The 283,353-nt window shown below is 51.3% G+C and overlaps 6 protein-coding genes and 2 long non-coding RNA genes across 12 annotated transcripts; 6 read left to right on the top strand and 2 right to left on the bottom strand.

Moving 5' to 3' along the window:
* Positions 1-15,061: 15,061 nt before the first annotated feature.
* Positions 15,062-16,243, top strand: LOC110340374. The gene is made up of 2 exons (XR_002382167.2): positions 15,062-15,910; positions 16,029-16,243. It is a non-coding gene; the product is annotated as an uncharacterized LOC110340374 (long non-coding RNA).
* A 17,841-nt stretch (positions 16,244-34,084) lies between these two features.
* LOC110340401 lies at positions 34,085-37,627 on the top strand. Its single transcript, XR_002382200.1, has 3 exons — positions 34,085-34,177; positions 34,374-34,516; positions 37,415-37,627. It is a non-coding gene; the product is annotated as an uncharacterized LOC110340401 (long non-coding RNA).
* A 6,729-nt stretch (positions 37,628-44,356) lies between these two features.
* Scube1 (signal peptide, CUB domain and EGF like domain containing 1) lies at positions 44,357-167,267 on the top strand. Of its 2 annotated transcripts, XM_040754072.1 has the most exons (23): positions 44,357-44,528; positions 47,557-47,688; positions 66,768-66,896; positions 91,495-91,629; positions 110,282-110,407; positions 114,220-114,336; positions 116,728-116,817; positions 129,746-129,862; positions 133,730-133,852; positions 138,634-138,750; positions 140,010-140,132; positions 146,879-146,998; positions 147,272-147,376; positions 148,280-148,396; positions 149,784-149,921; positions 152,392-152,595; positions 154,657-154,818; positions 156,082-156,249; positions 157,498-157,659; positions 160,182-160,379; positions 161,102-161,254; positions 161,681-161,760; positions 162,581-167,267. In XM_040754072.1, the coding sequence occupies exons 1-23, from the start codon at positions 44,441-44,443 to the stop codon at positions 162,731-162,733; spliced, it is 3,057 nt and encodes a 1,018-aa protein (XP_040610006.1). In that variant the 5' UTR covers positions 44,357-44,440; the 3' UTR covers positions 162,734-167,267. The 2 variants fall into 2 exon arrangements, with proteins under 2 accessions (XP_040610006.1, XP_040610007.1); XM_040754073.1 differs by lacking the exon at positions 116,728-116,817.
* Positions 167,268-172,214: 4,947 nt separating this feature from the next.
* On the top strand, positions 172,215-190,731 carry Ttll12 (tubulin tyrosine ligase like 12). The gene is made up of 14 exons (XM_040754074.1): positions 172,215-172,454; positions 175,512-175,681; positions 177,337-177,535; positions 178,278-178,437; positions 178,526-178,659; positions 181,046-181,122; positions 183,533-183,649; positions 183,781-183,975; positions 184,235-184,346; positions 185,777-185,928; positions 186,305-186,386; positions 187,835-187,903; positions 188,392-188,530; positions 189,276-190,731. The coding sequence occupies exons 1-14, from the start codon at positions 172,293-172,295 to the stop codon at positions 189,425-189,427; spliced, it is 1,920 nt and encodes a 639-aa protein (XP_040610008.1). The 5' UTR covers positions 172,215-172,292; the 3' UTR covers positions 189,428-190,731.
* A 2,122-nt stretch (positions 190,732-192,853) lies between these two features.
* Positions 192,854-199,337, bottom strand: Tspo (translocator protein). 2 transcript variants are annotated; one of them, XM_013111041.3, is made up of 4 exons: positions 199,267-199,337; positions 194,812-195,022; positions 194,077-194,215; positions 192,854-193,283 (listed from the first exon to the last, which is right to left on the bottom strand). In XM_013111041.3, exons 2-4 carry the CDS (start codon positions 194,991-194,993, stop codon positions 193,095-193,097), a joined length of 510 nt encoding a protein of 169 aa, XP_012966495.2. In that variant the 5' UTR covers positions 194,994-195,022; positions 199,267-199,337; the 3' UTR covers positions 192,854-193,094. The 2 variants fall into 2 exon arrangements, with proteins under 2 accessions (XP_012966495.2, XP_012966494.2); XM_013111040.3 differs by lacking the exon at positions 199,267-199,337 and adding an exon at positions 199,105-199,260.
* Positions 199,338-206,041: 6,704 nt separating this feature from the next.
* On the top strand, positions 206,042-214,568 carry Mcat (malonyl-CoA-acyl carrier protein transacylase). The gene is made up of 4 exons (XM_005067045.4): positions 206,042-206,508; positions 207,873-207,960; positions 211,251-211,468; positions 213,351-214,568. Exons 1-4 carry the CDS (start codon positions 206,083-206,085, stop codon positions 213,771-213,773), a joined length of 1,155 nt encoding a protein of 384 aa, XP_005067102.1. The 5' UTR covers positions 206,042-206,082; the 3' UTR covers positions 213,774-214,568.
* Positions 214,569-216,739: 2,171 nt separating this feature from the next.
* On the bottom strand, positions 216,740-233,839 carry Bik (BCL2 interacting killer). Of its 2 annotated transcripts, XM_040754075.1 has the most exons (6): positions 233,729-233,839; positions 220,322-220,493; positions 218,292-218,390; positions 217,647-217,764; positions 217,070-217,211; positions 216,740-216,868 (listed from the first exon to the last, which is right to left on the bottom strand). In XM_040754075.1, the coding sequence occupies exons 2-5, from the start codon at positions 220,486-220,488 to the stop codon at positions 217,119-217,121; spliced, it is 477 nt and encodes a 158-aa protein (XP_040610009.1). In that variant the 5' UTR covers positions 220,489-220,493; positions 233,729-233,839; the 3' UTR covers positions 216,740-216,868; positions 217,070-217,118. The 2 variants fall into 2 exon arrangements, with proteins under 2 accessions (XP_040610009.1, XP_005067101.1); XM_005067044.4 differs by having other exon boundaries at positions 216,740-217,211.
* Positions 233,840-258,359: 24,520 nt separating this feature from the next.
* Positions 258,360-279,977, top strand: Ttll1 (tubulin tyrosine ligase like 1). Of its 2 annotated transcripts, none has more exons than XM_005067042.4 (11): positions 258,360-258,460; positions 261,558-261,605; positions 262,780-262,896; positions 263,268-263,476; positions 265,579-265,759; positions 268,085-268,219; positions 268,561-268,669; positions 269,798-269,941; positions 271,293-271,379; positions 273,895-274,058; positions 279,717-279,977. In XM_005067042.4, the coding sequence occupies exons 3-11, from the start codon at positions 262,784-262,786 to the stop codon at positions 279,844-279,846; spliced, it is 1,272 nt and encodes a 423-aa protein (XP_005067099.1). In that variant the 5' UTR covers positions 258,360-258,460; positions 261,558-261,605; positions 262,780-262,783; the 3' UTR covers positions 279,847-279,977. The 2 variants fall into 2 exon arrangements, with proteins under 2 accessions (XP_005067099.1, XP_021081072.1); XM_021225413.2 differs by lacking the exon at positions 258,360-258,460 and adding an exon at positions 259,047-259,156.
* Positions 279,978-283,353: the final 3,376 nt, after the last annotated feature.

Consider the following 283,353-nt stretch of genomic DNA (forward strand, 5'->3'; position numbering starts at 1 on the left):
TGGGACTAGGAGGACAGGGCACAGTGACGGAAAGGAAGGAGGAGTAGGTGGGGTCAGAGCTGTCAGGGGCAGGTAGTGGAGGGGAGGCTTCCGGGAGAGCTCCAGGATCCAGGTGGCTCCTGCAGGGTGTGGCGGAGCAGAGGGTAGGAAGTCTTCTTGGAGAGAATGAATCTGAAGTCCCCTGGAAGAGGCCAGAGCTTTGGCAAGGAACTTGGAGGTGACTGGCGTGTACGAGCGGTGGCTCTGGAGAGCAGGTTACAGGTCTCCAGGCCCACCAGGAAGTGTCCACAGGAGAAGATCTGGGAAATGAAGCAAGGAGAGACCCCCTGAGTTGGTGCATCTGTCTAGCCCTTGCTCACCAAGCTTAGTTGTGATCCCCGCTGTGCCGAGAACAAAAAGCCCATATCCCCCGAGGGCAGACATTTCTTGGGCCAATGTCTGAACCATGTGGGGAAAGGAGGCTTCACTGTTCGTTGGAGCCCATAGGAAAAGGGTTACCCCATTCCAGGTGGGAAGATGAGGAGAGTTGACATTACAGCGGCACATCCTGGGTCCCCTCTCCTCCTGGCACTGTGACGTTGGCTGTGAGCGTTACAGCCGCTGCGGAGGGGACAGCTGGTTATGCTCCCTCTTCTTGGGCTTCTGCCTTCTCCCAGGAGCGTCAGCTGGGCCCCTGCTCTGCTGAGATCTCCACACCATTCTGGTGAGGCCAGGCAGAACCTGGGCCTGCAGTATCCTTCGTGAGGGGGCATCGGCTGGGAAGAAACTCTTCTGAGGCCCCTGATGTCCTGAGTGGGTGTTCACTCTGGTCAGCATCAGCTACAGGACCCCAGGAGACAACCAAAGCACATGCTGTCCATCTGAGGAAGGAGTCTCAAAGGCTGGCCCTCAGTTGGGGACGGTCCCACAAGGACTGCGGCTTCCTGGGGTCTGCATCCTGGCCCAGCTTTGGAGTGTGGTGGATCCTGATCCACATCCTAACTCTGCCACCTACAACTTGCTTGTTTGACCTTGGATAAGTCTGGACCATTGAATCTGGGTCCCACTCCACAACCTGTGAATGGGCTGTATATGGATGTCCTCATGGTTACTGGGCTAAGCCTTTTAAATGGTTGCCTAAGTGACTTGACCAGAAGGAAGCAGTCAGTTAGACTGAGGACAAGCAAGGGAGGCAGAAAACTGGGCACAAATCTGGCCTCATCTAGTATCTGTGCGGGAAGGACAGACAGGAACTCCACCAGGACAGTAGGACTGCCCTCCAAGTTCCCTAAAGTTCCTCTAACTTTGACCCGACGTCTACCTCCCGCCTCCTCCATTGGCCAGCACCATGGCCTCTTCTCTGTGTGCAAACCTCACAGAAGCTCCAAGGCTTCCACAAAACTGCTGCCCACCTCTGCTGTGCTAACCTGTTATCCTGTCTTCCTGTGTGCTAGCGTCTCTCCAGCTGCAGCCATGGGTACCACACAGACAGCCGGTCTAGAGCCCATGTTCAAAGCAACCAGCTACCCGCTGGCCCAGGAGGTGGAGGAAGCCTGTGGACCCCCCACCTCTCCTGCCTAACACTGTGGAAGGACAGGCAGGATGGGGCAATACCCCCCAGGAAAGTCAGTGTTTGTACTGTCAACAGAGGCTGGGGTGGGGTTTGCTATGCATACAGCCCCAGGGAGGTGTGGGCACCCAGGTGCTAGTGTCTGCCAGCTCCTGCCACCAAGCCCGGAGCCTTCGCCAGCTTAATTTGTCTTTAACAAGTAAAACTCACATTATGTGGGGGCAGCAGGGTCTTTAAATCTCTGTGCTATCAGGGTGGTATGCCCCACCCACAGGCTTCTTGCTGCCTGGGGTACAGCTGGTAGAAACTGGTATAGGCAGTGTAGCCTTATTGGAGATATGGAGTGACCCTGCTCCAGCCAGGGACACACACACACACACACACACACACACACACACACGCACGCACGCACGCACGCACGCACGCACGCACACACACACCACTCCCAGTCTTACCAGCCCAATGTCATCTCCCTTGGGTCACCTTTGCCACCGCATCCTTACTAACCACTGTCCCTCTGTCCTTGGCAAACCACAGCTCACCCCCTGTCCTTTGGCTGACAACAGTGTCTGGTCTGGCCTTGCGCTAAGAACCCCAGGGATGAGTGGCAACCACCAGGAGACACAGAAAACACAGGATCCGGGACCAGATTCTCGGCCACAACATCTGGCTAAGCCACTGACCTGCCCAGTGTCCTTCTCATTAAAGTGAGTGTTCAGGAATTTGAGCCAGCAGCTAGGGCAGTAGAGAGGGTCACCAATGTCTCATGTCATTGCTGGATCAGACCCAGGGAAGTACAAGGACTGAGGGTCCAGATGAGCAGTGAACCGTTCTCTGGCTACCTCCAATTCTCCATCCCCGAAAGTTCTGGGGAGAGAACTAGTGAGAGCTACAGATCTCATATAAGATGAATGGGTCCCCCTGAAACCAGTGGGCTGTACGGAGCCTGGGTAGAAGGGACTGGAGACTGCTTCCGGGAACCTGGCCCCAGTGTCCCTTGGGATGGTGGCAGCCCTCTGACCTCATCTCAAGCAGGGCCAGCAGTTGGTCCTCCCACTGACCCATGAGGACAGAGTATCCTTCCTCAGAGGGGCCTTGGTGTTTCCTAAGAGTACAGTGTCATCAGAGCACCCATGCTGTGCTGTGACTGTACTAGGTAGGCTGGGGATAACGACAATGCAGCAACCACACAGGCTGCCCTTTGCCCTTGCCCTTTGGTTAAATTCAGCCTATGATGAGGTTGCCAACACCCATCATACAAGCAGGTGAGGAGCACAATCACACAAGTCCCCATAAGGGCAGAGCCTCTTCCAATGGTTCCTGCACGGAGCAACACTGGGACACAGCACAGCAAGATGGTGAACAATGTGTGTGTGCGTGCATGCGTGCGTGCGTGTGCATGTGTGTGTGTGTGTGTGTGTGCAAGTTTGCATGCCATGCGTGTGGAGAGCAGAGGAAAATCTCAGGTGTTGGTCCGCAGGAGCTGCTTCATTGATTTTTTTTGAGAGAGCGTCTCTTGTGGTAGGATATTGTTTTCAGGTGTGTGATTTTTGTTTATGCTGCGTTTGTTTAACTCTGTGAGCTGTGTTACTGTGCCTGTCTAAAACACCTGGTGGTCCTAATAAAGAGCTGAACGGCCAATGGCGAGGCAGGAGCAAGGATAGGTGGGGCTGGCAGGCAGAGAGGATGAACAGAAGGACACAAAAGGAGAGGAGGACATCAGGGGTCGGTCACCCAGCCACCCACTGAGTAAGAAGGAAAGTAAGAGAGATAAAAGCCCAAAGGGAAAAAGTAGATGTGTTAATTAAAGATAAGGAAAGCTGGCTAGAAACAAGCTAAGCTAAGGCTGGGCACTGGTAACTAAGACTAAGCCTCCGTGTGTGATTTACTTGGGAGCTGGGTGGTGTGCCCCTCAAAAAAGCCAAAAGGGCAAAACAACTAGCCATAGTCTCTCAGTAGCCTGAAACCTGCAGGTAAGGCTGGCTGGCCAGCAAGCTCAGGGATCTGCAGCTCTCTCTCTCTCTCTCTCTCTCTCTCTCTCTCTCTCTCTCTCTCTCTCTCTCTCTCTCTCTCTCTCTCTCCAGTGCAGGGCTTACAAGCTCACACCCCCACACTGGTGGCTTCTTTCCATCTGGATGCTGGAGAAACAAACTTAAGCTCTCATGTTGAAGGCTTCATCAACGGAGCCATTTACACACCTCAGAACAGTGATCTCTGACCTGGCAGAAATGGGAAGATAGCAGAAGCCCACCGAGGCTGAGGTTTGCCCTGCCTTTCTTCCAGGGGACAGCTGGCACCCAGCCTCAAGAGCCCCTGCCCCGAGCCCACCTCCCTGAACCTTTCTTTCACCTGCAAATGGGGTTTGATGTTCCAGGACTGAGGCAGACAATGGACAGCTGCAATACGCATTCACCACGAGCCCGCTGTCCCTGTTGACACCCATATGCACCCCAGCTCTCACTTGAGGCTTGGGGATACTGGTGAGGATGGGCGGGCATGGGCACGAGTCTTTGAGTAGGTCAGGCAGACATGCACTGAGGTGCTGACGCGAGAGCTGGCGTACTTAACTTCCTTGTGTTGTTTAACCTCTCTGAGCAGCTTTTCCAGGCGTTTGTGGGCGATGGTACATAGAGGCACACAGTAGGCACTTAATTAGTGCCAGTCCTGATGACCCCGCACTCCTTGGTAGTCTGAACAGCAGAAAGGAAATGCCCTTTTGTGGATCTAACCCTCCTCTCCCACTCACGCTTGGCCCTCTCTCCTCCCGCTTACAGTCCCAGCCAGGCTTCTAGTTCCCACCCTTGCCAGGCGTGCCCCTGCCCCAGGGCCTTTGCACTTGCTGCGTGCCCTCTGCCTGGAGCAGGTCTTTCCCGTCACCCTCCATGAGAAGCCTGCCCTTCCTGTGTCCTCGGCGTGTCTGTCTGTCTGTCCTGTGTATTCTTCCGTTTATCGCCTTACTTCACAGCATCTGCCCAGCCAAATCGGGCATTGTCCGTTCCCTGTCACTGAAGTTTAGCACAGAGCCTGGCACATGGTAGGTGCTCAAGCTTAATAGTGTAGCTAAATGGAAGAAAGAAAACCAGAGACTACCTGGCCTGAACGGCCCAGCCTCTGCACCTCCCCCTCCAGTGACTCGCCCCCCCCAAGCCTCGGCTCTAATTGGCGGGACCCACCCACCCGGTGCAGCCCCCTCCGCTGCACAGGCGGCATTGTGCAACCTGTAATTGCTGCCTCCTGCCTCCCTCTCCCCTACCCCAGCCCCTTCTTCAGCAGAAAGAAGCCTGGGCCTATTGTGCAGTCCTACTGACAGGAGGGTGACCTCACCAGCCTCCCGAGATGGCCAGGAGGGGGGACAGGGCCTGGGTTGGGAAAGGCCTGGAGGCTGTGGCCTGGTACAAAGGCTGGGGGGGGGGACACTTGTAAGGAGATTTCCAAGGGGTGGGGGATGACAAGGACGCTTTTCATGAGAGGAAGCCTGGGAGAGCAGGCTAATACTTAAAGAAAGGGCTCCAAGGGAGACCGCCATAGGCGGCGGCCGTGTGCTTGAGAGGGGATTTTAGAGATGAGGAGACAGATGGGGTGGGTGGGCTTGCCCGTTAGCAGCCTTGGCCCTACGGTACTTTTGCCTGTAGTCTGTGCCCTTGTCTGTAAAATGGGCTTGTTATGGGGTCTGTATCCTACTGTGAATGTCAGGTTCAAAGCACACACTGAGTATCCAAAGCGCTGGTCCCTTCCTCCCCTCCTCCTTCCCCTCGCTCCTCTTCCCTCTCCTTCCCCTCCTCCTTCTCTTTCCCTTCCTTCCCTTCCTCCTCCTCATCCTCACCTCCCCCCTTTTCTTCTCTCTCCTCCTCTGATTGGTGGTCCTGGATCTCAGACCCAAGGCCTGCAGCACGCTAAGAAGCCCTCCATGCAGCTCTACCCCAGCCTCTCTCTGATTCTGCCATGGGTCTTACCGAGCTGCCACTACCAGGACTATTCCTGGACTTGGCTTGGTCCTCTGAGTCGCTGGGATTGCAGGTGTGTGGCCACCAGGCCTGGCTTCCCCTCCCTTTTGTAGACGCTTCTCCACTCCCGACACCAGCTTCTGCTGCCCATCATCCCTAAGCTGCCTCGGGCTTGGCAGCTGCCTCCATCCAGCCACCCACACCATGTGCCTGGGTCAGTACCTGCACTACCCTGCCTGTGCTGGGCCCCTGACCCCCAGTGAGGCGGGCCTAGAGGTTCCATGGCTCCAAATATGAGCCCAGAGCAAGGTACCGGTCCTTCATGCCTGAATCTCTGTGATGGACCGAGCCACATCTCTGCCCCAGGGTCCCAGGGAGGCGAGCACTTTCTGGGGGCCCCAAGCCTCTTACTCTTTACCATTAGGACCTGGGAAGGGGATGGATCATGGGGCAGGTCAGTTCCCAAGGGTGGTTTGATGGGAGATGTCATTCTGTAAATCTGTCTCTCTTATTGGTTGTTGAATAAAGCACTGTTGGCCAATATGGAAGCAAGATAGGTGGGACTAGGAGTCGAGGAGGATTCTGGGAAAGAGACACAGGCAGACACAATGTAGGCCGCCAGAGGAGTAAGAGGTCTGGACCCTTTCTCCGGTAAGAGAAATACTTAGATTAACACTTATGGGTTAAATACTGAAGTCAGAGCTAGCCAGTAAGAAACAAGCAAACAGCCAACAGCTTCATAATTAATGTAGTGTCTTGTGTGTTATTTGGGGACTGCAATGCAGCAGGGCCCAGGCGGCTGGCAAGGAAGACTGCACGTTACAGTGGTGGGAGTCACTGCTGCAGAACCCCATGAGGGCCTGTTCTAGAATGGCAGAGCTGGGCCTGGGGGGATGCGAAGGAGAGCAGGCATAGCCAGACCTTCAGAGTCCTTTTCCATGAGCAGCCAGCGTCTCCTTCCAGCTTTCTCAACAGTGTCCACCACCCAGAGTCAGCGTGACTCCGCGAGGTCTAGATGTTTCCCTGGGCTGGGCATGGGGCTCGGTGGCAGAGCGCTTGCAGGCACGAGGCCCCGGGTCCAACGCCAGCACTGCTAACTTATTTAGAAATTAAATGCTTTGTTTCCCTTTCTGTATGTGTGTGTGCGTGCACATGTGCACACATGTACCCACATGCATTCATGTGTGCGGATACATGTGTGCACTGTCACATGTGTAGAGGTCAGAGGACAACCTCAGGTCTCAGTCCTCACCTTCCACCTTGTTGGCGGCCGCCGGTCTGCTGTTCCCTGCTGTGTCCTCCAGGCTAGCTGGCCTCTGAGCTCCCAGGAATTCTGTCTCCACTGCCCATCTCTCCATGGGAGCATGGGAATTATAGGTGTATGGCTTTCTGAAGGCTCTGGGGATTCGAACTCGGATCCTCACTCTTCCGTGTCAAGCCCTTCACCCATCTCCCTGCCCCTCCTCTCTTTGCTAAGCTTGTCTTCACTGAGAGGTTTCCCACAGCTCATCCCCAGGAAGATTCTGTCTTCCTAGCTTTGGTCCCAGCACGTTTCCATGGCTGCGATGCTTCTGGCCAAGCTGGCGTGTGTTCTTGGCATAGTTAGGAGATGTGCTTCCCCACAAGCCCCTGGCGTGGAGGTCTCCCCCCGGGGCAGGGTTGAATTGGAGTGGACAATCTCTCCAGTGACATACACCTGCCCAGCCTGTGCTGACTCTGACATGGGGACACAGTGCAGAGGGCTGCCAGGGTAGAGCTGCATTCTATTGCAGACAGAACAAGATATTTGCAATTTCTGTCCAGCCAGGAGACCAGCTCCCAGGCTAACTGGGATAAACAGGGCCACCAGGTCAAGAGGCACACAGGACCAGGAACGAGCTGGGAGGTGGATCTGAATTGGCATGGAAGGCCAGTCCTTCCCCAGCTGAGCCTTTGACACCCGCATGCCATACTTGGCAAAAATCCATATGCTGAGGCCACAGCTAAACTGAGCCTGGACTTCTGACAGAGAAACCGTGACAGAATAAACGAGGTTTGTGGGAGTTATCCTGTAGTACCAATCTACTGGGGCACAGATAAAAAAAATCCCAAGAGGAGAGTAGAGAGATGGCTTAGCAGGTAGCAGTTGGCTGCCCAGAGGACACACTTCGAATTCCCAGAATACACATGATGACTCACAACCATCTGACGCCCTCTTCTGGTCTCTTAGGGTACTGCATGCACATGGTGCCCATACATAGATGCAGGCAAAGCACCATACACATGAAATCGTGAAAATGAACAAATAACAATAATAGAGCTGAGGATATAGTCAGTAAAGTGCTTGCCCTGCAGGCACCAAGATCTAAGTTCAATCCCCAGAACCCACATAAAAACGCAGGCATGCCACCATATGCTGGGGAGGCAGGGACAGGTGAATCCCTGTCCTGGGTCCCGATAGCCAGCCAGCCTAGCTTTCTCAGAAAGTTCTAGACCAATGGGAGGGCCTGTCTCAAGAAAAATGGCATCTGAGAACAACGCCCAATAATGTCCTCCTCTGACCTCAGTGTGAAACCGTACACATCTTTGAACACACATGTACAAAAGGTTACAAGGATGAATGATTCTATAAAATATATCTGAATCTGTTAGCACCTCCTATGTACCAGGCCTCCATGTAGTGGCCTAGCCATTCCTCGTGTGAACCATGGCCTCCTGCTAGGTACTGTTCACATATGGGGAAACTGAGGCCCACTAAGTGTTAAAATCATTGCAAGGTCCCAGAGCCTGACTCTGAGCTGACATCCGAGAGGGATGACAAGAGAGGTGACCCAGCCACACTCATATCCATTTCTTTACTCTGCCTTGCCCCATCGCGCAGCAGCACTGACTTCCCTTTGGGGTGTAGACACCCTTTATCCTGTCACCAGAGTGATCAGACGGTCCCTAGGGCACGTCCCCATGTCTTCCTACAGGGCTCTCTCCCAGAAACACAGCGTCAACTTTGCCTGTGTCTTTAATGAGTGTTGAACTCCTGCAATTGTCTGGCAGTCCGTTTGCTGTGGAGAGTGAAGTACCTGAAGGCCCCTCACTTCACCTGCCCTACAGGAAACAGATTCAATTAGAAAAATCTATTGCTAATTTGAAAGCTCTGATTCTATAATTTCCTACGGGGAAGACATGTAAATTGCGTGTTATTTAACACCCTTTCACGGCAGGTGAGTTCCGCAGGGGGCAATTATAACTGGCTCTCCACTCTTCTTATACGCTTCTGACAAGAGGAAAGAGGAAGGAGGGAGGAGGGGGGGGCGAGGGAGGTGGGAGAGGAGACTATTTCAAAGCTGCTCTCCAAGTAACTGTCAGAACCCGGACTCAAAGGGACCTAGGCAGAGTCGACTGGCTGTCATCTGTTTCCCACCCTGTGCCCCCCCAGACACACAGGCCTGGACCCCAAGATATCTGGCCTTTCGCCAGCCATCTAGAGAATCACCCCAAAATTCTCTCCAGCCCTCTACCACCACCCCGGAGGCGCATAGCTATCCCTTTTTAATCTCTGATCTGGTCCTGGCCTGGGGAACTATCAACATCCCTCCCTCTAGCTGGGCCGCATGGGGACCAAACTGGATGTTAATGTAAGGGTTACTGAAAACTGCAGAGGGCCATTCCCTAAGAGGAGAGCCAGCATGGACAGCTGAGCCCCGGCATCCCCACTCGGGCTCTGGTTTCCACCCTCCAAGCCCCCAAGGAGGCCTTTCTCCAGAAGGACCCATAATCATTCTGGACTAGGGAGATTTTTAGGTTACTATTTTCCCCCTTGTAGTTTAATGGACAGCAGCTCTCTGCGCACCACCACACACGCACACGCATGCGCGCACACACGCACGCACACGCACGCACACACTCGCTCACCAGACGCCAAGCCTACAGGCTCCTCTGGGGTAGGAAGTTGCACACGCGCATGCACGCGCGCACGCGCGCACACACACACACACACACACACACGCACACGCACACACTCGCTCACCAGACGCCAAGCCTACAGGCTCCTCTGGGGTGGGAAGTTGCAGGGGAGCAGGAGCAGAAGGGCTTTCCCGTTTTGTACTCAGCTATTGTATGGCTTTGCCTCCTGTGTTCCCCTTGGCCTGCCAGCCTCCTCTTCCTCCCCCATCAATGGTTTCATACATGTATTCTTCTGCCACTTTGCGTGTGGGTATGCACGCGCGCGCATTTGTGTGTGTAGGGTAGGATGTGTGTAAGCGGCACCCGAGAACATCTGCTGTCCATCTCGCTTCTTGAGGCAGGTCCCTCTCTGGGACCTGGAGCTTGCTACGTATGCTAGGCTGGCTGACCAGTGAGCCCTGGAGATCTTCCTGTCTCTGCCTCCCCAGCGTGGGGCGATAAATGTGAGCCGTCGCGCATGGCAAGTTCTTTGCTGACTGAGATACCTAAATCCCTCCTCGCGTGCCTATTTTTCCTCAGGCTCCTCCCCTTTCCACAGATCTCTTCCATCTGGCGCTTACGCACCTGCCATACCAAGCCCAGGCTCTCCCTTGAGTGGTCGTCACCCCACCCGGAGCTGCCCATAGCTGGTCCTTGAATGCTTCCCCAGAAGAGCAAAGAGCAGGCCTCACCCTCGAGAGCCCATCCTGGATTGGGATGCCCCTGACGGCTGCTACGCAAGCAGCATGAGAGAACTGGCACCACCTTCTGGCAGAGGTGAGAATTGCATTCTGGTGCCTTCTCACCTGGTCCCTACCCTCTGGAGTTGCGTCCTGAGCCCCCTCGGGTGACACAGCGCCAACCTCCCCGCGAGTTTCTCCCAACAGCTGCTTCAGGTGTCCCCAGGTTCTGGGTGTTTCTGCTCTATTACTCACTTACTCCCCACAGTGGAGCAGGAGAGGCCAACCTGCCGTGAGCTAGGTAGAGACCAGGGACGCAGAGGCCAAGCAGCCAGCCACAGCCCTGCAGACACTGAAGACCGGAGGCTGAGACTCGCAAGGCTTTGCACAAGACAACATTGAATGACAGCATAGCCATGCTTACTGAGGAGGGGGCAGCACTGCTTGACGCTCCACCTGTCCTGCAAGTAGGGTTGACTGCTACTGTCACACAGCAGGACAAGGTGGGGCTCAAACAGGGACTCAAGACCACCAGACCCCCGGAGGCTGGGAGAGTGTCCTCACTAACCAGGGTTAGCACCACCACCAGACCACACACACACCACACACCACCATTACCACACCACACACCACACCACCACACCACACACCGCCATCACCACACACCACACACCACACCACCACACCACACACCGCCATCACCACACACCACACACCACACACACACCACACACCACACCACCACACACACACCACACCACACCACACACACACCACATACCACACACCACACCACACCACACACCACACACACCACACCACATACCCCACACACACCACACACCACACCACCACACACACACCACACCACACACCACCATTACCACACCACACACCACACCACCACACCACACACCACCAGACCACACCACATACCACACCACATACCACACACCACACACACATCACACACCACACCACCACACACACACCACACCACACCACACACACACCACACACCACACACCACACCACACCACACACCACACACACCACACACCACACACACACACCACACACCACACACACACCACACACCACACCACCACACACACACCACACCACACCACACACCACACACACCACACACCACACACCGCCATCACCACACACCACCAGACCACACCACACACCACACCACACACACATCACACCACCACACACACACCACACCACACCACACACACACCACATACCACACACCACACCACACCACACACCACACACACCACACCACATACCCCACACCACACACACCACACACCACACACACACCACACCACACACCACACACCACACACACACCACACCACACCACACACACACATCACACACACACCACACCACACCACACACCACACCACACCACACACCACACACCACACCACACACCACACACCACACGCACACCACACCACACACACACACACACACCACACACCACACCACACCACACCACACACCACACACACCACACCACCCTGTGCTGCCGCCACCTCCGCAATAATAACACATCGTTTTATTTTTAAATAAATAAATAACAAGGCCCCAGGGAACAACTGCTTCTCTGAAAGACGGTTTCAGCCAGTCATAGCCAATGCCAGGGTTGAACCGAGCTCCTCCAAGAGATGCACTGGGGACATTGAGAAGAATACTACTCCAAACTCTTCCCCCTGGGACCACAGTCCACGTCCCTTTTCATCAGACAAACCCAGAGACGTCATGAGGGAGGGGCCCTGTAGTGAAAACACGAGAGTCCTGGGACACCTAGGAAGAGCCTTCTCCCACGAGCCTCAGTTTCCCCTCCTGCAGAGTGAAAGGTCACCACGCACAGTGTTGAGGTGTCGATTAACCCTTCCCACCCACCTCCCTTCACCGGTTGGACACACACCCCAGTGGTCCCGGGCGCCCTCAGTGGTCCCAGGATGACCCACCTTTGTCTGCTGGCTGTGGGGGCAGACAGGTCCCTCCGACTGCTTGCTGAGTGGAGAGGAAACAGGCAGCGGGGCCTGTTCCCCTGGGACAGCTGCAGCAGACCACCTACTGGACACCGTGACCCCAACATTAGTTCCCGAGCGTCGCCCTGCTCTCCTTGAACTGGAGTCTGAAGGCCCTTGTGACAAGCCATGCATCCCCTAAACGCATGGTGGGAAACCAGGCAGGTCCCAGACCCAGTCCCTGAGCTGCTGTCACAGCCGAGTGCCCAGGATCGGGACCCTCAACTCATCCCCAACTCGTTTGTCACGAGCAGGTCACAGGCGCCTGCCTGCTGACTGGTGTCAGGTTCAGATGAGCAGGCACAGCAGAGGGAGAGCACCGAGGACACGGTTAGCAGCCAGTCGGCTCCGATGGAGGATACGGTGCAGGCCAGCCTGGGCCAGCCTCCCCAGTGTAGGATGAAGACCAGACACGTCAACGCTATCACGCTTTGCACGAACACAGCACTCCTGCAGCCCCACAGAAAGCCGGCTTTTGATTGGAGAAACTGAGGCTCAGAGAAGGAATGACACTCCTCTCAGTGTCACACATCACTAGGGCATTGTGGGATTCAAACCCTGCCCTGCAACACAAGGTCAATTTGGCTCATGGGGGCTGGGGGGTTACAGCAGCCTGGCCTGCTGAATAATTACTGCTTTTCTTAACCACACCTTAGCTGGCCCTTCCTCACTTTGGCCACACGAGGGCAGTAGCATGCCATCCATCCGCAGCTTGTAGTCGCTGCAGCTTGGAATGGGAAATCCCACAGCAGACATGGAGGCAGAGACAGGATAGGCCGCCTTGGTGCAAACACCTAAGAAGGGCGGGGTGGTTTGAAGGGCCAGCCGAGGCCAGGTTCTGTCTTTAGCTCTGTGTCTGTCTTGATACGTGACAAGGACTAGTCCCCACCTACCTCTGGGCCTTGGTCTCCTTGTAAAATGCATCTGTCACTTCGAGTGGGGTATTGAAAACTGACAATCTTGAGTCTGTTCAGCCAACGCAAGGTTTTTCAGAATTGTTCCTTAGTTGGCTGCCTCTCCTCCCTCTTTTCCTCTGGCCTTGGCCAACTCAGAAGTAGGATCTATGGCCTTGAGCATGCCCGCCTCTCTGGTCAAAGACTGTAGGAGCTATCAGGGGTGGAGTCAGCCCTGGAATGCCTGGCCTCAGCCTGCCTAGCTGCCCTCAAGAAGAGTCTGGAGTCCAAGAAGGCATCCCACGAAGCCAGCCTCAGCATCGGGCACCGTGACCGCACACTTCTTTCTTCCTTTAGGTGTGACCAGAAGGGATAGTAATGGTGTGTGTGTGTGTGTGTGTGTGTGTGTGTGTGTGTGTGTGTGTGTGTGAAAATCTGCCCTAGGCCCCGCACGGGCACGTACATCACACACAGTCCCCCCCTGCACTCCAGTGGAGTGACACCCAAGAAGTTCCCCACTCCTAACCCAGAGCCAACCCCAGGCAATTGAATAAACACAGCCTTCTAGGGTCACAGGACAGGAAGACACCAGAGGCCAGAGGAATCCTTGGTCTCAGGTCACCCCAAGGTGACCCAGCTATCAGAGCAACCATGAGCAGGGGTTCTCCGCTTGGATGCAGTGGGCCAGTCCAGCAGACCTGGGATACATGTGCCCCCTACAGCAGCCCAGGCTCTGGATGGCCAGCCTACAAGGCCAGTGTCAGGGAGGCCCACGAAATGAACCCTTGGACCTCTTCCTCTACTGGTGGCAGAGGGAAAGATCTAAGGGCTGAGATGAACTGTCCCTGGTTCGTGCAGGAGAAATAATCCTTCTCTTCATCTTCTAAAGAGTTCCCAGCACTCAGGAGGCAGAAGCAGGCGGATCTCTCTGAGTTTAAGGCCATCCTAATCTACAGAGCAAGTTCCAGGACAACCAGGGCTACTCAGAGAAACCCTGTCTCGAAAAACCAAAACCAGGGGGGAAAAAAAAGAATCTGGACTGCTGGCTGAATTCTGAACCAACATTGCCCGGCCAGGGACATCTCAGTCCATCTGTGATAATTAATCTTGATTGTCAGCTAGATAGAATCTGAAATGGCCAGGAGTCACACCAGTGCATGAATCTGGGATGTTTCCAGGAAGGGTTAGCTGTAGGGAGAAGACCATCTCCCAGAGTGGGTGACACCTTGAAGCCAGCGGCCCACGTGGAAAGATCTGCCTCCCCTGTCTTAGCCTCTTACTACTGCCACTGCCGCCACCGCCGCCACCACACAGACTGAAGGCCTCTATAGATCCTCCAGGGCCAGATTGGAACTGCTGAGGCTTCCGTATTCATGGGCTGAGCAGCCACCTGCTTCTCTGCCTCTTCACTGTGCAGGCAGCCATCGCTGACCACCCATCTGCCTTGTCTAAGTCAGTCTAACGAATCCCCTGTTTAATATCCATCATTCTAGTGGTCCTTTTCCCTCAGAGAGCCCTGACTAATATGCCCTCCACCGCCAAATCCTTGCTCATCTGTGGTAGTTTGAATGTAGTTGGCCCCATAATCTCAGTGGGAGTGGCACTATCAGGAGGTGTGACCTCACTGGAGTAGGTGTGGTCTTGCTGGAGGAAGTGTGTCACTGTGGAGGTGGGCTCTGAGGTCTCATGTGCTCAAGCTGTGCCCAGTGAGAAAGTCTACTTCCTTTGCCTGCATATCAACACATAGCAGCTCCTTCTCCTGTACCATACCTGCCTGCATGCTACCACGCTCCCTGCCATGATGATAATGGATTGAACCTCTGAAACTGTAAGCTGCCACCTCAGTTAAATATTTTCCTTTATAAGAGTTGCTGTGGCCGGGCGGTGGTGGCACACGCCTTTAATCCCAGCACCCGGGAGGCAGAGGCAGGCAGATCTCTGTGAGTTTGAGACAAGCCTGGTCTGCAAGAGCTAGTTCCAGGACAGCCTCCAAAGCCAGAGAAACCCTGTCTCGAAAATAAAATAAATAGATAAAGAGTTGCTGTGGTCACAATAGAAACCCCAACTAAGACAGAAATTGGTACCAGTGTAGTGGGTATTGCTGTGACAGACCTCATCATGTTTTTAGGAGGATTGTGGAGGGACTTTGGAACTTTGACCTAGAAAAGCCAGTGATATTGAGAGCTCAGTGGGCTGCTCTGTAGGAGCTTGGAAGATAAGGATGCTGAGAGCAGTGCAGAAGATGGAGGCCTGACTTGTGAATTTTGGAGGGAAGATTAAAGACTCTATCAGGGCCACTTGTTATTTTGATGTCAGATCCTGAGTTCTGGTCAGCTGGGGCTGAAGAATCAGCTGTGATTAACAAGGTACCAGAACTACTCAAGTGAAACCTTCATGTTTATGGAACCATTGATGCTGGCCGGCTGGAGCTAAGAAATCAGCAGTGATTAAGAAGAGACCAGCATCACTGAGGTGAAATCTTCTGGAAGGTGTTTCCTGACAGCACAGAGAAGCTGTGTTCCAGAGGCAGCCAAGGTTGCTCCTCAGGCTGGAAGCTGGTCTTGGTGATGTGCAAGAGTCACCCAGGTGGTTCTGGTTTTGAGGGCATGAAGGGGTCCTGGAGAGCAGCTGAGGCTGGGCACTGTGAGAGGCCATTGGTGAAGGTGTGGTCTCGGTGGCAGTTGAAGGCCCAGGCCTGAAGGGACCATGCAGAGAAATTGAGACTTGGCGCCATGAGGAGAGCCTATGAGAGGCTACTGGTGAAAGTCTGGTTGCAGGAGAAGACACCAACATTTTAGAGATTCCAGGACCATGGGATGAGGCCAAGGACAGCAGCAGCAGTGGGGTGGAGCCAGCTGGAGCCTAGAAGGTGAGCTGTGTGTGCTGCAGAGGGCAGAGAAGTGACCAGGCCCTTGGAGGAGGCCAGAGGATTGAGAGTGGATCCCAGATAATGGATGTTATAATTCTGTTTTTCTTTGATTTGACAGTGACTGTGCCCTGAGTCTTCCCTCTTGAAGTAAGAAGATGTTTTACTGAAGTCCACAGTTGAGAGACTCGAATTTTTAAAGACTTTGGATTTTTAACGGGACTGTTATTTAAAAGGGTCTTAAATTTTAATGTGTTGACTTTGTAAAGATTGTGGCACTTTTAAAGTGATTTAAGATCTTGGGGGATGAATAAGAAAGGAAGTGATGTGGCTTAATAGTGACGTGTTTGTGTGTCAAGTTGACAAGGGGTCGGTTATACTGGCTGTTTTTATGTCAACTCGACACAAGCTAGAGTCATCAGAGAGGAAGGAGTCTCCGCTGAGGAAACGCCCCATGAGATCCAGCTGTAAGGCATTTTCTCACTTAGTGATCAATAGGGGAGGGCCCAGCCCATGGTGGGTGGGGCCATGCCTGGGCTGCTGGTCCTGGGTTCTATAAGAAAGCAGGCTGAGCAAGCCAACAGAAACAAGTCAGTGAGCAGCACCCCTCCATGGCCTCTGCATCAGCTCCTGCCACTAGGTTCCTGCCCTGCCTGAGTTCCTGTCCCCACCTCCTCCAATCTGAACTATGATATGGGAGTGTAAGCCAAATAGCCCTTTCCTCTCCATCTTGCTTTTTGGTGTTTTGTCACAGCAATAGAAACCATCACCAAACACACCTCTCCCTCCAAACCCCCTCAGCGAGTGTTATCACTGTCTACCACATCTGAACACTGAAACCTGGCATCATACTCAACTTCTGGGTCCCCCACCCCGATCCTAGTCACACCTTACAAGCCTGCGGTTCCCCCCAGCCCACCTTGTGGGGTGATGAAGACCAGCTGAAGCATATCTAGTTACTCTTTGGGCCTAGACATGCACCTTACCATGCCTAGTGGTGGGCCCCCAGCCCCTGGGCCGTTGCCAGCTGCTGGCCAGTTTGAGGCTACAGTGGAAGGAAGTATGCCTCTACTCCAGCAATAGAAAAGGGAAGAAAACTGGTCAGAGCAGTCCACCTAGAGAAAGGGAAAAAAAGGTGCCGAGGCAAGTTTCTGCATGAGAAAATCTGCTTTAAGGAGACATCCATGACCCGCGGTACAGAGTGCAATGTCACCCATCTGCCACTGGGGGCACCTGATTACCACAGGCCGAGAAGTTTGCAAGCCCAGCCAGAGTCCTCACAATCACAGCCAAGAACCACAGTGGTCAGCAGCCAGGAATTCACAAGCCCTCAAGCCTCTCCAGTCTCCAGCATGGAAGGGAACAGTCACTGTCCTCCATCAAATTTACAGTCATTGCTACCTCCATGCCCCTCCTCCATAGTCCCGCCCCAAGCACACCCGATTCCCATAGCCACTGCCTCCTGCCCCAACTCAAGCCTTGAGCTAGCTCCCAAGTTTTAACCAGGTGGGCAGTGCTGCCTGGGGCCACCCAGGTCCTGCAGAGAGCTGGGGACTTATGCAGGGGCAAGAGAGCTCTCCTTGAGGGCACGCCCACCCCACATCCCAGCAACACACAGAATGCCTCTTCCCCACTTCTGAAGTTGGAGCCACATGAGGATGAATGCTGCCTCTAAATCCCTGCTGTCTTCTCCATTTTTCTATGACTGTACCAGAATTCCCAAGGCTTGTTTCTCGGATGCTCAGTGTTCTTAAGGTTGGGCAGTTTGGGAGCAGGCAGTCACATTGAGAGAGGGTGCTGTACTGCCATGTCACCCGGTAGACATGGGAAGGGCATCGGACGTTAGAGGAAGTGAGACATGAGGCTAGGGAGATTGCTTAATGGTTAGAGGACTTGTTCTTGCTCATGAGGACTTGAGTCTGATTTCCCAGCACTCACATAAAACCTGGCCCTGGCTGTGCATGCCAGGAGCCCCAGCAAAGACAGGCAGATCCCCAATACTCCCTGGCCAGTCAATCTAGCCAAAGACCCTTAAGCTTCCAGTTCACTGAGAGACCCTATCTGAAGGAAATACGGTGGAGAAAAAATGGAGGAGGACGCATAGCTCCCTGGTCTGGGGTCCCTATGCATGCACTCTGGGATCTGCATGTATATACACGGTTACCCACACTTGCATGCACCCCAATACCTACACATACACACAAGACACTAAGGCCATCCTCACATTTAACAACCTCCTCTCGAGGTAACTCACCCAGGCCCAAGAGCTCACTGACTGCTGCGGGAACTGACCTAGTTGCAAGAGAAGGGCTTGAGTTTCTCCTAGCCATGGAATCAGCCATCTTCAGACCACTGCTCTGAAAGAAAGGATTCAGTGTCCCCCAATCCCTCCACAGCCACACAGAGAATGACACGGGTCCTCCTACTCTGCCAAGGAACCTTCTAGAATAACGTCATCTCTGCCATGTTTGGAAGGAGCAAGAGACAATCCAGATAAAAAAAACCTGGGTTACGGGTACACCCCATGACTGCTGGCACTGACTGCTCAAATCCAGGTTGGTCCCTCCCCCGGTCTCTGGATCCAGTCACAGCACGGACTCTAATTCCTTCACTTTCAATTTTTATCCTGAAAGCCACGGGGCTGCTCCTGCATACATGTTTACAGCCTTTCAATGTTTAAAACTGATTGCACTGGTGGTGGAAAGGGTGTCTATAGCACATCTGCTAAAGAATGATGACATCCCTGCCCACAGTGCTGTCCTCACCCATGATGCATTCACCACTCCGAGTCCAGCAAAAACAGCACCACTGAGTATGTCCTGTCATTATGTATCCCTGGTTGGTCTAATCTCACTGTCATTCACGCTGGCCTCAAAGTCACAGCGAGCCTCCTGTCTCAGCCTACAGAACACTAAGAATACAAGTACTCATGCCGCCAGATCTGGCTCTGCCCTAAGTTCCATGCTAAACATTTCTTTGTGTTCGTTTAAAGATTTACTACCTCTGAGTTTCATTTTTTCATTGCAGTAAAACACAGTTAATATAAATTTACCATCTGGACCACTTTCAAGCACACAGTGCCACAGCAGTAAGTTGTATCCATTGTGGTTCAGCTGATGCCATCCATCTCCAGAAATCGTAGTACCTGACACATACTGTTAAATTACAGTTTCTAACTGCTGATGGTGTAGAAAAAATGAAATTGGAGGCTGGAGATGGTGCAGCAGTTAAGAACATTTGCCACCCTGCAGAGGATCTGAATTTGATTCCCAACTCCCACACCAGAGGTTCACAAACACCTCTAACTCCAGCTCTAGGGGATCTGGTGCCCTCTTCTGGCTTCCAAGGGCACCTGCATTTGCGTGCATAAGCACAGTCAGATACACACACAAATACTTAAAAATAATCTAAATAAACCTTTAAGAATGAAATTGCTTTTGTGTTTTTTGTATTAAAAAACTTACTAGACTCTTCTAATGATTTATAGTTTGATTCTTTTGCATTTTCTGTTTACATAGTTTGATTCTTTTGCATTTTCTGTTTACATAGTCATAGCATCTGCTAATAGCATTGATGAGAACTTGAGGCCATTGATTTATTTTTCCTGCATTACTATGCTAAGCAGGGCCAAACCACAGGGTTGAAAAGAATTTCCTAATTTAATCAATCTGCTGCTTCTCCTAAATTAACACTTCCAATATTGTGCCAGAGTGTTTGGTGTTGTGTACATCTACACGCTCCTGTTTATACACATTTTTATGGAGTTAAGGACATGCCTTTCAGTGGGTAAATCATTATTATAATGAATGAATGTCAAAATTTTGTTTTGTTTCATCTTGCTGGATTTTTCAGAGAGAGAGAGAGAGAGAGAGAGAGAGAGAGAGAGAGAGAGAGAGACAGAGGCCAGAAACCAGAGCCTGACACTGGACTTAGAGGCGGTTGTGAGCTGCTGGGGTCGTCGTGAGCTGCTGGGGTCGTCGTGAGCTGCTGGGGTCGTCGTGAGCTGCTGGGGTCGTCGTGAGCTGCTGGGGTCGTCGTGAGCTGCTGGGGTCGTCGTGAGCTGCTGGGGTCGTCGTGAGCTGCTGGGGTCGTCGTGAGTTGTTGGGGTTGTCATGAGCTGCTGGGGTCATCGTGAGTTTCTGGGGTCATCGTGAGCTGCTGGGGAAAGGGCTTGCGTCCTCTTCATTAGCAGCATCAGACCCTCTTGACCTCTGAGCCATTCCTCCAGCCTTCTTGCTAGTTTTTGAGACGAGTTTTCACTATATAGCCCATGCTGGCATCTCGCTGCCCATCCTCGCGCCTCAGCCTCCCAACGGCTGGGATTACAGGTGTGCACCACCACACCTGGCTAACTAGAAGATTCCATTGAACAAGTTCCCGTCTGTTGAAATTATGTTATTTTAACTTTATGATTTTAAGTCAACTAACGTATTAAGTGAGCATGATTTAGCCATAATACACCATTTCTATTCTTGCTGAACTCACTGGGTCTATTTCATTTTAGATAAGTGGGCTCACCATGTAGCCCAGGCTGACCACAAACTCACAATCCTCCTGCCTCAGTCTCCTGAGTCGCCAAGATTAGATGCTTGTGTCACCAAAGCTAGGTCTTTGTACTCTGGATATTTTAAAACTTCAATCCAATAATTGTCTTTAAACAAGAGCTTGGTCCTTTGAGCTGTGCATTCAGAGTTTACTTAATTACTCTCCAGCCTCACATTTCTTCTCTTCTGTTAGTTGTGTGCTCAAGCGTGAGCATACGTGTGCCTTGGTGGGTGCGTGGAAGTCAGAGGACAATGTTCGCAATCGGTTCTTTGTACTGCAGTTCCCCACGTTTGACACCAGGTAGTCAGTCCGGCTTGGCAGCAAGTGCCTCTACTGCCTGAGCCATCATGCAGCCCATGGCTAGTTTTTAGGGCTTGCTGTGAGGATGTTAGCACAGCACCTAACAGCCTCTGGGCTTGCCCAGTGTGTTTACCCTCCTCCTCAATAACAGAAAACATTTGAAAGCTTCAATTTCCAGCATCCTCTTCCAAATTATATGGTACCATCCAGTACTTTAGTGCTGCCCTGTCTCTCTCCACCATCAATTAGGAGCCATTATTTTGGAGTCATACAGCCCACACTTATGTATTTCCTCCCCCAAATATTTGCAGACGTCTGTGCCCATTGCTTCTTTTTATATAGCTGGCCTCTTCTCGAGTGCACTGCATGGAGGGCTTCCTTGGATGAGGTTATTTTGGTGGCAGGCATCTCACAGGTTGGGGTGTGTGTGTGTGTGTGTGTACACGTGGGGCGGGTGCCTGCGTGTGTATGCATGTGGAAAGGCTGAGGACAACTCCAGGTGGTTATTCCTCAGATCCCATACATTTTGCTTTTTGAGACAGATTCCTGGGACACTGGCACCTGAAGCTCACCAAATAGGTGAGGCTGGCTGGCTAACGAACTCGGCATCTGCCCGCCTTGGTTCCCTCAGCACTGGATTACAAGTGCATGCCACCACACCTGGCATGTTTTACCTGAGTTCTGGAGAATGAACCCAGGTCCTCATGCATGCACAGCAAGTGTTCATCCACTGAGCGCCACCCCACCTCCCCCAGCCCCTGACAGTGCTCCTTTGTCTGAATGCAGCCGCACCCCATCTTGCTCCTGGGAGACTGTCAATCACTGCTTCTCAGCACCCTGAAGATATAAGCAGCTGACCTGTGGTGCCAGCTCTGGGGACACTGAAGCAGGAGGCTCACAGCTTCAAAGCCGAGGCTACAGAGGGAGGCCCTCTCCTATCCCTTCTCACAATAAATAAAATGCCAGTGTATTCTGCCTTCTGTTGATGATAGCACACTCCCGCCGGAAGTGGTCCTTGTTTTCTTTGGTGTATTTAACCCGTCTCTTTTCCCCCCATGGCTGCAGTCTGTCCCTGCGTCCAGCTGTGAATCTCCCTTTACTGACCTCGCTGAGGCGTCACTGACCTCTAGGGTCTCGAGCTTGATTGACATCACCCATCAGCTCTTCTATGCTGACTGGGACCCTGTCTGCCATTGCTTTCTAGATCACCTAGCAGGAGTTCATTAGGCCCCTCCCACTCCACTCTTGTAGATAATTCCGTCAGTCTGTTGCCAGTCTTCTCCATGGCCCCATCTACTGTGCTGTTAATCTGTTCTCTGAGTTTCCAATTCTGAGATCGGTGGCTTCCCAGTTGGTTCTTTTTCTTTTTTCTTTGTAGCCCTGGATGTCCTGGAACTCACTCTGTGGACCACGCTGGCCTCAAACTCACAGAGATCTGACTGCCTCTGCCTCCTGAGTGCTGGTATTTAAGGTGTGTACCTGGCCAGCTGGTTCTTTTTCAAAGATGGCCTATACAATGGAAAAAAGAAAGCATCTTCAACAAATGGTGCTGGCATAACTGGATGCTGGCATGTAGAAAAATGCAGATAGATCCATACCTATCACCATGCACAAAACTTAAGTCCAAATGGATCAGAGACATCAACATCAATCCAGCCACACTGAATCTCTTAGAAGAGAAAGTGGGAGGTACCCTTGAATTAATTGGTACAGGAGACTGCTTCCTAAACATAACACCAGTAGCACAGACACTGAGATTGACAATTAATAAATGGGACCTCCTGAAACTGAGAAGCTTTTGCAAGGTAAAGGACACAGTCAACAAGACAAAATGACAGCCCACAGAAAAGACATTCACTAACCCCACATCTGACAGAGGGTTGATCTCCAAAATTTACAAAGAACTCAAGAAACAAGTCTCCAAAACACCAAAGCATCCAACTGAAAAGTGGGGTATAGAACTAAATAGAGAATTCTCAATAGAGGAATCTAAACTGACTGAGAGGCACTTGAGAAAGTGCTCAACATCCTTAGCTATCAGGGAAATGCAAACCAAAACAATTCTGAGATACCATCTCACTCCTGTCAGAATGGCTAAAATAAAAAACTCCAACAGTTTATGCTGGAGAAGATGTGGAGAAAGGGGAACTCTTCTGCACTGCTGGTGGGAGTACCAACTTATACAGCCACTTTGGAGATCGGTATGGAGACTCTTCAGGAAAATGGAAATCAGTCTACCACTAGATCCAGCAATTCCACTCTTAGGCATATACCCAAAAGATTCACATTCATACAATAAGGATATCTGCTCAACTATGTTCATAGCAGCAATATTTGTAATAGCCAGAATGTGGAAGCAACCTAGATGCTCCTTAACTGAAGAGTGGATAGAGAAAATATGATTTATCTACACAATGGAGTACTACTCAGTGGAAAAAAATGGAATCTTGAAATTTGCAGGCAAATAGATGGCACTGAAAGAAACCATCCTGAGTGAGGTAGCCCAGTCACAAAAAGACAAACATGGTGTGTACTCACTCATATATGTATTTTAGACATGGATCAGGGGAGTGCCAGCCTACAATCCCACCACCAGAGCATCTGGGAAACAGGGAGAACCCTAAGAGAGAGATGCATGGTAACCCAGAGAAGGTGAATGAGACAAGATCTCCCAAGCATGGGGAAGAGGAGGGGAAAGGAAGATGGGAGAAAGAGACAGGGAGAAGAGGAGGGGAGAGGAAGACATGGGGGAGCAGGAAGTTTAAGTCGGGGTAAGAATAGAGGAAAGCAGGATGAAATACCATAATAGAGGAAGCCATTATAGGTTCCAAGAGGGATCTGGCACTAATGAGATTTTCATAGATCTACAAGAATGACACCAACTGGCATTAAGGCTACCTTAAATGCCCTCCCCTGATAATGAGATTGATGACTACCTTATATGCCATCCTAGAACCCTCATCCAGTGGCTGATGGAAGCAGAGGCAGACACCCACAGCTAAAAACCGAACTGAACTCCTGGAGCCCACTGGCAGAGTGTAGTGAGGAGCAAAGGAATCAAGACCGGGCTGGTGAAACCCACAGAGACAGCAATCTCTTTAGTCCTTGCTCAGTTCTTAGAGATTTCTCTTTGCTTCCTGAAAAAACACAAACATCATTGTTTCGTTTGTCTGCATCTCCGTGTGATCGCGTCAGACCTGAAGCTCTGAGGGTTTACTCATACTGCAGCCTGTTTCCACAGCTCTTCCTTTCTGCTCTGTGACTTCGTCATTCTCCCACCCCAAGATGCTCACTCTCTTCGGAAGCCGCCTCAAGGACTTGCTGTCAGGTGACACGTGTGCCTGTGTGTGATTTTATGCATCTATAAAAATCTAAATTCCACAAATGAGAGAAGTGTTGTATTTGACTTTCTAAGTCTGTTTTAATCTTCTTAATAGGATTCTCTCCAGCTCTGTCCACTCTCTTGCAAATGGCATAACTCCATTTTTCTCCATGGCTGAATGCAATACCACCTGTGTTCACACCCAGTCTCTGCGTCAGCCCCCGTGTTGCCTCTGTATTAGCTGGTGAGGCTAGACCTGCAGCCATGGACACACATGTCTCTGGCATGCTGACTCAGGCTCGTTCGGGTAAATAAGCAAGGGTGAGGGAGCTATGAATTCAAACTATAGTCAAGTAAGTACCACAGGTGATGGCAATGATGGGGGTTGGCTATTTCCCGTGTCAAGGACAGGGCAGGCAGGTTTCCATTCTCTGGCCTTCCACAAGGTGAGGTTTAGTTTTCATTCTTGCCAGCACTCTGAACCTTGGCCTCTGAGGGGCACTGGCATGGCAGACTCCCGCTTTAAGTGGACTGACACAGTGGACTCTTGCTGTGAAGGAGTCTCCTCTTACCTCCCCCTGTGGAAGCCGGGGTTGCCCTCCTACTTCTCTGCTCTGAGGCAGCTCCGGAAACAGCAGCCATTGGTTTCTGCCTCTCCTGCCAGTGTTCTCTTAATCTTACACCAACTCAACAATATTGCGGGGGGGGGGGAGGATTACACCTTACCTGACATTTTAATCACATTGGGGGAACCATTAAAGGACTCAAACCTGGCAGCGTGCCAGAGACAGCTGGTGTCCCTGGGAAATTTCCAGAACTTTTGCTGACTTTCAGCCCACCCTTCCCCTTCACACACACAGTGGCATACGTGTCTGTGGTTGACTCTACTGGAGTTGTACTCCCTATGCGTGAGCTCTGCGGGGCCAGGAGAAAGGGATCTCATTGTTCTTGCCCTAGCGTGGCCGTGGAGGTACCCGCAAAGGGCATAGACTGGAGAGGCAATGATGAGTGAAGCCAGTTGGGACACCCAGCCCAAAAGAGGACCTCAAGGTACAGCCAGGGCCCTAGGCCTATCTCCAGTGTCCCTCAACTTCTGGGGAAGGGATGGCATCTGTATACGACATGTGCGCCCTTTGCTCAAGGTGAGTCATGGTTTCCCTTCTGTGCTGAGGACCACGTTCAACCAAGATATAGTCACAGGAAGTTCCCAAGTGGACCTGTTTAAGAAAGACAGACAGACAGACAGACAGACAGGCATGAAAGGGGCTGGAGAAGTGGCTCAGAAAAGGGTACTGGCTACTCTTCTTGAGGTCCTGAGTTCAATTCTCCTGCACTCACATGCGCACAACAGTCTGTAGTGGGATCTGATACCCTCTTCTGGGGTACAAACATATGTTCTGGGGTACAGACAAAGCACCCATATAGAGAGAGTATATAAATAAGAAGAAAGAGAGGGATTCTTTAATTTCAGGCCTAATGGCATAAGCTGTAACCCCAGCCACTCTGGAGCTGAGGCAGGAATACTAAGTAAAGGCTTAGACAGGCCCTGTTTCAGAGTCAAAAGGGTGTGTGTGTGTGTGTGTGTGTGTGTGTGTGTGTGTGTGTGTGTGGTTCAGTGACAGAAATCTTGCCTACACATGGGAGGGCCAGGGTTCCAGCTATAGCACTGCAAAAAGTGGCAGGAAATGAAGTTGAATTTTAAAAGCTTCAGTACCATAACACTGAAATGGAACAATGTAAGTCTGTCTCACACCAGCCAAACTTGGACTGGTGGGTATCGGGTGCCGGGCGGAATCAGAAGGCCTGGAGAGAGGAAGCTGGATTGTCTGGTGGGCGCCAACACCTCAGCCCTCGTTTTTCCTAAAATGGAGCCCTGCGTCCTGCTCCCTAAACATCGCTGGGCCTGTGGAGCCCTCACTCCAGCTCCCACCTACCGTCACGCTTCTGAGTCAGAGGGAAAAATAACCCAGCAGCAATTTGTCTTCCTCAAGCGCTGCCCGAGCGCTTCGGAGTTTTTTTCACAGCTGAGTTATTTCTGATCTCGGTTCTGGCAGAAAGAAATCTAGAGCAACAGTGGCGGGGGGGACATTTGGAAGCTGTGCCAAGCCAAACAGTGTCTAAAAGTCTACAGCTGAGCCGCCAGCCTAGGGAAAGCGTGTTTCCACTCACAAAAACACCTAAGATCGCCTGGCATGTGAAATCGAGGAGAAGGGGAATTGGGAAAGAAATTCATGAGCTTGGATGTAAGGTGGACCTCCAGCCCTGAGCACGTGGCTTCACACACTGTGCTAAGAGCCTGTGAAAGACCATGGAGGGTCAGCAGGCTCTAAGGTCTCTGGAGGTGGAAACATGACAAAGTACTGTAGGGTTGGACAAGTCACCTGACCTGGCCTCCACTCCTGTAACCAGCAAAGATGGGGTTGATAGTCAAGCCTCAGGGGCCAGCCCAGCTATGGAGTAAATGTTACCTCTGTCACCCTGTGTCACCTTACAGAGCCATGGTGCCAAGCAAGTCCCTAATGCTTCCTGGCTCCTTGGTACAACAGAGGGCAAAGCATGTTGTACTGATGCTCAAAAGATGATTGGCGGGGATGGTGATAATAGTGATAGTGGTGATAAGCATGGTGATGGTAATCGTGGTGGTGGTGATGGCAGAGATGATGATGATGAGAGTTATGGTGGCGACAGGGATGGTGTCACGTTGATGGTGATGATGATGATGGTAATGACAATGATGACAGTGGCCACAGCAGGATGATGATGACAGCAATGATAATAGCAATAAGGGTATAGAAGACACTGAATCTGAGGAAGGGACAGGATTAAGGTCATTTTTAAAATGATCTCTGTAGGCTGGGGACATGACTCAGTCAGCAAAGTGCTTGTCACATGAGCATGAGGACCTGAATCCGAACCCCTAGGATTTGTGGTTTTATGTCTCTAAAAAAAGCCAAGCATGTGCCAGGCACAGTGACACACACCTTTTATCCCAGCACTCGGGAGGCAGAGGCAGGCAGAACTCTGTGAGTTCGAGACCAGCCCTAGTTCCAAGACAGCTTCCAAAGCCACAGAGAAACCTGCCTCAAAAACAAAAACAAAAAACCAAACAAACAATAAAAAAAAGCCAGGCACAACAGTACCAGTCTACAGCCCAGCACTAGGTAAGGAGGCAGAGGCAGGAAGATGCCTAAGTTACGCTGGCCAGCCAGCCTGGCCCAATCTATGAGCTCCAGGCTCAATGAGACCCTCCAAAACTAAGGTGGGGAGTGATCGGAGAAGACACCCAACATCAACCACAGGTTTCCGCACAAATGAATGCACATTTGCACACACATTTTTGAATGCAAACGCGCACACACACACACACACACACACACACACACACACCGAGTTAATTGATCCCTGATCCAGAAATAGTTAGAAACGTAGCATCAGCTCCCAATTCCAGCCCCGACATCTGGGAGCAGAAGCCTGGGTCTGTACCCAGAAGGTGGTGAGGCAGAGGGATCTCTGGACAAGTGAGTGGATGGGTGGATGCTGAGAACCCTGAACTCCATCCCACCACATCCTGGAGTGTCAACTCTGCCTTTACCATCCAGAGAAAATTAGGAAAGCTTGCACAGGGAGGCTCAGCAGCCCAGGGGAGAGGGCTTTCTGAACATTGCCCAGGCGAATCCTGAATCTGCCCTTGACAAGCTCACCTTAGACACATCGTATTAGGGGATAGACCAACCAGTGACCGTCCCTGTGAACACACAACAGGGAATCCACAGGTAGGAGAGGAGAGCTGTACACCAGAACAAGTATCACTAGAAAATAACTTACTAAATAGTGTCTGCAACTGTAACACAGCTGAGCCTGGCTACCAACTGGCGGGAGACTGGAGTGAGGAGTCCCTTACACAGGTGAGGGCTTGGGAGATGCAGGCAGGGTCCTCACTCCTCATGTGGAGGCTTGAATACCTGCTGACATTGATCTCCAGATCGACTCTCCTGCAGGTCTCTTAGGGTCTTTCCCAGACACAGGCACAGTGGGAAAGTCAGAGTCACAGGCTGGGATGGACCACAGTCAACACTGAGTGTCCCTACCACTTGAGTTACCAGACATGCCCCACGAAGGGACACTGTCTTCTTGTGGCAGCTCTCACGCACCTGTCCACGGTCCACTTGGGGTCACATTTTTCACAGATTTGGTGAGGGTTTGGTTCCTGGCTTTCTGAAATTACACACAGCAGCCGTGCTATGGAGCTGTCTTGTATTCCTAAGGAAAGGAGGCTGGGAGGCTCGCTAGGGAGTCCACCCTTGTTCTGGACGAGCTTCATTAAGGCACAGGTGATGGAGTTGTTGGCCCTGGACACAGCACTCTGGGTCAGAGTATAGAGTCTATGGCCATGGCTTCAGCACTGTTGATGTGGGTTATAAAACCCCTAGTGTGGGCTATAGCACCTTTGGCCGTGGGTTACAGCATACACAGTAGCTGGGAACAGGGCCCACCATATGTGAGGCTGACAGTAACAGCAGGGGACTCCACTTTACTGTTTGATGACTATACTTCACTTAAGGATAGAGCCCAAGGATGGGCACAGTGACTCAGGGATGTAATTCCAGCATATGGGAGACCCTCTGAGGCAAGAGTTCAAGGCCAGCCTGGGCTCCACAGTAAGATCTAGACCCTGTGTCAAAACAAACACACACACAAAAGCTACAGGCAGCAAATCTGTGTTGCTGGCTGTCACCTGAAATGTTGAAGGATTTGTCCAGGAGTACACAGTGACAACGGGAGCCTAAAGCCAGGCAGACAGCTCCAGACTCTATGCCCAGGAAAATGGAAGACTGCTTAGAGAGGTCTGAGGAGACAGACTAGCAAAATCCACACCACTATGAGAAAGAAAAGTCAACCAATAAGCCAGACGGAAATGGTAGTTGGTGATTCAGAGCACTGACTGCTCTTCCAAAGGACCTAGGTTTGATTCCTGGCACCCACTTGGTGGCTCACAACCCTCTGTAACTCCAGTACCAGGTAAACTAGGGTCCTCTTCTGGCCTCCTTGGGCGCCAGAAACACACATGGTTCACAGATATACTGGCAAGCAAAACACACATACATATAAAGTAAAATTAACTTTTTTATTAAAACAAAAACAACTACGGTCATGAAACACCATTATTCAGTAGTCCGGATGCAAATGGGAGAGGACGGGCAGGTGACTGCAGTGGTCTTATTTTGTCTTTTGATGCAGGGTCTCACTATGTGGCTCTGGCTGTCCTGGAGCTCACAATGTAGACCAGGCTGGCCTTTAATTCAGAGATCCATCCACCTTCACTGACCCCAACGTGCTGAGATTAAAGGTAGGTGCCACCATACCCAGCAGCTGCAGTGCTCCTTAAGGAAATTTTCAGAGCCACTTGCCTGCATTCAGCTGACTAAAATAAAAGCCGAAAGCAAAGGAAAGAACAAAGCAATCTTTGTACTCTGAGGCTACACTTACATCAGCACGGGGCCTGTGGAAAGGGGGACCCACCTTCTTGTCCCCACCTTGACACTCGACCTTTGACCCTGTTGCATCACAGGGAAGTGACATTTCCAGTTTGCCCCCTCTGCAGCTACCTGCCTAGCCTGATTTGTCATCCCAGTCAAGGACAGCGGGTCTTAGATCAGCACCACTCAAGGCTGCCCTGTGGCCGTTCCTCCCAGGCCCCAGCTGACTAAGAGAAGGTGCTAATGACCCGCTACTGACACGTGGCCCTCAAGAGACACCCCCAAAGACGATGCAGGGTCCACACTAAAGGGTGCAGGGCCCTCTCCCTGTCCTCAACCACACACGACGTCACCTCTTTCCAAGTCAGAGGGGTCTCCCTGGCCCTCAGCCTAGATTTCTCCTTCACAGAAGAGGATGGCAGCAGTCCCTAAGGAGTCACAGGTGACAGCCCCCAGAACAGATGTCTGAGGTGGAAGTTTAAGAGAGAGACAGCACACACTCCTGCCCCTTCGCCATCCCCACGTCAGTCTCTCTCAGCCGCCAACGTCGCCATGAAAGAGATTCAGTTCTCCTGTGGGGATTTGACTCCTAATGGCCTTCCTGTCCTCTCCCAGCTGGCATAGTGGGGGCCTGCCACTCTGGCTGTCCCAGCCCAAGCAGGCACCCCCACCATCTTCATGGGGTTCTTATTGTGAGTCATGCCTGTTTAAAGGAGTAAAAGGGTGATAAATGCAGAGGGTATTTTGGGAAAGGGGAGCAATCAGAACTCTTGAGTGTTGAAAGAGGTGTGACAGTGTCTCCCTTGAAACAGCAGAAAGGCACCATGGACAGAAAAGGACGTGAGATAAGATACAGTTGTCAGCATGGGACAAAGACTGAGAATGGAACCACAAATAAGAAAGTCAGCCCGAAGGCTGGAAAGATGTCTCAGTGGGTAAAGCGGCTTGCCGCCAAGTCTGACTCTGCCTGAGTTCAAATCCTGTGGCCCACATGGTGAATGAGAGAACTGATTCCCACAACCTGTCCTCTGACCTCCACTTGTGAGCTGTGGCATGCACTTCCCCAGGAGAGAGAGAGGGAGAGAGAGAGAGAGAGAGAGAGAGAGAGAGAGAGAGAGAGAGAGAGAGAGAGAGAGAGAGAGAGAGAGAGAGAGAGAGAGAGATGAGCTTGACTGCATTCGTCCTACCTACCCTGCATGCTGAACAAAGACGATTCATAAAACAAACAAACCCTAGGAAGATTAGCGAACCTTTACGTGAAAAGTGAGCAGAGCTTTAAAGTCAACAAAGATACTCTTTCTAAGGGAAGTACAACAGATCTGGATATAGGGAAACACGGCTTCTCTGTGCCACAGACAAGACTAACGGGTGGGGGATGGGAGGAGAGATTGACAACCAGACTAAGGGCAGTGGGTTAACCTCCGCAGCCCGCCTGGTAAGGGAAGTCTTAAACCAACAAGGCTTTTATTTTCTTTTATTTTTTGGAACTTGACAAAATTATACCAAATTTCATCTGGAAAAATAAACACGAGGGACCAGCCAGGGAAAACGTAAGGAGACACAGAAGGAATGAAGGCACGCTGGCTTTACCAGATGTTCAGCTGCTGGGAATGGGAAGGTGCGGCCTTTTTTGAAAGTGTTGGAGCCCTGGAAAAGGAGCCGGTGGAGGCTGGTGGGAGCCCTGCAGAATCAGCAACGAAACGGGAGGGGGTGGGTGCTTCCTATCGGAGAGGAAAATGCATTGTTCAAAGCAAGGCGCCGAGATAACTGGAAGTCAGCCAGCTGGAAAAAATAAAACAGAATCCCTACCTCACCCCTTATACCCAAATAGATTCCAGATGGAGCCAACATTTAAACAAACAAAAAAATTGAACCATAAAAGTTCTCAAAGAAAACATAGGTGAACTTATTTATAGTCTTGGAAATGTCTTTCTGAGCAGGAGAGAGAACTTAGAGGCCATGCTGGGGCAAAAAACATCATCCGGGAGAAGAGATGAGGGTTAAGTGCTCATGGGCTCGCTGGTATTAAAGGGTTTGGTTGACAGTGGGAAGGAAAACAGGCTCTCCACACGAGATGGCTTGAGATGGGACGGTGCCTAGATGACCAACCATGGATCTGGGAAATGCTAGGAAAAAAATGTGAGCTTCAATCCATCTCTGCTCAGCCTGAAAATCAACCATTTAGGCTCAAAATAGAGTCTAGAGAAGCCATTCCGACACTACGTTAACGCCGAGCGGCTCTCTGGGTAGATGAAGAGGTGTGTGACTATAAATGGATTGAGGACTCTAGAGGCTTAAGACATTTTCCTGGCAGATTGCATGGCTTACACCTGTGGCCCCAGCTCTAGGGATGCAGGCTGAAGCAAGACGATTGTGTGTTCAAGGCTAGCCTGGTCTACAGAAGCAACACTGTGTCCCAAAACCCAAGAGCCAGGCCTGGGACTGAGGATGCGCCTCAGTGGTAGAGCATTTGCCTAGCATTCCCAAGGACTTCTAGCCAGCACCGCCAAGAAACAGCAAACAAAAAAGTGAGGACCTAGATTCTGTTAACACAGGCCAGTTAAAAAGGTATGGGGCTGACAGGACAAGATGGTTGAGTGGGTAGGGGGGCTTGCTGCTCCCCCATGCAAACCTGACAACGTGAGTTTTGTACCCCAGTAAGCAGAGAACCAACTAACTTGCACACCTAACTTACACTAACTTGCACACCTAAGAATGCATTGCTTACACACATACACATCATGATGATGACGATGATGAAGATGCCACAGGATGGCCCATGCCTGTCATCTTGGCACTTGGGAGCTGGAGGCAAGAATATCAAGAGTCCAAGGCTGGCCTTGGCTACATGAAACCCTGCATCAGAAGCAAAACAAAAGAAAGATTAGCCAAAATTGACAAGGATTTTTGTTCAGTTCCCAGCACTATAAAACACAGTCTGGATGGGTGCATGGATGGATAGACAGACAGATCTGTTAATCCTGAAAAAAGGAACCACAAATGTCTGTAGAAATGGCTCAAACACCATAAACATATACTTTGGTTTATGCCATGTATTTTGATAGCTATTTAGTAGTCTGTACAGGAAAATAGCAAAAAAATAGTTACCCAGTCCCCATTTATGCTTTTTTCTGGGTTTCTCATGAGATGTATTGCTGTAATGAATAGCTGGTATGCAGTTTTACAGACACATGTGAATAGATTTATATGAAAAGTCTCAATGATGTGTCACTGGGTGAACAAGCCTTTGCTGTTAGATGGTCTACCACTGAATGGCAGCCCAGCCCTAGCACTGTGTGTGTGTGTGTGTGTGTGTGTGTGTGTGTGTGTGTGTGTGTGTGTGTGTGTGAGAGAGAGAGAGAGAGACTGTCTGTGAGTGTAGAGACCAGAGGTTGATGTCAGCTGTTTTTCTCTTTTGCTCGCCATCTTCTTTTTGAGCTTGCCGCCTGTCTCTGCCTGTCCCCAGCTCTGAGGTTACAGGCTCCTGCCCCACACCGAGCTTCATACGTAGGATGCTGGTGGTCCAGACTCAGGTCTTCTGACTTGTACAAAAAGCACTCTACCCCCATCAAGCCATCTCTGCACCCTGAGAGTTCTGACAGACACCAGCAAACACCCAGCTCACGCTGAACTGTCCTGTGTGAGGACTTCTATGTCCATACACCACTCTCGAAACAAGATTACATCACTTGGTCAAATATGTTTTCCAAAAGGTGGAGACAAGACAAGCCAGCCATGGTGGCACAGGCCTGCAATCCCAGCACTTGGGAGGCAGAGCCAGGAGGAGTTCAAGGTCATTCATTCTCAGCTACATAGCAAGTTTGAGGCCAACCTGGCCTATCTTTACACTTGGCCTAAAACAACAAAGACAGGGTGGGGTTGTGGCTCTGTAGTTAAGCACTTGCTTAGTCTGTCATGCCTGGTTCCATCCCAGTGACTCAGGAGCACACACACACACACACACACACACACACACACACACACACACCAGAAGGATGGTGTTGGCAGAGTAAGAACTAATGAAGACCATGAAGAACCCCTTCATAGGACTATCGCCCTGAAATAAAACCTTTGACTGATTAACAATTAAGAAATTTGTTTTTGTGCTGCCACTAACCTGCAATGAAACCCCAGTGTGTCCCCTCCTCTCTTTGGGCCCTGTTTTCTCATCTGTAAAGCCAAAGGAATGATGTCAGGTGGTGGTATCTTATAACTTTAATCACAGAACTTGGGAGGCAGAGGCAGGTGGATCTCCATAAGTTCGAAACCACCCTGGTCTACTGAGAGAGTTCCAGGACTAAGCTATACAGAGAAACCCTGTTTCAGCAAATTAAAAGGAGGGGGTTAGGGGACTGAAATAACCCTGCTTCTCACACATACTTAGCACACCACAAAGCAGACTGAAGCTCTGAGTGTCTGGGGTGGAGGAGTCAGGTGGCAGTAACCTGAAAGACAGCCGCAGCTGGGACGTCCAACCTGTCACCACCTGGGCAGAGCTGGCTCTGGTCCCATCCCCAGCTGTGACCACTGAAGGTTGAAGTCAACTCCTCCATTGGAAGTGTGTGGCTCTCCTGTCTCGGGCCGTGTTGGAGTTCAGGTCTACCTTCCTGGTTTCTGAGGCACAAGGTACTTGACCTTGGGGACTGATCTAGGCCCCAGCATGGAACTTGTTCCCCACGGCTTTGGGAAGCTACACTCAACCCCTTGACTGAGTGCCTGAGGCTCAGGGTTCTGGCTCCAGCCTCCTTCTGTGGTCTGGCCAGACACACAGTCTCCGTTTCCCACAAACAGATTTTAAACATGCACGTTATGTTGCGGGGAGGGCTTTCTTTCCTCCTGGCCTTGGTTCACCTGCAGGGTTTCAGCATCCATCTCCAACAACTGCCTCTGACCTGAGGCTGGAATCAAAGGCTACAGAGTTGTACATCGATTATCTGCGAGTCACCACTGAAGTCTTCTGATCCGGTGAGTCTCAGCATGGTCATAGCTTGCCCTCTCTGTCTCTGTCTCTGTCTCTGTCTCTGTCTCTGTCTCTGTCTCTGTCTCTGTCTCTGTCTCTCTGTGTGTGTGTCTCTGTCTCTGTCTCTCTCTCTGTGTCTCTGTCTCTGTGTCTCTGTCTCTCTCTTCCTCCTCCACCCTCCTTCCCTCCCCCTCTCTCCCTCTGTCTTGTGTGTATGTGTGTGAATGTGTGAATATGAGAGTGTGTATGTGTGTGTGTAAGGTTGGAGTGGCCAACTTTATGGAGTCGGTTCCGTCCCTCTACCTCTGTGGGCTTGAACCTGAGCCGTCAGGTCCACACCTTTTCCTGCGGAGCCACCTGGCCAGCCCTCCTCATTCGTGGTTAGATGTCTGCATTGTCTGTTTCCATGTGATATATTTCCATGACTTTTGCGAGCATAAAGTTAATGATTGAGTCTTAGCGTACTGGGGTTCAATTGTGATACGTGTAAAGATGTCTTGTGTGCTAGAAGGGGGGTGGTTTCCAGATAAAGACAGCTAAGGTCAGAACCTTCCACCTTCTGACTCCTGTGTATCTGGCCCCTCTTCTCCTTAAGCACTGACTCCTTCAGCCTCCTCGAAAGCCCACCCAACAGCCTCTAAGAACTTACATTCAGGAAAATGAACCTAGAGTCCCTTGTCCCAGGAGTCCCCTACTGGGCTTGCTAACTCCCTAAGTATCCATGGCTAGCTACCTGTGGCAGTGCAAGCCTGTGGAAGTCACCCCTGAGAGGTGCCTCTGTGTGAACCTGGCCAAGTGGTCCCTCATCCCATGCCTCAATTTCCTCATCATTAGCACCTCCTTTGTAGATCTAGGTAAGAATAAAATTCAAAATTTTTTTCAGTGCCAAACTCAAGGCCTGGCACACAGTAGGCACTCCCTAAAGAGATGTGGTTACTGTCATCTTTACTTGTCAAGATGTTGGGGCGTGCACAAAGCAGCCCGGCCGCCCCTTCATGTAAGTACTTAGGAAGTCCCCTGGATGCAGGCCCGGAGACCCAGAATGTGAAAAGGATAAATCGTCTCGCCGCTGAGCTGGACAAAGTCTGCGCCCGCCCGCAGAGGGGGAAGGGGTGAGGGCCGCCCAGGGTTTAAGCTGGGGACAATGGGCGCCGTCTGAGCTGGCCAGAGCCTCTTCTTTGAGTCCTGAGAAGACGTATTTTCTCGTTTAAAGCCTTAAAGAGCCATTAAGTTGGGCAAATCCCTGGTAAAACAGCTGGAACCCTAAGTAGCAATTTAAACAGCCCATTGCCCTTCCATCCCAAGGAACCGGCCGCTGGACAGCCGATCTCTGGTCCTAGTCTGACATTGTCAGGCTAAGAGGATTGAGTGGAACCCTTCCCTGAATGCAGCCTGCTCTATTTAGCAAACCCGCACTTCCACCCCACCCCCTCCTCTGTTTTTTTTTTTAAGTGTGCAGACCTAACTCTAATTTTCCCTCCTTTCTTTCCCCTCCTCCTCGAACCGTTCTATTCTTTCACTATGTGGGACTAATGAAGGCCGCTGCAGAGTTCCCTCGCAGGAACAGGGCCCCAAAATAAAACATGTTTGATTGATCAACTTCAAAAAGTCCTTGGCAGGGGCTGGAGGTGGGAGAGGGAGGAGGAGGCTGGGGGATGGGGAGGGTCTCCTAGCTGGTGTACAAGGGGACGGGGGTCTGCGCCTGGTTCAGGAGTGACAGCCCCGGGGAGGAGGGGGCCTTGCATAATGCCCCCTGTCTGTCCCCAAGATCCGTTTGTTTGTTTTGTGGGCTTGTGATTGTGGAGGCGCCAGGGCCCCCTGCCTGAAGCCCCAGGGTCCCCCAACAGTGTACAGAAGAAGGTTATACTGCTCACAATGTTTTTATTTTACTTTGTCTTCATCTCCCCACAAATAAAAATTGTGGTCAGTCAAACAGACTTTTGGCCCTTCCAGCAATCCCCCAGAGCAATGTGGTGACCATGGTGAAGCTTCCATTCCAGGCACACATCCCCAGTCTTAAATCCAAGCTGAGGGTGGCCCAGGGCACCAGGTCCCTGATCTCAATGAATGCTTAGTGAGCACCCACTTTGTGCTAGGCGCCTCTATGGATGAATTTTATTGTCAAGGGTTTTCAAAATTGTTTTAATTGCAAAAACCAGTTTCAAAATGATCCATGACCCACACGGGTATGCAGGGAAAAGTCATGTCCTTTGCTGGGGTCTGTGTAACTCTGGTAGGGTGCTTTGTCTAACCCATGCAAGGCCCTGGATTCTATCTCCAGGGGCACAGGAAATGCATAAAACTTAAAGTCAAGTTCCTGATAAGGATTGCTAAACCCCACTCTAGGAGGAAACTGCTATTAACATTTGGATGCATCACACTGAAACCACACACACACACACACACACACACACACACACACACACACGCAGGGGGTGGATGAATTTCGATTTCGTTGAAGATGACAGACATGGTTCATGGTTAGGAGCATTTGCTGTTCTTCCATGAGACCTGAACTCCATTCCCAACACCCACATCAGGAGGCTCACGATCACCTCTAACTCCAGCTCCAGAGAATCCTACACCCCCTTCTGGCCTCTGAGGACACTGCACTCATGTGCATACACACACACACACACACACACACACACACACAATTAAAAATAAAAATCTTGGGGGCATTTTATTAATTTTAGGTATGTTCATTTATTTGCAATAGTGGGGAACTGTAATAGGAGGCAAAGCTGGGCCTTGTGCATGCTAGGCAAGCTCTAAGTCCATGAAGGGTCCAAGCCTTTCCCTGAGGCTATTCCAATTCACTTCCCACCAACAGCGCCAGAGAATGCTCCTCTCCCACTCAGTCTGCACTGTGTTACTGGTCTTTGCAATCTGTCATTCCACAGGAGAACTGGCTGTCTCATTGCTGACATAGCTGACCCTGGGGAAGGGCTGAAGCTAAACTGTCCTCCTCAGTCCTGCTCTGCCTCTGATCACTTTCCACTCTGGATACTGGCAGGTGGTATCCTTGGCCAGTTTCTTCAGGTCCTTTGGAATTTTTCCTCTGGCCGCTGGAAAGTTCAAGAACTCAGAGCCTCAAAGTTGCTCCTTCCTGCCCCTTCCAAGCTCTTTACCTTGTCCATGGAAGAACAAATCAATATCTCCCCTTCATTTGCTTGAGTGGTGACCTATCTGGTGCTTACGCTTGCGATTGTTTGTTACTATTGTTGTTTATTTATTTATTTATTTTGAGGCAGGGTCTCATGTAGCCCAGGTTGACCTCAAATTCTCTTTTTAGCCCAGGTTGACCTTGAACCTTTGATCTTTCTACTCCTACCTCCTGAGTGCTAGAATTACAGGATTAAGTGTACCTCCACACCAAGTTTTATGTGATGATGGGGAATCAAATCCAGGGCTTTGTACATGCTAGGGAAGCACTCTGTCAACTGAATTATATCCCCAGCTCTATAAAAGAATCTCAATAACTGTTGTGTGGTTAAAATAGAGAGGTACCAATGTGGGTACAAGGAGACCAAACAATCCCAGATGCCTCTGCTGCGAGATGTCCCCAAGCCCTCACTATCCGATGATTCTCCAGGAGGCTGTGGTACTAGATGGGTGGATTCCAAGTGTGTTTGACCCGAAGGCCTAGAGAAGTAGCTTGCGTTGACTCTGAACTCTCCCAAAGGAGACTGGTGATGCTGCCAAACCAAAGCCTGGACCTTAACCTCAGCCTCCCCACCCAAACCAGAGGGTGCTTCTAGAACACTCTTCTATCATGTCACTCCCTTGCCCAAGCCTTTCCCTGGCTCCCACTGATGCATCAGGGCAGCCCTGCTCAGGGTCTGAGCTCTGTCCCTGAACCTTCAGGTTCTGAGATACATCTGCTCCTCCACTCCAGATGCTCAGCCCTTAAGCCGCCAGTTGAGCTCCTACCCATCCTACAAGGTACCACTTGCTATTCTCCCTCATACATGCACACACACACACACACACATACACACACACACACACACCCTACAGGCCCTGCTCCTTCTCCTTGCACAGTCCCAGCCTCCTATCCAGCCCCACACTTCAAGATGATGCTCTCTTCTTAACTCCCATGCTGCACTAGACTGTGAGCTCCACAGGCAGAAGCTAAACCCAGAACAGTGTGGTGTGCACTGGGTGCTTTGTTGGATGTTGAATGACTGAATGAATGTCACTCTAATAAAGCATCAGTGGTTTGATGACAGTTACTACCTACCTGATGGTTCTGTGGGAAGTCCATTATCTGGGACCAGAATCCCAGAGAGGAAACAAAAGCCCACTGATTGAAGGGGCAGGAAGACATGGCTCATAATGTCACTGTCCTTGAGATTCAAGTGAAATGGTGCCTGTTGGCAAGTCCTTCCTGGTCAGGTGGTGATGGATGTCATATCTGAGTCTTGATCCCTGGGACCACAGGGTGAAAGGAGAGAGCCAACTCCTACAAACTGTCCTCTATCTACACATGTGTGAGCACACACACACACACCTTCAAGTCTCAGCAAAGCCTTACTGTTCCTTTTAACTTCTCTAAGGCACTTGGCAAAATCATGGAATTTGGGGTTCAGGTAAATAAAATATGAACAAGAAAAAGTAAGAACATTTTTTTCAAAAAGACTCCAGTTGTCCATGACAGTTATTCCTGACCAGCAGCAAAGAGATCAGGCACCTTCAGGAGCTGTGGGATGGATCCCTGAACCTATTAACACTCCAGATTACCTACCGAGTGGGTTGTTTGTGGGTTTACATGAAAAGTGTTTACTGGATGACAGTGGCATTTCATGGACAGGTCTCCTACTCTGAGCAGGGTGGGCTTGAATACAAGTGGCAGAAACAAATGCAACCTCTTTAAGAGCAAAAGAAATGATGTGACCTAGACCCTAATATCTCCCCCTCCCCCCTTCTCATTCCCTCCTTCCTCCCTCTCTCCCTGATCCAGCCTCCCATATCATCCTCTGATTCTCACTGACTGGTGATCCCTCCTCTCTGAAATGGGCAGCGCCTGTCCACTCAGGAAAGAAGCCATGCCCATAGGTCCACTTACAAGAGACTGACAGGTGTGAATTAGTCACGTGCCTTTGACTAGACTAATTGTTTGCCCAATGGCTCAGACAGTCACTTGTTGACCTGGGAGGCTTGGGGCAAAGGCCTGAAAGTGACCTTAGGTGACAATGTGTCTGATAACCTGAAGGGAAGATGAGATTACTAATGTCAGGCTGCCACAGCGCATACAGGGAACACTGAGCTCAGAAGACAGGGCGGGGAACAGGGAAGGCATAGTGAGAGAAGGGAAGAGAGTGGGCTGTAGCCCAGAAAAGAGACAGCATGGCAGGGAGACAGCATGGCAGGGAGAAACAGGAATTGAGGACAGGGAGGCCCAGGGCCATCTCGGGAGGTCAGGAATGCTCATGCTGGCCTTGAAAACTGGTGTCACACCAGGCAGTGGTGGAGCTCGCCTTTAATCCCAGGACTTGAGAAGCAGAGGCAGGCAGATCTCAGCAAGTTCGAGCCCTACAAATTGAGTTCCAGGACAGCCAGAGCTACACAGAGAAAACTTATCTTAAAAAAAAAGAAAGGAAGGAAGGAAGAAAGAAAGAAAGAAAAGAAAGCCAATGGCCAGAGGAGGGAGAGGAGAGGCCATGGGTGCAGCCTTGCCTGGTATGCGTGAGTGTGAGTGTGAGTGTGTGTGGAGGCACGATTTTTGGTGGTCCCTGAATGGAGTCTGATATTCTGAGATAGCAATGGGTTGACATGCCCAAAGAACAATAGACTGAGTGAGACTGGATCTTAGTTTCCCCCGTGTCAGAGGAGCCCAGGCTGGGCTGTCTGCTGACCGTGTTTGCAGCTTTCCAGTCCTCACGTCCATCGGTCTGTGAACCTGCAGCCACAAGTCAGGTTCATGAGTGTCCCACAGAGGCAGTGTGCCCCCATCCCTCACCCCATGAAGTGATAGGATGAGCTCCTGCTGCACTTAGGCATCTCTGAGAAGCCTTTCTGGTGTTATCCTGTTTCCTCTGCCTCCTGAGAGTGCTGGAGATGGTTCTAAATATTCCAACAGCTTGGAGGAAGAAGTGGTAGATAGGAGAACTGGGTAAGCTCAAGTCAGTAAGGTAGGTTGTACACTGCTATGATTTAGGTACCATATGGAAATCACTCTTTTCAATATTGGAACAGAACTAGAAAACTCCAAAGTCTTGCAGTTAATAGTGTTTACCCCGGGAATTGAACTCGGGACCTCTGGAAGAAGAGCTAGTGCTCTTAAGCTCTGAGTCATCTCTCCAACCCCACCCCTCTCCCCTTTCATCCCTCTGTTATATGAGCATGAGTACAGACCCAGGTTCAAATCCCACCTCTGGCATTTGCTAGCTCTGTGATCCTGGACAGGCAACCTCAGACCCATTTTTCTGAGGTGTTCAGTGGGGATGGCAGCAATCTCCGTGTCACGGGGAGTAGATGGTGGGATTCACTAATGAGAGAGGAAGAAGGACCTGGGCCACGACCCCAGGTCATTTCTGGGTCTAGATGACAGGTTCCTGGAGACTGAGACCCTGTCTGACAACCCCGCCCAGCCCAAGAAAGAACATGTGTGAACCAGGATTGCACAGGGAACCGCAGAAAAGCCAGCATAGAAGAGCAAAGGGGCACAGACAGCCAAGGGAGGAAGGGGTAATTTCCTTTTCTTTCCATTTCATTCTTTTTTTTTTTTTTTAGAAAAAAAGGGGAAAGCCCTGAAACTCATCCACACAGAAATATGACATCTGTATGATGACATTTTACAGTTCCAGAGAACTTTGTATCTCAAAGCACTTTCACAATTAACCCAGGGGACCCTTCCTGATAAAAAATGTGCCAAAGGAAGGCATTTATAACCTGGTGGCTATTGCTACTATTGGAATCAGCGGGGGGGGGGTGATTATAATGTCCCTGATAGGAGCACAAAGCCCCCTACATGCCACGGTTCTGAGGAATTCAGGTCCAGTGTCTCATTTATTCCTCTCCAGAAGACGCCAGCATAGCCCTTCTGTTACTGAGAAGGAGATTAAAGTTCAGAGAGGTCCTGCGTCATGCTTGCCTGGCTCTATCTTCCCACCAACTCCAAGAGGCCATTCAGGCTGAGGAACCCAGGCTGAAGGGATGTCAGTGATGGGAACACCATTATGAGGCTGGTCAGCGCTGAGATTGTGATCTGAGTCCAGGCCAGGACTTTTCTGTCATGGAGGGACAAGGTGGACTCACAGAGGACAAACCTAGAAGGCGAACACCTTAGTGAGCCGTCACCAGGGGGGAGCCAAAGGGCCCCAAGTCTCAGGTCGACTGCTCTGGGCACTCGAGATTTGGGGTAATGCTGGCCAGACTAGCCTCCCCACAGGGCACAGGAAGTGGGGTTGTGCAGGGGAGAGACAACAGCTGGTTTCGTTCTTAAGGACCTGGCACAGCCAAAGTCAGCTCAACAGAGCAATAGAAGTTCACAACCGTTCCAACCATTTGTTCATTTATTGACTCATTTGCTCACTCACTCATTCATTCATTCATTCATGCACAGATTTGTTTGATGATAATTGATTTAGTTCCCTTTGGGACCTATGTTCACAGACAAGACCTTCAGGGCTCCATCTTGGGTGGACACGGGTAGTGACAGGGAGGAACTGGGGGTGAGAGTGGGGAACGGTTATTTTCTGAGCTTGAAGGTCTTGCATGGAACTTATGGGGCAGGGACTGGGGTGCAGGCAGGAGGGGATAAAGGCTGTCTTGGAGGAGTGACATCGGGCTTAGGGTGCAAAAGGCAAGCTGTCTGCCAGTCAGCCTTACTTGTGGAGGGCACAGGTGCACTGATTGACAGGCAGAGCCCACACAGGTAGCCTGTGCATGAAGGAGCCCAGTCTGCTCCCCCAAGCAGTGGCCTCTACATTCTTAGCTCAATATGGAGGTGTGCCGAGACATCCTTTGCCAGAGTCCTGATGTTAGGATGCTGGCCCCATCTATACTACCCACCGAAGAAGCAGTCACACCAGCCTCCACCATGTCTTTTTTCTGCTCTGGGAGCATAAGTCATCTCCTTGGTCAGAGAATTAGACACATCTTCTCCCTCTCCTTTCCTCCACTGTCCTTTGATTCGGCCACCCGTGCCATGGGCTCATAGAGAGAGCCACTTTTCTTTGCACACTTGAGGGACATTAGGTTATCAACAAATTTGACCTCCAAGGCTATTGAGGGACAAACTGCAGATAAAAATTTCATATTAATGAAAGAGTCTCTAGGGGCTGTAGGGATTCCCAATTCAACCCCAGCCCCCAACCCACCTTAATATTGAAAGGTAGAACTGGAAAGGTCTCAGGGTTGCTCTTGTGTTTAAGGATACCTGAGTGGGGATGGAAGCCCCTGAGGAAGACGCATGGGAAAACATGGTGCTAAGAAGCCCCCTTGAAAACACAGATTGGTTGCGTTGATGTCTCATGCACAGGGAGAAAAAAAAATCCAAAAGCCGTATAGCTGAGAGAATAGGCGTGGTAACGAGGTTCCCCAAACTAAACTACATGGCCAGGAACAACCAGGGAAAGAAAATGCGTGCAATGGCAGGGTAGGAGACGGGAAACAATAGAGGCCGGGGCCACTTCCTCCCTAGTTAGTCCTTTCTCCACAGTGTGGGCACGGATCCCTTGCATCGGCCTCCAGCCCAGTGCCACAAGCCCACGGGAAATCTGGAGCAGTAGGAGAAGAGACATGGATTTAGCCTTCCTGGGCCACGGAGGTGGCTGCATACTGTGTGTTGGGGGCAGGGAGCCGGCCCGAAAGGGAACCGCTGGGTGCAATAGTGCACAGGCAGAGTGGACAAAAAAGAGAAAAGTCTGGTCTTTGAGTCTGGAGAGCAGGAGACAGGAGCTCTTATTGGTGGTTGTCAAGGAGATGGGCCTTGGGGTTTGCTGAACTTCTTCAGCGTCCTGCCTCCGGAGCAGAGAGCGGCCATTGAGTGTTCTCCAGGCCTCAAGGCCGAGGGGTCAGGTGTAGAGCCAGGGCTGGGGGAGGCTCTGGGCCAGTGTGACCGCGACACTACGACCGCCTCCCCCCCCCCCCCCCCCCGGCGCCCCGGCGCCCCATCGGGCTTGTCACCCGAGAACCTGGGCTTGGCGGAGTAGCAAGCATCTCGGAACCGAGAGTCTGCTGAACCCGGCCGGATCGCGCGTCCACTCCACGGGAACACGGTTCCAGGAGCGCTGCCTGGCTATCAAAAACAAGCACTTGTATAACCATTGTCCTCAGGGCAGTACTGAAAAGTTCCTTTGATCTGGTGCGCAAATCCTAAAACTATCTTCTAGAGTTTTCCATGCCTGCTAGTGTGCGGCTGCCCTGGCAGCACTTGGCACCCATTAGGGACACAATAAATGCCTGTGGATCAGCGGCGTGCATCGAGCATCGCCTTCACCGGTCCTCGGTGCCTCTGGGCCTTTCTCCACCTCTACTTCCCCGATTGTGTGATTGTGTATATGCGGGGTCCAGGGGTGTTGTGCCCGAGGAACAGCTACCCTGTTCCTTGGGGACCCAGGACACAGAGCGGGGCCGGCGATGGACTGCTTGGGGACCAATCCCGGCCTGGATGACATCCTGCACCGCGACCCCAGCTCGCCCGGCTCCCACCCCCCACCTGCTGCCCGCCCCGGGAGAGGGGGCGGGTCCAGACTCCCGCAAGCCACGCCACCCGACGCCCACTGGACGGCCTCCCGCAGAGCTCCGCCCCTCGCGGCCGCGGGCCAATGAGCGCGCGGCTGTCAGCTTGTCCTGCGCGCCGGCTGGGTGACTCCGGAGCCGGAGCGGTAGCGGAGCTTGCTGCAGACAGGAGCGCTCGCTGAGCGGCCGCTCGGTGCGTCCCGTGCCCCGCACGCCGGCACCCGGCGCGGCTCGCTGCTAGCATGGGCGCGGCGGCCGTGCGTTGGCACTTGTGCGTGCTGCTCGCCCTGGGAGCGCACGGGCGGATGGTGGGGGGCAGCGGGCTCCCAGGTAAGCGCGAAGACTCGGGGATCTGAGGCGCGCGGGGACCTAGGGGCTGCCACCCCGCGCCGTCGGAGGCTGCCCCGTGCCGGGTTCTGCCTCCTTGCAAAGTAACTTCTGGGAGCTCCCGGGACCGGCGGGGGCGGGGTGGGCTGAGGCCCCGGGAGGGGAAGCGGGTGGCTGGAGAAAGAAAGAAAGCGCGACGGCCGCCTGCGGGGCCCGGCATGCGTACGGAGACGGGCGGGGACCCCCGAGCCGAAAGCGGCGCTCCCCCAGGACCGAGGGCTTGGCAGCTGCCGCATGGGAGATACCCGGAGGTATCCAGAAAGGACGCTCTGAGACTGGAGGGGAGGTGGGGAGATGAAGGGACAGACGGACAGGAGCCGAGGCGCAGAGGGAACAGACAAAAGGGCCCAGGAAGAAGCCCTGAGAAAGACAGCCGCGGGAGGGAAGAGGGGAGAGGAGGTAAGGGAGGGGAGCGAGGAGGCAGTGGACAGCGGGAAGGAGAAAGGCAGATCAAAGGACGGAGAGGAGGAGACAGATGGACACCAGAAACGGGAGGATTCGGAGGGGCGGCGCCGAGGGAGGGGACCGAGGGAGAGAGGAAGGATGGAGATGTCTGGGAAGAGATGGACAGATGGACTGTCAGACCGGAGGGGGGGAAGAGACGGACAGATGTAGGGAAGGAGGTGGATGGAGAACACGAATCGCACAACAAACCAGGACTTCGTGTCAAGGACGTCAGAGAGAGAGGGGGACAGAAGGTACAGGAGGAAGCCAGTAGGTCAGGGCAGAAGGAGCTTCTAGGTGGGGGTGTCCCTCCCTGACCTGAGTTTCCGGGAAGGGGCTCTCGGGAAAAGCTGCACACCCCGGTCCTCTTTTCACATCTCCTGGTTCTCCTTGGAGAGGGTCCTGCCTTGCTTGCACTCCAGCAGAGTCTCCCCAAGTCTGTTTCTGGAGGGATGGGGTCTGTTTGCGAAAATCCCACAGCAGATCCAGTGCCAGGGAGTTTGTGCTAGGCCATGCTACTTCTTCGTTGGCACTAAGTTTTCTTCCATGCCCCTATTCCAGAATCTGGGCCTTTGCCGGGTGGGGGGATGGGGGTGGGGGTGGTACTAGACATGTCTGTGGGCGTTTTTACCCCGGGGGTTGGGGCTCTTCACCTTTGTAGGACTGTCCTGTGTGCCTCTCCCTTCCTCTCTGTCCCTTCGGGTGTCTATCTGCCTGTGCCTCCCTGTCCCCTCTGTGTCCCCCTGATAACTGTAGAATTCCAGGAGCTGACCTCAGAGTAAGAAAACCAGGGTTGAAGTGAGCAGCCTGTGTTTGGGAGCTGTGCAGGAATCTACAGCCTGCCTCAGCCAAACTCCCCTGCTCCCAGGCCAAGTTTATAATTCGAAAGACAGATGGCCCCACCCACCCCTTCCAAGCCTCTGTGTTTCTGTCTCACCTGCTTAGGTGGGAGATGGAAGGGATCTCAAACCCCCAGGGAACTTCCTGTACCTCACTTTCATGCCCTGACCCATGGAAAGTAGAAGATGTCTCTTAGAGGTGACCATGTGGTCTGGTCCTCTCTGGTGTCCTGCCCTTGAAGCGGTGGTCCCTCAGTGGTCAGCTCTCCAGAAAACCCCTCCCCCACAACTCTCCACTGACCCTGGCAAGCATTCTCTGGTTTACTAAGCTGCCTGCCTCTGGGCTCTTGCCGACTGCCTTTAGGTATCTGTAGAGCTAGACCACACACTTGAGCCACAGGTGGCTGGCCTTGGAAGGGGTTGCTACATACGTGTACATGTTCGTGCCTGTGTGTTTGCATGTGTAAATGTGTTCAGGGAGGAGTCTGCTGTGTTTCTTTTTAGTGTCTGTCTTCCCTCTGGTGAGCTGGAACCTTGGAGTCTGGGGTGAGGAAGAGGGGTCTGGGTGAGGGTGGGGCACAGAGCTGGAGGCCAGTGTCCAGCCAGGGTGAATTCAAAGTGAGCATTCTTGGGCACCATGAAGTCTAGGGTGAGGCCAGATGGATGAAGAGATGGGGACATTTGGAGCCTCCCAGGGGGCTGTCCTCAGGGCAGCTGCTGCAAGTCCCTTGTCTGCTCACCTGAGTCCTTCTGCCTGTCCATCTGTGTGGTGGTCATAGCCAGCTGGAAGGAGAGTGACGCCCACACAAGCTTGTTCTGTGATGGGGTCTAGTCCAGTAGCAGGTACCACTGCCTCAGATCCCCGGTCTAAACCTAAAGTTCCCACTGTTCCCTGAGTAAACTCAGAGCGAGCAACCAAGTGATGAGACGGGGGGGGGGGGAGAGAGAGAGAGAGAGAGAGAGAGAGAGAGAGAGAGAGAGAGAGAGAGAGAGAGAGAGATCAGGTGTGTATGTGTGTACAGAAGCCTTTTTCATTATATAACCATGACTATAGCTTTCTGTACTTATGTGCTAGGGACATAGTTGGGGTATACCAAGCCCTTTGAGCCTGGATGGTGCTGTGGTCTAGAAGCTAGGCTATGAGAGTTGGCTTTCTGAGGCAGGAGCCTGGGTTGGCTGGGCAAAAGAACTCTGCTCTGGTTTGGCTCCCAGGAGATGACTCTCCCCACAGTTTACTGCCTTGGGGCTCAATGGGATCCCACATCCAGGCTCTGCTCAATATTTGCACACCCTTCTGCCTTAGTTTCCTCATCTGCAACCCAGAGGGACTCGATTTAAGTTCTTCTGAGGCCTGTTTGGAATGAGGAATATGGAGGACTGGAATGATGCCTTTAAGGAAACCAAGTTCCACAGAGAGGTTTTTCTCTCTGGTGTCTCTAGCCTTCAGCTTCTCCACACCTTAGTGAGGATAACGGCCATACCTAATGGAACTGTTAAGAAAATGAAGACCAGATGTGTTGTGACATGTGCCTGGCACAGAGAAACTGCCCCTCGTCACACAAATTTGCTATGTGACACTTAATGTCAGTTAGCCCAGTGGTCAAGGGTAGGATGAGGGCATGAACTTCCAGCATGGTCTCAGATGTCTTTCCTAGCATGCTTCACCTGCAGTTTCCCCTCCCCCACAGGAGCCGTGGACGTGGATGAGTGCTCGGAGGGCACAGATGACTGTCACATAGATGCCATCTGCCAGAACACACCCAAGTCTTACAAATGTCTCTGCAAGCCAGGCTACAAGGGGGAAGGGAGGCAGTGTGAAGGTGAGTTCCCTCAGCCCTCCCCACCAAGCTGGCCCCACAGGGAGGTGGTTGAAGCCTGCCTGTGGTATGCTAGCATGCTATCCCTACATCCCAGCACTGTGGACACAGACAACTTGGGCTCTGTCAATCCTGTGTTCTTCAGAGGCCTGCAGGCTTCCAGGAGACATAGCTGCTCGCCTGGAGGGTTAAAGATGGAAAAAGAAGTGCCTGGCTTTCACCTAAGTGTTAGCCCTTTCGTTTCTTGAAACCAAATGACTATTTGTGTGTCTGGTCCTGAATACACATGGGAGCAGTAAAATCCCAGGATGACTCCTCTCTTGAATCCCTAATTTCAGACTCCAGGCCACGCTGTGTAGCCTCTGCAGAGGGACCTGTCCCATGGGTGGACTGGGCTGTGAGACTGGCTCAACTGGCTCTCCTCTTTCTAGCCCCAGATCATAGACAGAGTCTGTGGTTCAAGGCATTCATCCATCTGTCCAGCCTCTCCTCACTTCACCTGCAGTTCTGGGTTGATGGTTCAGGAGTAGAAACCCACTCCCCAGGGCAGACATGTGGTGCATGCCTGAAATCCCAGCACTCAAGTGTCCAAGGCAAGCCAGGTGTGGTGGCACACACCTTTAATCCCAGCACTCTGGCAGGCAGAGACAGATCTACAAAATCAAGTTCCAGGACAGCCAGGGCTATACAGAGAAACACTGTCTCGAAAGAAAGAAAGAAAGAAAGAAAGAAAGAAAGAAAGAAAGAAAGAAAGAAAGAAAGAAAGAAAGGAAGGAAGGAAGGAAGGAAGGAAGGAAGGAAGGAAGGAAGGAAGGAAGGAAGAAAATAGACTAGAAACAGTTCAAGGCAGTGGATCTATAGGCTGAGGTCATCTTGGGCTACACAGTGGATTTGCGACTAACATGGACTAGATCATTAGATCTCAAAAAATGAAAGAAAAGAAACTGCCTCCCCCAGAGAGAAAAGTGAAGCTTCTGTGTTACAGGGAGCCCGGAGTCTGAGCCTGGTGAGATATCGGCCCATAAAGATCTCATGGACATTTTGACCCCATTCGAGTTGAGCAGAGCTTGGCTATTAGGGCATAAAAGCTGTTCTCCCTGATCCTTGTACCCCTGACCTAGACCTTCCCATCTACCCTCAGTGTACAGAGGAAGATTGACCGAGGCAGGGACAGATAGTTAAGTTTCCGAAGTTTTACAGAAATGCAGACAGGATTAAAACCCAGAGTTCTGGTCCTTTGTCTAGGCCCTAACAGCAGCTCAGTTTTCAGTGTGGGGTTGCATTGGGGAAACATTGCATGACAATAGGATGAGTTTCTGCCCTTTGTGGCCAGGCTCCCCAGAGTTGGGGCCTTACAGCTGCCCAGCACCCCCAGGAATGCTTTTACTCAGTCTCTACAGTCTGAGAACTGAACAGATGGCATCTCCATGGTCCCTGCTTAGTGTCAGCACCTTGTTGGTTTGCTAGGGTTCCTAGGAGCTGCAGAGGGAGGGAAGCTAGTGTAACTCAGTGGTCCAGGTGCCACAGTGAGTGTATAATTTCTGACCTTCTCCTTGACCTTGAGACCCAATGTTTCTAGCAAGAGAGGGCATGATTGTCACAACCTAGCTGAAGACACCGAGCTGACCTGTCCTGGAAGCCCAGCTCCTGCTGTCCTCCACTCCCAGACTCTCTTCATCTTCTGTTCCCTCTGAAGCCCGTTAGAGCTCGGGTTCCCCCATACTGATGGAGTCCCAGGCTGAGACCTGGAACTCCTCCTGATCCCCCTGCCTCTACCTCCATGATGACAGATGACTATACGTGTGTATTGTCACAGCTGGTTGATAGAGTGTTGGGGATTAAACCCAGGGCTCCCTGTAGCTAGGTAATCACTCCACAACTGAGCTATGTCCCTGCCCGAGAGCCAGACTCATGTTCCCAGCCAGCTTGGCCACCTGGCTCTGTGGACCTTTTGTCCACGTCTGCCCCAGAAGGAAGTTCGAGTGCCCTTCAGGAATACACATGCTACCCATCTGCATTAAGCACTCAGTATGATCCCAGAAGCCCCTGGGCTGCCTTCCATCATTGCTTTTCTGACTCTGGGTTCTAATTTCATGTCTTGTTCCCCAACCTTGTTTAACGTGGGCTGGGTGCTGAGGGCCACGCTCCTCAAGTCGTATGTCTCCGGTTGTGCCTCCAGGAACTCAGGAGCACCTCACTGACGAAGTCTGCCATTCTGCTCCCAACTCCTGGGGCAGAGCCTGACGCTAGTCCAGGCCTGTGAGGTATGCTCAGTTTGAGTCTACTCCCCAACCAAGACTGGAGTTCAAATGAGCAGTTTGAGAAACCCCGATGAGTGGGCAGTGGGGAGCATGGGGGTTGCTAGGAGGAGCCTTTCTGTGGTGGTGTCATTTTGACCCTGTGTCATCTGAGAAGAAAGCAGGGAATAGCCTGGCCTCTGCAAAAGGCTGCATATCAGCTCATCTCATACAGGGCGATGGTTTGCCCTCAACAAGCATCGGTGTCTCTTTTTAGACCCAGACTGTCCCCCACACTCACCCTGGAGACTAGGCTGGACACAGTGCAGTGTGTGAAGCCTTCCTCCCTTGGTCCATAGCTCCCAGCAGCCCACATGCAGATGAGTGTGTTAACTGGTACCATGTGTTTTCAGAGTAGCTGCAAGCTCCAGGGGGCTGTGAATGGTAAAGAGCTTTCAGAGTCCCCCTCAATGCCACATACCTCGGAGGTGATGCTCGTGGAAACACGCATCCCTGCCCTTCAGTCGGCGGTGCCCCACAGGTTGAAGTTGTTTATCAGTGACAATCTTAAATCACACTGTGAGCTGCTTGGCCCAGGTTCTGAGAACCTGGGTGGACCCATCCTGCTTGCCCTAGGTATCTTATTCCTGGAGACTCACACACAGGCATTGGTTGGCATCAGCCCATCCTGCTGGAATATTAACACAGGGGCCATCAGATATCCTAAGATGGCTACCCCCAGAAGACTGCACGCACATCTGGAGGGACTGACAGGCCACATTCAGGGTAGCCTGAGGGAGCTCAGAGACCACCCAGATGTTTATTTCCTGGTCTAAATGGTCCAGAGGCCATCTGAGAGAGACGGACCTTGCCAGAGTTGGGATGAGAGCCCACGTGTGGTGAGCTCATTGCTGTGTGTCTGCTGTGGTCAGTGCTGTCTATTATGTTCTGAATGGTCCTAATTCAGCTGAGCAGAGTCATTAAAGAATAGATGTGGAGCCAGATTGCTGGGCTTCACTGCCTATGTATCTGGGAAAGCCACCCAACCTCTGTGTGGGCAGCAAGCATCATTCTAGCAGCTACTTTGTAGAAGGCAAGGGCTAAGTGTGTTAATGTATTTACAGCATGAACGCGTAGCTTGGCATGCAGAGTGGAATACACAAGCATTAACTGCTGCTGCTGTGGTAATGGTGTCAGGGCTGGCAGGTGTTGATGAGGTGGTCTTTTTCATTTTTGTTCTTTTCTCTTGCAATGCTGAGAACCAAACCCAGGGTCTTGTGCAAGTCACATGGCAAATGCTGTAATACTGAGCCACACCCTCTGCCAAGGGTGACACTGTGAAGGAATTCCTGCCCGGTTCCGCAGCCACCTCAGAGCCCCCAAATAACACATGAGACACTATATTAATTATGAAACTGTTGGTTTCATAAGCCACTATCTAGGGCTTCTTATTGGCTAACTCTGACTTAATTTCTAACCCATTCCTATCAATCTAAGTATTTCCATGTGGTCTTTTCTTACCGGAGAAATGTTCGGAGACATGTTACTCCTCCCAGAATCCTCCTTGTCTCTTAGTCCCGCCAGTCTTGCTTCCCAATTGGCCAACAGTGTTTTATTCATGAACCATTAGGAGAAACATATGTACAGAAAACTTCCCCCATCATGACACTGTTGCTCCGAGTAACATTGATGATAGTGATAATGATAATGATGGATATGGGGATATTGGTTTAGAGGAAGATTATGGTGATAGTAATGGAGATGACATTGGTGAGGGTGAAGGTGATGTTGATGTTCGTGATGGTGATGATGTGGTGATGGAATGGGGTGATGATGATATTGACAGTAATTAATGATTGTGATGCTGATGATGGTGATGGGATGAAGGTGACATTGAGGCAGTGTTCATTTTTGCTTAACTATTATCTCATCCTGCTGATGTATTAATGCTGACAGAGGGCTTGTTGTGGGCTGACAGGGTGACTCTGAGGTAGGGGGCTTGCTGGGGACAAATGGGATTGCCTTGGGCCACTGATAAGGTTCTGATGAGGCAGAGGAGTTTTCTCTGAGAGTGGTGTCCTCTTCGAAGTCAACGTGTGGGTGTAGAAATTTGGAAAACACATTATGATGTCCCTTGAGCTTGACAGGTGACTTCTCTTGGTGGCCCTTTTCAGACGCATTCATGCCTCCATTTTAAGCTCTGCCACACCGCATTGTATGTCCCTGGCTCCTCCTGGACCTGACTAAAGGGTTGTGACTGTCACCTGTTAGACTCCCATCTTGGGAACCTAGCTGTGGAGGGAGGGGTGTCCTGTCCTTCCAGAAGCTTTCCCTGGTTCCCAAACGGGTAGTTCTGGCCTGTTGTCATCTTTCCTCAGAGCCTGTCTCCCTAGGATGTGACATCCCACGCCCGTCCTCTGAGACTGACTCAAAGCTGCTGTCGAATGGCAGTTAGCAGCCCAGAGAATGTCAGAGAAGGCCTCCCTGAGCCTCACACACTCTGAAGACTTGCAGATGAGGAAACTGAGGCCTCTGACTGGTTCATCTGGGGAAACTGGGTCCAGAGAGGTCAGTCTTCAGACAGGTTGATCAGCTGAGAGGCAGCAGCAGCTGGGTCCAGCCATCAGCCACTGGTCTCAACAGTTTGTCTGAAGACTGTGGGGGAGAGGGTTCTCTAGCTGTACTGGGGTCTCAACAGTTTGTCTGAAGATGTGGGGAGAGGGTTCCTTAGCTGTGCATTGATGGAGGAGGCCATAGGGACCCTTTCCTCCACAGCTGTTCCCTGGAGACAGGTCTATGACTGTGACCCACTAGAATCACATCATCCATGGGATAGATAGGAGACCCTCCTTGCTTGGGCTCACCCAGGCCTCTGCCCAAACACTTTGAGTTACTGCTTTTTTTTTAATCCTTCCCTCCTTATCTCATCCCAACTGCTTTTTTTTTTTTTTTTTTTGCTTCTTCAGACTCCAGCTCCTTTGCACCCTGGGACCTTTGCACATTCTGTCTCCCAGCCCTCCTCCCTCATCTGAGCTAGTGCATCCGCATCTCATGGGACCCTTTGGCTGGACACAGGCCTTTTGGAGGCCATGGGGGCCAGCCCTGCACCATCAAGCCCCTGTTCTGAATTAACCATGCCTGTGTGAGCTCGTTCTGCCAGAGGGGCAGACTGGGGCCAGGAGGGGGCAACTCATCCCCTTTAAATGCTTCAACTCATTTAACCTTAACTGCCTTGTTTTCATAGACATTTGCAAAGGAAAAGGACCAAATTATAGCTTGAATTGGGTCTTACTAATCTTAATTAAAAGCTCTCCTTTATAATCAGGACCAGGCCTCAAACGAGGAGCAAACCACCCTCAAATGGCTTGTTTAAATAACTGAGAGCCCCCCCACCCCTGCTAATGGCTGTTTAGTCTGAACCCAAGGCGCACATCCCCCTTCTATGTGTGCTTAATTTTTAGACCATTCATTCAAGTGGTTTATTCCTCTCACATGTTTCAACTCAGGCCCTTTTCAAATTCTGTAATTAAAGCTCTTGGGGGAAATGAGATTTTGTTTTGGCCACAGTATATTAAATATATTGCTATTTTCCTTTTGGTGTGTGTGAAAAGAAAAAAAAATGACAAGCATCAGAGATCGCAAAATTAGCATGTATGTAATGAATGTAAATAATCACTTCCTGGATTTTATATCCCTGGGGTGTACTTGTCAATCACTAAAGTTAGGTAGATTACAGAGCATGTCATTAAAGGGTTTTAACCAAACTCTTAATAACACACCCAGTGATTCATTTAGTTTATCATTAAGGGAAAAAAATCTAAAACCAATTGGCCTTCGTAGAGAATAATGGCCAAGGTCTTATTAAGTCATTTCCATTGTGATTATAGCACACTTTATTGAAACTCTAGATAGATTTTATTTATTTATTTATTTATTTATTTATTTATTTATTTATTTTTGCTTGAGGCAGGGGAGGCCAGGAAGGGCTTGGGGAAGGGGGAAGGATGTCAAGCAAGGGAGAATTCTCCTCCTGCTAAGTCTGAAAAACATGCAATTATGCATGCTAATGTGTGTACTGCCCAAGATGAAAGTGGAGGGATCCTGCAGGACAGCCGGGCAGGAGGATTCTGGATGAGACCTCAAACTCCCACTTACTTATTCCCAGGTAACAATTAAGTGGTACTCTCATTTCGATTCTGTTTCTGTGACAAAATACTCCAATGAAAAGCAACCTAGGGAAGAAAGGGCGTATTTTAGCTTACAGTTGCAGAGTACAGTCCATCATAGCGGGGGAAGTCAAGGCAGAAACTCAGCTGGTCGTGTCACATCCACACTCAAGCCTGCTTGCTTGGTGATGAGCCAACCCTCTACTCTTACACAGTTCAGGGCCCCAAGCCAGGGAATGGTGCTACCCACAAGGCACTGGGCAATCCCACATCAGTTAACATTTGGAACAAGTCTCCAACAGACATGGTGCACAGGCCACCTTGATCCGGACAATCCCTCACTGAGACTCTCTTCCAAGTGATTCTAAGTTGTGGCAAGACAACAGTTAAAACTAACCAGCAGGAGTAGGGCAGGGGTGGGAGAGAGATCCACTAAAAGCACTGGCTGCTCTTGTAGAGGACCCAGGTTCAATTCCCAGCACCCACATGGTAGCCCACAATCTTCTGTAACTCCAGTTCCAGGGGATCCAATGCCCTCTTCTGACCTCTGTAGGCAACAATCACACATGTGGTGCACATACATACGTGCAAGCAAAACACTCAAGCACGTAGAATAAATCTTAAAAAGCAAAAAGCAAAACAAAACAACTTAACCAGCACAGGCAGAGTTGCTTGCGACTGGTCCCAGTCAATAGCAGTTCCAGTCACTTGGAGAGTTATTGGGGCTCGTGACCATCTGAGCAGGACCAATGAAAACCTTGTGCACTTGGTTTTATATTGGAGACAAGTTCATGTAAACCATAGGCTATGGCCTGGGGGTGTCCAGAGTTTTAGCTGAGGGTCTTCTGGCTGTCAGGCTTTGTGCTAGGCCCATCTGTGTTTCCTGGTCATGACCTCACTGATTAGCAGGAAGCTGGAAAAGGCAAAATGAGTTAGGAAGCAATCGATGGAGACAGAACTCAGAGGGCTGGAGGCAGGAAAGTGGCTGTCTACCCCTGCCTGTGGTAAGGAAGAAAATGGGGGTGAAAGGTGGGGGCGTGGATAGTGTTCCTTGAGGAGGTTTCATCCAAGCCATGGTAGATAGTGCTCTGACATTGCCTCCACCTCTGGGGCCAGTGGCTGGAAGAAAGCTCAGAGGGGTTCACTGATACCTGAAATTCTGCGAGCGCTGGCTTCCTCGGTCCGCCTCCCTGGACGGTGGGAGCAGCAGCCCCTGCCTGGGAGTGTGCCCTTGAGTGGAAGTTGTGAGAGGGAGCCTGCCTCAGTCTAGGGCAGCAGATCTCAGCCTGTGGGTCTCAACCCCTTGGGGGTCGCGTCAGATAGGCCACATATCAGATACTTTCATTACTATTCATAAAGTTACTACAGTTGTGCGGTGAAATAATTTTATGGCTGGGGGTCACCACAACAGGAGGAACTGTAGTAGTAAAGGTCCCTGAATTAGGAAATTAGAACCACTACTCTAGGGTGTGTCGAAGGCAGCCTCGGGGGCTTTGTGTCCAACTCTTCCCTTTAAAACTCTTTGCACCTGGCTTCCTACCCCCTGGGTCTCCTGCCCCCCCCTGCAGCCCTTGTCAGCTCTGCCTCCAGGCCCTCTCGCCTCCCCTCCCCTGTGCTGCTTCTTATTACAGTGGCTGTATTTGTGTTTCCATCAGAGGAATGCTAACCAGAAAAAAACCATTATTTCTAAGAAAATAAACTGTGGGCTTGTTGGCCTTTGAGTACTACTGAAATGAATATAGGCCCTCCCCAAAGGCCTTGAGACAAAGAGTGCCGGGGGCTTGTGTATACGGGCAAGGTCAGGGGGTCTGAGAGGTTGTCCTGACTGGGTCTTCCAGATGGACCAGGCTGCAGCCCTGGGAGGAACAGGGCTGTAGCAGCAATGGTTGCCTGAGGCTTCAGTCCTGGGATCCTAACAGCTGTCAGGGTTGTTCTTTTCCCGTTCCTTCCAGTGTCCCCAAGATACACCCTTCTCTCAGAGGACCCAGGCCTTCTGCCCAGGCAGACCTGCCTTCCTTGGGAAGGGGTATAGAGCTGAGAATGGACCCATGGAGACCAGGCTTCCAGCCTTGTGGGTCTCTCAGGTCTTAGCACACTGACTACCAAGTTCAGAGAGAGCCAGAGGGTCCCCGGCCCCTTGGTTCCCCACTGTGAGAAACTCCTCGTTTAGGATGCTTCCCATCCTGGAGGTAACAAATGCTGTTGGATCATTAGCAGAGTTCATCCACCTGTCTCTTCCCACCACGGCTAGTCCTACTGGCAGACCTGGACCTCAATGGGGTCCTGTTAGTTTCTCAATGAAGCCAGACTGCTGCTCCCTGTGCCCAGGGTCTGGGGCTAGCATAGGGCACAGAAGGAAAGCAGTCCTAATCCCCCAGTGGACACCATGGCCATAAAGTTCTGGTCCACTGAGACATGGGGCTGCCCTTGGATGGCTTCACCCAGATTAAGGACACCTCCAACACTAGCCTGCTTGTGTTGGGGTTTCGGCTTTGCAGCAAATGTGCCCTGTGAGTAGGGAAGTGGAAATGGTCTTCCCTACCTTGGCCACAGTGAAGGTTTAGCCAGTTGCCACGAGGGGTCTCCTCTGCTACTTCTACTATTGGGGGAGGGATGGTAATATCCTCCAGGGATCTGGGGAGAAAGACAGGAAGCGCACCCACAGGTCTGCTCAACTCAGCCACAATTGGCTGTCTGTCTGCAGTGGCTGCAGACAGACAGAAAGCTGAGCTGGCGGTCCTGGGTCTAAGCTGCCATCGGCCCAGGCTTGCTGATGAGCTGGGTGTCCAAGACTCCCTGTGTGGACCCCTAGTTACACCTCCATGCAAACCACAGAACGTAGACCAGCTCTCTGACCCTGAGGTGGGACTTCATTGCTAGCACCTTCTGATGATCTGTGGACTGGGTTTGGAGCCCCCCCCCCAAGACTCTTAAGTTTCAAGGCCTGCAGCCCTGCGCCCTCCCCCACCCCTGTCTTGCCAAAGAAAGGAGAGAATGGCTGATAACTGCTGGGATCCTGCTCATAAAAGGCAGGAGAGAGCACAGGGCTGGCAGAGCCCCAGGCCCCTGTCACTGCCACCCCAGACACTTCTAGGGCTCAGTTTCCCACAACTAATGTTTCGTGAGGACTTGAGGCCAGAACATGGAGAAGAGCCTCCAAGTAAGGGTTTAGGGTATTACTGATCGAGAATTGCTATGATTTGCCCATCCTTTTTCTGGTGGCTTGGTAGGCACACCCCTCCATTCTTGGGATAATACACCCCTCCGTAAACCCAGGCTGACGGCATGGAGGCTGGTTCAAAGTAAGCCCCCCTTGAGTCAAATGTAGTGTTGCACACCTGAAATGCCAGTACCTGGGAGGTGGAGGCCAGCCTGGGCTACATAGTAGGAACCTATCTAAAAATACTTGTTGAAAACAAAATAAAAAACACAGCACACACAAATCGGCCATCCTCATGGTCCTCCTGCATCCAGGCAGAGGCCAAAAGGCCAGCTCACTCAGTGATAAGTGTAACCATAACACTGGCTTTTCTTCCATTAAAAAATTATCATCATCACATGATTGTATGGTGTGTGGGGGGCTCATGCCACAGTGTGCTGGGGAGGATTGAGACACAATGGAGTTTGCTCTCTCTCCTTTCAGTTTTGTATGGGTTCCGGGAAATCATGAGCTGTCTGCCTCACCAGCCCTCTTTCTCTTTGTTTTCAAAACCGCTTTGTTGAGATACAGCCTGCATACCGCATAGTTGACCCATGTGAAGTCTCCAAGCCAATGTCTTTTAGTGAATCCACAGTTGCTCATCACCACAATCTGTTTAGAAACTCCATGTTTCTTAGCCACCAGCCCCACCCCCAGACTTGCAGCTCCTGTAACCACTGGATACCACTAGTATACATTCTGTCTCTGGGATGGCCTGTTCAGGGGACATTTGGTGGATAGGATCACATAGTATGTGGCCTTTTGTGACTGAACAGTGTTTATTTGAAGTCAGGCAGCCTGGCTCAGTTGCTGACTTTGCTTGCCTTGGTAATCTTCATTTCCCTTAGCTTAAAGTTAAGATGTGGGCACCCATCTCTTAGAGCTGTCCTGTGTGCAGGGCCCATGAACTGCCCGGTGCTGTCCCACACGTTGCAAGGGCCAGTCAGTGGAAGCGACAGCCAGGCTGCTTGTCACTCTCTCAGCATTCAGCCAATGCTCATTGCATGCATTCCGCTGGCTGGGAAAGAGGGGCAAGCTTCAGAGGGGGCAAGACACCGAATCCCAAGCCAGGGTGATTAGGGCCGCGGGCTGCTGAAGGTGCTCCAGGCACAGAGAGCTCCAGAAGAATACTTGCTGATGGTCAGAAGCCACAGGGGGCACCGGAAGAGATCACAAAGTAGCTGTAACCCCACAATTATCTCAGATCTCAGAGTGGGGTAGGGAGACCTTCACTCCCTCTGACTGAGCCGTGGATGCAGTTAGGAATGAGAAAGTATATAGATTGGTGTTGGTTTTGCGTGACCTTTGACCTCTCCTGTAATTAACTGCTGGGCCCACTTCTGGCATTGTCTCTGCAGAAGGGAAACCTGATCGATGGATGCCAGGGGTCCTCAGAGAGTTGGTCTCATTACTCAGTCATTACAGACCTGGAGCTTAACCCTGCACCACCGGAGACAGGGGGCTTAATCCTTCCTGCCAGGCAGAAACTACCTTCCCGAGAGTGTAATTAGCCAACAAACTGGATTAAGATTTATTCATCAATAAGGACTCAACTTCCTAAGCCATACATCTCTCCCAGAATGGACGTCTATCTAAAGAGTGCATGGTTTTCCTAAAGCCACAGACAAAGGAGGGACAAGCTAGCGCCCAGTCGGGGACAGGGTCTTTGTTAGAGCATTGGGGCTTCCCTTCTGGGAGGAATGTCTAGAAAAATGCCAATCAGGGAAATGAGACCTTGTCATTATTGGCCTCTGAGAGTGAAAGTGTGATTGCTTTCAAAGCCCTCCTTTTGAGGTTTTCTATCAGCCTTGATTTAAAAAGAAAAAAGAAATTATCCTGAAACAGTATTAAAATGAGAAGGCACTCAGATTCATTTGGAAAGAATCTTCTAGAACCTAGATGCCACAGAATAAGAATATATTTTATAAGGCAGTGAGAATCAATTTTGAACTAAATGAAGAAAAGAAATCCATTCTCTTTGGGGTCTTCCCCAATGCTGCTGGCACAAGGCTATTGCTGGGGATGGCATTTGCACTGACATTCTAGTACAGGAAAAGTAGGACCATGCGGCCTTTGAACTCACCCACAATGCACAGTTCCTGTGTTGTTTGCTCTGCTGTTGGGTGTTGAAAACAGTCCTCTAGTAGGAATTGAGTTTTCATTAAAGGAGAGAGGGGTGAGATGTCTCACAGAGTGAGGGTGATTGCTGTCAAGCCTGATGACCTGAGTTTGATTCCTGAGACCCATATGGCAGAAGGAAAACACAGACTCCTTCAAGTTGTCCTCTGACTTCCATGGGTGCATGTATGTATGAGCGCGCGCACACACACACACACACACACACACGTACCCCAAATGTAATTCTTAAAATTATCATACACAAAAAATAAAGAGATAAATGTAATAAAATTTAATCATTAAAACTTTTCCATTAAAAGGAAAATCTAAGCTGAAAGAAAGCAGAGATAGACAGTGAGCTGATGAACCTACTCCTTCGGTGGGAGCTCTGATCCTTTGTCCTGCCCTCCTGTCATTACTGTCACCACCCCTCAAACTCAAGTCAAGGTACCCTGAGATACGATGCCCATGATGTCTTTCCCTTAGTGGCCTTTCTCCTTAATGACTTTTGGAGCAAGGAGACCTGTTTTTCTCACACCCTGAAGTTGTGGCTGTAACTGAAAGAGGACAGGGTGGACTTGGGTGCAGCCCCTGTCTGAGGGTATGGAGAGGAGGGCCTGGAGCCTCTCAAAATTAAGTTGGAAATAGCACTCACTTCCCAGGTGGTCTTGTCACTCAGTTTCTAACTCTGCCATCCCAGGCTGGCTTTCCTCTACATACCTGTATTCCTTAGGTGTCTGTGTCCTACTGAAAATCCTAGACAGAGGCTAGGGAACAGCTCAGCTGAGGCAAGCATGAGGACCTGAGTTTGATCCCCTGTACCCACATAAGAGCCAGTAGGAGTGGTGTGTACCTTTAAGGCCAGCACTAGGGAGATGGAGCTGGGAGGACCGCTGCCATTGGGTGGCCAGCATTTCAGCTGGATCAGTAAGCTCCAGGTTCAGGGTGAGGCCCCCTTTCAAAGAATAAGATGGAGGACCAGTAGCCGGTTCAACAGATAAAATCTCTTGCCACACACACCTGGTGACTGAGTTCAGATCTCTGGACACAGCATAGAAAGCCGGCTGCTGTCGTGAGCTTCTGTAACCCCAAACATTCCTGAGGAAGTGGGAAGCAGAGACTGGGAACCCCCTGGAACCTCACAGAGCAGCCAGCCTGGAGTGCCTGGCAAAACAGCAGAAGTAAGAGAAACTCTGCTTCAGAGCAAGGTACAAGGCAAGAGGCAGCTCCTGGGAGTTACCCTCTGGACTCTGTATGTGAGCACCCTCACATATGTATATCACACACGTGGAAGGGTGGTGATTAAGGTGGGAGTTACCCTCTGGACTCCGTATGTGAGCACCCTCATATACGTACATCACACACATGGAAGGGTGGTGACTGAGGAAGATACCGGTGTAGACATCTGACCTCTATAATACGTGCACATGTGTGCCATCTACATGTACCTACAGGTACACACACATACATGCACTAGAAAGACACCAGCCATTGGATTAGGGCCCATCCAAACCCAGTGTGACCACTTCTAAACCGGATAACAAATGTAAAAAAAATACTAATTTTAAATGAGCTCACAGCCTTAGGTTTTGGGGGTTAGGACACAGACAAATATTCAACCCATAGCAGCCCTTTGAGAAAAACCATCCTCTACAGATGGTGGGGGCTCACACCTTTAATCCCAGCACTCGGGAGGCAGAGGCAGGCAGATCTCTGTGAGTTCCAGGTCAGCCCGGTCTACAGAGCAAGTTGCAGAACAGCCTCCAAAGCTACACGGAGAACCCCTGTCTTTAAAAAACCAAAAAAGCAAAGCAAAACAAAACAGAAGTCACTGGTTTGCACTTGAGCCAATGTCCTTCGTTCTGGGTACTGGAGGTCATGCAGGCCAGTGCAGGATCCTGCCTGAGCATGTCAGGCCCAGGAGAGGAGGGGATCATTCACAAAGATGCTCAAGAGTGGGAGGGGCCCAGGGGACAACAGCAGCCAAGCTCCCTCACTCTTCAGCCCAGTGGCATCTGTTATGGCGTTCCCCATGGGGGGCCAATGAGAGGAAGGCTATAAGAAATCATTTCAATGACTGTTCAATAAATCAATCGTTTTGTTACAACTATAGTGTGGTGTTTAAGCTATTTATTATTTCGGTAGTAAAAATGTTTCTCTTAATCTTTAGACACAGACGACAGGCGTAGATTAAAATTAGGCCAGACCCGTTGAGGTGATTATCCCCAGTCAGGAGCAGGGGTGTCCCCTGCTTGGAGACCTCTGGATGCTCAGATCTCTTCACCACTAAACAGCTGGTTTAATGGTGCATCATGGGCATGGTGGCCCTATAATAGTGTTTCTTTCTCTGTTGGCACCTAGGAAGCTCAACTGTGTTTGTGGCTCACCTTTTGTGATTATGCAGGGATTGCCAACTATATCAGGAAACAGTATCACCAGTCAATCTCATTTGTTTCTCTCTGTCTTAAACCTTTATTTCTGAAAAATCATACTGCAATTTGTTTTTAAGCTGCTTGAAGGAAAGGAGTGAATGAGTGAAGAGAAGTTTGGATAGATAGATGGATGAATGTTCATATATTGGACATAAAGAATGGGTAGGTGGGGTGTGCATGTGCATTTGGAGGGTGAGTGTTTGCATCGATGAATCCATGGATGGACATGTGAGTGAATAGATGTGTGGATGCATGGTCTTTTAATTAGTGGGAGGACAGTGTATGGCCAAATATGTGGACACATGGATGAAAGAATGAATATCTGAATATGGGAGAATGCTTGCCTGGATAAATGGACAGCTACATAGGTGACTGGTGAATAGACAGTCAGCCAAGTTGCATGTTACAGTGAGTATGTATTAGCATAAATGGCTAAGTGGGAGAAGGGCTGGATGGGAATTTGAGTAGCTATGCCATAGAGTGTATGGACAGATTGTTAGCAGGAGGAAGGTGGCTTTGGCTGAATGGTGTATGGCTGACTGACTCATGATGGAATGGCGTGCACACTTGTGTAGGAGGAGGAGGAACAGGTGGGGGGGCGAGGAGTGAACAGCACTTGGATGGCTAGGGAACACTTTCACAGGGCACAATAGAAATGAGTTGGGAATCAAATGCTTGTCTGGAGTATTTTACCCATGGTTGGCCTGTGCTAGACAGTGTGGCTTAGAAAGGATGTGAGCGACCGTGCGGTGGTGGCTCACACCTTTGATCCCAGCAGGGAGGCAGAGGCAGGTGGATCTCTGTGAGTTCAAGGCCAGCCTGGTCTACAAGAGCGAGTTCCAGGACAGCCTCCAAAGTCACAGAGAAACCCTGTCTCAAAACACAAACAAAAAAAGAAAGAAAGAAAGGAAGGAAGGAAGGAAGGAAGGAAGGGATGTGAGCTTTGTAGACTGAGAGTTCTGATCCTTGTCCTGTCACCTGCTGTGTGACTTTGAGCGGTTCTCTAACCTCTCTGAACTTCAGTTTGATCTGCATTAAAAAGCAGCTTCCCCAAGGACTGCAGCAAGGACTGGAAGGGCCCGTGCTTCAGGAGGAGGTGCATCATGAGAGAGATTATTTTACACAAACATGACACAGAAGTCTTTTAGTATGTCTAATCCACTCTAAGTCTCCTACCCACCATGGGACCAACAGCCATTGCGAGTGACACAGGCTGCTGGGATCAGGCCAGTCACCAGCTTGAGAGGGGAAGAAAGAGTGAAGGAAGTGCTTGGGGGACACTGGGTCGTTTGGTGAGAGGGGATTCTCACGCTAGCAGGCGGTGGAAGGAAGCTGCTACTGAGTTAGAGACTGGGAAAAGGTGGAACAGGCTTTTTCTTTTGGGCCACCAAACAGCTCCCAAATCATGGCGCAGAATCTTATTAGTTTTGAATGCTCTGCCTAGCTGAGGCTCAATTCTGACTAGCTCCTTTAAGTTAAATAAACCTGTTTCTCCTTATCTACCTCTTACCTGGGGGCTTCTTACCTTCTCTTTCCTTCTTACCTCTCACTTTCGCTGTTTCTCACGTCTGGCTGGCAGCTGCCTGGCTGGCCCCGGGTGTGCCCCTCTCTTTCCCCCTTGTTCTCTCCTCTTTCATTCTTTTTCAAGCCTAGCTTTCTCCTCCTAGCTATTGACTATTCAGCTCTTAATCAGGCTGATCAGGTGCCTCAGGCAGGCGAGGTGAAACAAATGCAATACATCTTTATATAATTAAACAAACGCAACATAAACAAATGTAACATCTTTACATTGTTAACAAAGGCGGCAGGAGTAAATGTAACACATCTTTACATTTTTAACAAAGGCAGCATAAACAAATGTAACATACCTTTGCACAGTTAAAGTAATATTCCACAGCATAAACAAATGTAACACATCTTTATGTAGTTAAATATACCACAACACTTAGGTCTAAAAAAAAAGCCAGGAGGACCTGTGCCTGTGTCTCAAAAACTTAAGGGTAATGGTGGGGGAACAGGGAGGGGATAGAGACAAGTGCATCCTTGGAGCTGATTGGGGAACCAGCCTAACTGCCCAAATCAGTGAGCTCTGGCTTCACTGAGACACCCTGTCTTAAAAAATAAGATGAAGAACAATGGAGGAAGAGAGCAGACATTGACCTTTGTCCTCTATATGCTCACTCACACACATGCACACACCTGCATAGATACATACATGCAACACACACACAGAAAGAGAGAGAGAGAGAGAGAGAGAGAGAGAGAGAGAGAGAGAGAGAGAGAGAGAGAGAGAGAGAGAGAGAGATTCTTTGTATCTGAGACGTGGAAGGGAAACAATGTGGCCTGTGATGGGGTACTCCAGAGCTGTGCAGCTTGGTGAATTAAAGCTGGAATGCATTGTCTTGGGAGTGTAGGTTCAAGACCTAGGAGACATGTTTGGAGTGATGTATGCGGGTTCAGGGCTTCAAGAAGAACCTGAAGGCAATGGGTATCCCTCAGTAGCTATAACACCCTACTCCTTTTCCATAAACCTAAAGTCTTACATCTTGCTTTAATATCCTTTAGTCTACTAGGTATATTTAAAGATAATTCAGATGTGCCGCAGACTCATTTGTGCTCCCCAGCTGGCACAGGTGGTGGCTATACACACTAAGGCAGGGCACCTCGATTCTGAAACCTTTGGGAACCCCTACTTTGTCCTTCCCTTCTTCTAGCTGGCTGGCTGGGTACAAGGATAGGTTTGTGCAATACGCTCTTTTCACAGGTTATTATTGCCTTTGCACTTTGGGGTGTCTCTGCTATGCTTAATCACTTCCTAGAAGAATCAGGAGTGAAGGAGTGAGCCCCTGGACTTCCGGACTAGTATCCCAATACTAAGCATCAAATGGCTATGCCATAGCTCTGCTGCACCCCAGCTGGTGAGAGCATGGGTCTCCATGGTTTCCCTGCCAACTCCAGGCTTTGGGTCAGGCTCTTCCCATCTCCTGCTAGAACTTCACCTCAAACTCCCACTCCTGACAGATAAGGGAAATGTTTCTTCTGTCTCAGACATGCTTCTTCTATGTCCTGAGAATCGCTTTCAGCTCAGCTATGGCATTCTCCCACTCTACAAAGGCCATCCTAGAATACCTGAAGGCTGGGCTCAGGGTAAGTGGGAGGCATTAAGCCCAGGGAATATTTGGAAATGAGGTGGTCCAAGACCTAGCAGAAGCACCAGGGCCCTAGAGCACAGCTGGTAGGGTCATTCTGGAAGCCATCCTTGAGAGGTCAAGGCTGGGCAGAGTTAGGTGTCACTACTTGCATCCCTTCTAAGTGCATGGCCTTTGGCAAGGTTTTAGCCTCCCCATGCAAGGTTCCTCCAGTGCCCTGTGCAAGCAGACCACTGGGCCTGGGTCCCTATCTTCATTAGGGTTACCAGTGCTGTGACAAACGTGATCACTAAAGCAAATTGGGGAGAAAACACTTCCATATTCATAGTCCATCACTGAAGGACGTCAGGACAGGAACTCAAACAGGGTGGGGACTTGGAGACAGGAGCTGATGCAGAGGCCATGGAGAGGACCTGCTCACTGACTTGTTCCTTATGGGTTGCCCAACCCATTTCCCTGTAGAGCCCAGGACCACCAGCCCAGGGAAGACACACTCACAATGGGCTGAATTAGTGATTGGGCCAATCATTAATTAAGAAAATGCTCTACAGCTAGATATTATGGAGGAATTTTCTTAATTGGGGTCCCCTCCTCTCAGTCGACTTCAGCTTTTGTTGAGTTGACATAAAACTACCACAGTCCCTGTGAGGACTTTAGAGATAATGGCATACAGTGTGGCCAACCCCTTGGGCGTAGAAGCGGCTCATTGAATGTTAGCTAGACATGTTTCTTATTCTTCTTTCTGGAACCCCAGAACTGATAGCCCTTTGACCCCTGCTGGGAAATGTTGGGGAAAAAAAGACTTATAACAGCAGAGTGACCTTTACTAAAGCTATTGACCATTGTTTATGAGACAGAAGTCTTTGTTATAACAAGGAAGCTGGAGCAGCTACTGGGGTGGGGGTGGGGGCCAGTAGACATTCTTTCATCCCAGAGATGATACTTTTTGGTGATGTGCACAATTTATTTTACTGGGTCTGCCCGTTTCAAAGAAGCCGGTTTTCATGGGTGTAGAAGCATCCATCTGTTGGCAGTGTTAGCAGGCTTTAGAAAGAGCCAGAGCCAGGCTTGGTGGTTACCTGCTTCACTGTGGCAGGAGTTGGAAGCTGCCCCCACAACACACACACACACACACACACACACACACCACAATATGACTCTTTTCTGAAAACTGGTGGTCAGCCAGTTTTTCAAATGCCTCTTCAGCCCCTTGCAGTAAATGTTATTGAGTATCTGCTGAGTTATTATCTATCTTCTGTTCTAATTTCATTTCTGGTGTTGTGATTTAAAAAAATAATAATACCCTGACAGAACTAGAGGGGGGGAAAGGGTGTTATTCCTGCCTACAAGTCCAGGCTGTGGTCCATCATCATAGGAAAGTCAAAGCGGGAACTTCAAGCTGCTGGCCATATCACACTCACAGACAAAAGCAGGGAGAAATGAGTGCACAATTCTGGCCAGCTGGCTGGCTTGCTTGCACTCTCTGCTTGATTTCTCCACCCTTGTCCAGCTCAGAAGCACCTGCCTAGGGAATGATGCCACCTGCAGTGGGCTGGGTCTTCTCATAACTTCCTTATGACATTGCCCCACAGACATGCCCACAAGTGAGCCCAACGCAGACAGTCCCTCAGTGAAACTCTTCCAGGCGATTCCAGGTTGTGTTAAGTTGACAATTGAAGCTGCCACATCCCCTAATAAAGTCATATCATAGTGGCTTGCAGTGGTGGAAGCCAGAACCCAAGCCACTTGGTCTGATACGCCTCATGTCTCTGCCTTTGCAGACATCGACGAGTGTGAGAATGACTACTACAACGGGGGCTGCGTCCATGACTGCATTAACATCCCTGGGAACTACAGGTGCACCTGTTTTGATGGCTTCATGCTGGCTCACGATGGACACAACTGCCTGGGTGAGTGGTGAGGCTGAGCCTTACCTCTGATCACAGCCTTCCTGTGTCTCCGTTCTAGCATGCAGAGTTGGGGGCTGTGCAAACAAACACTTTCCTCCGACTCCTTGTAGCTGTTTGTCAAGTTTCTGTGACACCATGTGGCTTCAGTGGCAGAAAGTTTCTTCCTCACTGTTCTAGAGGCTGGAGGACCAAGCTCAGGCACAAGTGGCTGCCGTCTTGTATATGTCACTACATGCACTGTGTGTGTGCATGTGTCTGGTGGTATCTCTCTGGCCCTAATTGCTTCCTCTTTTAAGGATACCTGGACCAGTGAGGTGGCTTAGTGGGCATATTATGTGCTTTTCTGTTGCTGTGATAAAACACCGTGACCAAGGCAACTAATGGAAGAGTTTGTTTTGGCTTATGGTTCCGGATGGATAAAAGTGCTTCATAGTGGGGAGGCATGGCAGCAAACAGCAGGCATTGCAGCATGGAGACAGGAGCAGGAAGCTGAGAGATCACATCTTCAACTGCAAGCATCAAGCACACAGAACAAACTGGAAAGTGGGATGAAGTTGTAAACTCTCCATGTATGCCCCAAATGGCAAATGCCTGCAGCAAGGCTGCATCTCCCATAACCTTCCCCCAAACAGCGCCACCAAGTGGGGAACCGAGTGTTCAACATGAGCCTGTGGGGGACATTCTCATTATAACCACAACTGTGCATAAAGGCACTTGCTACCAAGCCTGACAACAGGAGTTCAGTCCTCAAGATTCATGTGGTAGGAGAGAACTGGCTTCTGAAAGTTCTCTGATCTCCACACATGTGCTGTGACACATATGCCCACATACACACACACACATGCACACACACACACACACACACACACACACACACGCACGCACGCACGCACTCATGCACTCATTAATTAAAAAATTAAGGACATCTGTCATATTGGGAAAAGCCCATCCCCAACAGCTCCAGTTTTAAATGTAATTCCCTAGCTGCAAATAGGATCACATTTAGAGGTGGTTAGAGGTCTTCAGCATGGGACTTGAGGGAATGCAATTCAGCCCATAGTCTTGCATTCCTCCAACTGTCTGCAGTTCAAATCTATCTTAAGACAATTGTATAAAATTTATATGCATGGTTATTTTTGGTGAACAAAGCTGAGAAGATGTAGAATAATGGGGAGGGGAAGTGGCAAGTCCTGCTGGTGAGCCTCCGTTGGTCCTCTGTCTGCCTCTGTGGTCCCTTTAACATGAGGCACGATGTATCGGGCATTTTCACATGATCTCTGTTTCTACCTAGTCATTCCACCAGCAAAAAGTTGCTGGAAGCCTGTACATACTCCTTGGGGTTACCATGGCAAAGAGGTGAACTGGGTGGCTTGAGTGATAGATGTTGATTCTCTCGGACCTCTAAATGTTAGGAATCCAAAATGGAGGCAAGGCAGTTTCTACCTGAGGGCTGTGGGTGAAGTTCTTTCCAATAATTTCTCCTAGCCTATGGCCACTCAAGAATCCTTAAGCTTGTGAGCAGTGTTCCCCATGTCTTCACATTGTCTTGGCTGCATAGACATCCTAGGCTAGGCTCCCTTCCCCATAAAGACATCAGTTATATAGGATGAGGGCCCATTGTGGTTACCCCGTCTTATCCTTATCACATGCTGTGATGTTAAAATAGTCATCCTGGCCGGATTCAGATTCACCATGGAAACACCCCCCAATGTGTCTGCAAGAGATATTCTAGATTATGTGCATTGAGGTAAGACAACCCACACTAAATGTAGGGACCACCATTCCATGGGATGGAGTCCCAGACTGCATAAAAGGAGAAGGTGAGCTGCTTCCCGGCTGTGGATGCAATGTGACCAATTGTTTCCTCAAACTCCTGCTGTCACAACTCTCCACCATGATTGTATCTCTTCCAGCTTCCTCCCCTAAGTTTCTGGAGATCTTAGAAACCAGAAAAGTAACTGATATAATGACAAAGGCCATTACTCCTCCAGAGGCCATGTTCGTAGCTCTGGAGATAAGGTTTCAGAATCTTTTGAGGGGACATGGAGGAAGTCCACAGCCTGTAACCCAAGAGGCAGCAACTAGTGGACCACATAGTGCTCTCAGAACAGACCTGCCTGGTTCCCAGCCCTCTTCTACCATCAGCTGCAGAAGCATAGCCGCTGGATCTAGGAGGGCGTGTGTGTGACTGACAGGAGAGGAACGCGGTTGTGAGCAGGTCATAGACCTGTTGGGGGTCTCTATCCCTTGTCAAGGCTGTCGCAGCTGTTAGTATTGTCATAGTCTCTGAGATTTGTCTTCTCCGGGTCAATGTGCCACCGCATCACCAGGCTGAGTGTAAGAAGAAATGATAGTATAAGGTCAAGGGGCCTGCACTGAATACAGGCTAAATGGTCAACTAGCGGGCGTTATTGATGCTATAGTGGCCATCTTCTGTATTTGCCATCGGAATCCAGAATGAGTCTGGGCAGAAAATACTTTCTTTCAAGTTTCCCTAAGTGGTCCTCTAGAATCGTTGCCACGGATGGATTGGAAGGGTTAAAAGATCACCAGGATTTTCTAGCCTTGCATGCAGGGATTTCTGCAAGGGCCGAGCAGACCGTCATGGTGCCAGCTGGCCTGTCAGCACTAGGTAGAAGGGTTCAATACCCCCAAGCGCTTGGGCCTCCCTTTCCTAGTGGCGTGTCAGTCTGAGAGCTGCTGTCTGGTTTTGTTTAATGCGTGTTGGGGCTCAGATGAGCTCATTATGGGAAACAGATCTGTGAACATGTAATTACACCCCAAATAAGTGCCAAAACAGAGGTCTGGACAAGAGTTAGTAAAGACCAGAAGGGCCTGTGAAAAGCTACCCCTGGCTGGGTGAGCATGGGGGTAGAAGTGGGATTGCCAGAGCTTCAAAGAGGAAGCTCTCAGCGGGCTCTCAGAGGGGGAAAAAGTTTGTAGGTCTGGGAACAGTGCATGTAGGGCTGCAGGCAGCTCCTTGAGGCTGGGCTAAGGGACTGCAGAGCCTGGTGGGCCTTTGTCTAGGGACCACACAGCTTTTAAAGTGCCACACCCAGGTGAAGTGTTGTCACTTACACCTCACCTGGTGTATGTACCGATTCCTCGGCTGTCTGCAGCAAGTATGTTTCAGCAATTGAGTAGTCAGTGAACTGTCAGCTGTCCCCAGGGATATCCTGTCAGAAACCATCAGCGTCACTCTGGCCACGGGAACACTTAGGCCTTGGCTCTCCCATTCTGACCTGTTTAGTCTTTGGTGAGTATCTTCAAGTCTCTGTGCTTCCGTTTCCTCACTACAACATGGAATGTGTAGTCCCTGTCTTGCAGGAGTCGGGTGAGGATTCCGTGAGATCATAGATGTAATTAGCAGAAAGTCTGATACCAGAAAATACACATCCTGGGTCACCTGCCAGTGGAGATGTACCTTAGGAGCTGCTTTGAGGCCCCCAACACCTCACAGGCCCATGATCTGTGCTCCTGGATTGTGTATGACACCCTGGACTCCCTGGCTAGGCTCTGTGTCCTTCTCTGTGAAGGGCCACCCCTGCTAGGACACGCACTCCTCACCCCCACACCTCCAGTCCCCAGCCTGATGGTGAAGTCTATACAGGTCTTTGTTTCAACAACACCGTTTTCACTATAGATTCTTTTTACACTGATAGATATGAAAGACCTAGGCAAGACCCCTCTCTGCCCTCCCCCTACACACACCCCGAGCACGGATCCTGTGGCAGCCGAGGGCAGACCTTTCCTACAGGCTTCTTTTGTTTGGTCTTCTTTTCCTTTTGGTCTTTTTTCCTTCTCAAGAGAAAACTCTGGCTTAGAGAAGCCAGGCCGTGGTGGCAGCCGGGTCCAGCCTAGACCGGCCGACCGTGTGACCCCAGGCTTATTAGCTGAACTTTTAGAGCCTTAGCCTTCTTTCCATGAAGCATGTTAAGAACAGATGCCTGGGAGTTGGGGAGACAGCTCAGTTGGTAAAGTGCTTGTTTCATCAGCACAGGGACCTTAGTTTGAGCCCCAGAACCTACACTTAAAATCTAGGCAGAGGGGTGTACACCTGCCATCCTAGGGCTAGGAGGAGGTGGTGGAAGGATCCCTGGAGCTTATTGGCCACCCAGCCTAGCTTACTTGGTAAGTGCCAGGCCAGTGGCTAAGAAATGACACCAGAGGTTGACTTCCAGCCTTCTCTGGCACATGCACTATATACATGTGTGCATACATACGCTTGCATGTACACATGTGCGTGTGCACACATACACACACAGCAGGGGAGATTGATGTTTGGAATGCAGTGAGGACTGAGACAAACTATAATTGAGAAATGAGTAGGGCTGGGACATAGAAGAGCTCAATGAAGGCTGTCGTGCCCTAACCCTGCCTGGGTCCAGCCCCTTGGGCGCTGGCTCCCTACCTTAGTTGCCACAGCTATGCAATGGTCTATAAGACCAGTCTCACAGGAAGTCATGGACTGACGGTATCTGGAGGAGACTTGAGGATGAATGTCACCATCATATCCTGGCAGAGTTGTCAAGCTGGCAGCCCACCTCTGGCCCAGGAGCACATTTGATTTCTCCTCACTGTAGAGCCGTCGCGTTGCCATCCTAGAAGGGACTGTCAGCACTTCAGAGTTAGGGGCTAGCGTGTAAACATCAGTATTTTCCACCAGGAAGCCTGGTGCACACCTGGGATCCTAGAAAAAGGGAGGCGGTTACAAAAGGGTCAGGTGTTCTCAAGGCTAGCCTGTGCTACATGAGACCCTATCTCAAAAAAAAAAAAAGAAATTTTCCTCTCACTCCTACTTGGGGACTGTTGTCCTGCCCCCAAGGCAGGATCTAAAGGAAGGCCTGCATCCAATACAACTATAATCCCACAGTGATGGTGAGGCTCTCCGTTGACACAGGCGCCCTCCTGATGACCTGTAGGTTGGATATGACTTCTGAATTCTAGGACTCTTTGTGCTTTGTGCCAGACAGTACAAACATGGGCGGAGGCTGCTCCTCTCCCTCTTTTCTGTCCCCTCCTCCATCCAACACCCCCTTGTGCGTGAGGACCACTAACCCGTTGGGGTTCTGACTTGTGCCCCAAAGCAGCAGCCCTATGGCTGTGGCTTAGACACAAGTGTCATTTGTTCTGATAATCAAAGGACATTAGGGTCCCAAATGCCCAGGGAATGGTCTGGAACAGGGGTTTGGGGTAGGAAACACATTGCAGGTAATCATGTACACCTCATGGACTCAGTCTTCCAGAGGGAGGCTGGCAACTAAAGCAGATCAGGGGCCCTAAAAGTGTGATGTCCAGGGCAGGGCACCCCTTGCCCACACCTCAGTATGGCACTGGAGGGGGCTGCCCTGAGCTACCCTCTGGAGATGTGAATTCCCCTGTCTGCTATCATGCTCTCATGCTCCAATACTTGCTCACAGAACTTCCTGCTATGTGCCAAAGCTACCAGCACAGTTTTACCCCCGAGGCTTACTAGGTGGCTGTGAGGCATTGGCTGAGTTCCTGGGGGTCCCCTGTCCACACTGCCGCATGTGGGTCCCACACCTCGGCTCAGAGATGGAGTCACAGCCTGTCACATGTGAGAAGTGTCAGGCTTAAATGTTGTTTTGACTGCAGAAGTCTGGGTAGAAAGCCTTCTTCCCTTGTAACCTTCTTCTCTGGGCCCCGCTGAATTCCTGGGGATGGTGGCAGGGGCAAGCCCTGACCATCTGAGAGAGTAACAGAGAGGTTTGAAAAGCGCCCTGAGTTGGCTGGGAGCAGCGAGGCTGAGGCTGAGGTCGGTTTCCCATGGGCAGTGTTCAGTTTCTTTACTTTTGAGCAGGCGAGCCTATTTTCTTGTGGGGATGCTTGCCTGTGACCAGGTCCTGGACAGGGGCCAAGTCTGTGCTCTGGAGAGTGAAGGCCTCTCTCTATTTGACATCTTTATTGAGGAATTTCTCAAATATAACAGAAAATGACACCGGAGGGAATTGAAACCAGGATGAGCTCTTACTCAGCCTGAAATGGCTGCCTTTAGCTATGTAATTACTTGAAATAGCAGTTCTGTTTGAAAAATATTATTCCAAACTCGGCGTGATTGGCCAGCTGAGCAATATTTAGGCTAATAGAATAAGACTTTTTTCATCTTAAATTAGAACCAGCAGCAGGTCATTGTCCCCCATGCCCACAAAGCAAAGCTCTCTTTCTCTGAAGCCATCCGTTCACTTAGCCAGATGTCTTCAACCTCCATCTTTACCTTGACTGACTGAAAAATGTGTTTCTGGAGTTGCTCCCAGCTGGAATTTTGGACTGGCCCCCAGCACTTTGATCCCAGCGAAGAGAAGTCATTTGCAGTCGCATCCAGCAGACAAGCTAATTGATTAACCAGATGGTGCTATATCAGCGAACATACACTGAGCACCTACTGTGTGCCTCATCTTGTGCTTAGAGACAGTTCTACCTGGGCGCGATAAGGGGTGCATTTCTGTACAAGTGAGGCAGCCCGTGTTGCATCCGTGTTCTTTCAAAGGTCCGCCACAACATCCACAGGTAGAGGCCATTGGCAGCCTTTACCTAGACTCTAAAACCTAGTTGGACAGAAGCCGCCAGTGCCAAGTCTTACAAATGAAAAAACCCTGACTCAGAAAAAATGTGACAAGGTCACAAACATCAGTAAGAAGCACAGCTTGGGCCAGACACAGCATGTGGTTTTTGTTGCTCCAGTCTCGAGCCTGTGCCTGACAACCACCCCTGCCCCAGTGCCCTACCTACCCACCCAGGAGAGCAGCAGCTCTGGAAGGCAGACAGGTTCAGAAATGGGTCTCTGATGTGTTATGTCAAGCACACACCCAGTCTTGGAGCCACCAGCTCCGTTCTGTGGTCCCAGCTCTGCTCTGTAGGGCCAGATCATGTGGGCAGTGATATGCCAAAAGGCTGTTGACAAGCTGTCTATAAAGAGTTGTAGAACGAGTGAACAGAGGATTTCCCACCCGGACAGAGCCCTTGCCAGAGATCTTGCTGGACACACAGGTGCCAGGGGCAGAGGAGAATTAGATGGATAGCCTTCAGGGCCCTGGGTTGGCAAGGATGGAATCATGCAACCACGGAAGAGGAGATGCTGTTTAAGTTGCTGCCCAATGATCAAGCATTTGTGTATGAACAAAAATTGTTCTGTAGTCCTACTGTGTGCCCACTGAAGACACAAACAGGAATGAAAATCAGTACTGGGCTCACCCTTCTGGATTCACATAGTAGGAACACAGACAGCAACATGTAAAGCTCAGCAAAGTAGTTTCAGTCAGGTCAAATCCAAAAGCAATAGTAATAGAAACAGAACAGCCTGATAGAAAGTGCCGGAGGGAGGGTGCCTGCGCCGGACCACACTGGGTTCTGATCACGTTGCTGAATGAAAGCCACACCATACCACGTGGTATGAAATACCACTATCTCTGCCTATGGGTTCTGTGGGTCAAGAACCAAGTCAAGGATAGCCAGTCTCTGCTCCAACATGTCTGGAGCCTCAGCTGGAAGATGTGAAACTGGAGACGACTGATGGCCAGGAGCTGGAACCATCTGGAAACTTCCTGGCTCGTGTCTAGTGGTGGTTGCTGGATGGAAGCCAGAATGTATATGGGCAGCCTTTCCGTCTGGGCTTTGGTGCAGCCCAGGGTGTCTGGGTCCCTGCGGAACAAGGTCAAATGTGGGAACTCCCCCACAAACTCATGGTGAAGGTAGTGTCAGTGGTCTCCCCTGACTTAAGGGGAGCAGGTGTGGGAGGGGACATCAGGAAGGAGGAGGAAGTGTCTTGTAGAGGTCTGGGAAACTCTGTGCTAACAGAAGGGAGACACAGTAGATGAGTTTGGGCACAGGCCACTGTGTTTAGAGAGTCATAGTGTGGGAAGGGGAAGGAGGTGGCTTCAAGAGGGAGACAGGAAGCAGTCACAGGTTGCTTTGGGACCCTAGGAAGGGGTAGATTTTATGCCAAGTAACTGGGAAGATGGGGAGCATTTTGACCAGGGACTAACATGTTTTGATTGACATTTTAATAAAAATCCTTCATGGTTGCAAGTGGAGACTGTTAGGAAGAGGAGGGGCAGGGTGTTTCATCAGAGAAGCCCCTCTAATGGCCTGGCTGGATGCTGGTGACTCTGTAGGGTGACAGTAGTAGAGGTGGTGGCTGAACTCAGAATACATTTTGCAACAGCCAACAGGAAGTCCGGATGGATTCAACATAAGAGGTCAGGGAAAGCAAGAAAGAAGGCAACTGGTAGAGCTTGACCCTCACTGTGTGGCTCTGCCTTGTGACTTAGGTAAAGATGGGGAGGGGACAGAGAGATGTTTGGGTGGGATGGACTGCAGGACTCACGTCAGCTTGGTCAAATTCTGTACAAGGTCAGATGTCTCTGGAGTCTGACCTGGGGGAAGTGTGAATTTCTAGCTTCAGGATGGCTTTGAATACCACAGATAATGATGGTTCGTTTCACAAAGATCACAGGTGTACCTGCCCTGGGCAGCCCCCACCCATGGATGAGAACTCCAATCTGGATGACCTGTTCCCTAACCTTAGGAAGCACAGACACTCAACCTGCCTGGCTTTGGACATCCTGCCTGAGTTGATCACTCTGTGGCTTCGGGCAAGTAACTTAGCGTCTCTGAAACTCTACTATAAGGTGGAGCCAGTGACCATGTTTATTTCTGAGCCCAAAGGAGATGAGCTCTGTAAAGCACCCAGCTTGGTAGCAAAGTCAATCATCTACTTACCATTGTCCTAGTGTGCAGTCAGAGCAGTTTTTAAAGAAAGCTAGTCTGGTTCTAAGCTGGTGAAGAGGCGGTGTGTGAGATCTGTGGCAGAGACCTGAGCCCCACATCCGACGAGGCGTTTCTGTCAGATGAACCACTGCTCTCAGACTTCTGGCCAGACAGCCCTCCATCCTCTTGGGGGGGTGTGGGATCACATGAGGGCTTCTCATACTGTAGCCTGGCCACATCCTCTTATTTCCGACTTGTTCTGGCCTCTGTGAAGAGGGGACGTCTGTCCTCTGTGGCGTCCGGGTGGAGGTGGGTGTGACCTTAGAGGCTGTCCGGCGGAAGAGGAGGAAAAGGGCACTGGGGAGATCCTTGCAGGGCCAAGTTGTACGTAGGGAGGAAGTCCCTGGGATGCCTAGATGCTGGGGTGTGGGTGGCCCTCACAGTTCCCTGTGCTGGCTGGCTGTGGGATGAAAGCCCTCCCAGCCCCTCTGGGAAGACAGCTGGAGCCAGCGTTGCTCCTCTGAACCCCATGGAAGGCTGCAGCCGCCTTTTTTTTTTTTTTTTCATCCTCCAGCAGCTCAAAAGTGCTTCTTGCTGGGGGCAAAAATACTGACCGTCTTCATGTAAACCTAAACATCCCAGGCCAGCCTTGTCTTCTCTGTACAATCAGCAGTCTCTGAGGTGAAGGGGAAGACCTCTCTCTGCTCCTGTCTCACCATGGCCGGTGCTGGGATGATTGAAAACACGGGGCTGCGTTTGCTGATGGAGTTCACGTCAGTCAGATTGCCCCTCCCAGCTTTTTACAACTGTTCATCTGGCTTCACTTTTTGCTGAGGCCGGATCTCCTGGAGCCCAGCCTGGACTTGAACTTGCTGTGAATGGGGGGGCTGGCCCTGAACTCCTGATCCTTCGGGTTCTACCTCTAGGGTGCTGGGGTTGCAGGCATGCACTAGCACTGCACGTTTGCATCTGTTAATTTGATGGAAATTCCTTGGCCTGAGAAAAAGAGACGCGTGCTGGATTGCCCCATCGCTGCAAAAATGGGAAGCAGGTGTGGGAGGTGGAAGAGTGCCAGGCTGGGGATCCCCACCCCTTCTCCAGGGTCAGCCAAGAAGTGGGGCAAGCTTCTTCCAGTGAAAGAGCTCAAGCCAGCGCTGAGGGAAAGGACAGTAGGCTGAAAGTCAGGCTCTGGAGGCTGCTGCCCACTGGAGGATGCCGGACACTCTGTCTCTAGGTCTCGGCTTCCACGCAGCATGTGGATGGGATTTGGCTGGTGGTCTTCAGACTTCGTGGGGTTGTGTGGATAGCAGCAAAATTCCTATTCTTCAGAGATCATGCAGGGGTCACACTGCTCTGCCTAAAATGGGAAGCCAGATTGGGGGGGCATGGAGTACTCTGGAGCCCATCCCTTCCCCCACAAGGTCCCTGGAGTCTCGGGAACAGTCTGAGATCTCCTCACTGGGCTGCTTCTCCCTCCAGATCCTTGAGTTAATCTCAGGGGCAGTAGCCAAGCTCCTTCCTATGTCCTCCTCATCTGAGGGAGACGGCCCCCTGGCTGCCTCGGGACTGTGGCCTCCAGAACATGGAGTGACTTTCACTCCCCTAACCAGCTAGCTTCCTTCCTGCTCTCCTTGCCTGGTCCTTGTGGTTCCTGCTTCGGGGATGGCTTGCCCCCTGCCTTCTAATAAAGCCTATTTGGCTCACCCACACATGACCAAGAGACAGCCCCCGAAAAGTCTTCCCAACTGCACGCTTTTTGTGGCATCCTGTTGAGGCAGCCTTGAGAGTCTAAGAATGGGTCATCCTACTTCCCTGAGAGCCTAGAGAGCTGTGCTCCAGACTGAGGCTATCTGCCCCTGGCCTGCACAGGCTCGTGTATAAGACAGAGAAAGAGGGGGGCATCACAAGGAGGGCAACCTGACAGTGGTGAGTGTTCACACTTGAGAGTGATGAGTGTGCACACCTGACGGCGGTGAGTGTGCACACCTGACAGTGGTGAGTGTTCACACCTGACGGTGGTGAGTGTTCACACTGAGAGTGGTGAGTGTTCACACCTGACTGCGGTGAGTGTTCACACCTGACGGTGTAGAGTGTGTAGACCTGACGGTGTTGAGTGCTCACACCTGACGGCGGTGAGTGCTCACACCTGACGGTAGAGAGTGTGCACACCTGACGGTGGTGAGCGCTCACACCTGACAGTGGTGAGTGTGCACACCTGACAGTGATGTGTTCACACCGGAGAGTGATGAGTGTGCACACCTGACGGCGGTGAGTGTTCACACCTGACGGCGGTGAGTGTTCACACCTGACGGTGGAGAGTGCGCACACCTGACGGTGGAGAGTGCGCACACCTGACGGTGGTGAGTGCTCACACCTGACGGCGGTGAGTGTTCACACCCGTCATTGGAGCAGAGTCCCCAGGACACATCACACTGAACAGCTGGCATGTCTATGAGGGAGTGGTCTGTGTGGTAAGGCATGATTTGTGTTAGGGAGTGGTCTTGTGGGTGTGGTCAGGGGGATGGTTTGTGTGGGTGTGATATGATATGTAGGGTGCAGCCTTGAGGAGTGGGCATGGTGTACAGAGGCCAAGCATGGTCTATGTGGAGAAACAGTAGGTGTGAGAAGCACAGGCCTCTCCTTCAGTCAGCAGTCAGGTCAGGAATTTGTCACACGGGGCAAGTGAGTGGTCACAGCTGAAGTCTGTTGTCACTCCAACCCATGCCAGCCCCACCTTCAGCTAGGTCTCTATTTGGTGGCTTGGGGAAGAAGCCCTGCTCTGTCCCAGAACAGAGCCTCCATAACAGAGTCCATAAACAACAAAGTAAACACAGGCCACAGACAGAGGGCAGCAAACAAGTAAGACACTTGCCTTCCCCGTGTTCTGTTTGCAGTCTTGGTGCCGAGAGCTCAGCCGGAACCCTGGGGGGATAAACAATAAATACGTGTTTTATGAAAACTCTTTAAAAATATCCTGCCTCCAAATCATAGACCCAGACCCAATGCTGCGCTGTGCACCTAAAAGGGCCATTGGCAGCAAGTGAGGGTGCCCAAGTCTCTCACCCACACCTCTACCAGCACCCTTGCTTATCTTGGATCGCCCAAGTGTCTTGGGTCGCATCTTGGGTCACCCAGACACATGCAGGGCCTGACTGGGCAGATGATGCAGCCGCTCCTGCCTTGGCACAGCAGGACAGGGCCCTGGTTGTTTCTGATGGCCATCAGCCAGCCCGTGCATCCGCCTGCCCAGCAACCCTCCCTCTTACCCACCTCATCCTGACCACATGCAACTAGAAATAGATGTCTGGCAGGGACACCCTGTGCCCGCTGGCACTCTCCATCTGTGGAGGGGACAGTAGGCGTGGCTGCTTAGTCTGGGGTCCTTGTCACCTCCCAAGTGCTGCTTCAACAAGGACAGGGTTCTGCAGGCCGTCTTGCTGCCACCACTGCCACTGCTGTTGGCTTGCCTGCTGGCTGCCCAGGGATCAGTCACCAGCAAAAGCATTTAGGACCAGCTGTTGGTCCTTGCACATAGAATATGCAGGGGCAGCTCCCCCAGTGGTAACAGGTCCCAGGAGGCCCTCTCTACCACACCAGCCTAACTCTTCTTGCCTAAGCATCCAGCAAACTAAATGTTAAGCTGTCCCCAAGATACCTCTTGTCCCTGCCTGGAAGCCTTCATCTCTTGGTCCAGGTATTCTAGTCTCCAACTTCCAGGGTCTCTGCCCTAGTCTTCCTGCAGACTGACTGCTAGTTACTCCCCACCCTGCATATGCCCCGCCCCCCAAATTAGACTGAGTTGCAAGTATCTGTTTACTTATCCATCTTTTACACATGGGATAATTTTACTGAAACTTCCAGAGACATCAGAAGCAAAGTCAAAATACACTTGCCCTGGCCAGCCTGTCTAAGGTCATGTCCAGACTTGTCTGGACATAGACATAACTTTATGGTTATAAACATTGCATTGATGTTTATATGCTGCCCCTGCCACTGGTATCAGAACCTTCCTCAACACTAATACATAATTGTGTATTCCCAAAAAGAGGGGATGTAATCAAGGTTCAGGATGTGGGGAGACAGTAGCCAGTTGGTAAAATTGCTGCTGTGACCCTCTGGTTGGGACAGCAATGTACCTGGGAAAAATGACTTGTAACATGGCAAAGTCCCTTCTGCTCATGTAGGCTCCCTGCATGCCTATGTCTGCTAGTCAACTCGTTCTGCAGTTGCACAATGACTTCCAGTATGGCGTCCTCTGTGTAATCAGTGCTGGGAGTGGGCAGTCCAGTGGTTTTTGACAATTGCCCATCCTGCCAATTGTCAGGAGTATAGGGTCCTCAGGTGTGGGATGGAAAGAGGTGAGGAAGGAAGCTCAGGCAGGTGGGAGAGTGGATTCCAGGTAGACACCTGTGACCCAGAAGAGCCAGGTGCACCAAACACCGCCTGACCAGAAACTGTAGGTGTATCCTGGGGTGGGGGTGTAGGAACATCAGGGCCTCACCACCAGCCAGACATTGTGTCTTAGGGTTTCTGTTGTGAAGAGACACCATGACCACAGCAACTCTTATAAAGAAAGAACATTTAATTGGGTTGGCTTGCTTACATTTCAGAGGTTTAGTTCATTGTCTCCATGGCAAGAAGCAAGGCAGCGTGCAGTCAGACATGATGCTGGAGAAAGAACTGAGAGTTCTTACATCTTGACCCACAGGCAACAAGAAGTAGTCTGGCTCACTGCGGGGTAGCTTGAGCAAAGAAGACCTCTAAGCCCACCCCCACAGTGACACACTTCCTCCAACAAGGCCACAACTCCTAATAGTGTCACACGCTATGGGGGCCATTTTCTTTCAAAACACCATGCCGGGTGCACCGCAGACTCACAGCTCATCCTGTCACAACACCCAGAGCTGTGCTGTTCAGCCCACCAACTGCCGTAGCGTCCACCCCTTCCTCCTTCCCCCATTCCCACAGACACAAGACATTTGCTGCATCTCACCACCAAAGGTGCCTCTGCCCTCACTGGCCCAGGCCATCTCAGAGAGAGCATCACAGGCTCTGGGTTGACCCATCAGGTCCAGTCTCCTCTCACAGTACACGCCTGGCAGGCCGCTGAAGCCCCTTTGTGACATGTTAGTCAGACTTTACACCCCTGGGACAAGATAAGCAATTTAAGGCAGGGGTAGGGGCTAGCTCCTGTCTTCAGAGAGATCGGTGCATAGTCCTCGACTGTCCTGACTCTGGGCGTGCTGCCTTCTCAAGTGTGCTGACTAACGAGACAAAGCCAGCACTTGGTCCTGGTGGCCATCAAGTGCTCCAGCTGGTGCCCCCGCTAAAGCTGACCGTAAGGGGTGCTGAGAGAAGGAAAGAATCTACCCACGCAGGCCAGCCAGTTAGAGAGTCAGTGTGGGACATGCATAGGGCAGGAGGCTGAGCAGTGTGACAAGGCATGGGCCGCACTGGTCCTGTCTCACAGGGGCCTCTGGGAAGAAGCTATGCAAGTGGGGGAAGCTGGAGAGTAGGAGAAGGGGGGCTTGGAACACAAGCATGACGACTTGCATTCGGGTACTTAGTACCCACCCCACATGAAAGGTCAGCTCTGAGCAGAGACAGGAGGATCTCTGGGATTTCCTGGCCAGCTGGTCTAGCCAACTGGCAAACTCCACATTTAGGGAGAGACCCTGTCTCAAAAAATAAGGTTGAGTAACACACCTAGTGTTGACCTCTGGCATCCACACACATGAGCCCACATGCATTCCTATCTAGGCACACATGTGTACATACACACATGTATAAGAAAGAAGGGGAAGGCAGCCCTGAGCCCCAAAGCAGTCTGCTGAAGGAAATGCCCTGCCCTGTGCCTAAGAGCTTGAGAAGGTTGGACCTGCCCAGGGCTGCAGCCAGAATTCGGGCCTGGAGATTCCTAGTTCAGATATTAGTGAAGCTAAAACTCTCTGATATCAGGCAGGATGGGCTGACTGGAGGACCTGTGTCAGCTTGTGTTGGGGGGTGTCAGGGTGACTCTGGGCCTACTCAGCTCTACAGTTCTCTCGGGAGAAGAGAAAGGTTTCCAGCAGGCAGGCAGGCACACCACAGGGGTCATTGCTCCCATCTGGGTCCTTGCCTGCCCCTCCCTCTCCTCCCAGAGTTCTGTCTCCATGCCTTGTTTGTTGGTTTGGCCTCCCTCCACACACACCCCCAGCCCTCCATTCTTATCCTCATCAAAAGAGATTTTAAAAAACTCCAGTGCCTCCCACAGATGTCCTGTCAGGGCCACATTCACAGCTGTGCTGTGTAGATCCCATGGGGAGGGAAGTTCTGTTGCCATCTCTGCTCTGTGGGCAGGCTGCTGGCTGGAGAGCTTCCTGTAACAGGGCTGGTGCCCCACTGAGGTGGAGTCCCATCTCACCCCCCTGTACTGAGAAATTACTGGGAGAGCTGATCTTAGCGCATATGAGGGTTAGTTTTAACTGTCACCTTGATCCAATCTAGAATGACCCGGGAAGAGTCTCCATGAGAGATTATCTAGAAATTATCTGTAGGCCTGTCTATGGGGGATTTCTAGACTATATTAGTTGATGTAGGAAGACCCAGCCTAAATGTGGGTGGGACTATTCCCTGGTCTGGGTCCTAAGCAGCATAAGAGAGAAGGTGAGTTGAGAACCTGCATCCATTCATGCATTCTCTGTGCTCTCAGCTGTGGATGTCCTAGGACCAGCCCTGCCATGCCTCCACTGCTGCATTGTCCCCACTGTGACGGACTGTCACCTAGAACCATAAGCGGAAGTAAACCCTTTACCCCCTAGGTTGCTTGTTGGCCAGACATTTTTATCACAGAAACTGGAGAGGAAAATAAGATACAAATAGGCATGGCCAGACTGGAGTTGGCAAGCAGAGGCCAGACCGGTGAGCATGTAGCCAGAGTGGTCACCATAGATTAGGTGACCGGGAAAGGGGAGCTTGTTTGTGGGCACTTTGGGGCTTCAGGAAGTAGGTAACATGGTCTTTTTGAGGTTACCATGTGGTGAGAAATAACCCAGGCAGCGGGGTAACATAAGCACAGAGGAGGCGGTAAAGGCAAAGGCAGGGATACAGGGCTGGGCAGGGGAGGCTGGCCAGCTGTCCCAGTAGGAGAGGTGAGCAGATGGACTTGTGCTTGGGGTTCTGCAGCAGGTACAGCTGTCACAGGAACCAGATGTAGGGATGGGAAGGTGGTATTGAGATTGACGTCCAGGTGTTTGGGCCAAGGGACTATGAACTGTGCTGCTCTGTAGTGAGACAGAGGGTAAGGGCCTAATGGGGATGTGTTTGACTCTACTCCTCCATGGGAAGTGATGTTAGGAGGCCAGCTTGGTCATTTACCCACTGGACATCCAAGCAGGTACCACACTGGCCAATGTACAGGTTTAGAGGGTGGTAGAGGAGGTGCTTAGCAGTAAGGGCAGATTCTCAATTATCCTGAGATGCTATGGGGGTCATGGTGGCATCTCCTAAGAGCAGGGTGTAGACAGGGTAAAGGATGGAGTCCAGGAGGAGTCCAGGCCTCACTGTCCCCAGCTCTGGGTGGAGCTTCCATGTCTCAGTGGCCCCAACATTGGTAAAGGATGGTTGACAGTGTGGAGATTCCTAGATGTTTATCTGACAAGGTCCTGGTACCCAGGGTGTTGAAAGTGTTCAGATGACTTCACATGACTATGAGCCACTAAGCCAGGCAGGGGCTTCATTAGGTTGTACAACCCAGTTTTTACATAAAGAGCAGAAGGATTTGAATAGACTCCTAAAGAAGTGGCAAATGATCACTGGTCATTCAGAAAACTGTTTAAGGTCAGGGAAGTGTGAGTAGAAGCCAGGAGACACCAGGTCACACCCACTATTCTGTGGGCACCCGCACTCACACATGTGCACGCTCACATACAGACATACAGAATTTTAAATAGAAGTAATCTGGATGTTGTGGGGCACACCTTTAATCCCAGCATTCAGGAAGTAGAGACAAGTGGATATTTGTACATTCAAAGCCAGCCTGGTCTACAGAGCTAGTTCTAGGACAGCTAAGGCCCTGTGTCAAAAAAAAAGTAAACTAAAAATAAAACTGGGGTATGGGGAGGAGTTAGATAGAGGGCTGGTGAGATAAGGGCATTTGCTACCCAGACTGATGAGCTGAGTTCATTCCCCAGAACCTGCATGATAGGAAAGAATGGATTCCCACAAGCTGACCTCTGACTTTCACACACCTGTCATGCCATAACCCCTCCCCACTCAATAAATCAATAAATACAAAATAACATTAGCTCTAGATTTATCATATTATCCAACAATGCTGTTCTTTAGCATATATCCAAGAGAATTAAAGCATGTCCACCCAAAAACCTATATGTGGATATCCACAGCATAATTCATAATTGCATCAAAGTCGAAACAACCTTCATGTCCACTAATTGGTGAATAAGCAAAATTGTGGCAGGTATATAGGCAAAGGAATATTACTCAGTCATAAAAAAGGATGAAGCTTCTAATACAGGCTGCAACATGGATAAAGCTTAAAAACACGATGCTACATGAAAGAAGGCAGACCCAAAAGGACATATAGTATGCAATTCCATCAACGTGAAATGTCTAGACTGGGTAAATACATGGAGACAGAATAGATCTGTGGTTCTAGATGGCTGGGATTCATTATGAAGGGGCACATTGCTCTTGTTTGGTGGGAAGGCCATGTTCTAGAGTCAGTAGTGATAGTCACATGACACAGTAAGTGTGCGTTTAAAAAAATGGCCAAGGTACACACCAAGGTGTAAATTGCTTCTCCATTCTAAAAAGCAGCGGTAGAAATGGAAGATGGGGAGAGCGCTGTCCCACACCCTTCGAACAGACCACCCGCGCAGTCCCGCCCCTCAGTTCTGGTCAGCTTTAAGCACAGCCATAAGCTGACCTCACCCCACCCCCCACCCCAGCAATCCTGGGAGGTGAGCCACCCAAAGCTAAGTCAGGAGGGAGGCAGTTTAAAGAACTCCTCCACTCAGAAACCAGAAGGCCAGGCAGGCTGAACAATCACTTCTCATGTGGCTTGTTGTCACTTTTCCAATTTGGAAGGGACTTGGCTGTCCAGGATGCTGTGCCTGCCATCCCCAGAGACTCAAGCGGCTCACTGAGGTTCAAAAGTCTAGCACTACTCACTTGTTGGTAGCCATGTGGGCCAGATCCGGTGCTGAGGGCTTTGTGCTCTGTCTTTCTCTCACAGCCCTGTATACCCCGACACTTGAGCACCGTAACCATCCCTGCCTTACAGAGAAGGAAGCCCAGGCCTTGAATGGCTCAACAGCCTGAGGTCAGAGCAGCCACTAACTGACTTGTGTCCCATCTGGTGTGGCCTGCGGGAAAAGATCCAGACCCCATAGGCAGTGACCACAGGGTCACAGGCAGTTCTAAGGGGGAGTAGTCAAAAGCCTGGGCTAGGCAGCAAATCTGTGTCCTTGGTGACACAGAACCCTGTTTGGGGTAGGGGGCCAGAGGGCTGGGTTAGCATGTGAGTTCAGAAGGCAGGATCCCAAGGAGGAGCAGTGCCTGGGTGCAGGTAGCTCCAGCAGAGCCTGGCCCTCCTGGGCTGGCTTGGGGGATTAGCGGTGGGTTTGCTGGTCTAGAGACCCGAGCTCCACACAGGCCTCTCAGTCCAGAGTTCACACTTGGGCCCAGCCCAGGAGGCTGAACACTGCTGACCTGCAGGGGACCCAGGAGCCACAGAGAAGGCTTCAGATGACACCCAGAGTGGGAAACAGACGGGTCCTCAGTGACCACTTATCCCTCCTGCCAGCTGAGCCAGAGATCTTGACAGTTCAGGAGTGCTCTGACTCCGTCAGAACTCAGGCCCCAGATCTCTGAGACCCAAGCGTATTTTACCAGAAATCGAATCCATCTGGTTCTCGTTTATTTACACTTAACTCATCAAATGCAATTTTGCAAGAGTCATTTGATAGCCAAGAGGCATTTCTGCCTCAGCTGCCCTCCAGAAGGGAGTGTGGAGGGGGAACCATTGCTTCTGCCAGGACCAGGTGGCAGAGCTCAGTGGCGGAGGTTGAGCCTGGTCCCGTCTATGAGCCTGAGCTCGGTTCCCTCCCACAGGATGCTGAAGCCTGTTGCAAGACCTGACACACAGTGGATTCTGGGCAGCCACAGAAACATGGGTGGGGTCCACTCAAAACACAGAGCCTCTGTGTCAGATTGTGAGTGTTCATGGGAAACACAAAGCAACTGAAGCAGGATCAAGGAGTAATTTTCAGTTATATATAGCTGCAAACTCCAGCTCCTCCTCCAAAGGAGGACAAACAGCCCACTATTAATAAAAGCAAACAGCCCCACCTGGGGCCAAGCAGTGGCCCTTGTGGGGAGCAAACCACAGACCTCTTGCGATGCCTTCCAGAAGCCTACAGCCTGGCCTCAGAGACCCTTCTTGTGGGGAGACAACCACAGTGAGCGGGTCCCAGCCCTGACATGACCCCTCAGGGCTGGTGGGAGCTGGAGAGCGAGGGTAGTGTCCGCTGACAAAGCTGGGCAGAAGTCACAGCTAAGGGCTGCCTGCTCCAGTGTCAGTGCCAGGCCTGCGTCTGCCCTGGGCAGTGGCCCCAGAGACCCTGTGAGGCTCATCATGGATGCCCTGTCCTGTCAAAGGTGGAGTCCTCGGTGGCCACACCCTTGAAGTGCATGTCACGGGGAAGCCGGAAGATCTGAGACACAGAATGTACACATGGAGGGACACTGAGGTCTAAGATGGGCTGTGTCATGGGAGCTGGGAAAGATGGACTAGGTGTGGAGGACAAGTTAGTAGCCCTGGTGAGCGTTGGGGTGAGAGGGAGATAAAAATATTGTTGGGAAATAGGGTACTTCTCAGGGCCTGGATGGCCAAGTGAGGTTCAGGCCAGGTTGAGATGAGGCGAGGTCTTCCGTGAGCCTGGGGACTCAGGCCTTCCTAGGTTCCGGCGCGCTCATTTGCCACTGGATACTGCCTTTGACTGAAGAAAGTGTCCTTCCTGTAGTTACCAAACAGCATTCCTACTGTGGGTCACCTTGGGGACCACCTGAGGCCCAGCTTCCTCCCCATTTGTCTGTTGCCTCAGCTAGCCAAAAGAAAAGGGGGGTGGCTCTATGCAGGAGTGCACTATTCACCCCACAGATGGTCCCGGCATCCCTCGCCAAGCTGGGGTGTCAAAATGGGCTCTTTGTTCTGTGTCCTTAGCCCTGCCACCTGGTCCAGGCTTTCCTCTAAAGCCTCCTAGAATCTGCTTCATAGCTTAGTTCCAGCGTGCAGGGGTTCCCTGCCTTCTAGAAAGCCCCGCCGTGGTTATAAAGGAAGATGGGAGAGTGTCGGCATTCAGAAGCAATATGTTCCCACTGCCACCCTAGCTATTTCCTGACCCTGGAGCCTGGGTCTCACTACACACAGGTTCAGTGCCTTAGGGGTTAGTGACACCCTGCTCGTCAAGCTACTCTGAAAACTTCTCCAAGAGTATGACTCTGCTGGCCTGGATTGGGGTCCAGCGGAACTGATGTTTTTTGAGAGCCTTGCAGAGTCATGATCCCAGCTCAGGACACACCTCCAGGGCTTAGCTTTCCCAGCTGCCTGAGTCAGCACGCAGGACCTAGCCAGTCACTATCTTTGGGGGCTCCTGAACCCCTCCTCTGGCTCTAGTACTCACAGTCCCTTCCTCATGGGCCCTGCCCCACAGATCCTCCAGCCTCAGGCCACACATCTGCTGGTGCTCACAGCCAAAGGTTTACATCCCCTCCCCCTGGAAGTTTGCTCATCTAAAACCCAAGTGGCATTCATTCTCAGTCGGTATTTAGTGTCTATGGGTGCGGAAGGGCAAGGGCTTGGGTCTAGGATATGAGGCTGTCCTTGGAGAAGAATGTAAGTATATATGAATAGGGCACATTCTAATACTAGGAGAAGCAGACTCCTGGAGAGTGGCTTGGAGAGCCTGGCCAAGTCCCTCTGGATGCCTGGTGTCTTAGTTAGGGTTTCTATTGCTGTGGAGAGACACCATGACCATGGCAATGCATAGAGGAAAAACATTTCATTGGGGTGGCTTACATTTTCTGAGGGTCAGTTCATTGTCTTCATGGTGTCACATGGTGGCATGCAGGTAGACATGGTGCTGGAGAGGTAGCTGACCGTTCTACATCTTCTAGGCAATAGGAAGTGGTCTGAGACACCAGCATTTATAAGACCTCAAAGCCGGCTTCCACAGTGACACACTTCCTCCAACAAGACCACACCCACTCCAACAAGGCCACACCTCCTATTAGTGGCATGGAGGGAGGGCATTTCCTTTCAAACCACCAAACCTGGTGAGCCAAGACAGCACTCTGCTGCAGCAGCTAGCCTCCTTCTGAAAGTAACTTGTGATAGTGTCCCCAGGAGCTCACCCTAGACTGTCAGGTATGGCCACCTGCCCTGCCACCCCAAGCCTGCCTCTTGTGAAGGAGATGCAGGCTTATTTATCCCCACCCATGGCACGAGTGGCGCGGTGGGGCCTGTGGTCCAGGCAGAGGAATGAAGTCCAGAGGGAAGGCCTCCACGTTTGGGAGACCTGGAAGGACGCCGCTAAGGGGAACAAGGAAATGCCCTCTGCCCCATGGCCCCCTACGTCATTCTCACTAACGGGAGAACACTCTGTATCCTTTGCATTTGGAGAAAGTCTCTTTCCATCTCTCTTCTCTTCTGAGAACCAGAGGTGATAGGAATCAAACCCCGGGGTGGGGTGGGTGGAGTGGGTGGGGGGTTCCTGGATCTACTAAGCAGTGTCTGAGCTGGGGCTGGAACTAGCATCAAGCATCATGTTGTCTCTGGTTTTTTTGGGGGGGAGAATCCACACACACAGTTCATCAGTAAGAACAATCTTGGTTCCATAGGGAGAGGGGAAAGCCTGCTTGTACCCAATGCTCCAAGAGGCTTCTTGGAGGACAGTCTGCAGTCCCTGCCACGCTTCCTGGAGACAAGGCCCAGTAGTGCCCACGCACTGAGGGAAAGGCAGAGCAGACCTCAGAGAACCCAGTGCCTGGTATGGACTCCCTTCTGACCCTAAAGGTGCCTCTCATAGTACAATATACCCTGTGCTGGGTCACAGTGTGCCGGCTGACTCCGAGGAACAGCCAAGGGTCTGTTTCTCCGCCGTGCTCTGCCAGGTGACCTCCATCTGGCCTAGGTGGTGGGCAGACTTCTCATGATCCTAACTACACCAGCTGATCGTTCCCCAGCCCCCGAGAGTCTTGTTTGAGAGCTTGAAATGCAGAGTGTCTATAGAAGAGACATGAGTGTGGCCTCGGGCTGTATAGGGATTCAGTGTCCCCAGGACTTTCTACCCCTCTCGGGTAGGATGTGGAGCCCTGTTTGGACACGGTGGAGAAGAGTGCAGAGGGACAGCTTTCTTCTCCTGCCTGCTTAATCTTGGGGTTTTATCATTTGGGAGCAAGGGAAAGACATGTTTACATGGCCCTGCATTTGTTTCAAATTATTCATCAGTGTTGGCGAGTCATTGTTCCCTGCTAGTATAAACAGCCCTGTCCCAACAGCAAGCCACCCTGTCAGATCACTGAGGGGCTGTGGATGCCTTATGTCAACTGCCCTGGTTCCTAGCTTTTGGGGAGGTGCAGAGCTGGGCCAGGCCAGATGGCTGCAGATGGGTGGCACTCAGGCCAAGGCAGCATTTCTGCCCCATGAAACTGGCATTGGAGGGTCCATATCCTCTTCGTTTGTCTTGCAACGGAGATTTGGCTTGGACTGGATTCTGGGAGCCAGGAGAAGAGAGGCAGTAATGGATGGCATAGCTGCATCCCAGGGTCAGGACTTACCGTCAGCTGTGTGCTAAGACAGAGGCACAGGTGCCTACCTCTCTCAGTGCACTTGGGTCAGAGACAGGACTCACCCCAGAGACAGAATCACTCTCTGTCCACATTGCTTGCAGATCATGTCTTATGAGTCTCAGGGGTGTGTGTTTAAGCTGATCCCAGACTAAAGCTCAGGAGAGACCGGGTTCTTCGTAACTGGTCTGAATACATTGTGGGCACAGCCAGCCAAGCAAGGTGTCTGCGGGCTCTTATTCTGGGGTTCTGCCTCTTCACTCTGACCTACTGTGTGGGTCACCCAGGCCACTTCAGCTCTCTGTCAGAGTCCCACGGATGAAATGCAGTTAGTAATACACCCTATCACATGAGCTGCTGAGGCTCTAGTGAGGCCCCTTAGTCCACAGTAAGCACCCAGGAGGCTGGCTTCCTGTTGCTGAGGTGACCAGTGCAGACCCTCCTGCAACATGGAGGGGGAGGTAGCCACTCCGTGCACTTTGGGGTTCACTGAGCAAAGGTACTGGGCCAGCAGGGAGCCATCAACGAGACTGTGGAGAAGGCTATTCAGAGAATTAGTAATGCCCCCACCCTAACTCCCCCAGCCCCCCACCCCACACCCCGCAGGTCAGCCTCTGGTCCCGCTGTTCCTCTCAGCAAGGGCCACCTTTACATGTGAGCAGGAACCTTAGGTGGCTTTTAGAGTTGAGAGCTCTGTTTCCCTCCTCTGACAGCCACACGGCTGACATTTGAGCTTGCCAGAGAATAATGATGCTGCACGCTGTGGGCCTCAAAGGCAGCCGCACAGTCTCCTGGGTGGTAAAGTGGTCTGCAGTCCTCCAGCCTAAATAGGACCCAGCTGACAGCACCGTGGAGCCAAGCTGTCCCCAGTTCAGTGCAGGTCATCACCTGCCTCTACGTCTTGCCTCACGTCCTTTTGGCCTCAACAGCAAAAGACGCCTGTGTTAAAAAGCATAGAAAAATTTCAGTGCCAAAGTGTATGGGCACATATGAGTGAAAAGGAAGTGTGTGTGTACGTGCGTGCGTGCGCGTGCGTGCGTGCGTGCGTGCGTGCGTGTGTGTGTGTGTGTGTGTGTGTGTGTGTGTGTGTGTGTGTGTGTTGGAGGCTGGGGATTGGCTGGGCACTGCCAGTAGCTCCGTGCTCACATTGCTTTGTGGTTTTATGTATTTGCCTATTAAAATGACAATACAGCCATGGAACATTAAGGTTTAAGAAGCCCTTCTTTCATTAAACAAACCGACAGAGTAGGGGGTTATGACTCTGGTAATTGAAACATGCTGTTCTGCCCAGGACCAGAGCTCCATAAAGACCCTTTCAGCCAGTCACACCCTTTGTACCAGCGGTCTCTGGTCACAAGTGAGCTTCGGCCCTGAGCCGGTGCCTCCCGCAGAGTGGGAAAGACCTCTTGGCAGCCTTCCCCGGCAGTTCTGGCAGCCAGAGGTCAGGGTCTTTTCAAATCTTCCTCCACCCTCCAGGCGTTTGGAATCAATCTGCCAAGATGAGACCTTCAGGGTGGCGCAGGCTGCCCTGGCCTCCAGCCTCCCACTCAGGGCTCCAGGGTCTTGGGCTTCCAGCTGTAAACCTGAGGTGGGTTAAGAAGTGGGGAATGGCAGGCTGTGGGTAGCCGAGCTCTGTGTGTTAGGGAGACATTTCAGTCTGCACCGTCATACTGGGGAGAAGAGTACAATGAACTACCTCTGGAGTACCCCCATGCAGCACCGTCATAGCATGGTACCATGGGCTACCCCAGCATCTCCAGAGCGTGATGCCACAGAGTACCCCCATGCAGCACCGTCATAGCATGGTACCATGGGCTACCCCAGCATCTCCAAAGCGTGATGACACGGAGTACCCTCGTGCAGCACCGCCACGGCACAATGCCACGGAGTGACCCCATGCAGTGTCTCCACTGTATAGCATCTCTGTGGAGACCCTTCATTAACTGATGGAGAATTGATTGTGTCTGTGACCCACTAGCTCCCAGTGTAACATCTCTTCTCCCCTTCCTCCCTCTTCTCACAGATGTGGATGAGTGTCAAGACAACAATGGTGGCTGCCAGCAGATCTGTGTCAATGCCATGGGCAGCTATGAGTGTCAGTGCCACAGTGGCTTTTTTCTCAGTGACAACCAACACACCTGCATACACCGCTCCAATGGTAAGTACATCCTGTGGTGACCAGCTGTGCTTTCCAACCCTGCGGAAACAGGCGGCTCTCTCCACACGTGAAATCCCTCAGGGTCAGGGTAGGGGGTTCAGTGGTGACCTCAGTGGCTAGCCTGTGCAACCAGTGTTGGTTCTTTGTAGAAATCTTTCTGGTTCCTTTCCTCTGCCAACTCTTGGTATTTCTCCTGTCTGTATGTGGTGGGGTCACAACCAAAGAAGTTGTCTTCCTTTCTGTGGGAGACTGGCTGTGGCCAGGAAGGCTGGGATCCCATGTTCCCCAGACCCTTTGAGAAACAATGGTGTCACCTTATGTTTCCATGAGCCTCTAGTACCAGTGATTATCCACTGCATGTTCCTGGGTTACCAACCTGCTGAGGGACCTTGCTCTTGAGAGCCTTGCTGCCCCTGGAGGCCAGGTGGGATGGGGTGCCTCAGCAGGCTGAAGTGGACTGAGACAAAGCTAGTCACCAGCCAAGCCCAGCAAGTGAAGGTTCTTCAGTCAGGGCACTGATGGTCCAATCCTGGAGCTTTTTGAAGCTTGGGCCTACAACAGTAGGGCTGTGAGGTAGGGCAGAGTTGGTCAGAAGCCAACACATGTATGAAACCTGGCTCAACAACACATGTGTGGGACCTGGGCCACGTGAACATCAGTCACAAAGACATAGGACCATCAGCTGCTGTGCAAGCCCCAGATCCCAAAGCAGGTCTGTGTACGACTGCAGAGAGGCCTAGAGAAACAGTGCCAAGAACCAAGGTTTCTGGGACCAGGCTGTCCTGAATAGTCAAGGCTGGGGATGTGAAGTTAGAAAGAACAGCCTGCTGTCCCTTCTCCAAGCCTGGCCTTTGACAAAGAAGGAGAGCTGGAGATTTGCCAGTGAAAGACAAGGAGAAAGAAGGCTCGTGCCGTTGAGCCCAGGTATGAACCCAGCTCCTCCAACCCTGACTGGGGCCGCTCTTCAGCAAGCTCTCTGTATACCTGAAGTCTCAGCCTCCTCGTTCGCATGATAGGGGCCATGGCATTGGGCCAATGCGTGTATGAAGCTAGAAGGAGAAACCAGTGTGACCTGCCGGTGTTCGGTGGGGCTGCCAGAGATTGTGGAATGGAATTCTGGGACACCGTGTGTGGTTTCTGCTAGAAACTGATTCCTGGGAAAATAAAAAGCAAAAAATACATTTGAAATATATTGGGGCAGTAAACCAGAAATATTCTTGTAGATTCTTAGATTGCCTGGGTTTATTTTGGCAATTTCCTCACAGGCATGTCTGGTACACTGACCCCTGGGCACTACAGTGTCCCCAGAAGGACATGAAGGCCAAACTCAATGTTTCCTAGACGCTTGCTGCAAACACTAGAGCCGCCACACACAGGTGGCCTCTGGAAGACGGGTGCCCATCTTGCTCCTAAAAACTGCCTAGCTCTGGTTGCCACTTGGGCAGAGTGGTTCAAGGTGGAGGCAGGAGATGTAAATGAGGAGCTGAGCCCACAGGGGTCATAAGAAGCAGGTTCGTGAGCCAGAAAGGAAATGCATGTGACAAGGCCTTGGGTCCTGCCTATGCTGAGGGAATTTCTGAGAGTGGCTTCCCGTCACCCTCCAGGAGCTTTTGTCTCCACCAGCACGTGCTGTGGTGGAGCCACGCCTCTAGTCCAGTGTGTGAGGAGGAAGGACCCGCAGCAGGATGCCAGAGGACAGCTGTGGCTGGCCCATTCTGCCTTCTGGGGATCTGCCGGCCCGAGAGGTTACAAACTTCTGTGTTCACCACGGGAGCTGGGTGCGGGGAGGTAGCAGCCTGGGGTGAGCCGGGAGCTGCCGCCAGGGCACGGGCCTGAAGGCCACCACCACAGAGCGTTCACGGGAGACTGGGTGTGGCTCCGCCGACAAGGGAGGAGGCCATGTTAGGGAAGCAAAGTTGGGATTGGAGCCCAGGCGTGCCCGCTGTGGTGTTTCTGTTTCAGGTAATCAGGCCTGTCAGAGAAGAAACGGGGGTGGTGGGACAGTGGCCGCAGCTGAAGGCCTCCGTGTGGAAGCCACGGCTGTACTGAAATCAAACGAAGAAAAAGAGCCGTGTGGAAGTCTGAGGCAGTTAGTTCAAGAGCAGCGTGTGTACAAAGCCTGGAAGCTCAGGAGCCAAGACTGGGTGGCAGAGGCCAAAGGAGAAGAGCCCAGCAGGGGAGCTGAGTGCGCGGTCATGGTAGGGATGGGGGGGGGTGGCGAGGGGTTTGTACGTCCTGAAGAGAGTAGTCATAGAATACGGGCGCTTGGGGGCGGGGGCGGCAGCAGATAATTTTTAGGAGAACTTAGGAACTCTAGAGACTGGAGGTGAAAGGCTTGAGTGCTGGCTGGTACTGGGCAATAAATAGCCTTGAGCACAGTCCCCCCGACCCAAAAGCTCCCCTGGATTTTTACAAAACTAGGAATTCGGATTTGGTCAAGATGCAGGTGTAGTCTCTGTGAGTTCGACACCAGCCTGGTCTACCGAGCGAGTTCCAGGATAGGCTCCAAAACAATACAGAGAAACTCTGTCTCAGAAAAACAAAAAACAAAATGCAGGTGTAGTACTTCATCCCCAGTCTGTGGATGAAAGAGGGTCCTTTTCCTTTTGGGAATTTTGAGTGGAATCTCTGCATTTTTAAATCTGGGCCGTGCAGCCAATCTAAAAATCCCATGGGGAACTTCTTGAAGCCCATCTTGCAGGGCAAACAGCAGCACTGTCCATGCTTCCAAATTGGAGGAAAGTTGCACGTTGCCTCAGGGAAGACAGGACACAGGGTGCTGGGCAGGCAGGTAGCCTACCTCCTGAGGCACACATAGTCTGTGGTTGTCACAAGTGCCCACTATGGCCTCAGTCACAGCGATTAACCTTAACTGCTCAGAACTCAGAGCCTGCCCGGAAGTGCTCGGATAGAGCCCCTTGCCTCCCAGGTGACCTCTGAATCTTCGGCTCCTGGGAAGCAGATGGATTCCTCATGTCACCTGACTGGCTAATTCCTCTCCAGATCTCTGGACTCCCCTACCCACCCACCCAAAGCACAGACTGGTTTTGATTAGATGCATGTGAGGGGCAGGCCAAGGTCAGTCTGGGCTCCTGGCCCAGAAAGGAGGCCTCTCCACAGCTCAGCACTTCTGAGTAGCCCGGCTTCACAGGCGCCAGCATAAACCCTCGCCTGAGGCTCATGGATCAGGCCCAGGCTGGACTGGGAGCCATTAGGTTCTTGGCTTCAGATGCCCTGGGGCCTCTGCTGTCACTTCTGCCCCTTAGGTCCTTTGACTATTTAAAAAAAATAGCCCTTAGGGAAAATGCTTTGACCACCCAAGTGTAAAATCTGCCCTAGGGGTGTGACAGTTAATTCCTTCTGGTCCCCAGAACTCTGGCATGGCTTGACCTGACACAGGGCAATGGTCAGGCTACACTGGGTGGGAAGGGACCCTGCGGCTGTTGAAATCTGTCCCTCTGCTTAGTACTTCCTAGTACTCTCTTTGGTGCCCTGACAGCCCACAGGCCCAGCACTGCTCAACCTCCTGCCCAAGTGCTAATGACTCCTCTGCTGCTCTTCAGCTCAGGGATCACTCCAGACTCAACACAGCCTCTGCCACAGTAGGCCAGCCACACGCCTGGCTACCCAGAGGCTAGCACACTGGGCTTTCTACCTCTCCACCTTCCAATCCTTCAAGTGTATCAAGTCCTGGTTCCAAGGAGATACATCTTCCTGAATGATTTTCCCTTTTCCTCGGGGAAGCCTTATTTCCTCCAGTCTAACCAGTGGTGGCTGGATCTGGAAGAGCCTCTGAAGGCCAAGGACTCCAAGCTGTGAGAGAAAGGTTACCCTCTCATTTCTGTACTTACTGATTCAGTCAGTTGTTCACAAGCCGGGTGCCTCAGATCCTATGTGACGGCCATGTGATTTTTTTTTTCAGTCAAAAATAAGATTGACGGGGAAACCCTCTATGACTCTGAGCTGGGATAAGTGTCTTGGGGATTCTGATGATTTGTTTTTCTCACCTGAGGGGTGACCAATAGAGCCATCATAGCCATGGTCACCTCATTGGTTATGGCAACGTAATTGTGAGCATTGTGGTCCTGACCACCCCTGATGGCCACTGGGGTGGGAGGCTGAGGTGCACCTGCCTCTTGTGCAGCAAACTGTCCTCAGAGCTGTGCTTAGAGTCTCACTAGACACCTGCTGTGGGCCAGCCTTGGCAGGGGCTGATGGCAGCAAAATGGAAGGAAACACTGTGTTATAGGAAGCAACACAAGCTCACAGTGGGGGGGGATTCAGGAGCTTCATGCAGCCAAGCCTAGCACCAGAGCAGCCCCCCTCCTTTTATTTAGTTTGAGATGGCTCTCTGATATGATGTCCAGGTTTGCTTCAAACTCACAGACTCCAGTGATGGGTAGCCTCAGCCTCCAGGGTCACCACACTGCAGCTGGCCCTACTTTACCTGGCTCCCAAGGCCCTTTGGAATCCTTGTTCTCTATGAGTGTGACAGGGGCTGTAATTCCTTGCAGCTAGGGAGGTATTAGGGACAGGGGCACTGTTCATCACAACTCTAAGTTCCAGGGCAAACTCGAGCCTTTGTAAGGGACAGAGCGTTAGGAAAGGAAAGCTGAGGAAGGCAGGTCTGGGCAGGGCTAGGCCGCACTGGAAGTGGTGGGTAGGGTGGGCAGGCTCTGTGGATATGTCCTCAGGTCACGGGTTGTGAATATGGAGGGAGCGAAGTCTGTGCTGGGCATGGATGGAGAGGTAGATTCAGAGGCTCATACCTGTAGACCCCACCCAGATGAAAGGGCCACACCACAGAAAGGGTGGACACGCCTTACATCCTTGAGATATACACCAGATCCAGCCACAGGACAGTCTGCATTCCAGACTCATGAGCTGCCATTCCCCAGCAAGGGCACGGAGCCGACCTAAAGACATTCCACATCTGGCTGAGGGTCTTCTGTGCGTGCTGAGGCACTTGTGTCAATGAGTACAGAGGACCTTGGTGTTTCCTGTCCCTGGCACTCACCTAGGACTCGGGGCCACCAGTCCACAAGACACAGCATATGTGACGTGTGTGCTCACTGTGTAAATGTCCCTGTTCACCCTCTGCATCCTTGCAGTGGCCCGTTTGAAGTTTGAACTCTGAAGAGTCAGGAAACTTGCACAAGTTGCCAGTGTCATTGAGGGAGAGTCTCTGCCACTCATGGCCTGGGATCCTGACTTCCGGCTGGTGCAGAGAGCAGGCCATGCAGGTGGAGAAGGTTCAAGGAGTCCTTCTCAATGGCTGGCCCAGGTCCCTAGTTCTCAGGAGGAGTCCTGGTGTAGCAGACACCAATCCCCACCTGACACTACCTGCAGTGTTTGTGCCTCCAAAACCATTTTGTGGCAGGATTTCTCTGAACTGTCTCATAACACGTCCCTCCTCTTTTAGCCTGAGCTGGCCTTCCCCGCTTACCTCTACAGTTTGCGGTTTTTTTCTATGAACTCAGCTATACAGAAAACCACCCCTACTACAGACAGAAAGCATGGATTTCTATTTGTCCACAAGATGAATGTTTCCAAACCTCTAGGTATCGAGTGACCAATACCTAGGCACTGATGCTGCTGCTGTTGGCTGTCACATGCCAGTGACATGCAGCAGGTCTAGCTCCAAGGGTCAGCAGCCATGATTTCAGTCAGTAAGAGTCCAGGTCAGAGTCTGAGGGGCACGGTGAGCTCTGGAATCGCCATTGACCAGGCTTACAGATTCTGGATACAGTTGTGTCCAGGAGGGTCAGGTTGTGTGAAAATGACCTTGGTTTAAACTACACTTGGTTGTGTTTATTAAACCACACCAGAAGCATTTGGGAATCTGTTTATCTGGAACTTTGGAAGAGTAAGTACCCCCAATATAACTTGAGATGAAATAGTAGGGAAATAATAGGGATTTTTAAAACTTTTTGTTTTGAAATCATTCTAGATTCATAGGACATAAAAGCTTTAAAAAAATGTTAAAGAGAGGTGGAGGTAGATACCCTCCACCCAGTTTTCCCCAAAGGCAGCATCTTAGAGTATAATTACCAAGCCAGGAAGTGAACACTGACAGTGTGTGTGTGTGTGTGTGTGTGTGTGTGTGTGTGTGTGTGTGTGTTTCTCTATGCCTTTTGGTTAGTGCAGATTCAAATCAACACCACCATCAAGAATTTGCATGTGGAGCCAGCAAAATAGCTCAGCAGGTAAAGGTTCCTACCACGGAGTCCATCTGATAACCTGAGACAGACTCCTGGGACCCACGGAGGAAGGAGAGAACAGACTCCCACAAGTTGGCCTTTGACCTTCACACATATGTTGTGGCATGTACACACACACACAAAATGAAGAAGATTTTGTCTTTTGAGAACAGCTATACTTGCCAGACAATGGTGGTGGCATGCGCCTTTAATCCCAGCACTCAGGAGGCAGAGGCGGCAGATCTTTGTGAGCTCTAGGCCAACCTGGGCTACAGTGCTACATGGAGAAATCCTGTGTCAAAAAACCAGAAGAGAAAGAGGAGGGGGAGGGGGAGGGGAGGAAGAAGAGGGGAGGGGGGAGGAAACGGGGAGGGGCTATACTCTCTGCCAGGCACTGACACACCAAAAGAATGACTTAGAAGGAAGGACTCTTGTCGTTTAGTTCCAAGCCTGTGCGCTTTTAAGAATGGAAGGAATCACTACTGTAACGTAGCAGAGAGGTGGGTGTTTACCAGGTCGTCCAGGGAAACCAAGACAGACTCCAGTGCTCCTTCCTTTCTCCTTAGCCTTGAGATGGCACTGCCAGTGCTAAGCCCTTGGGCCTAGTCACTCCATTGCACAGACAGGGGTTGGAAGCTCAGACGCATGTAAATACCAGGTCCAAGGGACCTGGCCCTTTGGAGTAGTGACAAGACTAGAACCCAAGGGGTCTGAGTTCAAGTCATGACTGCCACCTTGGCGTTTCACCCATGGTTTCCCCCTTCCCTTTTAGGGAAGAAGCAATGGAGATTACAAGAGAGGAATCATTTAATTACCCAGCATGCTAGCAGTCAGTGTTGGAACTGTGGTAGCTGGATGTGTGCAGGCAGGCGTGGGTGTGATGTGCTGGTTGGTTGGCACGTGGTCTGAGGGCACTGAGGTTAGTCTGGCCCTGGGGACCTATGGGGAGAAGCCTCTCAGAGGAGAAGCCTCTCAGAGATGGTAGCTAACTAGAGAAGGGATTAGCAGTCATGCACGGACTGAGGACCTACCAGGTATGGGTGGGGTAAGGAAGGAGGCTGGGGAGAGCAGGAGTGTGTGGAAATGAGACAACAAAGGGCTAGCAGGGTCATCTGGCCTCGGACCAACAGCAGCCGAGCCTGCGAAACAGCCTAGCGTGGTGCTCTGAAGATAAAGCCTCAGAACCCCTGGCTATCTGTGGTGTTACACGGCTTTCTCCGCCGTTTTCTGGAAGAGTGTCAAGGAGGGTCCTCAGACACCCTGTCCTCCAGTGCCGTCTGATCAAGAGGAGCCTGGTAGAGCGGGTACCAGTGTTTCGCCTAATGTGTGCACCCTGCAGCCTCACCGGAGGGCACTGCTCTCGCCCTGCCCTGGGCCTGACTCTTCCTTGCATGACCACTTTTGAGTTGCTGCCAGCCTGGTCTGGCCTGTGAGTCCACGGCCTCCCTCGCCCCAGGGGCCTTCGCCCGTCTCCACCCTGTGAGGTCCAGCAGCAGCAGCAGCTCCATCATCCAGCATGGTCTCTTGCCACGCCCCAGTGTCCTTTACCACCTAAGATCCCGGCTTCGTTGCCTGTTGGAGAGCGTGGCCCTAGGAGCCCAAAGAGAGGGTGCAGCCCCACCCTCCGACCTGGCAGAAGGAAGGGAGGCAAGAAGCTGTGTTTAACGGGAGTTTGGATCTTTGCTAACTCGGTCTTGAGAGGTGGACGTAGGAGCCATGTTTCTAGGGGAAGATCACCATCCATCTTGAGTAGGCCATGGAGATGAAGCAAGCAGGAGCTGGGCTGTCACACTCCCAGACATCCCACAGGTGCATGAACGGCTTGGGGAAGGTGGCGGGGGGGGGGTAGTTGAGAGGATGTTGACAGGATGGCCGAGGGAGAAGTGATGGTCTCCGAGGGGAATCGAGGGGAAGGTGAAAGGGAAATGACTGGGGAAAGGGTGTGACAGGGTGCCTGACAGGAAAGTGGCAGAAGGAAAGGTGACAGAAAAAAAAAAAACATGGTGGGGGGATGGAGGGGCTAAGGGGAACACGACAGGAAGGTGGCTGAGGGGGAGCTGGCAGGCTGTCTGAGGGCCGCTGAGGGAAAGGTGATGGGGAGATGGGGGGGGTGGCAAGAGGCAGGTGGAGAGAGTTAACAGAGGATGATTCATCAGGAAGTGACAGGAAGATGGCTGAGGAAGTGACAGGAAGATGGCTGAGGAGAAAGTGACAAGGTGACTAATGGGGAAGGTGACAAGAAAATGGCTGAGTTAGGGAGAGGAGACAAGATGGGAAAGTGACAGACATCGTGGAGACAATAGCAGGAGAGCTGAGGAGAAGGCGACAGGAGAGTAGTGAGAGGAGGTGACAATAGAAGAAGAGAAGGTGACAGGAACATGTCTGAGGGAAACGTGACAGGGGGATATACGAGTAGCTGAGGGAAGTTGGTAGAAGAAAGGCTGAGGGGTGTGTGACAGGAAGACGGTGGCGGGAAATGTGACAGGGTGTCTGAGGGGAACGTGACGGGAGAATGGCTGAGGAAGTGGTGACAGGTGGGCGACTGATGGGGAAGTGACGGGATACTGAGGGGGAGGTAACAAGCCGGGTGGCTGAGGCATAAGATGGGGCCAGCACACCCCGGGGAGAGCCTGCCTCCCTCAGGTTTGCACTTCGGACTGGCCTGTTACTCACGTCACATAGGTGCTGAATATTTCAGTGGCGGGCACTTCTGAACAAGGCCGAGTTTTGTTCTCTTTACAGCCCAGAAACCTGGGCATCAGTAGTGTCTGAGTGACAGGGTCAGCCTACCTTTTTTTCCCCAGATATGGCCGATTTCCTACATTTTTAGAAGCTGAAAATGCCAAGTCCCGTAAGAATCTGATTTGGTGTGTGATTAAGGGTCTTCAAGAATGGCGTGTACAGTGTCCTCCCTCCCCTGAGTGGCTGGTTCAGGCCCAGCCTCTGCTGAGGTCTGAAAAGTTCTGAATGAAGGAGGGAAGCCTTGAGACTGTGGGATCTCACTGAAGGTCAGGATCCTAGGACAATGTGGAGACTCAGACCCCCCCTGTGTGGGTTCTCAGGGGGCAGAGACAGCAAGACTCTGCTTGTCATCTTTAGTGACCCCACACCCTAGTTGCTCCGTCCTGCCTCTGTGTGTGACACTTAAGAGCCCCCCCGCCCCGCCTCTTTTACCTGGGTACATCCTCCGCAAACCACAGGCTGCAGGAGAAGCAGATCCAAGACCAGGCACAGAGGCGAGGCATTACGCGTACGGGGCGTGGGGTGGGGGGAGCTGGAGAGAGCTCACCCCTCCTTTGCTCACTCAGTCTGTCCATAGCAGAGAAGACTGTGAGCTGTTTTGGTCCCTTCTTGCTGTTATAACTGCTCAGGGCTATTTCTGTTCTGTTCTGGGGGCTATGAATTCGAAGGACTAGGCTCCAGAATGTTCCATGTCTGGTGAGGACTTCTCTGCTTCACAGAGCTCGCCTCTGCTGTGCTCAGATGTAGCAAAAGGCAGGGGGCAAAGGGCCTAGCTATTGCTTGCACCTTTTTTATAATTTATTTTTATTTTATGTGCATTGGTGTTTTGCTTGAATGCATGTCTGTGTGAGGGTGTTGAATCCCCTGGAACTGGAGTTACAGACAGTCGTGAGCTGCCATGTGGGTGCTGGGAATTGGACCCAGTTCCTCTGGAAGAGCAGCCAGTGCTCTTAATCCCTGAGCCATCTCTCCAGCCCTGAGTGTAGCTGTTTATAAGGACATTAGCCTCACTCCTGAGACCTACCAGCCTAATTATTCACAAGGGTCCCGCTTCTTATACTGCTGTATCTGGGATTCCGTTTCAGTGTGAGTTTAGAATTGGACACCACATGCTTCCCACCTGCCAGGATGAGAAATAAAGTGTCTCCTTCTAACCAGTATCCAGCCTCCTGAGGCGCGGAAGCAAGGCCCTGTCCGCATACCCACCTGAGTTGCCCATGGTCAGAGTGGTGAGAAAAGCCAAGCTCACGCCGCTTCTGGGATCTGAGCACAGTGCCCAAGCTCACAGTGGCGTCAGGCTGGGAGCTGCCAGGCCCCCTGAGGGGTTCGGAGTATAGGAGTTTGGGTCAGGAATTGCCCCCACCGCAGCCTCTGAGCTAATATCCCAACTCTGACTCCATCCAGGGCCCCGGTGCTGCCTTCACCCCAGGCTGGCCCTTCATTCTCCCATCTTTGTCTTAGCTCAGCCTCTCTTGCTTCCATTTAACCCTGTCCTGAAGGCAGACCGGACACTTAGCCTCTCTAATTCCACCTCAGCCATACGAACCCTTGCCGGGCCCAGCTCTAGAGTCCCTCAAGCGTTACAGTGGCATTCCACTGGGGGATTGCCCTGGTGCTCACAGCCACCCTGTGAAGTACCTCAGGTAAATGCTGCCATGCCCTTGATGAAAAATGGCTTCCCTTCTCCTGCCGTGCTCTGTGTGCGTGCGTGCGTGCGTGCGTGCGTGTGTGTGTGTGTGTGTGTGTGTGTGTGTGTGTGTGTGTGTGTGTGTGTGTTGGGGGGGAGAGGACTTAAAGATGAGGAAGTCTAAATCTCTAGTACCATAGCCAACTCTTTCTCTTTCCCACTTCCAAATCCCAACAAAAAAAGCCCACCGACAGAGCCCCTCTGTCCCTCTCAAGAGTCCCCAGCCAAGTCATGGCTTAGCATCCTGTGAGTGTACATGGCTGTTGGGCTCCTGTCAGCTCTCCATGTATGACTCTCACATCTTGGGAAGCAAGCCAAGCCGGCACACCAGGGTCCCCACCGTAGCTCCTGCAGGGCCCAGGGTCAAACCTGCCTCGTTTTAAGGCCTCCCATCACCGACTATGGGGGTGGAACAGGCCGTGTAGAGTTGCAGGCTCCTTGAACTTCCTTGTCGGTGACAGACCAGGTGGGCAGGAGGTCGGACATCCCTGGCACTTAGCATGGAGATTTATGGTGCTACTGGAAGAGGCCTAGCCTGGCCCTGTGCGGTCTGGAATGGCCCTCAAGGCGGGGACAATAAATCCATGCCATTATTTTTTATGAGCCTCCCACCCCATAAACAACTCCTTTGGCTGGTAAGCCAGCTTCATGTGCTTCTCCTGGCCTGGCCTGAAGCCGGCGCCAAGGGCACCATAGGGCTGACTTCGCAACGCTGGCAGGGGATCTTTCCGAAGAGCTGTGGGCCGTCGCGGTCTACAGGAATGGATAGTGAAGGGTAGAAGGTGGGCCACGGCTCAGAGGGTACCAACGCAAGGGACAGTCCGCCAACCTGGCCCCGGGTCTCTTCTCAGTGATAAGTCTGCCGGCCTTGGTTTCTTGCTGCGAAAGTGAAACGCATGCCAGAATTGTTCTCGAGGGAAAGAATGAGGTTGTGTGCACAAGCTGTGTCCCTCGGGAAGGGTCCGTCCCTGGGCTCCGCAGCACCGTGTCATCGTATACAGCCGTAAATCTTCACGGCTAAGGATGACTGGGTCCGGCACTGGGCCTGGGTTTGGATGGTTCCTGAGTGTCATCTGTGAGGTACTGTTATCCCATTGGTGGGATGTGGGGTGCTGGCTATAGAAAATTAGCAGAGGCAGGCTCTGAACTCAGGTCTGACAGCTTGACCATATACCTAAACATGGAGGTGGACAGACGAGCAAGAGCAGAGGGTGCCGGGCAGCCCGGGCCCCCTGAGACACGGAGAACCCAGCCTCGCCGGGCTTGCTGCCCTCCGCCCCGGTCAGGGCTGCCAGCTGCTGACCTCCCTCCCTCCCTGCTCCCAGCCCACGGCCTTGCCTTTCCTCACTTGACCCTCCCACAGCGCCCCACAGGGTTCTAACTCCATCTCCACAGCCCATCCTTGTCACAAATCCCGCCACTCTGTGTCCCTGTCTCCTCACACTGCTGCCTCTGTCTGGGCTCCTGTTTGCTCTGACCATTGCTCTTCTGAGAGCCTTCTCAGACGTCTGGGTTGCGAGGCTTTGGTTTATAAAGCGCTTTCCTGTTCCTGTGCTGAACAGAGCACAGCCTGGAGAGGCCACCCAGGGACACCCAGCATCTACTTCACCATGGGTCTCTGGTTCGGCCAGGACTCACACCGACACTGCGGCCATCGGGTCAGCTGATCTTCCAGCCCCTCCAGACCACTCCAGAGGGAGTTCATCAATCACAAGTACAACAGCCCCTTGGCCTCATTTGCCCAGCCTTGCTCATATAAGCCGGCTTCTCCAGGAAACATTGGATCCTTAGCCCACCTTCCACCCCTACCCAACCCACTCCACCTCTGCGTGACACTGCGCATGACTGCCCGCCCGTGTTTGCTAAGCACCACACACCTTTAGATTAGACTCAATAGTGGGAGTGTCCTTGGGGACACAGAGAGGCTCTCCAAATGGTTTGAGTGCCTGCTGTCCTCGAAGGGTCTGGCAGAACACATATGCTCTGAGGACATGGAGATCCACAGCCAGCAGTCAGGGGTCTTTCTGCATCAGGTCTTGGGCCACCTAATCGTGGCATGAGACAACCTGTCACCACGTGACTTCCTTTGGGGACCCTGTGAGAAGGGATAAGGTTAGTGAGTTAAAACACAGAGGATTGACTGTTTTACATGTAAAAGTGACCCGTGCTACATTTGGGACATACAATTAGAAGACCAGTTATCTGAAACCCAGGCTAGCTGCGTGTGCCGTGTGGCTGTTTGCTGGAGAGTGACTCGTGTCCCACTGGGCAGGAGGCCAACCCATCTTCCAGCCAGACTTCCAAAGCTGCCGCTGGGTCCTTGGAGAGGCTTCAACTTGGTTATGGTGACACCTAGTGACCAGCCGAAGATCTTCAAGAGGTGGCCCTACTTCTCCACGGGGCTGACAGGAAAGCAGCCCCATAGCGTCTCTTCATGCCCTTCGGCATTCGATTTTTTGTTTTGTTTTTTGTCTTTCGAGATAAGGTTTCTCTGTATAGCTTTGTAGACCAGGTTGACCTGAAACTCACAGAGATCCGCCTGCCTCTGCCACCCTAGTGCTGGGATTAAAGGTGTGCGCCACCACCACCCGCACTCTTCAGCACTCTTAAAAGGGTTTCAAGGCTTTGCGTTCTCAAGTGCTAAGAACACCCTAGAGGAGGCTACAGTGAGGCACGGAATCACACTACCCACCTCTGCCACACATCCTCCTTGGTAACTCTGTCCACATCGTCTGAAAACACCCTGATCTGTCTGTGAAGATTGATCCGTTTCTTGGAAGCAGCTTTCCCAGAGTCTGGGTGACGGGACAGACTGAACTGTCCAGACAGCAAGCCCTTCCCCTGTCTCATCCAGCACAGCAAGGGCCAGCCACATCTCAGTGGAGAATGACCACTGAGGGGGCAGATCAATACCCCAAAGAACCCAGAGGTTGCCCTTGTGAGGCTTTGGTGTGGGGGGGGGGGGGGTAGTCACTGAGCCCTGGAGGAGAAGTAGGGTGCTTCACAGGCAGGAGGGACAGTGAGTAGGCCTCTGTGCTTGGTCACATACCCAGCTGGGACCCAAGACCCTGAGAGGCCTGGGGGCAGGGGAGGAAGAATGTCTTTCTCCTGTGTGTTCTAAATGAAACAGAGGGGAGGGAGGGAGGAAGATGGGGGGGGTGTTCTCTTAAGGGACCAAAGCTGCCAATTAGGGACCACGCTGGCGGGCGAGCACCAGAGTGGCCAGTGGAGGCCTGCGGAAAGTGCCCCTACCTCTCACGAGCCACGGCAGGCCCACTGCTGGAGCTGTGGTTTTCCTAACACTCAGCCTCCTGGGCTTCAAGGGAGCTAGTGTGCAAAATGCCCGTGTGGAGTAAGCGGCTCTTCTTGTCCTCACCCAGAGCGAGCTGGACAGCGCAGAGCGGCTGCCATCTCTTTTGGCTCCTGTGTTGTCCCATGATCCTTCACCCTAGCCCAGTTATCAGCCTGTGTGTGCCTCAGTGCTCCTGTCTCGCAAGGGCATGTGGTTGGTACCCAGGCTCCCACCCCTCTAAGGTTGGTTTGAGCCCAGGCAGGCACCCCAGGGGTCCTCATTAGCCTCTTCCCCAGCTCAGTCTTGTGCCTCCCTTCCTGTGGCTTCTCTGGGGTTGTTTTTCCCTGGTAGGCTATGGGAGCCGCCTAAGGTCCCAGCTTTCCTAGTTGGAGTGGGTTGAGAGGTAGAGCAAGGCCATTGTTCTCTTCTGTGTTTGAGGGACAAGAACTCAGGAAGTAATATTATTGATGAAGCTGTCATAGCACTGACCCTTGGGAGACACACATTCCAACTCTTACTGGAGCAAGGGTGCCAGACCTGTGTTGAGGGAATGTGGCATGCACACGCATGCGGCCATCATGTCTCCACACACATGGGACCATCTCCTAGGCCGAGAGCTGGCTTGTGGGGAGAAGCCCTGGTAGGAATGCACCAGGGAGCCTGTCAAAGGATCCAGGGAAGGCCATGGAAAGGGGCACTTAGCCAGGTATGGCCAGATACAACTTCCAACACACTGACCTACTTCCATGAGTGGTCTGTAAAGCAGGCACAACCCCTGCTCAGACTCGTCAAGAACAAATGGAATATGGTGAAGGCTTCAGTCTGCATATCCCATCTTCCAGAAAATTCTAGGAGGAGGAGGAGGAGGCTATAAAAGGCATCCAAAAAAAAGCCTCTGCCCTTCCAACTGATTCCCTCTTCCTCTCATTGTACTCTGACAGATTTTCCCTTGTTCCTGCTGGAAACCCTGTCCCTCTAAAGCAGACAGAGGTCCCCTAGTGCGTGCACATCACCCCTCTGTTGACAGCCTTCCATGGGTTGAGGTCCAAAGACAGCTTTGTTGTCACTTGCCCCATCTTGGAAGCAGAACCCAGGGCCGTCTAATTCTGCCCATCAGGTGAGGCTGGGGCTCAGAAGTGAGGTATGCTGCCACAGTCGCATGTGCGGCGGTCCTACTGCAGACCTGGCGATCCACGTGGCAGCTAAGGGCCTTGTCTCACCATTGCGTCCGGCCTGGCCTAGCACCGAGGAGACACTCAGCCCACGCTTGCAGGGCATAATTGGATTTGGATGGATCAGATCAGATTAGCTTCGACCTGGCGGGCAGCCTGAGCTGGCGGGTACCAGGCATGTGAAAACCAGGACTTCCGGGAACAGCTGAGATTCTTTCAGTTCCTCGGTGGAGGGACACAAATGAGCTTTCTCTGAAGTTGGCACATGTGACTCCCATACCTACACCTAGGGGGGTGTGCTGGAAAGCTTGTGGTTTGAAACCCTCTCCAGAGCAGGCGTGGTCCAGGCAGAGATCTGCAGGAGGGCAGATAAGTAAGGCCTAAAGTTCTGAGTCACAGAAGCTGTGCTGAGCCACCCCAGCTGGGCCCTGGGCCTTGGGCTCAGAATGAGTGACTGAGGTCCGTGTTTGAGACGTGCACAGGTTGGTGAAGGAAACCATCTGCAGCCAAAAGCTGCCAGAGCAGCCTGGCAGAGGCCACAGAGGCTGGGGAGAAGCTTTCAACCCCGAGTGCTAGCCACACTCACGAGACAGCAGTGGCTGGTGCCTAGCACCTTGCATGCTTACTGCAAGGGCATGCCTCTCGAGCACACATTCTCCTTGTTTTAGAAAGCATAGTTTTTGGTAAAAATCATTGCCTATGGTACGTTTTAAGCTGTTACTTTTAAATACAGCAAAGCTTATAACTGTTAGGAACATAGAAAGGACCCAAGTTCAGCTGCACTAATGTCCTCAGCCTGACCCCATCCTTTGTGGAAAGCAGACTTCTCTGGATCCTGACAGAGAAGTATCAAGGCTACAGTGTCCCTGTAGAGGGCTTAGTATGGGAGCCTGAGATGGGAGGCTACGCTCAGGAGCCTTGACTCCACCTCACAATTACAGGGGGGATAGAGGCCTTACACACGCACACACACACACACACACCAGCAGCAGAGCAGCAGCAGCAGTAGCAACAGCACCACCACAGTTGTGGAGCAGGCTAAGAGAAATTTTAGGACTCTTCTGGCTGCACTCTTGAGATCAGCTCTGTGGCTCCCTATTCCCTTTCTGCAGCCACACTGCTGACCATTGGCTGCTGCAGTCACCATGGTGCTGGACCACTCCCCCACAGCCTCTCCTCTCCAGGGTATGACCTCTTAACTCATGACCGAAGTCTGAACACTCAAAAGGAAAGACTTGGTACTAACAGATCCTCAGAGGAGAAGGTGTAGCAGTTTATAAAGCTTGGGAGTCTGTGGTCCAGGATTCAGGTATGCATCAGCTCTGTGGAGATGAATTCCTGGCTGTCTGATGGTGTGCAAGGCTTCTCAAAAGTTGCAATTCTTTGACTGGAAATGGAAACTCAATCATCCTTTCTCTGCCTCACACAAGCTGAGCTAAACAGGACACATGGGCTCTTCTTTGCCTAGGAAGATAAAGCAAGTGTATTAGGGCATTGATTGGGAGCAGTGTGGGACAGCTCTGGGAAATCGTTGTGGCCTGGAGGATAGCCTGGGAGCCAGGAGAATTGATGAAATCAGAGGTAGGCTTAAGAAGTCATTTATGGAAGACAAGAGGAAGGAACCAGTAAGAAGCCAAGGGATCCACACTGTGGGATAGTGAACCTTGAGAGGATGTACATGGGGACGGGGGTCAAAGGCCGAGTCACAGCTGAAACACTAGAGAGCCACAGACATGGCCGCATTAATCAGGGAGTGAAGTGTGACCTAGGCTTTGAGCTGCCCACTGACAGTTCCCATCCTGAGCCCCCGAGGCTACTTGGTAGTTAGACTCTTGACAGGCAGCGGGTCCCAGGAAACTAAGTGGGTTTGGATGGCCACGGAAGCTCTGAAGAGTGCTCTACCAGCCAGGACCCACTGGGGAGTTGCCTCCCTCAGATCTGCAGGAACAGGCCCTGCCATCAGAAGCCGGGGTCCACCGAGGCCTGTTGAAAGCATGCCAAGCACCTGGCATCTTCCTGGCTCTGGCTTCAGGGGATGTTTACACCTAATCCTCAAGGCTGAGGGTCTCATGCATGTTTACAGGTGAGGCCCGGAGAAATGGAACAATGGTCTCCAAGGCACACTGCTTATGGGGAAGCCAGACTCATGCCCACCTCCGCCTGGCTTCACAGGTTCTCTGTGAATGAAGCTGGGTGCCTGGTACAGGGTGGGCTCATATTGGCTCAGGAGCAACCCTGGTTGCTGGTAACCAGCTGAGGTGTTGGTACAGAAGTAGGCGGTGGCCGCAGGTCAGCTCCCTCCGGGTGGGCACTGGACGGTGGTCTTCGCACGTCTGCTGCTGCTGTCAGGCTCGGGTGCTGCTGGAAACTGAGAGGAGAGGGTGGTGGCGCTTGCTCGGGTGCGCCGGGTACCTTGTCTGTGTGTGGCGGGTCAGCGGGTGAGCTCTACAGTGGCGTGAATTAGTGAACTAACCAAAGGGTGGGGGACATGAAGAGCGAGGTCAGGTGCTGGGCAAACGCAGCCTTCGCTCACTTCTGACTGTGAACTAACTTTAGACAGCCCTTTCTGTTTTTTTTAAGATTTATTTATTTATTACATATACACTTTTCTGCCTACATGCCAGAAGAGGGCACCAGATTGAATATTAGATGGTTGTGAGCCACCACGTGGTTGGTGGGAATTGAACTCAGGACCCCTGGAACAGCAGTCAATGCTCTTAACCTCTGAGCCATCTCTCCAGCCCTAGATAGCCCTTTCTTTCTCTCCTGCCCGCCCAAGACATTTTTGGTCTGTATTATGGCTGCCGTAGACTTACCCTTTTAAACATGTACAGGGTCACAATTACACTCTCTGCCAGTGTGGCCCCTGAGGAAGACAGAGCATCTCATGTGATTACCACCTCAGGGGTTTCTTCCCCTCTCCAAGACAGCTTCACTTGTCATGCTCTTTCAGAAGGAGGTGGCATCAGGTTCCAGAGCTGGTGTGCGGCACACAGTGGCTCTCTTCCCTTTGATCTGCCTGTGGCCTCTTGATGGACTTGTGACCTACAACCTCTCACTTGACCCCTGACCTCATAAATTCTGGAAACTCCTCACAAATCACCAAGAAGATAAACATCAACTGGGGTCACCAGAAGGGGGTTCCAGCCACTCCAGGCAAACGGGGAGGAAATGGTTTACTAAGCGGATCTAATAGTATCCTGGAGCTAATGTGAGAATCCAAATAGCCCTGACTGGAGGCAGTGCTACACGGCTCACCCTCCAAGGTGATGCCCGGCAGGAGCCATGCCTGTGTCATTTAGCCTGTTCCTTCAGGGACCAAGCACTGTGGTAGAATGCACCTGTGACTGAGTATGTGCGTGCACACACATGCACCTGTGACTGAGTATGTGCGTGCACACACATGCGGGTGTACCTGGGAGTGATGCCTGCAGAAGCTGACTGATACACCCACCACTGGATCGGGACACTACTAGTCATCTCTCTACAGCCTGAGGTTTTCTTCTCTCTTCCGCTCTCGCTGGGCTCCAACCTCTGTCTTGTCTGTCTCTCTTCCCAGAGGGGATGAACTGCATGAACAAAGACCATGGCTGTGCCCACATCTGCCGGGAGACGCCCAAAGGTGGGGTAGCCTGTGACTGCAGGCCCGGCTTTGACCTTGCCCAAAACCAGAAGGACTGCACACGTAGGTAGACGGAGGCAAATGGGTCAGACCCCCCCCCCATGCGCCTCCTACCGTTGCTTCGTGGCCCAGGGCGCTGGACGTTGGTCAGGGAGGGATCTCACCACCCTGGGGTTGGGGGAGGGCAGGGTCTGCTGAGAGCATTGGGGAAGTTGGAGGGATGGGTCATGACCTCCCAGCATGGGGTTTTCTATACCTGGTATGACAGCATCAGCACAGCCCCAGGCACTGGCTTGAGCCATCTGTAGAGCCCTGAACAGAAACTCTCCAGTGGAGATGGAGGTCTAAAAGCTGCACTTTCAGCCTGAGAAGCCCTGGATGATAGAAGAGTACAAAGAAGCAAGGGGAGTGGATGGGAGGTGAGGTGGATGGGAGGGAGCGAACCCAGTGCTGACATTTTTCCAGGTCCACAGGTCAGAACCCAGGTGAGGATACAGCTCAGGTAAAAGAGCACTTGCCTGGCACAAAGCCCTGGGTTCAATCCCCAGCACTCCATAAACCAGGTGTGGGGGTCCACACCTGTACTAGCACTTGGGAGGTTGAGACAGGAGGAGGAGCTCAAAATCAACCTCAACTATGTAGACAGTTTGAGGCCAGCCTATGCTACAGGGAGAGCCTATCTCAAAAAAAAAAAAAAAAAAAAACTTAAAAAGCAGAAGTCAATAACCTCTATAGGGCTGAGTACAAACCATGAGCCCCACATCTAGTCTGTAGAAGGCAGCAGGCCAGAGGTACCATTTCAAGGCTGGTTTGCTTGCCTGGAAGAGATCTGCCCCAGGACTCAACATAGTGTGGCCCCTTTTTATTTGGGACCTGGGGACAGGGTTTCATTATGTCCTGTAACTTTCTATGTAGACCAGGCAGACCTGGAAATCACAGAGATCAACATGTCTCTGCCTCCCAAAGTGCTAGGATTAAAGGCGTGGTCTATATCACCCATTCCCAGTCCAACCTCTTATCATGGACATCCAGCTAATGAGTGGGAGTAGAATTGGGAAAGGAAACAAAACTTAAGATATTCAAAGACTCTCAGAGCATCAAACTCAACACACCCTGCCAACCGCTTTGTGCGAAGGCAAGGGGATGCAGGCTCTGCCCACTGGTCATGGGGACACCAAGCTGAGTTTTGTTTGTTGTGGGTTTGCTGAGAACTGAGGGAACTTCAGCAAATACTTCCAACTCGGCTGAACCATGGCTTCATTGGCCTCACACTGTGATGTAGAAGCACATGCCAGAGGAGCCTGCCTGAGCTCCTGTGGTTGTTGACTGACTCCACTATAAAAGGCCTCAGTGTCCCGCTGTTCCTCCATTCTGGAGAGAAGACAGTAGCCCACCATCCCCAGCCACTGTGACTCTCTCAGCTCCTCTTCCCTGAACAGTTGCCAAGGCCCTGGGGACCCATGAGCACATGTTGTTGTCCCTGTCCCCAGGGGCTCGTGCTCCAACCCCCCATGCTATCTACTCAACTCCCAGAGTGGAGGCACGTTCCTCATCCTAGTGTTTTGTTAACTTTTCCTAGGGAGATGTGAACAAGTGCCTACCCACCCTAGATAGTGACAGACCAGAGTATGAGTTCACCCAAGTCCACCTTGGGGAAACCAATGAGTTTACTGGGCTTATTTGCAAAGTATGAGTGACCTCAAGGCAACCACGCCACCAGAAAGTCTCATGCCAGCATGGATGATGCCTTCCCCACAGCTGCAGACAGGGTCTCCCCCTCCATCAGTTAACTTTCCACGTTCTGTGTATTCTATCACCACCTCGGGCCACAGCTGGGGCAGAATTGCATGTATCTGCTCTGATGAAGATGACAATTGCTGTTGTGTTCAAGGATAACATTCTACAGCATCTGGCTATGGTCAGAATATGGGCTAGTCTTTCTCATTACTGCCTGGTCTTTTCCATGGAAGGGCAAAGATATGCGTGTTGGCTGTCACCAAGACAGGACAGAGATAGCTGACGCCCTAGCCTGGCCCCACTGATGGATTCTTTTAACTTCAGAGAAAACTCTTGCTACCTGGCCACTTTCAAAGCAGATGGGGCTAACTCCAACCCTCCCAGCCCTCGTGCCAAGCAAGGACAGGAGCAGGCACAGGCTATAGGCAAGCATGATCTCGGAAGACTTGCTCCATGCAGACATGTGAGGATTCTCTGTTCGAAGAAAAGAAGAAGAAGAAGAAGAGGAGGAGGAGGAGGAGGAGGAGAAGAAGAGGAAGAGGAAGAGGAAGAAGAAAGAAAGAAAGAAAGAAAGGAAGGAAGGAAGGAAGGAAGGAAGGAAGGAAGGAAGGAAGGAAGGAAGGAAGAAGAATCCCCTAGGACCTAGGACCTATGCAGGCCCTGCTCCTGAGCCTGGGGAACACCAGCTTGCTGCCTATCACCACATCCCTGAACATGCGAAGGACAGACTTCATGGAGGAGAGCCTATGGGCTATCTAACTTCCCTGAAGTTGTGTAGAGAGAAAACGCTTCTGAGAAGCCCTGGCTGCTAAAGACAGTATGTGAGATGCCAGATAGATCCCGCCCATCAGTAATTCTCGTCCTATCCTCACCTCCAGTGATTTCCCTCCCTTGCCAGCTGTCTGAATGGATCTGCTTAGTAGGGCACAATTAACCCAAACTCTCAGATCTCAAATTTGGTGCTCCTCTAACCATGCCTGGCCTCAGACTGACGTTTCATAAGTAAATAATGTGTGTAGATAGAGTGTGGACAACCAGTCAAGGTCTCCACGAGGACATACTGTCTAGGCATTCGGGTGGCAGCTATCTTGTCCACCAGCTCATTGCATGATAAAGCAGAGTCTCCAAGGGCCTCTACAAGAGAGCTGACTCAGATTCTCATCCCCTTCCGGCCGTCTCCCTCCACCTATACAGTGGCAGTGGACCATCTTCATGTAAATAAACTTGAACAACATTTTCCTACTTCAGACTGGCTCCTTCTTGCTCAGTCCCTCTCCCATGGATGCAGGTTGCTGCTGTTTCTATAGAGTGTCTGGGTTGAAGGGCCCTAGATCCTCCAGTCATTGGCACCACCAACCACACAATGTAGGTTGTTCTCAGCATACATCCCAGATGACATTAACTTGCTTAAGTTCTGTCTGTCTGGGTATTGCTGAGCTCCACGGTCAGTGCTGAGATGGCTTGCAACTAGGACCCACAGAAAGTAGTATCCATGGGAACATCCCTCCACACGTGCCAAGACACAAGCAACGGCTAGAGCTGTACAAGAATGAAGAAAATGAATGTCGCTGGGCGGTGGTGGCTCACGCCTTTAATACCAGCATTCGGGAGGCAAAAGCAGGTGGATCTCTGTGAGTTCAAGGCCAGCCTGGTCTATAGAGTGAGTTCCAGGATAGCCAGGGCCACAAAAAAAAAGGAAGGAAGGAAGGAAGGAAGGAAGGAAGGAAGGAAGGAAGGAAGGAAGGAAGGGCTGCCATTTCGCCCACAGTGGGCCCTGTATGTCTTGGTGTAAACAGGCATGTGTCCCAGTGGGACTGATGGGGTTAAAGTGTCTCCCATGTGTGTCTGGCCTCTCCCCCCACCCTTCACTCTCTTCATGTATTAGCTATGTGAGGCTCAGAGCCCACTCTTGGGCCCACTTCTAAAGACTGCCATTTCTATCTGGCACGCTGGAGGGGTACCCTCAAGGATAGAGGTGTGTATCTGCTGCCCTCAGTCCTCCAAGGACGCTTCCCTGGCCACCTCACGTTCTTGCTTTCCCCCACCCTACCCCCAAGGAAACAACCAATTCCTGTAAACTAACCGTTTCTGTTGTTGTTCTATTTATACACACGTGTGTACACTTTGGGACTAACTAGTAACCTGTAACTATGGAAATGGAGGCTGTCAGCACAGCTGTGAGGACACAGACACAGGCCCCATGTGTGGCTGCCACCAGAAGTACGCCCTACACTCGGATGGTCGGACGTGCATTGGTAAGTAGGCACTGCATCTGCCATACTGCCCCTGCAGGTACCCTGTGTGGTCCCCCTGTCTTGGAGGAAACAGAAGGGAGACAAGAAGAGGAATTACCCACAAGGCCAATGGGGATGGCAGGCATCCCAAGGGCAGCTTCTGTGAGGGTTTGTCCTGGGTCCCTCAGTACCATGGGACAAAGTTCCCTAGGGTTGGGTCTCCCTAGCGGGGTTTCTGCTTGCCCTCATCCTCAACACAGGGGATTGATTGTCTGCAGCAGCGTGCTTCAGCTTGGGGACATCGCCTGTCCCCAAAGCACCTGTATTTCCTAGTGTGAAGAACTCTTGGAAGCCTCACTGAGTCTGTGTGAGCACTCGTAGGTCTGGGCACTGTCCACAGCCATGTGGACACTGAGTTTCCTAGCACATGAGGGTGGAGGCGTGCACCCTGCGTGGGGAGTGCGTGCTTGGGACCGCTTCTCATCCTGAGCTGGTGGGTTCTCCTCAGGACTTCCTCACCCACCCGAAGTCCCTGCCCCCTCAGCAATGGTCCTATCCCATCACCTGCTTGCTCCATGGAGTCCTGATTAAAACTCAGCCACCTCCTTCTTCTGGGCCCATGTTCCTGAGGACAGCTTGGACACTTGTAGTTACTCTATGCGATAATTACTAATACGTTTTTTTCTCCTGTTCAAAAACAACAGCAAGATCTTTTTTTTTTAACTAAGAAAAAGGAATTTCAGAATTTGGGGCCAAGGGTCTACTTGCTAGGACCCAACATGAGTTGGTGGGATCACACTTGCTATTTCTGTGAAAAGGCCCCATTTCCTATGATCAGCTTGAGGGGTGACGCATGAGGGGCTTTGAGTGACAGAAAGGTGTTTGGTGAACCCATGTACGCACATGTGTCCCAAAGCTGCTGTCTTTTCCCATCCCCTGTCGCTGCTCCTCGGTGTCTTGGAAAGCTGGGTGCTAGGCCGCTCAGGGACCCCAGGCCATCCCCTCTGTAGTCGGGGCTGTCCTGCTGCCTGTGGTGGCTCTCCCCTCCTCTGTGTGGTCTCTTCTCTCAGACAGCCATTTTTTTATTTCATTTTACCTCATTCCTGCTGCTTCTCTTGTGATGGTCCCTGATTGCCTGTCTTGTCTGATAACTGACATTCATTAATCATTTTTCAGAGCCAAAAGCCAAAACCAAACCAACCAATCACAAAAAAAAAAAAATTAAAAGCCAGTGTCTCTATTGCAGCCTGATCCCATCTAGAACTTTCTGTCCTCTGACCTCTCTCCCTTCACTGTCCTGCCCAGAGCTCCCTCGAGCCACTTTGGCCTCCCCTCTGTCTTGTCTGTTTAAGTCTCCCATGTCCAGTGGAGCCTGTCCTACAGCCACTGGACCAGCACAGACAACCTCTGGGCACATGAACCCTAGCCTGGGTCTAACCCTTCTTGTCTGTGTCCTCCTCACTCATCCTTTCTCATATTTTTACTTTTTAGTGTCTGCTGCATGTGACAATCCCTGCTTGGATCTCTTTCCCCAAGCCCACACTTTCCTCTCGTTAGAAATTATCACCCTACCCAGCTCCAGCCACTGTGGCTTCAGCTCCTGGCCAGGATGAGAAGCCTCCTGTCCGCTTTGCTTTCTGTCACCAGTCCCAGCAAAGCATCCGGGCACAGCTTTGTGCCCAGTGGCTGGAGGCTCCCTAGCTGGCCCGAGCCATTTCCCTCCCGCACGCTCCTAAAATGACTGACCCTTCTCTCTGCAGCCCTTTGTTGAGTCCTTGAATGCTTAGCTCTGGTCCTCTAGACAAGCAGGCAACCAGTGCTTCCCAGATCCCCTGGATTTTCTGTCCGTCCAATGGGATCCAGTGTTCTCTGTGTGTGTATGTGTGTTTCTCTGTGAGTTTTGTTCTTAATTTTGCATGAGTGGCAGCATCCTTGTAACAGGGCATCTGCTGTCCCAGGTACATCCATCACCAGACCTCGCAAGCCTCCCTCCTTTGTCTCGTGCTTTATTCTGTACCTGCTTGAGCCGTGGGGACCTATAATCGCTGCTCTCTGTGTGAGCTCATGGCATGCCGTCTGCTTTCTGTGTCCTCCACACAAACTTCCTGCTGCCCTCAGCCACCTACCCTGCTTGGCTGCACACGGACCCCGTATCCCCACTGTGTCCAGGTCTTGCTGTGGTCCCCTTCCCTGTCTGCATGCCATCCTTCCCGCCCTTGCTTCCTCTTGGCTTTACCCTGAGCACACCTGCCTGAAAGTCCCTGGGATTAGCCCTTGGCGAGGGCACCGTGCTGGCCCGGCATGCTGTGTTGGCTTTGTGTGCGCCACGCCAAGAGGCTGGCTGTCTTGGGCCGCGGGAAGTGGGCTCTCATTAACCACCGGCTCCGTGTTTGTCCCTTACTTGTGTTCTAGAGAAGGATGAGGCTGCAATTGAGCGCTCTCAGTTCAATGCCACGTCAGTAGCTGATGTGGACAAGCGGGTGAAACGGCGGCTCCTCATGGGTAACACTTTTCTTCCACTTCCTTTGTTCTCCTTGCCCTTTTGGATGTATGGGTGAGCGTGAATGAACGCTGGCCTGGGGGGGTTGCCGGTGTGTGGTCTCGTGTGTACATGCCAGCTTTGGGGACTATGAGAGCCTGGGTACAGATGTGTGAATGTATGGACGTTGGCGGGGAGGCGTACTGCGGTGTGAGCCTGTTTATGTGCCAGCATGTGGGTGTGTGTGAACATGAGAATGTACATTTGTGTGGTCTGGGGTCTCCGTGTGTTATATGTGAGTGTGGGGAGGCTCCACGCAGATGGGAACTCATTATTTTCCTTTTTAATTTTTTTTACCCTCCATCAAACACATTTATTTCTTTGTTTGTATATTGTAGCAAAGAATCCAGCACCCATGTCTAGTGGTCTGAGTGCATAATCCTCCCCTACTCACTTAGAAACCAACATGTTCATTATGCTCCCAGGGTCAGCCTGCCACAGAGACTCGGTGGCCGCTGGTGGGAGGAGGTTCTGTGTAGCATGGTCCTCTGATCTTGCTCTCCGAGTGTCAGGGGAGGCCTGCTGGCAGGGCTGCTGCTAGACCAGCCCAAGAAAGAAAGGGAAGGGAAAGAGAGTGTGACCACTCTTGACAGCAGAGTGTAGACAAGACACAGGGCTCCACCTCTGCATTCCCTCCTCTTCCTGTCCATCCGTGGGCTCCCTGGTTCTAGGTGGCTGGCATGTAGGCTGTGCCAGCTGACAGCACCTCCTGAGCATAAGTATAGCCACCAGGATTGTCACAACCTGCCCAGTGGCACTGGCTGGCTCATACAAGTCTTGGCAACTGTACAATTGGGTACAAGAGTCCCTTTTTCTCAGAGGAAGAAACTGAGACACCCTCATTACCCTGCATGGCTGAGCACCATTAGGGATCATGGCCACGTGAATCCTGGAGGTCAGAGGTTATCTCATTTTGTAATACCCATGTGGAGGCCCCAGCTGGATAGCACATGAATTCTCAGCATTTCTCTCTCAAATAGGCCCTGTGGAAAGAAAAAGGATGCTCTAGGACTGCAGCCCCTGGCTGGTAACCAACCCCCAGTGAGGCAGGACAGCTCCCAGGTGATGTTAGTAGGTGCCCAGTCTGGAGAACAGCAGAGGTGACCATCCAGGCAGGACAGCTCCCAGGTGATGTTAGTAGGTGCCCAGTCTGGAGAGCAACAGAGGTGACCATCTCCGCTTTGTTTCGTGCTTGTCAGAGCAACGCATCCAGAGCCAGGCCATGTGTGGAAAGCCAGATGGACAGGAAGGGTTGGTAGAACTGAGTCACGTGTCGACCTCCGAGAGGGAGTGTCAGCACACTGTCCTGGGAGATTGTAAGTCTGGAGGTGGCTTGGGTCCTCAGAAGTCCCAAGGTGGGAGGGAGGGAGGACAGGCCAGGGGGCAGCATCTGGCAGCAGAACAGGAAGATGAGGGATAGGAAATTCCATGACAGGCCAGATCCTGTGCCACCTGGCGGCTTAGACTGTGCCTCTGACCCCAGTAGTGACCAGCTCTACACCAGACGACTAAGGCGAGGATGTGAAGTGAGAGGAGACAGGGCCAAGGCTCTGAGTATTCAGAATGCACTAGAGTCAAGAGCACCCGTCCTATTGTCACATAACTGCAAGATGACCCCCCCCCCCGCAGCTTTCTTCCAGCCCTGAAGCCATTGCAGATAGGGCTTATTTAGGGAGTGAGAAAGCTGGAGGCAGGGGGTTGACCCCTGAGGAAGCAATGGTGAGGGCGTGGATCTCCCCCCACCCACTTCCTATCTTGGCTTCCCTTGGCTTTCTGTGCTCTGTACACATCTAGAGCAGGCTGATTCTCCGACCGACCGAGAGAACCTCCTTTCCCTGTGGGTGCCCAGGGCCATAAATCCCTCTGGCAGGGCCTTTTCATCATGAGCTCCACAATGGAGGTGCAGGATTGAGACCATACCCCCCAACTCTAGCTGTTAGAACCGGGAACTCTCCAAGAGATAGCCTGTGCCCTGACCACAGAGGCCACAGCCCTTAGATTCCTACAAGTCCATTATCAACCTCACAGTCGTGAGCCAGAGTCAGGGACAAACCAAACCTCCAGTGGACACAACACACAGAGAGACTTAGAGCCCCGGGTACTTGCCGGTCTCCCAGCGTCTCAGCTCCTTCTGGGGCCCCACCTACTCCTTGCCCAAGCTGTGTTATTTTGACTACAAGGGTTCCAGTTTAGAGTCTAGAAGTGACCCAGTCTTGCCTCAAGCCTGCAGCATCACTCATGCCAAGGTGCCCGTAGCTTTTCAGGCTCAGAACCCCACTTCTGGAAGCACCAGGTCGGGCAGGGAAGGCCAGCCAACCCTGGTGAAAACCATTTAGGAGAGGGAGGGCCAATGCTCTTTTAGGACAGAGGTGGCTCTGTTCCTGGTGGGAGGGCAGGGTGTTACCCCATTGGTTGAAGGAGGGCCCCAGTGAGGCCACCCTTATCCTTCTGGAGGGAGTGGGGAGAGATCCCTCAAGAGACCTGGGAGAGAGCTAGAGTCCATTCAGACCAGAGAGTCTAAGGAGGCCTCCCAGCACAGGGCCTTTAACACAGTCCTGTCGGCCAAGGCCTTCTTGCCATGTGGGTTCTCTCATTGACCCAGTCCAGGACCCCAAGTCTTTCTGACCATAGGAGAAGCTCCAAAGCCATTCCCACACATGTGAGTCATACTGGGCAGTGTGAGCTATGGCTCCCCCTCCATCCTTAACAGCGGTACCCACCTTTCCTGACCGCCTAGTGTCTTCAGCACCTGTGCCCAAATTTTCCCTCCTCTGCAGTGCTGCTCTCTTGGGTCCCCACAGCCTCATAGACATCTGTCCCACATCCTGAGTCCAAGACCTAAGTCCTGAGAAGGGAGGTAAACATGGCTAGGGTGTGGTCCTGCAGGTTACCAAGTCCAAAGCCAGTCACCAATTACAGAACGCAGCAGGGGCTCAGCCACTATTCAGGCTCAAGCTGTGCTCCCAAAGGCACCAAGTAAAACCTATAGCCTGCCAGTGGGGTCCTGCTGGAACCCTCAGGAGAGTAGGATGCCCGTCCCTCCAGGGCAGTGACCCCAACCTTGTACCCCAGGCTTCACTGAGAGCTGGTGCTAGCCTAGTTGATGGATAAGGACACAGAGAGAGAGAAGCTGAGAAACTTCCTCCCTGGACTGTCCTAGCTGACTCTTCACCTGTCACCTGACCCTTTGAGGCCCACGTTTCTCTGCTTCCTCTCGGAGTCTGTCCACAAATGGATGGTCAATGCCTATAGATGTCAGAGCAAATGGTACACTGCCTGGTCTGAGGGGGTCCTAGGTTTAAAGGATTAGGAGTCCCCCAAAGCCTTAGCTGTCCTTCTTTACCTGAAGGGTCCTCTTCATAAATTTTCCCACTGATGGCCAGAATTTAGGTCCTGTTCCAGCATCCATGGCTCTCCTGACTGGCAGTCATTGCATAGGCATGGCCCAGAGGTGCCTGGACCAGGAAGAGAGGTGAAGACGTTGGCCCTGGGGCCAGCCCGTGCGGCCCCTGGGAGTCACATCTCCCAGGGATATTTCTTAGGTCCCCCCCAGAGACTTCTGTGAACTGGGAATTGCACAGCATGCCCCCACTAGGGCTGTCCTGAAGATAATGCGAGCCCACTGGAAAAGGTACCTAGCCTGGTACCTAAGCAGTGGGCAGCGCTTACCAGTGCCAGCTGTTGATGTAGGTGACTAGGGTACAAACCCAAGAGTGAGAGGCAGACAAGGAAGAACCAGCATTGCCCTCGGCTCTGCCCTGTCCTTCTCCCTAGCCCTGTCTTCCCCTGCTCTGTCCCTGCCCCCCCTACTTCCCAGCCAAGGCCTCTGGTGCCCGGGGAAGCTGCTGAGGCAGGGGTAGGTGGGTGTGTCTTATTGGGAGGAGCTTCCTGCTGCAGCCTTCTCCTTCAGAGGCTGGGGTTCCCATGAGTGGGCCTCCTGCACTTACCCGACCAGCCTTAGAGGAGATTGAAGAGTGTGGTAGGCAGGGCAACACCCCAGGGTTTGCTGCATTGTAAAAGGTCCAGGAAGAAGGGGTAGGGGGCTGGAGATAAGGAAAACTAGAGGTGATAGTGGCTAGCCCTGGCTAATCCCTAGGGGGCACAGACTGCCACACACTGCCTGAACGTTCACTCCGCTTGTCCCTACCAGTTGCCCACTCTGTTGGCTCTCTCCAACCAGAGGCGGCATACCTGTTTCTGATTTCCCCAGCCCTGCACACCCACTCCCCTGGATGGCCCCTGTCTCTCTGGGTCTAACTTCTTCCTGTCCTGGACTACCTGCCCCAGTGGGTCTGACTCACCACCATCACTACCCAGTGGCACTTAGGTAGTTCTGCCTGACAAGGCTACCTCGGTCTGCCAGCCCTCACTGGACCTTCCCCATGTCCCTGTTCACACCCCCACTTGGCCTCAGTCCAGCTCTGTACCACCTGTGTGTAGCCTCCTTTGCTAACAGGGCCTAACCGGACACTGGGTACCACTGGAAAGGATCAATGATCAAGCCACACCCGGCCACTGGACTGATCCCACACGTGACTAGTCATTTGGGTCCCTGGCTAAGGCTGGAGTCCCTCCCTCAGTTTGGTCATCCATACATCTGGGGCTGATGGGAGTCAAGTGAATGGCAATTTGACCGTCGAAACGAAGAGTGGACAGAGGTGCAGGGTCCTGGCAGGGTTTATCAAAGGAAAGAGGAAAAAAAACTCCTGGCTGACCCCAGGTAGAGAAACTGACCTTGAAACCCAGGAGCCACACAGAGCCACAGAAGCAGCACTTCTGGGCCTGGAGACCAAGCCTGCCTGGAGGACCCTCTGCTGTCTAGCAGCCTCCTGAGGGATAGCTGAGGAGTGAGCCTCACAGAGAGAAGGCAACCCTGCCTCAGACCCTCTTCTCCCATGCCCTGTGTTCCATCCATCAGAGCAGGACCAGGCACTTTGAGATGCAGATCCTCCTAGGCCTCAACCCTTTCAGGATATTTTTTTGTCCTGAGCTCAGGCCTGCTTCTCACTGCTCTGCCACAGTGCTCTCCCTAGAGGCCCAGCCTCCTCCCTGTCTCTCATCCCACTGGTGCTTAGCTGCAGACACAGCCATCTTCCAGGGCGCAAACTGTACCTCTTTCCTCAGCCCCTCAGAAGTGACTGTGTACCCCCCACCCAAACCTGAAATATGATCTCAGAGCCTCCTACCATTAACCACATTGCCCATTTCCAACTCCTGATATACCCAGGTGGCTCTGTATATCTACATGCCACAAATGGAAGGTGCCAGAAAGAAAGCAGAATCCTCCTTCACCCTGATCTAGTGAGCCTAGATTAGAAACAGACCAATGTAGAAGCAGACCAACCCATGAAGCTCTTTCTTCCCAGCCTACCTATCTGGGAAGGACATGGCTGTCCCCAGCTCCCCTTGGGCATATCTCTAGCCAAGTCCCCTAGAACTCAGTGTGCAGGTCAGAGTGGGCAGATGGTCTCAAGATTTCCTCAAGCGGGGTTCCAAGACTGATGTGGACAAAGTCGCGGGGATGAGGGGTTGGAAAGGCTTCGGGTTGTGCCTCCAAGATGGAGCTTGCTGCTAAGGATATTTGGCGGCTCTTACAGCGTGGAGCCCCGTAGTTAGACAGCAGTGGCTTCTCCTTCCAGTTCATTCTGGCCCAGCTACTACAGTCAGATATGGCCTCCATTCTGGGCCAGGGTCCCTTCACATCCCTGAGCTTTACTTTCCCTTTTGCTTGGGATGGGGTGGGGGCTGTGTTCCCCAGAGAAGTTTGGGGGAGCTTGAAGGAGCCCCATGTGAAATTTCTGGCCCTGTGTGTAACCCAGAGCAGGTGCTCAGTAACAGAGCTTTCTGTCTCCTTGATGTTTCTACTTGGTCTGTGCGATGCCAGTGGAGACTCAAACCTGAGGCAAGTCCAGTGATGAGAAGAGAGACTGGGGCCTTGCCTGGCCTTGGCCAGCTCTTACTGCTGGGCTGGTGGAACTAACCCGAGGAAGCATGGGATTACCAAAGATCAGCCAGGAATTCAAAATATGGACCCTTCCAGGAAGGTGATCTCCACCCTGGGGCTTGCAGGCCGGGAGAGCAAGAGTAATCTCACATGGAGGTCTGCATCAGACACCACACACCGCCTGCTCTAGCCTGGGGTTATTTTCCTGGGGCAGTCATTGAAATCTGAACTGGGGCTATCCCTCTGTTGAGAACCTCTTGGTTAACCACGGGTCCCTAGTGGCACACACAGTCCCTCCAGCCGGGCACTGTGGCCCTGGCTTCTTGTGCATGCTCAGATTAGGATATGCTCAGTGTATATCAGCTGCTGTTGATGGGGACTCTGCACAGAAGGGTCTGCACATTGCAGACCACTGTGTCACACCTAGCCAGAGAACAGCCCCACATGGACAATGGGCTCAGACCCCGATGTTCACCAACTGTGTAACCTGGCTGGGTTCTTCCCTGAGCCCCTACGGGGGCAGGCGACTCTAGAGAGAGGCTTCCTGTGTGCATTCTCTGTCTTTCTGGAATTCTGAACCTCACAGCTAGGGAAGGAAAGCAGGAGGGCAGGAACCGGCTTGTGTCCTGAGGTCCCTGTTCCTGCCTCCTGACCTAAGGAAAAGAAAGCCTTCAGTATAGACAAGGAGCCTGTCTTGCTGCAGGCTGGTTTTTCCCCTGAGTTGTTCTGTCTCCTTCCAGATATTTCTGCAGACCTGTAGGGTCCTATCCCCAAGGTGATTCTGCTTCCCCAACAACCATGTAAGCATCCTAACCCCTCTAGGTGCAGGCAGCTCTTCCCTGGCACTCCTACAATCCCTAGAGTCGAGGACCCTTAGTGCTCCAGAAGGCAGTCCCTCCAATGGGAGTTTGTCTCCCTGAGGTCTGAAGGATGGGGTATGCACAGCCACACCACCAGCAGCAGCAAGGGCCTCGTGGGCATGGCCACCACCAGGCTGTTAGGAAGAGAGTCCATGGAGCACCAGGACTGCCTCGAGGCCTGCTGGACCCTTTGAGCATTGAGTTCAGGGGCCTGCTGGCCTTGGTCCTGAGCAGTAACCTGTACTAAATGTGGGCAGCATTCTCTCCCACTTCCCCTGGGCACCTAATCCTAGCCTTCCCAAACTCCCCATCTCATTCCCCCCTGGCCCGGCCCATGCATGCACTTTACTGCTCCCTGCTGAGTGACAGGACAGCATGAGAGACCTTGCTCAGTATATAAATCTGCCCACGTGGTACTAATGACAGCTGGACTTGAGATGTCCCCAGTGGAGACTGAAGAGAAGAGACCACAAGTAATGACCATGCCAGGGAGAGCAGCTTTTATCTCAGAGTGATGGGAGCTGGGAGAGGGTCAGCAGTGAGCTGAGGGGAAAGGGTCAGAGGTCAGTCTGTAGGTAGATGGAGAGGGCCGGTGACTGGTCCCTTCACAGCTGCTGCAGCCAGTTCTAGAAGCTGGAAGGCAGATAGATCCACCCTGACTGAAATTTATACAGATGCAAGCAGGACTTGGGGTAGCTTCCTATCAGGGTCATGTCTTCAAGGGAAAGGTCAGATTCTGGGTACTGGGCCCACAGGAAGAATCCTACCCCCCAACACCATACACCCCCCCCATTAGAGCCTCCTGGGAGAAGATCCTGAAGCCCTCAGTGAGGCCAGGCACATACAAATGGGAAGCAACATTCTAGAGGGAGGAATCAGTCCTTTGCCTAAAATTCCCCAGCTTACAGGAGTAACGTCTGGCATACCAGCCAATGGACTGAATCTTTTGTCAAGCTGTCACAGTGATCTACCATGCTGCCTCCCGTTTGGGCCCAAACCCTGGGGTCACCCTACTTACCCTAGCTTCAGCCCTGTTTCTCTTTGCCAGGACTGACACAGGGTAGGATTCATTTCCCATGCCCCATGCTACTTCTCAGGGACATCCCAAGTCCCTGCGTGATAAACAGGAGCCAGCCCCCACCATGCTGGGCCTGTGCTGATCACCCAGGCATGGCTCTTCCTGAACCCATGTGGTGGATGAGGGGACAACCAAACATAATGTTACCTTGATGGCTGGCTTCAGAAAGCATGGGACTGTGGCCTTCTAAGCCCTAGTGACTTTGTTGACTTGGCCAAAGGGGCTACCCAGAAGAAGCCAGTGGGAAAAGCAAGGCTTCTCCATCCTGTGCCATCTCCCCTAGAGAGCAGCTGACTCCTGGGTAGGTCAGTTTATCTCTGTGGCTCCTCACTCATTGCCAAAGCACTGTCTTATTGGCCTCTACACTGCCCACTAGACTAGGGTGTCTGTGAGGCCAGGGTTGGGGTCCCAAGCACATCTGCCCAGTTCAGAGCCACTCAGAAAAGGGTTGTTTTTATTATTTACTTATTTACTCATATTTTATGTGCATTGGCATTTCGCTTATGGTTATGTCTGTGTGAGGGTGTCCAATTCCCTGGAACCAGAGTTATAGACAGTTATGAGTTGTGGTGCAGGTGCTGGGAATTGAACTCGGGTCCTCTGGAAGAACAGCCAGTGCTCTTAACCTCTGAGCCATCTTTCCAGACCCTCAGGAAAGGATTATTAAATGATTCAGCCATGGGCAATGGGTGCCAGCCTCCATGTGCCGAAGGTCTGAAACTCTGCACCAAGAGTGAAGTGGTCACAATTATAGACCAATCTATACAACCCTACCCGTGTATCTGGGCCATTCAAAAGCCACATAGATGCAGTCTCCATGTGCAAAGGGGCTTCCTGTGCTTACACAGTCCATGTGCACATGGAAACTGACTGCAGCTTACACAGTCCATGTACACATGGAAACTGTCTGACTGCAAAGCTCAAGTATGGTCCACACTTGGGTAAGACTGTCCTTCAGAGAACTTGCTGATCAATGGTGGTGCCAGCCTGCAGAGCCTACACAGGGGCTGCTTCCAGACAGCAGCAGGTCTGTTCTTGCCTCCCTCTGTCAGAGCCTCGCCACCATAGGTCCAGACTTCACCTGCCTCGGGCCATCCTCCTGCTTCCTCACTGAGCCTCCCTGAGAACCTATCATCAAAACCCCACCTCTAAGACTAGTCCTGTTTACTTAGCCTGATATCTTATGGCTATCTCCTTTCCTAGCTATGTGACCTGGACAAACAGGCTGCTTCTCTGTGACTGTCCAGTCGCCGGGGCTGGCCTGAGATGGGCCCTCAACTGATTTGTGCCCTGAAGTCTCTATCTGGAAATTCTGATTTTGGGGGGGGTCTTTTCCAGACAGGGTTTCTCTGTGGCTTTGGAGGCTGTCTTGGAACTCTCTGTAGACCACACTGGCCCGGAACTCAGAGATATCCTCCTGTTTCTGCCTCCCGAGTGCTGGGATTAAAGGCGTGCACCACCAGTGCCCGGCTCTGAATCATTTTTGAACACAGGCCCCTCATTACTTCTCACTGAGTCACAAGTGAGGCAGCCATTCCCACCTGAGTAAACTCCTTCTCCGAGCCTCAGTTCTCTCCACAAAAGCAACAGGGCTGGTTTTTGTCTGCTTGTGCTTTGGACTGCTCTGAGCTCTTTTGAGGGTAGGGATGAGAAGGCACCTTCTCGGGGGAATAGAGCTGTGCCTCTGGAGGGTAGTTCTCTCGCAGGAGAGGTCGGACATTAGAAAGAGCCCAGTAGTTCTCAGCTGGAGCCAGGACACAGAGAGAGATGAATTATGGGATCACGAATGAGCTTGTCTCTTCCCTTAAGTTCTGGCACCACAGTTCTGGTGCACAGACTCAGGCCTTCCTGGGCTGACCTGTTCACCAGCCCCAGCTCAGTGACTGGGATGGGGACCAGAGAAGGCCACCAGGTGAGAAACAGGAGGAGCCCAACCCCTGGAATAGACTGCTACAGACTCCAAACTTCATCTACCACCCATTGCAAAGAGAAATGCTTTCAAGTTTATCTGAGACAGTAGTGGCCAAACGTCAGATCTAGGCGGTCTCTAGTCTTGGGGGACAGAGGTGAAGCTGTTTGCAAGGTCCTCAGAGATGAGAGCTGTGCCGTGCTCCATTGCCAATGATGCGTTTGGCAGTGCCCAGGGCTTCCAATTGGAAACTTCTAAAGACAGGATGTTCATTGTCACCCTGCCAGCCTGTGTCCCACAGGGGACCCTGGTGGGCTCTACACATGTTACATTTTGTGGTATCCTTCACCCAGAATTATATGGCTGAGGTGGAGAAGGCAGAGGTGAGGGCCCATGGAGGCCAAGTCAGCCACCAAATTGCTCAGCATTTAGCTGTTCTACTCAGAGCAAGGCAGTGGCCTAGAGGAGGGACTGTTTGGCTGTGACATCATAGGACAGTGACATCAAGACCACAGTAAAAATAGAGACTACAGTTGGGAGCTCTGAAGAAGCGGTTTGACCAGGTCCCAGGGGAGGTGGGGGAGAGGCTCGGACTCAATGGACTGGATAGAAAAGCATTCCTGGAGTAGAGCGCTCCCTGTCTACGGTAGACACGGACAATTAGGGGTAGTGTCTAGCTGTGTGTGTGACTGCACAGGCCCCTGGAGCTGGTCTGGCAGAGGCAGTTAAAGGACATTAGTTAAGACCCTGTGCCCAGGAAACTGTGTGTTTAGTTTAGTCCAGCCAGGCAGATCCCAGACACCACTGCCACATAGTCTATGCAGCTTGGGCTTAGGCTCCCCTCTGAGGAAGTAAGGTCCAGGAACCGGAAAGGCAGGGTTGTGAGACATGGAGGACACCGAGAGGGTCCGGTCTCTCGTGATCACTATAATGAGATGCTGTGGGCTCGGGGGCTGATGCCCAAGAACAGACAGAGACCCTACTGGGTCACTGGGGACTCAGAGCCTGAAGTCCCTGCATCGGCCATCGGCTGGGTAATGCAAGGAGGCCTGAAAGCCTGGCATGGGAGAGAATGACTTGCAAGAACGGGTGACCACTGCCAGAGCCCAACTCCCCATCTCAGCCTCAATCTATCTAATGGGCAGATGGGGCCAGCAGGTCTCCAAGTCCTCCTTAGTTAAATTTCAAGTCTCATCAAAGGGAAAGGAAGATTGCAAACTATGAGGTTTGGTTCCCAAGTACACGGTCCCGAATGCCTGAATCCCACCTCCACCACCAGAGAGGGCCAGGGTCCACCCAGTCCCAGCTGGCATCACCTGCCCCTCCCCCACACCCCAGTACTACTGAGCTGTAATTACCCACACCTGGGAGACAGGTAGCCTTTCTGTCCCCTCTCTAGAGGGTCGCCCCACATGAAAGGTTGGCAGGCTTTCCGCCGGGGTGGGCGGCAGGATCCCCCCCCCTCTGGTTTAACCCCAGGAAATCAAACATGTGGTGAGCACCCCCTGGTCCACACCTGGGCCTTATGGCTTTCAAGTGGTGAGTGTATTTGATCTTCACCTTCACCCTGGGGGGAAGAAGCTCATCTTCTCACTCGCCAGGTGTGGGACTGCCTCCCACCTCACCCTACTGCCCCAGTAGATGCCCCCGTGAGGAGATAAGAGGTTACACATAGGCTACAAACCAGTTAGAACTGGTCCATGCTGGCACAGGGGTCCACCTGCCTAAGTGTGAGGAAGGTTGGCTTCACTGTGCTTAGACTTCAGGGGAGGGCCTCAGAGAGATGCTTGGATCATAAAGGATAAGGAAATAGGTCTTGAATGACACAAAGAAACCCACTCACAGGAACTTCCTATCCCTGGCTGGAGGTGTTAACCTGAAACTCAGAGAGGCCAGTCAAGAAGAGTGTTAGGACGAAAAGACATCTGCTTTTAGTGGCCACCATAGCTCTTCCTGGATGGCGATGGCTAGTGGGGATGCTGGTCTTGAGAAAAAAGACGCGGTCCTTAGGGACTGCCTAGCCTCTGCAGACATCCACACACACAATCAGCTTGCACACAAGGATATTAGGCCTCTGTCCCTCTGCTGGCACCCCTGCCCTCTCTGAGGCAAAGTTCAAAGGCCAGACACCATGAATCTGATGGAATTAGCTGTGTGGAAAGAGTCTCCCTTCATCCCTTCTCTCAGGCTCATTCCCAAAGTCTTTGCAGAGGAGACCCGTGACATTTGCAGAATTGAGTAAGAACCTTCCTGGAAAGGGGCCATAGCCACAGGCACCAGGTGAAGCAAGTTGGAGGCGTGAGGGTAGTGCAAGCTGTGGAGAGCAATGCTCAGTGCTCAGCTGCCCCACAATAAAATGTCAGAGAAGCCCACTCACACAGCCACTGTTTCCCGAGAGCCAAGCCTCCCAGGTGCTCATGAAGAAAGCCAGGTGGCAGATGACCAGAGGTCTGGGAGAGAGATGGGCGAGCCACCACATCCTGGAAAGCCAGCCCTGCCCGTCTTCTGCAGGCCTGCAGAGGCTCACTCTCACCCCACAGCAGCTTCAGTGACCTCCATTATGCCCCCAGCCACTCTGGCCCCTTTGAATTTTGCAGGAGGAGGGAAAAAAGCACTAGACAGGCTTCAAGTGGACAAAAACCAGACGCTTTGGTAAATGGTTCAGTGAGAACAGATGTGAGGCTGGGGAGGTCCCTAGGTTGATGGATGATGTGCAGCCCTATGGCCAGGCCGGAAAGCCATTTTACACCAGGCTGGGCTTAGGCGCCCCCATGCCTTACTGCAGTCACTAACAGGATTGGGTGACTGAACCCAAGCAGAGCAAAGATTTAGAACACCACTAAGCAGCTGCTAGGCTATTCTCAGCACTGATCCTAAGAGTGAACCCCCCCACCTCCACCGTGAGTAACCTTTACCCCAGTACAGCCCTAAGTCATTTGCAGACATTTCCATGGGACCGGCACTAGCTCAGGAAGTATCCCAACAGCCAGGGTACCACAGGTGAGACTTGAGCCTAGATTCCTGCTCTCACTGATGGGAAAAGATTGTAGCTGGTTCCTGGGGAAACTGAGCATCTCTGTCTCTCCCCTCCCCTCCCCAGAGACATGTGCAGTGAACAATGGAGGCTGTGACCGGACATGCAAAGACACGGCCACTGGTGTGCGGTGCAGCTGCCCAGTTGGATTCACGCTGCAGCCGGATGGAAAGACATGCAAAGGTCAGCACATGGGCTGCGTTGGTACCGCCCTGCCTGGCGCCAGAAGGCCCACAGCTGGGTCCTGTTAACCAGGCTGGCGGGCAGATGAACGAAGGCAGCTGGCAACTACGGGGGTCGTCGGAGATGATAAGAAAAGGAAGACTCCCCAGCAGGGTACTGTGGCACGCCTGTAGTGTCCTGGGTCAGGAAGGTCCTGGTGCCATAAAATTTGCCTGTGGCTTAAGAACTAACGGAAACCACAGAGTATTTCTGGGCCTTCGACTCCAGGAATGGTGTGTGGCCCGACCCTTGGCTTTCAGTTGCGTGGCCTTTAGTGTTGAGCTGGTAGGGACAGCTTGGTACAGGGCGTGCATCATTGTGTGTCGCTACCACAAATGTAGAAGGGGACCTCAACCAGAAGCAAAAGGACTTTGGCATAGAAACTGAGGAGTCTGGAGGTGAGAATGAAGATGGCTGAGGTGGAGGGCAGCCATGCAAGAGAGGAGGTTGGGTGCAGTCCCCACTGTCTTCCTCGCAGCCCATGATGTCACAGTAAGCCAGCCCTCATACGTTACCCAGGCTAGCAGAGGGTAGACCCAGGCTTCACTGTACCCTCAGAGGCATAGGCTGACCCTGGACATGAGTGCTGTGTGGAGCTTCATTCCTGTGATGAGCCCAGCGTGGTCAGGAAGAGAGACATAGACCAGCTGCTCAACTCTGAGAGTCAACTCATCTAGCAAGAAAGGGCCCGGGCCGCATGTGGTCTGAGATGAGAGGGGCTGCTGCCATGCCAGTAGCCAAACCATGTCCTGTTGTGTACTCCATTTGGGGGAAGATAGGTGTGAAGGAGACATCATAGCCTTAGACCCATTGGTCCCTGCCCCTAGTGCTTCTTGGTTTCACATGGCTCCTCTTCAGATGGTTGGGCCCTTTAACCAGGTTGGCCCTTCTTTAACCCAGCCTTTGGCCAAAGCTCCTCCATGAACATGAGTCACTCTTTGCTCCCTCTTGACTTCTGGAGTGGGCCAGCACTCTCCTGTAACTGCAGTGCTCTGCTGGGTTCAGGTGCTGGGAGGAGGGGTTGCCGAGATGACGTAAGTAAGTCTCTGCTGTAGAGACGCACTAGCATCTTGCCCGTGCGTGGTGAAGTCCTTATGAGCTGCAGGTGGAAGGTGGTTGGGGGAGGGTAGTGGCTTTCACCAGCACAGGGCTTGAGAGCATTTCCAGGGACTGCTGGCCAGGCCCCAGGCAAGGTTAGGTAGGGCAAGCACAGGCCCGGGTTGTCACTTTGAGAAGGTCTCATAGCACTGCCTGGCCTCTGGGCAGAATCTAAAGGAGCATCAAGGCTTCTGGTGGCATTGCTTGGGCCACATGACCATGGCAGGGGAGAAAGCAGAGTTGACATTCTGCTATGGATGTTACTGGCTTTGAAGGGGTGGGACTCGTGTGTAAGTGCCTAACACGGCCATCATGACATCTTCAAGTCCAAGAAGCCAGGTGGCACCACAGACCCCAGGGGTGGGGTTTGTGGAGTTCTTGACAGTGGGCTAGGGAGTTCCCAGCAGGGCTCAGGGGCCTGGGCAGCACAAGCCAACAGGGGATTCCTAGTGAACCGAGGGCCTACTCTGGGGCTCTAGCTCACTAGTCAGGTGCACGCTCTGATCTTGGCGAGGGTCCCGGGGACAATATCAAAGGGATGACTTCAAAGGTTCGGTGTTTTCTGAAAGCCCACAAGTCATCATCAGGCAAAACAGGTGGCTGTGGGGGCGGGGAGGGAGCAGTGACAGCTGGGAAAGCCCTGGGCCCGCCGGAGCAGCAGACAGGTGGAAGCAGGGTGGGAAGGTGGGACATTCGCCCAAGCATGGGGGCCAAGGGCCTGGGGAGCTCACCCCAGACTCAGCTCTGCTCTAGGCCGCCAGCCCTAGGTTCCCTGTTTGGTACAGCGCCACTTGCTATCAGATGGGCATCGTGGCTTCTGATACTGAAGCTCCTCCCCCCACCGTCTCCCAGAAAGGCCTGGGAGAGCCCCCACCCACTGCCTGTGCTTTGTCCTCCTCTCCCATGCCCTGGGCCAAGCAGGCCACCTGCCAGGACTTTCATCCAAGTGGGAAAGGTCTCCTCATCTGACTCGCCGGCCAGGCCAGCCCAGCACATGGCCTCCCTGTTTACCCACCTGAAAACTCTCTCTCGCTGGCCCCACAGGTGGCCAGGTTGTGCCCAGTGGGTTAGCAGAAGGGAAGAGGGAGTTGGTGTGTGCTTTCCCGGGGCTCACCCCATCAGGGAAGAGGGAGTTGATGTGTGCTTTCCCGGGGCTCACCCCATCAGGGCTCCCCATACACATCAGCCTGGGCCCAGAGTCTCTGTGCCCTCAGCTCCCACTGCTGTCTGGGATCCTTGCCTTGCTACTGATGATGTCATTCATCTCTTTGTGAACATTCCCAGGAAGTCTCTGTCCCTCGGGCTCTCTCATGTCCCCAAGAACAGGATCCATGACAAGAGAGTAGTTGAGACAGCTTCTCATGGAGTGTGGTAGGGTTGAGACAGCTTCTCATGGAGTGTGGTAGGGTTGAGACAGCTTCTCATGGAGTGTGGTGGGGTTGAGACAGTTCTCATGGAGTGTGGTGGGCAGAGCCTGCAGAGGCTCAGCAGGGGAAGTGGATCCCTGAGGCCAGACCCAGCTGCAGCGGGGAGAGCTGTGAGAATCCAGGCCCTCATCCTGGGAAGCCAGAGGCCTCAGCACACTTGACAGACTGTAGGCGATGGTACTGGTTGCCATGGCGGGGAGGGGAGCACAGGGTGAAGGGGAAAGGTGAGAGAAAAAGAAGTTGCACTCTGGGCACTCATTGGAAGTTGAGGGCCATATGAGGCCAGCAAGACCCTACTAGATCCTATGCTGGAGAGAGCGGCCTTCCCACTACCTCCACTTAGCTGGCTACACCAGCCTGAGCTCTTCCTCATTCTGACCCTGTGACAGTCCCTTCACTGACAGGCTCAGGTAGAAGGGGTAACAGGGAAGCTCCAAAGGCCTGAGGCACTCTCTGTGGAAAGGGTCAAGAGTCCCACTGCGGGCAGCAGCAGGGTTCAGGTGGGCAGGCATGAATGGAAAGGGCTCACAGATGTGGACAGGCATCCTTGAAGTGTTTGCCAGAAGCCCACTCTCGGAAGGAGAAGGCTCCCGATCACTGGAAACATGTGAGCTGGAACCAACTGGCGAGCTTGTTCATGAGGCTTATCATGTGAGGGGCATCGCTAATGGCCTGGGATGGGGTCAGTGGCCAGTGGAGGATAGTCTCACTTCTCTAACTGCTGAAGTGAGAACAGGTCAAGCCAGAGACCTCACTCACCTGAGGAAGCCTCGCTGCCCCCCAGGTTCTTCCCCCTCCACAGACTCTCCTCAGCAGGCAGCAAGCGGTGACACCTGGCCCCTCAAGTGTACTGACACCCCTAAGCCCCAGCACCTTAGAGATGTGATTTCTGTCATCCTCATCATGGTGCCTGTTCTGTGTTGTGGGGACCCTTTTTAATCTTCATCCTGGGATGGGAGAGGGGGCATAACTATCTCAAGTCACCGGAGGCAGCAATACTGCAGCCTCACTCCTTCCAGAATGCCTCCTCAGATGGGTAAAGGGACATGGAAGCCATCACTGTCCCTGTTGGTTCCTGAACCCTAAAACAAGCTACCAGGGCTACCAATCACAGGGGAAGTCAGGGACCTTGGGGGACTGGGGTTTAGCTTTCCACCCAGGTTCTTCACATCTGTGACCAGAAGCCAGCCCTAGGCAGCGAGCAGCAGGTGGGCCAAGGCCAAGAAGGCAGGATGGCACTACCCCTTCCCCAGGCCATCCCGACCGTGGCATCTGAGCCTCCTCCCCTCCCCAACCTCTTCAGACATCAACGAGTGCTTGATGAACAACGGAGGCTGCGACCACTTCTGCCGAAACACGGTGGGCAGCTTTGAATGCGGCTGCCAAAAGGGCCACAAGCTACTGACGGATGAGCGGACATGCCAAGGTGAGCACCTACCAGGTCCCAGGTGCCACTCACAGTCAGCCCCCGTGGTCAGTGTTCCTGTCTTCCGGATTCTTGTACACTCGCAGGAAAGGGAAGCACTCAAACTGGGTAGCTCAGGATACAGAATTCTCCAGAACTTGGTGCCTGCTCTTTCCTACCTGCCCTTCATGACTTAGAGCCACACAACCCAACCCTGTCTCCTGTCTGCTTTATAGATGGGGAAAGTGCTGGGCATGGTGGTACATGCCCCAGTTCCAGCTGGGACATGGTTGTAAGACTGAGTCTAGACTGGGCTACACCGTGAGACTTAATCTGAAATATATTTATGGGAAACTAAGGCCCAGAGAGGGACCCACCCACACTCCCCCTCCCATCCATGCCTTCCTCCTGCAGGCAGCCCAGTTCTGAAGGCTCAATATTGCCGCCTGGTGGAAGGCATTGCACATCACAGACATTTTCCCAGCACAGAGGCGTGGCTTCTGCTAGGACAAGAATAACTGAGGTTCTGGCTGGAGTTATCCAGTAGCCAAGAGTCACAGACAAGCCCAGGAGCCCCTAGGATGCAGGCATCCCAGGAGTGGGGTAATCAGGGAGATTCCTGGGAAAGCTACTGGTGACATGCTAGACAACTCATTTCCCAAGACAAACAGGAAGTTGGCCCATTAGGAGAAAGAGCTCAGGGTACATGAGACCTTAGTGGGGCTGAGCAGGGCCATTGGGAAGGAGGCAGGTGCCCTAGAGAACCAACTTGGGAGAAACCATGAAAAGCATCAGAGCTTTAGTTCTAATGGTGACTGTCCTATCAGGGTCAGGTTCTTTTGTCCCTGTAAGACCCCCATAGCTGCAGAGCAGGCAGCCCTGTGGGCAGCCTCTGCTGGTGAGTACAGTTCAGTGTCTCATCAGTGAAGCCCTGAAGTCCTAGGTCCTGGTAAGAAGAGGCTGCCAAGGGTACCCAGCACCAACCTGGCCTACTGCGTCAAGGCCAGCCACACCCTCCCCCAGGCCAGGCCTTGCTCCCCTGGATGGACATCCTGGCCCATCTTTTCCAGTTGCAGGCTGGTCAAGATCCCATTAGCCAGCCAGCCCTTGAAGGCTCCTCCACATTCCAGCTTTGTCTTACCACCACTTTACCAAGCTCTATGGTGGGCCAAGGGCAGTGGTTCTCAATGAGTAGGTCACAACCCCTTTGGGGGTCAAACAACCCTTACCCAGGGATCGCATATCAGATACCCTGCAGATCAGACATTTAAATTATAATTCATAACAGTAGCAAAATTACAGTTATGAAGTAAAAACAGAATTAATTTTATGGCCGGGGTCACCACAACATGAGGAACTGTATTAAAGGGTCTCAGCATTAGGAAGGTTGAGAACCACTGGCCAAGAGTCTTGAATCCTCAACCAGCCCTGAGAGAACAGGCCAAGTAGTAGGCACACTCAGGCTCTGCACCAAGGCCCTTGCTGGCATACTCCACCCAGCCCCATTTGTATCTCCACCCTTTCGCAGCTCATCTATCTGAAGGCTCCCTGGGTTTGTCAAAGAAGAGTCCGAGCTCCTTACGAAGCCTAGCATCTTCCAGTGCCCTTTGACCCTCATACAGTCCCATGACCTCCCTAGACCCACCCTGTCCTTCGCCTGGAGCATCCCTTCTCCTTTCCAAGCAGGACCCATCCACAGCCCAGGAGGCGCTCCCAGGCCTTAAGGAGAGCTTACACTCTCATTTGAGCGCCCACAGGACAGCATTGCCCTTGCATTGGGGTCTTATAAGCACATATTTCGGTTAAGTATGACATCACTAGAGTCAGTGCCAATGTGTTCAAAGAACAAAGTCTTCACCTCAAAACCTTTAAAACCTCAAAGCCCATCCCCAGTGACACACTTCTTCCACCAGGGTCACACTCCTGTCCCTGATAATCCTTTCAGACAGTTTCATCCCCTGGGAACCTGGGCCTTTGAGGGTCATTCTTATTGGAACCACCACATTCCAGTCCCTGGACCTCATAGGCTTATAGCATGTCATAACGCAAAAATGCATCCCATTCATCTTCAAAAGTCCCCATAGTCTTTCACAGTCTACAGACTGCTTAAAAGTCCAAAGTCTCTTCCGAGACTCAAGGCAGTCTCTTATATGTAATCTGTAAAATCACCCACTTCCACATACAACATCACAGAACATACATTGCCATTCCAAACTCCAAACCCTGCATCTCCATGTCCGATGTCAAAACTCTTCAGATGTCCAACCCCTTCCAGCTTTGACGACTGCAGCACACACTCTCTCTTGGGCTGGTTCCACTCGCTGCTAGCAGCTCTCCTCAGCAGGTGTCCCATGGCTCTGGCATCTCCAGCATCTTGGGATCTCCAGTGAAATCCAAGTTTCTTCTTGTTAGTTTCACATAATGGCCTTTGTCGGTCTCCATGCAGGGACACCCCTGCCACACACCTCCCTTTATCGGCTTTCCTTAGACACCCCTCCAGATACCACGATCCGTTCTTGTATTCTTCACTCTGAAGCCAGAACCATGACCAATGCTGCCTAATTCTGCTGGTTGGGACTGGAACTTGGCCCCCTGTTCTACAGCATCTGTACCAGCTTTCATTTGTTGAAGGTTCCCTTCCCTGCCTGTGCTTTCCTTTAATTCCCTTTCACAAGTTGGAAGCTGGGTGGGGTCTTGCCCTGAGGTCACTGCTCCCTTTATTCTGTTTAGCATCAGGCTTTTCTGTAAACCTCTTATTCCCTTGAGCTCGGGACTTGGCTCCAACATCACCTTTCCTGATGCCCCTTTCCCCACACACTGTGTGTTTTCTATTTCTCTTTGCCCAGCTTGTTCCTTTCCATTACAGAACTGCATTAGGGTAACTACTAATAACCATGTGACACAATCAATACTAGGCTATCTTGAAATCCCCTCTGCCAATGCCATTAATCCAAAACTCTTCAATGTAGCCTCAGGCAGATTTCTAAGACAAGGGCAAAAAGTAGCCAACTTCTTTGCCAAAATATCACAAGAATGTTCTCTAAGCCACTTATTAATATTCTTCCCCCCTTCTGAAACTTCTCAAGCTGACCCCCACAGTTCAAATCACCCTCAGCACTGTCTTCCACGCTCCTACTAAGATGGCCCATTAAGACACACTTAAAACATCTAGCTTTTGTAGTCTAAAGTCCCAAAGTCTTCCATAGTCCTTCAACAAGTAGTATGTCTTGGTCTGTCACGGCAATGCCCCAGTTTCTGGTACCAACTTCTATGAGAGGCTGATGAGCAGGCAACCCGTGACCCTCCTTTCTCTTTTTACTTTGGCTGTGAGAGGAAGTTCATAGTCAAATATCACGCGCTACTTTTTAAAGTCTTGTGGGTAGTGTATTCCCTGTCCCTCCTCCCACTTTCCTTAACCTCTCCAGAATCATCTTAGGGTGATGAAAGCACACTTTGGTCAATATTATGAGTTTATGTTCCATTCCAGTCCTTGGGAGCTCTTGGGCAAGTCCCAGTCATTTTCCTTCCTGACATGTGTGCTATGTTCCTTTCCTGTCCCTCAGGCCTGTGATCCCAGTACCTGGGAGGCAGAGGCAGGAAAGTGAGGAATTCAAAGCCAGCTTGGGCTGCATGATAAGATCACAGGCACACACACACCAGTCTCAAAAGTAAAACGAAAACGGGGGTGGGGAGTGCCCCCACGGGAGATGGCTCAGTATGAAGTGCATACTGGACAAGCTTGAGGGTTTCATATTCCCAGCAGCCACATATATACCAAGCTTGGCAACATGCTCCTGAAAACCCAGCATGTTGAGCAGACTGAGAGAAGAGAACTTCCAGGCCATCCAGTCTAGCTGACAGTGAACTTCCCATTCAGTGAGAGTCCCCATCTGTGAAAAATAAGACTGGAATCATGGCTCAGCGATTAAGAGCATCACCTGTTCTTGCAAAGGACCTGGGCTCGGTTCCCAGACTGACATCAAGAGGCTTGCTGTGGCCTGTAACTCCCGCTCTTAGGACTCTGATGCCCGCTTCTGTCCTTTGGACACTGTGCTCCCATAATTTAAAACATACACATTTTTAAATAAGTAATTAAGATGGAGAGTAAATGAGGAAGACACCCAACATTTACCACATGTATGTGCAGGTAAACACATGGGCACGCACATATGCACATACACATGCACACATGTGTATACACCATACACACTAAAGCAAATGTAAATATCTTTCCTAACCACAGGCTAATGAGATATTAACATAACAGAGGTCCATAATCATCATGATACTTTGCCCCACCCAATTCCAAAACAGATGCGAGGGGATTCTACCCTAGAAACAGGAAGCGGAGGCAGTATGGGAAAGTGAGCAATAAGAAGCCTAACAGACTGTGGGAGACTATGCTGAGCCTCGGGACCCCGGAGCCATCCGGGGGGGGATGCTCACTGGGGGGGCAGACCTACCTAGTCACCTCACACTGACACCCACCCACACTGTCTCCCTGTGGCCTCGGGACCCAGGAACCATCCGGGGGGATGCTCACTGGGGGCAGACCTACCTAGTCACCTCACACTGACACCCGCCCGCACTGTCTCCCTGTGGCCTCGGGACCCAGGAACCATCGGGGGGGGGATGCTCACTGGGGGGCAGACCTACCTAGTCACCTCACACTGACACCCGCCCGCACTGTCTCCCTGTGGCCTCGGGACCCAGGAACCATGGGGGGGGATGCTCACTGGGGGGCAGACCTACCTAGTCACCTCACACTGACACCCGCCTACACTGTCTCCCTGTGGCCACAGACATCGACGAGTGTTCCTTTGAGAGGACCTGCGACCACATTTGCATCAATTCCCCTGGCAGCTTCCAGTGCCTGTGTCACCGCGGCTATATACTCTACGGGACAACCCACTGCGGAGGTCTGCAGCCCGCCCGCCAGGGCCACCTTCCCCTCGAGGCACGCGCCTGGCCATATGGTCATCAACACTGCTCCCTACACCCCAACCCCCACCTTGACCCTGATGGGCCTGGGAGGGACCTTGCGAGGCTGGGAACTTTGGGGACAGAGGGATTCTGCCAAACATAGGCACAGGTAAAGGACAGAAGAACGGGGGGGGTGAGGCAGGGTATGGGAGGCACCACAGGGTACCTTAGCCAACTTGGAAGCATAAGCCCAGAACCTCATTTCCTGGGGTGCCCCAATCCAGAAGGGAGTGGCCAGTGCACAGAAAATTCCAGAAAGTATACTTTAGAGAAAGGAAGATGAGACAGTGAGAATCCTAAAAGAGGAATGTTTAGGTCAGGACGGGAAAGCAATCCAGAGGGGACAGCTGTGCAGAGTCCCAGGGGGTAGGGGATGTAGGGGGGTGAGCCCACAAACAGTGGGAAACAGGGTAATATCCCCAAGGCGGACACAAGCCCAGCATATTCAGGACTTGCATGAGCCAGGACGATGCTTGAGGGCTTCTTTACAGTGTCACACACAAAAGCAGGAAGGCTTGAAGCAGTGGGCAGTATGGTCACAGTTGTGTGACAAAGGACTCTGGCTGTGGAGGAAGGGAGTATGGGATCCAGACAGCCCCAGAGGAAGACAGCCCATGGCCTGAGACCTCCTGGGGTGAGGGTGTGGTCAGGGACAGAGGCCAGGGATGGAGAGAAGATTCGGGAGCCATCAAGCCTGAGAGTTCTTGCCTAGGGCCCTGGTTGCCGCACCAAAGGGAACAGGAACATAAACCGAGCCAAAGGCAAATGTGACTGGTGAAGATGGGAGTGGGGGAGGGGAGTCACATCTCTCTGCTTTCCCTGTGACCTGAGGACCACTAGATGCTGATGCTGTGCCACCTCCCTGACTGGCAGGACACTTGTGTGCTGGCAGCTGGGTGGCCTGGAGCTGGAAGAGCTATCCCTTGCCTAAAGCAGGCTTTTGGTCAGAGGAGAGGGCTCAGGTGGTTCCTTTCACCCTGGTGCAGAGGGGGAAACTAAGGCAGGGAAGGAGCCTGTGCTTTCCCTGGAGAGATAAGACATTCAGGATTCCGGGGACCTCTCCCAGGCTGCATTGGGGTCAGGAGCTTCCTGGTCTTTGGTCCTGGGTGCCCCCTGCCCTTCCAGCACTATGGGTGTGGCCTGGGCTGGTGGTTCCCACCCCCTCCTGCCCTCACTCCTGTGCCTGTGTTTCCAGACATGGACGAGTGCAGCGTGAACAAGGGCAGCTGTGAGCAGGGCTGTGTCAACACCAAGGGCAGCTACGAGTGTGTCTGCCCACCCGGAAGGAGGCTGCACTGGAATCGGAAGGACTGTGTGGGTGAGTGGAGAGGGGCCACCTGCTGGCCCTGCCCTCTGTATGGGGGGAGGTGGTGCGGGACACAGTGACTGCAGAAGTGGGTTAGAGGGCAGGGGTCTCTTGTCACTGGGGTTGACTAATGGGAAACAGACTTTGTTGATGAGGACATTGGAGGCTAGGCAAGCCTGGTGTCAGCCAGGGACACAGGAACATGGGGCCCTGCGGTGAGGAGACAGACTACAAAGGAGGTCTTGGGGGGGGGTCTGTGAAATCAGTACTTTGGGCCCGGGACCCTCCTGGAAGAGGTAGATTGATGACCCCGCCTCCATCAGGTCCTCTTCCTTCTGAGGAAGTTCCAGGGAGTAGACTGGCTAGACTCCTGTGGTTGCAGTGGCAGCACCAGGCCTACAAATCCCACCCCTAATCCCCACCCAGCTGCCAGCCCCTCACAGGGCCACACTGCCGCCTAGACAGCCCTGGTTTCCCATGCCCTCTCTGCAAGAGCCCGATCTCCTCTAGCTGAGTTCCGGTGACTCATCTTCATTGGTTCAGCGAATAAAAGATTAGCTGAACCTCTGCAGGACCAGGGAGCAGTTCTGTGTCACGACCACCTCGACCAGCAAGGAAGACGCGACTCAGGAATCCTTCTCACAAGCAGTTTATTCAGGACCTTGAACAAAATCTGACCAATTCTGTAAAAGAAAACTGGACAAATACTTGGACAAATTTGTAGCTTTTGTAAAATTGGCATACTGAACAGGAACACATATAATCCTTGCATTTTCCACTCGCAGCCTCCAGGTGCCAAGATTGCCACTCACTTCTCCTTAATTTGGCAGTGATTTTCCAAGCCTTAATGGCTATCTGATCCACCTGTTCAAACACCTGTCCTGGATATCCTGTCTGTATGTTTGCAAATCTACCTTTTCATTGCTGGAAGGGGGCACTGTTCATACCATGGGGATCATGACAATAGTTTGGAGTTCCTCCTCATTCTCCTCGGAGTCCGTAGACTCTGAGTCTTCTAGAGCTGAGTACATCTTTCTTTTCTGTTTTCCTCCCTTTTCACCATTTGCCTGCTCTGATCTCTCCTCTTGTAATTGTTCTAAAGCATTTCTCCCCTTTTTAACCGCCTCACTATATTTCTGATCCTCAAGGGAACTTTTTACTAGTCTCTAGACAGGCCAAACACCACCTCTGAGCGTTTGAAATAATTCAGCAGCATTTATCATCAAGTGTACTTTAGCAGTTGTTCCTTCCTGAGCAATCAAAAAAAAAAAACTGAAAAACACAATAGTATACAGTATCCAGACTTTTTGTGTATTTTCCATATTGTTTCTCAGTCCCATGTAAAATCAAGATCTCTCCCTAACTTCCAAAAATCTTAGATTCTTAGAACGAAGCAGCTCATTCAGAGCCAAAAAATTGGGTGCAACTGAGAAGGGCCCATAGCCAAACTAACAATGTTTTTACTTTCGGTTCCTGCTAGCCAAACTAACAATGTTTCTTTTAAGCTTCTAATGTTTCTTTTTAGCTTTTACTTTGAGTTCCCTGCTAGCCAAGCTAACAATGTTTTTACTTTCGGTTCGCTGCTCCACGAACCATTTGTCCTGCTCTCTCTTTACCTACAGAGAGGAGTAAACCAACTGCTCTTATCCCAGTCCTTTTTTTGCCCCGTTCTTGTCGTGGTCCCTTTTATAGTCTAAGATTTTTTGATCGCAGCAACTCGTTGAGTGCCAGAAAAATTGGGCGGGATGTGGAATTACCCATGTTTTAATAACAAACAGTGAAAAGAAAACCCAAAAAAATAAAATTAAATACCACCCAAAGGGCCAAGAAAAATAATAATACCCTTTGTTTCACTTTTACTCCGTCCGCTTTGACGCGGCTCTACTACTTTCCCTTTAGTCCCGTCCGCTTTGACGCGGCTCTGCTGCTTTCATTTAATCCCGTCCGCTTTGACGCGGCTCTACTACTTTCATTTTATCCCGTCCGCTTTGACGCGGCTCTGCTGCTTTGCTTTCCTGTCCACTTTGACGCGGCTCTACTACTTTTCATTTTATCCCGCCTGCTTTGACGCGGCTCTACTACTTTTCTTTTTGTCCCGTCCGCTTTGATGCGGCTCTGCTGCTTTGCTTTCCCGTCCGCTTTGACGCGGCTCTGCTGACCGTTCTCCCCTTCTCTACGGGTGAGAACAATAATCCCGCTCTTTTCGAGGATCCCCGCCTTACCTGGGGACTTACCGGTGCACCCCCTGACTGCTGTGAGTTCTGAATTCCTTTCTTCGTACGAGCGTCCCCATACGGGCCACCAACTGTCACGACCACCTCGACCAGCAAGGAAGACGCGACTCAGGAATCCTTCTCACAGGCAGTTTATTCAGGACCTTGAACAAAATCTTCTGACCCAAGGGAGTGCCCGCCCACAGCTTAAAAAGGCCCTTGGGCGGCCAACCCCGGTAAGCCATGTGGCGACAGCAGATAGGTCCACATACGAGGAAGCAAGCCTGATATCCAGCCTTGACCAAATAAGGAGTTGTTTATCACAGAGAGCACTTGCTATCGGGCTAGCAGAGGAGGAAGCCAGCACCATCTTAAGTGTGTGGCACTTCGCAGCTCTCTACAGTTCTGGGGACGCCATGTACCCGTTCTCCTGGAATTCACTCTCCAGGTTGCTGCCCTGCCATGCTCTAATGTCCTAGACAACCAAAGCAAGCCTCATAAAGGCAAATGTTAGACGTGATGGTGTAGGCCTTGTGAAATCCCAGATACACTGGAGGCTGAGACAGGAGGATCAAAAAGTCAATGCCTGCCTAGCTACAGAGTGAGTTCAAGGTCAGCTGAGTGAATTCCATGATTTCAAACAATTCAGTGAGATCCAGTCTCAAAATTGAAGTAAAAAGAGGGCTGGGTATACTTTGGTGGTAGAGCACCTGCCTAGCATACACCATGCCCTGGGTTTAGCCCCCGCCCATTAATGAAAAAGCTGAAAGCTCAGACCGGACACTCTCTCTTCATTCACTTGATAATCAAAGCCCAGGTCCCCCATCAGTGACACACTTCCTCCAAAAAGGCCACACCTCCCAATCCTTATAATGCTTTAAAATAGTCCCGCTCCCTGGTGACTAAACATTCAAATATATGAGCCTATGGAGGCCATCCTTACTTAAACCACCAAAAGGTCTGACTACCATTGGTGGCCTGGTTGTCACTGCTGGAGAACTAACTGCCATTGGTCTGCTAAACTGTGTTGGTGAGTGACATGTTATACCACTTTCTCCTTTAAGTTACCTGAGACACTGAATGTTCAAGACTCTGGGCATGGAGGTTGACAAGTATAACTGAGGGCATTAGTAGATGGTACTGGAAGGCTCTCATGTGTCAAGAGCTAACAGATGCAAATGCTAGACCCACAGATGGCCAAGGAAAGTTCCAGGTTATTCTGCAATCGAGGACTGTGATAGCAGCAAGGTAGCCTGATGAGCTCCTCCCTGTTGCCCCACCCCATGTTTGCACTGGCTGAAGTTTTCATTGTCACCCAGAAAGAGGGACACTTCGTATCCATTTGTTTGGCAGGCCTGAGAATGGAACCCAGGGTCTCCTGCATGCTAGTACTACTGCTGAGCCACACCCCAGTAGCTGAGGCTGGCCTTGAACTCTTGATCCCCCTGTTTCCACTTCCCAAATGCTAGGATTATACACCCCACCCCAGGACAAACTTTTGGTGAGCACTCTGGGTTGCCTGACCCCCATGAATGGTCCATCTAATCCTATGATCTGTTTCACCCATCATTATTACATCCCTCAAAAGGACACTGTCTATCCAGTTCCTACAAGGAGAGCACAGCTCACTCAGTGTTGGAGTGCAGTGCCCTAAAGTTGGAAAGATCTCACAGTCCCCACTGAGCAGTCAGCCTGGTCCTAGTGCTATCAGCTATCCAGCTTTTCCTGAGAGATGTGACCTTTCTCAGAGGCGCTAGGCTGGAGAAGAGGAGATGATAACCACAAGCAAGGATTCCCAAGGCTGCCTTTCTGTCTCTCTTTGGTCACAAAAAGCATGGCTTGTGGTTCAAACTGGCAATAGATGGAAATCTAATTATAGAATTCAGATAGCAGCTATCCCAGAAAAGGTGAGGTACAGGTGGGTTGTCATGCATGATAGGTTAAATCAGAAGGGTTGAACCTTAAATCTAAATGGTGGTAACCATCATGAGAAGACAGAAGGACAGTTGGGTAGAGTGATGCACACTTGTCATCTCAGAGCTCGGGAGGTAGAGAGGAGGATTGGGAGTTCGAGATTCTCCTTAGCTACATGGAAAGTTTGAGGCCAGATGGGGCCACATGAGACCCTGTCATTTAAAAAAGACTCAAGTGGAGCTGGAGGTAAAGAGCACTGGCTGCTCTTCCAGAGTCCTGAGTTCAATTCCCAGCAACCACATGGTGACTCACAACCATCTGTAATGAGATCTGGTGCCCTCTTCTGGTATGAGGGCAAACATGCAGACAGAACATTGTATACAGAATCAAATAAATAAAACTGAAGTATAACACACTCCAAGGAGCACATGGAACTAGGCCATAGCTGACATCTAGGTGGGCTTCTTCCCATGGCTCTTGCTATGAGACGTCAACTGTCTGCTGTGAATCCTGGGTAGTCAGTTTCTGTGGCACTGGAACGGTCTATGCAGAGCCGTGGCTAAGGCTTCTCCAGGGTGATCTTACATCCTGGAAAATTCATTTCTAGTCTTCCAGGGCGGCAAGGAGAATGAAGACAGTGGCATTTCTAAGCACTTGATGACAAATTTCCTTCAATAGAATGAGTTTATTACTTGTTGAGTGCTCCGGAATGCCACAAATGTGAAGCGGGATGTCCTATCTCGGCTTCTGTGAGTGCAAAGATCTTTTTCAGCAGGACTGCTTCAGCTCATCTAGAAAACAACTCTTCCTGTATGTGTTTCTGCCCACCAAGGGCCCCAGGAGTAGCTTAAAGCTCAGTTGCAATCCGTCTGTATATCCGCTTGGGGCTCTTGGTGCCAGCACAGTGATGATTGCTGGGACTCAGGAAAAGCTTCCTGGCTGTGAGATGGTTCCATAGGGTGGAATTTCGAGATGTTAGCAGACATCTATGGGGGGTGGGGTGCACACCTGGGAGACATCCGGGTCTCACCAGATATCGTCCCCCTGGCTCTCAGGATCAGTGCGCTACCAGGCACCGTGTCTGGTGGTGCATGAGATTTGACTGTCTGTGTAGGGGAGGCCCTGACTTTGGTACTCATGTCAGAGCAGCCAGCTGAGAGTAGGGATCTGGGAAGCCACTTCCTGTGACTTCTGGCTCTTATATCAAGGTCCTCCAAGTTCAGATGTGACCATAAAGTGCTCTGTTTTCTCAGCACCCCAAAGTTGCTCATGACTCCAAAAACTCTGCCATGCCTCTCTGAAAACATTTACCCTGTTGTCTGTAGCAACAGTACAGGTCTGAGACAGGCTCAACCCAACTGTGTAATTCCTGCATGTTCAGGCTGAAAGCATTTCTCTTGGGTTTTTTTTTCTTTTCTGTCAACAGCTGTATTGAGATGTAGCTCACATGCCATGCATGGAATTCACCCATGCAATTCAGTATATTTTAGTACATTTGACAAGTTACGTAAACCACCACATGACTATGTGGATGGTCACTCCAAGAAGGGCCTCAGATGTCTTCCTCTGTCACTCACCAAGTAAGCTTGCCTATTCGCCTGTCTCTGCCTCCCCAGCCCTGGGATTACAAGCCCATGATGTCACACCCAGCTTCTTTTATATGTGTTCTAGAATCAAACTTGAGTCCTCATGCTTGTGAGGCAAGGAGTTTATCAGTGAGTTATCCTCCATCCCTAGACAAAATTTTGTATAATTCATTCATTTTAGGTGTATTGGTGTTTTGCCTGCATGTATGTCTCTGTGAGGGTGTCAGGTCCCCTGGAACTGGAGTTACAGACAGTTGTGAGCTGCCATGTGGGTTCTGGGATTTGAACCCAGGTCCTCTGGAAGAGAAGTCAGTACTGTTAACCTCTAAGCCATCTCTCCAGACCCATGGACAAATGATTTTAATGGCATTCTGTATAATGAAGTACAGAGCTCAGCACCAAGGAAGCAATGGATTATTTAAAAAAGAAATCAAAAGGGGCTGGAGACCTAGCTCAGCAGTTAAGAGCACTGGCTGCTCTTCCAGAGGACCCAAGATCAATTCCCAGCACCCACATGGCGGCTCGCAACCATCTGGAAGTCCAGTTCCAGGGGATCCAGCACCCTCTTTTTGCCTTTATGAGCACCAGGCACACACCTGGGTACACAGGCATGCTTATAGCTAAAACACCCATACACATAAAATGTTTTCAATCTTCTAACAATAACCATGGAAGACGTTCTAAGGAGCTGCTTTGGATATCTTCAGGTGCCCCCTGAATGGGGGTGCTACCCCTCCCTATACCCTGAAGCCCTCTACCCAGATGCCCATGTCCTTATGCAGCTACCTCTGACCCCAGACGCATGCTCTAAGGACACACCTGCCTTCAAGAGCTCTTATCTGAGGAAGCGAATGACCTTTCCTGAAACAGTCAAGACCAGAATTGTAAGGGGACAGAATAAGCTGCTTGTCAGTGGCCACCTGACCCACTGCCAAACAGACCTGCATCTTCCTGCCACAGTCTGATCCACATTCAAGATCCCTGCTAGACCCAGAGGTCCTCTGGTCTCACTCAAGGTCTCTCTGTCTCTCTCTCTTCTCCTCAGAGATGAGCGGGTGCCTGTCTCGGTCCAAGGCCTCTGCCCAGGCTCAGCTGTCCTGTGGCAAGGTGGGTGGAGTGGAGAACTGCTTCCTGTCCTGCCTGGGCCACAGTCTCTTCATGCCAGGTAACCCCTGGCCCTCTGGGATGGGATGGGTCCGTGTGTTGTTTCTGGGACACACACCTGCTTCCTACTGCTTAGCAGGACCGAGCCCAATGCAGGGTTCCCAGTCACAGAGCACTCCCAGACGGCTGGCTGCCGGGCTCTCTGTGGACCTGGGCAGCTTCCACAGGAGCCAATCTTGATCTTCAAATCAGCAACCCCTTGGAGACCTCAGCAATCTGGGGCCCTAGGAAGGAGGTACACCCTAGTCAACCTTACCCACCGGCCTCTCCACAGACTCAGAAAGCAGCTACGTCCTAAGCTGTGGTGTTCCAGGTCTCCAGGGCAAGACTCCACCGAAACGCAATGGCACCAGCTCGGGTGCAGGGCCCAGCTGCTCAGGTAACCTGGGGCCTGTCTACACCATGCATGCCTAAATTACCCTTTTATTTCTCACCCAGCGCGTAATTTAGGAAAGACGTGGGATCACCCAGGAAAACATTTTCCATTCTGGGCCCTGCCTGTCATGGCTTGGGATTCTGGAGACACGACAGGGCCAGGACCTAAAAGCTGGAGGCTGGAAGCTGAGGCCCAGCCCACAGAGAGTCACAAGAGGCCTTTCTGATTGAGGTCACAGTAGTAGAGTGATTCAGTCACTATAAAATGTGATCCCATGGACCTCTTGTTACTGTCATTGTTTGACACAGACACTCATAGAGAGCCCAGGCTGGCCCTGAACAAGCCATGTAGCAAAGGATAGCCTTGAACTTAGCCCACAGAGCACTTGAACTCTATGCTCAAGAGGCACTTAGAGTCCCTGCCTCTCAGAGCCAAGCCTGCTCCCAGTACAGCACAGAATGAGTTCATGAGCATTCAGAGTCATAGGATTCCGTGTTTCTGGGGTCTGCTCTAGAGAGGTCTGCAGTTCTAGGTGTCCTAGGATTTGAAGCCCTTCCCCTTCCTTGCCCTTCTCTGACCTCTTTCCTAAAAGCACAGTCATGTCTGTGACTTTGGCCATGAAAGAGGGGGTGAGCAGTATTCTCCCCTGCTGAAAGAAGACTCTGCTTGCCTCCTGGCCTTGAGTTGGACCCCACCAGCCATGACTGCACTTGTTTCAGGCCTTACAGGGAGAAAAATAAGTGGGGCAGGGAAGGTTCCTCCACCCAGGAGGGCTGTTGGGGCAGAATGGCCCACACCAAGCCCCACCCAGCTCCAGAAGGACCTGGCCTCTGGCAGCCCCCGTCCCCCACTACCTCCTTGCCCACAGGAGAGGCCGCCACCTGGGGGAATTTTGGCTTTCCCCAGATGCCCCCACCACCCCCATCAGGCAGAAGGCCCGCTTCAAGATCAGAGATGCCAAGTGCCATCTCCGGCCCCGCAGCCAGGAGCGAGCAAAGGACACCCTGAGGCACCCCCTTCTGGGTAAGTGGACAGCCACTCCCACCCCCCACCCCTGCTTACCCAGGGAGCAGAGGTGAAGTTCGAAGCCCTGCTGGGTTGGGTTGCCAAGCATAGGCTTCCTGTCTGTCCTCCACCAGGGCCCCTAAGCCCTCTGAGCCATGTCTGGCCTGCACTTCAAGCAATGGTCACGAATGGGAAACATGGCTATTGCAGCACTTAGAAGGCCATTGTCACATTGTCACAGCCTCACACGGGATTAAATCACACACACACACACACACACACACACACACACACACACACACACACACAGTAGTTTCTCTGTAGCCTGGTGGAGCCCTGATGGGAAAGGTCTCAGGACTTGGGTGGGAGAAAAGCAGGTGTATGATAAGAGGCTGAAGAGGGAAGCCTCCATCTCTGGTCCCTTGAGGTCCTCCCTTAAATCTGCAAAACTCAGCCCTCAACAGGCTTTACCTGATGTGTTGGTTCTCCTAGCCAAACCTTCAGCAAGTGCTGAGTGGACACATGGCCTCTTCAGTAAGTATTATGTGTGGTGATATGTCACTCAAGGCTGGGTCTGAGTCTCACTTCAGCCCCCAGTCCCCGTGGGACCCTGAGTAGCTCTAATCTTCTGCAGCCACAGTGTCCCCATCTGTCCCATGGGCCCCTGGGCATGGAGGGACCTTGCCCATGGGAGTTTGCATGTGGGGCTAGAAAGGACCCTCCTTCCAACACAGGTCACCTTTGCCACAGTGTGCCAGCTTTTTCTTTTGAGCTACCAACCAGATCCCAAATCATGACACATAGACTTCTTATTAGTTATGAATGCTCAGCCTACATAACTTAGGCTCATTTCTGGCTAGCTTTTTTCTTTAACTTAATCTATTTCTCGTCACCTACATTTTGCCTCAGAATTTTTACCTTTTCTTTCTGTATGTCCTACTTTGCCTGCTTCTTCCACGGCTGTTGGCTAGCTGGCTGGTCCACCAGCCAACCAGCCCCAAGCACATACCTCTCTTTCTCTTTCTTCTTCTCTCATTCACCCCAAGCCTAGATTTCTTCTCCTACTATTCTGTCTGCCCACAAGCCCTGCCTATTCCTCTCCTGCCTAGCTATTGGCTGCTCAGCTTTTTGTTAGACCAATCAGGCAAGGTGAAACAAATACAACACATCTTTACATAATTAAATAAATGTAGCATAAACAAATGTAACACATCTTTACATTGTTAACAAAGGCAGCAGAAACAAATGTAACACACCTTTACATTGTTAACAAAGGCAGCAGAAACAAATGTAACAAATCTTCACACAGTTAAAGTAATATTCTTACAGCATAAACAAACATAACACATCTTTGCCTAGTTAAGACACTCTTCCACAACACGACAGTGTACTCTTCTCTGTTCAGATAACTGCCACGTGACTTTTGTGACCCTCAAGTGTGACTCCTCCAAGAAGAGACGCCGAGGCCGCAAGTCCCCATCCAAGGAGGTGTCCCATATCACAGCAGAGTTTGAAGTGGAGATGAAGATGGATGAGGCCTCAGGTGGGTGAAGTGTTCTTGGGGGCTGGGAGTCTAGTAGACATGAGGCTGAATGAGCCAAAGAGAGGTAGAGGATTGTGGGGCATGCTACACACTCAAGCCAAGCCCTTTAGCCCTGGGTGCAGGAGGCGACTCGGTAACACTTGGAGAATAGCTAGGGGGCAGAGACAGCATGAGAACCCCAACTCTACTGGGGCAGGAAGGTTAAGACAGGCCCTCTTCCCAGAGAGTGGCGGGGGGGGGGGGTTGTAATACAGGATTGTGCCTCATACAAGCAATCCTTCTTAGCTATAAGTGACGGGTGACAGGTAAGTGGTTTTGCTTTATTATTATCATTATTATTTATATTTGGCCCTTTTGAGGCAGGTTCTCTATATTATGCAGCCTTGGTTGTCTTGGAACTTTCTATGTAGACCAGGCTAGCAAACTCACTGAGATCCTCCTGCCTCAGCCTCCCAAGAGCTGGGATTAAAAGTATGTGCTACCACACTTGGCTTGGGCTGTTTGTTCCTAAAACAGGGTCTTATGTAACTCAGACTACCCTCAAACCTGATATGCAGTTGAGAATCACCTTCAACTCCTGATTCTCCTGCCTCCACTTCTTGAATGTTGGGATTACAGGCATGCACCCACCCCACCTGGCTCCAGTAGTAGACAGTGACAGAGTTGATTACTGCTGGCAGTTGTGTTTAGTGGTACATGCCTGGTCTGGGCCATGGGCTTTGTGGCCATGGCCCCTGTCCTAGAAGCACTCTCATCTGTGGGGAGGCAAATGTGTGTAACTCATCTGTGCTGTGAAAAGGGCTGTGCAAACACAAAGGCAGAGCCATGGCTTGACAGGGAAGGAGCCGGAAGCCTTCTTTTCTGAGGAGATTGGGGGTTCAAGACAGGGTTTTTCTGTCTAGCTCTAGCTGTCCTGGAACTCACTCTGTGTGGTGCCTGTGCCATGAGCAAGTCTAATGTTATCAGGCAAAAGTCTGGAGATTTAAATGAAAGACAAGCCGTCCATGGGTGGGTGCATGGAGGGAGCAGCCTTATATACAGACTTACAGCACAGTGGAGAAACCCCAGGTGTAGGAGTTCGTGTTTTCATAATTAGAAGTTATGGGGCAAGGCCGGGGCTGTAAGCCAGGACTAGAAAACAGGATGCACCTGTGGTTATTGGTGGACAAGCAACTCACAGAGACCCCAGGGGGGGATGGGGCCCAACATCTCTGTAGACAGATCTGCCTGCCTCTGCCTCCTGAGTGCTAGGATTGTGAAATCCTTCTAAATGGATTGAAATCAAAGCTAATGTGGTAGAAGTGTTGGGAATGGGGTTTGGGGAGAGGAACGGAAAAGACATCCAGGTCACAGAAGAGGATGTGCCCAGGGAGTGGCGAGGAAGAGGAGCAGAGACAACGGGAAGCAGAGAGAGACAGAGAGGGACCTCGAGTCCCCTGAGGATCTGCCTCCATGGCCTACTTTCTCTAGATAAGCCCTACCACCTACAGTTTCCAGAACCCTCTCAAGATAGCACTGACAGCAAGGGGAACCCCTGCAGTACAGGAACCTTTATGGAGAAAATATGGGGTGCTGGTGTATGTCGGGGAGAACAAGCATGTGAAGGCAAAAGGTCAATATGCCACTTTTTTTTTTTTTGAGACCAGGTCTCACTATTTATCCCTGACTGGCCTATAACTTACTATGTAGACCAGGCTAGCCTCAAAACAGATCCTCTGCTTCCTGAGTGCTAGGATCAAAGGGGAGTAGCCACACCTGGCAGGGTCTCTCACTGAATGTTGAGCTCCTTGCCTCGATAGGTTGGCTGGCCAAAGAGCTCTGGACATTCACCTGTCTACCTACCCCAGTGCTGGGGTTACACATCACCTGGTTTGGGGGTTTTGGTGGTGTTGTTTTGGTTTTGTTTTTCAAGACAGGGTTTCTTTGTGTAGCCTTGGCTATCCTGGAACTCACTCTGTAGACCAGGCTAACCTCGAATTCACGGAGCTCCGCCTATCTCAACCTCCAGTGTGCTGGGATTAAAGGTGTGTGTTATCACCGCCCAGCATATCACCTGGTTTTTATGTGGGTACTAGGGATAGGGGAGATCAGAACTCAGAGCCTCATGATTGCATGTCAGCCAGCACTTTACCAACTGAGCCGTCTCCTGAGTCCTGGAGGACACTTTATATCTAGCCATAGCAGAGCTGGACACTACCTTGGAGACAGTGGCAGTCCTCAAGAATAGGCAGAGGCCTTACTCAGACTCAGGCCTTCTTTGTAGCCTTGGATAGGCCGTGCCTCTTAGTTTTTGCTTCTGTCAGACACCTCTAAAGCTGCCTACTCCACACGGACCCAGGTCAATGTGAGAACGTACTGAGCTGGTTTAAACAGAAGCCTAGCACAGGGCCTGGCCTGGGGGAGCCCTCAGCAAATTAAGGCATCCATTAGCATGTCCGTTACTCTCGCTGGGTCCCTTTCACCCCTGCAGACACCTGTGAAGCAGACTGCACACGGAAGCGTGCCGAGCAGAGCCTGCAGGCGGCCATCAAGACCCTGCGGAAGTCCATCAGCCGGCACCAGTTCTACGTCCAGGTCTCGGGCACTGAGTATGAAGTGGCCCAGCGGCCAGCCAAGACACTGGAGGGGACAGGGAAATGTGGCGTAGGCCAAATACTACAGGATGGCAAGTGTGGTGAGTCCCTGCTCCTGGCCCCCCGACACTGACTCTACCCCTTCCTGACACTGGTAACTTATTAAATGGCGGCGAGCATACAGGCAAAACAGACACGTGGCAGGGACCGAGGGACTGGTCTGCCAAGGAGGAGAGCATAGTATCTGCTGCTGTCATTGCCATTTAGAGCGTGCGTCTTCTCTTCTGGTGCTGGACCAGACCTGGGTCCTCAGCGTGGCCCTGAGAAGAGGGGACAGGACAGCACAGCAAAGTCCCGGAAGTGAGGCAGGAGTTCCCAGGGACCTGACTAGGCCAGCTCTAGTCTGCAGTATGGTTCAGGAGAAGGAGGTGTGTGGTCTCAACCCTCGGGCTGAGGACCTGGGAGGCTGAGCCAGGGCTGAGAAGCACAGCTCTTCCTGGCCCCTTGAGCTACCACACAAGAAGCAGGGAGGCCAGGCCCAGAAAGATATAGGAGAACGGCTGGAGACGGTAACCACAGCCAGACCCCGGGGGACTCCCGTGGGAATGGCCTGTGGGTGGCCTCTCGGGAACAGATTCAGGGCCAGCACACGGCTTGGGTGGTGGCCCTCCAGGCAGAGCCTTGGTCCTTATGATGGACAGTGAGCAGGTGATGCACACAGAGGCAAGACAAAGCTGAAAGGACAAGGCCTTGCAGCCACAGATGTGACCCTAAGTCCCACACGACATGCCCTATGTGTACCCTGTCTCCTTGATGCGGAGCACACGGAGGTGACCACGGAAGGAAGGCTAAGTGTGGGAGAGAGACGCCTGGAAGCAGGCGCCTCAGCATCAGGAGAGGAGCAGGGTGTCTAGAGAGAGCTTCGGGTGGGGGCCAGGGCTCCAAGGATATGGCTACTCAAGCCTGGACTCGTCCACTGACCCACAAAGTCAAAGAAGAGGGAGGGGCCTGAGGACATGCAGAGACTTCCCACCCTGCACCCCGGGAGGTGTGGAACCGGCCTGAAGAAACAGCAGAAACAGCGTCAGGAGCTCCTTACAAAGAATATGATCTACACATGTGCATAAGTTCCGTGAGGGACACTGGGCTTGGTGATAACATTCTCTTCCTTATCTGGGAGTCACTGCCAGTTTTCAGAAACCTAGTCACACAAAACAAAACTAAAAACTGGTTTATTCCAGCTATGGACAGACTGCAGCATCTGTTTCCTGTTCCCTGTTCCCTGTCTCTCTCTCTCTCTCTCTCTCTCTCTCTCTCTCTCTCTCTCTCTCTCTCTCTCTCTCTCTCTCTCTCTCTCTCTCCCCCTCACTTCCTTTCCCTCTCTCCCCCTTCTCTCTCTCATCTCTCATCTGTGTCTGCATGTCTTTGTGTGTGTGTGTACTTATGTGTGTATCCGTTTGTCTGTCTGCCTATGTCTGTGTGTCTGAGATGAAAATGCAGTCCCTACCCATGTGTCCCACTTCCTCAGCCTCCCCTTTACATATCTATACTCACCTCTGGCAGTGACGAACGTGGCTCTCTTTGCCCTTAGTCAGCCCTTATGAGCATCTTCGGTGGCTCTCCACAGCCCTCACCCTGGCTCTCCACAGCCCTCACCCTGGCTCTCCACAGCCCTCACTCCACAGCCCTCACCCTGGCTCTCCGCTGCCCTGCTTCTCTGTGGTACTCCACGATAGTCTGCTCACCATCAGACCCTCTCACCCAGGCCTTCTACTGGTCCATACTGCTTTGTGTCCCTGGGTGCCAGCTCACCCAAACAGGCAGGAAAGGAAGAGGTGGTTTGGGATTGGAAGGCCTGCTACAGACATGTAGGGAACGGGGATGTTGGATAAAAGACCAGAAACTCAGACCGAGGGCAGGATGTAGACCAGAGAAACACACAAGTCCCGATGGATCCCAGGGACCAGCTGTGGTGAAGCATTTGCGTGAACTGTAAGAAGGAGCAGCAGGGTCCAGCCTGTAGGGTCCCCACAGAGGGCTGCCACCTGGGTGGCTCCCTATCTCCACTCTTCTGGAGAGGCTCTTAGCCCCAGCAATAAGGGCTGTGTCCTCGCTGCACACGGGGGATGGCCCCTGACCACTGTCTCTCACTGTCTCTACAGTGTCCTGTGCGCCTGGCACCTACTTCAATGGCGAGCTGGGCCAGTGTGCGCCGTGTGTGTCAGGAACCTACCAGGACATGGAGGGCCAGCTCAGCTGCACGCCATGCCCCAGCAGTGAAGGGCTGGGTCTGGCTGGTGCCCGCAATGTATCTGAATGTGGAGGCGAGTATGACTCACCTGGAGGGGGGAGGGCTGAGTGGGGACAGGTTCTGGGCAGGGCTCAGCATCCCCTCAGGAGGCTCCCAGAGAGAAAGCAAATGCCGTGTACAGTCATAAACTGTGACCTTGTCTGAAGCCACACGGTTGCCAGCCACATCGTCACCACTCATAAGGAAGGCCCTGCAGTGTGCACACACAGTCATGAATGGACCAAGGTGTGGCCTGTAACAGAGCACACACATGCTTAAGTAACACTCCAGGTCTTCGAAACACTCCACTCAAGCCAGATCAACGTCAGCCAGAACTTAACTCCGAGTAAAGAACTTAACGTGCCGTGGTTTGCCCTGTTGGTATCTGAGAAGCCAGTTTTCAATTTACCAGAGGAGGTTGTATTAATGTACAGCCCTGCCATTTACCCCCCACTCAGCTCCTCTACAATGTGAGGTCAGAGTTCCCCACTGGCCGCTCCTGCTGAGTCACGCCAGGCTTGCTTTAGAGAACACGCACCAAGGGCTCACCCTGGGAATGCGTACTGTCCAGGAGGGTGGGTAAATAGAGCCCTGAAGGAATGCACACCTCCAAGCCTTCTCCAGGGCACAAAAGCCCAGGGCCCAACAGAGCACCTGTGGCTGCCAGCTACTCCTTGATCCTTTGGACCCCCAAGGGATGTGATCCCTGGGAAATGGTAGCTATTAAAGCACAGGGCAGCCGTGAGAGGGAGTCTCCACTGTGATAGAAGCTGAGAATCTCATACCTAGATCAAGAGGATGCTAGACCCACTCCACTTTGGAACACACATGTCTGAGGGAATACTGAGCTCAGGATGGCTTTCCTGAGGTCCCAATTTGTCTGAGTCAGTCCCTTGGTTCTCAGAGACCCTCCCACCCTCCTCCCCCTGTTCTGGCCTGACCTGCTGACAGAGCAGACAGCTTAGCCTAGGGCCCTGAGCTATTCCTTCTGTGAGTATCTGAGGTGTGCCCCTGGGAATCTGGGGTATGAACCCCCAAACACACCACCTCCTCTGTACCCCAGCTTGACAGCAAGGCTCCTCCTTCCTTAGCCCCAGTCAATGCTGCTGTTGAGAGGTGGGAAGTCAGGCTGGCAAGACCACACAGTAAACTGTCAGCCTCAAGACCTGGAGCCTAGCATCCCCAACCCAAGCTTTGTTCCCTCCCACCCTGGGGTACCTTTTCGAGGGAGAGCAGGGACAGCCTCTCATATCCGCAGCACCCCTCCCCTACCTGAGCCGTGACTTCTGACTTCCAGGCCAGTGCTCTCCAGGCTACTACTCGGTGGATGGTTTCAAGCCTTGCCAGGCCTGCCCTGTGGGGACATACCAGCCTGAGCCGGGACGTACCGGCTGCTTCCCCTGTGGAGGTGGGCTGCTCACCAAGAACACCGGGGCTGCCTCTTTCCAGGACTGTGAGGCCAAAGGTAAGGGGCCAGCCACTCAGAGACACATTCCCTGACACCACTTCCTACTTCACAAGGCCAGCCCCAAAGTCAGAGGAGGGCTCTAGAGACTTCGGCAATCTGGAGTCTGGACATGGGTGACCAGTACCATATCACACACCAAAAAAGAGACAGCAGCTAGACTCAAGCCTGCTGAGCACCAGAAATGTCAAAAGAAGGGGGCATACCAGCACCTCAAGGGAGTAGGTGGGCTGTTTAAAAGGGAGGGAGATTAAGCCGGGTGATGGTGGTTCACGCCTTTAATCCCAGCACTCGGGAGGCAGAGGCAGGCAGATCTCTGTGAGTTCGAGGAGGCCAGGCTGGACCGTCAGCATCCAAAACAATACAGAGAAACCCTGTCTCGTAAAAAAAAAAGGGGGGGAGGGAGATTTAGACAGGAAAAGAGGATGATGGGAGAAGAGGACAGGGGTGTATATTCAGGGAAGCATAGCGGAGGAGCCTCAAGGGTAGAAATAGCAGCCTCGCCGGGCGTTGGTGGTGCACGCCTTTAATCCCAGCACTTGGGAGGCAGAGGCAGGCGGATCACTGTGAGTTCGAGACCAGCCTGGTCTACCGAGCGAGTTCCAGGACAGCCTCCAAAGCCACAGGGAAACCCTGTCTCGAAAAAACAAAAAAAAAAAAAAAAAGAAAAAGAAAGAAATAGCAGCCTCAGCTGCCCTCCAGGCTTCCCCTCTCCTCTGTACCCAGGACGTCCCCTCCTCACTCACTGACCCTCCCTTCCACTCCCCTGCCCCACTGGCCTTCTGTGACCCTGTGCCTCTAGCCAAGGCCAGGTGGCTGGCCCCTCGATGCCACAGAGCCTGCCGTGGGCAGAGGGTCCCCTGACACACAGGCTGCCCTGTGTCCTCTCCCACTCAATTCCAGGTGCAGAGCTCCGCAGGTCCAACCCTGGCTCCATTCCCACTCACTTGTAGAAATGTCTGGAGTAGTTCTCCACATTCCCTCCCTTCCTGCCCTGAACCCCCTCCAGCCATACTGTCACCCCCATTGCACCCCTCAAGTAAGCTTGGTCCTTACATCATTGCTACATGGCTAGGGCCCCACACGTCCTTGGTGTGGACAGCATACCTGGAAGGTCCTCCTTGCTGTCGCCGTGAGACATACAGCTTGGCCTCACTTACCCCATAATGGTGAAAAGAAAATCAAAGAGGTTTCTTTGGTGAGGAGGTCTTAGGGGCGCATCAGCACCCACCCTCATGTCCCCTGCAGTGCACTGCTCTCCTGGCCACCACTACAACACCACCACCCACCGGTGCATCCGCTGTCCTGTGGGCACCTATCAACCTGAATTTGGCCAGAACCACTGCATCACCTGTCCGGGCAACACCAGCACCGATTTTGATGGGTCCACCAATGTCACACACTGCAAAAGTAAGTGACACTCTGGGGGGCGGGAGGGGGTGCTGGGGCTGAGAATGCTGGGGAATGAATGGGGAAGGGGGGAAGTGAGACCTGGCATTGCTTTCGGAGAGGAGACCTCTGGCCCCTGGCAAGGCGGGGCAGCCCATGCTCTGCACGGTCTACAGGAAATGTGACTGCACCACAGATCATAATCCCCCATGCATGCTTGACACTACCCAAGCCTTAGCCCAGGCTAGACCCTGCTCTAGTTTCTGGGTACACAGAGAAAGAAAGCGGACTCTGTGCCTGCAGGTGGCAGGCTGTGAGGCAGCTACCAAGTGCCAGGCCTTCAGCTATACAAGGCACACATCACCTAAGCCACCTGGCACCATGCAAATGCCTGAAAGCAATGGAAAACATGAAACTGAGCATGGACCAGTGTGGAAGGGCTGGAGGAGGACCTGATAGACCTCTGGGTATTGAGAGACGTGGGTTCCAAAGGAAAACATGGCGCAGACAGCTTGGCCTTTGTCTACACAGCAGTCTTTGGGTATAACAGGATGCTAAATTAGGGCTTTTACCTCATTTCTGAGAGTTTTTGTTGCTGTTGTTGTTTGGTTGGTTTTTTTGTTTTGTTTTGTTTTGAGGGTCTCTCTATTCAGGATCTCTATTTAACCTTGGCTAGCCTGGAACAAGCTATGTAGACTGAGCTGGTCTCAAACTCACAAAGATCCACCTGCCTCTGCTTCCTGAGTGTTGAGATTAAAAGTGTGTGCCATCATGCCTGCATATTTCTGAGTTTCTAGTTTTTACCCTTCCCCCAATGAGTTCTTAGTTCCTCCCCTGGCTGCTGGTCACATCTGGAACCACCAAGAAGCCTAAAAAAGTTGATTGTTTGGTCACTCCTTTGTCTGGTCTGTCCCCAACCTTGCCACATTGCCCCTCTGCAATATCTGTCAAATACAAAGGAGGCAACCCTCAGACACATTGTTTTAAATATTAATTAAATATTATATTTAACTGAAAATTTAACTTAAAAATGTTTTAATGAGTAAAGGTGGGGAAGCCAGATGTGATGGAAGATTCTAGAACACTGGAGGCAGAACTCTTTCTCAGAAACTTTAGATAGGATCTCACTGTGTAGACCAGGCTGACCTAGAATTCATAGAGATCCACCTGCCTCTGCCTCCTGAATGTTGGGTTTAAAGGCATGTGCCACCACACCCAGCTTTCAGAAACTTGGCAGTGAAAATGCACAGGAAATTTACCAATGTTTACTTTTATATTCAATTCCCTTTGAAGAACGAAAGTGGTAATTTTAAAAGTAGGAACCATCTGGCTCATAAAATGTTATATTACAGCCGGACATGGTAGCACATGTCTTTAATCCCAGCACTTGGAGGTAGAAGCAGGAAGATCTCTGTGAGTTGCAGGCTAGCCTGGTCTATAGAGCAAGTTCCAGGGCAACCAGGACTGTTACACAGAGAAACCCTGTCTTGCAAACAAAAAGTTACATCTGGCCTCTCTAGATGAACAGTTGAGTTGGAAAGCAAATAAAGAAGCTGGGAAGGCACTCACCTGTAACCCAAGCACTCAGAAGATTCAAAGCCAGCCTGACCTACATAGTGAAAATCCTGTCTCAAAAGGTTGGGAGGGAGGGTGGTTCGACAGGCAAAGGCAACTGTTGCCAAGTCCAAGGACCTGAGTTCAATCTCTGGGAGCCAAATAGTGGAAGTTGTCTTTTCTGACTCAATATGCAAACCATGGCGCGCACGCGAGTACACACACACACACACACACACACACACTGAGCAAACAAACTCACTAATTTAAAATGAGGCTAGGGATGTAGCTCAGTTGGTAGAAGCCCTAGGCTCCATCCCCAGCACCACATAGACCTAGCTTAGTGGTACACACCTTGTAATCCCAGAATTTGGGAGGTGGAAGCAGAAGGACCAGAAATTCAAGGCCATCCTCTGTTTCGTATCAAGTTTGAAGCCAATCTGTACTACATATGGCTCAAAAGAAAATAGTGGCAGGAGAAGATGGGAAGGCTGGGTCTACTGTTGTTCTCTGCATAGCCCACCTGCTTTTTTTCTGCACGTGCACCCCTGCACTGCCCTGCCTGACTATGCCCAGGGCCTGGAGGGGTTCAATGGGGCTGAGAAGTAAATGTCAAGAAATACAAAGTGAGGCCTCATTTGACCTTTCAACCTGAGGCACAGCTGGGATGCCAAGCTATCTGGGAGTAGGCAGCCTACAGAACACTGAGGATGATAAAAACCAAGACACATAGACACAGAGCGGCCTGTGTCCGGTGAGGGAGGCTCATAAGAAAGAAAGGCCTGGGCTGGGTGCCAGGGAACCCAACCTCTGGTTAGACGACAGCAGTCCAGTCAGGACCCCCGCCTGCCCCACCCCATGAGTCAGCACAGGGCCTGACTAGCTGGCACGGGGACCACCTGCTGGCCCTGCCCTGTACCTCTGCTGCCTTTAGGGCTAGACCACCCATGCAGCCAGCCTGACCAATCACTTGACTGTGGCACCCACAGACCAGCACTGTGGTGGCGAGCTCGGTGACTACACAGGCTATATCGAGTCACCCAACTACCCTGGAGACTACCCAGCCAATGCCGAGTGTGTGTGGCACATCGCGCCTCCCCCCAAGCGCAGGATCCTCATTGTGGTCCCCGAGATCTTCCTACCCATCGAGGACGAATGTGGTGATGTCCTGGTCATGAGGAAGAGTGGTATGTTCTGGGTTTGGGGGCTGGAGTAATAAGACCAGACGGCCCATGTGCCCATGCCCTTCTCCAGATTGGCTTAGCGCCGCCTGGTGGAAGGGGCAGGACTCAGACAGCAGGTGAGTCCAAGGCACAAAACTACACCATTGGTCTGGAGCTAGACCATCTGCAGACAGAAGACGGGTGGGAGGAAAAGGGAGTAGCTCTGCCACGGGTCCTGTGTGGCTTTGTTGCCTTGTGCATATACTAGTTTCTGGTTGGCCAGAAAAGCCCCAGTGTGCTAAAGGAGGGTTGCAGCCAGAAGGAGCAGGAAGCCCACCCAGCTGGTCAGAGCCCAGCCTGGAACTCCCTCCTCCATCCATTCCCATCACCAGCCACTGATCACCCATAGGCACCTCTCTGTACGCATTGGGGAGGCAGCCCAGAGCTTACCCTTGTCACCCAACCCCAGGTGAGAGAACTTTCCAAACCTGAGCTTCAGGTGGTCTTGGTCCATGCTGAAATCTCCTGAGCTGGTCTGCTGTCCCTGTCATGAAGGAGCCATGAGCCTGAGGGAGGCAGAGAGACTTTATGGGCAGGGTGTGGAAACAGGAGGTTGAGGCCTGCAGAGCAAGGTCAAGGGCGGGGTGGGCCAGTGGAACAAAGGAGCTGGGTATTGTAGTGCTAGGGGCCGGTGTGGGGTGGGGGTCTGGCCCGAGGCAGCACCGAAAAGGCCTGTGTCCCTGCAGCCTCACCCACGTCAGTCACCACCTATGAGACCTGCCAGACCTACGAGCGGCCCATCGCCTTTACCTCCCGCTCCCGAAAACTCTGGATCCAGTTCAAGTCCAACGAAGCCAACAGTGGCAAAGGGTTTCAAGTGCCCTACGTCACCTATGACGGTAAGGCTCCGCCATCTTGTCACAGCCTACTCTGTGCCAGCCACGGCCTGGCTTGGGGACTCAGAAATGAGTTGTACATCCCTGCCTCTGACAGGGCGCAAACCCAGAGACAGAACTGAGATCTAGGCAATATGGAAACTCAAGGGGTGAGGGGTCCAAGCGAGAGAGGGGACCATTGGTGCTGTCTGTGGACTTCACGGATGGCCCTGCCCCACCAGGGTTTGCAAGGCTAAATAGGGTCAGCTAAGCCACCAGGAGGACAAAGCAGGTGGAGGGGACCCCAGAAGCAAAGGCCAAGAGACAGTGCTACATCCAGCCACCACCAGCTGTCCAAGGAGGGTCCAGGGGGCTGGGGAGGGCAGAGGAGGGAGGTGTGAGGTCTCAAGCACCCCCCCACCTTCCCTCTTCCTGCTGGCCGGCTCCCAGAGGACTACCAGCAGCTAATAGAAGACATCGTGCGCGATGGGCGCTTGTATGCCTCGGAGAACCATCAGGAGATTTTGAAAGTAAGTTTTTTGGAAGGGAACCCCAGTGGCTCTGGGAGAATGGTTGGGGCCATCCCAGCGCTTGCCCTGACTCCTGACCCCTAGAGAAGGGACGGGAGGAGGGTGTTGGGTCAAGGGCCCTGACGTCGCACTGGATATAAACTGTCTGCCACCACCACCACCACCACCCCCAGTCCACCAGATTTGAGACAAGCTGGCTACCAGGGAGATGGGGGACCAGGACCTAGTGAAGTGCTTTGGCTGAAGTCCTCGGTCTTACATTTCTGTCTGTGAAATATGGGTGATCCTACAGACGGTGTCTCAAAATCAGTGGAGTCAACCCACTGCCATTGAGTGTGGACTCCTTCCTTCTCATCCTGCCTACTGCCTCGACAAGCCGGACACCATGTCATAGAGGGCAAACTGACCGTCACACACACACACACACACACAGACACACAGACACACACACACACACACACACACACACAGGCACTAGCCCAAAGCCCGGAGGACCCGGCTCTCGCTGAATGGAATCAGTCCTGGAGATCAGCTTGGGCTTAGTGGGCCCTGGCTCAGTCTCTTGACCATAGTTCCCTCAGCCTAGGGGGATGAGAACAGGAATGGGGAGCCACATGCCCCTGCCTCTCTTCCTTTTCAGCTGTCACCACACCTTCTATTCCACCAGGTGGCGCTGGGGTGCAGAGATGGTTTGACAGCACAAGGCTGGCTGGCCAGCTGTCCTCAAGCTCCTGGTTCCTTCTGGAGGTGCCATTTGGTTTAGGTAGAAACCAGATCCCCTGCCTGCCCTCTGTCCCACAGTGTCCCCCATGTCTTACAGGACAAGAAGCTGATCAAGGCCCTCTTCGACGTGTTGGCACACCCACAAAACTACTTCAAATACACAGCTCAGGAGTCCAAGGAGATGTTCCCTCGGTCCTTTATCAAACTGCTACGTTCCAAAGTGTCCCGATTCCTACGGCCCTACAAATAGCCAGCCAGCTGTCCTGCTTGGGGATAGTGGGAACCAGCGGGGAGGGGAGTGTGCCTTCCCTCTATAGCAGGAGCTGAAAGGGGGCCCCATGGGCCTCCAGGTTGCCTTGGGAAAGCCATGACACCTGCCTGTGGCAAAGCCATCCAGCCTGTACTAATTGGTGGAAGGCCTAAACCCAGCCCAGACCCCTTGGGTGGGTCTGCCACTCCTGTGTGGAAACACTGCTTTAGAACGCCTTCCCCCACCCTTTGCCTCGATTTCCCGGGACACCCAGAGCATTCTCTCCTGAACCAGCCCAGCGGGCCTACCTGGGCCAGGACACGCTGTACCCACCATGTGGGGAACAGGACTACTGTGTCCTTGGCCTGATGTGTTGGGAGAGAAGAGTGTGGCCAACTCCCTGCAGGCTCTGGAAAGCCTGGGCCATTGTCACCCACACAGGGCCAAGCCAGGCCAGGAGGGGCGTGTGGAGGTGCCATCTGAGGGGGGTTGATAAGCTCATGCCAGCGTCTGTGGGACCACCACACCCTGCCAACTCCTCCAGCCACGGGCACAGGACACCAAGCCAGATCATGGGGCTCAAGAGACTCTCTGAGAGATAGAAAGGTCCTCCAGGAGAGGAATCCATGAGCTTGCGCTTCGCCTTAATAGAACACCTAATGAGGTTCTATATATATTATATAAATATTAAATATATATATACTTCTCCGCGTGGGCAGGTGCTTTAGAAGGGTTCTCTTCAGCAGCTGTAATGTCAACCACTGTTGCTGGCCTCCCCCAGCGATTGAATGGCACCTCCCACCACATGCCACGTCTGTGTGGGGGTGGTCAAGTGTCCACTCCCCCTGGCCTGGGGAGGAGAACACAGACATCCTTGAACATGCTGTGGAATGTGGCCTTAGTGGTGACGCACTGACTGGCGGTGGGGGAGGCTTTACAACCAACATCACTGCCCTCAACAGAACACAGTGGAAAGCAGTCGCCGCCTCCCTTCCATTGGGTACTGACTCTGCCCTGTGCCTGCAAGTCACCAGAAACAAGGCCTTCCTCAGGGATTTGCAGGCTGTGCTCAGAGAGCAGGCCCCCACTCTCTACTACAACAGCAGGAGAAAGCAAGGCCCAGAGAGAGGAGGCCTCCCTGATGCTTCTCAAGTCTCTTAAAGAGAGGAGCCCCTGTGTGGCTGGGCTGAAAGGCATCCCACTGGTTGGGAAGCCACCCCCTCAGGCAGAGACCCTGCCCAGGCCTCAGACTGCTCGCTGCCAGCTACACATAGACACTGGTCTGTATTTTTCAAATTAACAGATGTTATAACATGGAGGAACATGGGGGAATCTCAAAATGAACTCCAAGGTTTCCTGGTGCCTGTCCTACCCTGATCACATAAGTGAGCTGTTTCGGAAAACACATGTGGCTCATTGAAGATTGGAGGTGTGTGGGCAGGGGAGCCAGACCTGGAGAACCACAGCTCAATGACAAGACACAACAAACGCATCTGAACTCCCTTGGAACTCAGGGACGAGGTACTGTCACCACACGGGTCGACAAAGCAGAAGAGATCACCAGCGGCCATCACTCTCTTGTGGAGAGCGGCAGATGGACGGACTTTGTGCACTTGGTGGTAGGTCAGGGTTGGGGCCTACTGCCTTTCTGCAGTTCACAACCCCTGCAGCCCAGCTGTACCAGGGAGAAGCTTCCTGTCTTTCTGTTGGGTCACTGGTCATCCCCAGAGGGACCAACATCCCCCGGAATGAACCCAGCAACACTCACCCTCTCCAGGAAAAGGAAGCAAACAAGGACACACATGGAGGCTCACTAGGAGGGAATTATGGAAAACAGCTCAGAGAATGATGGCACCCAAGAAGTTCTTCAAGCTGTCATCTGCAAACTGGAGAGGCAGGACAGCTGGCAGTGTTCATACCAGAGATGCCGGGAACTGGTGTCTGAGCCAGGAGCACTGTGTTGGTTGGCTGTCCGATAAATTTGCCCTCCCTCCACTGAAAGATGCCCCCAACTTAGGTGAGGAGGGGGCTTTTCTTAAGCTCCTGATTCATACACTAATCTTTTCCAGGGTACCACCATCATTGCCCTGACATGCCGTAAGAAACATTTGGGGGCTCAGCCCTGCCCAGTTAAGTTGACATATCAAATTAACCAAACCACTTAAGGGCTTCAGGTTTAGTTTTTAACCTTCTCAAAAACCAGAAAACAGAGTTCTCAGGTTCTCCTAAGGCCTGCCTATAACTCTTGAGTGAATTTTGGCAGTTGCCACCTCTATGTCCATCAATACACCCAAATATCTCCTCTCTCCAGAGTGCCCCCCCCACTGTGGCCATATGTCCAGTGTCCCCTGAGTTGGAACACGTACAGTGCAGGCCAGGTCCCTCATTCTCATGATCAAGCCCTTTTGTAGCTCTCATTCTCCCCTAAAAAAAATTGGCCCCCAAAGCCCTGGCACCTGGCAAAGGCGGAGAGGACTTGTATGTCTCCAGCTTCATTTGTGCTTGGTCTTGCTCCTGGTAGAGCTTCACAGCTGGGGCAACCTGGTGACCTCTATGGAGGTGTGTGAAAAACCAAGTTGTCCCTGGGTTCCAGGAGATGGCCACCATGTGAGACCTGGAATTGAGGGCACCCCAGTAGGACAACCCAAAAGCCTTCCTGGCTTATATTCCTGGTACCTCCCAGCACTTAGCTTGGCAGTACCCAAGGAAGGAAAGCAATCTGCCCTGAGGGTCACTGGTCAGCCCAGCCCTCCACTCGTGGGCAACAACAGTGGGGTATGTCCTCTCCCACTCAGAAAAGGCATTTTAGTTGTCCCAGTCATTTGTATTGGTTACAGAGCCTCGGGGCTGTGGCTACAACACCCTTCTCTCCCTGGCTCCTTCCCTAACTCTCATGCAGCACAATCAGGGGGCACCTGTGGTCCCCAATGGCATCACACTGGCTACTGGTGGTGACTACTTTCCCAGATTTTGGTTCCCTCAGGGCAGTCTTTCCTAGCTCCTTCCTGAATGGTCGGTTGAATGGTCACAGATACTCAGGGGCCAGCCCAAGATGGAGACCTTTCCCCTCCTGACATTTTTTAGTTTGGACACACAGATGACATAGAACCAAAATACAAGCCCCAAATCCTGGTTCAAGAGCTTTACTAGGGAGCCTGCTCACCCACCTCTGCCTTCTAAAACAGGAGGCCCTGACTGGTCGGGCTTGGGATGGACCCTAAATATGGAAGCTGAATGTCTTCCACAGCCACCCCCCATTCCACCCCTCAGCACAAAAGCAAGGACCTAAAATGAGTTGGGTCATTCAGCAAACATTTACTGGGTACCTACTGTGTGCCAGACTTCTAGAAGGACTGACTGGGGAACAATATGAACACAAACAAGCACCTATCAGGACAGCAGCCCTGCCCCATGCCTGCTCAGCTGCTCCACTGCCTGGAGGCCAGGAGGACCAGTGCTTTCTTCTTGCCCTGGGACTAGCCTGGAAAGTGGGACTGGCCTGGCAAGTGCTGTACAGCTTTGCTTCACCAAAGATGCAGAGTGGTAGCTCAACCCTCCCGCTCAAGCAGGCAGCACCCAGCTGATGCCACTCAGACTGAGAGCGAAAACGACTGTCAAACACAGAAGCATCACAGATAGCTCCTCTCCAGGGCACAGCAGCACTGAGTGGGCTTCACCCTACTCGACCTGTCAGAACCTCTGTCAAGGTACCGGGTTTGGGGGAGGGGGGGCTCTTCGGGGCCTGGGCAATGTGGCATAGCCTGTGCTCTCCCCCAACACCCAGTTTAGACAGCTCCCAACATGGGTCTTTTGCTGGCTGCGGTCTCCCTAGCCTGCACCCAGCCATGCCACACAAAGTCCTGGATGGAAGCTCTGAAATCTGCACTCCTGTGACTCACCAGGAAGCCACCGAGGCCAGGCAAATTCACAGCCCTTTAGTCTCGAGCCAGCTGGACCCTCTCTGCCCAGGGCCCCCATCCCTGTACCGAGAGAGACCAAGTAAAGTCCCCTAAATGAAGAGTGAGGCGCTAGGAGAGTTAATGACTCTGGTGACATCCCTTCCCTCTGTACACACACTCAGAGAAAGGACGGACTTGGCTTCTCTTGGGTAGCAGTCAGTCTCCTCGACATCCAAACATGAACTCTCACTGCCACCTACAATGCTTGCATTGACCCAGAGGCCCTGGGCCTGCACACGAAAGAGGCCCGGTGCATGTCAGCACAAACGAGGAAGCAACCAGGCTCTCAAATAGATCTGTCAGAAACCACAGGCTTTGCCGAGGTCAGAGACATGTGCACCCAGAAGCCATCCACACTGCTCTAGAGAATGCACTCTATGACCCAGCCTTTGCCCTGGCCTCCAAACATAGGCACTGGGTGGCAGTCCTAGGACACACTGACCAGTATCCATGTAACCACATTTGCCTTCCAGCTGCCTCAGATATTCCAAGCTTTTCTCTACCATGTTCCCCCCTATGCATGTAATTAAACACTTGTGGGAATCACTTTAATAATAAACAGGAAATGAGCCTAAGCACTGTCCATTTCTCATTATCTTTACAGTTATGACTGAGTATATATATATATATGTATACATACATACATATATATATACATACACACATACATACATATATATATACATACACACACACATATATATATATACATATATACACTGGAACCCAGAAAAGCAAGCAAGCAATAAGGACCTTGAATTTTTGAAGCTCCTGCCTTCAGACTCCATTTCAAAAACAAGTTCCAGAAGAATATGTATCTGGTCTAGTGATGGGAAAGATTTCTTAATTATTTTTTGTAAAGATTTTATTTTATGCCGGGTGGTGGTGGTGCACACTTTTAATCCCAGCACTCAGGAGGCAGAAGCAGGCCGATCTCTATGAGTTCAAGGCCAGCCTGATCTACAAAGCGAGTTCCAGGACAGGCTCCAAAGCTATACAGAGAAAACCTGTCTCAAAAAAACGGGAAAACAAAAAATTGTATTTGTGTGTGTGTGTGTGTGTGTGTGTGTGTGTGTGTGTGTGTGTGTAACTACCAGGAAGCTACTTTTTGTGGTTTGACTGGGAGAAAGGTAGGGTGTTTTTGATACCTGGGCATAGTGTTTCTGCAGGTGGAGTACAATGATCAGGCTAGAGCAATTCTTTATGACTAGGGGCTAGTGCCTAAAACAACATGATTCAATTCCACATGACTATTATGCAACATCCTTCACACAAGACTTCCCAACACAGGCCCAAGCAGCAGAGCCAGGAGACCATGGTCTGAAATCATTGTAACTATGAACCGAACTAAATGAGGTTTTGCTTGGACTTTATGTGACATACTCAGGTCCTAATTTTGTTCTCACCTTTACTTTCCATTTTGACCAACCACAGATAAAATTATATATACTGTATATATCATATATAATAATGCATAATAGCAGCATAATAAACTCAGCAATTGACTATGAGTCAGTTGAATGCAAATCACATTCATAACAGAAGGAGTTAAGATCATAGGTCCACACATTGCTAAATAAGCTTCCTGTCTGTGGCAGATCTTAGACACACTTTACTGTTGCTTAGAGTTTTAAAGGGAAATGTTTCATACATTCTACTCTTTGTCTCACAAATTTCTGAGCTGTTTCAGTGTTACACAGCATCGAGAACTGGCCAAAGTAACAGAATTTCCAATGACCTTGGTCAGCAAATCATTTTGTACAGGACAAGAAAGCAGGGGGAGGGGATACAGAGGCAATCATGTATAAGTTACAAAAGGCATTGCCTCCCTGAAGAGAAGGAAAGGCTAAGGGGCTACTCTGTTTTGTTCATAGAGATACAAGGACAGTTACACAGATTTGACAGACAATGGCCCAAGGGACTGTTACCAGGAACAGAAGTTGTAGCACCTCCTCTCTCAGTCAGAGATCAGAGAGGACAGAACCAAACAAAGTAACTTTTAAATTAGAGGCCAATCAAGCCTTGTAGCAGGTCCCCAGACTTTAGCACAACTGATACCATGATGGAAGTACCATTCAGGCCATAAACCTCAGCACGTAGACCACCACCACTGCCAAAACAAAAGCAAAGACCTAACCCATCAAAGTCCATAGCTCTGGGAAAATCTCTAAATGTACTAACCTTGCTTTTTGGCTTCTGTAGTTATGCCTCTGGCTATTCTTTTTTGTTTGTTTGTTGTTGCTTGTTATTCAAGACAGGGTTTCTTTGTGAAACAGCTCTGGCTGTCCTGGGACTAAAGGTGTGAGCCACCACTACCTGGCTCTGTGGTCCACTGTTTTAATCCCAGCACTTGGGAGACATAGCAGGTGGGTCTCTGTAAGTTCAAGGCCAGCCTGCTCTACAAAGTGAATTCCAGGACAGTGTGGGCTGTTACACACAGAAACCCTGTCTCAAAAAACCAAAATAGATAGATAGATAGATGATAGATAGATGGATAGATAGATAGATGATTGATAGATAGATAGATAGATGATAGATAGATAGAAGATAGATGATAGATAGATAGATGGTAGATGATAAAAATAAAAAAGAGAAAGAAACCACAGTCCAGCTGTAGCAGCTCATGACTTTAATCCCAACACTCATTAGACAGAGGTGAGTGGATCTCTGTGAGTTCCGTGCTAATCTAGTCTACATAGTGTGTTCCAAGATAGCCAGAACTATATAGTGAGATCCTATCAGGAGCAGGAAGAGGAGGAGGAAGAGGAGGAAGAGGAGGAAGAGGAGGAGGAGGAGGAGAAATCCAAACAACCTTTAAGTCAGAATCAAGTCTTAATGCTTCCCAGTCCAACTTCCCCCTACCCCTGGTGGGGGCATGTAGACAGCCAACACTAGGCTATGTAACTGGAGTACCTGCCACTCAGAAGCCAATCACCAGGGACAGGGATGGAATCTTCTAAATTGTGCTTTATTCACAGAGTCAGAAATCAGAGAAGACCATGGATTTACACCTTAAATGAGACCGAATGGGGCTGGGGGCTGGAGATGTGGCTCTGTGATTAAGGATTCCGGTTGCTATCACAGAGGACAGGGGTTCAGTTTCCAGCACCCACATCATGGGTCATAAACATCCATAACTCCAGTTCCAAGGACTCCTACACTTTCTTCTGAATCCACTGTTGTTAATTCCACCAGAGAACACAACAGACACTCTTTTTTAAATGATCCTTTTTTTTCCGAGACAGGGTTCTCTGTATTGTTTTGGAGGCTGTCCTGGAACTTGCTCTGTAGACCAGGCTGGCCTTGAACTCACAGCCTCCCGAGTGCTGGGATTAAAGGCGTGCCCCACCAACGCCCAGCTTAATGGTCCATTTTTATCATTTTTTATGTGCATTGGTATTTTGCCTGCATGTATATCTATCTGCGTGTGGGTGTTGGGGCCCCTGGAGCTGGGATTACAGACAGTCGTGAGCTGCCATGTGGGTGCTGAGAATTGCACCAGGATCATCTCGAACAGCATCTACTGTTCTCAACCTTTGAGCGCTCTCTCCAGATTCACACAGACACTCTGAAAGTTGAATAGAAAGTCTGTATGCCTGGCTGGCAGCTGCACGGGGAGCTTGCCCAAATCATGCAGGCCCAATCTTCACAGTCCTTTGTCTCTTTTATGCACAAAAATCGCATCTTAGTCAACATGCTTCAGTTAGTAAGAAGCAGAATTACAGAAACCAGAAATCAAGATTAAGACATTTGGTTTTCTTTTTTTTTTTTTTTTTTAGACAGTGTTCTATATGAGTGTATCCCTGCAGGCCAGAAGAGGACACAAGATCTCATTATAGATGGTTTTGAGCCATCATGGGGTTGCTGGGAATTGAACTCAGGACCTCTAGAAGACCAGCCAGTGTTCTTAGCCGCTGAGCCATCTCTCCACCTCAGTTAGAACATTTGGGGACTTTCCTGGATCCTGAAACTATGGATCAGGTCTTTGGTGGATTAGGCCTTTGTTCCCACGTGGGCAGGTGTTAGGGCCTGCCTCTAACATGGTGTTAGTTGTGCTAAGGTCCAAGGGCCTATTACGCCACAAGTGCCAACACAGCGTATACATACATACAGGAGGCAAAACACTCATACACAATAAATACATCCATTGAAAGGATTTTAAGCTACCTTGTATCTCATCTCCATCCAGCAAATTATACGAGGGTGGAAGGACAGGACAAATGCAGCCTATCATTCCAGAGCTCAGTCTGACCCCTCCAGCAAGGGGTCAGCCACCTTTTCTTTCAATAGAACTGACTAGTTGATTGGTTGTTGGGGGCACACGGGTATGAGTCTGCACACATGGGTAGGGGAGGCTAGAAGAAGGCACTGAGTAACAGCTAGTCTCTGCTTACTCACTGAGGCAGAGTCTTTCTCAGGACTGGAAGCCAGAAAGCCCCAGCGATCTCCTGTCTCCACTTCCCCAGTGCCTCCAATCCCAACACTTGGGAGGCAGAAGCAGGCAGATCTCTATGAGTTAGAAGCCAGACAAGGGAGTTCACCCTCAGAGGCATCTTACTGACCCCTTAATTACACTTGGGAACCTCTGTGCTTGTGGAATATCTCCTTGATGGCACACCCAGTTATCACACCAAGATATCACAGCCTTTGAATACAGTGAAGCATTCCAAAGAGTGAGAAGTGTCCCCCTGCCCCTGGAAAGGTCTGTAAGCCCTGAAGATATGGCTAGGGTCCCCACATGGTGGTGCCTCCCAACACTTGGGAGGTGGAGGCAGGAGCATCGAGGGTTCAAGGCAAGCCTCCACTTCAAAGTGAGTTTGTGGGTCAGTCTGAGCTGCATGAGACCCTGTGATAAACGATGACAGTGATGGTAAACAAGGCCTGGGAGATGGCTCAGTGGTAAAGGCGCTTGCCATGCAATCTTGATGACTTGAGGTTGATCCCCGGGACCCACATAAAAACGGAAAGAGAACAGACTTCACAATGTTTTGTTCTTTGATCTCCACAAGGGCACTGTCTCTCAGTCTCTGTCTGTCTCTATATATCTCTCTGCCTCGCTCTCTCTCTCTCTTACACACAAACACACACACACACACACACACACACACACACACACACACACACACACACACTCCAAAACAAAACAAAGCTGGAGAAATGGCTTAGTAGTTAACTGCTCTTGCAGACGACCTGAGTTCAGATCCCAGCACCCTATGTATAATTCCAGTTTTGAGGAACCAGTTCTGGCCTCCATGATATGTGCAAATACATGCATGCAAGTAAGCACTCATACACATAAATTTTTTTAAAAAACAGACAAACAAACTCTAGCAAAACAAAACTGTAACCAGCGCGAAGACTGTCTGGCCTCCTCCCCATCCCAGCCTCACCTGCCCCTTGAGGACGAGCTCTTCCGGTTCTGACCACGAGGGGCGCTCTAAGCAGTACTCCCAGTATCCCCTGCGGCAGTCCTGGGATGAATGGGAAGACACTCCCCTAGCGCGCCTGCGCACACTCGGGACCTCCTAGCCCGGGACTCAGGCGCGTGCGCACCGTACGCATAATCCGGCGGTGGGCGGCACCGCGCACATACGAGCACCATGGAGGGCTATCCTGGGGAGCGGCGCGGTAGCCCGGGCCGCGCCGAGAGGCTGAGTGAGCGGATGCTGGACGAGTTCGTGGCACTGCACGGTCCCGCGCTGCGCGCCTCGGGCGTCCCGGAGCAGCTGTGGGGCCGCCTCCTGCACAAACTGGAGCACGAGGTACGGGGCGGCGCGGACTGCGGGCGGGCTATGCGGACGAGTGGGGATCGCAGCTCAACGGGTCCAAAGGGGAGAACCACTTACAAGCTCGGGAGTGGGAATCATAGGAGACCGGCCGAGAGCTGCGTCTGTGCCATCATCCTGCAGGAACAGGGCCCTACCAAGGATGAGCTGGGATCTGCAAACTGACATGCACTTGGCTCTCGGCATCCCAGCACCTCGGCTGCGGTGTAGTGAGTAAGGAGTTGCTTTCCGCGACTTGAGTCGCCGGTCACACCCTTTGTAGATTAAGGAGAATGGAGGCCCGGGGAGATGGAGAAGACGCTAAAGGTGTTCCCCGTCTTTAAGGGAATGGCTTCATCTTTCACCTGAGCTGGGGTGCACGGTTTCTGCTGCCTGAAAACTGGACCGTGGCTTTGGGTGTTGAAGACAGAGCAGCTGCTGGGCTGAGCAGAGGGCTTTTTTCCGAAGCTAAAGCTTGGTTTCTCTTCAGGACACCGCCTTCCAACTGAGACCCAATAAGACTTCAGGTGGCCAGGAGAGGCCAAGAAATAGGAGTCCCCTGAGCCTTGCTGTAGGACCAACTCGCCCTCTTTGATACAGTTGCACACTATATATTTCCTGCTTAAAACCTGTGCATAGGACTGTGGTGCAGCTCTCTGTGTAGACTGCTCACGTAGCTTGGGGGAGGGACGGGGACGGACACGCTCCATCCCTAGCCCTATGGCTTAGGAAGGAAGAAGGGTGCGGAGGAGTGTTCAATGGACTAGCGATACAATGTAGCCGCTGGTCCTGGGAGGTGTCCTGAGGCTGTAATTCCCAGTCAGCCCAGACAGCAGGGCAAAATGAGTGCAATGACCTATGTGGTGGGTTGGGTTTTTTTTTTTTCCACTTTCAGTGTGGTTTCCAGGCATTACCACATCGTAGATCCAGGCTTCTTACAGAATGGTACTTCATATAACTAGGTTCCCTCTGCTCATGTGGTGGACCCGCCACTGTCTGCAGACTTGCTTTAATCCCAGGCCAATGCCGAAGTAGAATCCCAACCCCATCTGTTAGTGAAAGGACTGCTTTTGGAATACACTGGGGTCCAACTCAGCCAGCCTCTGAGTGCATTCTGACTTGGGCAGGTGACTCCCCACCTAAGTCATGTCTCATTTGGAAAGTGCGGAGAGAAACACATGCACCTGGCTCCCTAGAGGGAGATGATGGCAGGAGAAATGAACTCCAGCATGCGCCCTGTCCCTTCTCACTTAGGCTGCTGTGGCCTAGCCATCCGTTTTCCCCCCAGGCCCTTCTGAGCCATTCCAGACAAAGCTGAGTCACCACAGTGCCACCAGGCCCAGAGGGAGCCACCTGCCTGTGGAGAGCCACCCTCCCCCACCAGGCAGTCAGCCCTGGCTCCTTGATCAGTTCCAGAGAAAAGACTGGAGCTGTTTTTAAAAACACTCTCCCTCCCACTTGGAGGAACATCCCCTGCTGATGCCTCCCTAGAGGTACAGCTAAACAGGGCAGGGAAGGTCTGCCTTCCTGCAGGGGAAGGTCTGGGGCTACATACCTGAGTTGTGGGTTCCAGCCCCCCCAGTCTTAAATGAGGGCAAGCTTCCCCCAACCCAGGGTTGCTTCAGAGGACTTGGTTGAGAAGTTGAGAATCTATGCTTGTTCTCCGCCTAGAGCTCCCCTTATCTTTTGATTGCCCTGCAAGTCTCCACTCTGTTTCCCCCACACACACACACACTTTTTCATACATTGATATATTTTGTGTGTACGTGATCTGTGTGTACGTGTGCATTCATGCACACGCATGTATATGGAACTCAGGACGATTTTCAGAAGTTGGTTCCACCGTGGGAAATCTGTGACCAAACTCAGATCACCAAGCTTGGTCACAACCACCTTTACCCTGTGAGCCATCTCGCCAGTGGCGTCCTCCTAACCCCCACTCCTATGCCTTTCTTTCCCTTCCCAGCCTATGGGTACATCCCTCCACGCTGTAGAACTGAAGACCTGAATCTTTGACCAAGTACTCACTCCCATAGCTCCCTAGCTCCCGAGGGGTTTAAAAGAGTCTAGCCCTCATGTCCCCAGCAGGAGAGCCCCTTGTCTTCTGGGCTCACAAAGTTTGTCTGTGCCTGAATAGCTGGTACTCAGAGGGGTCAAGGTGTGAGGGACAAACTCACCTGTTGAATCCCATTTCATCAATTCTTGCAGCTGTTCTATAGAGTGGGCGATAAACCCTTTCACAGGTGGGGAAACTGAGTCTCTAAGAAGTGTAATAGTGGAGCATGGCCTGTAGGAGCCTTTGCCATAGCCCAGGTCCTGGTCTGTGCCTTGCTTGTGTTAGTAATTTAAACATCACAACAGACCCAGACCTTCCTACCGTACAGATGGGGAAACAGAGTCACAGAGGTCTTTTCCAGGATTGCATATATAAGATGTGGCAAAGCAAAGATTCAGACCTCACAAGTGAGTCTCAGACTCCACACTTTCTGGCTTATGAAGGAAGACCTGACGTGCCTTCGTGGAGGGAACTGGGAGAGGGCGTGCGAGAAGAGGCCAGCTGGTTGCTTCTCCAGCTGTTCTTGACTCGGGATTGTTCCTGGCCTGGGAAATCCAAGCTCACATCTTACAGTTCCCACTCTGCCCTGAAAGTTGCCCCAGCACCCTCAGGCCATGCTTTCTGCTGCCCTAGTCTGGGGAGGTGCCTGTGGGCTGCCTCAACTGTCCCGGTATCAGAATAGCTCTGGTGAAAAGGAAGTCAGGGTGCTCCCTGGCCCCCCCCCGCCTCCAAGGCACCAGAGCCATCCTCTACTTTGGGGCCTCCCTTTTAAAGCCAGGGGTATAGACTAAGAAAGTTCTGCCGCAGATGCCTTTTCCAAAGTGTGCTGTCCTGTGCATGGGAGAAGGAGGCATAGGTGAAGTCCCTGAGAGGTCTCAGTTCTTCTGTTAGATATGCTAAGAGGCTGTATAGTAAATAGGGCTCGCTCCTCAGAGGTGACAGTGTCGGGGTGAGGTCTCTTATCCACACCCCTGATACATTGTGTGCTCTGGCCCTAGGTTTTCGATGCCGGGGACATGTTTGGGATAATGCAGGTGGAGGAGGTGGAGGAGGCTGAGGACGAGGCTTCCAGAGAGGCTCAGAGGAAGCAGCCCAACCCTGGGAGTGAGCTGTGCTACAAGGTCATTGTGACCAGTGAGAATGGCGTCCGGGCTGATGACCCCAACAGGTAGGACCCCGGTCTGGAAATTTTTTTTTTTTTTTTAAGTTTCTGACTTCATTTTGAGAGATTTCACGCAGACTCTTTTTCCCTGTGACATGTGTGGCCAGTGGTGTTCCCACAGGCTTTGGGGATAGTGTGTGAACCTGTTGACAGTGCCAGGGATCATACTTGATGCCCCTAAAAAGAACATCCTGGTAACCTCACCACAGGGTACTTGAGCTCCTGGTTCTGCCGAGGGCAAGCAGACTCAGGGGAAGGCCTTGCATGAGGTTATCCAGTTAGTTAAGGATGTGGCTGCTGAACCCAGCTAAACCTAACTGAGCCTGCCTTTGCTGAGAGCCCTTGTGCTCTCTCCCCAAAGCCTACTGACTCAATCCTGGAAAGGTTCTCAAACCAAGTGCGGTGTTGCCCAGAGCCAAATCTAGACTCAGGACTTCCCATCTCCCAGGGAACCCCAGGTAGGCCTGTGGACCCCTCTACCAGAAGCTTTGTCAGAACCTTAAGGAACTTCATGAGTTTCCTTGGCACCTGGTGTCGTGTACCAAGATTTAGTCTTCTCCCTCACTAGCCCCCAAGTGAGCTTTAGGGGCCACTCCACTGATGGCAGAGTAGCACCCCCCCACACCTGCACTCAGATCTACCTGCAAGTAGCTTAGGGCCAGCACTACCCCAGGAGCTGAAGCCTCACTTAGCCCAATGCTGTCCTACACCTCAGCACCTGGGAAGTAGCTGGGGAATGGACCACCACCCCCGCAAACTGTTTGGAACCTGTGCTGTGATAAAATACACCCACCAGGTCAGCCGAGGGAGAAGGGTCTATGCTGACTCACAGTGATACAGTCCACCATGGGGGGCGGGGTCCCAGTAGCAAGAGCTTGGAGTGGTCTTTCATTTTATACCTGCAATCTGGAAACAACGATGAATGAATTGTTGGTACTCGGCTGGCCTTCTGCATTTTATGAAGTCCAAGATCCCCTGCCCAGGGGATAGCCCCTCCCACAATTAAGATTTGTCTTCCCACATCGATTGACAGAATCAAGACAGCTTCTCATGGACTATCCAGGGACTAGATTCTGTCAAGTTGACGGCTCTGGCCAGCCTTCGCAGAGCACAAGTGTCCATTTCAGTCCCCTGTGCTTTAAGGACTTTGTGCCTTTGAGTAGTCCACATTTGCCAGGCCCTAGTTCTCTGTCCTCTGTACCCCATACCTACCTGGGTATGACTATTGTCACACTTCACGGTCACCCCAAGTGCATGGCTCTGTACTCCACACTGCATTGTTTGGGAATAAACCAGCCTTTGTTGGAGGATATGCAAACAGATCGGGTGGCTAAGGGCCTAGTAAAATATCCCTGAACTTGGTCTTGAATGCTACCCAGAACGTTCCTTTCATTTTATAGCCTATAGACCATGACACCTTTGGGTTGCCGGGGGTGGGGGTGGGGGTGATGGCCCTTTCACAGGGATCATCTAAGGCCATTGGAAAACACAGAAACTTGCATTACAATTGGTAACTGTAACAAAATTACAGTTATGACATTGCAATGAAAATAATTTTATGGTTGGGGTCACCACAACATGAGGAACTGTATTAAAGTGTCTCTGTATTAAGAAGGTTGAGAGCCGTGGCTTAGTGTCTGGTGTGTGGCTTGTACCTGCAGCATCTTCCTTATCGACCATGCCTGGACATGCCGTGTGGAGCATGCACGTAAACAGCTGCAGCAGGTACCCGGACTCTTGCACCGTATGGCTAACCTGATGGGCATCGAGTTCCATGGTGAGGTGCCCAGCCCAGAAGCTGTGGCCCTGGTGCTGGAGGAGATGTGGAAGTTCAACCAGACCTATCAGCTGGCCCACGGGGTAAGTAAACTCGCTTTCTCCCAGTAGAAGCGGTAGAAGAAGCCCTGCTTCGTCCCTGTGCCTTTCCCGGAAGTCTGTTGCCCATAATAAAGCAAAGCAATCAAGTTACAGCCAGGCATGGAGGTACACCCCTTTACTCCCAGTACTTGGGAGGAAGAGGCAGGTGGATCTCTGTGAGTTCAAGGCCAGCCTGGTCTAGCGAATTGTAGGCCAGCCAGGGCTACATGCAAGACTTTATCTTGGTACTTGGGACCAACCAAGGCTGAGGACTGAGGTACCTATCCTGTCTTTGCACTTAAAGGACACAGGCCTCCCTCAGACCTCTTAAGACTGAGCTCTGGCGACTCAGCTGCCACTTCCAAACATGTTGCCCTCCATGGCTCTCACCACCCTTGATAGGAGAGCAGAACCCTTTGACACACTTTCGGGCCTTCATCCGCCACTCTGTCACCCTTCCAGGCTCATCCTCCTGGCTCAAGCCCCTCTCAATCTCACCTTGGGGAAAGCCATGTTTGTTTCTTACAGTCTAGCCTCCCCACCCCAGCGTGGCACATGGGACTTGCTCCTGCCGTTACTGGATCTAGTGCCTTGTTTCCACAGGCCTGGGCTGGTTAATGGGGTTGGGGAAAGCTCCAAGCTCAGGAGTAGGCAGAAGTGAACGGTGGTTGATGTTGGGCGTACAGGTCGGGGAGACAGCAGGTGGGTGGACATGTGGCCGAGGACTGTTGTATCCTGCCCACAGACAGCCGAAGAAAAGGTACCAGTGTGGTACGTCATGGATGAGTTTGGCTCGAGGATCCAGCATGCAGACATGCCGAGCTTTGCCACCGCTCCCTTCTTCTACATGCCCCAGCAGGTGGCCTACACCCTGCTGTGGCCCCTAAGGGACCTGGACACAGGCGGTAAGTCAGGTGCCCACATACCCCAAAGGATGGGCCTTGGGCGGGCCTCCTGCCACCCCCACTGATGGCCATGCGTGTCTTGGCGCAGAGGAGGTGACCCGGGACTTTGCCTACGGAGAGGCAGACCCTCTGATCCGGAAATGCATGCTGCTGCCCTGGGCCCCTGCCGACATGCTGGACCTCAGCTCCTCTACGCCTGAGCCTCCTGCCAAGTACTATCAGGTGTGGCCCTGCGCCTGTAACCCTGGGCCTACAACCCTGGGCCTAGTGTTTGGTGGTTTCTGGACCACCAAACTGGTGGACTGTTCTCTATCCATTCACCAAATGTTAATGTTGGCTGGATTCCAGGCTCCAAACTAGCAACTGGGATGGGGGAACCATTTGGGAAACACCTGAGAGATAAGGGACTTAATTACACCTTCCAGAACCACACAGTTTGTCATATGACCTGGTCTAGATCCCAGGTAGCCAGGATTTGGGAAGGGATAGCCTGTGCAGCTAGATCTGTCCCTCCTCATGATGCTCCCTCACAGGATACAGAAAGACACTAGTTGTTCCTTTGTGTCCATGGGGATGGTTCACAGGACCACATGGATACTAAAGTCTGTGGGTTCTCAGGAGTGTCACAGAACTGCCAGCACTACCCCCAGAGTCCCTTATCACCTCTGCATTGTTTGTGATTCTCAGCACAATAGCAGTGCTCTGTAGATAGTCATGTGGTTTGGGAATGATGACACAGACGTCTGCACACATTGACCAGAGGACATTTTCCCCCAGAAAACACTTTTGACCTACTGTTAGTTGAATCTGAAGTAGTGGAGCCCATAGGCTCTGAGGGCCGACTATACAGCACATTTCACAACACGGCAGGCTCTCAAGGAACCTTTGCTGTCACTAAATACCCTATAAGTTAGGGTCCTGTGGGTGCACTCTGAAATGCCTGGCTATGATGAGTCCATGCAAAGGCCTCATACCATTCAGGAGCATGGCCCCTAGAAGCTAGAGAGATAGCTTAAGTGGTAAAAAGCACTGGCCGCTACTACAGAGGCCCTGTATTTGGTGCCCAGCAGTTTCACAAACATCCATAATTCAAGTTCCACGGAGTCCAACACCCTCCTCTGGCCTCTGTGGGCGCTGCACATGTGTGATGTACAAACGCACTTGCATATAAACACTCCATACACATAAAATTAAGAAATCTTTAAGGCGGGGGATGAAGCTAAAACTCCACCCCTGCAAGAACCTCCTCCCTTGTCCGCCAATCTGTACACACAGGAACCTGTGCCTAGTGTCTGTCCATGGTTCTGCTGATGGTAAACACAGTGGGGTGTGGAAAGTGGAGTCCAAAGCCGGGGAACCACAGGGACTCAGCAGAGGCCAAAAACCTTGCCCTGCTGTACCTGAGTCTACTCTGGCGTGCAGACATCTGATACCACTGAGTGCCTCTGAGGATTGTAGAAGGATTAAGCACATGTAATGGAAGTTCTTTGAGTTGCTGATTGGCAGGGGCAGACCACAGTCAGGGTCTCATGGCACCTTGCTGAGCCCAGCATGACAGAGGAGGAGATGCCGTCCTCTGTTGGGAGTTCAGAGTCGGGTTCACAGCCTCCTAAATGCTTGTATCCAGTCAGGGTTTGGTGAACATGGTATTGGGTGCTGTGTGTGAGCTTTGAGGGTGGCTAGGGAAGGACCCGCTGGCCTCAGGCCATCTGACAGTGGACCATGAAGAATTGGCGTGGTCTTTGGGAAGCTGCTGCAGGCAGGAAAAGGGGGGCCAGGAGGCCAGACACCCCTCACCTGAAAGCTTGTTTGCATAGGACCATGCTCTCAGGCTTTGATCTGGCCCGGGGGTGGCCTGTGCAGGTGACAAGTGACCTCAACAGTTTAGGACAGCAAATGCATATTGCCTCCTACAGTTTGTGGGGAACAGAACTGGAGACAGTGCTTTTGGTTCAGGGTTTCCTGGGTACACAGACGACTGTCCCCCAAAGCTGAAAAGTGAGCCTTCCTGAAGCTGAGACATTCCTACACGGCACTCTGGCTTGGGGAGTCAAGCTGTCTGTCGAAGGTGTCAGTCTCCCCACAGAGGTGTCTCTCTGTGTGCTCCTGAGTGTTCCAAAGGCATGGAACTAGCTTCTCTTCAAGCCGGTGATCCGGGAGCAGGGAGGGAGTTGAGGGGCCTGCGATCTGGGCTCAGAAGCAGTATTGTCACCTCATCTCTGCTGCTCATTACAAGTAACTCCTTGGGTCCTAGGATAGGTGGGTTCGGCCTTTCAAGCGAGTGTCAGAGTCTATGGACATGTTTTAAACAGTTAGCCAAGTCCAGGAACGGTCCTGGGGGCTCCTCTCAGACCAAGCAGCCCCTCCCAGCACAGAGTTGGCACCTCTCACCACCTGAGTCTGGAACAAGCATGGAGAACGAGAACAATGTGTGTGTTGTTTTTTTGCCCAGCCTAGACTCTTGGGAATCTGGGAGGCCTGAGTCTAGGGCCTCAGGTCAGGTAATGCTGGAGTGCCGCTCAGTATGTGAAGGGTGTGGCCTGACCTGTAGGGCTGGGGAAGCCTGTCATCTGCCTTCATTGAGATCTGTTTCTGCCTCTGATTCTAGGCCATTTTGGAGGAAAACAAGGAGAAACTGCCGCTCGCTATTAGCCCAGTGGCACGTCCCCAGGGCCACATCTTCAGGTACATAGCCCTTGCTTTCTGCTCTCACTGAGCCTTACCTTCAATCACTGCCATTCCCAGGTGGCAGGGAAGTCAGTGGTCCAGGCAGGCCTTGGGATCCAGGCATGTTGGTGTTCTGAGAACCACTGAGAGGATAGGTGGGGCTGCCTAGAGAGGCAGCTGTTGAACTTGCCTTGAGAAAGTGGGAAAAGCCAGGCACAGTGGCACATTCCTGTAATCTCAGCATGAGAGATGGAAGCAGGAGGATTACCACAAGTTCTTGGGCTTCCTGGGCTACAGAGTGAAACCCTATCTCAAGAAAAGAAAAAGGCTGCCAGACAGCGGTGGCACATGCAGGCAGAGGCAGGCAGATATTGGTGAGTTCAAGGTCAGCCTGGTCTACAGAGCAAGTTCCAGGGCAGCTAGGGTTGTTACAAAGAGAAACCCTGTGTCAAAGGGGGGAAAGGCACCCATACTTTCAGGAAATCCTGTCCAAAGAGTCTGAGGGAATGAGCAGTGACAGGGAGAAGACACAGCTACCCAGCTGTACTTCATACCACAGGGCCTGAGTACAGAGCCAAGCCCACCTAGTACTGACTGAATAGGGCCTCTGCCTTCCTTAGGAGCCCTCTCTCCAGGCCCCCAATGCCATAACCATGGCGGCTTCAAGTTGGTTCAGCTCGTGGGCTCCATTCTGTCCAGTTCTGCCATGCCTCTCTCTACTGGGTCCTCCCCTCCCCTTTCCTGAAGCCAGAGCCCTAGCCCGAGCAAAGGTGGTATCCTGAGACACAGATCTGGCTGTGCACCCCACTCCTACCACACCTCTATCCCCTCTGGAATGACCTAGATGGGGACCTAGTCAGGGTCGTGCTTGCAGCCATCTTTTACCTCCTCTCATGACGCAGGCTGCCTTACCTGCCTGGTACCAGCCCCATCCGAGAAGTCTGGTGCTCACTTTGAGCCCTCCCTCTGCAGCATCCTCCCCAGCTGCCACCCGCGTCACCCTCATGCCCTGTGTCCTCTGCCTTCACACTCTGTTTCTTCAGAAATACAGTCACCTATAGGCATCCTCACCTCTCTGCTGGGTTTGAAGTATGACCTAGGACCTGTTCCTGGACGCTTGTCTTAACAACACACCCACAGGAGGCCTGCGGATTCAGGAGAGCCCTCCGGGGACACTGACTCTCTCCTTACAGGCTGAGATCAAGGGGGATTGGGAGATTGATGGTGTCTGCCTAATGGCAGCAATTGAGGTGTTTCCAGGTTTTTAACCTCTTATTCAAGAATGAAATAAAGAGGTCGGTGAGATGGCTTGGCCAGTAAAGGCGCCTGCTGCCATGTCTGTCAACCTAAAATAATCCCCGGGACCCACATGGTAGAGGGAGAGAACGGACTCCCTACCACAGTTGTCTTCTAACCTCTACACACGCGCAAACATGCACAAACAAGTAAGTAAATGTAAGAAGGAAAGTTCACACAGGTTCTAGAGTAGCAAGGAAACGTTTAAAACAAAGTGAGAGAGAGAAACACTCTCAAGACTGATGGAGTAGGCCACAGACTAAAGATACTCAAGGATCCCAGTTATTGTTTGGAGTCCAAAAGGAAGTTTCTAGGGGTATACCTTGGGTGGTTCTCCCTTTGTTTTGTTTGGGGTTTTTTTGGAGGGGAGGGGGCGATGAGACAGGGTTTCTCTGTCTAACCCTGGTTGTCCTAGAACTTGATCTGTAGACCAAACTGGCCTTCAGTTTAGAGATCCACGTACCTCTGCCTCTGAGTGCTAGGATTAAAGACATGGACCACCACTGCCCGGCCTCTGCATTTTGACTAAGAGGGTTAGATTACTCTTTACTGACTGTGCATGTCCGTTCCCATAATGCATCCAGCCTTGATTTACATGTTGCTAAACTATGCATGGGCATACAATGGTAAATATAAGAGTCTCCCTAAAAGTTGAGAACAGTTTTGGCTTATTGCCCATGTGCACTAAGCCCATTCAGGCTAGATTGACCGTCCCTGGATGTATTTTTGGATAGAAACTATCCAAGTTTGATGTCGTTACGGGGAGGAGAAATTTGCTCCATTGGTTGTTGTTCAGAGTAGGGGAGTGTAGCCCAAGCCAAGCCGAGTCCCAGGATGCTAAGCTCTTCCTGTGCTGGCCTGCCTCTTATTCATCCCATGTTCCTAAGAAACCAGTGTCTACAGAACACCTAAGCCAACCTGTTGTCCTAGTGGCAGATGTGAGGCAAGCTCTGTGGTCTTATCTTCTATGGGGAACCTGGGGGCATAAGTGTCTCTCTACATCTGGGCAGAGGAAGTGGACTAGACCCAGACAGCCCACACCAGGAATTCCAAGGGACTTGCTGACACAGAGCCAGGGTGCGCTGGGGCTCCCGCCTGCAGCTGGGCCGCTGCTCACTGGGTCTCTCCACAGAGTCCACTCGGACATGCAGCAGGTGCTCTGCCACCTCACCCACCCTCGTTTCACCTTCACCGAAAGCGAGGCTGACGCTGACATCCTCTACCACTTCTCACACTTCAAGGACTACAGGTGGGTGTCATGCAGCCCGCAGGGCCTCCTCCCAGTGTCTCTGACTGCCCGCCACCCTCCCCAAGACCCCACACCCCTCTCGGGGACACTAAACTCACCTCTGAGCTGGCCGTGCCCGCCTCCACCCACAGGGCGCTCAGCCAGGAGAGGCCACAGGTGCTACTCAACCAGTTCCCCTGTGAGAACCTGCTGACGGTAAAGGACTGCCTGGCCTCCATCGCTCGCCGGGCTGGGGGTCCTGAGGGTCCCCCCTGGCTGCCCCGGACCTTCAACCTGCGCACTGAGCTGCCCCAGTTTGTCAGCTATTTTCAACAACGGGAGAGACGGTAAGTCCCCTAGGGCAGGGTGGGCATCCTCGGCACTTCCGTTGTAATGCGGCAGCTCTGCTCCACCCTTAACCTGCTAGCTCTCTTGTCGCTTCTGTGGGGGTGGGGGTGGGGAGTGGAGCGTCCAACAAACTCCTGATTCCTCCAGTGCTCTGAGACACTGGGTTTCCTAAAAGACATTAACTAGCCAGTCTTCCCCTAGATCCGTGGGACACATTGTCTAAAAGGTGCATATGACTCAACTAATGTCTTCCCCCAGGGGTGAGGACAACCACTGGATCTGCAAGCCCTGGAACCTGGCCCGCAGCCTGGACACTCACGTCACCAACAACTTGAACAGCATCATTCGGCACCGAGAGAGCACCCCCAAGGTGGGCTTACAGCTCCCCCTGCCCAGGTGCTCCAAGCACAGGCAGAGACACCAAGGAGAGCAGGCCTCAGGACCTCTGGCTAGGTCCAAGATTGGGAGGGTCAGCTGTGACTCAGGGTCACTCAGCTTGAGTGGATCAGAGCACACCAAGGTAGCTGATCACTCATGGAACTCGTGTCTAGTAGTGATCCTGTAGGGATGGCTGGGCCATCCAGTGGCTGTGTGGGACAGGTCCCTCAGATACAGGGTTTTCCTGGGCCATGGCTATGGTGGTGGCAACTTTGTCATTGTAGGGACTTGAGGCAGTAGGTGGGAGTGGATGGAATTATTATTGGTGAGAATTCCTCCTTTTAAAACCTGGACACTGCCGGGCGTTGGTGGCGCATGCCTTTAATCCCAGCACTCGGGAGGCAGAGGCAGGCGGATCTCTGTAAGTTCGAGGCCATCCTGGTCTACAAAGCAAGTTCCAGGAAAGCCTCCAAAACAATACAGAGAAACCCTGCCTGGAAAGACCAAAATAAATAAAATAAAAAATAAAACCTGGACACTAAGGCTAAGAAGATGTGGGTAAAGAAAGTGCTTGCTTTGCAAACATGAGAACCAGAGATCAGTCCCTACAATCCATTGGTGGGGAGTCTGGAAAGAGCCAAGCATAGTCAGTCCAGCCTGCTTGTCACACCAGTGAAAAACCCTGTCTTTAAGAAAGACAAAAGAGCCGGGCGGTGGTGGTGCACGCCTTTAATCCCAGCACTCGGGAGGCAGAGGCAGGCGGATCTCTGTGAGTTCGAGGCCGGGCTGGACCGACAGCCTCCAAAACAATACAGAGAAACCCTGTCTTGTAAAACCAAAAAAAAAAAAAAAAAGAAAGACAAAAGAGATCTCAGTATGGATAACACCTGAGGAATGGTAGCCAAGGTTGGGCTCTAGCAGACACACATGCAAATGCTGAAACTTGATGGGACTTTTTTTTTCTTTAAATAGCAAGGATAGGGATTAGAGAGATGGAGCAGTGGTTAAGAACACCTGCTACTCTGGCAGAAGACCCAGGTTCTGTCCCCAGAACTCACACAGTGGCTCCCAGCTGTCTGTAACTCCAGTTCATCTAACACCCCTCTGGCCTCTGGATGCTGCCTGCGTGTGTGGTACACATACATGTATGCAAACCAACACAGTTGCACATAAAAATAAATGAATCGTTTTAAAGTATATAACAGGGATGAACATAAAGAACTTGCTGTGCCTTAGCTAGAGTTTGAAAATGCAGAAGTAGAGGACAGCCGTGGCTGGCCATGAGGATGTTGCGTGCAGACTCCTGTGGATACAGGTGAAGGAGACTGCCCTGTCATGGAGCTCAGGGTGGAGGAGCACCCAGCTGCTCTGTCCTGCCCAGGTGAGGTGAGGGCTACTGGCAAGTCCACATCTGTCCTCCAGGTTGTGTCCAAGTACATTGAAAGTCCCGTCCTGTTCCTTCGAGAAGATGTGGGGAACGTCAAGTTTGACATCCGCTATGTTGTGCTGCTGCGCTCGGTGAAGCCACTGAGCTTGTTCGTGTATGATGTGTTCTGGCTACGCTTCTCCAATAGGTAAGAGTGACAGGCCGGGGCCAAGGTGCTGGGCACAGGGTGGGGAAGGGGCTAGACAGGGAAGCCCCTCCTTCACTGTGCACCTGAAAGCTTGTGCTGGACTCCATCCGCCACATCACGTAGCCCGCAGCTTCCCAAGTGCTCAGGGACTTCATTGCTATAATGAATGTGACACTCCGGTGAGCTGGACATTAACCCGGAGTCGTGATGATGTGTGTGGCTTACAGAGAATCTCCACAGCACACTCCTGGTCTTGACTCTCCAACTTGACCTGAGGGGCTGTCCCAGCCCACAGACAAGGGAGCAGTGTACCCCAGCCCCAGCCAGCCGTGTGTGACTGCTCTCCAGGGAGCTTGTCTGCCCACTTGTTTCACAGGCCCTTCGAACTCAATGACCTGGACGACTACAAGAAGCATTTCACCGTCATGAACTATGACCCGGATGTGGTGCTGAAGCAGGTAGGCCCTGGTGGGGCCCAAGTCTAGGTTCTAGCTATCATGGTCAGGTCCTGTGTCCTCTCAGGAAGTCTTTCCCACAGTGCTAAAGAGCACTCAGTATGCCGGTAGTGGTGGCGCACGCCTTTAATCCCAGCACTCGGAGGCAGAGGCAGGCGGATCTCTTGTGACTTCGAGAGCAGCCTGGTCTAGTTTCCAGGACAGCCTCCAAAGCCACAGAGAAACTCTGTCTCGAAACCCCCCCAAGAAAATGAGCACCCAGTGTAAAAATTGGAGGAGCAGGGTTTCCTGCCCCTAAGACTAGTCTGTGGAGTGAGGTCTCCGTGGGCACAATGAGGTGACAGTGCCATCTGCATGCCAGGGCAAAGGCATTGAGGCAGGCAGAATTGGTCAGGAATGTACCTGCGGCAGGAGGGTGTTGGTACCGGATCCTAACTCTGGGTATGGGGAGGAAAGGAGGGATAGACTGCTAGATTTGTTACATCTGGGTCCTCTCTGACCTGGTGACTGGCTAAGGAGTGTAAGCTCAACCCCTGACCCTGTCCGACAGGAGACCAGGAAACCCTGTACTGTACCTCACTCTCCCTTCCCGGGTGTGTGATTTTCTTTTGCGGGCACACCTTGGTTCTTTTCTATTTCTTTTTTGGTGTTTTTGAGACATGGCCTGATGTGTCCTGGGCTGGCCTTGAACTCTGTTTCCCTGCCTCAGCTTCACATGTGAGTCCTGGGTGCAAAGATTGGTGGACTTCATAGTGACCTGGTTCTCAGTGCAAACGGCCCTCAGAGGTGTCTCTGTGCCCTGCCCAAGCATCTTCTGAGTGGGTTTGTGAAAAAGGAGCTTCCTCTGCAGAATGCCTGTGCTGACTCAGAGCCTAAGTGGCCCTTTTACCTCTGATTGAGTTGAAAGCCAGGACCCAGATTGCCCATCAAGGCACTGTTGGAAGCCAGCCCTGAGGACGCTAGGCTCATGATTGTGTTACCTGAGAAGCCCTTTGTGCAGGGATACGCTGCCTTATCCTCTGGGAGGAATCTGAGCTGCTGCATTCAGATGTTTGGGGTGAAAACTTGGTCTAGAGATCTTGTCGTAGGGTGCTTCAGAAGGGGGCCCTGCAGAGAGGCGTTGGTCTCTGCTGCCAGTGGGCTGAGCTGAATTGAGCTGGCTGTGACAGCCATGCCTGACAGCCTCCTGAGCCCTTGACCCTCTGTTCTCCGCTGAGCCTTGCAGCAGCCCTGAAAAGTCAGTGGCCTGAGCAGGGAGTGTCTTCTTTTCATAGAAGAAGAAATTGAGGCTCAGAGTTATTATTTTGCCTGCCTGGAGCCTAACCTTGGTCTCCTGTCCTTGTGTGGATCCAGCGGGACAGAGCTGAACTGAACCCTGTCCTATGAAACTAATATCCTGTTTCAGCCTAGAGACAGCCGCAGCCTCCACAACTGGCTCTCATCTGTTGCAGGTGCACTATGATGAGTTCATCCCCCAATTCGAGAAGCAGTACCCAGAGTTTCCTTGGAGTGGTGTCCAGGTGAGTCTTGGGCTCTGCCAGGCTGGGGCTGTGGAAGCCACCCCCTTCCCTTACAGGTAGAGGAGTCATCTTCTCACTGAGGCATGTAGAGATGGCTGGACTAAGACCGCCCGGGCCTGTGTACTCTGGGCCTATCTGTGTACAGTGCTTCTGGAGGCCCTTCAGAATGTTCCTCCACAGGAGGGAGGGAATTTGGGGCATCCTGAGGTAGCCCAAGAGCAATAGTCTCCACCAGCTCCGGAAATCCAAGCCCTTGGGACCTGGGGGGGGGGGCTAGAATAGGAAATCAGCAAATGTGCTGAAGATAGATAGAGTCCTGTGCTGGGCATGGCCTGGTGATACGTGCTTGTCTAGAATGCATGAAGCAGCAGGAGTGTGGGGACAGGCAGGATGACCTGGATGACAGGGATCAGGCAAGGACAGTGGGCTTTGTTAGTCCCAAAGTCAGCGTTGAGTACACTGTGTGATACAGCATTCTGTGTCCCCAGGCTGAGATATTCAAGGCCTTCACAGAGCTGTTCCAAGTGGCATGTGCCAAGCCACCGCCCATGGGCCTCTGCGACTACCCCTCATCTCGGGCTGTATATGCTGTTGACCTCATGCTCAAGTGGGAGAGCCGTCCAGATGGTAAGGGGCTCTCCACACCATAACCCTCCACCCTCTCCACCTCTGCCCAGCCCTGCCAGCAGCATCCAGGACAGCCCTGACTGGGGTTTTGGTTTTAATGTGTTTGAGAATTTTGCGTGCATGCATGCATGTGTGCACTCTGTGCATGTCTGGTATCCCTAGGGTCAGAGGACGTAGGACCCCTGGAGCTTGAGTTAAGAATGATTGTGAGCCACCATTGTTGGATTCTAGAAACTGAATCTAAGTCTTCTGTAAAAACATCACATGCTCTTAACTGCTGAGCCATCTTTCCAACCCCATGGCTGTCTTTTCACAGAACAATTTCTCAGGTGGTCCAGCTTGGGTATCCTGGCCTGGTCCACTGAGAAAGGGAACACCTGCTTCAGAGTGCAGGGGGAAGGTGACAGGCTGGGGGCCCTGTCCAACTCAGGACAGGAGAGTTGGAGCCACCTTCCCAGCCCTATATGCTGCTCCCTCTAACAAAACTGGTCTTGGAAGCTTGAAGCGATGTGCCCTCACTGCCCTAAGAGTAATGAGGTTTGGGGCAGCTCACATCTTTCTTTGGGGAACAGGTGTCAAGCCAGGAAATCCATAATGTAAATCACACCCTGTACCCACACACTGAGAATTGGAGCCTAAGTCTGTGTCCTACGTCACAGTCCCTGTCCCACAGTTTTCCCACGACAGATGTGTACCCCAACCTTGCTGCCATCACAGTCTTCCTACCTCTCGGTTTTGCTACCAGGAACGCGGGTGATGCAGCCCCAGATCCTGGAGGTGAACTTTAACCCTGACTGTGAGCGAGCCTGCAGATACCACCCCACATTCTTCAATGATGTCTTCAGCACCCTGTTTTTGGATGAGACCAATGACTGTCACGTCACCCGAATCATCTAGGTGCACAAAGCCCTCCTGCCTGTGCTCATAGCTGGTTCCAGCCCCTGCTCGTGGAGCTGCTTCCAAAGCCCCAGCCTTCTCCCTCCTCCCTCTTCCTCCCTCCTCCCTCCCCAGTCAGAGCCTGGGCCTAAGTTAGGCTCTGCCCTCCTGAGCCATGTTCCTGCTTCATATGTAGGGCATCAGGTCCGCACCATGTGGCAGAGCTGGAGAGTAAGTGGTATCCCCGGGGCTGGATACTGCCCCAGATGCTCTGCACACCTCCTAACACCCTCTGTCCTATGATGAGTCTCCAGCGCAGCCAAGGGCTTTTACTCCTGGCATCCAGAGAGTTTGTACAGAGGAAGAGGTGTTCCACAGAAACGGGGTTCCCCAGGGAAGTGTTTGGGAACCCTATATCCAGCAGGACCAGGGAGTTCTCTCCCAGAGTCTCTGTCCTCCTTTCCCTTGACTGATGTAAGCAGGGTATCAGCACCCTGTGCTGTACCACAGGCCCCAGAACAGCCAGGGAAAAACATTTGCCAACCCAGCCTTATGCCTAGGCATCCTCCACCAGAGCCTTCACCAGCAAACTTCCCAGCCTTGCCTGCCCTTGACGTTTCCCTTCTGGGAAGCTGGACTGTTAGTCCCATGGTCTCTGCTCTGCATGCTGGCATCTCACTGAGTTCCACTGTCCTCTTGAGGTGGTCAGGGGCCTCTGGTGTTGTGAGGTTCCCTGGCAGAGTCCAGGCAGAGGGGACAATGGAAATGCCAAGGCCGCTAAAATGGCTCTGGGGAGAACTTCATGTGGAAGTCAGGCTGCCTCTTGCCTAGGCCTAGAGTCAAAATGTTGACAGAGAGACAGAGAGAGAATGTGTGTGTGTGTGTGTGTGTGTGTGTGTGTGTGTGTGTGTGTGTGTGTGTGTGTGTGTGTGTGTGTGTGTGTTTTAACCTGCAGAAAGAAAATGTAAAATGCTGGAATTTGAAGTCAGTAGCCATTGTTTCTGTAACTGCTGGGGTCCAGTCCATCAATAAGTGCGTCTGGTTAGAGTGGGTGAGAGCTGCTTCTAGGGTGATCTGCTGCTCAGGAGGGTGGAGCACTGTGGTGGCTGTTGTACTTTTGAAGGTAAACAGTGACACTCTTAGCATAACTGGACATGGTTCTTCCTGCCCATCTCTGGGCGTGTGGGTCACCTACTACTGAGCCTGACTGTCCATGTTGGGTCCAGCCACTGCCAGGGGTGGGACACACACTTATGGTTTTTGTCTCTGGAGAGCTTCTATCCTCCCTGCCCTTTTATACTGCAATAAAATATGCCTCCTTCTCACCTGGTGTTTTCTCTTTGGGGAGCTTAGAGGCACAGGCCTGGGCTGGCATGACAGGTGTGTTCCCCTACTGTGTGGGCAGAGCCCAACGTCACCATGTGTGCTTTTGAGAAATGAGAGAAGACTAAGAAAGCCAGTAGACCTCCCAGCTCCCTAACCCAGTTTGACTTCCTAGTGACAGTCCCAGTTGCAAGGTGTAGAAAAGCTGTGACCTGTGCTGTCTACATTTCCGATCCTTGGGGGCTTTGGGCTTCATGGGTCCCGAGGCTTGCCCCCAACTGGTGGTCTTAGGAAATGGCATTTTCTCTGTGTTGTCTATTTGTTCTGGGATGGAAGTGAGAGGCTCAAACTCAAGGGTGGACGAGAGGGTTAGGGGCTAGTGGAGGACTCAGGCCCTACTGAGGGGCACCACGTTACAATGGGCAGAGCTGTCACGGGAGTAAGACTGAGGCCATGCTGGGCGTTGGTGGTGCACGCCTTTAATCCCAGCACTCGGGAGGCAGAGGCAGGCGGATCTCTGTGAGTTCGAGACCAGCCTGGACTACCAAGGGAGTTCCAGGACAGCCTCCAAAGCCACAGAGAAACCCTGTCTCGAAAAACCAAAAAGAAATTTAAATAAATAAATAAAATAATAATAATAATAAAAAGACTGAGGCCACACTGCTTCTGAGCAGTTACCCTACAAATTGTCTTCTGCCCTTAAGGATGAATGCTTGTGATGTCAGGACATTTGTTCAGCAGTCTTACAGGGATGATACTGAATAGAGGACCAGCAAGGTGGCTCATCAGGTGAAGGCACCTGCTGCCAAGCCTGAAGACCTCGCCAGGACCTACATGGTGGAAAGAACCAACTCCCACAGGTTGCCTTCTGGCCTCCATGGTACATGTGAGTAGGCGTATGTGTATGTACACAAAAATATAACTTAAAATTTTTCTAAAGCAGTCGGGTTCTCTCCCCACACGCTCCAGTTGGCACGGCAACGACTATCAGCCAGGTGTAGAGACATCCATTCCCTGACCACTTTCTCTGTTTAAGGGGCCACCGAAGACCAGCGCATGCCTGCCTTGGGCACGTGGAGTTGGCTGGAGAGCCCAGGCAGCCATTGCGGTGCTGCAGGTAAAAGAAGCAGGAACTGTGGAGGCCCTTGCTCAGGCCCCAGGGAGATGCCAATTGCTGACCACAAACTGAAGTCTGCCAATCTTATCCTACATCAGCATGACTCCCTGCTGATAGGTAGCCACCCAGCCCTTCTATAGTCAGGTGGCTGGGGACATAAGCGTGAAGGTTTGAGGCCTCTATCGCAGGAAGGAGCACAGACCAGGGTGACTGAAACCAGCGATACAGTGTGTCCTCATTAAAGGCTGCAGAAAGCCACTGTGATGACAGCATAGAAGATGCACAGGGGAAGCACTTACCCAGATGGCAGATGACCCCCATGTGAGCGGAATTGCTTTGTGGCTGGCAGGTACCGTGCTATGGAGCACTGCTGGGGCTGTATGACCTGCTTGCATGACAAAGTACTGCCAAGGAGCCCCTCCAAGTCTCACATGCATTGTCCCTAGAAGTGTCCAGAGTGGGTGCCCTGCGGGGACCCTATATACCCATAAGGCATTTGGAAGCAGGATGGGGGCTGAGGCGCTGCCTGCATGAAAGGCACCTGGTCCTGCCTCCCAACTGCTGCCTAAAGAGATTATAGGTCACCAGGCATTGGTGGCACACGCCTTTAATCCCAGCACTCGGGAGGCAGAGGCAGGCATATCTCTGTGAGTTCAAGGCCAGCCTGGTCTACAAGAGCTAGTTCCAGGACAGCCTCCAAAGCCACAGAGAAACCCTGTCTGGAAAAACAAAGAAAGAGAGATTGTAGATCACCCAAATGGAACCCTGGGTATGGGTAGGTGACAGCTCCTGGTCTAGGCAGGTCTGGGCCAGCAAGATGACTCTGTCTGCTCCTCCTAGGACTTAACGCCCTCTTCTGCCAGTTGGGTGTTTGTGAGCCACCGTAGGTGTAGAAACTGGGTGATACAGCCCAGCAAGGCCCAGTCTCAGCAGCAGAGACATGCTGCATGGCCATAGCCTCTGCTATCCCATAGACCAGCCGCCCCACTATGTACACAGTCTACACATGACGTTAAAGACTTTATTTAGCTTTAAAAGCCTCATGCTCTTAGAGCATGCTTGGAGCAGTGCAGAAAGGCAGGTACAACTGTCCCTGTATGGGACTTGGCACTGACCACCTTGACCTATCTGGTGGCTCCCTGGGCCAAGACCCAGGCAGACCAGCAGGCCCAGTGGTCATGAAAGCATGATGGCCAGCATCCATGGTGCCCGGCTGGCAGTGCTGTGATCCTGGTGGACAGGGTGCAATCACTCTGGGAACCGTGAGCCACCTCGCTGCCCAGCGTTGTCACGCCATACATAGTAGTTGAGCATGGTCGCAAAGGCCAGCCAGGCCAGGTAGGGGTAGAGCAGGCGGGCAGCTGGTGGGCTCACTCGGTGCCAGGCTAGGGTTGTGGCTGTTGCTACCCCACTGACAAGCAGAAGGTCTGCCAAGGCCTGCAGAGACAGGAGGTGGGGAGGCTAAGACCCTGATGGGTCTAAAGTTGTTAGTCTCGATTAGCCGTACTGTGCCCCTGAGGTGTGATGGCTGCCCCTGCTCTCTATTCTCAGCCTCAGTTTCCTTGTCTGTAAGTCCCTGCCTGACTGCCATGTATGGAAACAGCCCCGAGGGGGCACAGCTTGTTGAAGAGAAAAGCAGCAGCTGGAAGGCCTCTGGCCTGAAGATACAGCATTGTCAATGCTGACCCAAGAGGCCAGTGTCAGGGGACAAGCTGCTGTGGTGTGCACACTGTGTGGTCTTAGCTGACTTTGAACTAGCTTTGTAAACCAGGCTGTCAGACTTAAAGCAATCCTCTTGCCTCTGCTGGGACTACAGGCCAGGCATGTATCACAGAACCTGACAAGAACATTTTTAAGGAGAGGCTTTGTCCCCATGTGTCAGCATGCACAGCACCAGATGTAATGCTGGTGTCTCACGTCGTGGCTTCTATACCCAGGATCACAGCCCCACCCACTTCAACCTGGCCCTCCAAACTTTCTCCATGGAGGGAAGCTGAACTGAGGCTGTGTTAGTACACAGGTCACTGTCACCTAGACTGGCCTAGCCCTCTCCTGGGCTCAACTGATCCTCCCACCTCAACCTCCAGAGAGCTGGGACTCCAGGGACCCCACTGCACCTGACTCATGGAACTTCTAAAGGGGCTACAAGCCACCGGCCTGGAATTCGATCTCACCTGCTCTCCCAGGGCCATCACCAGTGACCCAAGGATCAAGCTATGGCCATACTTACCCAGCCCATCTGCCGGGCACCAAAGAAGATGGGAGGCCACGCCCAGTTCAGAGCCAGCTGACCAGTGTAGAGACCCAAGGGGACCACAGCCTCTTCTGTGAAGCCTCCCAGCTCTTTCCAGACCATGTAGGAGCCATACCTGAAAAAGACAATGTGTCAGGACATCCCAGGGCAAGGCTAAAGTGCTCTGCTCCCAAGACCACTCAGGTATGCCCTGCCACGGACTTCTGTGTGATCTCAGAGAAGCTACTTGCCCTCTCTGGACCTTGGTTTCTTCTAAGATTGCTATGGAGATTTGAATTGAGACCCTGAGTCAGTGTGTGGTTACAGGGTAAAGGCTGGAGTTTAGGGGACAAGCAAGTAGCAGCTTAGACAGGCTCTTGGGGGGCCATGAGTGACTGCAGAGGGCTTCTGGGGATGAACCACACCAGGCTCTGGTGTTGGACAGACAAACCAAAGGGTGTAGCCGCCACCCATTTGTCTTGGCACAAGCTGCTGTTGTCCACACTAACCTTTATACATGGGGAAACCTCAGTGAAACCAGGCAGGGTTCCCAGAGGCAAGCAGGAAAAGGTTCAGTCTTACAACACATAGGTTGGCAGCCTCGCCAGCCTCCCTTTCCCAAGAGAGAAATAATGCCGCTGTGTCCTGGGGCCTCCCTCCACACGGGGCCCAATGCCTAGCCCGATTCCATGGGGAACGGGATACTGCAAGGTGGCACCTGCAACCACCTACCCCATGGCGGAATACAGGGTGCCCCAGATAGGAGCCAGAGTCCAGCGAGGTGGATGCCAGGAGGGTTTCTGCAGGCTAGCATACCAGCGGAGGCCCTCACCGCGCACAAAGTAGGCACCCATGAAGCCCCCCAGGCTGGGCACCAGAGTGAGGCCCACGGCGGGCACCCAGGATGGAGCCATAGCTACTGGAACTGCTGTTCTGGAAAGATCTGAAAGAGAACATGGGACAGGTGAGAGAAGTTCTAAAGAACCATGGGAAGCAGCCCAACATTGCCTTCAGCACCTCTGAGGTCCTGTCCCCTAGGATTAACCAGCCCACATACTCCTGATGGGCGAGGCAGGAGCTCAGAGTCCACACTCCACATTCATACCCTGCCCCAGAGGTGTCCCCAGCACTCTGGGCCAGGCTCTGCCATGTTCACAAAGCTGCATCCATATGGACACTCAAGAAAATGTTTAAGGCTGGGTCCATGTCTTACAGCTAGCTCTCAGGCCCTCTGCAGCCAATCTCTGGGCTAGAGTCAAGACCATTGTGAGCTACAGAATGGGGGGGGCCCTAGTGTAAACGTCCAGGGCCCACTCTGCCTCTGCTTGCTATGGGAATACTAAGCAATCAGTATCCTGACTCAGACTCAGTGTCCCTATCAAACACGGTTCCCAAGAGCATCCAACACTGACAGTAGCTGGAGAATCAGGGGGTGTCTGCTTGCTGTAAGCCATGCTGGGGAAGTGGTTCAGTCAGTCAAGCATTTGCTGTGCAAGTGTGAAAAGTGGAATTTGGATCCCAATATCCATATGGATGCTGGGTGGGTATGGTGATCTACACATAATCCCAGCGCTGTGGGGGTAGAGATGGGATCCCCAGAACAAGGCAGCCAGACACAACCTATGTGTTCAGCAAAAGATTCTGCCTCAGCAAATCAAGTGTACAGATACTGAGGAAGACAATGTCAACCTCTAGCCTCACTCCCATACACAAACATGTGCATCACACACACACACACACACACACACACACACACACACACACGGGGGGGGGGGGGGATGGGGGGAGGGAGGGAGAGAGGGAACAGTCTCTCACATACAGTGCAGTAGCCTGAAGTGGTTTAAATGAGAACATTTAAACCAGGCTTAGATGTTTGAATATTTGGCTCCTGGTTGGTAGTGCTGTTTGGGGAGGCTTGGGGGATGTGGCCTTGCTGGGGGAAGTACATCACCAAAAGCCTCTCCTACTTTCTCTGCCCCATGCTTGTGTTCAAAGATGTGAGCCCCTCAGCTTCCTGCCTCTTCCATGCCTGCCTGCTGCCTTCCCACCAGGGTGGGCTGTTATATAAGCCAAATAACTTGCCTTGGCGATGGTGTTTTATCTCAGCAACAGAAAAGTAACTAATACTGTGTCCAACAACAGGGGAGTCTCAAACAGTCCCTACAAGAAGCTTCAGAGGACTTTCATTTGTCCCTTTGTTTATAAATGCCAGGGATCCAAGCTAGGGCCTCTCTTTTTTAGGCTTACAAAGACACTGTGTAGCCCAGACTACCCTGCAACTGATAGTAGTCCTCCTGCCTCAACTTCCCAAGGGCTTAGTGCCACCACCACCAGCAGCAGCAGCATGTTTCATTAGCTGAGGTGAAACTTCCCAAATTTAAACTGACAATCTGCCCAGCCAACACCAAGTTCCAAACATGTCCGTCTCCCACAAAGAAAGCAACGCCAGCTGGCATTCGCTCCTTGCTCCAAGCTAGCCCTGCCCATTCCCGCAACCAGGAACCCCCCCTTAGGTTCCCCAGCACCTTCTGTGAACATTCCCTACCAGGTCAGAGCCTGTGTAGCTGGCTTCCTTCCTGATCACCCCACCTTAGAGGTTTGCCAGCCTTAACCCCACCCCACCCCACCCCTGTAGCAGCACCTTTTCCCTCCTTCCCTCTCTGCAGTCTCTGCAGGCAAAAGTGCTCCTGTCACAGCGCCCAGACGGAGGGGGGACAACAGGCCCACACTCTGTGCTCAGGAAGTCCCCAAACAGCCACACAGGATCAACCAATGTCTCTATTGATGGATTTCAGAGTCCATCAAGTCTCCCATTATCTGTCCATTGTATAGAAAAGGGTGGTGGCTATCCCAAGAACGTACCATGAGGGTAGGATCTGGGGACAGAACACTGAACCCCAGGCTCCTGATGCCACTCTCTAGCTGTCCCCCAAAAGCCAGGCTGTGTTTATACCACTGCGCTGAGATCAGCGAAGGACCCCTATTCTCATCCAAGGTCACAAAACAGGACAGTCACCCACCCTACTTGAGACCGCAAGAGAAAATTGGGCCAGGGACCTCTTGGAGACTGCCCAGTTCCTGAGTCACCACCCTGGAGGGGGGCAGACCGACAGGGGTGGGGCCCATAAAAGCTGAGTCACCCTGGGCTGGGCTGAGCTGGGTAGGAGATCAGCCCAGGGTGGAGTCCGGGAGGGTATAGAGGACCAGGGCAGGAATACTCAGAGTGGGCAAAGCCATCTGCTCAACCCTTTATTTCAGTCTCTTCTAGAAGGCACATAACATCCAAAGCTTCACCCTGCCACCAGCTTACTAGGGCACCTTGGGTTGTTCCAGGAAGGAAGACAGGACACCAAGACTTCCCCGCAGAAAACTCCACACCGGACTGTGGCTATGCATGTGGAGACCACTCAATTGCTTCCTCTAGGGGAGGAGGTGGCCTCCTCTCCACCTCTAGAGAACACCTTGGGCAGAGGACGGAAGACAATAGAGCAGACCATGGTTGTAAGCCTTCTCCACTTTGGCTACTCCAGGACTCCTGGGAAGGAACCAGGGTATCACTCACTGTTCAGGGCTCATCCTGTCCAAGCTCTCTGTATTCCTCACAGTGGCCACAAAGCAGGAGTCAGTCACCTTTCATCCACACAACCTGCTCAGTACCCAATAGGGGCTTATTGCTAGTGCCACTTTCCAGATTTAGAAACTGAGGCCCAAGAGATTGTAAACCATTCCAGGTCTGTGTCTCTAAAGGCCACAATGACACACAGCCACTCTGGGATAGCTCTGCTTGGGATGTAGCGCCCTGGGCAAGGATCGGGTACACAGGCTGACACCACTCTCTTCCCAGTGGGAAAGGTCTCAGGCCAGCAGCACCACCCTCTCCACCCTTGGCACTGTCACTCCACGGAGCCTCTGGCCCCATCTCTTGGTAGAACAGCCAGATAGGATGCCTGAACCCTCCCTCACTGAGGCTGGAGTCAGCAGCCTCCGTAGTGTTTAACTGCTGGCTAGGCAACCCCAGACTTTCTTCTCCTCAGGGGCATCAATGTCCCCAGTCTGTGAAGCTAGGACAGGGCCAGTGGGTCTGGGGCACCTGTTGCTCTGGAACCTCCCTAGAGACCGTGACCCAGAAACAGAAGGGAGCCAACGCTCTTCCTTCCACTGCCTGAAGCTCCTCCCCAACCTCGAGCTTATTTCCAGCCACCCATTACTGTCCTGAGGAATTTTATGGGGCTTTTTATTCTTAACGAACCTGGAAACCCTCATTATACCTTATACCAGCCTTTCCCGTTCTGAAAGTAACCACAGTGCCAGCAACAAGTCGGTTAGGACCGGCAGGAACTGGTCATCTTGAGGCCTGGGGTGTGGGGAAATGGCGTTGCCGAGTGGCAACTTTTTCAAACAAAGCAGGCTTTCAGGCGCCGCTTGCACAACCCCTAACAAGGGGACCAGGAGCAGAAGCTGAAAAGTCCGATCAGGAAAAAAAAAAAAAAACTGAAGGATAAAGTAAAAAGCAAGTCGGCTGTCTGTCGGTCCCACCCTCAGGAACCCACTTTCAGAAGTTTCTGAACCCCAGCGAGTCTCAGTCCAGCTATGTCCAGGCACAGATGTGCAAACGCAGTGGCCGAGTGCACACACATCACCACACCATGTGTGTAGGGGAAGCAGGCTTTGGCATCAGAAAGCCGGGGCACGCCGGGCGTTGGTGGCGCACGCCTTTAATCCCAGCACTCGGGAGGCAGAGGCAGGCGGATCTCTGTGAGTTCGAGACCAGCCTGGACTACCAAGCGAGTTCCAGGACAGCCTCCAAAGCCACAGAGAAACCCTGTCTCGAAAAACCAAAAAAAAAAAAAAAAAAAAAAAAAGAAAGCCGGGGCACAAGTCCTGACTCCCACACACTGCCAGTGTGAACCTTTGCACAACTTCAGTTTCCCACGGATCCCAATGTTCCCCTGCAAGGGAGGCAGGATTGCCAACAGCCAGAGGCTCCCTCCCTTCTGCACCCAGATGCTGCCAGCAGCAACCTACCGGGTGCCCACCGAGGCTCCGGACCTTGGCCGCTGTCCTCAGGGTGCCAACCACCCTGAGCTGCACCCTCTCTCAGGAGGAGTCCCTCCCGCTCGGTGCCGGCCTCAGTTTCCCTTTTGTCTCCCCGCTGTCGGGGTCTCACCCATCCTCAGCCCCACTCACGCAGTTGCTGGCTGCTCCGCGAAGGACTCTAAGCACAGAGGTGGAGGCCGCTGACCCCGCCCCTCCCCGCCCCGCCCCTCCCCGCGCCGCACCCGGAGGCACCCTGGCTTCCCTTATCCGCCCTCTGCTGGCATTCCTTTCTTTTTCTCACCCCATGGTGGGCCTGAGAGCTCCCTGCTGTGGGCATCGCCGGCAGGTTATTGTTCTGCAAATAACGAATGTCAGGGTGTGGTGGCACATGCTTGTAATCCCACCACCGGAGGCTGAGACAGAGGATGACAGTGGGCTCACGGCCAGTCTGAGCTGCGTGTTATGATTTATTCTTTTTCGACTGTGCCTGACTGAATTCTACCTATCGCCTTATGCTGATTTTTTTTTTCAATGAGGAACTGGGGATATAGTTCCGTAATGGAGTGCTTTCTTAGCACGCACTGGCCCCTGAGTTCAATCCCTAGCACGATTCAAAACAAAAGAAAACAAACCACTTTCTGCCCCTTGTGGTAATAAGGCCCTAGGCACTATGCCTGGCCACACCCACTTGCTGGCAGCCATCAACCTCTTCCTGTGAGTCAATTAGAGTAGGCTGACTACCGGGATCCGCCTGTTTCAACCTTCTGGGCCCTGGGATTATAACTGTGCACCGACGTTTTAAACACAGATTCTGGGAAAGAATCTCAGATCCAGGTGGTTACAAGGTGAGCATGTGACCCACTAAGACTCCATCCCAGTCCCGGGCCTCTTCTTCTTAAGCAACAGCACAACAGAAGGCGTGGTTGTGACATCTGTCAGCACACCTCTGTTCTCTTGCCAATCCCTGTGACACTGGCTGTACATGCCTCGTGCATGCCTGTCACCTTTCAGTCTCTCTGTGCCCCTCTGGGATACCCTTGTCTCCCTCCTGAGTGGGTTTCATGTCCTACTGTGTGTTTGCCAAGGAATGAATGTCCCCTGGGGGAAATCTCTTGTGAAAGTTTAGTCCCCATGATAAAGAATCAAAAGGTGGGACCAGGTGGGTCTTGAATAGGGCATTAAGTCCCCAGGACTCACTTCGAGGCCTCATCCAGTAGTGACTGGCACAGGAATAGATCCATTATCCCGAGTGTGGGTCTGTCATGTAAGCCAGCTGGTGCTGGTCCTTGGATGTGACCCCTCTTGTCAGATGATGCCTTGCATCCCTTGGAATCTGCAGAGAGTCCCCAACAGCAAAGAGGCCCTCGTCAGACACAGCCTCTGATCCTGAACTTTGCAACCTGAAGACTGTAAGTGGAATAAACTTCTCTATATAAAGGACCCAGTGTGTGGCATTCAGTGATAGCAGCAGAAAACGGACCGAAGCATCTTCCCCCTGAGTGACCCCACTTTGTCTGGGTTGAGCCATCTTTCCTAGACCTCTTCTGGTGTCCCTGCAAGGTGATCTTATAAATCTGTCCTCCCCATGGTGGGCTGACGCCTCACTAAGAAGGCCACTGTCCTTCAGAACCCTGAAGGTATGTTGTGGTCAAGTAGCTGTGACACCAGTATGCAACTGTACAGGTTTCTGGTCTGCTCAGTTATTGATGCCACCTTGTTGCTACAGACTTTGGATGCAATCTATCTGGTTCTTTATGCAAAAGCTTAAGTTTGGGCTGCAAAGTTTTGAAATTTTGCAAACGCAACCTTCTATGTGAGTTTAAACTTAGCACATTGAGCTATCACCCAAAGGGCCTGCTCTTTCTTATTTTTGTTTTATTTATTTATTTACTTACTTACTTGCTAGTTTTTGAAGAAAGGATTTCTCTATGTGGCCTTGGCTGTCCTGGAACTCCCTCTGTAGGCCAGGCTGGCCTTGAACTCACAGAAATCCACCTGCTTCTGCCTCCCAAGTGCTTTTTAAAATTTTATGTGTATGGGTATCTTGCTGGATGTATGTTTGTTCACAATGTCATGCCTGGTGCCTACAGAGGCCAGAAGAGGGTATTGGACACCCTGGAACTGGAGTTAACAGATGGTTGTGAGCCTCTATTTGGGTGCTGAAACTGAACCCAGGTTCTCTGGAAGAGCAGTCAGTGCTCTTAACCTCTGAGCCATCTCTCCAGCCCCCATTTTTTATTCTTTTGTTGTTGCTGCTGTTTTGTTTTTTGTTTTGGTTCTTTTTTGTTTTGTTTTTCGAGACAGGGTTTTTCTGTGTAGCCTTGGCTGTCCTGGAACTCACTCTGTAGATCAGGCTGGCCTCAAACTCACAGAGATTCACCTGAGTGGATCCTGAGTGCCAGGATTAAAGGCATGTGTCATCACTGCCTGGCTCATCTTTTAATCTTTATTTTGGAGTCTCTTGTGTAATCCAGGCAGGCCTTGATACTGGTGTGCACAACCAGGCCTGGGTTTCAACAGTCCCTGTCATTGTGGAAGGGCCTGGTCGTTACTTGTCAGAATTGAATTGCTCCCCCCACCCGACGTTTCCTGCCCTCTGTTTCCTCACTTCTCTTTCTGGAACACCTGTCACTCAGGGCCCTGGACTTCCTGTGCTGATCCCTCACTCCCTGGCCTTGCTTTGGTTCTTATGTTTTATTTGTTTGATGTCCCTCCCCTACCCCCACCTCTGAGACAGTGGCTTCTTCTGGACTTCACTGAGTGTTTCAGTTCTGCTTTGCTATTTTTGCCCTATACATGATTATATCATTGCCCATTTCTGTCTTATAAGCACGCTGTCTTACTCCTGAAGAGGTCAGTGATAATATTCCTTTTTAAATTTTTTACATATATTTTTTAAAGATTTATTTATTTATTATGTATACAGTGTTCTGTCTGCACGTATGCCTTCACGCCAGAAGAGGGCACAAGATTTTATTACAGGTGGTTGTGAGCTACCATGTGAATGCTGGGAATTGAACTCAGGACCTCTGAAAGAGCAGCCAGTGCTCTTAAACTCTGAGCCATCTCTTCAGCCCCCCCTATATTTATTTTGTTTGTGAGGTCTGTGAAGAGCCTGCAAAAGCTGCTTCTCTTCTTCCATCATGTGGGTTCCAGGGACCAAGCTCAGTTTTCAGGCTTAGTAGCAAGCACCCTTATCTGCTGAGCCATCTCACTGGCCACAAAGTTAATTTTTAAAGACAACTGTTTTCTTCTCTCCTCAGTTTCTAAATTCTGTATGTTGGCTTTCTTTTCTGTCCATAACAGGCTTTCCTCAGACGCCCAGGAATCCTTGGACATCTTTTCTCAATAAAAGAAATGAACAAGACCAGACAGTGGTGGCACATGCCTTTAATCCCAGCGTTCAGGAGGCAGAGGCAGGCTGATTTCTGTGAGTTAGAGGCCAGCCTGGTGTACAAAGTGAGTTCCAAGATAGCCAGGACTGTTACACAGAGAAACCCTGTTTCAAAAAAAAAAAAAAGAGAGAGAGAAAATAAAGAAAGAGAGAGAAGGAGGGAAGGAGGGAGGGAAGGAGGGAGGGAGGGAGGGAGGGAGGGAGGGAGGGAGGGAGGGAGGGAGGGAGGGAGGGAGGGAGAAGTCTGTGGGTAGCAGTTTGTTAGTTTAGGTTCACTATTCCTGGAATATCAATGACTTCAGGATTTTCCTTTTGAAATGGCCAGCCTCTATAGGACTAGGAAAATAAGGGTTTGACTTTAGGATTCTGGATGCTCGGTGGAGCAGAAAGCTGTAGTGGGTCTCTACATCCAGCATTCAGTGTCAGGCTGCTTCAGAGGAATCCCCACATTCATGCCTCCCCTTTCTTTTCCAAACCGAAGCTCAGATGTGTCCCAGGACAGGGACCAGTGGCTGGGGAGAGAAAAGATTTTTAAGGATCTAACCAATTTTTAAGTGTTTTTGCAAATAGGTTGCTTTGAGCTTTCTTTCTCCCCTGTTCCTAGAAGAAGCTGCTACTGCACATAGCTAAGGTTTTGGGAATGTTGTTGTAGGAATGAGACCTATCCTTCCACTTTCGCCATGTCTGGAGACAGTCTGGGGTCAGCCAGGACAGATAACACCGCTTATCTTTTTTCTATTTTCAAGATGTTCTGTTACTGGGGTCTCTTTCTGTCTGGGGAATTTAGGTCTATAAAAGATTTATTTGCACCAGGGAGATAGCTCAGTCTGTAAAGGGTTTGCTGCACAAGTTTGAGAACCTGAGTTTAGATCTCCAGAATTCCTGAAAATAAGCCAGGTGTGAGGGTGTAATGTTAGCACTGGGGAGGAAGAGACAGGAAGATCTCTAGGGCCTGCTGGCCAGCCACTCTAGGTGAATCAGTGAGCTTCAGGGTCAATGAGAGACCCTGTCTCAAAAAATAAGGTAGAGTGTTGTATTAGTCAGGATTCTGTAGAGTCACAGAACTTATGGAATGAATATATATATATATATAGTTTATTGTAATGACTTACAGCCTGCAGTCCACCTAATCCAACAATGGCTAACTGAGTCGAAAGTCCAAGTATCTAATAGTTGTTCAGTTCCACAGGGCTGCGTGTCTCAGCTGGTCTTCTGTATATGCTGGAATCCCAAAGAAGTAGGCTCCAATGAAGGAATGAATGTGCTAGTAAGGCAAAGGCAAGCAGGCAAGGAGCAAAGGCTTCCTCCTTTTGTGTTGCTGAAGAACGCTGCTCCATTTATGGTCACACCACTGGATGCACTGGTCATATTTCACATGGCAAATTCCCTCTAGTGGGATGTGCATTCGTCTTAGTTAGGGTTTCTATTGCTGTGAAGAGACACCATGACCCTGGCAACTCTTATAGACCAGGTTGGTCTCGAACTCATGAGTACTGGGATTAAAAGCATGCACCACCACGGCCCAGTCATGGCAACTCTTATAAAGTGAAACATTTTTTAAAAAGATTTATTTATTATATGTACAGCATTCTGCCTCCATGTATTCCTGCATGCCAGAAAAGGGCACCAAATCTCATTATAGACGGTTGTGAGCCACCATGTGGTTGCTGGGAATTGAACTCAAGACCTCTGGAAGAGCAGTCAGTGCTCTTAACCTTTGAGCCATCTCTCTAGCCCCTAAAGGGAAACATTTAATTGGGGCTGGTTTACCGTTTCAGAGGTTTAGTCCATTATCATCATGGTAGGAAGCATGATGGCATACAGGCAGAAATGGTGCTGGAGAAGGAGCTGAGAGTTCTATATCTGGATCTGTAGGCAGCAGGAAGAGAATGCCACACTAGGTATGGCTTGAGCATCTGAGATCTCAAAGCCTGTACCCAGTGACACACTTCCTCCAACAAGGCCATACCTTGTAATAGTGCCACTTCCTATGGGACTATGGGGGCCATTTTTATTTAAACCATCACAGCACTTTTCCTAGTCAAAAGCAAGGCTTCAAGGTTAGAGAAAAATGGTTCAGCAATTAAGAGTACATATTGCTCTTGCAGAAGACCTGAGTTCCATTCCCAGCACCCTCTCAAGTGGCTCACAACCACCTATAACTGTAGCTCCAAATGATTCAACATCTTCTTCTGGACTCCATAAGCATTCACATTCATATACAGATAATTAAAATTAAAAAATAGCCAAGTGTGGTGGTGCCAGCACTCAGGAGGCAAAGACAGGCAAATCTCTGTGAAAGGCTAGCCTAGTCTACATAGTGAGTTCTGGGCCGGTCATTATCTATCTACCTATCTATCTATCTATCTATCTATCTATCTATCTATCTATCTACCTACCTATCTATCTATCATCTCATATATATGAAATCATAAAATAAAATAACAAAACAAGATGAACATCCTGAAATGCTTATTTGAGTTTCTTCAAACTCAGTAAAACAGATAGTCGGATGTGGTTTACTGTGGACTGAGTGATACGTCCCCCCCAAATTCCTATATTGAATCTTAATTCCCAGTGTGATGGCATGTAGAGATAGGGCCCTGGAGGGGTGGAGTGATTAGGTCATAAGGTAGAACCTTCATAAATTAGATATCCTCAAAAAATATATTCCCTATCTATTGTGTGGGGATAGGAAAAGCTAGTCTGCAAACCAGGAAACAGACTTCCCAGACACTGTATTTGCAAGTGTCTTGTCTGACCCTGGACTTCTCAGCCTCCAAATTTTTGAGATATGATTTCTATTATTTAGGCCCTGAAGTCTATGGCATTGGTATGTCAGCCACAATACACTGAAACATACCTCCACATAGATCTTCTCATTGTGAAATACTGTGGTGTGTGCGTGTGTGTACTGGGCACCTTAGCAGAGAGTGGCAGAAAATGAGAACAGATCAGAGTTTCGGAAATGGAATGCAGGCGTGAGGTCAAAATTAGTCTGACCCAGACTCATGCAAAGAAAAAGAAAAGAAAAGAAAAGCTCTCAGAGACTGCACAAGCACAGTTTCCAGTCCCCTGTTCTGTGTCACTCAATCTTTGAGACATTTGTCACCTGAGGAATTTAAAAAAGCGAACCTAAAAAGGATCCTGGACTAGTATCCACGGCACGAAGATGTATTGGCTACTTATTATGAGCTGGGCACCTAGTTGTGTTTTATAGGAAATACGAGAACTGCTTGCTTAGTACATTTGGCAGAATCATGGGCTAAAAAGGGGGGCGGGGAGGGTTCGCAGTACTCTTTCAGGTTCTACTGGACGGTTGCGCATATTTTAGTACGGAAATACTTATTGAGGGCTCACTGTGAAATGCTGTCTGTGGTTCCTGGATGAAGAAGTTTAAGGAAGCTCACAAACCAAGACACAAGTGCATACGGTTTGAGAGCTGGGGTGGATCAGTAACATGGGAACATTTTTTTTCTGGCTGCCTGGCCCACCCGACCGGAAATACCCGTAGGACCGCACCGCTGCGCAGCCGCGATTCTCCTCCGTCGCCGCGGTAAAGAACATCCGTTATGTGTCTCGCTATGAGCGCCCGGGTAGCTCGGGCAGGATGGGCCTGGGGGCCTTGGGGACGCCGCGCCGCCTCGAGCCTCCGGGAGCCGCCGGCGGACGCCGTGGACGTGGCGGAGTTGCTGCGGGACGCCAGCTCGGCCGAGGAGGGGGTCCAGGAGGCGGTGGCGCGGCGGCCGCCCTCACGCTGCTCAGTGCTGCTCTTCCCCGGCCAGGGCAGCCAGACGGTCGGCATGGGTGGCGGCCTGCTGGGCTTCCCGCGCGTGCGCCAGCTCTACGAAGCGGCTCACCGGGTGCTCGGGTACGATCTGCTGGAGCTGTGCCTGCGCGGGCCTCAGGAGGACCTGGACCGCACCGTGCACTGCCAGCCCGCCGTCTTCGTGGCCTCGCTGGCCGCCGTGGAGAAGCTTCATCACCTGCAGCCGGCGGTGAGCCGAGGAGAGACTGCTGGGTCTGCGGGGTCCTCAGTGTGGTTCTTACTGGTCGCCATTCTGGTCATTGATAGTATTCTAGACCTCCTGCACGAAATAAGGATCCTTGCTACAGGGGTGTTTGCATCTTAGAAGAGACACAGTTCACACTTAATGCACCGAGTTAATATAGTACATTAAAGATGAATGTGTTGGGCTGGAGAGATGGCTCTGAACTTAAGAGGACCTGCGTTAGCTTCCCAGCACACATGTGGCGGGTCACAGTCATCCATAATTCCAGTTCCATGGGATCCAACACCGTTTTATGGCTTCTGCGGGTACCAAGTATGTGTATCACGTGCACATAACATTCAAGTAAGCAAAATATTCATACACATAAATCTCTTAAAATTTTTTATTTACTTTTGAGGGTCTGGAGAGACGGCTCAGTGGTTAAGAGCACTAGCTGCTCTTCCAGAAGACCCGGGTTCAATTTCCAGCATCCACATGGCAGCTCATTACAGAACTCCAATTCCAGGGGGGATCTGACTAACCTGGGCTACATAGCAAGTCCCAGCCCAGCCAGGGCTTCATAGTGAGATCCTGTCTAAAAGAAGACAGAAAATGGCATGGCAAAGATTACAGCATGGGACTTCACTTGCTGTTGAAACAGAGTAATACCAGGACAATACATGTTAACTGGTGCTGAGACCCTCTGTTTTACCTTCGCAGCCACCTTGTGAGATGGAATGACAGGAGGCTCAAGGTGACCGTAATGAGTATGGTCCTATTGCAGATTTACTCAGTGCTTACTTTGGGGCAAGCCTATGTTGAGATTTTTATAGAGATTAGCATTACCTACTTACCTTAGTAGTAGTGTAAAGTAGGTCTGGGGACTGAAATTCAGTTTTCTGTGGCCTGAAAAATCGTATTTTTAATGCCTGTACTTTTGTTTTGGTTGGGAGCATGGGAAGGATGAACTGAAATGTATCTGTGTTATTGTAGAACTCCAAATCCTCTAGCTTCGGTCTCCCCTAGGGCTGTGATTACAGCCGTGAGTGGTCATAGGCAGTGTGCATGTAACTTTTGCACCCCATATGCCCAAGAAACTGCTTTAGGTAGAGGCAGGAGGATCCAGACTCTGGGTCATGGTGTGACTCGGATTGACTCTAGCCTGCCTTTCTAATGGAGGTTCTCATCAAGAAAGGGCTAGACTCTGGGGTTGCTGGCCCAGCTGTGTGCTGTCTTCTAGCTGGAGTACCAGGCCAATAAAATTAACTCATGGTGACTCTTAGCTGTGCTGCCAGTTCCCAGATTCATATCCTAGGACTGAATGCTCGGTACCTGAGGGTTCAGCCTTATGTTCTGCTCTGTCACCACAGGTCATTGAGAACTGTGTTGCTGCAGCTGGATTCAGCGTGGGAGAGTTTGCAGCCCTCGTGTTTGCTGGAGCCATGGAGTTTTCTGAAGGTACACAGGAGTTTGGCTTGTGCAGAGTGTATTCTTGCTGGGTTCAGTGGGGACAGGGGACTCTGTGGACAGTGGTGCTAGACCCCCTCCAAGGTTGTCAGGAAGGGAGCACAGGGCTGCAGATGACCCTGGAGATTCCCCTGATCCCCTTTGAAGTCTAAAGGATTCAGTGCAGGTTTCCTTTATAATCTCATGAAGTTGTTCCCATGTCGACCTTCCTTGACTGCCCTCTGCATTCCTTTTTAAATTACATAAAATTGTGTGTGTGTGTGTGTGTGTGAGGCAGAAGACATTTTTTAGGAAATAGTCTATTCTTCCTTCCAACATGTGCATTTTTAGGGTTGAACTCAGGTTATTAGGTTTGGCTTTGGCCACAGCCACCTTTACCCACTGAGCCCTCTTTCTGGCTCTCCCTTTGCATTGTTAAGGCATTCACTCTCTGCCTGTCACACCTGGAAAGTGTTCAGTAGGTGTTATGTGAGTTAATGAATACTTGATTATTGCCCAGTGTATGCAAAGCCCATTCCCAGCATCCAGACTTCAGGGAACAAGAGCAGTTAGTACTCTTAACCAATGAGCCATCTTTCCAGACTTTTTCCTAAGATTTTTTTTTTTCTGAAGCTGGACACAGTAGCTCGTGCTTGTAGTCTTGGCTACTCTGGAGGCGGTGGCAAGGTCTCTTGAGCTGAGTTTGGGGCTTATGCCCTTAATCCTAGTACTTGAAAAATGTGAAAAGGCAGGTGGATCTATGTGAGTTCAAAGCCAGTCTGTCTACATATCAAGTTCCAGACCCACCACAGCTGCATAGTGAGACCCTGTCTCAAAAAGGGAAGGAAAGGCAGATAGACAAACAGACAGACACAAAGAGCAGGAGAGTGAGAGCACACCACAAGTGCCTGCCTGACTGATCAGTTCATTGATTTTCAAGTCTGCTTTATAGTTATACAGGGAAGGGGCTTGAATGCTCATTTCTTGAGAGATGAGACCCAGATGGTCAACAAGCACTTCTTTTTTTTTTTTTTTTTTTTTTGGTTTTTATGAGGCAGGGTTTCTCTGTATTGTTTCGGAGGCTGTCAGTCCAGCCTGGCCTCGAACTCACAGCGATCCGCCTGTCTCTGCCTCCCGAGTGCTGGGATTAAAGGCGCGCGCCACCACCGCCCAGCCTCAACAAGCACTTCTAACAACAGTGGTCGTCAAAGAAACGCACATCAGCCCGCAGGAATAGCATCTCGTGCCCTATGGGAGAGGAAGGTTGAGGATGTGCAGAAATCAGCCCAGGGTCCAGCTTCTAGGAATGTATATAGTACAGCCACTGTCTAGTTAAATTGTAATATCACGTGTCCTTAATATATGAATCCAGTTGGTAGAAGGGGCAGATGCTACTGGGGTTGGAGGAGGAAGAAAAGGGAATAAGGTGTTCTTGAGGGAGTGGTGCTGGGCATTGAGCCTATGGCCTCGAGCCTGTCAGGTAAGTAGTCTGCCACTGAGCGATATCTCCAGCCCCAATGCTGGGCTTTGTTTTGCTTTTGAGACAGCAATTTTCTGTGTAGCCCTGATATCCTAGAACTGAATCTGTAGACCAGGCTAGCCTTGAACTCAAGAGATCCATCCATCTGCCTCTGCCTCCCAAGTGCTGGGATTAAAGGCTTGTGCCACCACCATCTGGCTTCCCAGTGCTGTTTTAAAAGTGTATTACTGTTATGAAAGGGATGGCGATGTTTCCAGATCCTACTGGAAATACCAGCTTTGTAGTTTGTGTGTGCAGTTGCAGAATGACAGCACATTCATAGGTGCATACTAAATGTCTTTGTGTGGCATCTGCCATAGTTACTAAACCACACACAAGGGAGAAAGGTGTTCACACTTGCCCTCACCTCGCTTTGTCTTTTCTCCTGTTTCCCATCAACCGTTCTCTCTGTATTTTACCCAGGTCCTGGAGCTGTAACCCTCACACAAATATGCCCATTCCCGCGTGAGAGGTATGCTCAGAGAAGGGTGTGAGGCTGGCCCCATGGGCCCTCTGCCTGGTGTCAGCCCTGGGCAGTTCCTGTGTCTCTCTCCTCATTCTGTTCAGCCTGAGGAATAGACATCAGGAGTGGGTGGGGTGCTGTCACGGCCCTTCCTCTGTCTCAGCCTCAGAGCAGCCTGCCCGGGTGCAGTCCCGTCATCACCTTTCCCTGAGCCCATTTCTACTCTCCTGCCTTGGCAGTGTTAGGTTCTTGCACTCTGCGTGGATTATTCATGCCTGGTTTATGACAGTCGTGTTTCATGAAGTTCATGTACTTTTTGTAGTTTTATGACTGCCTGTGTGTCTGGTAGTCTTGGGTGCTGTTCCTTTTCAGTTTTTCTTAAATAACAACTCTCATTTTCTGTAACAGCCCAGACACAGTGGATGTTATTGTCCATGTTTGCTAGTGGAAAGTTGAACCTGAAGTGTGGCTTGTCTGACACCAAGTGGTTCCAAGTCTTTTCTTGTCTCCCTCCCTGGTCTCTGAAACAGGCACACTGGTGTTTGATATCGGGATATTTTAGGGACTTTCTTGAGAATTGTAGTGGACTCCTTGTAGAAAGACCCCTGGCCTACCCATGACTGTCAGCAGTATCATTCACAGTTGTGACAATCAAAGAGTCTCCTATTCTCCTTGAGTTAGAGATATTTCTATTTTTATGTGTCTGTGCTTGCATGAGTTTGAGTGCACCATGTGTTTGCAGTACCCAGGAACCGGAGTTGCAGGCCTTTGTAAGATGCCGATGTGGGTGATGGGAGTAGAACCCTAGCCCTCTGCAAAAGCATAAGCACTCTTAATGCTGAGCCGTTTTCCCAGCCCTGGTTATTTGTGTTAATACAGTGGACGTGCTGCTTTTCACTTGTTTCCTCACCCACCCTGTGGCTGTGTGCACATGTGTGTGCAGGTATGCAGACCTATGTGCATGTACTAACAGGATAGAGAAGAACAACGTGTTTCTTATCACTCATTCCACTGAGTCAGTGTCTCCCTGAACCCAGAGCTTAGCTGGTGGTCTCTGCCTGTGTGACCCTCCCACTTCGCTGGGTTATAGGCTTGCATAGTCATACTTGACTTCACGTGGGTACGAGGGATTTGAACTCGGGTCACTCCTATTCAGTAAGTGCTCTTCTATGCTGGATGTGACCACTCAGCACAGCAGATAAAGATGATCAGAACTGTGGCCCTGGAATTGGCAGTCAGCACCACTGTTACTATTTCCCTTGATGACGGCTCTCCCTCCGTTTCACAGTTAGACTTCCAAACACACTTCTATCTGGATAGGTCTGTATGCAGTGAAGGTCCGAGCCGAAGCTATGCAAGAAGCATCTGAAGCTGTCCCCAGTGGGATGCTGTCTGTCCTCGGCCAACGGCAGTCCAACTTCTCTCTTGCCTGCATGGAAGCCCAGGAGCACTGCAGATCCTTAGGCATAGAGAACCCGGTGTGCCAGGTGTCCAACTACCTCTTTCCTGACTGCAGGGTCATCTCAGGACACCTTGAGGTTAGTGTTGGTGGGAGCCACCCTCACAGACTCTAGTCTACTGTGGAGCAGGGAGTCTGCATACCTCTGAGGTCCCAGTGGAAGAGCGGGTGCCTTGCTGAGCATGGCCTGGAGAAAATGGCCAAGGGCCGAGGGTGTGTGTGGCAGACTGAGTGCTGCAGCGGGGAGCAGAAGCCAGGCTATCACCTGCTCATTTCTGAACCACTCCTGGCTCATGGGTCAGGTAAAGGGCCATACCACACCATGTCCAGGCCTTTTCATACTATGCCTATAATCTGGCTGCTTGCTTTGAGAGAGGAGCAGTTTTCTGTGGCTTTGTCTGGCTTTTTTACCTGGCTTTTTTTATTTATTTGTTTACCTATTTATTTATTAGTTTTTTGAGACAGGGTTTCTCTGTGTCACAGCCCTGGCTATCCTGGAACTCACTCTGTAGACCAGGCTGGACTCAAACACACAGAGATCCGCCTGCCTCTGCCTCCTGAGTGCTAGGGTTAAAGGCATGTGCCACCACTACTAGGCACCTGGCTTTTTCCTAAGTGTCTGATCTTTGTATTCAAGTGCTCGGTCCTGTGCTGTCTGCTGCTTACCCAAGTGTCACCTACCAAGATATTCTGTGTACTAGCACTAGGGACATAAGACCCATTAGAGTTCCTGTTGTCAAAGGAGGAGCAGTGTGACAAGGTGGCACCAGTCCAGGGACACAGTAAGGGACAGGTCAAGCGCTAAGTGGAGGGGCAGGAGCCCTGTGGAAGTGGCAGCTGGGACCAGTGCTACTTTGAGATGCCAAGAAAGTACAGCCTTGTAAGGGCCAGTTATCCTGTGTCTAACTCCCTCACTGCCAGTCCACCACCTAGAAGGCGAAAAGGAAGCTGAGATGGAGAAACAAGAGCCAGAAGTTTGAGAGTCTTTCTTTGTAGCCTATGCTGGTCTTGAACTCACAATCAATGCTGCCTCAAGCATATGCCATTGAAGGCCAAATCTGAGCCCCAGTAGCTGGGCTGAAGCCAGCCCTTGGGAGGTGAAGGCAAAAGGATTTGGCCACAGAATGAAGTTCAAGACCAGGCTAGACTACCTACAACCCTGTCTTAAAAATAATAACATATAACTAGGTGTGATGGTGCGTATCTTTAATCCTAGCACTTGGGAAACAGAGGCAGGAGGATCTCTGAGTTCAAGGCCAGTCTGGTTTATAGAGTGAGTTCCAGGACAGCCAGGACTACATGGTGAGACCCTGACTCTAAAAAACGAGCAAAACTGCGCACACACAGTTCTCATTGTGGTTTCCTCCCACTGTCTGGGTCTTCAAATACCTCTGAACCTGTGAGCACCACAGCCCCTTGGTAGACGGTCACACTGACCAGTTCCAGGCCAAGATAGACCACGCTTGTACTCACCAGCCATGGGCATTTCTTAGTGGGGGCAGATGACCGTCAACTCCTACGAAAAGACCATCAGGACTGGAGAGATGATGGTGCAGAGGTTAGGAGCACTTGTTCTTGGAGAGGACCCACGTTTGGTTTTCAGAACGCTATGTTAGTTGTGACCATCCAGTTCCAGGGGATCAGGCATCCTCTCATGTTGTCATTGGGCACCAGGCACGTGTGTGACATACATGCGGGCAGAACACTGGTGCACACCAAAAGTAAATAAATCTAAAAGACAGACAGACTACTAGGGCATTGACTCTACAACCAAGTTAACTAGAACTGAAAAAGTGGACTAAGGTTAGAGCTGAAGGATTTGTGGGCCACATGCGGTAAGGCACACTTGTAATCTTGCTGAGGGTGAAACTCAGTGGTAGAAGTCTTGCTTGGATTCCATTCCAGCAACACACACACACACACACACACTCGATGCCAATTCCTCTTGTTTTTCTCATCAGGCACTGCAGTTTCTCCGGAAGAATTCTGCTAAGTATCACTTCAGGCGCACCAAGATGTTGCCGGTGAGTGGTGGCTTCCATACTTGCCTCATGGAGCCAGCTGTGGAGCCCCTGGTGAAAATTCTAGGCACGATTAACATCAAGAAGCCACTGGTTGCTGTCCACTCCAACGTCAGTGGGCATAAATACATGAATCCCCAGCACGTCCGGAAGCTTCTGGGGCAGCAGGTGGTGTCTCCAGTAAAGTGGGAGCAGACAATGCACTCTATCTACAAGCGGAAGAAGGGCACCGATTTCCCCAGCACCTTTGAGGTGGGTCCTGGGCGGCAGCTGGGAAGCATCCTGAAGAGCTGCAATGGGCAGGCATGGAAGTCCTACAGCCACGTGGATGTGATGCAGACCAGCACGGATCCTGACCCCTGAGAGACTTGAATGGAATGACCCCAGGGTGAACCTCTGTACCTGCCCCTTTTCCTCAGACTGGAGGACAGTGGCCACTGCGGTCTCAGTTGTGGCTAAGGCTTCCCTCAGAGGATCATCCTTGAGTGCCGCATCACGTGACTCAACCCATCCCTACACCTGACGATATCTGGCTGCTGGGGGAAAGAATTCCTATGCTGACCACCTGCCCAGCCAGCACGCTGCTCTGCCTCTGCATACAACCATGCCCCTCAGTGAATCCAGGCAGGGCTAGCCTGGGGCAGCCTTAGACTTGCCCTGTTGGTGCTGTGGACATGCTGCTTGGCTTCAAATCAGGCCTGGTACCAGAGGGGCTTATCGTCCCCCTGTGTCATGCTGTTCACCCAGGGCCGAGGTCATAGCTCCTTTGACCTTCAATCTGTCCAATGGCCTTGGCAGCCACTTTGTCCTCTCCTCACTAGACAGCTGGGAGGTTGAGTGCCATATACTGCAGATATCCAAGAAGCACATATTAAGTGCCTGCTGTATGTCCTAGAGTGGGTGGTCCCTCATAGGAGAAACTTGGGGCATAGTGTAAGGTATGGATGTATCTGGGCAAGAAGGATGGGCTGGGACCCTGACTGCACCAGGCCAACCCCAGTTCATCCATGGAGAGATCCCCACCACCACCAAGCCGTCCATGGGACAGTGGTCACTGTAGAATCAGCTGTGTCTGTGGCTTCCCTCAGCACAGCTGCTGCTCAGCAGGAGTAGAGAGAAGTCTCTGAGAAGACACATAATAAATGTGAGTCTTTCTAAGCTGCCTGGCTGGCTTTCTCATTCACTGATGCTGGGGAATCTTGGGAATGGGGCCCTTGAACTTGTGTTGTTGTTGGGAAGGCCTGCACCTATCTGGGTAGCCTCAGCAGGGCTGTCAGCCTCTGGACAGGACCTGTCCTATTGCCCAACTGTCCCAGTCTTGTGCAACTGTCCTTGGTCCTGGCCAGTGGTACTTGCAGGCCTTGTGACCTATAGATGACCTGTGGATTTTAACATGTGTGCAAATGTAGTTTGCACCACCCTGAGTGAGCACATCTATCCTAGCTGAGGCAGGAGAATGGCTTTAGTTCCCAAGTTTGACATCAAGTAGGCAGAATAGCCTGTCTGTAATGAGTAGGATTCTGGAAAGCTGTCAGCATTTGCTTGCAGGGGGTTGGCTCCTGTGGTTGCCTCTTTGGGCCCCTGGTCTGGAGCACTGTGGCTTGGCTGTCTGCAGGGCAGGTGTCACCTCAGACACTTGGGCTTACCTCTCCTGAGCCCAGCATGAGGTCAACCTGAACCAGGGCATCCCATATGACATAGGGAGTGGTTAGTTCCATCCAGTGTGGTCACATGACAGGCCCCACATGCTCCCATAGCCTTGTCACCTGAGGGAAGTTGCCCCCTTGTCCCAGAACCCTCCATCCCTCCTTGGGCCTGCTTCAGGGGAGTGGCGTGTGAAGTCTCAGACGGAAGCTGCTGTGGCAAATGTGGCAAGTGTCCATCCCCACTCTTGAGCACTGGGGGCAATCCTAGTTCTGCTGTTACCTGGGACTGGTCTCACTGAAGGCTGAGCCTGGCAATGCAGCTTGGGGTTGGGCTCTGGTGTTTAGTTTTGTGTCTTGAAAGAGGAGTACCCAAAGCAGGTGGCCTTTGTTCTTCCTAGCAACATTCGTAGACACCCTATGAGGCCTGGGACACTGTGACAGGATGGGAGGTGACACCTACTGGGCTGATGCCAACTCACAGAAATACCCAAGGCTTTGGAGCTAAGGAAAGCCCAGAGAAGCTAGCTTTGTCTGCTCCCTGAGAAGGGAGTGCAGTTGCTCTGGGTGTGGTCTCAGGTTACCACTGCCTGGAGTGAGGGTCCAGCTTGAGGGTCATAACTGCCTTGTGGAAGAGAGGGCCTAGAGCCTGTGGCCACACAGACAGGAGGCTCACGGGGCGATGGTGCTCTGTGGGAAATCTGGTGGGAACTGGCACTAAGTGACATCTGCCACCTTTGCCCAGGCCAGGAAGGCCCTTTGCTCCCATCTCTAGAGCAGAGCTCACTCCTGCTGCTGCCATCTCTCCAACCCTGCTGGGGGACTCCCAGCCACAGTAGAGTTAGCTTCTGTCCCAGTAATGAGCCAGCCCTGACAGCTACCCCCGCCTGGTCACAGCCCTGCGAGCTGAGATCCCACCAGCCAGTCCCCCGACCCTTGGTCTGGATGTCAAGTTGCCCCATCCCCCAAACTGACTCTTCCCAGGAAGGTTTTGCTCTGTGGCCCCGTCCTCCCAGGAAGGACACTGAGGCTTCCAGGCAAGGCCAAGACGGTAGTGGGGACACAGTCTACAGAGGGACTCAACAAGCACTCCACCCAGACCTGGGAAATTTGGGACAGCTCAAGGACACATAATGAGAGCATTTGGGCGGGGGCCAGAGAAAGTGGCCCCTGAAGAAGTCACAGCCACTGGTAGCTACATGGGGCGGGGCACAGTTTGGTGTCTGATGGGAACAGGCAGAGTTCCAGGTGGAGGCCCTGGCTGATCTAGAAAGAAAATGGGCCAGGCCTGGGGGAGGTACTGAGCCCATGGTGGGAGTCTGGCCCTCCTCCATCCTTGTGCAGCACACCCCACACCCCCACAGGAGGTGCGCAGACTTCCCCATTAGGATTACAGGCAGAAGGGGACAAGATGACACTGGAGCTGGGCATGGTGGCACCGAGGCAGGCAGAGTTCGGGGTTAGGCCAACCTGGTCTACATAATGAGTTCCAGGACAGCCCAAGCTATGGGGGGACGGGCTGGAATGCTATTGCCCTTGGGTGCGGGCAGGATGCAGAGGGCTGGGGCAGAGGCCACCCCTCCCCCTCCCCCATCTACATCCAGGGTTGTGACAGTCCCCAGAGAACCTGGGGGGGAGGGGGCTGGCTGCAAACAGCACTTTATTGAACGCTCCTGGAAACAACACTTGATTTACTTTATTAAACTTTATTGAACTCTCCACCCCAAGGAATCTAGTCCAGTAGATTCTGTGCCTCAAGGCTTCACAAACAGGGGTGTGGCCAGCACTCCCCCCACTGGTGGCCACAGGACCAGCCTGCAGAGAGGAAAGTAGGCAGGGGTCAAGAGAGGGGCCAGCCAGGCCTCAGGGACATTTAGCCAGTAATGCCCCTGAGCTACAGTGAATTCATTTGCCTTACAAAAACCCAGAAAACCTGTAGGAAATCTCAGCACTATCCTGAGTTAAATATATAAAAAAAGGGACAGTTAGAAAACACCATAGTTAGGGTGCCGGCACCTCTAGGGGATGGTTGAGAGGCAGGGACCAGCCCTGCCCCCGCTGGGCTTCACTGAAGCTGCAAATGCAAGGCCTCCCCCAGCAGCAAGAGGACCAACAGCACCGTGGGAAACAGCTGTCCTCCGGCCTGGTTGGGTGACACCTGTGAGACCAAGAGGGAAGAGAAAGTGAGGTCCAGGGGCCACTTGGGTGAGGAGACAGCTCCTGGGGACTGGGAGCAAACACCTGTGCACAGGTGGGGGATCTGGGACAGTGTGAACACGGCACTCAGCCAGTGGGGTGAGCTGGGAGGTGGCTCTGAGACCGTAGCTGAGAGAGGGTCCTGTCTGCCAGAGGAAGGGTCTCTGCAGCGGAGAGCGGAGGTGCTGTTTTGTGTGTACTTAAACCTTGTTGAGTTCAGAGGTCAGCCCAACGGTTGTTGCTCACACTCAGGCTTCTGGGACGGGGCCGAAGTGGAAAGAGGTGGGGAAGATGCTACAGAGAGGGATGGGGATTGTGGCAAACCAGAAGCATGGCCAAGGAGCTGCTGGCTGCCCTATGGCGGGGTAATGCAGACTAGAGGCGTCAAGGCTCTTACCCAGGTGCCAGGGGTCAGGACTCTCCAGGACCAGATGCTTTCCCTGAGGTTGGTGAGGCCTTGAATCAGGCTTCTGAAAATCCCCCTGACACCCATCTGGCTGTAGGTGACAGCGAGTCTGTAAGACATGGGATGGCCAAGTTGGTTACTGTAGCAGTAGGCGCTGGACACCTACATGTGTGACTCATTTCAGCATGGTGCATAGAGCCTCTGTGCCCCTCGGACACCCTGCTCTCTCCACTAAGAAAGCCATCTCTTCCCAGATAGCCTTCTGGGTCTCTGCCCAGAGCGGGCCACGAGGAACGTCCACCCTGAAGGCCCCTGAGTAAGTCGCTACCTACATCTGTCTTCCTGGGAGACCAACCGCGGGGCTGCCTCTGGGGTTCCCTCTGGGGCCAAGCCCACACTGCCCTGGCAACTGGGACCTCTCAGGACTGTCCAGCTTGACGAAGGGCAACAGAAAGATCCTAGGTGATGCTTGATCTACTGCTGAGGCCAGAGGGAAGGTTTGGGGACCCAGGTGGGGGCTGGGAAGCGAAGGGTTTCAAGCTTGCCTGGGGACTCCCACACTTCTTCAAGGTTTGCAGGGTGCTCTTAACCCTATGCTGGCTGTGGCTCCGCCTGTCCACCTGGGCAGCTGGTTACCTGTGCATGGCAATCCCAGGCAGCTGGGCCAGACGGGGGCCCCGAAGACACAGGTCCATCTCATCACCGATGTAGGCCAGCCTGAGGGCCACCTGGTCTCTGCAGGAAGACACCAGGAAGTTTGGTGGGGTTGTGCTGAGGGACCATACCACCCACTCACCCAGCCCAAATCCTGTGGGACTCAAGGCCCAGAGACAGGAGGCAGTGGAATACTGGGGGCCAGCAGCAAACCTAGGTGTCCCTCTCATCCTTGAGTACGCTTTGGAGTAAAGACCATTTCAAATGTGCCCTGCAGGACAGGCCACAGGCTACTGAGACATCAGGTGGAGGGGCAACAGGGGACTGCCTCTTGGGGAACTCTGACATGCATTAATGCTAGGAGTATCTCATGAACCTGCCTGGAAGCCAGGGACAACTTAGCCCAGAAAGACCATCACCTGACCTTCCCTCTAGAGGACCTGGTGGGGGGGGGAGCTGCATGGTGGTAACAGTGGATGGTAGGGAGGAGCACTGGGGGTGCTCTGAGTCCCCTTCAGTTGGCTTCCTACAGGGTCTCAGCTTATCTTCCCGCTCCAAGACCTGCTCCTGGTTCCCAGTCCTGAAACATTTGTATCTGCACCCTCCCCAGATGGAGAGATGCTAGCTAGTCCTTGTCTAGCCACAATTGCTAAACCAAATCCCAAGTGAGCCAGGCACTGGAGATAGCTTGGCAATTAATAAACGGCACTTGTTGCTCTTGCAGAAGACCCAGGTTCGACTCCCAGCACCCATGTGGTGGTCTACAACCACCTGTAACTCCAGTTCCAGGGGATACAACACCCTCTTCTGAGTTCTTCAGACACCAGGTATTACATAGTGCACAGACATACCTGCAGGCAAGCAATCATGCACATAAAATAAATCTTTAAAAATGTAAAAGCTCTCCTGCAAAATGGGAGACTCACTAGCGAGGTGAACACATGTACACTGGGCTGGCTGGTTTTGTGTCATCAGAGAGGAAGGAGCCTCAGCTGAGGAAATGCATCAGTGAGATCCAGGTGTAGGGCATTTTCTCAATTAGTGATCAATGGGAGAGGACTCAGCCCATGGTGGGTGGTGCCATCCCTGGGCTGCTGGTCCTGGGTTCTATGAGAAAGCAGGCTGAGTAAGCAGGGAAGCAAGCCAGTAAGCAGCTCCTCTCCATGGCCTCTGTATCAGCCCCTGCTTCTTCCAGGACCCTGCCCTGATTGAGTCCCTCTCCTAACTTCCTTGGGCGATGAACAGCAATGCTGAAGTGTAAGCCTAATGCACCCTTTCCTCCCCAACTTGCTCTTTGGTCATGGTGTCGGCAATAGAAACCCTAACTAAGACGTACACACTGAAACCAGCCTGATTAAGCCCTTTCTGAGGTTGGCCTGAACATTCCACACCAGTGACCCAACAGCTCACTGGAAAGTCCCTACAGAGGACATCTCAGGGGCTATCTGCCCTGCCCGCTCAGCCCTGGCCACCTGCACCATTGACCCAGTATTCCAGATTCTAACAGTGACAACAGTGGGAGGAGCCTGGAAGGTCGTCTAGCAACTGGGTGGGGAAGTTTTGGTCCCACCTATACCTTGGGAGACTCCAGGAAAATACTGTCCCAGGCTTCACCTCGCTCAGGAATGGAGCAGGAAGTGAGGCGACAGGCCCATCTTAACTCCGCAATCAGAGTGACAGAGAACCCTGAAGCTGAGAGTACACATGGAGAGACAGTTGCCCTGCCTGTGTGCAGGACTCGCCATGGCCAGGATGACTGCTCTTCTGCTGCTGGAAGTGAGCAGTGGGTCTCACGGCCTGAGCAGGAAGGGACCTTGCCGTCTCTCTCTGGACATAGTGGCAACAACAAACATGCCCCCTGCCAGTGAAGCTAGATGGCCCAGACTGCAGTGTGCTGGTCCTGAGACCCAGAAATCACTGTCAGAAACCCTCCTCAAGCCCCACCCCACTCCAGCTCTGTATAGAAGCTCTCAACCCCTGTCCAGAGGAGGGCACTGGTCAGTGGGCCCTACCTGTCCTCCAGGCACTCCACGAGGTCCAAGTCTCTCATAGAACTAATGTTTTCTTCCTCCACAGGCTCCTTCACGCTGGGAGCCCCAGGAGCCACTGGAGGTTGGGGGACCTGGTCATGCAGGACAGTCTTGATGAGGTCTCTGGCCATGAGTCTTGCCTCTGACATGTCCTCTGTGGGATAAAATAGACTCGGTGTGACTAGATTGCTCAGAACTATGCAATGGAGGCTACTAGGGCTCAGAACACCAAACCAAAATAGGCACTTGGCATGCGGGGTACAACGGAGCTCATAGGGACTGCAAGGCCCTGGAATTTCAGTGTTCCTGACCCTCCTCTGCCCCCAGCAGGTATCACTGATCCTTGCTCTGCATCTGCAATCATCTGGTGATCGCTTCTGAACACACAATTTGCAGCAACTTTTGCTGCCCAACTAAAATGAACAAGTTATTAACTTGTAAGTAGTTGATACCATCTTGCAATAAAGTGACAATTCAATCAGAAGAAAAAAGGGAAGGAACAGTCCAGGACAGGGCAGCCCCCTCCTGACTGTCATGAATGCAGGGGTGAGGGCCCAAGCTGCAGCAGCCAGTCAGAGACAGCGGACAGGGCAGCAGAGAAAGCCTGGCCCAAGCAACTGCATGACTGGAAGCCACGCCCTGCCTAGGGTTCAATTCCCAGTTTCCAATTCCTGTGGTCAGAGGCTTCTGGAACCCCCACAGTGGTGACTCACACTTCAGTAATGGTTCCATCTCTACTGAGGCAGGCTGGGTGGGACTCGGTGACTGACTCACCACAGTGAACCCCACACAGGACCAGATGGCCTTGCGGCCATGGCATCAAGGCAATGATACTGTAGATCTGGACTAACAGCCTAACTCAAATGCTGGTGCACAAGCAGGAGTTCAAGGCCAGTCTAGGGGACACAGAAAGTTCCAATGCAGCCAAACACAAGAGACCTTGTTTGAAAAAAAAAATGCTGGTTGGTGGTGGCACACACCTTTAATCCCAGCACTCAGGAGGAAGAGACAGGAGGATCTCTGTGAGTTTGAGGCCAGCCTGGTCTACAGAGTGAGTACCAGGACAGTGAGGGCTACACAGAGAAACCTGTCTTGAAAATACACCAAACAAGTGGGTGGCATTGAGCAGCTCTACGTAAGAATCCAAAATTCAAAACTTTGAGCCCCAACATCACACCACATGTGTGATGGCTCGGAGTATAGGAACTTTATCCCATGTACAGAATCACTTAATATTCCATATAAATCACCTTCACCTCATATGTGAAAGTGCATAGGAGAGGTACCTGATTTTCATAAATAGAGTCTGACCTCATCTCCAAGACAGCTCTGTGTGTGTGTGTGTGTGTGTGTATTTGTTCAAGTGTGCATGAAAAGGTCAGAGGTCAATGTTGATGACTTCCTTGATTGTCCTCCACCTCGTTTTTTGAAACAGTATCCTTCACTTAGATCTGGGGACATTTCTGCTAGCTTGACTGACAGTAGGCCCCAGAGATCCTCCTGTCTTGATTGCCTCTGAACTATGACTGCAGGCAAGCACAGCCAGGTTCGGCTTTCTGTGTCAGTGTTGAGGATATCAACGGCCATCTTCCACACCCTAGCCCTCAATATATTTCATTATATATAAGCAGATGGTATCTCAAATCCAAAACAGACTGTAGAAAGGTCATGCTGGCTTGAGCCTGCTTCCCTACCCCGCATTAGGCTGTGTTCAGAGTGTGTGTGGATGCCTTTATTTCACCTCCCAACAACCGGGTGACAGGTAGAGCACTTGTCTGGCACGCACAAGACCCTGGTTTCATTCCCAGCAACACACAGACACACAAGAACCAACCCAGACATGATTTTCTGTTCAAAAAGAACACCGGCTCTTGGAAAAGTTCATGCCTGAGTTAGATGGACAGTGATCCAAGACTTCCCGTGCCTAGGCCAGGACAGACCAATGACCATTGTAAAACGGACCGACTGCAGGAACACTGCACAAAGCCATCCCCCTTCCCCCCCAGCACACCTGAGGCTAAACTCTGAAGCGCCCTACTGATCACTCCCTAAAGAAAGAGACGCTGGAAGCCTGGGCACTCAGGGAGTTAGAACATAAGCTGGGACCCTCCAGGTGTCTCAGGGCTGACCTTAGGCAGATGACTGTCAGCAATGCACCCCAAATGGTTGTGATCAAGGAGTTGAGTGCACATGAGATGACATCATCAGCTACCACAGCAGGTATGGGGGTGTGGTGAGCTCCAGGTTTTGAGAAGCCATATAAGGACAGCATTGTTCTTCCTTCCAGAAGTGGAAAAAGAATACCCGTCCAGAGTTTCTGTCTCAACAAAGAGGTGGCTGTCTCCCCTCCTAAGAGGAAGGCACAGGGGAGGTTGACATCTGTTCCCAACAAAGACAGCTCAAGTCTCACAGGAGCCGGGCTGCAAGGATGAGAAGCATAAACACAGCCACAGCAGCCGCACCTGCCAGGCAACACCTTTGCCTGGAGGTAGAAGCTGTGGGCTGCAGCGGGAGGAAAGGGGGCTCCACCTGCTCGGTGCACCTGCAGGCAGAGCTGCAAAGCTACAAAGTGGGAGCAAGCTCCCCCCACCCCGCACCCCATTAACCTGGTGAAGAAGCCACGCAGTCACCTGGTATCACCCATGTGCTCACACGGGTTCCTCAAAACTCTTGACATATTTGTCCCAAGGTGTGCTTGGCAGCAGTTTAAAAACAACAAGGGAGATCAAGGATTTGCAGTGTAGAGAAACCAACAGGCCTTTAGCCAGCTCGGCTGGAAGCCTCTCTGAGCCGGGATGGGTCACGATAGCCCCTTTCCCTTTCCCAGCCTGGACTTGCATTTCATAGGAGCCATTCCCAACACTGGCCAGCAGTCAGCAATGTCACCATCTCCTAGGGACAGTCTGACCTCACTGACCATGTCACTGTACTGCCAGTTAACTGGAGAGCAGAGAGGGGAATTCAGGGCTCACACAGAAGGGAGGATGCAGAAGCAAGAGATGTCCTCCACTGGGGTCTCTGAGGCAAAGGCAATGCTCAGCATGAGCACCCAGGGATACCTTCCTTCCCCCTAAACCTTCAAAAAGTCAGCAGGTATGTTTGTCTATGCAACATCACAGACACCCACTCATGGTACTGTGGAATGTTAGAGTGGACAGACAGAGGCCAATATGCAAAAGTCACTAGCTCCACACGCCAGGCAAAAATGACATCACTGGTCATCGTGGCATTCGCCTTTAATCCCAGCACTCACGAGGCAAAGGCAGGAAGATCTCTGTGAGTTCAGTATGGCCAGCCTGGTCTATACAGTGAGTTCCAGGCCAGTTAGGGCTACAGAGTGAGATCTTGTTTAAAAAAAAAATACAGTTGAACATGAGAACATTTTTACAGTAACACCAACCAAAGTAAATAAATAAATACATTTTTTAAAAGAAGGTTTCGGGTCAAGTTATCCTAGTAAAAGCTTCAAAGAGGAATGCTAAAACCCCACCTAAAGGGTGGGAAGGAAGAAGCAGGGTGATGACACAGCCGAGATCCCCATTCAGGAGGTGCAGGCAGGCAGATCAAGAGTGAAGGCTAGCCCGGTCTACATAGCGAGTTAAAGGACGTCCCGAGTTACCTGAGGCTTCATCTCAAAACACTAAAAATAAAACAATAAACAAGTACAACATTAAAGATGCAGACAAAGAGAGACATGAACTTGCTTATGGCCAAGATGTCTTGGCATGGTACAGACTAAAAGCAGTATGTGCAAATGTGTGGGTGTATGTGTGTGTGTGTGTGTGTGTGTGTGTGTGTGTGTGAGTGTGTGACTGCTTGAGTGGGCACACACATGCATGCATATTAGGTGGTCCTCATAAAACTGTGTCCAGAACCCCTGCTACCCAGAGGCTCCGGCCAGGGTTGACTCAGCATGCAAAGCCATTTCCCTGGGAAAGCAGACCAGGCCCTCATTTGCATCTGTCCCCTCCTCCTCTCCCTTGTCTCCCCAAACCCAGCCTCTACCTCTACTATCACCTCCACAGACCCCGTTCCCAAGCTGCTCCCAGGCAAGGGCCACAGTGGGATGGAACTTCAGCCTTGAAGCTGGACACCTGGCCTTCACCTTGATCCTTGGTTCTGACAGCCTGAATTCCCAGCATTCCCAGCACCAGATGGCGGCTGACACCGGAGGCCTGGGAGAGCAGGCCCTGCTGGAGGGTCAGGCACCCATCTGTCTTCCTTAGAACCCTCTTGGACTCCGCTGCTCTCCCATCTTCATGGGCCTGGGACAGACCCACTCTTATCTCAGGTTACCATCCTAACCCCAACGTTCACCTTTCCCATCCTTGAGACTCAGTTTCCCTACCTGCCGTTGAGTGGAGATAATGCAGCCACACTGCTGGGGCTCCTTGTCCAGCCAAGGGTCCCACAGCTTGCCCCTGTTAGATGTTGTTGGGTGTGTAAGCCGGGACTAGTTCTGTGTACAGATTAGCTGCCTCTGTGTCTAGTGTAACCCTTCCACCACCATCAGAAATCAGCTCACCTAAGCCTTTCCCATGAGCCTCTGTGTCCACCTGAGGTCAAGTATCAAAACGGAGACGGTAAACACATGTGGCTCTGAGGCTGGGAGAATCCCCCTGCCAGGGTCCTGCAGTGGCAATGCCCTGCTGTCAGTCACCCTGCCAGCCCCATCCCCACCCTGGCCACACTGTCACTAGCAGACCTCTATCAGACAGAAGCCTCAGGGCTGCCTGCCACAACTGTGTGGATCCCTAGACCCCAAGTGTCATGCTACGACCACCAGAGGGTCTTTCTTCCAGCAGGCCACCCAGTCTTGGCCCCTTTTCTGACCACACCCAGAAACCACGAACTGAGACATGCTATGCGAAGCCAGTGCCCATCACCTGGGCATTCTTGGGAAACTGGTTAACCATTCCTAAGGGTCCCGAAGAGCTCATTCCAAGCGTCACAGTCCCAGACACTAGGAGCCCTCGGAGTTCACAGCCAGTCTCTGCCTCCCTTTACAGGATATTGCTGCTTCCTTGGCAATTTAGAACCCAGGACTGGGTGTCCTTGGACAGCCTAGTAAACTTGTCTGAGTCTTGTGTCTTCTCACTTCTAGGTTGGAGATACTGTTGTGGGGGCCAGTGACACAATCTGTGTTGATGAACCAGGCAGAGGATGAGCAGCTGAAAACGGGATTGCTATTAGTTTCTGTATCCCACTTCCAACAGCGGGCCTGACATGCATGGAGCAGGTGTTTGAGTGAATAAATGAAGGCCAGGTATTCCCAGGAGACCCAGCGTGACCCCAGGAAACTGCACCAATTTTCATCGTCTAGGTTGCTTGCTCTTTCCTTCCAAGAAATTTACAGGTGAGTACTGGAATCCTTCCATGAAGGGGGAACACACATATCTATGTCCCCACCCAGGCTGCATCCCACAATGACCTTACTACATCCTCGTGGTAGAAGAACCTGCTGCCATAAGTGTGTCAGGATGCAAATTTAAGTTCTGACAGTGCCATGCCACGGCTTAGATGGACAACACAGTGAACCTCATGGGCCGGCCTGTGTTTGGTGACCTCCTATGCCCTCAGGCTCATCTGGGAAACGGGGGATACTCTCTCCCTCCCAGGAGCAAAGGCAGATATCTGGCCAGTGTGGCCTGCAGGCATTGGGGCTTCAGTCCTGGCAGAGACCCCCATGCTATAACTTATCTAGTGCCCCCAACATCAATGTTCAAACTAAGAGCAGATGGGACCAGGCTGGGACATCCACCTGGGTGGATGTAGCTGGGTGGGACCAGGTGGACATCCATGGTCTTCACCATCAGAGCTCCCTGGACCATGAAGCTGGAATGACACAAAGTACCAGTAGCGTACCCAACTTGAGAAAAGTCCTGAACTTATGGATGGACAGACAGATACACAGACACACAGACAGACCCAGGCTCCAGTTCCTACTCTTCCCCTGTTTTGTGACTGCAGATCAGTCACCTGAACTCTCTGGACCCAAGTGACACCAGTATCACCCCAGGGCTTCAAAGAAGATAAGATGACACATGCACTGTTACCCAATGTCTGTCACCATGCAGGGCCTCCATTGAAGCTGGGCCATTTAACTGGCAGACTCATAAGGCAGCTATAAACCCAGCCAGTGAATGGCCAGAGCCCCCAGACTCTCTCTGAACAGGCACAAGCCCTCTCTCAGGAGGGATCAATCAACAGCCACCAAAGTTGCACATGCACTTTCTGAGTTGTGGGTATGTGTGCCATGTGACCCTGGAGGCACCCAGCAGCCCTGGGGAAACTGAGCGGGCAATGAGTTTCAATTCTCAGCATCCATACAAAAGCCTTGTATGATGGTGCTTAACCTGACTCTTGACAGAGACAGGAGGATCCCGGGGCTCACTGCCCAGCCAGTCTAGCCAAATGGGTGAACTCCGGGTTCAGTGAAAGACTGTGTCCCCAAAACTATAGGGAATGACTGAGGATGACACTCATCACTGACCTCTGACCTCCACACACATACACACACAGGACAGACCGATACAACTACTAGGACAAACTCCTCTCTCAAAGGAGGAGGGATAGCAGGATGGGGAGCACGGTAGTCATGGGAGGGACATGGCTTTTTTTTTTTTAACCACAGATGTCACCTTACATTCTGACTCCATGCCTGTGATTGGCAACACCAACGCAAAGAAAAAAAGAAAACTCTTGTTATTGGCTCAAACTGGTGGGAAATAGAGATGTTTACCTTAAAGTTTTTGTTTTTTCAAGGACATCAGTGCAAGCCCCCAATCCTCCTGTAGGGGAAGCCACAGGACCCCTTTTCCCAGGAATCTGCATATGTCCAAAACAGCTTGCTAGGGGTGGGGTGGGCTGGGCTGGGCTCACTTCCCAATGGTGACAGAGAAACAGTGGAAAAAGGAAGGAAGACAGGGAGGAGAGAGAAAGAGGGACATAAAAAGGGACATCCGTATCTGTGGATATTGTCCAACAACTTGGAAAGTGGTGGCCTGGAAGTAAGCCTGCAGGTTCAGTCCGGGCTCACCTGCACATGTTGCTACCAACCTCAGTGCCATCCCTGAGCAACGACACCGTTAGATGTTTTATTCTGTGCGTTTTGCTTGTGTATGTGCACCCTGCAGGTACGATGCCCTTGCAAGCCAGAAGAGTGCACTGGGCCCTTCTGGAACTGCAGTTACACGTGGTTGTGAGTTGCCTGCCATGGATACAGACACTCACATTTCCCAGATCATGGAGATGTTCATCATTATCTGTAAATGAAACCTCATGGAAGAAAGATCTAGAAGCAAACCTTTGAAGAAGGCAACGGGAGTTATACATGTGATTGGCAGGGGATGGGGAGCAGTCTGGAGCTTATACAGACAATGTAAACTTTTTTTTGAGACAAAGTACCCTGTGTTTCAAAGCTGGCTTTGAACTCAAAATGTAATTTAGGATGACTTTGAACTTCTGATCCTCCGCCTCCTGAGTGCTGGGATTCCAGACACACTCTACTATGTCCAGTTTGATTCAGTACTGGGAAAAGAACCCAGGCTTCCCAGATGCTAGGCAAGCACTCTACCAGATGAGCCACATCCCCAGCCTTTAAAAGTCTGACAATTAGCCGGGCGGTGGTGGTGCACGCCTTTAATCCCAGCGTTTGGGAGGCAGAGGCAGAGGATCTCTGTGAGTTCGAGGCCAGTCTTGTCTACAGAGCGAGTTCCAGGGCAGCCTCCAAAGCTACAGAGAAACTCTGCCTCAAAAAAAAAAAAGTTTGACAATTGTGTATCACACCTGACACCAGCACCTAGCTGCTCTCAGATCTTTAATTTGAATTGCAGGAAGGAAAATTCGTCTGTGTATAGGGGAAAATGCCCACCTGGGTTCTCTTTCCTTCTGGCCGGGCATGTGACAGGAGACTCCCAAGTGTTCTGATTAACATATGTTTCTCTGGTGTAAACTCCCTTGTCAAGACTGGCCCTTTGGACCCGTGGGCTATGTGTGACTTTGGACAGATTCCTTAGGCCTCCTAGACCCCTAATTCTTCATTAGGGAAGAAAGAGAGGCTCGGGGTATGTTTGCCTGGTTAATCCTCCCTGAGAATACTGCAGTCTGAGGCTGGTTAATCCTCCCTGAGAATACTGCAGTCTGAGGCTCCAACTCCATGGTAGAGCACGTGGCCAGTATAGTCAAGGCCCTGAATTCCACCCCCAACTCCACCATAGAAAAGTCCTAAAAAGTACTCCAACTGGCATAGGAAGTATGACGACATAAAAATTCTCCTGACCAAGTCTGGAATCACCAAAAACAAAACAAAACACACACAGTCAAAAACAAACCCAGAACGCTGTGATTTTCTGTCTCCATTAGAGAAGGACAGAGTGACAAGCTACCACCTCCCCCTTCAGCTTCTAAATTCTTCATATATTTTGGAATGTTCAAGCCAGAGCATGAAGCACCAGACCCTACTGGGCTCCTCTGGGAGGCGGACTCCATCCTCCCCCTTCCTTCGGATGGTGCTGGGCTCTTACTCAGCCCCTTTCCTAAGCCTTCAGCATCCCATGCTCCAGGCAGGCCAGGGAACCCGCTTGCTCCCCAGCCCTCCCATCTCCAGGACAGAATTCCACTTCTCCTCACTCTGTTGTCCCAGAGCCTTGGGTCAGCTGACCTGGAGTGGGCACTTGGCCCTCGATGGCCTCAATAAATGTTTACCTTCTGTCTGCCCAGGGAGAAACACGACAGCACGCGGCAGCAGAGAGAGTTCTCTGCAAAACAGGGAAGATGAGCAGCGCACAGGGACAGGGCAGACAACTGTCCCTGTGTGGAGGATGGACATGCACCCATGCTGGGCCACGGGGTCACCTGTCAGGACAGGAGGAGAGCCTCCCTGGAGGTGCGCCCTAAGATGGGTATGCACTCATTCATGGCCCATAGGAGGAATGTCCTGTCCTACTGACCGCCTCCTGCCAGCTGGGTCTAGTTACCATGCAGCCTTTGTCCACACCTGAGGACTGATTTGGCCATCCCAGTTTATAGCTGGTCTTGCCCTGGGCCCCATATGTGGTGCTGCTCCATTCCAGTCCCCTACTCATGAACGCGTTCTCTTCTGGAGAGAAAAACACTTGATCAACACCCCAACTTTCACCATCTCCAGCACACAGCCTTTCACCAGACAGTCAGGGGGGGTCTCCTTCTCTGCCCTTCGCCAATGGTAAGCCTCCTCTTGGGCGGAGTAACTGGCCACCAAATTTTCTCCCGTCTCCAGAAAAACAGGTTTGCTTGGCAGTGCCCAGAGGGTGTTTTGTATTGTCACAACCCAATGTTGACACTAGGTAAATCAGCTGCCCTCTCTGCGCCGCCCTGTGCCCCAGCCACCTTGCCTGCCCCTCTCCTGCCTGCCTCGAGGCCAACAAGAAATGGGCCAGGAATGTATTTGCTGACACCGTTCCCCTAAGGCTTGGCTTAAGCCAAGCAAGCGTAGGACAAAGGGAGCAGCCACACACATCCAGTCCAGGCCCACTGCTGGCTTCCTGGTGGCCACTACCAACAAAAGCCGGGCATCGTTCACAACTTCCTTGAAACAGTTTCTGAATTGTTCTAGGCAGACAGCAAAACAGTGACTCTCTCGTGGGATCCATGCAGTCAGCTGCCGGGGAAGCAAGAGCCATCAATTGTCCATGAATGTAAATGACTCACTGAAAACAGGATGCTTTCCAGGGAGAGGGGGAAATACTGTCTGTGGCAGGGACAGCTTGACGTCTCATGAGCCAATATGTCCTTCCAGCTACCCCCTCCCTGCCACTAAGAGAAAGGTGACGGGAAGGGAACATAAGACAGGATAGCTAGCTGTACTGTTTCTCTCCTTTCAAAACAGGGTCTCCTGTATTCCAGGTCAGCCTCCAACTCAATATGCAGCCAAGAATGAATGACCCTGAACTTTGCCCCTCCTGTTTCTTCCCAAGTGCTAGCCTAGCAGAGTTGCTGCTGGTGGTAGTACACACCTTTAATCCCGGCACTCAGGAGGCAGAAGCAGGTTGTATGTTCGAGGCCAGCCTGGTCTACGGAGTGAGTCCCAGGATATCCACTGTTATCCCAGGTTTATTCGGTGCTGGGAGTTGAACCCAGGAATCTGTGTATTATCCAGCCACTCTACCATTTGAGCTACATCTCCAGCCCTCAGTCTCTGGTTTCTTTACTTCCAATGAATCCAGCAGTAATTTCATTACTGTATGTCAACCACGTTACAGCAACCAGCATACAGCCAAGCATTTAGAGTTGCTTATTCCAAGTGTCCAGGCTACGATGGGCACCAGGAACTTACCATGTGATGTTCCTTGTTTCACAGAGCCTGCAGGCTACATAAGTCAGGACACAAATACATGAAGTCATTTCAGACAGCCAAGGTCAGAGCCACTAACCAGTGAGATGACAAGAAGGGTAGTCATGGAGACTTCTCAGAGAAGGTGTCCAAAGATGGAGATGCATCTAGACACCCACAGGGACTGGGCTGTATCATTCTGATGATCTCTTATAAACCTCCCAGGGGTCGGGCAGTGGTGGTGGTGGTGTCACATGTCTCTAGTGCCGGCACTTGGGAGGCAAAGGCAGGTGTATCTCTGTGCGTTTGAGGCCAACCTGGTCTAGAAAGTGTGTCCCAGGACAGCTAAGATTACACAAAGTATCCCTGTCTTAAAAAACAAACAAAGCAAACCTCCAGGGCCTGAAGAAACGTCCCTACAAAAAACGATCAGCTGTGGCTGGGGTGGAGCTCAGAGGCAAAGCGCTGCTTAAAACACACAAAGCCCAGGGTCCCAGCCCCAGGACTGGAAACAAAACAAAAGGAAACTTTAAATACTAACTAGGGGGCAGCTTAGCAGATTAGTTAAATGAGCTCATCACCAAGTTGGAAAATGGCACTCTGCATTTTCAAGGCTTGGGCTGGAAGCCAGCATCCTCTGGCAAGGTACACATTTTGAGTTAAGAAAAATAAAAAAAAAATAATGGTGCCATAGGTCCATAACCCCAGCACTTCAGAGACAGGAGAATCAAGAGTTCAAAGATAGCCTGGACTATAAAGTATGAGACCCCGTCTCCAAATATAAAAAAGCAAAACCAAAGACAATCTTTAAAATCTAACTGGAGAAACAGCAGCCAAGGTCAGCATCAGCCCTGTGCCCTTGAAGCTCACAAGGTGAAGGTGCTGTGGTTAGGTGAGACCTGAGGGTCCCCCAAAGCTTGTACTGTTGAAATATAATCCCCATTGTGATGAATTTAGGAGGGAACCCAACCTCACCATGGTATTTGGCAGGTGACTAAAATGAGACAAGGTTGAGAATGTAGGAGACCCAGAAGTGTCACAAATACAGGCACAATGTGTGTCTTCTGCCAGCAAGATGGCCATTGCCTACCGTGACTCGTCAGCCCCACATGAACCCAGAATCATGAGTCAAAAGAAATGTCATTTCTTTATAATTCTTACTCCATCTGAGGCATTGTGTTATTAGCAACAGAAAACAGATTGAGTCAACATTCAAGAGGCAGAGGCAGAAGGATTAAAGATGCTAGGCTAGCCTCTACTGCATAGTGAGGCCTTCCTTAAGAAAGAAAGAAGGTGCTGGGCGGTAGTGGCACACAACTTTAATCATCTCAGCACTCGGGAGGCAGAGTGAGTTCGAGGCCAGCCTGGTCTACAGAGTTAGTTCCAGGACAGCCAGGGTTACACAAAGAAATCCTGTCTAGAAAAATAAAAAATAAATAAGGGGTTCAGTTGATAGTGCTGGCCTAGTGTGCACAAAGCCCTGAGTTCCACCCCTAGCTCCAAATAAGCTGGACACAGTGACAACACCTGGAATCCTAGGACTTAGGAGGTGAAGGTAAGAGGATCAGGTGTTCAGGACCATCCTCAACTACATAGTGAGCTCGAGGCCAGCCTGGGCTACATGAGACACTGCCTTAAAACAAACAAAAAAGAGCACCTCAAACCCTGGGGAGTAGAGGGGGAGAAAATAGGGAAGCAGGGAAAAGCGAGAAGGTGGGAAGGAGCGCAGAGAGGTCAGAAGTACAACACCTGCCCCAATCAGGACACTACATCCAAAGCCAGCCAACAGATGACCCTTCAGTGGATACTTGTAAAAAACGGCAACAATAAACATACAAAGTGCTGGGGGACCTCCTTCAAAACATGCCCAAATGGAGTGGAAATCAAGGTAGCAGCAGCATTGCTGGATAGCTCTGCCACGTCTTGGGTGGGGTTCCCTCCCACCAGATTAGATGGGAATTTGTTTCACAAACTCAACAAACTGGGGTGCAGAATGGTGGAGGAGCCCGTAGGAAGCCACACAGCCAGGAAGTGACCACTGGGACATAAAAACCTGTTCTTCTATCTGAAATGAGACCTCCAGCTCCCCAGAGATTAGGTGATTCTTCAGCCTAGAGCAAGGGCCACTGCCCCCTTCCCAAAGTGGGAATGAGACTGGAAGCTGCAGCTGGCTCGAGGCACAGTAACAGTGTTACGAACCACAGTGACAACAACAACAGACAACAACACCTTGCAGGGCGGCTCAGTGCACTTCAGAGCAGCAATTAATAATTTGCAAAGCTACATGCATCTGCAAGACCACAAGGCTGGAGAGGACAGCAAAAGTGATACAAGCGCTGAGCCCCCAGTGCTGGTAGCAGCTTGTGACCCGGGCAAGTGCACGGGCCACCTTCCTGAGCGGCCCCCCACCTCCCAATGTACGGAGCAAGGCAGGAGCCTCTGCGGTGTCCAGCCCACCGGGCCCCTGCCCCTGCGCCTGGGCGTGGGCAGGTGGCGAGGAGCTTCGTGGAAGTACTGGTTTGCACTGGAGTCGCTAGGAAGACCCTCTGTCTCCCCCTCAAAGACGTGCGCCCACGGGTCCCAAGCGCGCGCACGGGGGGGGTGGGGCAGATGCGAAACCTGAATTCTGTCGGGGACAGGTGTGAACCAACAGGTCGCCGTAGGGACCGTGCGAATCCTAAGATCCCCGAGGGAAGGACAGATGCGAACTCCCAGGTCCTCGCGGGGACAGGTGCCGACGCCATCTTTCGCCTGTGGCCCGGGCTGATCCTGGCCGCCCTACACTGGTAGTGCCGCGCCCTGGTCGCAGCCGCACAGTGCAGAGTCCCGATTCGCTCCCCCTAAGGTTTCGATACCGAAGGAGCAGCGGCAGCGAGGGACACTAGCTCACCATGTCTAGGACTGAGACGCAGGGACCCACCCCATTGCACAGACGCGCGGCGAGGCACGCGGATGCGGCTAGCACCTTCTGTGGTGGCAACCAGGGAGGGGACGTTTCCGAGCCGGAGCCACCGAGGGACCTGGACTCCGGTCCCCAACCTTCCAACCACTTGGTTTGGGGCTTCCCGGGCGCTTACCTGCCCGGCTGCGCTGGCGTAGCGGCGGGCGAGCAGCCCGAACACCTCTCGATCTGGCGACTGTGGCAGAGTCGGGGGCGCTGGCCGGAGGCGGGTTAATGTGAGCGGCGGGCTGAGCCCTGATAGGTGGCCGCGCCCGCCCCGCCCCTCTCCCCTCCGACCTGACTCGGGATCCCCAACCCCACCAAGTGGCTTACAGAACTACTGAAAGAGCACCGTTAGCTTGCAGACGCCCCTCCGTCGCCTGCGGACCTGCCACGGCGTCCAAGCCTGTGCGCTTGCGAGCGCGCGCGCTCAGTACCGGAGTATCCACAGACATTGCCGCTGGCCAGGTCTGCATGTATCATCCAAGCCCTAGCAAGGGCTGCCTGCTTGGTCCTAAGGACTCGATGCTTTTAACTCTGAACTCTTACCCATGTAGAAACTGAGGCTCAGCCGGGCGTTGGTGGTGCACGCCTTTAATCCCAGCACTCGGGAGGCAGAGGCAGGCGGATCTCTGTGAATTCGAGACCAGCCTGGACTACCAAGCGAGTTCCAGGACAGCCTCCAAAGCCACAGAGAAACCCTGTCTCGAAAAACCAAAAAAAAAAAAAAAAAAAAAAAAAAAAAAAGAAACTGAGGCTCAGAACGGACGACAGCTTGATTGATAAGCGAGTTGTGCAGCCAGTGTTTAAAACTCTGAGCTCTTTAGGTTACCCACACTTGGGAGTTAGGTGTCTTTAAATCTTCACGAATGTCAAAAGTTCTTCCCAGAAATCAGCCATGAAGCCCATGGTTTCCCTGAGCTCCTGCCCGCTGCACCTCCCAGCACCCCCCCACACACACACACATACACACGCACACCTTCGGAGGTCGGGTCTACTAGCCTAGCCCTCCAGCGAAGGTTTACAGTGAAGGAGGGGATCACTGGGAGAAATCTAGAATTACAAACGGAGTGGGAGGAGTTGAGTCTCCAGTTCCCTGGACCCGGAGCTCCAAAGTGTGTTGACCGAATTACAAAGTAACCATTATCTAGACAACAACAAAGCATGTTTACCCTAGGTCAGCTCTTATGGGGTCGCAGGGGTCAGGGTCTGGGGCAGGTGCTTCCTACTGGGTGGCTCGCCAAGCTGTTGGCTTGGCTCCTCCCTCTCCTGTCAGGAGGGAGGTGATACTTGGGGCTCCCTAAATGTTCTCCTGACATGGGACGACAGCCCCCATATTTGGAGGGTCCCAGAGACCTTCTTAACCTGTCACTCTGATCCTTCCAGCTCTGTGATCCTTCCATCATCTCCAAGCTCAGAAATGAATTCAGCCCTGACCTTTGCTTATAGGGATTGCCACAGCCTGGAGTGGGGTGTCGTGGGTAGGAAACCCCGAGGCCTCTCTCTGCCGCACCATTTTACAGATGAGCAAACTGAGACACTGAGGAGGGAGGAAATGACAAGAGATCTCAGGCCATAAAGGCCCGGCGTGTTTGAAGATGAGTGTGAGGGCATCTGGAGGAACCGGGCCAGGCACACAGTAAGTGTTCCCTAAACATGAGCCGAGGAGATGAAAGAAGGACACCAGTTTGGGGTCCCAGGGGACTTAAGGACCCAGGGGAGGGGTGAGTGAAATATTTAGAATATATTAAGCCTGCAAGATCCACAAGACAGCATCCTGATCAAACGGAGAGGGTGGGCGGGTACACTGGCTCATCCCTGCACACCCTGCCACTGGGCAGGCTGGGAAGTTGGGTGGGTTCTGAACAATGAGAAACCGTTTCTTAAGTTAGAAAGAAAAGCTGGTTGTGCTGATACACTCCTGTAATCCCAGGAAGCAGGTGGGTCAAGGAGTTCAAGACCGTCTTCAGTTATACAGTGAGTTCCAGGTCAGCCTGGGATACATGAAACCCTGTCTAAAATGGATTTTAAAAAGAAAAGGAGACAAATGAAGGAAAATGGGGGCAAAACTGCTTAAATATGAGTGTAGCTCCCAGTACTCATGAGGCAGAGGCAGGTAGATCACTCTGAGTTGAAGGCCAACCTGAACTACAGAGCAAGTCCCAGGACAGCCAGGGCTACACAGAGAAACCCTGTCTCGAAAAACCTGGGGGGGGAGAATGTGGCTTCCTGTTAGTGCCCCAGAGGCCCTGGGTCATCTGCAAGAAATAATAACGTGATGATAATGGAGACTACCACTGTCTGTCCCCAGGGTTCAGCACTTTCCCTCTTGCCTTCCACATTCTTTTGAAACATTTGTTAATTTTGTTGGGGAGAGGAATAAGCCTGTGGAGGTCAAAGGATGGCTCTCAGGAGTCAGTTCTCTCTGTCACCATGAAGGTCCCATGTTCTGTCATGGAGCCACTAGCCTCTGCGTCCTGTGACCTGAGAGGACCATGACTCGGGGACTTACCCCTTTCTTCTCTGAGGGCCTGGATCCAGAGGTGCGGCCTGCAGTGCCTCGTGGCCTCGTAATCAGTCCGGCTGCTTTCTGTGCCCATGACCATGTGTTTGTTTGTTTCTCTGTGTAGCTTTGGAGTCTGTCCCGGAACTCACTCTGTAGACCAGGCGGAACTCACTCTGTAGACCAGGCTGAACTCACTCACATCTGTCTGCCTCTGCCTCCCAAATACTGGGATTAAAGGCGAGTGCCACCACCACCCAGCTGCCCACGGCCACTTGTATCCATCCAAGGATCAGAAGCCCAGCTGACACTCAACAGAAGATCACTGACTTCAGGCCTCATTTTGGCCTTGGGCTGACTTTGGATCCTTTGGTTAACAAATAATGGTAGCATCTAGTGCAGTGGCACCTGCCAATTCACATTTTACAAACTGAGACAGAAGGATTGAGAGTTTCAGGCTAGTCTGGGCTACATAATGAGGCCCTGCCTCAAAAAAAAAAAAAAAAACAACAACAAAAAAAAAAACCAAAACAGATTCTGGGTTGATAGAGCGCTGATGGATAGCTTGCCTTTTACTGGGCCTGTCTGGACCTGTCATTCACCAATGCGGCTAGATTGGCTAGCCAGTTATGCCCAGGGATCCCTCTGTCTCTGTGTTCCCAGCACTGGGATCAAGCCAGCACTGACACCCAGATCTTTAGATGGGTGCTGGGATTGAACTCAGCAATGCTTTCCCAACCAAGCTGTCTCCTAGACCTGTGGTTGCTCTTACATGAAACTCGTAGCAAGGCAAAGCTCGTCTGTGGACAGAGGGGAAGACAATGGAGACAGGAATTGGGGGAAAGAGGGCACAAGAGACCTTCTTGGGTGACACAGATGATGCCATTCGGCACACACACACACAGCCCACCATACACAGAGTCACCTGCGTATCACTGTGATGTTTTGGTAGGGAAATGAAAAATCAATACTAGATAGAAACCAAGCCCACAAAGGACAACAGATCAGGCTCAGTATGTGAAAAGATGAGGGTTTTTCACCGAGATCCAGATTGACAGCTGCCGGGGAGACTCAGCCACCTGAGTCCATGGTGGTCCAGGCAAGGCTAGGTTCACCGGTGACAAAAAGAACATCGCAACTGCAAACAGTCCCAGCAGAATAGGCACTGTGACTTGCTCAGCCATGGCTATTTAATAGCGATTTAATATAGATATGCATCAAGCCAAAAGCCAGTGGCTGGAGTGACTTAAATAACCTGTTTTGGCATGCATGACCTGTCAGGGGATGGAGAACAGGCCTCCACTCTGTCGGACAATTCCAGGAATCCAGGGTCCTGTGATAGCTGGCCCTGCAGCATCGTGGAGGCCTTGAGCAACAGGCTGTGGACGTTCCCTGGTTATCATTCAAGTCAGGTCTGGTGGGAGGCACTGGACCCACATGGTGCAGACAGGAAGGAGCCCCAGCCCTGCAGAATCTCCGCCCATCCAGAAATAACATCCTTTGACAGGCAGCTTATGGGCGTGATAGCAGGGTTTCTCCAAACAATTACAGCCCCAGAAACTCATCATGCACCTTCAGAAAGCATGGGGCGGCAGGGCTGTCCACATGTCTGCTCTCAGGCCAATCCTGAGACAGGCCTCTTCTGACCCAGCTCCCCTCCTCTCTGACTGGGAAGGCAGGGCCTGAGAACATGTTTGCTTTCCTGCATTCACAAAAGGCCCTAAGCAGAGATCTGTCTCATAATGAGAGATTCTCTCCCATGCTCATATCCCTGCTGTCCCTGTGTCACGGAGGAAGACCAGATCAGGCAGGTTACACGAAAGAGCCCATGGGAAGCAGGAACCAGCTTGTCATCCCTAGCCCCTGGGCCTCCCTTCCTTAGCCTTTCTCAGTCACTGCTTTTCCTGCCTCAAAGCACGAAGAGAACCAAGAGGGACAGAAGTGTTTCTGGACTTTTCCTCTCACGGGAAATCATTTATTTGTCTTTAAAGTTCTGGCAGGCATGTCTTTTCCTCCGGGGAAGTTTATTTATATGTTCCTGTGTTCCCCTTAATTTTGAAAGAAAGGTAGATAGAGCTTTACTATATATTTTGTGGTGTGTGCATACATGCAGGCACGTGTGCATAGAAACCAGAGTGGGATTTCACATGTCCCGCTCCATGGCTCTGCCTTATGCCTTTTTAATCGAGGACTCTCACTGAACCAGGGGCTAGGCTAGTGACCAGCAAGCCCCAGAAATGCTCCTGTCTCCACTCACCACAGCACCAGGACTACAGGTGCATAGGCGACTGTGTCCAACTCTCCACAGGGCACTGGGGTCTGAACTCGGGTCCTCATGCTTGCACAGCCAGTGCTCTTACCACCGAGCCATCTCCCCAGTCCTAAGAAATGTAAATAAAGGCAGCCGTGGTTCCAGCCAGAGTGGATGACACAGGACTGGCAAGGCAGGGCACAGTCACAGCCCGTTCTCTAAGAGGATGTGGATGCCACCTTTAGTTTGCGTATCCAGAGATCATCTGAAACGTTTGGAATATTTGTGTTCATTGACCTGTGTGTTTCAGTTACTTTCTCTTTTCTTTTTCTTTTGAGACAGGGATTCTCTGTGTAGCCCTGGCTGTCCTGGAACTCACTCTGTAGACCAGGCTGGCCTCGAACTCTGCCTGCCTCCTGCCTTGTGAGTGCTTCGATTAAAGGTGTGCACCACCACCACCACCACCACCAGTTTAGTTTCTCATTACTGTGACAAGATACTCTGACAAGGGCAGCTTAAGGGACAAAAGTTGCTCACAATTGCAGAGGGACAGAGTTGGGTGGGGACACAGTCAGGCACACAGACATGGCAGCAGCAGGAAAGGCATGGTGGCAGGAGGACGGCTCCTCCTGCATCTGCACTCAGGAAGAGTACAGTCCTCATTCTCCATTTACACAGCCCAGGACCCCAGCCTGGGAGTGATGCCACCCCCATTGATTGACAATCACCCGGGAGCTGGGTCAATTCTGTAAAAGTGACATTTAACGCTATCAGGACTTGGGAAGAAGTCATGTGAACAAGGATAAGAATGTTAGAACCCCCAAGTGTAGGCAGGCACTTCTCAGGAAATGCTAATCTCGGGATTGGAGAGACAATGCAGCAATTAGAGCTGCTGCCCTCTACCCTTGCAGAGGATCTGAGTTTGGTTCTCACCACCTGGTTCCCAACTACCTATAGCTCCAGCTTTCAGGGGATCTGGTTTCTTTTCTGGCATCTGAGAATACATTCACACACACACACACACACACACACACACACACACGATGGGGAGGGGGCGCGTCGGAGACAGACTTTCTCTATGTAGCCTTGGCTGTCCTGGAACTCACTCTGTAGATCAGAGAGATCTGCGTGCCTCTCCATCCTGAGTGCTGAGATTAAAGGTGTGCACCACCACTTCCCTGCTGAGAATACACTGTTTTAAAGAAAGAAAGGAAAGGGTGGCCTGGTACTTTGCCTGTGATGGAAGCCATTGTCAAGCACAGTACTGTCTGTCCTCGGCGAGGCCTGGGCCAAGCATGAGCATGTGGTGTTCGGGGCTCTGGCAGGACAGTCCTAAGGAGGCTGGTTGGACCCTGTGCTGGCTGGTTTTTTATCAGCTAGATACAAGCTAGAGTCATTTTGGAAGACTCCCATCAGAATGCGTTGTGGGCAAGCCTCTGGTGCATTTTCTTGATTGATGATTAATGTGGGAGCGGCCAGCTTACTGTGGGCGTGACCTAGGGCTCTGTAAGAAAGCAGGCGGAGCAAGCCATGAGGAACAAGGCAGTAAGCAGCACCCCTCCATGACCTCTGCATCAGCTCCTGCCTCCAAGTCTGGCTTGAGCTCCTGCACTGACTTCCATGGATGACGGGCTTAGTAAGGCAAAATAACCCATTTCCTCCCCAAGTCGCTTTTGGCCTTTTTTTTTTTTCTTTTTCTTTTTTTTTAATCACAGCAGTAGACACCCTGACTAACACAGGCCCTGACAGGCTGGCCTTCTGCCTTCAGGTGCCGAGTTCAGTTGCAAAGCCTGAAGGGTGTTACATTTCTTTCTTCTCCATATCCTGCCTTAAGTCACGTCACAGCCTAATTTCAGAGGTGAGGAAGTTGATGGCAGAGGGGTTTGGCTTTCTTGCAGAGCCCTCCTCTGAACTCATCAGTTTGTGACTTACAACACCTAGGTCCCTCATTGGAGAACATACTCAAAGCTCCCTCCACATCCTCAGTGTGACTCTGGGGACACATGGAAGACCTGTTACTCTTATGCCCAGTGAACACCTGATCTAGAGGAGCAATTACAACAACCAGTGTAGGGGCCAGGGTCCTTTTTACTTTATTTTTAGATTTATTTTATGTCTGTAAATGTGTGTGTGTGTGCCTGATGCCCGCAGAGGTCAGAAGAGGGCATTGGATCCCCTGGAGCTGCAATTACAGGTGGTTGGGAGCTGTCCTGTAGGTGCTGGGAACTGAACCTGGGTCCTCTGCGAGAGCAACAAGAGCTCTTACCCACTGAGCCATCCCTCCAGCCCCCTGTGCTCTGTGTTTTTCTTTCTCCGTCTTCTTTGGGGGCTTCTGAGAGAAGGAACAAAATGGAGATGCAGCCTCTTAAATAGAAGGCACCTTAATTGGAACCCTTAGCCAAGGTTTTCCATGGGCCCCAAGGCTAATCATGTGGGGCTCAGGGGAGCTGGGGACCTGACCCCGCCTCCTAACCACTGCGTGTTTCCTCTATGCTCCACAGGGCTGGGGCATGGAGCTTGGAGTGCCATGGGGAAGTCCTGTGGAGAAGGCTCAAATCTCATCTAACACTGCCCAGGCCTCATGGCTTACTCGATGGCAAGATGGGAAAGATCACTTGCCCAGCTGCCTGGTCTGTAAGAACCTTCGATGCGGCTGGGTGGTGGTGGCGCATGCCTTTAATCCCAGCACTCGGGAGGCAGAGGCAGGCGGATCTCTGTGAGTTCGAGACCAGCCTGGATTACCAAGCGAGTTCCAGGATAGCCTTCAAAGCCACAGAGAAACCCTGTCTCGAAAAACCATAAAAAAAAAAAAAAGAACCTTGGATGCTGTCTACAAGCAGGAGGCGTGAAAAGTGCAGGGGCTGAGGGGAGAACAAGGCTTGTCACAGGCCAGAGCCACATGCCTCACAGGGCTTGTAATGGTAGAAGTTTTAATTGCTGTAAAACTCCTTCCCCACGACAGCCCAAGACCCAGGATCCTGGAGGACACGCTTCATGGGATTCAGAGAGGGTCTCTCACTACGTCCTGGGAGGACCGTGGCACTGGGAGAAGAGGGTTGGGTGGTGTTCCTGCATACTCCTTCCAAGAAGCTGGTCTTCCTTGGGCCTTCACAGTCTTCTATTGTAACTCTCTGGGACACAGACGAACGGCTTTGGGCAGGCCAGGGGGACAAACATGTGGCAGGCTGACTCCAGAGGGCAGGTTCAGTGATACCTAGATTCCTGGGGCCTCTGTGGTCTGCATGCTCTTCTCAGCCTCCCTCCTCTTTTAACCATCCACACACAGCCTGCTTGCCTCCACCTTCTACAGAAGAAAGGAGGTCAAACAAGGAGCCGGCTCCTGACCAGGCTTGAATTTCCTCTGGTACCTGCTGGATCTCTTGACTTGCAGTGAGTGGTCCAACCCCAGGCAATACGGAAAAAAAAAAAAAAAGAACAGGAGGCCTTGGCAGTAGGTGAGGTGGGGAGCAGTGCCTGGCTCTTGGGAAGATCAGCTTCATCCCTCACAGCTGGCTCCTGCTAGCTTTGCTGAAGGCAACAGGCTGCGGTGGGTGTGGCCAGAGGACTAGAAGGTAAGGAGTTAGGTCAGATTTCCCAGTCTGATAGGGAGGATCCCCACTCAACAGGGAACCTGAACCTTGAACCTTGGTCTTGCTCTTGGATGAAGAGACAAGCTCTGGGCAGTGGTCCATACTGGAGATTACTCTTGCATTAATAACAAATGGTGTCTTTCGAACGCCATTTTAGAGGAGGGCCATGCAGGGAGGTAGTGTCCAGTCACTGTTTGCATGGCAGCTATCCAGGACACAAATCCATCCTGTTGCCGGATTTCTGTGAGTTCAAGGCCTGCCCGGTCTACAGAGTGAGTTCCAGGACAGGCTCCAAAGCTACAGAGATACACTGTCTGGGAAAAAAAAAAAATCCATACTGTTTTCATTCTTTCCTCCTCACAGACTGAACACCCACCTAGCTTTACCCGGTAAAGAAACGGGGCTAACTCAGTGTGAGGGCATAAGGGTGGAGCCCCTGGAGGGGCAGGAGTCAATAAGAACGGGGTGGGGAGAGAAGGAGGGAATAGACAGCCAGGCCCCCACCAAGGAGCAGCCCTGTCAGCTGCTGTTCCTGGAAGACTGCCAGGTGAAGGCCTGCCCACTCCCACAACACTGGCGATACAACAGCGCTCGCGTATTTGAAATGTGATCTTGGTCCCTCAGTCCTAGGGAGCTCACCCTGACTCTACAGGGTTTGTGAGCTGCTGGTTGGGAGGTGGAGAGGGGATCTGCACTTATGCATTCACTCATCCCTGACAGATCTGTTCCCAGGGACTGGTCCCCCACCTGCCAGCCTCACAGTCAGGACCACAGTACCATTCTGAGCCTCTCTGGCTGTCCGTGGGCCATGTTCACTTCCGGACTCCAGACTGTCCTAGAATAGCGCCCGCACGCGAGGATTTTCAAGAACATCTTTCTAGACACCGGGCTCAAGCGCAAGCCTGAGCATCTGCCCGCTGCAGCAAGTCTCATCCGCAGGGCAAGGTTGGGGAGCGGCATGCAATCTTCTCCCTCCACCCTGCCCTGAGACACAAGCAAAATCCTCACTCAAAGGAGCTTTTCTTCTGGGCCTCGCGACAACAGGAGCTGATTGTATTACATCGTTCCACTAGGTGGTGCTAAAGGTAAATGGTTAGGAATGGAAAAGGCACTGGTGCCTGGAGGTAGTTGGGGGAAGGGGATGAGATGTTTGTTTGTTTGTTTTTGACAGAAAGCTCTGTAGCATGAATGGTCAGATTTTAGCGCTTCAAATCCAGGCGCTTCTGTTGACAAGTGGTACTCACTTTTACAACTTCCTTTTTTCCTTTGTTTTTTTTTTCTAAACTTTATTTATTTTTATTTTACGTGTATGGAGTGTTTTGTCTACAGGTATGTCCGTGCAATGCCAGAAGGGAGCATTTGACTCTCTAGAACTAAAGTTACAGATGGTTATGAGTTGCCATGAGGATGCTGGGAACTGAACTCCCATCCTCTGCAAGAGCAGCAAATACAGAGCCAGTTTTCCCAAATGAAAATGGAAGAGTAACTGAATACAAAACGGGGGTCATACAGCTTTGCAATGAGATAAATAAGCAACTCCCATCCCCCCACACACACACCACAGGTCCTCCAGAGATTAAGCTCTGCACATTGTATGTACATGCTAAGCATGTGTTATTTGATAAAACTCCGGGGGGGGGGGCAGTGCTACACATAGGTTTATTCACCCCAGATAGGGAGTCATTGACAAACCAAAGTGTAGATACCACCAAAGTCCAAACTTGGTGAGCCATGACTTTTTTTGTTTGTTTGTTTGTTTGTTTCAAGACAGGGTTTTGTGTAGCTTTGGAGCCTATCCTGGCGCTTGCTCTGTAGCCCAGGCTGGCCTAGAACTCACAGAGATCCGATTGCCTCTGCCTCTGGAGTGCTAGGATTAAAGGAGTACAATGCCTGGCCTGTACTCCCTTTTAAATTGGGATTTCCACACTCATCTGGTTTTTAATCTTCCAAGAATTTCTTGGTGTTTTTGTTTGTTGGGAACATTGTCTAGCTTTCTAGTCATGGCACAGATTTAAAGCAGATGGTCTTTTTGGGCAGAAAGCCAGATCCAAAAGTGGAGCTGTCCCTTGGTTTAGGCATCTTAACAGTGAGAGAAAGCTGTGCTCTTCAAAATAGCTTTAAAAATCTGAGTAACAATTCAGATCATGCCGGGCAGTGGTGGTGCACACCTTAAATCCCAGCGATTGGGAGGCAATGGCAGGAGTATCTCTGTGAGTTCAAGGCCAGCTTGGTCTACAGAGTGAGTTCCAGGACAGGCTCCAAAGGTACAGAGAAAGCCTGTTTCTAAACTTAAAAAAAATCAGATCATTTAAAAAAATCAGGTATATTTAACCAAATGTGGTACCACTGGCCTTTAATCCCGGCACCTGAGAGACGTAGACAGTTAGACCACTTCATCTCCACAGACAATTTCAGGCCTGTCAGAGTAACATAGCAAGATCTTGTCTCAAAAAAATCATATTTAGCTGGGTGGTGGTGGCACATGCCTTTAATTCCAGCACTCGGGAGGCAGAGGCTGGCAGATCTCTGTGAGTTCGGGACCAGCCTGGTCTATAAGAGCTAGTTCCAGGACAGCCTCCAAAGCCACAGAGAAGCCTGGAAAAAAATCACATTTCATTAAGATATTAACATAATACTTATTTGCTTGCCTGTGGTTTTGAGAGAGGGTCTCATGTAGCCCAGGCTAACCTCAAACTCAGTAAATAGCCAAAGATAACCTTGAATTTCTTTTTTTTTTTTTTTTTTTTGATAACCTTGAATTTCTAAGCCTCCAGCCTCTGCCTCTCATGTGCTGGGGTTATAAGATTGTGTCAACCACCATATTCCATCTTGCCTGGTACTAAGGATTGAACCCAGGGCATCATACTAGGTGAGTGCTCTACCCACTGGACTACACTTTCAGCTTCTAATTTCTTATTTGTCAGAGTTGCTCAGGCCAGTGTGTGTGAGCCATTGTGCCCAGCACAATATTATTATTATCACCATTACTGGGCTCTTACACACCTAGGGCCTCACACATTGTCCTAGTCACTTTTCTGCTGCTGTAAGGAGACACGATGACTGAGGCAACTCTTACAAAAGAAAGCACTTAATTGGGGGCTGGCTTACAGTTTCAGAAGTTATCATGGTGGGGAGCATGGGGGCATGCAGGCAGACTTGGTGCTGGAGGAGCTGCTGAAAGTTTTACATCCTTCTCTGTAGGCAGAAAGAGAACCTGGGTCTGGCACGGATGTTTGAAACCTCATAGCCCACCTCCAGTAACACACTTCCTCCAACAAGGCCATACCGCTTAATCCTTCTAATCCTTTCAAATAGTGCCACTCCCTGGTGACTAAACATTCAAATATAGGAGCCAGTGGGGCCTCTTATTCAAACCATCACACATATCCTGGACAACTGTTATTTTATGAGCAAGAGGGAGGGAAAGAAAAAGAGAAGGAAGGAGAATGAGACCCACAGAGAGAGTCATCAGATTTTGGCTCAAATAGTAGATCGAGGTTTGTTTTGTTTTGCTATCTAAAGATTTATTTTTCTTTAATGTGTATGAGTGTTTAGCCTATGTCTGTGTACTGCATTTGTACAGTGACCATGGAAGACAGAGAGGGTGACAGATCCCCTGGACCTGGCGTTACAGCTGGTTATGAGTAGAGCAGCCAGTGCTCTTCACCACAGAGCCGTCTCTTCACCCCTCTGCCTATTAAAAACAAAGAATATCGTGTGTGTGTGTGTGTGTGTGTGTGTGTGTGTGTGTGTGTGTGTGTACGTACACCAGCCTGCGTGAAGATCAGAGGGCAACTTGCAGGAGTCAATTCTCTTCCTCCACCATGTGGATCCTGGTGTACGCAGGTCATCAAGTTTGCTAACAAGCACCTTTACCCACTGAATCATCACGTAGGTCCAGTTGCCTATTCTGTTTGTTTTTTTTTTTTTTTGCTGACCTTTGTGTATTGTGTATGCAGATGTATGTTATTTGTGTGTGTGTGTGTGTGTGTTGTGTACGTGTATCTGTGTATAGTGAATGTGTATGTGTGTACTTTGATTTTATTTTGAGATAGGTCTCACCATGCAGCCTCATCTGGACTCAAAGTCCTTGAAGCTTTTTTAAAAACTAAGTTTACATAATTAGATTAGCAAAGAGAGGCAGTCTGTCCTTTCTGATCTTTTACTGCTCCCAGCAAATGCTCCACATTGGCTGACCTGTCCCTCCCATTACCCTTCTTCTGAGCAGTCTCCTCCTCCCTCCCTCCCTCCCTCCCTCCCTCCCTCCCTCCCTCCCTCCCTCCCTCCCTCCCTCCCTCCCCTGTATTCTGGCTTCAGGTGAATCCAGTGGGGCCCTGTAGGCTGCATGCAAAGGAACTGGTCAGACCTGCCAGGCGACCTTTCTAGGTGCTCTTCACAAGGGGCTTAAGCATTTTCCCTGTACCACTGAGGAAGCTGCAATGGGGGGGGGGGGTCAGGACTTTGCCCGTGCTCACACAGCTGCCAGAACTGAGATGCAAGTCTGTGCATACAACTTTTCCTTCTGCCTGTAGTGTGCTCTTTCACAGGGGAGGCATGGCTGCGTACATACGGCTCCTTTGTTGTGAACTAACCCAATAAGTATTTGAGCAGCTCCCATGTGCCATGCCAAGGACACGACTCTTTCTATTTGGATAAGGTCTTGATATGTAGCTTAGGCTAGCCAGGATCTCCACATTTTCCACCTCAGCTTCTCCATTGCTAACATCACAGGCAGGCTTTCAACCAGCTATGGCTTATTTGTTTATTTACTTATATATTATTCTTTTCAAGAATCTTTCCAACGCCCTTCATTTCTAACCTGGACCAGTTTATCTCCAGTAAGTGCTGATACCAAACTTAGTGAAGATGCTTGATTGGCGTAAGGCACTTTAGTCCAGAACTCCTGTGCTGCGGCAGACCCAGCCGGGGCCCCTGAACCTGGGGAGAATCAGGGATCCGGTACTCAGGTGAGCAAAGAGTCGGCAAGTGACAAACAGACAGGAACAAGAGAGAGTGCCGAATCTGAGTGTAATTTCTCAAAGCATGCATCAGACTTTTATAATCATCACATGAGGAAATAAGGAAGTTAATTTTGTGCATATGTCAAGGTACATTGAAGTCAGCAAAACTGACACATAAGGCACATCATAAGACTAAAAGTTCAAAATAGAAAAGTTAATTTTTGAGTCTTCAGTGTCTTCTGGTCCTTTCTCGGTGCTTAAGGTAAGTGGGGGCCCTGCTCTGAGCCCCAACTCCCTACATCCCCGGCTCCATCTCCCTGGGCATTTTCTGTGCCTAGAGAGAACCTGCACTTCCCGGAAGGATCACCTTGAGTCTGCCCACACCTCAGTCTTCAGTGTCTTCGGGTTCTTTCCTGGTGCTTAAGTCTTTAGTCCCCTCTGGTCTCCGCCCTGTGCTTGAGAGTGTCCCAGACCAACTTGCATCCATTGAAGTATTGAACCTGCTTGAACACACTGGAAAGGATCCTTAGACCCAAACCCACCAGGAGAGGAAGAGACCCCACGAGCTCCCACTGAAAGAAAGGATGGGAGGAAGGCAATATAAAAACACAGCCAACAACAGAGGAACCAGTATGACACCACCAGAGTCTAGAAACTACACCAGCAAGACCTGAACATATCAACACAGATGAAACAGAAAATAATGACCTTCAAAACAACCTCCTGAAAGTGATAGAGGCCTTCAAAGAGGATATGAAAAAATCCCTTAAAGAAATGGAAGAAAACACAAACCAAAAAATGCAAGAAATCGGGGTTGGAGAGATGGCTCAGAGGTTAAGGCACTGGCTGCTCTTCCAGAGGTCCTGAGTTCAATTCTCAGCAACCACATGGTGGTTCACAACCATCTATAATGAGATCTGGTGCCCTCTCTGGCATGCAGGCATACATGTGGGCAGAACACTGTATAAATAAATGAATACATAAAATTTTTTAAAAATGCAATAAATTGGGGCTGGAGAGATGGCTCAGAGGTTAAGAGCACTGACTGCTCTTCCAGAGGTCCTGAGTTCAATTCCCAGCAACCACATGGTGGCTCACAACCATCTACAATTCAATCTGGTGCCCTCTTCTGGTATGTAGGCAGAACGCCATATATGTAATAAAAAAATCTTTTAAAAAATGCAAGAAATCAACAAATCTCTTTAAAAAAGCAAGAAAAGCCAAGAAAAAAGAATCAAACAGATAAAGGAAACACTTCAAACAGTTCAAGACCTGAAAACCGAAATGGAGACAATAAGAAAAACACAAACTTAGGTAATGCTGGAAATCAAAAGGCTGAAAAAACAATCAGGAACTACAGATGCAAGTATAACTAACAGAATACAAGAGATGGAAGACAGAATCTCGTGCATTGAAGATGAACTAGAGGAAATAGATTCATCGACAAAAGAAAGTCTTAAATCCAACAACTCCTTAACACAAAATATCCAGGAAATATGGGACACAGTGAAAAAAACCAAATCTAAGAATAATAGGTATAGAAGAAGGCAAAGAAGACCAGCTCAATGGTGCAGAAAAGATATTCAACAAAATCATAGAAGACAATTTTCCCAACCTGAAGAAGGAGATGCCTATGAAACTACAAGAAGCTTACTGAACACCAAATAGACTGGACCAAAAAAAAAATCCCCTTGCCACATAATAATCAAAACACCAAACATACAGAATAAACAATGAATATTAAAAGCAACAAAGGAAAAAGGCCAAGTAATATATAAAGGCAAACCTATCAGAATTACACCCGACTTCTCCATGGAAACTAAGAAAGCCAGAAGGTTCTGGATAGATGTTCTACAAACACTAAGAGACCATAGATTCCAGACTACTATTCCCAACAAAACTCTCATCTCTATAGATGGAGAAAACAAGATATTCCATGACGAAACCAGATTTATGAAATACGTATCCAGAAATCCAGCCCTACAGAAAGTTATAGAAGGAAAACTCCAACTTAAGGAAGTTAACTACACTCAAAATATAAAGGACAATAGATAATCTAACTTTACCAGAAATCAGAAATAGGAGAAAAACTCACACATAAAACCACCACCAAAAACGGATCCAAAGCAAACAAGAATCAATAATCAATGGTCATTAATATCCCTGATCATCAATGGTCTTACTCACCTATAAAAAGACACAGGGTAACAGAATGGATAAAAAGACAGAATCCATCCTTCTGCTGCATACAAGAAACACACCTCAATTTCAAAGACAGACGCTACCTCAAGGTTAAAGGTTGGGAAGAGACTTTCCAATCAAATGGACGTAAGAAGCAAGCGGGTGTAGTTATCCTTATATCTAACAAAATAGACTTCAAACTAAAATTAATCAAAAGAGATGAAGAAGGTCATTTCACATTCATCATAGGAAAAATACATCAGGAAGAAGTCTCAATTCTGAACATATGTGCCCCAAATATAAAGGCACCCACGTTCATAAAAGAAACATTACTACAACTCAAATCACACATTAAACCCCACACACTTATAGGGGAGAGAGACTTCAACACCCTACTCACACCACTGGACAGGTCCACCAGACAGAAACGTAACAAAGAAACAATGGAACTAACAGAACATTCCACCCAAACAAAAAAGAATATACCTTCTTCTCAGCACCACATGGAACCTTCTCTAAAATCAACCACATAGTTGGCAGTAAAGCAAACCTCAACAGATACAAAAAAATTGAAATAACCCCCTGCATCCTGTCGGACCACCATGGCTTAAAATTAGAATTCAACGTCAACACAAATTGCAGAAACCTTACAAACTCATGGAAATTGAACAATGCTCAATTGCATCACCCCTGGGTAAAGGAAGAAAGAAAGAAAGAAAATACTTCCTAGAATTAAATGAAAATGAAGGCCTTTGACAAAATCCAACACCCCTTCATAATAAAGGTCTTGGAGAGATCAGGTATAACAGGAACATACCTAAACATAATAAAAGCTATATACAGCAAACCAACAGCCAGCATCAAACTAAATGGAGAGAAACTGACAGTGATTCCTCTAAAATCAGGAACAAGACAAGGCTGTCCACTCTCTCCATATCTCTTCAATATTGTACTTGAAGATCTAGCTAGAGCAATAAGACAACAAAAGGAGATCAAGGGGATACAAATTGGAAAGGAAGAAGTCAAACTTTCTCTATTTGCAGATGATATGATACTCTACATAAGCAAGTTAAGGAATTCTACCAGGAAACTCCTACAGCTGATAAACACCTTCAGCAAAGTAGCAGGATACAAAATTAACTCAAAAAAATCAGTAGCCCTACTATATATGGACAATAAAGGGGATGAGAAAGAAATCAGAGAAACATCACTCTTTACAACAGCCACAAACACCATAAAATATCTTGGGGTAACTCTAACCAAACAGGTGAATGACCTGTATAACAAGAACTTTGAGTCTTTAAAGAAAGAAATTAAAGAAGATACCAGAAAATGGAAAGATCTCCCATGCTCTTGGATAGGTAGGATCAACGTAGTAAAAACGGCAATCTTACCAAAAGCAATCTACAGATTCAATGCAATCCCTATCAAAATACCAGCACAATTTTTCACCAACCTCGAAAGGACAATCCTCAACTATATATGGAAAAACAAAAGACCCAGGATAGCCAAGGCAACCCTGTACAATAAAGGAACTTCTAGAGGCCTCACCATCCCTGACTTCAAGCTCTATTATAGAGCTATAGTCCCAAAAACAGCTTGGTATTGGTACAAAAGCAAACAGGTAGACCAATGGAATAGAATCGAAGATCCTGATATCAACCCACACACCTTTGAACACCTGATCTTTGACAAAGAAGCTAAAACAATACAATGGAAAAAAGAAAGCATCTTTAACAAATGGTGCTGGCATAACTGGATGCTGGCATGTAGAAGAATGCGGATAGATCCATGTATATTGCCATGCACAAAACTTAAGTCCAAATGGATGGAAGACCTCAACATCAATCCAGCCACACTGAATCTCTTAGAGAAGAGAGTGGGAAGTACCCTTGAACAAATTGGTACAGGAGACCGCTTCCTGAACATAACACCACTAGCACAGACAGTGAGATCAACAATTAACAAATGGGACCTCCTGAAACTGAGAAGCTTCTGTAAGGCAAAGGACACAGTCAGCAAGACAAAACGACAGCCCACAGAATGGGAAAAGATATTCACAAACCCCACATCTGACAGAGGGCTGATCTCCAAAATTTACAAAGAACTCAAGAAGCAAGTCTCCAGAACACGAAAGGATCCAATTAAAAAATGGGGTACAGAACTAAACAGAGAATTCTCAATAGAGGAGTCCAAAATGGCCAAGAGACACTTGAGAAAGTGCTCAACATTTTTAGTCATTAGGGAAATGCAAATCAAAACAGCTCTGAGATACCATCTTACTCCCATCAGAATGGCTAAAATCAAAAACACTAATGACAGTTTATGCTAGAAAGGATGTGGAGAAAGGGGTACACTCCTCCACTGCTGGTGGGAATGTCTGTAGAGAGAAGCCTTTTCCTTGCTAGCCACTTTGGTTTTTCTTCACCAGTCGCCTGGGCTCTGCTGCGTTGTAGTCCCCAAATGAACACCCAAAATACTGTATTAATTATGAAGCTGTTGGCCTTGCTTGTTTCTTACTGGCTAGCTCTGACTTAAGTATTTAACCCATCTAAGTATTTCTCTTACCGGACAGACATCTTACTTCTCTGTCGGGCTACATGATGACTCCCTGTGTTTCTCCTATCCAGAGTCCTCCTGGACTCCTAGTCCCACCTATCTTGCTTCCCTATTGGCCAACAGTGCTTTATTGACATATACACAGGACTTCCCCCATCAAATGTCAACTTGTGCAGCCACTTTGGAGATCAGTATGGAGATTCCTCAAAAAAAATGGAACTCAGTCTACCACAAGATCCAGCAATTCCACTCTTAGGCATATACTCAAAAGATGTATCCTCATACAATAAGGACATCTGTTCAACTATGTTCATAGCAGCATTGTTTGTAATAGCCAGAACCTGGAAAGAACCTAGATGTCCCTCAACTGAAGACTGGATAGAGAAAATGTGGTACATTTACACAATGGAGTACTATTCAGCAGAAAAAAAAATGGAATCTTGAAATTTACAGACAAATGGATGACACTGGAAGAAACCATCCTGAATGAGGTAATCCAGTCACAAAAAGACAAGCATGGTATGTACTCACTCATATATGGATTTTAGACATGGAGCAGGGCATTGCCAGCCCATAATCCCACTGCCAGAGAGTCTGGGGTGCAGGGAGGACCCTAAGAGAGATATGATGGTAACCCGGAGAAGGGTTAGGGGATGTGATCTCCTAATTGGATTGGGGGGAGGGGATAGTAGAAGGAGATGGGAGAAAGAGAGGGAGAAAAGAGGAGTGGAGAGGAGGACATGAGAGAGCAGAAAGGTTGAGCCAGGGTAAGAATAGAGGAGAGCTGGGCGGTGGTGGCACATGCCTTTAATCCCAGCACTTGGGAGGCAGAGGCAGGAGGATCTTTGTGAGTTCGAGACCAGCCAGCCTCCAAAGCCACCAGAGAAGAGATCTGGCACTAGTGAGATTTTCACAGATCTACAAGAATGACACCAACTGGCATTAAGGCTACCCTAAATGCCCTCCCATGATGGTGAGAATGATGACTACCTTATATGCCATCGTAGAACTCTCATCCAGTGGCTGATGGTGGCAGAGGCAGACACCCACAGCTATGAACCGAATTGAACTCCTGGAACCCAATTGCAAAGAAGAGTGATGACCAAAGGAATCAAGATCAGGCTGGCGAAACCCACAGTGGCCACTGACCTAAACAAGGGGGAACACATGGACCCCAGACTGAAGACTGAGGGGCCAGCATGGGACTGATCCAGACACCCTCCCTCCAAACCTGGGTGGCAGAGAGGAGGCCTTGGCAATCTGTGGGTCCTTGGAGAGGGGAGCAGTATTTATTCCTGGCATACAGAAGGACTCTGGGAACCCATACCATGTGGAGGGATGCTCTCTCAGCCTGGACACATTGGGAAGAACCTGGGCCCTTCCCGGGATGATGTGATAAACTCTGAAATTCCCTCATGGAGGCCCTTGCCCTCCCTGGGGAGCGGAGTGGGGATGGAGTGAGGGTGAGGGGTTGGGAGGGTTGGGGGGTGGGGGAGGAGGGGAGGGAGAGGGAACTGAAAAGTGACATGCATAAAAAGTTAAATAAAAATATATTAAAAAACTAATACAGGTGAAGGTAGGATATAGTGTTGACCTCCCCACCCCCTGCCAGTAGAGCAGGGGCTGAAGAGGGGAGAACAAGGAAGTGTCACATACCTAGGATGAGGAGCCACATAGACTGTGACTTACCTAGACTAATAATTAAGAAAAACTTTGTGTCCCAGAAGCTAGGCTACTTCAAGTTCTTTTCATCTTAATGTTGGGAGATGTGTTCACAAGTTTCAGTGTGCATCATAGCCAAAACAAAGCTTTAAATAATGGCTTAAGGTTAGGTTAAGATGTTTTTAATGGCATTGAGGCAGAAAATCTTGGGAAACAGTTTAAAATTTAGAAAGACATACTTAATAGTTGAGTGAGGGACTGACGAGATCAGGGAACCAAAATGATGGCAGCCTGATTATTGCTGTCTGACATACCTTCCTCTTTTTTTTTTTTTGCCCAAAACAACTGGAACTCACTCTGTAGACCAGGCTGGTCTTGAACTCACAGATATCCACCTACCTCTGCCATCTGAGTGCTAGGATTAAAGGCGTGCCCCACCATTGCCCGGCTTGACACACCTTTCTTGCTAGGACCGGTTGGTAATCAAAGGTAATGATTAATTCCTTGTACCCATTTCTGCCCTCAGCTTCCTGATATGATTTAATAAAAACTGTTGATGAATGAGTAGGCACCCTGACAAAAAAAAGAAAAGTTAATTTTGTATATATGTCAAGATACATTGAAGTCATCAAAATCGGTATATAAGACACATCATGAGACTAGAAATTCAAAATAGAAAGTCAAACACATAAGAACTGGCAGTAGCCAGAGACAGTAGTTACAACATGATAACATCAGCTCAGTCTGAGATCAACCTATTCTTAGAATTACTTCCCCTGTCTTATGAGCACACGCCCCAGCCATAGTCCCAATTCTTGGTCCAGTGCTTAACCAGCCATTGGCTTGCCTTTTAAACTGATTATACTGTTTTATTGTGCCTTGGATAATAGACCAAGGGGGTCTTGCTCTGGCAAGCCTTTCCATGAAATTCAGGGTGTAGTACAGCACATGTTCTCCTATTATCTTCTTCATCATAAATTCTAGTATAAGGAAGGGCAGCAGCCGTTATCCTAAGCATTTGGGAAAACTCCCTATTTACTGGGGGAGCCCACCATCGGCCCCTGATTTTGTTGGTTCTGTTTCGGTCAAGGAAGTTGGAACATCAGTGGTGGCCAGAGGAGGAACATCCAATTTTACTGGACCTTCAATCAAATTGGACCCTTGAGGCATACTTATTCCTACAAAAAAAAAAAAGAATACCAAAAAAGATAAGATACAGAAAACATCCACTGGTTATTGCTAGAACAAATCTGGAACACATCCTTGATATGGGACACCAGGGACCTTCCAGGAGACCAGTTTCCATGAAACTTTTGCCTCAGGCCTGTGACCAAGGTTTTAGGCTTGTCATGCGGACACCACTGGAGTGGGTTTGGCACTCCTGGGCTCAAGTAATCCTCCTGCCTCAGTCATGAGTCCCAGCCCCCAAAACCTTCTATATAACCACTGTCATTTCCGATTTACTGACAAGAAAACAGAGGCTCTGAAAAGTGAAGAGACCTGTTTAGTGGTGGGCTCTCTCTTCCTAGAGGGAGGGATTTCTTTTTAAATAACTTTTATTATTTCATTAAAATTTTGTTGCCAGGTGGTGGTGGTGCACGCCTTTAATCCCAGCACTGAGGAGGCAAAGGCAGGCGGATCTCTATGAGTTTGAGGTCAGCCAGGTCTACAGAGCGAGCTCCAAGACAGCCAGAGATACACAGAGAAACCCTGTCCTGAAAATTTTTTTAAAGTGTCTGTTTTGCCTTCATATATGTATGTATATCATATGCATCTGTGGTGCTCATAGGGGCCATAAGTGGGCACCAGATCTCCTGGAATTGGGGTTACAGATGCTTGTGAGAGTCTTGCTTTGTGGGTGTTGGGAATCGAACCTGGGCCCATTGGAAGAAAAGCCAGTGCTCTTCAGCCCTGAGCCATCTCTATAGCCCAGCAGTTCTCAGCCTTCCTAATGCTTCAACCCTTTAATACAGCTCCTCATGTTGTAGTGACCCCCCAGCCATAAAATGATTTTCATTGCTGTGAATAACTGTAATTTTGCTATTGCTATGAATCACATTGTAAATATCTGTGTTTTCCTATGATCTTAGGTGGTCCCCATGAAAAGATCATTCAACCCCAAGGGGCTCGAGACCCACAGGTGGAGAACTACTCCTCTAGTCCCTTGTTTTTGTTTTTGTTTTTCTTTTGAGACAGGATCTAACTATGTAGCCCTGGCTGTTCTAGAACTTACCATGTAAACTGGGTCTCACAACTTAAAGAGCTCAGCCTGTTTTCATTGCCCGAGTACTGGGATTAAAAGCATGGGCTACCATGCCCAGCAAGAAAGGGATTTTAAAATGTCCAGCTGAGGGGCCAGTGAGATTGTTCAAGTGGTAAATGTGTTTGCTCCCGAGACTGACAGCCTAAGTCTGATCCCTAGGTCCCACATGATAGAAGATAATGTCAAGTTTCTTCTGATCTCTACACATGGCTGTCACACCATGCACCCACATGCCCCCCATACCATAAATAAATAAATAGCTTAGTTGGTAAAGTACTTGCCGTGCTACCAGGAGGACTTGAGTTCCACTCCAGAACCCATGTAGAAAAGCAGGGCATGGGGGGCTGGAGAGATGGCTCAGAAGTTAAGAGCACTGGCTGTTCTTCCAAAGGTCCTGAGTTCAATTCCCAGAAACCACATATAATGAGATCTGGTGCCTTCTTCGGGCCTGCAGACATACATGCAGGCAGAATACTGTATGTATAATAAATAAATAAATCTTTGAAAAAAAAAACGAAAAGCAGGGCATGGTGTCATGTGCTTGTGATCCCACAGTTGGGGAGGCAGATACCCAAGGATGCCGTCTGTCCTATACACACACACACACACCCCAGCTCATAAAACGCACTGTCAGAAACAGGAGTTAAGTCTCATCTCCGTCTCCTGGATGGTAAAATGAATGACAGTAGGAGAGACAGCAGGAGACAAAGGAATGACACACCCTGCCCAGAACTCACTTGGCCTCCAGCTGCCCGGTTGTCTGCCATCTTGAATTTAAATTTAATTTTTTGTTTTTAAATCTTATTTTATGTGTTTAGCCTACATATATGTTGGTGCACCACATGCATAGTTAATAGAAGGGTGTGAGCCACCTTGTGGGTGCTGGGAATTGAAGGGTTCTTTGGAAGAACAGTCAGTGTTCTAAACTACCAAGTCATCTCTCAGTGCTGTATTTATCTATTCGTTTGTTTATTTGTGTGTGTATATGTGTGTGTGTGTGTCACATGTGTGCAAGTGCCCATAGAGGCCATCGGCTTCAGGCTTCGGATTTTGTAGAGCTGAAGTTACACACAGGAGGTTGTGTACGTGGGTACTGGGAACTGAACTCGGGCCCTATGCAAAAGCATAGCAGGATCTTAACTTCTGAGCCATTTCTCCAGACCCATTTATTAAAAAAAGAAAAAAACATTTATTGTATGTGTGCATGTGTGCGCATTCACTACGGCACACAAAGTAGAGATCAAAACACTACTGTTTTCTCCTTTCACCACGCAGACTGGTCCCAGAGATAGAACTGAGGTTATTAGGCTTGCCGATAGCGCCTTTACCCGCTGGCCTACGCCCTTGAAGCTCTCGTTTATGCATCCCGAAGGGTGAGCAGACAGGATGCCCTAAACTTCCTAAGCTCTAAGCCACAGGCACCCAGCTGGAGAAGCCAGATCCGGAAGCAGTCACGGCACGGGTAGTTGAGTCCTCGGTTGCTAGGACGTCTCCGGAAGTGGAGTGCGCAGAGTTGACTGGTTGCCGTAGAGAGACCAGGCGGAGTCCTGTGCGCCGTGGGCGTGGCCGCGCGTGGGAATTGCGCACGCGCGGACGGGCGCGACGGTGGAGGAGCAGGGCGGTTTAGCTCCTGCTGTCCAGTGCCGGCCTGCACCGCTTAGCATCCCTCTTCTGTTGTAATTGCATCGTTATCCTTCTTACCGGCAAGTCCAGGCTCGAGGGCTTCTAGGCTTTCAGTGCATTCGCAGTCTGTATTGTTTGCGGTGGCATCTGTTTGGGGAGGGGGCACTTGTACGGGGTGCTCAGAGCCGCTCCACTTGCTGGTCTGAGACTGTATCCAGCCGAGGTGTTGCCGTCTTTGTTAGGAGGGGGGATTAGGGAGTGGTGGTCCTCTGTGGAGTAGCGGGAGGCTTTGCAGGGCCTGCGTCCCCAGTCCTCAACTGGAAGTATAGCATTGCAAACCGAGTTGGAGTTGATAAAGCAGGCTTTGTCCAGGAAACATTTAATGAACATATTACAGTGCTGGTATGTATGTGACAGCTCTAAAAGAGAGCCCTGATTGCTCTCAAGGAATTGGAGACACTGATAGGCAGCCACCTTGAGGCATAGCACTGGCAACTGACACAGGTGTGGAGAGGGGTGCAGGTCACGAGCATGCAGCATTATATACTACTTTCTTTATTTAAATATTCTTCATTATTTAAAAAATTTTTTTGAGAGGGGGTTTCTCCATGTAGCAGCCCAGGCTGTTCTGGAACTCCCTTTGTAGGCCAGACTGGCTTTGAACTCATAGAGATCCGCCTGCCTCTGCCTCCTGATTGCTGAGATTAAAGGCGAGTGCCATTGTGCTTGACTTCATTATTTAATTTTTAGTGGGGGGTGGCGGGTGAGGGTGTGTGCATGTGAGTGCAAGTACCAGTGGAGGCCAGAAGAGGGCGGATGTGAGCCCATGGAGCTGGAGTTACGAGAGGTTGTGAGTGATGGGAACCAAACTTAGGGCCTCTGCAAGAGCAGTGCCCACTTTTACAGCAAAGCCATCTCTCCAGCCCCTTAGTTTTATTTTCTTAGAGACAGTTTTTTCTACTTTTCATTGAAAGCTTGTTGTGAAGAATCTAGAAACTGGGAATCCTGGTGGTTTGGGGACTTTACCAACACTAATTTGTTTTTTGTTTTTTTTTTTTCCAACACTAATTTGTAAAAAAAAATGTCAAAGTGTGGGAAGCAGAGAGGGTTCTTGTTATCTGAGACACAGAGGGTGATGAGATTTGTAAGTTCTCTTCTGCTCGCTTTTTCTAGGAAGGCTGTCTTGTCTCCTGTGTCTAGGCCTGTAATCACAGCAGGTAGTGAAGCTCTTTGGCCTGTGTGTGTCCTCCTGGAGCTGTGGGTGTACTCCAACAGGCAAGTGTTCTGAGTGCCACCTTTGCCTGGTAGCATTCCGCATGTTTCTGGAAAGCCAAGTCTTTATGGACTATTGTTGCTGGTCTCACAACCCCGTAGGAGGAAAACCCACCCCTAATAGGGCTGGACTTCCTCTCATTTACTGATTGGCCTGAGTAGCACTTATTTGATCCTATACAGGGAGAGTTTATTTTTTAGTTTTATGAGATAGGGCCTCATGTAGCCCAGGCTGGCCTGGAACTCCCTATGCCTGAAGATGGCCTTAAACTTCTGATCCTCCTGCCTCTACTTCCCAAATGCTGGGATTGCAAACCTGTGCCACCGTGCCTAACCCTACCTACTTCTTTTATTATTTGTCATTTTTTTATTATTATGTGCATGATGCTTGTGTGTGGGCCTGCCTGTGTATCCACATGCATGTGGATGTCAGGGGGTAACTTTGTGGCATTGGTTCTCAACTTCATGTGCCTTCCAGGAATCAAACTTGGGTCGCTAGGCTTGTGTGACAACTACTTTTACCCACTGAGCTGTTTGCCAGCCCGCTTTTTTGTTGTTGCTTTTGAGACAGGGTCTCTTTGTATAGTCCTGGAACTCACTTTGTAGACCAGGCTGGTCTTGAACTCCCAAAGCTCCCCCTGTTTCTACCTCCTCGGTGCTGGGGTTAAAGGTGTGTCCCGCCATGCCTGACATCATCAGGTACGTACTAGGCACCTACTGTTGCTAGACACTGTTGTTCTGGGGCTGGGGATTCAGCAGGAGGTGTGGTGTGGTGTGATAATTCGGTGAAGACACATCTGTGTGGCGATATGTGGATTTCAAATTTGAGCATCGCGAATGTGCAAATCATCCCTGGGTCCCCCTCCAGAGAATCTGCATCAGTACATTACTGGGGTGTGAAAGGCAAGGGCCAGTCTTACTCCCCCTCCGCCTCCTCCTTGGCTTCCCATTTTCCATTCCATTCCTTGTGCTGGGGATGAGTTCCAGGGTCTCCTGCATGCCAGGCAAGTGCTTTGCCATTCAGCCTCAAAAGGCTGCTCTTCTGACCTGTTCCATGTGATGCTAGGCTGCTAGTACATGGCACCTGAGTAGGAGCCATACTGAGCCAGTGGGCAACGTGCATGTCACAGAGAAAATATAGACACTCCCCATGTCTGTGGTTTCACCTTCCATGACTTCAGTTCAGAAGGTTCCAGAAATAAGCAGTTTTTTAAAAAGAAAATAATGGGTGTTTTTGCTTACATGTGTCTTGTGTACCACATGCATGTAGTTCTGTGGAGGCCAGACAAGGGCATCGATACTCTGATACAGAGTTAGACAATTTTGAGTGGCCGTGCAAGTACTGGGAACCAAACCTGGGTCCTCTACAAGAGCTACCAGTGCTCTTGACCGCTGAGCCATCTCTCCAGCCTAGAAAATATATGATTTTTTGAGTTGTGAATGGCCCATCATTCTGATTACTGTTATGAAGTTTTACACTGTAGTGCCCGTCCTGCCTGGAACCTAAGTAATCATTCTTTGTCCAGCATAGCCACTGCATATATGCTCCCATCCCAGTGGTCAGTCTCTGTAGGAGGCGCCTCAGTGACCAGATGGACCGCAGTGCTTCTACCCGGATGATGGGCCTCACGATGTAGGAGGGATGACCCCGGCTGTTTGGAAAGTGCTTCCTTTAAATGAGGATGTACAAGTGCATGGATGGGAAGAAACACAGTTTATATAGGGCTTAGTACTCACCATAGTTTCGGGCATCAACCAAGGTCATGGGATGCATCCTCTGTATCCTCTGTGGACAGTGGGGGGAGGGGAACTGCTGCAAAATGACTGTGACACTGTCGAGGGAGGGGGAATTGAAGCTGGGCATTCAGGAACAGCTACTCGTGGGAGAGGACATTGGAGAAGGGGCCAGGTCTTGGGAAGAACGCAGGCTCCAGACATTCCGTTTGGTGGGTGTGGGATAAAAGAAGGTATGAGCTGGGGAGGGTGGAGTAGGGGTGATGGGTGATAGGGCTGGGAGGTGGTGGCGCAGGTAGGGCCGGGCTGGCCTTGTGGGTCATGAGCAGACTGCTAGTTCTATTCTGAATACCACGGCCCAAAAACTGTAGGCTTAGGAGCTGGTAACTTCGATTGATGTGTGTCTAAGAACAGAGTGCTGGGTCACACTAGGACACGGCAGAAGCAAGGAGGCCATCAGGCCTGCTGTGCTTGTCCAGCACAGCTGTGGGCTGTGGAGAGCCTTGTATGGACTTGGGAGTCTGCTGGGATACAGCTTACACCTGATTTGTTTCCCCCAGTTTCACAGCTGAGCTTTGTCACAGTGTTATTAAGTCACCTTGCCTTATGTGTAGGTCACCTACTCTGGGACTGGTCACCATCTCAGCTCTCTTCTGTGCCAAGTGACTGTCATTATCTAGTGGATGACTAAAAGCTAGTCTGTGGGTTGGCATCGGGAACTTTGTTTTCCTTACAAAGGCCATACCCAAACCTGGGACAGGGGAGTAGCATATTGTCTTTTGTAAGCACCCAGTAGTCTGGCTGTGGTTGGTCACCTCAGATGGCTTTGTCTTGATCTAGTTTTCATGGTGTGCCGGTGTCTTAAGATTTAATTTTTATTATTTGTGTGTATGTGCCTCTGTAAGTATATGGGCATATGTGTGCCCAGTGATCATGGAGGGTCTTTGTTTTTTCGGTTTATTTTTTGAGATAAGGTCTCACTTTATTGGCACAGCTAGCCTGTATAGACCAGGCTAGCCTCAAACTCCTAGTGATCCACCTACCTTTGCCTCCTGAGTCCAGGGGTTGAAGGTGCCTGGCTATGTTTTCTTTTGAGACAGGGTCTCACTATATAACCCAGGCTGGCCTGGACCTGACGTATAGACGAGGCTATCCTTGAACTTGCTGGGATCTTCCTGTTTCTTCCATCTGCATGTTAGGATGACATGTGACTCACCATGAGTGACTACTCTAAAACCATTATCATTTGAGAGCCTGTTCAGTGCACATTGTTTAACCAAGATACCATCCCTGGGTATCTATGTGACTGATCAAGTTTTGCTCCATAACTGTAACTCAGTTTTGTGTCCCTTTTGCTTTTTATCAGTGAAGCTGAGAGGCTGTGAGCACTCCAGGGACGGCAGAAGGACCTATGGTAAGTGTTAACATTCGCATGGCTGGGGACAGAGAGTGTGTGTGTGTAAGATGTCTGGGAAGAGCACTGGGTGGGTCTTCATGAACATCTGATCTCCCAATGGTTAGGCTTGCTTCCTGCCCAGCGGGATGAGGGTGGAGGTGGAAGTCACATCCAATAGCACCTGCCCATGCCCATGCATGTAAAATAAAAATAAATAAAATCTCAAAACAAAGTTTGTTTGCTTTTTTTCTTCCCAGGCAGGGTTTCTCTGTGTAGTCCTGGAACTGTCTTTATAGACCAGGCCGACCTTGAACTCACAGAGATCTGCCTTCCTCTGCCTCCCGAATGATGGGGTGAAAGGCATGCACTGCTGCCACCTGGCAACAGAGTTTTTTGTTTTTGTTTTTTAAATTTTTATTTATATATATGGTACCCTGTCTCCATATATGTCTGCAGGCCAGGAGAGGGCACCAGATCTCATTACAGATGGTTGTGAGCCATCGTGTGATTTCTGGGACCCGAACTCAGGACCCCTGGAAGAGCAGCCAGTATTCTAAATCACGGAGCCATCTCTCCAGTTCCTTGTTTTCTTTCTATTTTTTTTTAAAGAGCATGGTTAGAATGAATGAAGTAAAGGAGAGGCAGGGAGCTAGGCAGTGTGGGACAGGGAATGAAGATGCCCAGAGCAGGGTGGATGTGCCAACCCTTGCCACGTCATCATAGGCTCACTTAGGGCTCCACTTCCCAGAACAGCCTTCCTCACCTGCTCTGAACAGAGCCCCTCCAGCCCTCGTAGCCCTTGGTGCCTCTCCTGTGGTTCCCGGCACAGGTGCCACTGGATGCTTGTGAGTGACTGTTAAACCAACCCCTTAGACCTGGTTGACATAGGGGCAGGGGGATTTATGGAAGGATGGAGGTCTGTCTGCCTGTGGGATGTTGACCAGTGTCCCGACCCCTCATACTAGATGCCTGAAGCAGCTCCTCCTTTCCCATATGTGCTGTCCAGGATGCCTCTAGAATCACCAGAAGTCCCCAGGGCTGGATTAGCCCAGTCTGGAGGCACCCCATGTGAGCTTGAGGGTGTGTGTGTATGGGGGTGTATGCTTACTTTGTGATTAGGGGATCCCTTTTGTTTGGAAGAACGTGGGTCGCTGGTGACGTTTCCTAGTGTAACGACATGCATCTCTTCCAGGATCATGGCAGGAAGGGTGAAATGGGTCACCGACATTGAGAAGTCGGTGCTAATCAACAACTTTGAGAAGAGAGGGTGGATCCAAGTGACGGAGAATGAAGATTGGAATTTCTACTGGTGAGAGGAAAAAGCTGCGTTTAGTCTTTTTCTTTAATTGAATACGTTTGAGTTTTCCAAATGTGTTGTCAGTTGAGCCTGTTGAGGCATCTCCACCTTTTGTGTCTCTGTGTAAATAACCTGAGCTCAGTGCTTGGAACCACTTAACTAAGGAGCTTCTGGGGCACTGACCGGGCCAGGGACCGGTGACATGGGGTCAAAGCCACCCTGTCCTTGAGCCTGGCCACAGCCCATCCCTGAGTACACATTCCATGCAGCAGCCCCGGGGTATGCTGGTAGCCAGTAAGGACTCCTGGAGACAGGGCTGTGAGCAGGCATTCTCTTGGGTGACACGGCTCTAAGCCCCTGTCCCTTCGGTGCCTCTGTTTCAGGATGAGTGTGCAAACCATTCGCAATGTGTTCAGCGTGGAAACTGGGTACCGTCTTTCAGATGACCAGATTGTCAACCACTTTCCCAACCACTATGAGCTGACCCGCAAGGACCTGATGGTGAAGAACATTAAAAGATACAGGAAGGAACTGGAGAAGGAAGGAAGTCCTCTGGCAGAAAAAGACGAGAATGGAAAATACCTCTATCTGGGTTGGTGCCTTCCTGCTTGCCCTGGGTCCTGAATCAGTAGCTGAGTGACTTTTAGTGAGCCTTTCTGTTTCTGTGATAGAAATTATGACCAGGGGCTGGAGAGATGGCTCAGTGGCTAAGAGCATGTCCTGTTCTTCCAGAGGTCCTGAGTTAAAATCCCAGCACCCATGTCAGGTGGCTCACAACCATCTATAACTCCAGCTTCAGGGAATCTGAGGCCCCTGGCCTCCTTAAACACCGGCACCCATGTGCATATACCTCCCCCAACACACATGCACATACACATAATTAAAAAGTAAGTCGGGTGTTGGTGACGCACACCTTTAATTCCAGCACTCAGCGGGCAGAGGCAGGCAGGTCTCTGAGTTCGAGATCATTCTGGTCTACAAGAGCTAGTTCCAGGACAGCCTCCAAAGCCACAGAGAAACCCTGTCTCGAAACCTTCCCGCAAAAAGTAAATACATATATTTTTTTATACTTTTGGTTGTGAGCCTAGTCTTTAAAGGCTGAACCCATAAATATTAAAAAAAAAAAAAGAACTCTTGACCAAAAGCATCTAGGGAGGTGAGGGTGTGTTTCAGTTTACAACTCTTGGGTCACTGCATTATTGAGGGAGTCAGGGCAGGAACTCAAGGCAGGAACTGAGGCAGAGGCCATGGAGGGGCACTGCTTACTGGCTTGCTTCCTATGGCTTGCTCAGCCTGCTTTCTTATATGATCCAGGACCACCAGCCCAGGAATGGCACTGCCTACGGTGGACTGGACCGTCCCAAATCTACCATTAATCAAGAAAATGCCTTACAGACTTGCCTACATGCTGATCTAATGAAAGCGTTTTCTTAGCATTTCCTCTTCCAGCAGGGGCAGTGGTGGCACATGACTTAATCCCAGCACTCAGGAGGCAGAGGGAGGAGGATCTCTGAATTCGAGGTCACCCTGATCCGCAGAGCCAGTTCTAGGATAGCCAGGGCTACATAGAGAAAGCCTGTCTTGAAAAAAAAAAAACAAACAACAACCAAACAAGCAAACTGAGGGATGGCTCAGTGGTTAAGAGCATTGGCTGCTCTTCTAGAGGACCTGGATTTGATTCCCATGGTAACTCACAACTGTCTGTAACTCCAAGATCTGACACCCTCACACAGCCATACATGCAGGCAAAAAAAACAATGCACATAAAATAAATTAAAAACAAAAAAGAATTTTCTCTTCCCAGCTATGTCTAGGTTTGCATCAAATTGACAAAAAACTAACCATAACTAACCATATACTGAGTTAATCATTTCAGGAACACAAGGCACTGAGGCATTGGTTGGCTTTGCCAGGTGAAGGGATTGGGGTGGGTTCTGTGGGCATCTGTTTTAGCTTTGGTGTGTCTCCTGGTGGGTGGGCAGGGTTGAGCTTGGTTTAGACTCTTGAGTTTCTGTGACCGTGGAGTTATTGAGAGACAAACTTAGTATGGACAAGGGTGTGCCCAGTGTCACTACTCTCTTGAGCCACACTCAGGGATGGTGTGTGCCCCTGGTTTACCTGGGGATCAAAGCTAGTTGCTTGGAAGGTCAGGATCTCACACCAGAACAGAATGAAACAACTTTTTTGAGATATTAGTTATTTTTATTTTATTTATGTATATATATATATACATATATATATATATGGGTGTTTTGTCTGCATGTGTGTCTGTGCACCACCTGTGTGCAGTGCTCATGGAGACCAGAAGAGAGCATTGGATCCCCTGGAACTGGAGTCACAGGTTGCTGTGAGCCACCACGTGGGTTCTGGGAACAGAACCCAGGCCCCCTGCAAGAGCAGCCAGTGGTCTTATCTACTGAGCCATCTTTCCAGTCCCTAGGCAGAGCTTTGTCACCAACTTCCCTGACTAGGTGGGAATGGTAGCTGCCGAGCAGACAGCTTGCTTGGAGTGTAAGTGATGTATGCCTGTAAAGGTCCATGCACACAGTTCAACAGGGTCCCTTCTTAGCAATCCTCTCATGAAAGTTCATGGTTGAGGTGACAGGGTGCTGAGGAGCCCTGAACCGTGGTGATGTTTTCTTGCCCCTGGTCCCAGGCAGGCAGCCGCTCATGGCAATGGTGTCTTTGCTTCAGACTTCGTTCCGGTCACCTACATGCTCCCTGCTGACTACAACCTGTTTGTGGAGGAGTTCCGGAAGAGCCCATCCAGCACCTGGATCATGAAGCCTTGTGGCAAAGCCCAGGGAAAGGGCATCTTCCTTATCAACAAGCTCTCACAGATCAAAAAGTGGTCCCGGGACAGCAAGACATCCTCGTGAGTTGACAAACCCTGGACTGCACGTAAGGCTCCGGTTAGTTGTGCCCTGCGTCCTGTAGCCTCAGTCATGGGCTGGGCAGCCTTTGCCTGCTCTTCCAGCTGTGCCCTTGTTATGTGGTACTCCGGCTGGGCTCTGTGGCTGAAGACATGTAATTAACCACAGACTTCCCCATGGTAAGCCATGGGTGGGTGAGGTATAGGTCCCAGGCAGAGGCCTTGTAGGCCACTTGGTTCCCAAGCTGGTTGAGGCAGGCAGAGTTGTGACAGAGCTGGGGGCCCAGTCGGTGCCTCAGTCTGTGTCTGAGGGACCTGAGAACAGTAACAGCACCTGTCCTGGTGGAGCAGGTTGCCAGGGTAAAGCCTGGGGAGAGTAGAGAGTGTCCTGCTGGGGGCACCTGAGCGGGCAGCAGGTTGGTTGGCAGGTGGACTCTAGTTTGCCCCTGAGTTTGCCAGCTTTCTTCTGCACTTGAGGAGTCCTTAGCTGGGGAGCCTGGAGCAAGGCCTCAGTATGATAATTTCCCAGGAGCCACGGTGACTTGTCCATCAGGAGTCCCCAGAGTGGCAGAGGACCCTTCTTGTATAGAATGTTTCAGTCTGATTACACTTTGCTCCAGGATCCTCCTTGGGCGGGTTCCCGGGGGCTGTCCTTGCAGCTCTTGCCATGGCTTCTAGCTGAGAAATCCCCCATGGTTCCTTTGTCACCCCCTGTCCCATCTCAAGAGAGGTGCACATGCACAGTTTATCATATGTGCCAGGGCTCACTCTTGGCCATTCTGTGACTGTGGACAGTGCATGGCGATGTTTCTACCCACACAGGGTCACACACAAAGCAGTTTCACTGGGCTCATATCCTCCGTTCACCTCTCTCTCCCACTTCCAGCCCATCCTCTGGCAACGGCTACTCTTCTTACCGATTGCCTAGTTTCTCCTTTTTCAAAATGTCATCTGGCTAGAATCACACAGTATGGAGCCTTTTCAGTTTGGCCCCTGTCGCTTTTAGGAGTCTCCCTAAGTACTTGGCATACATTACATTATGTCATCTGACTTGTTCACTCATTTCTTTCTGTCACGGAATAAATGGTTCTGTTATCTGACAGTTTACCCACTCACCTACTGAAGGCCGCCTTGGTTGCTGGCAGCTGTGACTGATGCTGTGTAAGCATTGCTTTGCAGGTGTGTGTGTGTGTGTGTGTGTGTGTGTGTGTGAGAGAGAGAGAGAGAGAGAGAGAGAGAGAGAGAGAGAGAGAGAGAGAGATCAGATCCTCAGCTCCTTTGGGTGAATGCTAAGAAGTGCGCCACCACACCCAGCTAACATAGATTTCTAATTGTAATGGCTGTCTCAGTTTGATTGCCGTTGCTGTGATGAAACACAATGACAAAAAACAGCTCGGGAGGAGGAGCTAATTGATTTTAGCTCTCAATTCCAGGTTACATTGCATCACAGGGAAGTAAAGGGGACATCACACCCACAGTCAAGAGTGGAGAGAAATTAATATGTGCATGCCCTCTTGGTTACTTGTGCTCAGTAGCTTCTTCACGTACTTCTGGGTCCCTGGTCTAGGGAATGGTGCTGCTCACAGCAGACTATCTTCCCACATAGGGCTGGAGAGATGACTCTGTTTAAGGCTAAGGACCCTTGCTAGTCTTGCAGAGAACCTGGGTTAGGTTCCTAGGACCAATGTGGCAGCTAACAACTGTATGTAATAACTATAGTTCGAGGGAGTCTTATATCTCTCCTGACCTCCATGGATACTGCATGCATGTGGTACACAGAAAAAAAAAAAAAAGTCACCCACAGACATGCTCCCAGGCCAGTGTAGAGAGGGCCTCGCGGATACTCTTCCCAGCTAATTCTAGGATGTGTGAATTTGATAATTGAAGCTAATCAGGATGGAGAGATGGCTCAGCTATTAAGAACACTGGCTGTCTTTCTGGAGGACCCAGGTTTGAGTCCCAGTCACATGACAGCTCACAACCGTGACCCCAGGCCCTCCACGGTACTGCATGCTTGTGGTACACAGATGTGCATTCAGACAAAACACCCATACACATTAAATAATTAATTAAAAAAGAAAGCCAGGTGGTGGCGCACGCCTTTAATCCCAGCACTCGGGAGGCAGAGGCAGGTGGATCTTTGTGAGTTCGAGGCCAGTTTGGTCTACAGAGTGAGTTCCAGGACAGCCTCCAAAGCTACCCTGTCTCAGAAAAAAAAAAAGCAAACTATCACAGTGGCCAGCAAGTTATCACTTCTCTTCTTTGCAAGAAGTGCCTTTAATCTTGTATCTTTTACAATCTAATTGTGACTTTCTCTGATATGCATAGGTTTGTGTCTCAGTCTACAAAAGAAGCTTACGTGATCTCGCTCTATATCAATAATCCATTACTGATCGGTGGGAGGAAGTTTGACCTGCGTCTGTATGTCCTGGTGTCCACATACCGCCCACTGCGATGCTACATGTAAGAGTCTGTTCCTGCTTCATAGTGTTAGCTTCAAGGCTTAGTGACGCAGTGGCTTGGGGGATGCACAGTGCCTGGCTCAGGGTGGGTAGGTCTTGTTTAAGAGCAGTTGACCTAGAAGCTTCTGTAACTCTTACAAATAAGAACGCCGCTTTTTTAGACATTTGAAGCAAGTGGGGTGGGGTGTGCACACCTGTAATCCCAGCACTCGGTAGGTAGAGATGGGAAGGTTATGAGTTTGAGATCAGCCTGGGCTGCGTAGTGAAACCGAAAGCATTGGAAGCTAACAGCTGCTCTTCTCTCTAGTGGTGTCCTGTGTCTCAGTCTGAGTTCCCTCCCAGGTACAAGCTTGGCTTCTGCCGTTTCTGCACAGTAAAGTACACCCCGAGCACCAGCGAGCTGGACAACATGTTCGTCCACCTTACCAACGTAGCCATCCAGAAGCACGGGGTGAGTGGCTCCTCTTTGGACATCAGGAAGTAGGCTGGCTTTGTGGGGTTTTCTCTCCTATTCACAAGAGGGGACCGGGCTAGTTCTAGGAGAGCCATTCACAACCTGGTAACCTGAGGCCCAGACTTCGAAAGGACTCAGAGTAGCAGGTATGACTGTCCAGGCACATTACTCAAATGCCTGCTTAGGGTTGGCCTAGAGGTGAGGGTACATAGAGAAGCAGGAGTGTAAGTTCAGGCCCCGTCTTTCTGTTTCTGTGATCGTGGACAAGTTGGCTCAATGCTGGAGGCCCCTCTAGTAAAAGAAGCGGACCTTGATCTGGGATGGGTGGTGTCCTGATAATCCTCTGTTGGTTGTTGTGCTGAAACTGGCCTGAGGGCCTGGTGCACTGGTGCATGCTGGGTAAGCCCTCTACCACTGATCCATATTCCCAGCCTCTTCTTAATTTTTACTTTGAGACAATATATCACTAAATTACTCAGGAAAACCTTGAACTCATGCTGTAGCCAAGGCTAGAGCTATATTATTATTGTTATTATTTCTTTTGTTTGTTTGTTTGTTTGGTTGGTTTTTTCAAGACGGGGTCTCTCTGTGTAGTCTTGGCTATCCTGGAACTCATAGAGATCTGCCTGCCTATGCCTCCAGAGTGCTGGGATTATAGGAGTGCACTACCATGCCCAGCCCTCTTTGTTTAATTTTTTTTTAGATTGACTCTTGCTAAGTAGCCCAGGTTGCCCTCCTGCCTCAGCCTCTCAAATGCTGGAACTATTAGCACACACATTTTTCCTAGTGAGGGCTACTGTAGATATGATAAAACACCACGACCGAAAGCATTAACCTAGAACAGTTTCCGGGGAGGGAGAAACGAGTGCCTTGTTCTGGAGGGGACCCAGGTGGCACTCCACGATGCGGCCTGCTGAGTGGAAATAGTTGCTTTGAGGCTGGTAGGGAGTTGAGCATCTAAACAGTGTGTGTAGTAAACGGCACAGACCCCCCCACCCGGGGCAGGGGTCCCCTCTGCCTTGCTGCTGGGTAGCTGTTTGTACCCAGGAGGCACTTGAGGGCAAGTGGCTGGGTTCCTCCAAGCTGTGTCCTGAAGGTCTCTTGCCCTCCTCCCTCCCTCACCAGGAGGACTACAACCATATTCATGGTGGCAAGTGGACCGTCAACAACCTTCGCCTCTACCTGGAGAGCACTCGAGGCAGGGAGGTGACCAGCAAACTGTTTGACGAAATCCACTGGATCATCGTGCAGTCTCTCAAGGCCGTGGCAGTGAGTGGCAGGTTGGGGACAGGGCAAGTGGGCCCTGAAAGCCCAATGGGAGGCCCTGGTCTAATCAGGGGTTCTCAAGAAGTGTTTCACAGTCTGGAGTTCTTCTGTTTGCTCGTCGTGCCCATGTGTCAGCCAGGGGCTGAAACAGTTCTGGGAAGGGGTTGGAACCACTTTCCAGTGAGCCTGCTCAGCCTCTGATGTGGACACAGACCCCAAAGCCTCTGCAGAATTTAGAGTCCCACTGACACTGTCTCTTTCTCCTTTATCCCTTCCTTTTTATTGAGACATGGACTCACAGCATAGCCAGGGTTGGCCTGGAGAACGTTACTGGGGTGGTTTGGAGCTCACAGAGATGGCCTGCCTCTGCCTCTCCACCGTCAGCCCTTGTTGGTGGGTATTTTGGCATGAGCTGACACTCCTCAGGGCAGGGGTTGCAATAGCCTTCTCTTCAGGCAGCTTGACGTTGCTGTTTCATGGCTATTTAAGGTTGGAAATAGCCTGTTTCTTTGTTCTTAACCTCCAGTCTTTGATCTGCGTGCTGGGTTGCAGTTTTCAGGCAGGTGCACTTCTATTTTTTGCGTGATAAGAATAAGCAGTGGTGTGCTGGCCCCTGTTTTCAGGGCTTGACAGATGGTGTCTCTTAGGTGTTTTTGCTTCCCCATATAACTCACAAGAAAATGGGGGACCTGACCCCAGAGCGAGGAACAGAGGAAAAGGCTCCTAACCCAAAGCCAGTCTCCTTGTCTCCCATCCCCTCTCTCAGGAGGAACAGGGAGAAAGCCCGTCCACTGCTGAGCTCACTTGCAGGACAGAGTTCCTCAGCTCGCCCTCTGAGGGCAGTGTAGTCTAGCCTGCTACTGAGCTGGCCACTGACAGACCCACCCACTTGTGTGAGACCTGAGGACACAGGCCTGGAGACATGGGATGGTGTTATGTCCCCATGGAGATGCAAGACATGCAAAATTCCCAGGCTGTGCCCGTCTTCCTCCCAGAGAAGAGTCCCTTGTACACATTTGCCTCATAGAAGGGGATTCTCCTGGCCCTCTGTCTGGATGGTGATCCTCAAGCTTTTGAGTAGGCAGGTTTTTTTGTTTTGTTTTAATGTTGTATGTGTGTGTTTATGTGTGTAAGTCGGCAGTATGGGAGAGTCCCTCTGTCTTTATCTTTATTTGTTTTTTGAGACAAGGTTTATCTGTGTAGCTCTGGCAGTCCTGGAACTCACTCTGTAGACCAGGCTGTCCTCAAACTCACAGAGATCCGTCTGCCTCTGCCTCCCGAGTGCCGGGACTAAAGGTGTGCTCCGCCACCGCCCAGCAGGATGTGGCTTAATAACCTGTTGGTCACTCCACAGCCAGTGATGAACAATGACAAGCACTGCTTTGAATGCTATGGCTACGACATCATCATTGACGACAAGCTGAAGCCCTGGCTGATCGAGGTAACTCACAACCCTGCCGCCTTGGCCAGCAGTGCCACGGGGGAGGAAACGTTCTTACTGTTCTACATTGTGTATTAAGGCATGGTTTGGAAGTGGCTCCATCTGCCTATTGAGGAGGGTGTGGTGGTGGCAGACCTAGAAAGGATAGGATGGACACATCCTGCCAACTCCTCGGGGCTTTTTCCTGGCCACAGCCCCTGTATCAGTTGCCTTTCTTGGCACTGTAATCAGACACCTGACAAACAACCTCAGGGGGGTTTTATTTGGTACGTGCGTGGTTTGAGTGTATGGTCCGTCATGGTGATAAAGCATGGTGGGGGTGTGTGAGGCAGAGTCAGATGAGTGCTGGACTCCACTGGCTTCCTTTTTCCTTCAGCCTAGGGCCCCACCCATGGGATGGTGCCACCCACATTCAGGGTGGGTCTTCCTTCCTAAGTGAAGCCTCTCTGGAAATACCCGCAAAGTTCCTCTGAGGTGTGTCTCCTAGGTGACTGCAAATCCCATCAGGCTGATGGAGATTAACTATCGCAGCCTTTTCAGAGAGGTGGGCACTGGTGCCCCTGTCTGAGAGGTCATGGTTGCCAGGAGGACGAGGATGGAAGGTGCCCTAAGCACGCAGGAGCCCCCATTGTGTCATGTCACTCTGTGTGTCACTCTGACCACCCGCCTCTCAGCAAGTTCATTTGGAGACCGACAGCTCAGGTCCTGTAGTTCCATTTCAAGCCAGAAAGCCTAGGATTCTTTAAGTGCAAAGAGTAGAGCTTGGCCCCCTACAGGAAAAGTCAGAGGGAACCTCAGTGGGGAGCTTGTGGTACTGGAGTTGTCTAGAGCAAGCTGGCTCCACAATGGGAACCTGCTGATGCTGCTGGAGTCAGGGGCCAAGGGGAGATGTACCATTTCCCTCCCTCGGGGTCTTGTGTAGCTGGTTTTGAACTCATGCTCCTCCTATGTCAGGCTTCTAGGTTAGAGGTGGTGGCTTACTGCACCTTAAATACAGTAACTTGAATGGAAGTCACACTTCCCTTGATGAACTAAGATCCCAGTTACAGCTATTATTTCTCTTCCTTTCTCGCTTAAAGATTTGTTTTATTTTTAATTATGTGTGTCTCAGGTGGGGGTTCGATGGTGGGGTGTTGATGTGCACATGAATGCGAGTACCTTTGGAGGCCAGAAGAAGGCATCAGATTCCCCTGGAGCTGGAGTTAATAGGCAATTGTGGTCCTGTCTTTAAATATTTTTTATAGTTCATCTAACAATCGGCAGAAGCAGATGACATGATGCTTCTGTCCTAGTTTGCTTCTCTGTTGTTGTGATAAGCTGGTTGGCAGTGGCGGAGCACACCTTTAGTCCCAGTACTTGAGAGGCAGAGACAGGCAGATCTCCATGAGTCTGAGGCCAGCCTGGTCTACAGAGCTAGACCCAGAGCTAGACAGCCAAGGATACACAAAGAAACTCTGTCTTGAAAACCCAAAACCAAAACCAAAACCAAAACCAAAACTGATCAAAAGCAACTCGGGAGGCAGAGGCAGGCGGATCTCTGTGAGTTTGAGGCTAACCTGGTGTACAGAGTAAGTTCCAGGACAGCCAGGGCTGTTACACAGAGAAACCCTGTCTTGGGGGGAAGAAAAAAAGCAACTTAGGAGGAGGCTGGAGAGATTGCTCAGTGGCACTGGCTGCTCTTCAAGAGGACCTGGGTTCAATTCCCAGCATCTACATGGCGGCTCGCAACCATCTGTAACTCTAGTTCCAGGGCATCCAACACCCTCTTCTGGCCTCCATGGGCACTGCACACAGGTAGTACACAAACATAAATGTAGGCAAAACACCCATGCACAAAAGGTGAATAAATCTTTTAAAAAAATTATACAACTCTGGGGAGGAAAGGGTTCACTTGGCTTGCAGGCTATGGTCTGTCATCCAGGAAAGCCAAGGCAGGAACTGGAGCAGAGGCCATGGAGGAACACCGATTGCTGGCTTGCCCCCCTGGCTTACTCAACTATTTTTCTTGTCCAGCTCAGGCCCAGGGACTGCACTGCCCACCCTGGGCTGGACCATCCTACATAAACAGGCTCTGAAGAAAATGCTTCACAGGGCCAGCAAGAAGGCTCAGTGGGTGTTCAGGCACTCGCTGCCAAGCCTGACAACCTGAGTTTGATTTCCAGGACACATAGCACCAACTCCCACAAGTTGCCGGTTGACCTCCACCCGTGCACTGTAACGTGTGTGCCCACACAGATACACACGCATCACACACAAATAAGTAGATGTGTAAAGAAAAATTATCAAGAGAAGAAAATGCCTTGCAGCCCCATTTGATCCGAGCAGTTCTTCAGGCAACTCTAGGGTGTGTCAAGCTGACAGCCAACTCTGGCAGCTTTCCATAGGAGGTGCTTGGCAGGCGTGAGATGTCTGTTTAAATGATAAGTGCCTGGAGCGCATGGCCCATGCTGGCTCCTGCACCACTCATCCCGGAGGAGGAAGTGCCTCAGTGAAGGACCTGTTTTTCTTCTTGTAGGTTAACGCATCCCCATCTCTCACCTCCAGCACCGCCAACGATCGAATTCTTAAGTACAACCTGATCAACGACACCCTCAACATTGCGGTCCCCAATGGTGAGATTCCCGACTGCAAATGGAACAAGTCTCCACCCAAGGAAGTTCTCGGCAACTATGAAATCCTGTAAGTCTGTGTGTGGCTCTGCAGGGGGCGTGTGTTCTGGTCGGAGGCTTACTGAGATGCCCTTAGACTATTCTGGTTGAGGGGGGCTCACTTTTCCTGGGCAGCGTGTCCATCGATATGATGAGGGCTGTTGATGAGACAAACGTAGTTTGGGTCTGTTCTGTGTAGCAGATGCCTACCGAGTATCCGCCTCATGCCAGGCACTGGGCCAGGTGTGAGCCCCACTGCTTGGCACCTGTGCAGGTTGCTGAGGTGCTAGGGGCAGAATGCCCACAGCACGGGGCTTGTCTCCTACCTCCACCTGTGTTGGTTTGTGACAGTGAGGTGCTTTGTGTGACTCCGTGAGCCTCAGTCGCAACACCGTAGGAAGGAAAAAGCGATTCTTATGGCTCACCTCTCAGGGCTTCCCATGTGCTAGGATCTGTGACCAGTGCTGTAGGCCCTCCATCCTTTTCCTTTACCCCGTGCGTGGTGAACGGAGCAGTAGCTTGGCTCTGTCTTACATATCAGAAACAAATGGACCTATTGAGGGTGAAGGGGGGTGTGTATATAAAGTGATGGGTCAGGAGGACAGTGGTTGACCGAAGTGTAGTCTGTTCATACCATGGAAGGCTAGATGGCCATTAAAGACGCTGGCCTAGTGATGTGTGTACTGTGGCCTAGGCGGTTGAGTGAGAAAAGTTTCAGGTTCCCCAAGATAGACGGTGACCTCCACAGCCCCTGCCTGCACATAGCAATTTTTGTTGGTTTTGGTTTGCTTTTTGAGATACTGTCTCACTATGTAGATCAGACTGGCCTTGAGTTTGTAGAAATTCTACCCTGCCTCTGCCTTTCGAGTACTGGCATTAAAGGTGTGTACCACCTCATCTAGTCTTGCACATAAGCATTTAATTTGAAAATTAATGGCACACTCCTTTGATCCCAGCACTCAGGAGGCAGAGGCAGGTAGGTCTCCGTGAGTTTGAGGCCAACCTAGTCTACAGAGTGAGTTCCAGGACAGTCAGGACTACACGGAGAAACCTTGTATTGAAAAACCAAAACCAACAACAACAAAAAGTTTATGCACGAAGGGGACATTTGGTGAAGTGCACTCTCACACACAGGGCTCAGGTGGAGGCGCTGAACGTAGGCCTGCACTCTGGAGTCCCTGCGTGGCCACCTCCCACCCTGTGTACAGTTGCAGAAGCTGGGGGGAGGGGCAGGTGGAAGGGTGCTCAGGAGGGAAGTGAGTGGGGCTTCCGAAGCTCTCAGGGGCCTTGGAGGGTGGTAGTTTTGGTCCCCAAACTAACCGCCCAGTGTGACTGATTGTCCTCTGGAGGTCAGCAGCCTGGGATGTGGACAGCAGCCCAATCAGAAGAGACCAGAAGTAGGAGCTGGCAAGGAAGGCAGGAGAACTGGCTGCTGGTGCTGGGAGCGCAGCCGGCACTGTGGTGGGAACCCAGGCTGAGGCAGTCAGGCACGCTCAGGGCGTGTCAGAGACTGAGGGGTGGCGCGTGAGCGCCAGGGGATGCAGGCACTGACCAGGGCAAGATTGGGGCTCGGCGTCATAAGGGAGGCACTGAGATGCATGGGTGTCAGGGTCATCAGAGGTCAGAGAACTGGCCATGGCCAAGGGAATCGTCAGCAAGACCCTGCAGGACTAGAGCTGACACATAAGGAAGGGCCACAGAGGATTTCTGCTGACCTGCCTTGGGAGAGGCTGAGAGGGTCTAGAGAGCAAGCCTCTCCAGACCCAGGGTTCTTAGAGGAAACAGTTCTCACTCCACAGGGCTCCGGGGAGAGCCGGGCCGCTTACACAGCCGGAGGTGAAGGAGCCGGCGAACGGCTAGTAGAGGGCCCAGGTGTTTCTAATGATGAGTGGAGAGCCCCAGAGTGCACAGCATCTATTTGGGGATGGGCCCTGTTCTGAGGCACGTGGGGTTGGTAGTGTGGAAAGTAAGGGCAATATGAGAGTGACCCTTTGGGTTCGGTCCTGAGGGGGAGCCTTGCTAGAACCATGAGGGTCTTGGTAGGTCCCTCTTTAGTGTGGTAGGATGTGACAAGGAGGGTGGCTCAGTGGGAGTTTGTGGGGCTTTCTATTTGCAGAGCGGGCCATATGCTCATCTTCAAGAGGCAGAGGCCATAGCCTCACCCCTAGTCCCAACCCATCCTCTCACACTTCCTTGAGGGACCAGAAGGCTTTTGGCTGGAACTGGCAGCTGGCAGGTCTTTCCCACATGTCTCAGTGCCCCTGATGCTTCAGATCCCTTTAGGTTGGGTCCCAGTGGCGGCAGTTGGGAGTTGCTGCTGATGGGGTGGGTGGGACTTCCATCCCTGGAGGTGCTGTCCTGGCCCTGTACACAGCCAGGAGTACCGAAAGGATGGTCACAGCATCCCTTCAGAGTATACGAGTGTGGAGAGAAGGGAACTGACACTGCCGCTCTTACGTCCAAGGTCACACTGCTCAGAAATGGCGCTCTCGCCACCAACGCCATGTCGTCCCTGTGGCCTTGGTGTTCCGATCATGGCCAGCCTTGTTCACCCTGGCTCAATCAACTCTTGGCCTTTTTGAAAAAATGCAGTTCAGAACTCAGTGCCTAGATCCCACTGTCAGAACCCAGGAAGGAAAGTGTTCCAATAGGAAGAGCCCTTAGGAGTGCCCTTTCGACTGTTTACGTTAGCTGCCTAACCGGCAAAATGCTGTCTCAGAACTGAACAGCCCAGCCACATGCCCCTCTGTCAGAGCCACACAGAGACCGCGTGTGTGCGTGCGTGGCGTGGCGTGCGTGCGTGCGTGTGTGTGTGTGTGTGTGTGTGTGTGTGTGTGTGTGTACAAGTGTTCCTCTTCCAATTTATCCAGATCCTGCCCCTCCCCATCTTGAGCTAGAAACCGGGGCAAGCCCAAGCCTGACAGGCAACATCACTCCACCCTCAGTCTGTGACAGAAGCACAGTTCAGGCCAGAGCGTGATGGCACATGGACGGCTCCTGGAGGCAGGGCCCAAGTTGCTCCTTAGCAGAAGCTCTTGTGCCTTGAGGGAGCTCTCTATGTAGCTTTCTTCTACTGGAGGAACTGGCTGTGCCTCCGTAGTCAGGCTAATGCTGAGACACATCTATTGCATTTGCCTACATTGTTCTAGTATTAATAAAAACTTAGGATTCACAAATTGAGATTAAAAACCTGATAAATCTAAGGAACAGTGGAGGGATGATCAGCTGACCCTACTTTCCACGTTTTCCGATTCCCAAAATCCTGGAAATCCCCTCAGTCCCTCCTTTCTTTCTTCCTGTCCCTCTCTATTCAACTTCCTCAATCCTCCAACATCTCTGTGGCTAATCCTGGCCAGTCAACCACTGACTCGTCTTTGATTCAATGCGGCTTTACTGGCACAGTGGGGTGGCAGTGCCAACAATTCTCCCGCACACATCCATGTGATGATACAGTTCTGACAGTCCACAGCAGTGCCAGGCTTAGCCTCAGCCGAGAGGAAAGCTGTCAGCACATTAGCTCTGACACTCCCCGTGTGTCAGTCTCTTTGCCACCAAAGGCACCATTCAGAGAGTGTTCATCTACCTGAGGACTCCTAATGCAGATCCCACACCACCACCCACAGAGTCTGGCTCTGGACCAGCACAGAAGTCAGGAAAATTCAGTTTCTGCAACAACAATGCATCTTGGTACTTGTTTGCTTAGTGCAAATGTCTGCACATAACTCAGGGTCCTCAGGCAAAATAGCAGCAAGCCAGTGCCTAAGAAAACACCTTATGTTTTGGTTTTTTAAAACAGTTTCTCTTGATACTCAGAGATCTGCCTGCCTCTGCCTCCTGAGTTCTGGGATTAAAGGTGTGCGCTGCCACTGCCTGGCTAGAAAGCACTTTAAAATGACCAGAAAGAAGTCAGACATGCAGCTGGGCTTTGGTGGCACATGCCTGTGATCCCAGCACTAGGGAGGCAAAGGCAGGCAGATCTCTGTGAGTTCGAGGCCAGCCTGGTCTACAGGAAACCTCTAAAGCAATACAGAGAAACCTAGGCTCAAACAAACAAACAAAAGAAGTCAGACATGATAGTGAATGCCTTTAATCCCAACACTCAAAAGGCAGAGGCAGGTGGATCTCTGTAAGTTTGAGGTCAGTCTAGTCTACATGGCAAGTTCCATGACAGCCAGGGTTACGTAGTGAGACTGTCTCAAAAAAAAAAAAAAAAAAAAAAAACCTGAGGGCTAGCAAGATGGCTCAGCAGGTGTCTTAGGGTTTCTATTGCTGTGAAGAGACACCATGACCATGGCAACTCTTATAAAGGAAAACATTTAAGTGGGGCTGCCTTTCAGTGCAGAGGTTTAGTTCATTGACATCATGGCAGGAGCATGGCAGCAGGCAGGCAGACATGGTGCTGGAGAGGTAGCTGAGATTCTACATCTAGATTGGCAGGCAGCAGGAAGAGAGTGGGACACTAGGCCTGCACTTTAAATGTCAAAGCCTGCCCCCAGGTCACACTTACTCCAACAAGGCCACACCTCCTAATAGGGTCCCTCCCTGTGGGGGCCATTTTCTTTCAAACCACCACAGTAGGCAAAGGCACTTACTGCCAAGCTTGATAACCTAACTTTGATTCCTGGAACTTGCATGGTGGAAGGAGAAATCTGTCTTCCACAAACTTCCCCCGACCTCTATACGCTGGCACATGTATGCCCTCAATCAGTCATCAGTCAATGTAATTAAAAAAGAAAATTAAGGGCCAGAATGATGGCTCAGCACGTAAAGGTGCTTGCCGCCAAGCCTGATGACATAAGTCCTATTTCAGGGACCCACGTGGTAGGAGAGACTGATCCCTGCAAGTTGTTCTTTGACCTCTACATAATAAATAAAGTCCTCCCGAATTAATAAATAAACTGCAGCTTAAAAAAATTAAGTGTCCAAAACTGCTCTTCTCGCAGCTCAGCTGCAGGGTGAAGCCTTGGATGGGGAATCAGGAGGCCCAGCATTAATCCTGCCTCTGCCACATCTGAATTTGGAGCCAGGGGGTGGTAGGAGAGGTCATGGTGAGGAGAGGCAGTCTCTTCTGGGTAATGAGTTTCACCGCTCTCAGGAGTCTAAAGGAAGGAGCCCTGCTAATGGGCACCAACGCTGTATCCGGTTCTTCAGATATGACTGACGTCCAGCCTGTTCCTCAGCATTGCACTGGGCTGAGGTACACACATCAGCTGGAAAACAGGCCATGAGAGGACAGTGGCGGAGCAGTGACATCATGACGGAGGAGTCCCAGCCCAACCCAGCCCTTTCTGGCAGTCCGTTGACACTGGTTCCCTGTCTGAAATGGGATTTGGTCCTCTGCCACAGGGTGTGTGGAGTGTTTGCAGGCAGTCGCTCTCTCCCTCCCCACCCTGGGCTGGCCTACTAGTTTCTCTTTCACAGCTCCTCTGAGGTTAGTGCCATATTCTGCCTGGAGGCCTGCGAAAGCGATGGCAGTTTAACTGGTTTCTCTCAGGGGCTCTGTGGTCTTGTGTTGTATTCAGTGGAGTCCCTTGTAGGCTGTGGGCTGGAGGGGGGAGAGGCTTGTCCAGAATCTGGAGCTAGCTGGCCCTTTCCACTGATATGTTTGTTCTGCAGCAGCCCAGGGGGCACTCTGTCACCACCACCCCTGAACAAGACCTCCTCGTGATTCTCCAGTGATCTGTTTCAGGTACGACGAGGAGCTGGCCCAGGGTGACGGGGCTGACAGAGAGCTCAGAAGCCGCCCAGGCCAGCCAGTGGGGCCCAGAGCAGGCCGCTCGAGAGACTCAGGGAGAAATGTTCTCACAACTTGGAAGTGACCAACAGTGGAAAGAAAGACCCCCAGCCTTCCACGGTTGTTCCATCGGACTCTGCTCAACACATATTTTGAAATTTCCTTTTTCTAGAGTGCTTTCCTGAGCCCTGGTAAATAAAGACACTCTGCAAGGTAGAAGAAGAGTCATGTTATCACATACGCTCATGAAAATGACAGCGCCAGTGTGTGACGTAACATCATTTCTTAAAGATTTACTTTATTAATTTAATTTTTTGAGATAGATGTTCCTGGCTGGCCTGGAACTCGTTATGCAGACCAGGCTGGCTTAGAACTCTCAGAGAGCCACCTGCCTCTGACTCCCAAGTGCTGGGATTAAAGGTGTGTGCTATCACATCTAGCTTTGCGTGTGTGTGTGTGTGTGTGTGTGTGTGTGTGTGTGTGTGTGTGTGTGTGTGTGTGTGCAGCACCCAAGGAAAACAAAAGAGGGCACCAGATTCCCCAGAGCTGGAGTTATAGGCTATCCAAAGATCCCAAGTCAGTCCTGGGCTGTCCTGGAACTTGCCCTGTAGACCAGGCTGACCTCAAGCTCAGAGATCCACCTGCCTCTGACTCCCAAGTGCTGGGGTTAAAGGTGTGTGCCACCACTGCCCTGCAGGACAGCCTCTTTCTCAAAGTCACATCTGACACCTATGGCCTGGTATGTTAGTCACTATCTGGAATTTATGTTAAAAGATCCCTGTGCTTAGCTGTGTTAGACAATAGATGTCACATCATGTGTGTCTATATCTCCCTGCACATGTATGCATGTTTTTAATGTGTCATTGCTAATAAAATAAATGGCTTCTTCAATGTGTCCAGGGCCATGTAAGGTGAGAGACAGTCATATAGCAGCCAGTTGGGGCACATGACTTTTCCATGTGACTTTCTGGATGGGCAGGACACACTCTGTACCCTGTGTTGCTGCATAGTGCAGTGCTGTGTGTGCTGGTGACAGCATCATGAGAACTGAACTTTGAGCCTGCCTCTGTGTTTCTTAGCTGTGATATGTGTGGTCCCATTGACTCTTGGGACTTTGGTTTCTTACAATATAAAATGAGAGAACCTGGTGTGGTGACTGTCAGGTCCCAAAGAAACTCAGGACAAATAGCTAACTGTGGTGTCTGTTAGCATACCAAAGCTCACCTGGCTGCCAGGCTCTCAGTACCCGCAGCCTCTCTCGGCCCTTCTCACCTTGCCCCTACCGTAAGCCTCTCCAGACCGGGGGCTTCGGTTTCTGTCCCCCAGCTTCTCCTTCCTATATAGCCCTGCCATTTCAGCTATATACCCCCTCTGTCCCCACCCCCTCTGTCCCCTTGGCCCTCTCTTCTCTCTCGTCTCTTCCTCTCTCCATCACCCACCCATCCACCCATGGCCCAGTTCAGTCTACTGACCAAGTTCAACCTACTGTTTTCTCTCCCTGCTCTGGACTTTTCCAGATGCCTCTGGCTGTCCTCTCCCTCATATCCACAATAAAAACCTTACCCGGGAGCAGTCATGTCCTCATCTTCATTCAGTGACACAAGGCTGTAATCACACACTTGGGAGGTTACGGTAGAATAGCTGTCATGCATTCAAAGTCAGCCTGGACTACATAGCTAGAACCTGTCTCAGATTCCTCAACTGCAGAATGGGGGTTAGCTGCATTTTCCTCAAAAGTAACAAGGGCCACTGGCGATACCTGGATCATTTCCCTCGTGCTTTGGCTCCAACTTGCTCCTCCTCTCCTGAGCCCGTAAGTTGCAAGGCTCAAGGCCCCACCTCCCCCCTGCACGTGGTGGTGATGTGACACCCACTGAGCTTCACCAGCTGTGTGCCTGCTCGGTTCTTACAGTCTCAGGAGGTCTGGAGCGGGGGATTCCCTAGCCAGGCAAGCTGCCCTACTGAAGGGCTGAGGATGCTCAGCTGTTTTGAACATGTGGTAGGCGATTGTTGATGACTCGGTTGCTAGGTGTAAGTAAGGGCCCTGCCAAATGGATTTGTGTCAAAGACACTGTTGCCATGGCGATATCACATTTTGGAGCAGATGTTTCCTCTGCACACTTGCAGAACACACACCAGGAGGAAGTGTATGGCATCAGAGTGGGCCTCGAGGAACCATGAGACGGGAAGGAAACAGTGCTGTGTGTCACCCACCCTATGGTTTGGAACTGTCCTGGATGACAGTCCTCTTACTTTCCCCTCGTGAACATGACCAAATACATGTGAACTGTTCCAGGGCTAACCCACTGTCTACCCACTTCCCGCAGGGCCTGCTTCCCATCAGCAAAGTGCTTGAGCTGTGTGCCCCACCCCAGGCCCTGAGATAGCCCCTTCACTCTGCCTCCCTTCTCTGATGCCCAGGCCTCTGCTGGAGTAACCATTTGTCTTGGGACTGCACTCATCCGGCTTTTTCTACTGTATGACTCTGCCACTGTCCTGTGCTTGGGTCAGTGCTTGGTCCTCTGGTTCAGGCTCCTGCCTGGCTGGCTGCCTACACAGTGTCATCAACCTTGGATTTACCCACCTCTTCCCTGCATTGAGTGATGGGCCATCCTTCTCCAACAAAATAGCATACTCCCTCTGGGTGACACTGTCACCTCTGTGTCAGGTCATGTTCAGGGTACAGGGCGGGCGAGGTGCAGGCTGGGTCTGCTGCAGAGCTGAAATGCCCTGCCGTTGGGATCCTGGACATCCTGCCCCTGGCCTAGCACCTAGGTATTATTCCTCATGTTACTTAATGTGAACTGTGCCAACCGAGTGCCTGGGACCTTTAGGACCCCTGTGAGGCAACAGTGGCTGTTTTCCCTTGTGCTTCTTGCCAGCCTCACCTGGCTCTGCAGTGCTTTGAAGTTAAAAAAGCATTCTCCAGGAACACGTTCTACTTTATGGAATAAAGTATTCCCTAACCCAGAATATAATGTAAAACCAATCTAAGGTCTTACAAAAAAGGAAAAACGAAAGATTTCTCCTTTTTGACCTCAAGAAAGGTACCTGGAGCTGTTAGCAGGAGCTAGCCCTACCCCCTCACCTCCGAGGCTGTAGCATGCCCTGCACATAGCCAAGGCTTGCCTTGCCTGCCACAAATGTCCCTTGCCACAAGGTTTAATTAATTTTATTTGTTTTCACTTCAGCACTTTTTGAGGGTCAGGGCAATGGAGCTTGAGAAAGTTTATAGTCCACATTGGCTTTAAACTTGCAGCAATCCTTCTGCCTCAGCTTCCCAAGTGTTGGGATTACAGGTGAAAGCCTCCATGCTTGGATGACTTTTCTTACGTAAAAATGCCTTGTGACTTAAAAAAATTATCTTTTAAGGACTGGAGAGATGGCTCAATGGTTAAGAGCTCTTACTCTTCCAGAGGACCCAGGTTCAGTTCCTAGCACCCACACAATGGTTCATGACTGTCTGTAACTCTGGCTCCAGGGGATCTGACAGGAGCTTCTGAGCTCCACAGCACATGTGGTGCACTCTCATACATGCAATCAAAACTCTTTTACACACAAGATAAAACTAAAACAATTAAACATCACCAGC

Source organism: Mesocricetus auratus, unplaced genomic scaffold (genome assembly GCF_017639785.1).
Source record: "Mesocricetus auratus isolate SY011 unplaced genomic scaffold, BCM_Maur_2.0 Super-Scaffold_100010, whole genome shotgun sequence".
Classification (NCBI taxonomy): domain Eukaryota; kingdom Metazoa; phylum Chordata; class Mammalia; order Rodentia; family Cricetidae; genus Mesocricetus; species Mesocricetus auratus.

Bases quoted from the DNA above. Each gene is read 5' to 3' on its own strand.
- Scube1 (XM_040754072.1), top strand. From the start codon at position 44,441: ATGGGCGCGGCGGCCGTGCGTTGGCACTTGTGCGTGCTGCTCGCCCTG. The intron at 44,529-47,556 runs GTAAGCGCGAAG...CCTCCCCCACAG, and splicing joins GGGGGGCAGCGGGCTCCCAG to GAGCCGTGGACGTGGATGAG. The intron at 149,922-152,391 runs GTGGGTGAAGTG...TCACCCCTGCAG, and splicing joins GAAGATGGATGAGGCCTCAG to ACACCTGTGAAGCAGACTGC.
- Ttll12 (XM_040754074.1), top strand. From the start codon at position 172,293: ATGGAGGGCTATCCTGGGGAGCGGCGCGGTAGCCCGGGCCGCGCCGAG. The intron at 184,347-185,776 runs GTGGGCTTACAG...TCTGTCCTCCAG, and splicing joins ACCGAGAGAGCACCCCCAAG to GTTGTGTCCAAGTACATTGA. The intron at 188,531-189,275 runs GTAAGGGGCTCT...TTTTGCTACCAG, and splicing joins GTGGGAGAGCCGTCCAGATG to GAACGCGGGTGATGCAGCCC.
- Tspo (XM_013111041.3), bottom strand. From the start codon at position 194,993: ATGGCTCCATCCTGGGTGCCCGCCGTGGGCCTCACTCTGGTGCCCAGC. The intron at 194,216-194,811 runs GTAGGTGGTTGC...TGTCTTTTTCAG, and splicing joins ACCCTGTATTCCGCCATGGG to GTATGGCTCCTACATGGTCT. The intron at 193,284-194,076 runs GTAAGTATGGCC...CTGTCTCTGCAG, and splicing joins GTGCCCGGCAGATGGGCTGG to GCCTTGGCAGACCTTCTGCT.
- Mcat (XM_005067045.4), top strand. From the start codon at position 206,083: ATGTGTCTCGCTATGAGCGCCCGGGTAGCTCGGGCAGGATGGGCCTGG. The intron at 207,961-211,250 runs GTACACAGGAGT...CTATCTGGATAG, and splicing joins AGCCATGGAGTTTTCTGAAG to GTCTGTATGCAGTGAAGGTC. The intron at 211,469-213,350 runs GTTAGTGTTGGT...TTTTCTCATCAG, and splicing joins TCATCTCAGGACACCTTGAG to GCACTGCAGTTTCTCCGGAA.
- Bik (XM_040754075.1), bottom strand. From the start codon at position 220,488: ATGTCAGAGGCAAGACTCATGGCCAGAGACCTCATCAAGACTGTCCTG. The intron at 218,391-220,321 runs GTAGGGCCCACT...GTCTTCCTGCAG, and splicing joins GTGGAGTGCCTGGAGGACAG to AGACCAGGTGGCCCTCAGGC. The intron at 217,765-218,291 runs GTAACCAGCTGC...CATGTCTTACAG, and splicing joins CCTGGGATTGCCATGCACAG to ACTCGCTGTCACCTACAGCC.
- Ttll1 (XM_005067042.4), top strand. From the start codon at position 262,784: ATGGCAGGAAGGGTGAAATGGGTCACCGACATTGAGAAGTCGGTGCTA. The intron at 262,897-263,267 runs GTGAGAGGAAAA...CCTCTGTTTCAG, and splicing joins GAAGATTGGAATTTCTACTG to GATGAGTGTGCAAACCATTC. The intron at 274,059-279,716 runs GTAAGTCTGTGT...GATCTGTTTCAG, and splicing joins CTCGGCAACTATGAAATCCT to GTACGACGAGGAGCTGGCCC.